At 41.9% G+C, this 233,984-nt stretch overlaps 2 protein-coding genes across 8 annotated transcripts; both read left to right on the plus strand.

The window, feature by feature from the left end:
- The first annotated feature begins 17,461 nt into the window (after positions 1-17,461).
- On the plus strand, positions 17,462-19,617 carry LOC148010789 (high mobility group B protein 3-like). Of its 2 annotated transcripts, none has more exons than XM_087672052.1 (8): positions 17,462-17,619; positions 18,049-18,106; positions 18,251-18,382; positions 18,466-18,523; positions 18,629-18,673; positions 18,755-18,835; positions 18,932-19,015; positions 19,148-19,617. In XM_087672052.1, the coding sequence occupies exons 2-8, from the start codon at positions 18,069-18,071 to the stop codon at positions 19,163-19,165; spliced, it is 456 nt and encodes a 151-aa protein (XP_087528178.1). In that variant the 5' UTR covers positions 17,462-17,619; positions 18,049-18,068; the 3' UTR covers positions 19,166-19,617. The 2 variants fall into 2 exon arrangements, with proteins under 2 accessions (XP_087528178.1, XP_087528176.1); XM_087672050.1 differs by having other exon boundaries at positions 17,464-17,619; positions 18,065-18,106.
- Positions 19,618-90,676: 71,059 nt separating this feature from the next.
- LOC148010790 (leucine aminopeptidase 1-like) lies at positions 90,677-189,343 on the plus strand. 6 transcript variants are annotated; one of them, XR_015689582.1, is made up of 15 exons: positions 90,677-90,908; positions 92,158-92,322; positions 98,294-98,367; positions 98,449-98,560; positions 98,637-98,765; positions 98,875-99,025; positions 124,237-124,322; positions 124,446-124,569; positions 134,589-134,731; positions 144,287-144,382; positions 144,474-144,551; positions 188,019-188,079; positions 188,249-188,308; positions 188,427-188,520; positions 188,627-188,763. XR_015689582.1 is itself a non-coding variant. In XM_087672148.1 (15 exons), the coding sequence occupies exons 1-15, from the start codon at positions 90,831-90,833 to the stop codon at positions 188,753-188,755; spliced, it is 1,614 nt and encodes a 537-aa protein (XP_087528274.1). In that variant the 5' UTR covers positions 90,679-90,830; the 3' UTR covers positions 188,756-189,341. The 6 variants fall into 6 exon arrangements, 5 of the variants coding, with proteins under 5 accessions (XP_087528273.1, XP_087528276.1, XP_087528272.1 ...); XM_087672148.1 differs by having other exon boundaries at positions 90,679-90,908; positions 188,249-188,342; positions 188,627-189,341; XM_087672147.1 differs by having other exon boundaries at positions 124,255-124,322; positions 188,249-188,342; positions 188,427-189,343.
- Positions 189,344-233,984: the final 44,641 nt, after the last annotated feature.

Consider the following 233,984-nt stretch of genomic DNA (forward strand, 5'->3'; position numbering starts at 1 on the left):
TTGGTAGTTAGGAATAACAAGGAGAGATCAAGGTGGAGCTTAGAAAAATGGAGTGATTTTTGGATATATTTGAAGGCCTTTGCATCTCTTGAAGTTTCATCTCTACTCAGTTTCACATCCAAGATGAGTCTACCATATTTCAGAGTCAACTATAAAATACTTGCAACATGTGAGTGGTCATTATAAAATCTTAGCACCATATTCAAGAGAGGATTGGTCATAGTAGAGGATGCCCAATTCTAAATGAAACTTGAATATATAAAATGCATAGAGACCTCTCATATGTGCATATTATTGAGACCTACTTTCTATCTTCTCACTTGCTTCAGCGTAGCTTGAGATTGTGTGACGGACTCAAGCAATATCAACTATCTATCATTATTTTATTTTCCATCCTTTCTTATTATCCAAATAGTGAGAAGGTGAGAGCACAAGAGTGAGGAATTGAATGGGCAAGAGTGAGGAACTAGTTGGAAGAAGCTCCATCCTCTTCTTCTTTTTCTCTATTTTCTTCTTGGCAATAGACAAATCAATGGAGTGGTGGATTGATAGAAGCCACACTTAGATCGTGTAGCATATTGGAAAATGGAACAACATATTAACTTACAATGAATGTAGAAGCTACATCCATTCTTGAATCATTTATGGAGTGTTCGTCTTTTTGAGACCCATTGTTGAGATTTTTATTAAGCCTCACATTTTGGTTTGATTTTTGGGACACACATGCAATCCTCTCTTGAGCAAAGAATGTGCTAGTTTAGGAGGGTATGTTGAATAAAAATTAATAGATCACTTAGATATTTCTTCTCAAAAAGTTTAAAAAACCCCAAAAAATTCAACATTCAATCTTGTGTGTGCATATATTTTGCATTCTAATTTAGTTGGTAGTATCTTACATAAGGTAGAGTATGTTTCACTGTTTATCTACTTGAGAGCTTTGGGAAGACGTGTAATAAAGTTTCAAGAATGGATCAGGTGATTTGAGTTCTCTTTGGTGGATTCTAAGTCAACCATGATATTTGTTAGATAAGGTGATTGTGAGTTCTCTTTGTAAGAGTTTTGTTAGACTCTAAGGTAACCACAATTAATGCAAAGAGTGATTGCGTAAGTGCTAAAGCACCTAAATATGTGAGTGCTTGAGTGCACGACTTTATGACCAGTTGATCACAACTGCAAGTGGCCACAACTACATGAATCCTTGCTTAACCACAACTAGAAAATTCTTGCATCTTCATTTGGCCATAAATTTTGCATCCAAACTCAATATAGGTCTTTCTTGTATGTAAAATTATTAAAACAATGTCAATCAGCAAGATAATGCAAATGAAATTGTACAGTTCCTTCACTATTAAAAGATTTTTTCACGATGCAAGCCACAATTATGAGGCTACTATCTATGCTTGATTGTGCTTGATATTCCCCATGATTGCCACACTCAAGGTGATCATAACTAATCCTCTCTTTATTATAAGTGCAACCCTAAAGGTGACCATGACTACCTCACTCAAGATGACCACGACTACATGTTGATAGAGTGTTGGGGGTGGGGGTGGGGGTGGGGGTGGGGGTGGGGGTGGGGGTGGAGGGAGAGAGGAGGTTTGAATCAAAGAATTCCACAACCATGAAATCGAGGAAGAGAAGCAAAGAGTCGAGTCTAACATGCATGAGCAATCTATTTCCTCCCCATGTCTCTACGGCACAAATATTATCATCATCAACTATCATCTCTTCTCTCGACCTCATCCATTTCCACAACCATCTTAAAGCCATACCCAATCAAATTAAAGAAAGAGGGATGCATCATCTATTGCCACCAAAAACAAACACAACTAAAAGATAAAACCCTAAAGGTTGATTTTTGTCCTAGTAGATAATGCTAAAGATTGTAAGAGGGTCTCTAATGGGCATAATTGATGATAAGCTAGCCTCACCATGACTAATTTTTTTTATCATAACCATGATTGCCACTAGCATGACTACTAGGACCTTGTAGCTTCATCTTGTAGTAACTTTCACATCCAAACTCCAAATAGGGTCATTCTTGTACATAAATTATTAAAATGATGCAAATAGGCCTATCTTTGTGGATAGAATTATAAAATTCCTTCATTATTGAAAGTTTTTATGACTATCAAGTACCATGATCAATGTTAGGGACCATCAAACTACCTATGTATAGTGTTGACCAAACTAGTTGTAGGAGTAGACAGCAAGGAAAGGGCGGTCTTCAAAATAAACCTTAAACATTCTAAAAACTAGTTAAAGGGTAGAAACCAACTCAATAGTGGTTTTCAAAACAAACCTTAACATTGCAAAAACATACAAGTCTCTTAAGGTGCAAGTTCCTCAAAGCACATCAAATCTAACTAGTGAGAAGAGCTGTTTATCAACCAATGGGGCCCAAAAACATATAAATAAGGAATCCACCATGTATGGGATGGATATAGAAGGGATATCCAAGCATAAATTTGATAATTGTCCATGGTGGCTAGACATGTCAAAGCCCAATGTTCTGCCTAGCGAGAGAGAAATTTGATGAGTTCAAAAGGCTTGGGGATGGTGCTCGTTTGTAGACACAATGTGAGAATTTCATGGCCTTTGAGCTTTGCCTTTATGACTTTGTTATGCGTGTCCTTGAAAACATGTCTCCTTGTTTTTCCTTCTAGGTGATCCCAAGAGGGGTGAAAGGAAAAGAGAAGTTATCATCACAAGGGTAACAAAAAAAGAGCGGTAGCAACTCACACATTTAAATTGTTTTTTGGTTGGACAATATTGGCCTCATTTTAAGTTTTTTGTTTTTTATTATGGTATTCTCAACCAGGGTGTTGATGACTTTGTTGATGATGAGCTCTCAACAAATTTTCCCTCACACGAGTCTTACCAAAGGTTTACTTCATGCAGTCTCTTAAAATTGGTCTATTGTATAGCTCTTTGTTTCATTTGGTCAGTCTTCTATCTTTTTGCTTTTGTAGGGCACCAATTTGTGCATCCTTATACGTCTCGCCAAGTGCCCCCATCATACTCTCCTCCACTTGTAGGTCACGATTGTGATCCATCACTCTACTCCTACAAGGTTGGTGATTATATTGCCATGGGAAAGGAGTTTGGTTCTTTAATAAGAAATGAGGACTTTGGAAAGATTCATTCCTTCTTTTTGGGCATAGAAAGTTGGGGGTGGAGTATAGGAAGAGGAGTAGTGTCGTGGCTTGGGCCACTGACTTCATCCTCATAGATTTTCCTATTGATGCTTCATTTGGTAGAGATGGTATCCCATCCTAGCACAAAGTGATTGAGGATCACATTCGCCATGGGCTCAGGGTTGCTTTGGTGTGCTTGGTCGGGTCGTTTGTTTTGTGTGTCTCTTGTGAGTTTTTGTGTGGGTTGGAGTGCTCGCCCCAAATTTTTTGCGTAAACTTTTTTGGATGCATTATGTCCCCCTGACTAGCATTGGAGATGGGTTGTGGTAGAGCCCCATTGATGTGAGCGTGCATGGCTTTTGGGCCCCTGTGCCACTCATTTGATAGTGATCCTAATGTCATTGATTGCATTGTGTGGCCTCTAGTGGGGAGACCTCTTTCAACTCCTATGGGTAGCAACAAGGATGATAGTATGGAGAGTGACTAGTAGGATGAGTCCTATGGGTGCCCCTTTGATTAGTATGGCTCACTCTTTAGGATGCCCAAGATGCTCAGCAATATTTGATGGTTTATGCTAGTCATGCAATGCACATGATAGTTATTTAATGTATGAATTACTTTTTTTTCTTGCATTGCATGGATATGTTTTTGAATGGAAGTGCATCATTTCATCTATAGATTTGTTTTTAAATATGGCTTATTGCTAGGACACTTTGCAAAAATCTGTATAGTGAATTGCATTGCTATGTTGCAGAGACAATTGCGACCATGATGAGCATGGATGTGCCTTATGGCATAGTCCACCCAAGGTTTAGAGGCAATGCCAAATGTATATAGATGACAAGAGTAAGGAGGGTTCCTCTCATTAGTATGATACTAAAGGAGGGTGTCGTGTATCAAGTTCGATTGCAAAACAATGCTAATATGTGACAATCTTTGCAAATAAATAATGTATATTAATTGTACCTTATCATTGTCTAATGTATGTTGTCATGTGTCCCTATCTTTGTCTTTATTGGGATAGAAGCTTAGGATGTTTATCTAAGTCTATCTAAGTCTATGTTCCTTGGTTTCTACCTTTGCTCAATCACATCATGCCTAGTTTAAAGTTAAACTCACCACCTAGCCTAGCCAAGAGAGAGAAACTCTACTCCAGTAATCGTTGGGGGAAAAAGCTGCCACAAGAAATAGGAAATCCACACCACAATTGAAGAAACAAGCTCTCTTCTACTGACAGCCAAAGAAATTGTCTAAGTCTACTAGAAAACCCACCATAAAATATCAATAACTTAAGAATGGAATCATAAAAAGTAGTATATTTCATGGGTTTTTACGTATGTGCTCAAAGAAGAGGGATATTGTCAAGGTAACTATCCAATATGGACTCCCAAGCACTCACCCTCAACATTAAACCTTCATATGTTAAGAAACAACACAAGTGGTCAACAAAATGTGTAGCAAAATTTACGAAGCCTAAGTTCTTGACCAATAGCCTCAATCCCTATGACTTTTGTGAGTATATTGACCAAATAGCCAAAATAGGCCCTAGCTAACTTTGAGATGCAACAAAAGCACCCCTACTGTGCTACTAAATCCACAAACAGAATTGACAAATCTATCTCCAAAATAGTTGGCACTAGCTTTATGACCTATACTCCAATGGAAGTCACAAGAATGTTAAGTCAATGGAAGGGGAAACAACCTACCAATGCAAAAGCAAAAGCTACAAAGCCCCCAAACCCAAGGCCATGAAAAGTTAGTGCAACAAAACCATGTTCACTAATCTGCTTGAAGCCTAACACTACATGCCAGTAAATCTACCAAATGGCAATGACCTTGGTTGCATAAACCAATCTTCCAACCATTAACTACTTTGCCTAGTTAGATAGCACATTTGAAATGCTTACGAGAGCTCATAAGATGATTGAGTTGGGAATTGTAGAAGAGCAAATGCTTGAATTTGTCTCCCACTTGCAAATCACATGCAAAAAAACCATACACATGTATATATCTAAACAAAATTCTTCTCCATTACACACACCTCAAGAGCCACAAAACTCCTACTTCCAAGTTGGGAAGTTGTGCACTTATGTTCCTAGGGGATTAGATTGGGAATAAACTAGAATGTAGATGGAATAATTTAGAACTAGCAATTCTTGTGTATGCTACTTGTCATTGTTAGTCTAGAAAAACGCCATCAAATTAGGAATGTCTTAACTTTGGATTGTTTTTTCTTGTGCAAAAGATAGCCAAGCACCATCTCAAGGACTCAAAGTCGTCAAGGAAACCATAAATTAGGACAATATCATATTCACCTTTGAGCAACAATAATAGTTCAATCTCCAATCAGAGCTATGGAATATCGGAGTTGCAACTACAAGGAGAATGGAGATTGCACAGAGGGAGGGAGGGAGGGAGGGAGGGAGGGTTTGTGGTGCCTCTAATAGCTCTTGTGAGTAGCACATTGTCTTATCACACACCAAGAATAAAGAGTGAGTGTGTACATATATAGTCGTGTGATTAGAAGTTGCAAGTTCAAAGTACAGAAACTTACACATTTCATTTTAACATGTTCATATATTTGTACAAAAAAACTTCATTGCCTCTTTCTTAAAAGGAGATGCGTGCTTTTCTCATCTACTTACACCCTCCCTTTTCCTAAAAATTTGTCATGCTTCCTAGCTTGTAAGGGAGGTTAGTGGTGAGGTTCTGATTTCCCATGGCCCAAGAGTGCTTATTAGACAATCAATGAGAAATAAAGAAAAAGAGATTCCATTTGCTAGTTTTACAATGAGTTTCCCTTTTTTCTCATGCCTTTTTGCACATTTACAGGAAATAAATAAATAAGTGGCTCCACAATCAATTAGAATTTGGAAAGAAATACATTGATGTTCACCTAGAATTTGGATGATAGAAAACTATCACCCAATGCCGTCATTGTTAATGGATGGATGAATAGTCTCTCTTTCGACCTCTTCTTTAAGAGATGAATCGAGTTCATCGCCTGCAATAGCACAAACATGGGCTCCAGCTCCTCGTTGTGCTCCTTGCCCTACTCCCTGTTATACTTTGTAATGGAAAAGGAGATGTATGGAGCCCGATATCCAATGAGAATATACATGAGAGTTACACGCATGCGCGCACATGCACGCACACACACAATGATCCATGTTGCTTGGCCTTATGCCCACATGAGCAATATAGGTGAGGACATATGTTAGGAAATATCATGTCCCCATGCAATTAGCAATATGGAGTTCATCCTCACTAAGTATTCAATCAAAAGTGGAGTAAAATGTGGTTCTCTAACGGTTGAGATTCCATGTAACACTTGGAATATACCTATTGCACACTGTTATCTAACCTCATGGGAGGATTTGTGTTTGGGGTAAAGACACCTATGCTTAGCCGCCCATGAATTAGTTACACTCATAGTACTCGTACACCTGTACACTACAGGTGGCAAGCACCCATCACTATCATTTCATTCTTCATTCTTTCAGTGACATTGAATAAAGAGGAGGCCAGTCACACATTGTGACTATTGGAGTTCCCACATTGTGTGTCTCTCTCTCTCTCTTGCACTTTCTCCTTCCACCATAGCTCTTGCTTCTGCTCTGTGATTCCACTTCAGGGCTCACTCCCTTCAATTGATATCAGAACCATTGCACCGACATTGAGGAGCCCAACCCAACATTGCTTCAACTTGTGGAGAAAAGCTTCGGTTCATAGTTTTAAGAAGGCAACCATGGCTCGACTTGGAGAGGTATGATTTAGTGCTCTTCTTCTTCTTGATGATAGAAGACTTGTTGAGGCTTGCTCCAAGCCTTCCCCTAACCCCAGTAATCATTTCCTTGGGCTCCATTGTGGGCAATAGTAGTAGCTACAATAAGAAGGGCTACATGCAAGTGTTTGCACCTATTATTCATGCCCCTCTTCCTACCTCATCTGACCTCTACTCCTTGGCCAACCCCTAGGCATTCACCCTTTGACACCTTGGCATGGAGTTGAATTTTAGCCTTCCTATTTCAATTCTTGACTATGTATTCACAGTGGTCTACTATACACTACCTGTGGACAGCAAGTATTGAGCTTATCTCTATCTATTTGATGCTCCTGAGGCTTGACATGGATGCCCATATATTAGCTTGATACTTGGGATAACTCTTGGGCTTCTATTGAGTACTCTTTTGCTCAATTTTACAGAGGTTTTTTACTGCTATAATAAGTAGGGTTTGATGCTATTTTGTTAGAGACACTTTATGCCTATTGCTTGTTGATGCCTCCCGAGCATTTTGGATGCTACATTGGGGTATACCATTGAACTTATGTGCTTGGTTATGCTTTCGGATCGCATTTCATACTAATATGTGTGCAAACATGCCTACTGAGGGGTACAATTGCAGGATGTAGAGGGTACAGTCTTGACTGAAGAGATTAACAAATAGGGTGTCGATGCTTCCCATACCTCTCATGCTTTGACAGTTATAGGCAATAATGGTAGAAGCAGTAATGTCTGCCATGGGAGAGACTCTCAACAATCTCTCAGTCACATGGACAGTCTTATAGTAAGTCCCTTGGCCATCAGTCCTCGTTGACTTGTCATTACTGTGGGAAAGCAAGATGACGTATTCAGTTACAATGCCATAAAATGTGCAAAGAGATAAGCACAATAAAAAGGGCAAGGATAAAGTACATGATAAAAATGGTAATCGCATCATTATCCCCAGCAAGTCAGGCATTTAAGATTAAAGAGATTAATGTTGTGCATTCTAATTCTAATTACAATATCATACTTGCATCTTCTCCTTTTGATACTTGATGGTAGCTAACTGATGCTTTGTTAGGGTATACTCAATGTTGGCTAATAGATTCAAGTGCTACCTTTCATGTGACCTCTCACAGAGACTGATTTTACTTCTATCGCAGTATGACTGGATCTGTCCATTTGCTAGCATTGGAGATAGTTGGAATTGGTGATGTCCAATTGCAGTTTGGTTGGCTCTGGCAGCATGTTTATTGTTCATGATGTACGTCATGTACCGACTCTCATGAAGAGCCTTATCTTTGCTGGCACTTTGGATGATGCAAGTTATGTAATTTCTTTTGGTGATTCCTCATGGAAGATTACATGTGGAAATCATTGCACGTGATGTTAAGTCCAATATTCTCTACCCCTTGCTTGTATCTGGGTCAGTTGACCATATTTTGATAGTGGATGTAGTTTCACATGTATCTCTATGGAATCATCGCCTTGGGCACGTGTCCTTGAAAGGAATGAAAATGCTTACCCATTCACAATATCTTCCGTTCCTTGATTATAAATGTTTTGAGTCTTGTGATTATTATTTATATGGCAGGTAGACACACAATAAACATAAAAAGTTTGGTATGATATGCATGGGTGAGCCTTTGGCTCTTGTTCATTAGAATGTATGTGGTCCCATGTCTTGCAAGTCATTAGGTGGTGTGAAGTATTTTGTTATCTTCATTGATGACTATATGCATAAGGTCTGGCAATATCTTATAAAGCAAAAATCGAATGTCTTGGCTACATTTCAATGTTGGCTTGCTTTGATTCAGAACCAGTCTAGGTATAGGCTGAAATGCCTAAGGTTAGATAATGGGAGTATGTCTCTTAAGCCTTTGAGCCGTTTTGTGATGAGAGGGGTATTAAGTGTCAATTGATCGCCCCATACACCCCCCCCCCAAAAAATGGTATGATTGAGCGTATGAATAGGACAATTCAGGAGTGAGTCTACAATATGCTTAGCCACGTAGGCTTACCACAACATTTTTGGGCTGAGGTAGTTACTACTACAATACACTTGATAAATTGGTCCCCATGCACTGCTCTTAGCTATCAAGTTGCAGAGGAGGTATGGTTTGGAAAAACCCCCTCACATGCTCATTTGTGCATCTTTGGTTATGAGGCTTTCTGCCATATTTCCAAGGACAAGCAGAATAAGTTGGATCCTAAGTTTAGGAGATTCATCTTTCTTAGTTATGGGGATGTAGATGAGATAGGCTATCACCTATGGGATCTGTAGGCTCAAAAGGTTATCCGCAGCCATGATGTTGTTTTCCATGAGGAGAAAATGCATAAGCAACTTGAACATGTCATTGAGATATGCATGTAATATTTCAGGAGGAGCCTCCTGCTACTATATAGCTAGCTAGACAGCTTGCACCAGTGTGGCCGATATGCTCTAGTGGCCCAGGTCCCTAATGCCTTGAGATTCTTCAATTTGTCCTAATGTTGTGTTGCTTGCTGACTTTGTCTTGATGCCATGCCAATGTTGACATGCACTGGTCATCACATCACACTCCAGCCTATTTGGTGGACAACCATACACTTGGGATAAGTCACATTAAAATATTTCTTTTTTGCTCAACCTTTAATCATAGAGGTTTAATTAATTCTTAAAGAGGGCAATTCATATGCAAATTGGAGCATTTAGTTTCTATTAAAATTTTTAACCAAAATTTAGGGGTTTTTAATAGTGATCTAAAATTCTTAAAATTTTCATTGATAAAATTTGGGGCTTTTCAAATTTGAGCTTGCTTTCATAAATTATCATCACCTCAATTAAATTTCCTACCCACCCCACCTAGTTCTTCCCCTAGCACAAAATTTGCCTTTCCTCTGCATACTCCACTAGTGACATCTCACATCATATTGGGGGGTTTCTTCAAACTTAGGCATAGCCTTTAGGACCTTTTCCTTTCTAAGCGGTGCAAATGCACCAATGCTAGAGACTTGATCTTTGTCTTGCATACTTTTGGGCTTTACGTTGGAACATCCTCTCAAGCTTTCCCTATGTGGATCAGTTTGTTGATACCATAGTTCACCCAAATGGCTTTACCTACTAGACTGATTGGTTATGTTTTCGTGCCTCAACTTCAGTAGCCCAATTGGCAACCATGGGCAGCAACAAGTCCAAGCATGAATCAATGGCCTCCACCATTGGACCCGCTTTATGGCCAAAAGGGTACTCTTGGAACTAAGGTTATCCCTCCATTTTTGAGATTGGTGAGCCTTCTCATAGTTAGGATGAGCCTCTCTTGAGCTCTCGCATTATCCATGCAGCCAATTCCCTCGCAAGACCCCCCCACACTGGCCAAACTCACCCACTCTCCTTAGGAGTCCCAATGGGCATTATCTAGCTTAGGCCCATGCTCGATAGTATGGTATTAATGGCCAGCATGGAAACAATGGGTAGTATGGGTTCAATGCACAACATGGCATGTATGGACATCATGGTAGAATAAGTTTAACACGAGTGGCTTTACAAGGCTAGGCATGTGAACACCAATGGACTAAAAGTATTTTTATATTTGCCAATTAGTGGCACCAAGTAACTCTCCAAATCGATCACTTTGCATACCATGTTATAGCAAATCTATAATGATGTGAGACTACTTATGTTAAGTTATTTGAATGTGCCTAACTATTCATGCTCTAAGATTCTTCAACTCAAATCTAAAATAACTACGAACTTGTATTGAATGGTTAACTCCATTATAGAGGGATAGGTATTAAGCAAAATTACAATCATAGAACTTTCTAACCCATCCTAATAATAAAATCTCACTTTTAAAGTTAATCTAAATGATTGGGCCCTTGCAACACACCTTGAGGATACAAATTGCTTTACAATTCTTGATTGACATTTAAAAGGGTTAACTTGCCCTTATATAAAAAGATGAATTATTCTCTACTTGCAAAAAACTAATGACATGATATAAAGTGATACTTTAGTAAAGAAAAAGAACTCAATTGACAATATCAAGTAAACAATTATGTAAACTTGTCAGCTTTAAAAATGAGCTGTGTGGAATGCACACAAACATTCATAAAATCCAAGAACTATAATTCATTTGTGTATGTAACACACCATATATATATTGCTCTTATGCCCATCTAAGAAAAATGATAATTGTCAACAAAGCTTTATAAAAGAAATCCACACATATATGCACTACATATTGTTAAGAGAATATCCATTTGAATAGTAAACAATAAATAGACTAATGGTACTCCATAAGTACACTGACTAAACGAGTGTGCATAATACTCCTACACATAAATGCCACAATTAGTTAGCATGGATATCATAGAATCACGTAGAAATTGGAATCCTCCATATAAATGATAAGCAATGTAGTCTCTTGGAAAAGACAAGCATCCCCATCAACTTTCCACTCAAGGGCATGGGGAAGAAACATGCTCCTTCCATGCCCACTAGGAATTAAACTCTTGTATGGAGTGTTTATAGATTGAGTGAGAAAGATATAGAATCTATAACATGTAGAAAAATGTAGCTTTGCTTAAACAATTAAAAAGAGAGTGTAGAGAGAGAGAGAGAGAGAGAGAGAGAGAGAGAGAGAGAGAGAGAGAGAGAGAGAGAGAGAGAGAGGGGGGGGGGGGAGGGAGGGAGGGAGGGAGGGAGGGAGGGAGGGAGGGGGAGGGGGAGGGGGAGGGGGAGGGGGAGGGGGAGGGGGAGGGGGAGGGAGGGAGAGAGGTTCCAAAAATTTCCAATACCATAGGTAGACAGAACACTTAGATACATGTAGGTTTTGAGTGTTTTTATTAATTTGGGGAAGTTCTCATTATATTAAGACTTTATTTGAACTTTTCAAACTGGGTGCACATCCCAGTTTTGGGATAATTGTGTTATGACACATGTGTACTCATAGCACATTGAACTCCTATTTTTTGACTTTAAAGTTTGAGTCCAAAGCTTTAAACTTTGATTTCAAAGCTTAAGTTTATTTTTGATTTGTTAAACAAATTAGAGTGTCTTCATATGGCATTATAAACCGAACTTTGCATTGACCTTTCGTATTATAAAGTCATAAGTTATAAGGATCAAGAAGCTTTATGAAGTTTGGAAGGTTTTCCAACCACGTGTTAGTATTAAGACAAATAATTATTGGCCTATTGTTGCTAGATGTTCCCATCCCTATTAAGGTTATAAGAACTAATTGGCCATTGTAGAAGTACAACTTATATGCCTATTGAGATTCATGGGTTTTCTACAACCCTATGCATGGAGCATGGTGTTCATTATGTTATCTAAGCTTTTTTGTGAAATGTGCAAGGTGTAGGCTTGCAATCTAGGCAAACTCGCAAATTGTGTAATGCACAATCAGTAAGAATGGTTGATAACACTAGCTAGGTTGGCATATCATGAACTTCTTATGGGGCTAGCAAATGTAAAACTTCGTGAATCAATTGCAAGTCCATCAACAACAAGTCTCTTCATTTGTAAGTAAATAAACTTGAGTGCCTATAAATAAGAGCAACTTACTTTCAATTAAATAGCTTTTAATCAAGTTCCTTATGTATTTAAATCATGCTCTATTTTAGAAGTATTATGCAAAGCTAAACAAGGCAATATAATTACAAGGGCATCCCAAGAGTAAGCGTGACCTTAAATATACTCGTGCTTTAATTATCATATTGGCAAGAAAGAAGAAGAGTTCAATAATGAAGAGTAATATGAATATGAAGAACAATAATTATGTGCACCAATCATCTCTTAAAAATAAGCTTTCACATTGGTAAAAGTTGGCAAAAAATGAAGAAGAGGAAAATAAAAAGAGAAAAGAAGAGGAAGATGACCAATAAAAAGAGGAAAGAAAGGAAAAGGAAGGGATGAAATATTTGTTCTGTTCATGGGAAATAGATTGTATATAATGTGGACCCCTTGAGAACAAACACTATGGCCTTGCCTATGGGTCGGCCAAAACTAAACACCAAGTTAATAAGTTTGAATAAATTATTTAGTGAGAGGCAGAGATACACCATCATATTTTGATGTACATGTATTGTACTATGTGCATTGTTGATCTTCTTGATGGGATGCCTATTGTACTTAGCTTTAAGAAAACATAAACTAACTTTCCACAAGTACTTAAAGTTATATGGCACCATCATGCTATTGTAGACAAAAAATAAATTTAAAAAAATTGAAGCATAACCTTGCAATTGATAAGTGTAGACCTTCTCTTTTGAACAAATGCAAATAAGATGATCCTCGACCAAACAACTAGACCTAAGTAAATTGTTTCTTAATAAGGAAATACAAGTGCTAGATTTGAGTAGAACTACAAAGTATGCGACTTGCTTAAGCATTTAGAGAGTATCAATTTTTGATCAATTCTCATGACTACATAAAAACTTTTTTTTTTTGGGACAACTTGTGAACTCTTACCATCTGAACTTGGAAGTTGAATAAGTGTTAAAAGCATGATACCAGTTACTTGGTATTTGTTACAAATATATTCCAAACCCACGAGTTATACTAGTTAAATTTTAGATGTTGCTTTTGTTGTTAACAACCCGATGACCTTCTAAATAAAATGTATTCGAAAATGCTAATAAGAAGAGGCATATATAATTGGTTAGGTTTTGTAAATTCTAGACATGGCAATGCAGGCACATGTGAACATGTTTAATTATCAGTTTAGTCAATCATCAAAGTGCATAAGAGTGGCATTGTGCCACTTGGACATGAACTTGCCTCATTTGAATGCATGCATAACTCATAATGGTCATAGTGTTCAGAATTTTTGTATTGAACAAATAGGTAACTAGCTAGATGAATCACACATTAACTATCAAAGAATAGATAAGTAGAACCTAATGGCAAAGTAGGCTCAACTAGATTCCCATCAAACACAACTCTTTGATGTATGTGTATGGGTATTAGGAAGGATGTGCTATCCTTGAGTGCAGATCAACAATAAAAAAATGAAGACTTCTTGCTGTGGATAATCGGCTATTTATGGACCATATATTCAAGTTTAGATACCCTTCTTAAGGGTCTCATTGATACTTATTGCGTTATTTTTTTGGACTCAATTGTGCATTTCTAAGTCTATATTATCTTGTTTGTATAAGAACAATCTCTTAGCTTGATGTGCTTGGAATACTTTGGCTTTGTGCTAACACATAACATACATAGACTTGAGTATTAGTATATAGATAATTGAAAACTCGTGAGCTCATAGCAACACATAATACTTTGTTTTTGATTTTGTCATTGTGACAATGGCCATGGTTAATAAGGCGGCTAGGTGTGTTGATAACCCCATGTAACTTTGCTAATTACCACCTTTTCTTATATAGTCTTCTTTAACAAAGGAAAAAGAAATGGAAAAGATGCATGCAACATCCAATGAAAGTCCTGCTTTGAGTGAGTGAGTGAGTTGTTGCTCTCATCCCAATAGGCATGAACAAGAACATTGTTTCTATAGAAGTTGTATTTAGAGTATACCACATGCATGCTTGACCTTATCTTTTAGAGAAGTCCCTAAGTCCATTTGGTTGTACATAGCCTATCTTGATTACACAAGTGATTTCATGCCTTCAAAATTAAATAGATGGACTATTGCTTACTCCACTAAGTGATTTAAAACTCCAATGTTGAAAATTTACGGTCCACCCACTATCAAATGCTTGGGCTAAATAACAAAACCATATTCTCATCCAACCAAAATAATCATGAATTTGAACAACAAAACTCATTTAGATAACATGTGATGGATGCAATTAACAGTTTTACTAGTTGTTATTCAATGAGCTACTAGTTCATGGAGTGCCCAAACTTGAGAACTCCTCAAAGTAACACGTAGACTTTGGCTTTTAACCTTCTAAAACACAACTATGATGAGTAGGTGGCCTAATTTGGTACATATACCTTTCTAAAGATCATTCTAATGCTTTTAAATTAATAACTTACATTGAATTAACCTTACATATCAAGGATCATGAGGCAACATCATTTTCGCTAATTATTGTTTAAGTTGCTAACTAATCATTATCATCATTGCTAAACCTATCATTATCACCACACTCCATGATTCATTTGTGTAATGATAGTAACTCTCTTGTATAGGCTCTTTAATGCGTGTTTAGTCACTCATGTGCTTTGCATAAATTAGAGCATGCACCTTCTATATACTTATGGAAAACAAGTGAAATTGAACCTTATTAACAAACATTTAAATCATGTCTCATTTAGACACTTTGCTCAACTATGGTAGGGTGCTTATATATGTATTTGTATCAATATGTAACCCAACAAATTGACATGCACTTGTGAACCATGGATATAATGGGCAACAAATTATATTTAACAAAAGTTTGCACATCTCATCCATTGCCTTAGATGCACACAAGGTGGTGAACTCCAAAGTGAATGGTTTCACACCAAGAGATGAGGATGATTCTCACTAAGAGTAGCAATTGTTAATCTTTTGAATCACTAGTTCGAGGCCCTTTGGATGTAAATGCTACATCAATAAAGTTGGATTTCCTCCTCATTTCAATGGCTTGGTTCACCTAGTTAATTTTTTTTTTGCTAAAATACCAAAGGTACATTTTGGAAGCTTTGGAAAATGCATTTAATGGGGATAAACACCCATGTGTGAATTCATTGTGACATGATAATCCATCAATGTAAACTTGCTTGGAGCAACACATGTTTATTACTGTTACTAGAGAGGAGGTATGAATCCATACATTGCTATATGGGCATTGCTAATCACAATCCATGCACACGAGATAGCTACCATGCTATAACCAAAGACCTTTTAATGCTCACCTTGGAAGATGCATTCTTTGGACACATGGAGACTATTTCAGCAGTGTTATACCTTCTACATATAAGATGTTTGTACATCTTGATAGCAAGTTTACATTGATAGATCGCATAATGAATCCATCAATGTAAACTTGCTTGGAGCAACATGTGTTTATTTTTGTTATCAGATAGGAGGTATGAATCCATACATTGCTATATGGGCATTGCTAATCACAATCCATGCACGTGAGATAGCTACCATGCCACAACCAGAGACCTTTTAATGCTCACCTTAGAAGATGCATTCTTTGGACACATGGAGACTATTTCAACTATGTTATACCTTCTACATATAGGATGTTCATACATCTTGATAGCCTATGAATTGGATGTACCTCCACTTATCTCTAAATACATGCATGTTCCAAGGCTCACCAGATTTATTTTTCTTTGTTATTTAGTATCGGTAATAGAAAACTTAGGGGGGCTTTGTGTAATAAGATTTATTTTCCAAGGCTCACTAGATTTATTTTTATTTGTTATTTGGTATTAGTAATAGAAAAATTTAGAGGGGCTTTGTGTAATAAGATTGAAATTGCATCAAACTTTAGCACAATGTTCAGTTGGTCATTCTCATGCATACAATGATATTGGATGTTAAAGATAAAAGATAAATACATGTAACCTTGAAAAGGATTATTGTTCACTGTGATAGATTGTAGGAAGTTAACACATCAAACAATTGCCAAAAGTTTTCTAACATTTGGTAATTTGCAAAAGCTCCAAAACACACAAAACAAGTCCTACCATTTTGGATATGATCTCATTTTGGCCCATAAATGCCTCTCGTGCATTTCAAAAGGGCTTATGTGAAGGTGCTCTTACTTTCACCTCACTAGATTCTTATAGAATCTTGCCATGATTCCTTAAGAGACTCTCAAGCACCTTGCACACCAAGTTACCATCCTCCCAAAAAGGCGATTAGAGTAAGTACCTTTTTCATGTAGCAACCCAACTCCTGTTCTACTACCCCCTCCCCTATAACCATGGGGAAATTTTGTGTGTATGGTGAAGGTGAACATGGACTCTACCAACCATAACACATGTTGCTGCCTCAATCGGCAAATTGTCATCACAGGATTTCAAAAGCATATACATGTTACTAGAAACTAGCGACATTTAACTGTTATTGCTTATCAACATGTGCACCCAAAAGAGATTGGTTAACTAAAAGTGAGTTATCGAAGTTAAACTTTTTAGGCAAACATGGTACCTTGTGCTTATTCAATGATAAGATAAACCCTCAGAGTTAGGCCGAGTTGGATCGCAAGAAAGGCCTATTTTAGCAATGCAAAGTGAACCTTCAAAAGGCACAAATGCACACGAAACTCTACGCTAATGAGAAAAGTGGTTAGGGAACCATCTTGACCCACCTATCATACTAGTAAAGAATAAAAAAAGAATGAAATTCTCTATAGGCATATCATGTACACGGCATATGACATCAACAGGACCTTGATATCTCTCTCTCTCTCGTAATCTACCACCTTCCCAAAAGGAGGGAGTTTTCCCAAGGCCTCTTGGAAATTTGAAATTCAAATTTCCAAAGGGGCAAAAATGATTTAGGCGCACGGGCGTGACCGGGAGCAGCCGGTGAGCCGGTGGCCAGTCATAGTCACCGGGGTGCCAAGGCTGGAGTCTTTGCGTGGGAGCATCCGGTAAACCCAAACCCAAAAAGGAACCCCTTTTTTGGGCCTCTCTTTCTTCTTCTTCGTCTTCTTCTTTCGTTCATTCTGTCTTCTTCTTCTGCCTCGCCTTCGACGTCGCGTTCCTCGCACGTGCATTACTTCGATCGATCCATCGCGGAACGCTCGCAGCTCTGCGTTCAGGTACTGTCTTCTGTTCTATTCTCTGCTCGTTTTAGGGATTTTCCATCAAAATTCATGATTCCGAGCTTTAAACTGTAGCAAGCATGGTCCTCTTTGGCCTTCTATGTCACGTATTGTGTTCCGCTCTCTTCTCTGCTTGTTTTAGGGTTTTCTCGCGAAATTTTTACGATATTGAGCCTTGAGCTGTATTACGCGTGGCCTTCTTTAGTCTTTTATGGTACTCTATTAGTATGCATGCCTCGATTCCTCACTTTTCCAGTCCATCTTTGTCCTTGTTGCTTCCTGTCGAGTGTCCTCGTAGTGAGTACTGTTCTGCTTGAGCTAGTTTCAATAATTTTCGACGGAATATCATTTGTCAAGTACATGCATTACAGGGACAGCATATAATCTTTTCAGCTGTTTGTACGTATGTTTGATTTTACTGTAAAGTTTGTGTTTTCTACAGAGTTATGAAGGACGTGAAAGCTAAGATCAAGGACGATATCAAGTAAGTTTTTTGTGTCTTTGTTGATTCTAGGTGTCTGACCATTTTTTGTTGTCCCATCTTTCCACTTAAACGACTTTTTTTTTGGATGAGGGGGAGGAGGGAGTTCCGTGTGACCATTTTGACCTCTGTTATCGATCTATGCAGGGAGGCAAAGAAAAGACAGCAACTTAATGTGAAGGAGCAAAATGCAAAGAAAAGACAAGCTCGCAAGGACCGCAAGGCCAAGAAAGATCCAAACAAACCTAAGAGGGCACCGACTGCCTTCTTTATTTTTCTGTAAGTAAAGTTATCCAGAGTCAGTGCATTTCTGAAAAGAAATCATAGCTTCTGATCTGTAAATGGCTTTCACGGTGATACAGTGAGGAGTTTAGAGAAGACTATAAGAAAGAGCATCCTGATGTCAAGGGTGTGACTGCGGTAAGTCCTGATGCTTCAGAAGTGAGTCAGCAGTCACGTCAATATTGTAGAACATGTTGTTCGTGCGTGTACCGGTGTTGCAAATGATGATGCCTTTTGCTGCAGGTTGGAAAAGCTTGTGGTGACAGGTGGAAAGGAATGTCTGAACAGGTAGCTTCTTGTGATCCTGTTTACCTTGTTGAAGCTCTAGATTTTTCTTCAAGGTCATCATTGATAGAGTTGTTTCTATAGGACAAAGCACCCTATGTTGCCAAAGCTGCTCAGAAGAGAGCTGAGTATGAGAAGGCACTTGCCTCTTACAACAGGAAGCTGGTAATGCTCACAGAACTATACAAGTCCTTGCTGAATGTGAATGTTATGGCTGTGCTGTGATTTTCAATATATATTAAGTTGGCTGTGTATATGTAGAGTTCTGGTGCTAGTGCTCAAGATGAGGCTGATGGATCAGAGCGATCCAAATCTGAAATCAATGATGATGATGAAGATGAGGAGGTAAGTGGTAGTGAAATCCTGGTTTTGTACTTGTCCTGTTGTAATATCTTTGAGGTCATGAATATACCCAAGTATGTGAGTGATCTGGCTTCCTGTTGTTTTTGACTTTGCTTTTGTGTGTGTATATTGCAGGATGAAGAGGATGACTAAATGAAACTCAATAAGCCTTTTTGCTTCACACAGCTCCTAAAGGGAGCTGCAGTCACAAGTATCAAATCGAATGTGGAAGCTTTTACCATGGTTGGCTCTCTCAGGTGCTCTTTTTTTTGTGCAAGTGCATTATAGCATGATGAGTGCCTATCAAACCTGGACCAGCTCAGCCTCTGTATAAAAGGTGATGTCTGGCAATTCTCAAGGTTCTTGATAGTTGTTCCAAGCCCAACTTTGTATGCAGAAGTAGTCTTTTATGGTTATTGTATTGCTGCCATTATGGCCGTTGAATGCTTGGAACTCTCAAGAGCCCTTGTTATTAATGTTACTTGGGCTTTCCCCATTAAGAGCCCATAATATCTTCCAAAAGCTAACAATTATCTAGTTCTACTTATTATTGCTTAATTTAAAGAAAACTAGGAATACCATTGCACTAGTTTTTTTTTGTTGAATCTTATTCTTTTGTGCTTCCTCTTTTTTGCCAGTGAAGTGCAAATCTGGTTATGGTTGATGGGTGCCTATAAGCATCTTGTGGTACTGCTGCATTCCCAAAGATTTAAATGGAAGTATGCATGACATCTGTAGAAAATAAGTCTCAAGTTTCTGACTGTCCTTATGTAAACTTGGTTTATTTTTGTAGGAATTAAGTCTTGTTTTTGACTGTCCTTCGAGAAACTTGGTTTATGCTTGGGCTACTAGATTTTGTTTTTTCCATCCTTGCACTGGTTCTGCCAAAGATACTGCATCAGATCCTTTAGCAATTCAAGTCGAAAAGACCAATGCTAGAGAAGACTTCTGAGATATAGTGAATGCTAGTCCATATGTTCATTTTCCATAGTGCTTCATGAGCTCTTTCTATGCTAAAGACCTGTGGTTGGTTGCTCCTTTCAATTATCTATCATTCTCTTGGTGACTTAAAGAGAGCCATTCTCTTGGCCTCCTGAACAGTCTTGTGCTATGTTAAACAATTGAATTTACTGGTCTTTAGAAGTGGGGTGTTCTAGATCTAGTAAAGTGAATTCACATCGTTTAGAACTCAAGGAAACCTGTGTTCTCACTTTTGGACTTCATTATTGGAATCTCAAGCAATTTTATTGCACTGTATGCAAGTAAAACATGTGGATCTAGTTATTTTTGAGCATAGTTTTAACAACAAAAAAGAATAGAGAAAATGATATATATGTACTGTTATCTGTCATTTAGTAGGGTATACTTGTTTAAATTGTGCTGTACATGTAGCAGAATGCCTTCAATAAAATTGCCTGAAATGGGCTGTAATGCACCATTTTAAGATTGGTGGCGGGCTGAACATATTGCATATGATAGCATGTTATAACATGGTTAAAGTCTTGACTTTAAGCTCGATCCATAGTGGACAGCTATTTTATTTGTGGGTGTCGTGCTCTGAGCTCTGCTTAAATTGCGTGTGAGAAGTTCTTTAATGGTTGACGTTCTTTAATGGTTGGGTGGTCTCATTTTGACCTTTGCCTAGCTTTCTCAATTGAAAGCTTAAGGTATAGCCTACCCACTAATGGTTGGTCTCATTCTGGTATTTGATTGCTTTTTGATTGTAGTTTTTCTTTGATGAGTAGAAAACAAAGCTTTAGCATTGATGTTAGGGCTATACATCTTGAGTTGTGACAAAGAGGCCTTAACATGACAGTGATCATCGTTACTTCTCAAAATTAGAGCCTTCACTGCAATCTTCATAGCCAATTGATTTTTGAAGTTATACTCCAATGGTCAATAGCCCTAAGTTAGCTAATGGCTTTTAGAGACTCTTGTCTTAGATGCCCAACATTCCCAATGGTTAGGGAGAACATTTTGAAGGTCGGTCTCTTTGGAATCACTTTTCAACATTCCATATTGGCTCAAAAAGTATGCCGTCCCAAAAGACACGGATCACTAATTCTTCTCTTTTTTGTTAAGGAGATAAAAGAAGTTTCTTAGATAAAAATTTCAAGCAAGAAACTTAATGGTTGTGATCCTCCACAAGACAATGGAAGTTTGGGTATGGGATTTGATTACAAGAAACTTAATGGTTGCGGTCCTCCACAAGACAATGGAAGTTTGGGTATCAGATTTATTTCCAAACCCCTTTTTGATCTATTCTAGTTTTCAAATTTGATGGGGGTAAAACCTTTTCCAAGCCATCCAATTATTAAGGATTTTATTTGTTCCACCTATCATATCCTTTTACACGTGACCAAGTCATAGATCTGTTTTGTTGTTTTTGATCATCTAGTTTGATTAGCATCTACAATAGAAAGGGTGGTTAGCCAATTATCTGTTTTCAATTGTAGAACCCTAATTGTCCTATCATTCTCTTTATCATTCAGCTGGAATACTCTTAATTTCCTTATTGGTGCAAAAGGAAGTCGTTAAGGGGTCAGATACATACCTCTACGCTTTTAACATGTTTAAAGATGAAGATCCAGATTATGCTTGAGTTGCAATGTTGATGTAGCATAGATTGTGGTAGCCATTGAGATATTTTTCATAAATATTAGCTTGTTGACGAATGACAATGACAAATTACACCATTTCTTTATCTTTGCTCTTGACTTACCACAAAACCATTGAAATATTTGCTTCACAATGATAAGCCACCCCTTAGGCAATTGAGATATGTAGAAATCTTGTGTTTAATCTTTTTGAAGCAATAATAAGTCAACCCAATGGTTAAGCTCTCTGAAGCTTTGGGACACCATGTTGATCTTGGGTTTATGATGAGGTTGACAACAAGTTTAATGTACATCTGACGTAAAGTGTCATCAACTTGGTATTAAAGAGTTGTCATCAACGAGGAATCTGAAAGTAAGACTATGGTCATTCGGGAGAGACACCTTTAGTAACATTGTTCTATTTTTCCTTAAAACTCTTTGTAAGAGGATCAATTATAAGGAGAAAAGTGGCAAGACAAGGAGATATCTTTCGAGGCAACCTTGCCTAATGGAGCTTCTAAGCTCAAAGGGAAGAGAGCCTACCATTAATGCTCATTGTAGCCTTGCTATTTGTGAAGCAAAAATCTTCACAAACACGTCTAAAAACCCAAAGTTTTTAAAGTAGCCAAAATGAATGGCCAACTTTCATAAGTCTTATCATCCATATTGATAAGGACAGGACGTACCAGAGAACTCAGAGCTAAATTGACAGACTTGACAAGATTAGGAATGGCATCTTGCATCTTCCTATTTTGAATAATTCCATACTTGATGATACTTGCTGATGATGAACTACCTTGGGTGGCAAATAGAGACTTCACCCTAAACTCCCAAGAGCTTAGCTAATATCTTGTTGAGCGGCATCCTTAGATGCTTCCAGTGGTTTGCCTCTTCCTCTTAGCACTCTAGGGAATCAAGTTGATTAGACCCCTATTGAACTCCCTCAAATGGTTTAGCATATTGACCAGGTCAGGAGCATAAATATATCCCAAATCTTATAGAGAACACTTTGATTGGCGGCCCATTTAGACGAGAGAACTGATTCAATAGTGGATTTGCATTGTATCACCAAAAAAACCATGCGGCTTGTCCTGTTGTATCAACCTCTTCAAGCTTCGTATCCACAATTGTTGCCAAATGCTTCTTAAACACTAGTAGGATATCGCAATCGTCTTTCCATGCTGCTCCACCATCATCTACAACAGAGATGATGGCCAATCTTTCATGCTGCATCTTCAAGAGAACCAAGGAAGAAAAAAGATAGTCCATCCTCAAGGAGGTTTCAATTTGCCTTCAACTATTTTAGAAACTTTAGCAAGCAAATTTTCTCCATCTTGCAAGAAATTTTAACTTCTTCCAACAAACGATGGAGAGAAAGATTAACATGATTATCCCTAACAACAGAAAGCAATTGGTCTCTCTATGCTTGATGCTACTTTCAAGATGGTTCCGCGTCATATTAGCTTGAACTCAACCATGCCTCTTAGACTCGGCTGCATTTGACTCAATGCACACCGACCAGCTATAGTCGAGGAGTTGCTTAACATCATCAAGAAAAGAACTAGAAAAACAGAAAGGCAATGGGTCATCCATGGCTTGAGAAACATGACAACTTACACGGTAAACAGTATATACGTGTGATCTGAGGAAGTAATTAATGCAACCCATAGACGTGCACCTCCCAATAATCCACCATGCATCATGATTCCCATACATCGTGTCAAGATGAGCTACTTGCCAAGTACTCCCAACATGCCTCTTGTGCTAGTGAAAAGGAATCAAATCCATCACTTCTTACAAGCATCAATCTCAATGAACATGCGCATACAAATTTCTGCCAAGCATTATACATTTCCTTGGAAAAGTATAGACTCGAAGCCATGAGATCTATCCCCTTTAAGTCATATTCCAATCTCCCACTAGTAGGATTAGACTGTTCAAGCTTATCCTTGAGATCGCTTCATAGCTTGGATCTTGAGGCTGAAACCGTCGGTGCATCGGTGCATACACAAAGCCTACGAGGATTTTCTCCCCACTAAACTTGTTATGCATAACAATGCGTAAGCCATCTAGCCAAGGAGGATGAGAGTGTTGGTCGCAAAGAATGCAGACCCTCATCTCAACCTTGAGGGATACCAACACCAGTTGTAACAATGAGTCCGGTCAAGCCACAGTTCCAAACAGGGCATTCGTGGTTCAACACTCCTTCAAGGGAGAAGGATGAACACCAGGGTAACAGATAGACCAGATGACCCCGAAAGCCAACAAAAGACCCAGAATCCAAATCCAATCGCACTCCAATGTGGAGCCCAGGAGAACCCAATAACATCTTCTGCCTATAAACCTATGCTAAACCGCATCCATGCAGACACGTGCGTCCACTGTGGAGTAGGCAAACGATCATGATGTGGGTAGGAGGGCGAAGAGGATGAATTATCAAAGAACCAGTGCATATGGGGGAGGCAACAAAGCTCGCGCAAGAGAATCAGGGCTGAGAGAGCGATTCAACGAGGCACGCACGAATTGCAGCCAGTATTAAGTAACAAAGGCCGTCCAATCTTCAAAGCACCAGTTGCGTTCTCGCGCCCTCGAGTTGAGGAGAGAAATGCAGAGTTTTTCTCACTTCATGGGGCGGGCGACCTCCAACTAGTGATTTTTTATTTGATGCTGCCTCTCTTCTTTGTCAATTAATCACCCACCTAGACCATAACGAGTGCTCGTCGATTGCATGTCTGATGAGTCTATACAGCTTCCTGTCTTCAGGCAATTGAAGTGGGCACACGTAGAAGGGTTTTAAGGACGATTGGGAAATGCTCATGCAAATGGTCTTCTCCCTTAACTATCTTGCTATTTGACTCTATACACTCGATTGTTCTCGGAGTTATTTGGCAATTTCATGCGCAACAGCTTGTCATATCTTTATGGAGATATTTTTTTCCCCAAAAAATCATCATTAGTTGTTATGGATCTTGACAAGTGGAGAAATAGTGGCGATAGTCGCTAACTAGACATGCGGGATTCTATGTGACCCGGAACACCTTCTCTACATAGATTCTAGGAGAGGTGCTTCTAGACTATAAGGGAACTTGTTCCACATTTTGTAGTATATTTAAGATGCCTACATTGGGAGGAAGGGTTTTCATAATGTCGAAGGAGTGTGCTCCTTTAAGAACATACAATTTGTTGCTCCCTCATGCATTTTGATTGCATTTCTCTATTGAGTCTGTATAGCTTTGTCTTGATGCAATTGCAATGTGCACATGCAATAGGGACTTGAGATAAGGAAATGACAAGATGGGTAACCTATTATAAAATGAGTGAGTAAATTGGAGGGGGAAAGTTGTAGGAAGTCAAATGTATAATTTGGGCTTTTCAAGTGGCATTGATGTTAGAGAATTTTAAGAGAACGAAGTGCATTTTTGGAAACCTAAGGGAAAAAGTTAGTAATTGGACCTCAATGGCTTGGGTGTTGCATGTCAAATTGCTACAATGTTGTTTCATTTGCCTAGTAGGTTGGAACACATGCTTTGGGATTCTTAGATGGGAAAATGCTTTTGGGTGAAGTAAAGCAAGGACATGTATTTAGCTCCTATCTCAATCAAATTTGTGAAGAAGTAAAGGAATTCAGGAGGGCTTCAACCCATAAGTTTACATTAAGAAAGTGATGCCTTGAGAGTAAAATTGCTACACGTCTTAGATGTAGGAAGTATCTTGCTAGTGGATTTATTGGACTATAAGAACATGCAAGTTTGCAAGCCTTGGGGGCTTATGAGTGTGGATCTAATGATGTCTCAAGTGTTGAAGAAAATTCAGAAGTAAGGTAGATTCTTAATCCTCATTGACTTGTGGGAGAGGACTTTTGAGTAATATAAAATAAGGTAAAATTTTGAAGGAGCTATAAGTTGGAAAAAATATATTTTGAACTTGGGCTTTTGATCCACTACTTGCCATAACCTTAGGGAGAAAAGAAATGTACTTAGGGAAACTTGGAGTAGGCAAGGTGTGCCAAGGGATAAAATCAAATGAAGGTGTTCACACATTTTACAAAGATAGCTATATATGCAAACTGCCCAAAGGCTTCAAATTATGTTGGGAGGTTGTAACTAGCAAATATGTTAACTTCTTAGTTGTTGACAATGTACATGGAACTTTCTCTATGCACCTTTTAAATTAGTGGGGGATTGTGAAGCAATGCTTGAATACTAAGATGATTAGGACAACGAAGAGAAATTGGAAACTATAGGTGGAAAAGATGCGTAACTTTATGGGGATTGAACACTGTAGAGGAGCAATGGTAGATATCTTAAAAAAGAATTGGTCCTTAGGGTTGTTGCTCAAAAATATGGTGGTGTAGAAAATCATCATTGGTGCAATTATCATAGGAGAAAGGCTTTCACAAATGGAAGATATCCTTGTGGTAGGAAGGAGTCTAAAGCATTTTTTGGAATGGATACATAACAAAAATGTCTAGTAGGAAATGCTCTTCCAACATGGTATACAAAGAGATGTCTATGAGAGAATGGAATTTTGCATCTTTGGTAGATTGAGGATGTGGGATAAATGTAGAGAGCTTGGATCCAAGTTATAAGAGTTATCACTCTCCAAGCAATATGGGAAGCTAGGATCAAGCTAGTTTTTGAGAAGGTCAAGTTAGAAGTCATGTGGGAGGTAATATATATATCGAGATAGAAGTCAACCAGGAAGTAGTATGTAAGGCAAAACAATACTACGTCATAACTCATATGTTAGGGAAGTTTGAAAAAAGGATTTTGCAATGGTAATGAGTATATATATGTCAAAACTTGGCAAGAAGTATTGGGAAGCAATGAAAGGAAACTTGAGGTATTTGAGTGGTATAAGGAATATGTGCATATGCTTCGGGAGTAGTAGTGGTGTACTTGGGCACACAAATGCAGACTATGCAAGGATTGTTGACAATAGAAAGTTAACCATTGAAATGTATTTACCTTGTATAGTGGTGTAATCTCATGGACGTCTCATTTGCAAAAATGTGTGGCATTATCTACCATTGAGGTAGAGTATATAGTAGACACAAAGGCATGCAAAGAGGGTATATGGCTTACTCGTCTACTGGGAGATTTGGGCCTTGGAGATGAAATGCCATTGTTGCACAATGATAGCCATAATGCCATTATGTTGGCAAAGAATCATGTATTTTATGCCAAGGCCAAGCACATAGAAGTGAAGTATCACTTCATTCGTCAAGTGCTTGAGGACAAGCACATTGGGCTTCTCAAAGTTCATATTGATGATAACCTCATAGACTTTCTCATTAATAGTCTTCCCTTTGAAAAGTTTGCTCATTGTAGAGAGTTGATGAACGTTGGGTAAGGGTATCTCACATGTATTTACCCCACATGTTCTTTTATTCTTTTGTCTCCCTTAAAGGCACATTTGCCTTTAAGTGGGAGGTTGTTGGGGTAAAGGTTGATGTGGTTGGCCACCCATCTTATTAACGCTAACTATATATACACACACATTTATTATTCTTTGAGTGATATGGCAATAAGGTGCTACTCACAAGAGAGCTATTGAGACAAAGAAAGAAGCATGTGTGTGTGTGTGTGTGTGTGTGTCTCTCTCTCTCTCTCTCTCTCTCTCTCTCTCTCTCTCTCTCTCTCTCTCTCTCTCTCTCTCTCTCTCTCTCTCTCTCTCTCCCATCTTTGTGCATTCTCCATGTTGCATACAACTTCATCACCATTTTATCATGCCATGCATTATATGGGGTGATAGATTGCAATGCCTTGGTGGGACATATGTAGCCAAAAACTATGTGACAAAACTTGATCTTTAATCATGCATCATGCTATCTCCATGAGAGACTTGCTCTTTCTCTTAGCTATATTATTTTGTCGTGGTGTATATGATATCTTATAATTGGTGTTTTATCCCACATTTAGCCAAATATGCATAGCAATCTTTAGATTTATACCTTCCCCCTAAACAAACTACTCGAAGTCATTAAAAACACATTGGACCTAGCTTTTAAAGCATATACCCATGTATGCATGGAGTAATCAATGAAAGTTACAAAGTACATGTAGTTACTAAAAGATGATATTTGCATTGGACCAGAAACATCATTGTATATAAGTTGCAATTTGTAAATAACTCTTGTTGAACCATTTTTTGGAAAGGAAGCATGCTATATCTGCAACCCTCACAAACATGTTTTATAGATGTTTCGTGAAGATACCATATCAAATTTCTATAAGTGCAACAAATTGGCAACATTTAGAAGATTAAAATGCATATACTAAAGTTTTGCATCTAAAATGGTTTGCAAATCTACAACTACACATGCTTTGTCTTCCACACATTTACCATAATTATTGACCTTACATAATCCATAACATAGTGAACCAAATGTAATAATTGCATTGCTACATAAGAAATCATGAATTTTACATTTATTATCAATAAACTTGATAATCAAGCCAATCTTGGCAAGTGTGAAAATCGAAAGTAAATTCTTCGTGGTCTCTACCATAAACAAAGCACCTATATGTGTGAAAGTACTACCATTAACAATAGTCGATATAATTTACCAAATCTTTTAATAGGATAAGAGGAGTTATTGGCACATGTGACAGTATTGCCCTTAGGGGACAACTAAAGAAAAGTGAACTAATTGTGTTGAGAGGTAATATGCTTAGTGGCACCATTATCAATGTATTGCACAATGTAATCCACAATAGACATGCATAAATTATTTAAATAAGGGTCATAATTACATTACACAGTAAATCTCCACTTTATATCTTGCACAACACTTGCATATTCTAATTTAGAAGGAGAAGTATATGTAAATAGCTATACTAGCCTCTTTTGCAACTACCATATAAGCCTATTGTGAATGGATGGTTTCATCCAACTTGTCAATAGCTAACATATGAAATACATCATTATTGCTAGCCATGGCCATTGAGTGCACTTGATGCATAAGTTGCCTATATATAGCAAGATATGCACAAGACTATTCTTTGTAGAACAACACAAAGTAGATTGTAAAGGCTCTTGTATAGAAAAGTGAGCATTGCCAAAAATTCTACATAAAAGGATGAAATAGCATGCATAGTATTGGCAATAGTGCAAATAAAGGGGAAAAAAAAGCTTGAATTAAAAATTTGTCCACCTATGAACAATCATAAAATCTCATCCCAATAAGAGAAAATCAAGCAAAGGGTTTTGACGATTTTGCCCAAGAGGTCGAAGTGTGCTATGATACCAAATGTTGGATATATATACAATACAAGGGGAAAGAAACATCGAGAGGGAAAAAAGTGTCAACGGTCCTAAGTATAACACTAGTACTTAGTTAGAAAACTATTGCCATTTGTGGTTTTGGGATCTCTCGAAGGATAGAAAAAATTGTTATTGGTGAGAATCATTGATATTTCCCAATATATTCGAGGATGTTTGTTTGCTATCGATTATAATTCACTTCTCCTTAGAATAGTTATCCATCCTCTATGAGGGGCAATAGATGACACATGTATGAATAGATATATGTTGCCAATTACCTTGCTATTCACATGTTTCATGCTTTGGTACTAGGGTGTTGAATGTGTTAAGAGGGAGGAGGGGTGGTGCAAGTGACTCGGGGAGAAAGATTTAACCATAGGCGAGTCAAAACTTCCTAGGTATGTCATGCTCTTGATGTGCCTTGAATGTGTATGCGAGGAGTAGGAAAAAGGAGCTAAGAGGTTACAAATGTACCTAGCAAATTGAGTGTTCTAGGCATTTTTAATCTATGGATACTTATAAGTATTTTTGGGTGGTGCTATACAATTTGACATACATAAGGCTTTTAGCCTTCACATATAAGGATTGAAATACAAAGGCTAATTGGAAACAATAGACTAAGCTCCCTTAGATTGGTTGTATGCACATAAGTGTGTACAAAATAAGTTGAGGGCCAAGATAATTAAAACACAATGCCTCAACATTGATGAGGTTGGTGTCGAAGAATTATTGGGCTCCATGTGGGTGTCTTAATAAGTAACTTGTGTTATTGTTGAAGTAGTTTCTAGCTCTTCTTGTGAAAGTTTCTTGTACGTGAGGTATAAGTCAAGGTTGGTTGCTTTAAAGGATAGGGTATGATAAGTGGATTCTCTTGAGTTTGTTCTTGAGATGTTGAGAAAGAAGAGTGAAACTTGCCCCTCCTGAGCTTGTTTATGCATTAGTTATCAAGTTTTCCTCCTCTTTGTCAATCTTCGCTTCATGTTTAGGTTTTTGCAACTTTCATCCTATTCTCAATCTAGAATTATTGGTAAAATTGTAAGGGCAATATGTAATTGGTTAAGGGAGATGAAGTGTTGGTGTAATTCCTCTTTGTGGTTCCTATTGTATGTGATAATTTTTTTTGGTAATTATTTATGTACAATAAAGAATAATTTTTCATTTATACACAAAATACATGAATTAAGAAAGAAGCCAAAGGTAGAAAATTGGATTTTATTGAAGAGAAGCATAATGTCTAGTCATAGGCTTGAATAACTAGGTAAGTAATATGCATACGACATTTGACACCATGTGGCTTGTGGCTAACCTACTAGCCACATGCATCTCTTCCTTAGTCAAAACTTTGTCTAGTAGAGGATGGTTCTCTACATTTCTTGATAGCTCATAATTTTGTATAGCAGGCATCAATCTAAGGGAAGTGGGAACTATATATATTGGATCGTAATTAAATATCTTTATGGCCCTTTCTTGTTTAGCTAATCATGAGTTAAAATCCTTTCCACTAAAGTGCAGCTCTAAGATCATACCATGTTTCTAAGAACAAGGACGTGGCATTTTGCACCTTTCAATCTAAGTCCTAGATCTCTTCCTCATTGATCAAATTGAAGCTAGTTCTAGAATGAGGTCAAAATCATGGAAACTTTAGTGGCATCTTATGGTAGGGTGTCTTTAAATCCATCATATTCTTCATTGATGGTTGGAGATATGCTCGTATCTCTCACAATTATTGGGCATAATCTTGATTGCATTAACATTGTCTTCATCTAGGGGACCAACATCTAATAGAGCACATTGTTGTGCTAGCAATTCACACAAGCTATCTAGGGGTTATAAGCATTCGATTATGTCGAGACCGATTCATTTGACGTTGCCTCTACTAGTTCAAGCACATATCTCATTTTATAACTTGGTTTCAAACTAGTAGGAGGCTGAGGTTTTGACTAACTTGATGAATTTTTTAATTAGGTACCTCAGTGGATCCACTTGTTCTTGGTTGAGATTCGTCCACCATCTTTTATTCCATGGCTTCTTTTTTCATCAGAGGGTTAGTAGTAGGGGCGAGGAAGGCTATTTTTTTGGTTCCACAATTTACAAGAAGTATTTGGGACTTGTTTCTTCTTTGTGGAAGGTTTTGTGGTGGCATGTGGTTGTTGCTATTCTATGTTAACCTTCTTAGCTTTCTTCCTTTCCAATGTGTGTCTAGTGACAACAAAGGGGTGTTGTTGTTATGAATCATGAATTAATGAGCTCTTTTGTCGTAAACAAACCCAAATCTCTCATTCTTCATCTTGTAAAACTTGGTAGTTGTCTTCTTGGTTGGATCTATAGCTAGTTGTCGAGGTTTAGATGAAGGCTTTGATTCAAAGTTGGTATCCTTGGTAGTTTGCACTCGAGATCCTATAGGAGGTTGTTGGTCTAGCTTGAGTCATTAATGTAGGGTAGTGACATGTTGGCCTAACTTTAGTGAGAGCAAAGTAGTGTGAGCATATGATTCTCGTGATAGTATCCTTGAGCTTGTAGTAAAGCTTTTGACACCCATCTTGGTACTCCATCTCCAATAGTTCTTGCCCATTCTTGTTTTTTTTTTCCTTTGTTTTTGTCTTCTTGAATTGAAGGGCCTTCAAGGGGGTTGATATTTTGATTTGATTGGCCTCCATCCTTTCACACTTTTCTATGTATTCTTGCTAATAAGGATAATAAATTGCCTGGCATGATTTAGGCCCTTCTCTTGGTTGCTCTTTAGGTGCATCACCAACTATTGTTGTACCCTGCTAGATGATGTTGGCTACTATCGTTAGGCTTCTTGGTTTGGTTGGTTTCCTTTACTCAAGCATGTTATTATTCATGCACTAGATAGTGTTGAGTGCACTCTTATTGCAACATGGTCCATATTGTAGCTCACTTGATGGTTTTCCAAGCAACACTTCTTTCCCAACATCCTCGTGGTTAGGCACTACACAGAAAAAGATAACATAAAGACTCTCAAATTCCACAATCACTATGATCTTGCAATTTCCCAACAATGAATAAGGCTTACCCCATACGGGTCAATATGGCATTAGTTGGCACAAGCTTGAGTTGCCCAATATGATGACTGCAAGTTCTCAAAAATAAGTAAGGTTCACCCCCATACAAATTGATATTGGCATTGGTTGGCACAAGCTTAGATTTCCCAATTTAGGGCCCATACTTCATAGGCAAGCATGTCCTTGTTTGGTCCATTGATGAGAATGCCTAATATTGTTTTCTTCTTTGAAAATTAACCAACATTTGAGGTAAGCACATAGTATTGTAGGTGCATCCTCGAGGTCAAGTTCTGTCAGCTAAACAACTCTAACATTGATTCCTTGAATATATTTGTAATTTGGAGGGGTGCATCCCCACATTCCCTCTTACATTCTAGACTTGAGACTCCTATGATACCTATGCTAAGAATTTTTCTCAACCTATTGTTGGCCAACGTAATCTTGTCTTCCTTTATGAATGGTAAATCTAAAGTGGCCAAGTTCAACATTCAATCCTTTTCATCCTCTCGATCAAAGATGTACTTTTTCAAGTAGCAAGATTTAGGTTGCTCATATTCTGGTTCTCAAAGAATCTTTGATATGGCATTTAGGTCAACAAGAGAGGTCTTCCAAGTTTCCATTTCTATGTGTATGGCCTCCATCTTGTTGTTGAAAAAGATTGAAAAATCTCCAAGCAATCATCTTATGCATCCATGGTCTTCTGAGCCAAAGGGAGCTGGCAATCAATGCCTTTCATGATGATAACAAAAGTGATTGAAACCTTATCCTAGTAATCTTGACTAGCCAATCCTTTAAAGCTCCTAGGGGTTAAACATATACATTGTTGCCTATAGTTAGATTGAAATGTGCAATCTCTATTGGCAAATTCCCCTACACCTCAATTACTATGGGATTTAGCAATAGTAACACTCACTTTGATCTCAATGATTTCTCTTCATGCGGTGTTAGTTATGTTGAATATTGGGTGTGGCTAGGTGCTACATTTGGCTTTAGGATGCTAGGTTGATAGGCTTTTTCTTGCTCCTTTGCAAGCTTTGAAAATTTTCTAGGAAAATTGTTTTGCTTAAATCAACAATCCTAGCCAAATGGTAACACTAGTGGAGGCCATGTTTATTGTCATGATTGGATCTACATAAATGTAGTTGTTCACTTTGGCTCTTTATAGTTTGTAACCCTTTCCTTAAGATGACATATGTTTGATTATCTCTTTTTCAATGACCTACGCTAGAATCAAGTCTCCCAAAGGTGTTGTGACCCACTTGGGTAAATTGTTAAGCACTTGGGGAATAAATCCACTTTATGGTCTTCAACCTCTTTTTGGACATCCTTTGGGTAGTCTTTCACTTTCTCAATCACCTTAGTTATTCCTTGGGGTTGATACTCACCTACCTTTTCATTAACAAGTTTGTTGGTTTTTAGGGGTTATTATTTGTACCTTTGCTTTTTTGATTGCTCTTCTTAAGGAAAAGTGGTTAAGATTTCACTTTTGAGGTTCACTTTTGATTGCTCTTCTTAAGGAAAAGTGGTTAAGATTTCACTTTTGAGGTTCACTTTGACTGATCTCTTTTTAGTCTTCCTTCTAGAATTTATCTTTTCTATATGGGATTCATCCATTGTAGATGGTCATGAAGGTAATCCTTGCTTTCTTTCTTTAAGCTCCTGTCATGACACCAATTGGGACTGAAAGAGGAGCTTCATAATATAGTACTCAAATTTGAATATACTAAAGGGATAAAATGTATGATTATGATTCCTTCCACTTACAACAATTTGTGAAAAGATGAGTAATGCCACATTCAAGGCATGCCCACTTTGCCTTGTTGTATTTTTTTGAGTCTTGCTTTTAGGGAAATTTCATTGCCAAGCGTTCTAGCTTTTCATAGTGCCCACATGTTATTGATTCTCTTTATTGTTTTGTATTTTGTAGACCTCTTCCCAAGACCATTGGTCAATAGTCCATAAAGACCATGTTTCCCTCATGATCATGAGTGTCATATATTTCATGCTCCAGTGGTTCTTTAACATAGTTTGTGGTACGGTACTAGTTAGATGGGTTGTGATTGGGATTGGATATTCTAGGATCTAGATGGGCTAATAATAGTTCTAAGAGCAATAGATCTAGGTTTTAGAGGGGTTTCTCTCCAATAGGAAATTTCTCTATTATCTTGGTAAGGCTTATTGGGGGTATCAAAGGCTTCTTGGTGCATGAAAGATGGCTATGACCAATACCATTTGCAATTGCAACTACTTCTAAGTTAGGTTGAGTACATTCCAATGGCAAGTGATTGCCACCACAATGGACATAGTGGACATTAGTTTTGTAAGGTCTAGGCCTTTAGTTGTTGTTGATTCTTGTAAGTTTCTATCTTAGTCTTTTCACCTCTTGTAAGAGGTCAACTTTCTCCTTACCTATCTCACTTTGCACCTACTCATGGTGTTTGGACTCATCTTTGCCTCTATCTTTTAGTAGGTCATGTAACCAAATGGCATCCTCATGAATGATATATGATAGATTTTTGTGTGTTATAGATGGATGGAAGAGACTTTGACTTGGCAAGCTCTAACCATCATTTTGTGTTACCATTGCAATGCAACACCTTGAATGTCAGCCAATTTGTACTTTGACATGGCAAACTCTACCCATGGCTTCATGTCACAATTGTAATGGTTTAAGCCCTTTGAGACTAAGCACCAATGCTTGGCCTTAATGCCACAGTTTGAAAGATTGAGGCCAAACATTGGTGCTTAGTCTCAAAGGGCTTAGTCAAGCCAAGTACTAACACTCGGTAGTTGAAATCATGTGTTGAAATGATGGCCATCCAAGTGAGTACAAAAATTCATGAAGAGCTTGGTAGGTTTGGGAGGAAGGAGACACCTTGCTATCATTCATATGACATGATGAGTTGGACTCCGAGCATGAAATAGATCGAGTCATATTTAGGCTGTCATGGAATGCAAGACTGCAGTGCTTGGAAGTGCTTTGGTGGACATGTATATCTTGAGTGCAATGGTTTCTTTGGCTTGGATTTGGCTTGAAGTGTAGACACTTGGTAGTTGAAAGCATGTATTGAAATGGCAGCCCTCAAAATGGACACAAAATTCATGAAGAGCTTGCCAAGTTTGGTAGGAGGAGACACCTCGTTATCATTTACACGGCTTGATAAGTTGGACTCTGAGCATGAAATAGATTGAGTCAAATTTAATCCTTCAAGGCCAAGTGTTAGCACTCGGCCTTACTGTCATGGAATGTAAGATAATGTTGTGTTGGGCAGTGCTTTGGTGGACATGTATGCCTTAAGTGCAATGGTTTCTTTGACTTGGATTTGGATGGCCCTAGTTGGCACTTGGAAATTGAAAGCATGTGTTGAAATGGCAGCCATCAAATGGACACAAATATTCATGAAGACCTTGGAAAGTTTGGGAGGAGGAGACACGTTACTATCATTCACATGGCCCGATGAGTTGGACTCTAAGCATGAAATAGATTGAATCAAATTCAGTCCTTGAAGGCCAAGCATCGACACTTGGCCTTACTGTCATGGAATGCAAGATGAATGATGTGTTGGGAAACGCTATAGTGGACATGCATATCTTGAGTGAAGTGGTTTCTTTGGCTTGGATTTGGCTAGTCCAAGCCAAGTGCCAGCACTTGGCAGTCAAAAGCATGTGTTGAAATGGTAGCCATCACCTCGCTACACAACCCAATGATTTGGACTCTAAGCATGAAATAGATAGAGTGAGATTCAATCCTTCAAGGCCAAGTGCCGACACTTGGCGTTACTATCATGGAATGCAAGATGAATGTTGTGCTAGGCAGTGCTTTGGTGGACATGTATGCCTTGAGTGCAATGGTTTCTTTGGCTTGGATACTATTGGCATAATTGGGTGCTATTGGCATAATTGCAAGTGCTTGCTTACCTATGGATAGGAACTATTGATATGATGCATGATGAATGTTGGTTGTGGTCTTCATGCAACAACTTATTGATGATTATTTTCATACAGGCATATTTCAATGGCCCCTAAGTGGTGAAAGAGGCGGGTGAGGAAACAATTGCAATTGGAGGCAATTACAATAAGTGTTTGGTCAAAAGGAGGAACAATATGAAAGTTTCCATTGATTGATTTGGCAATTTATTGTAGCTAGGAGTTCACGTTTAGAAGAAAATTGCATCCAACCCTATGTCCCCTCATGATGACGATTTCATCAATATCCAGGTTAAAGCCTAATAAATTCACCACTTACATGGGTGGGATACATGTTGGGATTTTATTTTAACTTCCTTTTTTGGATTGAAGGTTTCAAGTAGGGTACAACATGATATTTCTAATTGTAATGTGTGACAAGCTCACCACGCTCCAATGAAGCAACCCAGGAGAGACAAATGGGGAGTAAACTGACATGGTTGAGATCATGAAAGGTGGTGATGTGCTATCCGAGTGTAGGATTCTGGATGTTTCAAAATGTCCACCCATCCCCTTGTGCTGTATGTTTCCATGGAAATGATATGTCTCTTTTGAAGATAGCACTAGAGTGAGAGATATACTATCCTGAGAAGGGCACTTTCATTGTGTTGATTGTCTTGTCGATTGGTCAAGAGAAGCTAGTGATAGATGATATTCTTTTAGGGGATGCACGTCGGGAAGATGTGGAAAGGGAGTTTGATCATGAGTTGAGCAAGAAAAGAAATATTGCCTTTCTTTCAAACAGAATGTTTTTTGTCCAGGAAGGGAACCACCCATGGTAGCTTGGATGGAGCTGATCTCATCAAAGTTTCAAGACTAGAGGTCGTGGCACTTGAGTGTTGTTAGCATTGTGATTGATCCTACTAGACTCAGCGAGGTTGCCTTGCTAACTGGCCTTTTGCACATGAACAAGTAAGTCTTAACATATTTACACCTATAGTTTGATTAAGGGATTCATTTGGCATCTCTAATCTTTTTGCATTGAAGCTTGAATGAGCATGCATTGATAGTCACAAATCTCAAGGGTTGGTCAATGGCACCAATGTATGTGATTGTGACATCAAAATGTATGTGCAAGAGCAACCATCACAAGTTGCTAGGACCTCGGAGGCTAAGAAGAAGCTCGAATCAAAAGTCACACCATCATGGTATCCATTGGCTCGAGAGAACATGGCATGCATATAGTGTATTATGTATTCCACCCACCAAACCCTCAAGCATTGGTGCTTGGGGGAAATTCTTTAGCCTTGCTAGGATCAATGGGAGCCTTCTCTATGTCACATAAGTGATACCTTCCCATTGTTTTGAATTTCATTGTGTTGATCATTCAAAGAAGCCACTTGACATATCCACCAAACCCCTAAGAAAATCCAAAGCATTCAAATCATTCTTCAAGTACTTGGGGTCACCAAGTGACAGTGCTTAAGGGTTTCACAACATTCAAACTTTGCATTCCCTAGCACTTGATGTATTGATGTATCCAAGGAATGCTTGAGGTTGTCACATAAATTATATCTTCATGGATTTGGCATATGTGGAAGAATAAATGTGCATGATTGGCCCATTCATGCTTGGTTTTGAGCATCGCTTGTAATCCCCTAGGGTGGTTGGGTAGGCTTAGGAGTTTTGGGATTTCCTATAAAATTCTAGATTACTGTGGCTCCAATAAGTGTCAAATGAATGTGTTTCTCCATGTAGATGATATTGCATTATTTGAAGGGACAACCTAACAAAATCTTCTACTCTGAAATTTTCCTATTTGAAAGAATGTAGAAGATAGTGGGGATGCTTTTTGTTTTGACCATCCACATGAGTTTGCACTTTCCTAACAAGGAGTAGGATTTTCCATTATACAGCTGAAGAACTCAAATCCTTTTTCTATAAGAGCAATGGCTTTGAATTCCTTGGTGGAAGCTAGCATAATAGGCTGACCCTAAGGTAGTTAATGAGAGCATCAACTTTGAGTTTGTTGGTGGTAGCTAGCTTGACTATATGGTAGGTAGAAGGGATAATTGGATGCTCATTTATGTCAAGATTGCTATTAGCCACTACCCTAACCTTGTAGTTCTGTGGTTGCAATAGATGCAAGTGATTTTGGTGTAATGTCCCAATCTTCCTGTTTCATGTCCGCGGGCTTTGCCCCTTGTGTTTTGATCGGCTTTGCTTGCTTCTTTTGCAACATGATATTGTAGCACTGCTTTTGCCAAACTGCAAAGTTATGTGCTCCTTCAAGCTTCTTTATGTGCATTAGATTACTGCTATCATTGCTGCCAGCCATGATTCTCAGCCCAAATGTGACAAAAAAACATGAAATGCAGGCCCAAAACTGTCACCCAAGTCAGCAAGGTACAAACAAGTACCAAGTAGTAGTAAAGAACCACTTAGAAGCACAGATTTCAGATCTGTAATTAAATTTTCAGAAGCACCAAACCATGTGCTACAGCATTTCACAACTGATTACAGCTGTTCCAAGGGCATATGCATCACATTACATAAGAAATCCCAAATTTGTGCACAAGACTTAGTTTGGGAGACAGGTCGAACTCTAAGCAAGCTGAGAGTGTTGTCCTGCACTTGAGGACCCAAACTGTGAATTAGTTCTGTGTAGGTATTATGTGAGTGCCATTCGTGTGCATACTTAGATATTACGTAGTTAGAAGACTGGGCGGCGTGGGGCCGTGTGGAGCAGAATTGTGGTAATGGGGAGATGAAGTACACCTTTGACTTCTATTGGAGGCGTCGTTAGGGGTGTGCCATTGTCGTCGAAGCTTGCTTTCTTTTAAAAAAAAATAAAAATATAAAAGGGTGGGTACATGGAGGCAGCAGTACAAGGGATAACAGGAGTTCTACTCCTCATCATCCGAATGGTGGGAAAGGGTGGGCGGAGGGTGGGGGGCCTTGTTAAGGAATTTTCGGCTTAGCAAGTAGCCCTTAGTGTGGAGGCGGGTTTTGAGGGTGGTGGTGGAGAGAAAGGGGTGGTTGCACTGTGTGAATTTGCTATCATTCATGCCTTCCAGCAGTGCACCACAGAAGGATGGCAAAAGAGCAGCAAGCATCATGAGACGGGTCATGGTGGTGCTGTCTATGGCATTGGGGTCAAAATAGAGGGGTGGAAGGTGGCGCTCTTGGGGTGCAGGTACCTGGTGTACTAGGATTCTAATTAACCTAAGGTAGTTACAGGTGGTGATGAATGCTGGGCACTAGTATGCATAAATTTGAGATCAAGAACTAGCATTATGTCATCAATGCCATCTTATAGGCTATTTTATATGCCATACTGTAGCCACAAGCTTATTATCTTAGTCTACTCATAATTCAAACACCATCTTTATAAATATGCTAATCAAAATCTTATTTGTTGACTCTACTTGGCCATTTTCTTATGGATAATAACAAGTAAATTTCTTGTGATGAAAATGAAGTTGGAGAGAAAGTGTTCTACAACTTCTTTCATTAAATGGGTTCCTTGGTCATTAACAATTTCAATGGGACACTTGAACCTTGATATAACTTACTCCCATAGGAAGTTGGCATTGTTTTTGTGTGTAACTTTATCCTCAATTTATTTCATCATATAGTCTATTTGCAATCATGATATGTTTGTTGAGATGGCAAGCTCAACACGTGCGGACATTGATGATGGACCGCCTGGCTAGATGGGTCCGCATGTCTACACTTAGCACATTGGTGGTCATTATGATACTCACATCGCCATTGACTTACCACTTATTATATTTAGTTTGTTACACCTACCTACAGTTGGCAAAGACATAGCGCCAATCGATTAGTGTAATATTTGCGCAACAAAATATTAACGACCCTAGACACCGCACATCCCGTGCAAGAGCAATTTCGAGTGATCTCCTACAACAAAAAGCTTTGGGCTTAGTGCTCCCTCCGCGTGCATCAACAAACACTAGCCCCTCGTCATGTATAAGAAACCGTGGCTAAAAATCGTAGCCCACGTGGGAACACCCCTTCAAGGGGGAAAAGGGATAATGGATAATTTTTGCAAATTTTTTTATGTGACACTCCCTCCCCTTCAGTTGTTGCACGGTGGGGAGAGGGAGTATGGTGGAACTTCAGTGGGGGAGGAGCATGGGGAGGGGGAAGCATGCAATTGCCACTTGTGTGGATGCCCCCCCCCCCCCCCCCGCCAAAGCTTGGGAGGGGCCATGAGGGAGTTGCCCGTCGTCGTGAAGCTGCTGCCCGCCGCTGAGAGTTGCCGCCGTCGCCGCAGGCTGCCGCCGCCTCGGCCCTCATCATCATCATCATCCATCCACATCATTTCCCTGTTCCCTAGAAGCTTGGAAGCTTCTATTAAGGCTTCCTTAGGCCTTGTTCACCCCATGTCCTCAGTTTTTCAAAACCATGACTGCAAGGCCCCATTTCTTGTGCGGAGGAGGAGAATCTTGGGCAAAGTGACTTCAAAACGCATAAGAAAGCCAAGGGGAAGTTCGCTGAGTCAAAAGGTACTGCATCAATGGCTCCTAAACAAAAGGCGAGAGGAGCACACGTGGGAGCTTCCACCCCAAGTACGCGAGTGGACAACGCCCCGATTCTTAATGCCTAGGTTTCGATAATATTCCCGCATGAAAGGATGCATTAAGCATGTTTTTAGTTTGCGTAGGAAAATTTAAATGCATTGGGAAATTTATATACTCATTCGATCTACGAAATTTAGTTGCATATCAAGCATTTGCAATTGCTTGCATTTTCGTGGTTAGGGGTAGTTGAAATTTTGAACGTATGGTGCATAAGTAAAAAGATGGAATTGTGCAAAGGCATCTTTGTTGCATCGCGCAAAGAATAGGGCATAAACACATAATGCACTTACGTAGTAATTTCCTAGTTGTGACTCGTGTATAAAATAATCACAGACACCCATCAAATGATGTCCGAGTAGTTGCAATTCATGGAAAGGATTTATGAACTATGCAAATTGCATGCGATGATAGTTACATTCTAGGTTGGGTTAAATGATAAAGGATGGATTAAATCAATGAAGGACTCATGGCATTCCCTCATGCATGGGGTTCTTTTATCAAAGTTTGAATTTAGGAAAGGATGCATCTTCATATTAAAGCTTGAATTCGATGCATAAAACGTAGGGTTTTAAAGAATAAGCTATGAATGTCAATCAATATCGCATAGGGCAAGGGAAAGAAATATCACTATAAGTTGCATAAAAGCAGAAGGTCTATGGTTTGAAATTGCATACTCGCTTGGAATGATACATCTCTTACATCTTGCGGTTATTTACATCTTTTAGGGAAAGTATTTGCATCTCTCAGGAAAAGATCACCTCTTGTCGTAAGACAATTAGATCAATTAGGTAACTCGCTTGTAATTGTGTAACTCACATGGGATTCATAAAGGCGTAAATAATTCGTGTACAACGAACACCTCAATGTGCTAGATAGGGTTAAGCTATGTTAATATTCTGCCTAGTATCGCACTTAGGATGCCAACCTAATATTTCCGATCTCAAAGGTCCTATCGACATTCACGGATTGTTAGGGTTATCTAAATGCCCATGCAAGAATGATCTAGGGTTCTCACCCTAAGGATCAATTGACCAAATACTAGAATTTTGTATGAATCTAGGAACCCTAGGGCCAAAACGTTCATTGGCCTAGTAGGGTTAGGGTTTGGAATGGGTCAAGAGGACTCCCAAGCCCTTATCTTGATCAAAGGTATTCTTGACCAAGGAATTCCGTGTGATGAGAAAAATAATCCCATAAGTTAGGTGCCGACACCTATCTCGTGCAACAAGCTGCAACATCGTATGGTCTTGTGTCTAAGTAGTATTGCCACTCCTTAGACCAAGTTTGGTGAGTTCTAAGTACAAGCCTAATTCTTCTAGAGGATGAGTAGTCATCCTGCTACATCTCTCTTCCTTGGACTTATCTGCCAAGCTAGGGCAGTTACAAATTTGCCAAGAAAGCAGTTGACCAACCAAGTTAGGGCGATGAGGTTGCCCAGGATTTGTTAACCTTAATATAAGGAAACCTAAGGTATTGACAATTTGGGTCAACATGGTATAAACCCTAACCCAAGGAAAGAAGGGTAATCAAGCAACTTAGCTTACAAAACCCTTGGGATCTTGCCAAGTGGCGATTGATCCAGGATTGAATGCTGGAAGCATTCAGGGAGAAGGAATCCACCTTAGCAGTTGGCCGTACAAACGACCACTGAAATGTTCTTGATTGTACACTTAGGTGCACTGTTTGTACTTCTTTGTTCAAAGAACTAATTCAGGATAAACATCTAATACTTCAGGTTAAAATCCTAGAGGGAGAGGCAGTATCACTTACCTTCGATTGTCTGCCTGACCCTATCCAAGGGAGTTGTTAGCCTCGTTGGGTACATAGACTGAACCTGCCGCGAGAGGTCTAAGAGTTTTGAAATGCCCAAACACTTCACTTTTCTTTTTCATAAAATACACCCAAATTTTTCTGCTATAGTCATTAATAAAAGTGACAAAGTAATGACAGCCTCCAATAGATGTAGCTTTAGTAGTCCGCACATCAGAGTGGATTAATTCCAATGGCTTCTTACTCTCTTGAACATGTCTAGGAAATGGTTTCCTTGCCTGTTTTCCAAATTGACAGGCTTCACATACCTTATGCATTTCTGCAATCTTAAATTTAAGCAATCTTGCAATAATATTTTGGGCCTGTATTGATTTAAGTCGTTGTACATTAACATGACCAATGCGTTTATGCGAGATATCAATATCTGCAACTACACCGATCCCATGTGCAAACATTGCTGCACTCAATTCAGGCATGTCTGCATCCAACGTAAACATTCTGCCCTTCTTATTTCCTTTTGCTATCAAGTGATTTTTATTTTTCATATCCTCAACAAAGCATCCATGAGGATTAGCTCTGACCTGCAAGCCCTGCAAGCCCTGCTCAACCATTTGACCAACAGAAACCAGGTTCTTGGTGAAATTTGGGACATGAAATACATCCGACAGGTATTTCTTTTTCCCATCCTGCATAGACAAAGAAAATTTTCCAATCTGCACAATAGGATGTGCAGTATCATCACCAGTCTCCACAAATCCTGGTTTTTCCATTTTCCTTGCATCCTGCATTCATTCTGCATGTCCTGTCATGTGGTTTGATGCACCTGAGTCAACATACCACACTTCGTTGCTTTCTTTTGCACTTGTCACAGAATTGTTCATGTGCTGCACCATGAACAAATGCTCATTTCTGTCATCACCCTGTCTACTAGAAGATGCATAATTCCCTTGTTGCAATTTTCCATTCATGATGTCATTCTGCTTTTTATAGTAGTCTTTAGCAATATGACCCAATCTACCACAGTAGTAGCATTCAACATTGTTGTTTGCATTTTGGCCTCTTTGCCATCCACCACGACCTCTTTGGCTCTCCCTGCCTCTAGAGTTACCACGTCCTCCTCCATAGGACTGGTTTTCTTGAGTTTGCTGTATATTCTGATTTCTACCATGGTCTCCAGATCGGCCTCCTCTACCTCTGCCTCTACCTCTTCTAACATTTGAGTAGAAGACAGCTTCTTTTGAAGTTCCTCCTGAAGAAGATGCACCACCATTTCTCTGCTCCTCAGAAATTAGAAGAGCAATCAACTCCTCAAAATCAGAAAATCTTTCACAGACGGAAATGGATGTTCGGAACTGTGCATAATCCTTTCCTAGACCATTCAAGGTCACAGAAACTAAATCATCATCTTCCACTGGCGACCCAATGGAAGCAAGTGCATCTGCAATCTTCTTCACCTTCATGTGGTAGTCATTGATGCTCATACTTTCTCTTTGCACATTGTGCAACTCTTGCTTGAGCTGCATTTTCCTGGCTTGCGTATTTGTGCTATACATTTTTGACAAAGTATCCCATGCCTCCTTTGGCGTACTTGCATCCTGAATATGCACAATCATAGAGTCTGAAATACTGATAGACAGCCAACACATAACTTTTCTGGCTCTCTCATGCCATCCTTTAAATGCCTGTATTTGCTGTTATTTGGGAATATCAGGAAGAACTAGTTTTTCTTCATTTCCTGCAACGAATTCTCAATATCCTTTTCCCATAAGGAAATTCGTCATTCTAAACTTCCATGCTTGGAAGTTGTTCTTGTCAAGCTTTTCAGTGACAATCTGTGAAAGAGAATCAGACGCCATTACAGAACACTACAAAAAATTCTGTCACTGCAAAAAACACAGCTTCAGTCTCACAAGGGCAAATCTGCACAACTGACGAAAGTGGTATTTAACCACACAGTCACTTCCTAGTGACGATTTTGCATCAACAGGCAACAAGGATGATTCTGTAACTCCCAATGTCTCTGCGCACAGGCATACAATGCAATTTCTACGGTAACTTTTCACAGACCTATAGAACAGGGTCGCACAACAAAAAATAGGGCCTTTTCCTGAGTGCATGCGGAAAACTTCCGCCTCCAAAACGGGCCCCGAAATGGTCTCGAATCAAAAAAACAGGGCAACTGAGGGCTAAAGCCCCTTTCCCACAGCATATACTGCCCTCTTGCTACACCGCGAATGGCGTCTCAATCTGAGACAATGCACTCTTGCACTTTTCGGCTGTGCTACCTGCAGAGACTTGCTTCCAAACTCAAAAAATGAAAGCAACACTGGTCCTCTTACTAGAACACCGCGAACTTGGTTTGCTTTCTTGAGCTCCTTACCACGAACCAGGCTCTGATACCATGTCAAGATTGTGGGAGAGAAGGAAAGAGTCTCACTTGTAGCTTTCTCACTTGCACAATGGGGGAATACACACAGGTGGAGGCTGAAAACAATTTTTCTCTTCTTAGTTGTGTAAGCCAAAAAGAACTCTAGTACAGAGAAATAGAAGAACCCCATATATGGGTCTCAAACCAAACTCAACTAACTAAGGTGGCATACTAACTGAGCCATGAACTAGAGTAAATAAGGATAGCTGTCATCTAGCTATTATTCATGGGCAGTGTGCCAACCGCATCTGCAGCTAGCAAGTTGGTGACATAAATACATAACAATCACCTTGGCATATCACGAGTGGAGCTCGATATCTCAACAGTTTGAGGTGTTTCAAAGCATTTGGGATGGATTGCATGTATTTGAGAAGCTCATATTGATTTTTTGGTTGAGTTATGATGTTATTTTAGGTTCTGTGGTATGTCTATTTGGTTCTTATAGGCTTGTTTTGCCTTTGTTTTGCTATGTTTTATTTCTATTTGAGATATTGAGATTATGCATTGTTAAGTTTGTGTGTGGTTTAGTATGTTTTGAAGGATTTTTGATGGATTGGATTGTTTTTGTTTGAGTTATATAATTTGTATGCTTTTTATTGACCTTTTGGATGAGCTTCTGTATGCCTTCTATAAGCCTTTATATGCTTCTATAAGTGTTTTGACATATGAATATTTATCTTGGGGATGGTTTTCAATCTTGGAAAGGGATGAATACAAGCTCAAAAATAGCTAGCTTGAGGGAAGAAATAGCTATTCAAGACTTGAAGTAAAGACTGAACTAATAGTGATAATAGTGATATCTGAAAGGTCGTTGTAGTGTCTCTAGTGCTTTGAATCAAGCATACCTCTTGAGGGGTATATTTACAAACAAGAAGTTATCTTTAAATGAAAAACATTGTATCTATGAGAGATGGTGAGAGATTGAAGAAAGAAAACTTGTAGTGTTTTCCCTATTTCTTTAGCATGCTTTAGAGAGGTCCAAGCTTTGGTGCGTAGCCAAGAAAAAATGCCATCAATAAGCACCTACAAGAGGCTAAAAATGAAGAAAATGGCATTGTTAAAGAGGAAAAGAAGCTTAAAAGATTGTAAAATTCCAAGTACTACAAAAGAATTGGTAGAATTCATAGGCAAAGCCAATTTCTTCAAGAGATTCATTCCCCAATGGTGAGAGCATAATGCTACCTTGATGCGAGCCTTGTGTGATAGACTATTCCTCATATCTATAGGAGCAATAGAGACATGCATTTTTGTATCAGTATATTTGGAAGAAAAGTGAAGAAGCAAAAACAAAGAGAATGAACATCAATGGAAGATTCAACTTTCATTGAGGAGTTTCCAAATATTATTAAGTGGGAGATTGTGAGAGAAGAAGCTCTACAAATCGTGGTCAGTGTGGAGATTCACAAGAATAAGAAGAAAACGTGATAAGACTTATTCATGGACACACAACAATAAGATACGTGGGACACTTGGTGCACTAACAACTTTTTATTTGTCCAATTGGCAACCCATTGGAAGCTAGCAGACAAAGTATTATTCACAACTTATGTCATTGAGACCCTCTAAAGTTGGTACTGCCAAAATGATGGCACTATGGCAATTCTCAAAAGAATGAACTTTGATACCTTTAGAATAGAATATATTCCTCTCTATAGAGTTTAGAGATTGTGAAAAAAAGGAAGTAGAAGAAATATTAGCAAGATAGTACTTTAGAGACTAAAGCCATTCTATTTTCCCTCTATGAAGTACTAACAAACTAGATGGAGCCAACTCCTTGATGAATGACGACGTGATAAAGAGGTAGGCATAAGAATGAATTCAAAGGTACATGAGAAGAGAGAAGGTAAAAATCAAAGCTGAGAATGAGCTAGCAGTACAAGCGTCCTTTGACACCCTTGTGACACTCTTCACAGAAGTCCCAATAGTGAATCAAGGTCCTCTTTCCAACCATTCCATCCTAGAAAAGTGATGACAGGCTAGCGAATGTAGTTCCATTTTGCCAATTTTTAAGGGAAACTACAATGAAAACCCTAATCTTCATGTAGCCAATTTCATGGTAGCCTATGTGGCTAACAATGCCAGAATCCCACAGCATTGGTTGGTGTTGGGAGCTCATGCTCGACCGCCAAGACCCACGGACCACTTATTGTTCAAGTGTTTCAAGCTGAGCACTAATGGCTACCTCTCACATAGCCGACTCACTATCCCTCTCTATGAGTGTAGTGTGCTTACCTCAATGCCAAATTGAGTACCCTCCTCCTTCAAGCACACTGGTAGCTCCACGATTTGTGATGTGAGCTCAAGCAACCTCAAGCCTCCACCTTCAAGCTCCATCCTCCATAGTCACGTAGTACAAGACAAGAGAAGAGAAGAGAAAAGAAGAGAAGAAGGGAGAATATGATGAAGAGCTTCTTCTCCTTAATTCCTCACCCTCACACACACACTCCCTCACACTCTTACACTCCCTCTCTCAAGCACACACAAGCAAGCAAGAAGGAGAGAAGACGATGAGTCCACTTTGCCACACACCAAAGAATGAGCTCCTCATTCCCTTTTCCACTTTATATACAAAACCCTTATCCCTTTTGGGCGGTCATCCCCTCTTTTACATGGTCGACCATGGCTTGGGCCCTTTTTCTATTGTCTTCCTATCTTCCTAGCTTCCTTTCTACCACCCATCTATCCTTACAATTTACACAGGAGGAAGCCTGGTACTCTTTTACAAGGATTTTGGTTGCGTCTTTACATTCAAAGGTGAGCCTTCTCTTTTTTAGAACTTTTTGGGCTCCAATGGCTACACCTTGGACTTCTTGTGGCCATGCATGCACTTTTGGGCTCTTCCAGGTTTGATTTCCTTCTAGGCTGCCTCTTTCAGCTTCTCGACTTGCACTTTTCTTTTTGTTATTTCCACTTTTTCCTGTACTGAGGGTAACATTATCCCCCTCCTAGCCGAGTGATAGTCCCGTGGCACTGGTGGGTAGTAGCTAGAATGTGGGGTGGATATAGCCAAATGGCTTTTTGGGTTTGTATAAAAGCCTTTGCTGAGGATGGATTTTCCCTTGGGAATTAAAGATGGTGCCGGGGCGGGGGTCCGTTCGTGACACAGATGATGGATGGATCCGTCCTTTGAAATTGAAGATGGTGTTGGACTGACCCCTCTTGGAGAATGGCGAATGAACGAATCTACCCTTAAAATTGAAGATGGTGTTGGACGGATCCCTTTTCGTTTCTTCTGAGGTCGATACGACACAATCTTAACCTGCAAGACAAGGTTGTGCACTTCCTTAGGGAAATCTTGTGGTGTTGTCCCACACTTGAGGACCGAGTTCATGCATCGTTGTACATGCGATGTGTAGCTTAGGGATTTGGGTCTGGAACTCCTATCCTTGAGGTGCCATAAGCGTGAAGTGGGGGATGGGACTAGGTAAAAAATCCTAGGTATAGTGATTGTGGCACTCGAATGATTTTAGGGACTCGATCTCTTCCATTTCTTTCTTTTTCTTTTCCTTTTTGATAGGTAAACACAATCATCATCATCATAGATACAAGGGTGCTCTTAGGCTATACCCCAATCCTCTTTTTGATGATGCCTTATGGGGTGGCCTAAGGGATTTTCTTAAAAAGGCACAGCTTTGCATGTAGCTCTTGAGACTAGCCCTGATATGTAGAGGTGTGGTTGACAAAAAGGGGCATCCACACCTCGTAAACCGGTTATCGTTCATATCTTCGAGTATCTTCATACAAAATGAGGGTAACAACATAGCCCTCATTATTAGCCTGACAATTATCTATTCCTAGATTGAGATAAAAAAGAGTGGAGGGAGGTGGGCCTCCTCAGTGACGGCTGGCTTTTACTTTAGTAGAAACCTAATGGTCCTAAGATAATTACAAGTTGTGATGAAAGTGGGGTCTGGACAAGATGAGAAATCCTTGAGGAAGCACCTGATTGAAGGACAGATGTCTCCTGCCTTGAAGATTATGCACTCCTCGGGATTCTCTGCATTGGCATTGTAGATCTTGGGAAAGTCATACCTACCATGCTCCTCCCTATTGAAATCCACTCCATGCATGCAAGATTAGGGCATGTAGATAGGATCGTTCCTTTCTTTAGGGAGTGTGTCGCAGAATGCCATCCATGCATCAAGGTTTGTATCCTAGATCCTTCTCCACCACTTGGGCTATGCTTCATAGCCTTGGACCGTCTTGGGAATCTGGTACACCTTGTCCTGCCAGTAGTCTAGGACTGCTCGCCTCCATTGAGAGATAGCTATGCTCCGCTCTGTGACCCATCAATTTGCCAAGTTATTGGCCATTTGAATTATATTATCCACTATTGCTACTGGTAGGTCTCGATCCAAGGCCCATGGGTAGAGGAATGATAGCTCGAAGGTTCGGGTTTGGAGTTCTCCTTGCTCCCAAATACTCAGTTCCTAGGGCCAATTGTTGGGATAGCAATCCTCATGTTGTGGCACAGGCTCTCCAAGGAAGCTGTTGGAGTTGCGTTCTAGCTCTCTCCTGTGCTTGCTCCATCAATTCCCACCTTCTTCTCTTAGCTGCAATGATGCGCTCTGGTACTTGGCTACCTTTTGGATCTTCTTGAGGTACATCTGGCAATGGTGGACTAAGCTCTCGAGCGTGTTGCTCTTCTCCTAGCTCCTACTCGATGTCCGGTCCTTTCTCTGGCAGTTGCTCTTGTGGGGTTGGAGCTGGGGGTGGATGCGGCTGCTCTTGCTCTTCAAAACCTGGCTCCTTCAGCTCATCGGTGGAGAGGTTGACTTTCCTCAAATATTGGCATTGTTCTTTTCTTGTTATGCTAGTGCCAGTTGGGAGAGTACGCTCTTGCAAGATGTACTTCAGGGCTCTCATGGTCATTTCTAACTTCCTTCTTGTCCTCTCCACAAAATCCTCACTGTCCACTTGTGTCACATGGAGCATTGTGCTTAAGAAGGCTTGTCATTGCACCTCTGAACTTGCTTCTGTGGCTTTGGTTATACTAGCCTCTGCCAACACCCCCTCACATTCTACTATGGCCAAGCACTCAACAAGTTCTCGCACCCGTTTGAAGTTGTTCTCTTTCCATTGTTTGGCTCTCTCTTCTCCACCTCCTATTCTAGGTTCTGTAGATCCTCCTGTAGCCCTTGGGTTGCTTCTTTGATGGCTTCTTCTTTCTCTTTCTCCAAGCATTTGATTTCCCTTTCCAATCTCTCATGTTCCTCCAACTCTAGGGTAGTCCTCTTCTTCAAGTCTTCTATTTCTTTTTGATATCTTTGTCCCCTTTCTTCTCTTGCTACCTCTAGCCCCTTCGTAGCCTCCAGGATGTTTTTCATATATCCTTACATCTCTTCATACAACTTTTCTACTCCTCATTAAGTTGTTGCATGCTCACAAGATTCTGTTTCTCCTCAACCAACCTTGCTTCCTACTTTCCTTCTTCTCGTTCCTTAACTTTGAGCTACTCTTTTAACTCTCAGATTTCTTATTGATGCTTTGTTGCCTAGCGGGTTGCTTCTAATCTGAGTGTTGCTTGTTAAGGCTTCTCTTTCAATCTCCAGCTCAGTTGTTGCTGCTACTCTCTTCTCTTCCTTGGCCTTTTCTAGCTACGCTAGAAGCTCTTTGACATACTTGTCATAGGTTGTGGCCGTGGGTGTCGTGGGGGATGCTATAGTCATGGAGGCCTCTAGCTTTTACCTCTTGGGATCTTGCCTCGACTCGTCGTTGGGGCTGAGGTCGATCTTTTAGCTCCTGTAGTGGGGACCCCTGCTCCCAAATCTAGAGCTATCTCCTGCATCTTCATTACCAAAAAACTACATCATGGACATTAACTCGCTAGTGTCCATGGCAGCTATAGTGTCTTGGGCAATCGAGGTTGTCATGGCATGGGACGTGAAAATTGATGGGAGAGGGTGCATTGGGGCCTTGCCCTTGCCTAATACTATCGGGACTACTTCAACCTCTAAGTCCCTGGTGCTGCTGCTTGGCTCTCCTTCCCTTCGGGGGCTCATGGTGGCTAACTCTTCTATACCCAAAGTCTCCTCCACCGACCTGTGCATGGCCTCGGCTATGTCTTCATCTTCCTTTCTCCTCAACTCTTCTGCCTCTTCCTCTGCTTTTCTTTTTCTCTCTTCTTTGGCCCTCTTGGACTCTCTTTGGGCCCTCTTCAGCTTGGCTCATTCCTCCTTTGTTATTCTTTCTTTCATTTCCTTTTGTGGCTTCGATGGGATTCTCTTCTTTGGTGCCTTGGCCTCTCTTTGGACAGCAGACTATGTCTCTTGCTCTTCCCTATCACTTATAGTCCTCTCACTGGACTACTCTTGCTCAAGGTGCGACAATCAATAAAGGGTCTCCTCTACTTCTTCTTCACCTCCTTTTGCATCCTTTAGGGCCTCTTGGATGATGGTCATCAGTACTCCACCGAACCTAATGGTGGAGGCCTTGGTTTCTTTTAGGCCTCCTAGGTTTCGAGGGAAGGTTTCTAGCCTTGCCCTTGCAACAAGGTCTTGGGGACCCATTGCGGCTTGGACCAATCATCGAGGCATGGCCTATAGTTTCTTTTGGGCCTCCTAGGTTTTGAGGGAAGGTTCCTAGCCTTGTGAGTTTGTGGTTGGGTGCTCCTAGGTGGCAGTCTTGGATGTTTCGATGCCCATTTTTGTTGGTATTCAAGGGTTTTAGCTTTGTGATTGGCCTTTTGGTGGTGCTAAGGTTTGGCGGGGTGTGACAAATCATGACCCCCCTTCTGAGGCTTGATGGTGGGTTTCTCTATTGGTGGCTTTGCAGAGCGTGTTGGAGTCGTGTGGCCCTTGCTGAAGGTTGTGACAATTCGTACATTGCTGATGGCCAAGTGAATGTGCTATGGCTGGTAGTCAATATTTATATAGGTCTACTTCTTAAAGGTTCATCTAAACAGTGATTTCGTGCCTGCATCTTTGGTGTTTGGCAACACATAAAAGACCATGGGCAAGCCCTCAGACTCGATAGAGACTGCAACTTTTCATTTTCCCACAAGTGCATATACGTAGCCACCAAATGGGCTAAGTTTGGCATTAGTTAAAGTTAGCGCCCTCATCGATCAATGCATCAATGGCATGTGTTTGCTGGGTTGTAATGGTCATGCGCAGATAAGCCGCCAGAGCTATGGCTTCCTCATCCTCATCTTCAACCTCTATAATAATGGCTACTCGTACATTGATAGGGGCTTCTAGCATCGGGGGTTCATGAAGTGGATGTGTGAGGGCTTAGTACTTGATGCGGCTGTGATTAAAGAAGCATATGCCCTCACCTTCCAAGGTTTCAAGTTCTACATTACCGATCTGACTTATGTTGTAAACTCGAAAAGGTCCTACTCCCCTTAACTTCATTTTTTGCCAATGTCCCTTGATCGAGTAAAATTGCACTGCTTGACGTGCTTGTCAAACTGGCTCTTACGTAGTGCCCTTTTGCAAATCAGCGCATGGGTGGCTAGGAGTCAAGTTTTCGGCAAGCGTTCTAGCCCAGCTAGACATTTCGTCCATGCTTCCTTCCCCTCCCATTTCTCTTGAATGGCGATTCTTAAGCTAGGTATAAAGAACTCTACAAGTAGAATTACCTTGGTTCCATAGGTCAACCTAAAGGGGGTTTGTCCCACAGTCGTTTTATAAACTACCCGATAGGCCCATAAGCTTGCCATTAGCTTGTTATCCCAATCACTACCCGAAGTAGAGACTATCTTGGTCAGGACATTTACCAAAATCTTATTTGTTGATTTTGCTTGGTCGTTTGCCTGAGGGTAGTATGGTGAGGATTTTCAATGGATGATCAAGAAGGTGGATAGGAGATGAGCAACCACCTCGTTGATGAAGTACATGCCTTGATCATTCACTAACAAGTTCGATGGGGCAACCAAATCGAGAGATTACCTACGTCCATAAAAACTTAGTAAGTGTGTCTTTTTTTCAGGTGGCTCGAGCTTCCACCCACTTTGTGAGATAATCGGTGACAACGATGATGTATTTGGCTTGTGAATATTGAGCTGCGAGACTGATAGGCCCAATGAAGTCAATCCCCCATTCTCGAATGGTTGTTGTACTATAATAGGGCTTAGATCCATTTTATCCTTGCAAAATGGCACCTTGGTCCGTTGGCACTTGCAGTGTTTCATGAATCGTGCCGCATCTCGAAAAAGCATGGGCCACCATAGTTGAGACTATAGCACCTTGCGAGCTATCATATCTCCATTGAAGTATCCTCCTGCAATTCCATTGTGCACCTCAACTAGTACGTTGTGCATTTCGTGTTCACACACGCACCTCCACAGCAACCCATCTTGCCCTAGTCTATAGAGTTGACTTGCTATTAACTAGTATGGTTGGATTTTGAGAATGAGTTGCCTCATTTGGACCTTTTCTATGGGTCGGTTAGGTAGTCCATGCTTAAGCACTTGGACTATGTTTTCTACCCAGTATGGTGTCAAGTCGGCTCTAAACATATCTCTTTCACTAGATAGGGCAAATAGATGTGTGTCTAGCAGTTTGTCTCCAATGCCCTGTCCAATGGCTTCTCCCATGAGAATGCAGAACATATGATCAGCCATATAGTGTTGTTTTCCCTTGTGCACGACAACGGAGAAGTCAAATTTGAGAAGCAAAAGTAACCATCGCACTATGCGTCCTATAGCACAAGGTTTGTTTACTTACAATAAGGCTCGATGATCAACAAAGAAAATAAATGGCATAGCCAGAAGATAATGCCAAAATTTCTTTATAGCAAACACCATGGTTAACCCCTCTCATTCGGTTGTGGAGTAGTTCATTTCTATATCCATGAATTGTCTGCTGGCAAAGCTCACCAAATAGTCTAGATTGTGGTCACTAGGCTAGAACAACATAGCTCCCACTGTGAATTTTGAAGCGTCAACATAAACATAAAAGATTATGTTCCAGTTAGGGGCTCTTAAGATTTGTGTGGTGGTTAGAGCCTTCTTCAATTCCTCGTATGCGTGCTGGGATTCCTCGGTCCACTCAAATATTATTAGTAGCTTGTACAGGGATCTAGCAATCAATGCATAATTTAGCACAAACCGTCGATAATACCCCATATGGGCAAGGAAGAATTGAACTCCCCTATAATCAGTTGTTGGGGGTGGAAGATTCACAATAACCCTGACTTTTGAGAAGTCAGTGACAATGCTATTCTTGGACACCATGTGCCCTAGGATGCATTTGTGCTTCGCCCAGAGTTGGCACTTTAAGGGGTTTAACAAGAGAGGATATAGTTTGCATCGTTCAAAGACTGCTTGGAGTTTATCTAAGTGTTCCTTCTAGTTGGAGTGAATATATAAGTCATCAATGAAGACCTGTAACTCTTTCCTAAGCATGTCCTTGATTATTGTGCACATGAGTCTTTGAAAAGTAGCAGGTTCGTTAATCAACCCAAAAGGCATGACTATGTAGGCGAAGACACCCCACTCAGTGGCGAAGGCGGTCTTGTGCCTATTGTCAAGGTGCACTTGCACCTGATTGTATCATAAGAATCTGTCTAGAAAACTATAGGCTTCCTTGCCCACTACTCTCTCGAGCATGTGTTCGATATATGGCAATGGATAATTGTTTCTCTTAGTAGCAGCATTCACGTTCTTGTAGTTGACACGCACTCTAATCTTTCCATTCTTCTTCAATACGATCACTATGGATGAGACCTAGTCTGTATGCTCAATCTCGTAAATGAATCCTCCCCTTAGTAGCTTGTCAATTTCTTCCTTGGCAGGGTGAGCATGCTTGGGGTTCATGGGGTACGATCATTGCTTGTTGACCGGCGTTGCATTGGGGATCATGGGTTACGGTCTCTCCTTGATGGGAATTGCATCAGGGATCATGGGGATATTATGAGTTATGACACTCGAATCTATCCCTTTCAATTCATCGAGGGACCAAGCAAAGATGTCCATGTACTCTCATAAGAGATTCATGAGACTTGCTTCCTCTTCCTCGGTCAAGTCATCTGTAATAAAGATAGGTCAAGGTGTCTCCCCTTCCTTAGCTAGATTAACCTCCTTGACTTTGGCTGGTCCTTTTATTGGTTCATTTGCGTGCCCTTGTTGTTTGGCTCCTAGCAAGATCACTACCCTATCACCTTTCTTAAACTTAGTAAATTACTTTGGCAAGTCTTGTAGTTTCCTTTGCTCTTTAGCTTGCATATCCCTAGGTTGTTTATGATGTTCTTCCTTTAACCTTTATTGCCTTAGGTGGACTGGCAAGTCCCCTTGGTGCATCTGGCCTTAGGTGGTTGTGTCACCTCAGGATCACTATCTGAACTTACCTCCAAACTCTCCGTCTTCGCTAGAAGTGGGAGTCTCACCTGGGTGGTCATAGCTCTCGGAGGTGACTCCGTCATAAGCACTGGCTTACATTTTTTCCGCCTTTGCCCTGCGTCTTTTCCACTTTCTTTCGCTCTCTTCGTGTTGGGGTTAACATTACCCCCCTCCTAGACGAGTGCCAGTCCCATGGCACTCACTAGTGTAGGGAGCAAGTGGTAGTATGCACTGAAGACTTCGGGGTGACAGGGGCTTGGGGCCTGCACTGGTGACCGGTTTCGTGGGGGTTGGTTGGGGATGCTGCGTAGGACGATTTTTTCGGCTTGTCGGATGCTGGGTGGGCAATTAGCATTGGATGTTGATGAAGAACGAATGCCACTTGTGCTGTGGTCGTCAACACCTGCAATTGAAAACCTGTCAGGTGGTCTCTCCCTAGGGGGTGGGCCTCACGCTCTTCTAACCATTTAGCCTTGAGCCGGGCCCCCATGGCGATGACATCCTCCACCAACTGAATGGGCAACACCCTATTCAAGGCGGTGGGAAACTCGAAGCGTAGGTCGAATGTCTCGGCTATACTCCTGCTGCTCCCAGATAATCATTTCAACGCGGTACTCAGCGGGGGAGTCTTGGGTGCGTAGCGGGAAAGGGGCAGGCTGTTTCGGGGCAGGTTGTTTCGGGGCAGGTCTGGCCTTCAGTTTTCTTCTTGCCTTCTCCACCATTTCCTTCCTTCGGGTGGTGTGGGCCGCTCTTCGTTCGACAGATGCATCATGGGGTGGCACTTCGGTTTGTTGGGGTTGAGGGGGTGGCGGGACATATTCCTCTCCTTGAGGCCCTAGGTCAAGCTTTGGCTCACCCCCTTCCGCTTGCTCCTCCTCCTGTGTTTTCTCCTCAGTGAACCCAAGGTCATCCATCTCCTGTATTGTCAGTCCTACTTGTGCCATATATTTTTCTTTGTTCCTCTAGGATCTGCGGAGGGCCTCCTAGCTGCAGTGGTACATGCAGGCCTGTCGTGAGGGCCCTGCGCGCAATGGTTAGCTTTCTCTGCAATACCTGATCATTGGCCTCATCTGTTTCTGAGTGGGTGGTGTGGAGCAGCGTGTTGATAAAAGTGCGCTGCTGAGCTATCATAGCAAGCTGGGCTGCCTCTGCCTGGTTTTCAGCCATCACTCTGTCTCCCTCAGCCTTGGCTAGCCGGCGTGCTAAGTCCCGCACTCTCTGCTCATTATGATTTGACCATTCCTTTGCCCGCCTCTCCATGTCTTCCAGGCTTTCCCCCTGTTGGAGGGTCATCGTCATAAATTTTTGTTGCTGGGCTTTGAGCTCATGGCACAAGCGGGACTGCTCTCGATGCTCCTCTGCGATCTGCTCGTTGAGTTGGTCCCGCGTCGCCTGCAACCTGCGCACCTGTTCTGCCCTTAACTGATCCAGCTCTGCAACCTCTTGTCTAATTTTCTCAAGCTGATTCTGCACCTCCAAGTTGGTTGCAGATAACTGGTCATTCCTGCGCTGAAGGTGGGCATTTGTCTCCCTCTCCCTGGTGAGACGCTCCATTAGGATTTTCCTTCGTCCCTCCTAGGTAGCGTCGCGCTCCTTCAGGGCTTTCAGCTCCTCCGCCTCCTTGGCGCTGGCCTCCTCCCTAAGCACATCGATTTCCTTTTGATATTCTATTATTTTCCTCACTCTGTCCAGTTGGAGGGCAGCTTGTGATTCGCGCTCCGCTGCCAGCTCCTCCACCGCCACCCTCCTTTCTTGCCTGGCCGTTTGCAACTACGCGAGCAGCTCCTTTACATAGTCATCATAGTGGCCTGTTCGAGGTGGGGAGTGGGGCATGATCGTAGTGGTGGCAATCTCCTCCACTTTTTTTCTTTTCTCTTCTGGCCCTGGCTCCAGCTCGGCCGTCTCTGCCCTTTTGGCACCTGAGACTGGGGTGGCCCTGGCTGCTTCCCTTGCCAACTCTCTTTCCACCAAGAATTCCAGCCAGGTGACCACATTGCTTTCATCGATCTTTGGGGTGTGCATCAGGGCGGCTGTGGTAGGGGGTGTCACCTTGAGGGGAGTGGCTTGCATGGGTGGTACAAGGAGAGGGGAGATGGGTCTGACTGGGTCTTTTCCTTTCCCTTCTGTAGGAGGCAGCGGCACAGGTTTCGGCGTACCAGTGCTGGGGCCGGGTGCTTCAAGTTGGTATGGTCTGCCCGCTCCTTCCATGTCTTTCCTCTGCTGTTCCTCGATGGAGTGACGCGTCGCCAACTCCAATTCTTCTTCTTCCCTCCTCCTCAACTCTCCCTCAGCCCTCTTTCTTCTTTCCTCCTTTTCTCCTACCGACTCTCTTCAAGCCCATTCGAGCTCCTCCTCTTTTCTCCTTCACTCCTCCTCTCTCTTTCTGTGCAGGGCTTTGGTCCGTTGCTCTGCTTTCCTTTCTGGTGCAGCCTGGCGTTCTCCCTCCTCGTCGGTGTCCGTTTCTGTTTCATCCGACTGTTCCTCCGCCTGGGGCTGGGACTGCGACGGCGATTCGCCACCTTTTCCGCCATCTCCCTGTTTGTCCTCCCCCGCACGTCCCTGCCCTATTGCCTCGTGGATGATCGCAGTGAGGGGACCTCCAAAACCTACGGTGGAGGCCTTGGAGGATGAGGCCTTGCGGGTTGATCAAGGTGGGGGGATTCTCCTGCTACGGCCCTTCCTCCTTGCCAGGGCCTTTGCTGAGGCCTCAATCGTCCTTCTCACGAACCCATTGAGGTTCACCTCATCCAGTGCCTGAGCCGCGATGCTTTCGAGTAAAGGCACATTGATCGTGGACATGATGCTATTGTATCGTTGACTCGAAAATAGGGTATGCATCATTTTTGCCTACAGTTGAATCTCTGGATCAGGGATGTCTGCCAAGTTGACTCCGTCGTTGGTGTGGACTTTCACTTTGTCCATTCCCAACATGGTGTAGACGTCCCTTTTCAGTTTCTTCTCCACCTTGTTCGGAAGCCCCAGTGCTCTTTCTATTAGTTCAGGGGTCAGTTCAACCTGCACCTATCTGGTGGCTTCCGTGTCCCGCACTGTGACGGTGCCCCTGTTTTTGTTGAAGGTGCGTAGGAACTCGGCGCACAGGGCATAGTTTATCCTCTGGCCCACTGCTTCCAGATACCGTTGTAAGTGGCATTGCTCCATGATCCGTCGTACCGCTGGTTCCTCAATAACCACGTCTTCCAAGTTGAATATGTGGCGGAACTTCAACTGATTGAATGCTCTGGTTTCCACGGTGAGGCCATACCGCACCTGTTCTTCCTCCGAGAAAGAGAGTTTGCCAGCTTTGTCTTGACCTGCCATGGTCGCCACCTATACATTCAGTCAGTTCACTTTTTAGTATTTTTGGTAACCAATTCGTAGGACGACCATAGCACATTTTATCATTTATAACTATGATTTTTTCCTTTCAAACTTCTATCACCTACTTCTGTATGGCATTTTAATTTGGAGCCTTTTCATGCTTGGTTCACTTTTTAGTTTTAACTTTCATGCTTGGTTTGCTTTTTAGTTTTAACTTCGTTTACTGCCCCATCCCCCTTGTGGAAAGGAAAAATCCGTCCCAGGATTGGAGGGTGTGGGTCCAAGGCGTTCATGTTGTTTTGTGGAGGAGCCAATCGTAGAAGTTGGGGTTATATTCGAGGTATGCAGAGTAGTCCAGGTCACAGGGTTGGATGCCTACGTGGGTGATGTATGTGAGGACATCGGTGAGGAAATCACCGGAGTTGACCCGACTTGCGAAGTGGAGCTCTTCTTCTGTTAGGATGCGATCGAGATAGGGGTGCCCTAAGATATGATCGTCCATGGTTCGACCTCGAAGAGTGGTTAACACTCGATACGAGGTGGGCGCGACGTATGTGGGATCATACTCGGCTGTCTTAATGGCTCGGCGTTGTTCGGCGTTGGTGATTATGCGGCATCCCTCCACTACCCATTTTAATCGAAGAGTGTACCACTGCTTCAAGAAGGGAGATTCGGTGTCCGCCAGGTGGGACAACCTTGTTGTTTCTTGGCTAGTGAGGCCGGATGTCGTGCGCGGGTCAAATGATGGGATGAGGCGTTGCTTAATGGCTTGCTCTTTGGAGACCTCGCGAGCGAGTAGCTCAGCGGCAGAGCGTGAAGCTTGTGCGAAGGCGAATTCAAAAGTCTCGCAAGAGCAAGGCATAGTGCACACATCCGTTGCAAGGGGTTCCGCTAACAATCCCAAGTCTAGGTGGTCATAGCTGAGGGCCAGTGCAACAAAGGTGGCATCGAGCTGTTTAATGCAGTCCACAATGTCATCCCCTGTGTCCTCGGCGAGGTCCGTAGCCAGCGTTAGGAATGACTTCCGTTCATAGGAAGGCTTAAGGCCGGCGGGTGGTTGAGGTTTGCTGGAGCTGGAGGTTTTGTCAGTACAGAGCTGCAGCTGGGGGCCTGTTTGAGTTAGCAACCCGGGCGTTGGTCGGATGGATGGGTTGGATTTGAGCTTAGGGGCTATGTGAGTGCGGTCGGCAGGGTTGCTGAGTTGCGGGCCGGGTTGGTTGGGTGATGCCTCCGGTGGTGGTGGCCGGTGCTTGGGTCGTTGGGCGTGTGTGACGCCCATGGGTTGACTCGCAAAGGAGTCAGATGACTGGGGTGGACTCTGCGATTCGTGGTCTTGAGGCGTCAAAGGACAAGACCTTGCGATTGACATAGAAGCAGGGCCCGTGTCAGTTGGGATTTTGGGGATCCACAGCGAGGCATTCCCCTCATAGTAGCCTTGTGCACGCAGTAGGATTTTAGGGACCCATATTTGTTTAACCACATGGTGCTTGTGATGATGGCGTTTTGGTCTTCTAGGTTTAGGTTTGTAGGTGTTCCGCGGACCCGCGCGTCTAGTTCTAGGCTGATCTCGAGGCTTCTTCGGCACCCATTGCAAGCGAGTCTATTGGGGTTTTGCCTTAGGATTGGCGGGTCCCGGTGCATGGCGATCTGGGTGTAGTAAATATGCACGGCCCTTCTCCTTAGTCCTAGGTGCGGCTATTTCTATCGGTGGCCTGTTGAGCGGTGCTGGGGTTACGAGGCGCTGGCTGAAAGTCGTGACAATAGCCACCTTTCCGATTGTTAGGTGGATGCGTTGTGACTCATAATCAACATTGCAACGGGTCTGCTTTTTAAAAGTTCGCCCGAGCAATGACTCTGTGCCTGCATCCCTGGCATCGGGGAGGACATAGAACAGCATGGGGATAGTTTCAGTCTCGATAGAAACGGCAACTCTGCATGTGCCGAGGATCGGGTAGGATTGGGCCCCATATGGATTCAATCTGGCTGTTGTGGGATGAAGCATTGGTGCGCCAAGTTGGGTCAAATGCTCATGTGTCAAAATGTTAAAATCCGCCCCTTCGTCAATCAGGGCATTGAAGGAGCACGTTTGCTTGGCCGTGACCGTGATGCGGAGGTAGGCAGGTTCTACAGGCTCCTCCTCATTCTCGCCGATTTCCGTAAGTGTGGCTACTCGTATTTTAACGGGTGTTTCCACCATTGGTTGTTCATGCAGTGGGTGAGTGGGCGGATAGTACTTTTTGATTCGACTGCCTTTAAAGAAGCCCATTCCCTCACCATCCAGTGTTTCCAGCTCGACATTACCAGTTCAGCTGATTGTGTGGACCTTAAAGGGTCTGAGACCTCTGAATTTCATCTTCTGTTTGTGTCCTTTAACTGAGTAGAGGAGCACTAGGTCTCCCGGCTCAAACTCTCGTTGCTTGACGTGTTTGTCAAACCAGCTTTTGCGTCTAGCTTTCTCACAGATAAGGGCATGGGTGGCTAGGAGACGCACCTCTGATAGGCGTTCTAACTCGACCAAGCGTTGTGTCCATGCCTTCCTCCCCTCCCATCGTTCTTGGAGTGCTATCCGCAGGCTAGGGACGAAGAATTCTAATGGAAGAATAGCTTCAGTCCCATAGGTTAGCCTAAAAGGCGTTTGTCCGACGGCCGTCTTATAAGCTGTTCGATAGGCCCACAGGGCTGCCATCAACTTGTTATCCCAGTCACTTCGTGAGGCTGAGACTACTTTGGTTAGGATAGTGATGAGAATTTTGTTGGTTGACTCAGCCTGGCCATTAGCCTGAGGGTAGTATGGTGAGGATTTGCAATGGATGATGAGGAAGGTGGATAGGAGATGGGCTATCACTTCGTTGATGAAGTGCGTTCCCTGGTCGCTAACCAATTCGATGGGGCAACCAAAACGCGAGATTACTTCCTCCCATAAAAACTTGGCAGTTGTCCTAGCGTCATTTTTCCGTGTGGCCCTCGCCTCCGCCCATTTGGTGAGGTAGTCCGTGGCCACCACGATGTATCTAGCCTGTGAATATTGTGCCGCGGGGCTAATGGGTCCTATGAAGTCAATTCCCCATTTTTCGAAAGGTTGGCGAGCGATGACCGGGGTTAACTCCATCTAATCTTTACGGACCGGGACCCTTGCCCGTTGGCACTTGTCGCAATGTTTGACAAATTGTGAGGCATCGCGGAAGAGTGTGGGCCACCATAGCTGGGACTGCAACACCTTTCGTGATGTAGTATCCCCGCTAAAGTGTCCTCCTGCAATACCGTTGTGCGCCTCTGAGAGCACATCGTGCATGTCATGCTCACATACGCATCTACGTAGCAGACCGTCTTGCCCGGGCCTATAGAGTTGGCCTGCAATTAACTGATAGGGCTGGATCTTTAGGATTAATCGCCTAAGCCGTGCCCGTTCTATTGGTCGTTTGGGCAGCCCATGCTCGAGCACTTGGACTATGTCGTCTGCCCAGTATGGTGTCAGGTCGGCCCTAAATAGGTCTTTTTCGCTAGATATGCAGAATAAGTGGCTGTCTGGTAACTCGTCCACAATGCCTTGTCCAGCAGCTTCTCTTGTGGGTACTCAGGACAGATGGTCAGCCATGTAGTGTTGTTTTCCCTTCCGTACTACCACCGAGAAGTCGAATTCCAGGAGTAGGAGAAGCCATCAGGCTATACGTCCTGTAGCGCAAGGTTTGTTGACTAGATAGAGCAGGGCTTGATGGTCTACAAAGAAGGTGAAGGGGGTGGCTAGTAGGTAATGCCGGAACTTCTTCACGGCGAATACCATGGCTAATCCCTCCCTTTCCGTTGTCGAATAATTCATCTCTATTTCAGTGAGCTGCCTGCTCGCAAAACTCACTAGGTAATCTAAGTTATGCTCACCAGGTTGGCACAACACTGCCCCCACGGCGAACTTAGAGGCATCGATGTGTACGTGAAACGTGATAGTCCAATCTGGGGGTATAGGATAGGTGCCGTTGTTAGGGATTTTTTCAGTTCGTCGTAGGCTCGTTGGCAGGCTTCTGTCCACTCGAAGGCAATTAGCAACTTGTACAATGGCCTAGTGATCAGCGCTTAGTTTAGTACAAACCGCCGGTAGTATCCTGTGTGACCTAAGAAGCATTGAACTCCCCTGTAATTACTTGGGGGTGGGAGGTCCACGATAACCTTGACCTTTGAGAAGTCCGTGGCAATGCCGTTCTTGGACACCACGTGTCCCAAGATGCATCCGTGCTTTACCCAAAACTGACATTTCAGGGGGTTGAGGAAGAGACGGTATAAACGACACCGTTCAAAGACTGCGCGGAGTTTTTTGAGATGTTGGTTCCAGGCCGAATGGATGCACAGGTCATCGACGAAGACCTCTAACTCCTTGCGAAGCATGTCCTTGAATATGGTGCACATGAGGCGTTGAAAGGTGGCGGGGGCATTGGTTAGCCCGAATGGTATGACTACATAGGCAAAGACACCCCACTTAGTGGCGAAGGCTGTCTTGTGCCTATCCGCAGGGTGCACTTGCACCTGATTGTATCCCGAGAAGCCATCCAGGAAACTGTAGGCTTCCTTACCTGCCACCCTCTCAAGCATGTGCTCGGTGTACGGTAAGGGGTAGTTTTCTCTCTTTGTCGCGGCGTTTACTTTCTTGTAATTGACGCACACTCGAATCTTGCCGTTTTTCTTCATCACAATGACTATGGGTGACACCCAGTCCGTGTGCTCAATTTCGTAAATGAATCCGGCTTGTATCAACTTGTCAATTTCCTCCTTGACAGCATGGGCGTGCTTTGGATTCATGGGGTATGGTCGCTGCTTGACCGGCGTGGCATCCGTTGACATGGGTATGTTGTGAGTCACAACACTCGGATCTACCCCTCGTAGCTCATCTAAAGACCAAGCAAACACATCCCGGTACTTCCGCAAAAGAGTGATAAGGCTGGATTCTTCCTCCGTGGTCAAGTCCTCGGCAATGAACACTGGTCGGGGTGTTTCCCGTTCCAGGGCTAGGTTTACCTCCTTGACCTTGGCTGGCCCTTTGATGGGTTCGGAGGTTTACCCTTGGCACTTGGCACTTAGCAGAACCACCACCCTGTCCCCTCTTTTGAATTTCGAAAAGCGCTTAGGGAGGTCTTGTGGCTTCCTTTGTTCCTCTGATCGCGCATCGTTGGGACGCTCTACTTCATTCTGCCGTAACCGTCGGTGCCTCAGGTGGATGGGTAACTCTCCCCTGGTGCGTCTGGTCATGGGTGGCCTAGGGATTTCTGGGTCATCCTCTGAAGTAACTTCAGATTCAGAGTCGAATTCCCCATTTTCACTAGAGGAGGTGGTCTCCCCTGGCGGCCGCAGTTCGGATGGCGACTCGATTTTAAGTATTGTTGCTGTTTTTGGTTGGGTCAGGCCGGCTTGCTTAAAATCCACAGCTCCCATCTGTTCCAACCAAGCACGGTCGCATTTCGCACACATGACTCCTCGGTCCATTCTAAGGGCCGGCCTCGGCTGCGGTTTTGCATCTGCTCGGATTTGCTCAATCTCTCGCCCTTCGGTGTCATATTCTTCGGTGTCCATCTCACCCTCACTTCCTTCATCGAAGGGTTGGCAATCTTCGTATTCGTCGTCGGAATCTGCCTCACTAGACTGCTCATCGTCCCCCAAGGCCTGCTCTGCCTCATTTTGTTGGTCGGGGACCAATGCCCAGTTGTATCTGAGATTTAGTTCGTGCACTCTGGTCCACTTCCATTTGGGTTCTTCCAAGAGGTCTTGGAGTGGCTTGAGATTGGCGGCTGCGTTGCGTGCCAGTCAGTCCGTTAGGTGCCCCAGTATTCCATGGAGTCCTCTCCTGTTGGTTGGCACTTGGGAGGTGACAGGCTTAGGCCCGTCATGGAGGCTTGCTGCCATCATGTAGACAGGTGTAGGTTGTGTTTCTCTTGGCTTGCCAACTGTTTTGACAGCCTGCTCGTACTCCTCATGATCTGAGAACGGCAGATCAAGTGTAGCGAGAACGTGCATCCAATCCCGCTCGTCCTCTGGGCAAGGGATATACTTCGTTAAGGACCCATAGGGTTCCTTGTTCTGGGTGGTTCCTTTGAGTAGAGTAGAGATGGCATCCAGGTTGACTGGTGAGGTCTTCCAAGTGTCCATCTCTATTCTCACAGCGTTAGTTCGGTTGCCCAGGAAGATCAGGCTATTACCCCAGTCTTCGATAACTCTAGCATTGCGCATCCAGGGTCGACCTAATAAGATATCATAGTCCACTCCCTTCATGACGATGAAGTCGACAGAGAACTGGACTCCTGCAATCTTCACTGGCCAATTCTTCAAGACCCCGAATGGTCTCACTCGCATGCCATTTGCTAGCATGACGTTAAACCGAGCAGCTTCGACAGGCGGGTTTTTCCACTTCTGTAGCACTGCGTGGTTAAGCACACTGACCCCAGCTCCTGTGTCTACAATCCCCTTTCTCGTTGCATCCCCTAGGGCTAGGACTGGCAAGACTGCGTGCATTTCTGAGCCCTCCGAGAAGGCGTTGATGTGCACGGATTTAGGGTCTGAGTGTAGCGTCAAACTTGGTAAGTGCATTTCCGCATCCTAGTGTTGAGCATTTGCCGGAGCTTGCTCGTGTGGTCTCTCGACCCAATTTTTGAGGTCCTGCCATAGGGTAGAGTGCTGCCTGAGCAGCTCTCCCAGTCCAACCGTTACAGGGGTGGTTACTAGTGTGGTTAGGAGATTGCTAAACCCTCGTCCTTCCCTTTGTTCAGACTGTCCGGGCCAATGGCCACGACTGTCCTGTGGGTTTGTTACGTCTAGGCTTGGCCTTGACGGCACTGCTTGTGGAGTAGCAGCCTCGGCAGACTTAGGTTGGTGTAGCGATAGCGGCGCACTCATGCTGGAGAGATCCTCAATCTCATCCTCCGTGATGGGTTCGACATCCTTGAGGTGCTGTTGAGCCTCCCTCACCCATTCCTTCACCTTTTCTATGGCTTCCAATTGCCGCCTGGGGTGTGGGTATTCCCCTACCTTAGCGCTTTCTTGTTGGGCAGTTCTAGGGGCTGAAGTCTCTACCTCTACATCCGAGACTTTCTTTCCGTGGGGTAAGGTCGTAATGCTGTCGGTTTTTAGTGCCACCTTAGCCTCTGATCTCTTCTTTTTCCGCCTACAGCTTTTCTTTCCTACTGAGGTCGCGTCGAGATTGCTAGGTACTGGCAGAGAGACGCCGGCCTGCTTCGTTTGTGCTCGGGTCATCACTCGTAGGGGGATAGGTGTGGCCTCCCCATCGGGGTTTTCAACACCAAACAGTCCTAGCGGGACAGACGGCAAATTAGCTGAACCAGAAGGCGGCTTCCGTTTTGGGTAGTCTATGAAAAGATGAGTGATTCCGCACTATGCACACCTTTGGTCAGCTTTATCCCTACTTTGCTGCTCTCTTTCTTGGCAGCGTGATGAGACGTGACCGGGATGTCCACACGTCCAACAAGTGACCGGATCCTGTGGCTGCCCTCCCAGGCCTCTACCCCATCCTCGTCCTAATGCCATCACCGGCACTGGTCGGTAATCCATGAGGATTGCATTGCCCTCGTCGTCATGCGAGACGTAAGGGTATATGTAGGTTTCTTCGTCGCTGGGCTCCTCTACGTAGTGCACGGGAGCATCACTCGGTGGGTGGGTCACATAGGGACCAGGCGGTCTAGGAATACCGGTAGGATTTATGTCCAGCCTGGGGACCGCTGGCTTCGTGTTGTTAGGTGCTGGTAGGGCAAGCGGGGCTCCCCTTCCGTAGAATGGCTGTGGCCTGTTAGCTGGGTAGAGCTGGCCATAGGGCTGCGTGTATGGTAGTCTTCATGGTAGTCTATAGTGTGCGGCATCATGGCCGAACCTTCCACAGTTAGCGCAGGGTCTTGACCTAGGGTCTTGACATTCTGCTGGCAGGTGGTTTCCTCCACAGTACACGCACTGGACGTGCGGACGCGTAGGTCACCTTAACATGTCTTGTATTTTGGCCAGTTCTGTCTTGGCTTGGCCTTCTTGACCTCGGCCAAGCCATGGTCCGTCTCGGCGGCCTTCCCCTTATCGTGGGACAATGCGTTGGATCGCTCGCTAGAGGTTGGCGTTCGTTCTAAACTCCGTGGGTTGATTTCTTCTGGGTTCGAGCTCCTGGAGCTCCGCTCTTTCAACTGGTCATCGACCCTAATGGCTTCCTCAAAAACCCTAGCCACTACGTCCCGTTGCAAGCTCGAGTTGCCTGCTAGTGCTTTGTACAATTCTTCATCCCGAATCCCGCTGATGAATACGGTTGACACTGCCCTGTCAGTCGGTCTTTCGCCCAAGGGGATTCTCTTAAGGAGGCTTCTCACGTGGGTCAGATAGTCGCGGATGCCCTCCCTCTCCTTCTGCTTGACATTCATCAGGCGCACTACCAAGTTGTCAAAGTATCCGGGTTCGGCAAACCTCTTGACAAAAAGGTCCTTGAGGTTATTGAAGTTGGCCCATTCTATAGCATCTAGGCTCGTATACCACGTCCTACCCTTATCGCTTAAGCATAGTCCGAATGCTTGCGAACGTTGGGCCTGGTCGTTGAGGCCATTGGCTTCGCAGACCTGCTCAAACTACTCAACAAAGCTATACGGGTCGTCCGGTGGCTGGTACTTGTCGAGTTGCTTAGCGACGATAGGTATTTTGGCTTGGCTCTTTGAACCCTGGGTTGCCTCTAGTCCTGCAAGTAGCGAGGTTACTAGTGCAGCGGCATTTTGTTCCACCGCGGTGTTATCGAGCAGCCGTTTCATGAGGAGCTCGCCCAGCGTCAGGTCTTCCTCGAGTGCTCTTTCCTGGTCTGTTCGGTTTCAGCCAGCCAAGTTCAACACTCGCTGCACCTCATGCAGCTCCATGCTTTGCCTTAGGCTCCTGGCTTGTTGGTCCCTATTATATTCTGCTATGCCCTGCAATGCCTTGCGGGCTAGCCTCCTCTCCTCCTCTACGTCCGCAATGATTGCCTCTGTCGTCCTGCCACGGTGTTCGTACCTGGCATGTGCATTGTAATTGCTCACCATTTGCTGTACGGCTTCCGAAAATGCGCTAATATCTAGCTCCCCTGCAAGCCGATGATATGAGCCTCCCTCTGTCATGGTGGAATTCTTGCGCCTGGTTGTAAGTCAGATCCTTGTCGTTGTCGCTCCTTGCTTGATCCTACCTTGCGCTCTGTGCGTTTGCTTACCCTTGGGTTTTCTCCTAGTGGTGGGTTTTTTGGCAATTTATCTGAGTGAGTTCTTTTTAATTTTTGAATGCAGTGCTCAACTTAGGGTCACTCGTGAGTGTGTTGATCCTCGTGCACTCGTGCTCAATCAGGCTTTCGACTTTCCTAAGTGTTCTTCAAGTGCGGAAATTCAATCAGAGTGCTGTGAGTGATTCCCCGGCGTCTTACTCACTCTTGCTCGTTTTGAGCCTGACAGGCTTTGCTACTCTAGTCCTGGTCGCCCTACGGGTCCCAAGGTCCTACACTGCTTCCTGTTGCTCACGTGGGGGTGGGACGCTGGGGGAGTGCCCCAGTGTGTCCCTGGATGGGTCAGGTTTTGTTTTGGTTTGACTCTGGGAATCGGACGTCCGATTACCAGTGGTCCGATTTGCCAGTGGTCCGATTGTGGGGATCGGACCAGGTATGTTAGGGCGAAGTGGGGGTCTTAAGGTCCGCGTGTCCGATTCTCAAGAATCGGACGGGCGAGTGTGCGAGGAATCGGTCCGATTCTAGGCAGTCCGATTCTAGGCGGTCTGATTCTAGGCGGTCCGATCGGACCGGTTGATCCGATTCTTACTGGTCCGATTATGGATGGGTCCGATTCTAGGAATCAAACTGGACATGGTCCGACTGGTGACGTGTATTACTTCGTCCAATCGGACCGGGTGGGTCCGAGTCAGAGCGTCCGAGTGGTCTGAGTGGTTGAGTTGGACAAGTTGGTCCGAGTGTCACGTGGCATGTTCGATTGAACCAGTTGGTCCGAGCCTAGTGATTGGACGGGTCATTCCGATCGGACGGTTGTCCGAGTGTCCGATTCTGGGAATCGGACACTGGCTCGGACGTCCGATTCCGCCGGTCCAATGAGTTACGCACACCGAGTTGCTCGATTTTCACTAGGTGTATTATCCTATTGGTCGTGCGATTACCCCGCGACAGAGCTGAAGTGGGGCGGATGAGATCGGTTACCTGAAGTCGCCGAATGCGATGTCCTCCTAGCTCCGGTCGATCGGACGGCTGCCCAGCTCGCTTACTCTCTCACTCTCTATCTCTCTCGCTCTCCGTTGGTTGGAAATGGGGTCCTCTTGCCCTCCCAGAGTTTATGCCTTGCTAGTTCTGCCCTACACACTACAGGTTCCTTCCCTGGCGTTTCCTATGCCGTTACCTTGCATCTACTCCATTTTTTCCCTTTGTTTCCTGTGGTTTTCCCCCTATTTCACAGCAGCAGCCCTCTGCCTTTTCTTGTGTGATTTCCTACTGCTAATCTATCCTAAACACATCCTGAATCGAAAGAAAAATACTAAACTAATTTCTCCATGTTTCTCCATGTTTTCCAGTCATTAATAACCAGCTTGTTCCAAAACACTTACCTGTTCTGAAGATAAAAAACACCCGACTTCCTACCTATCTCGAGCTCCGTTTCAGGGTGAATGCCCTACTTCGATGCTCGATATGGGGCACGCGAGTGCTCGAGCTTGAATCCGTTGGTCCCGGCAACGGAACCAAAATGTGGGAGCTTTCGCTCGACTGCCAAGACCCACGGACTGCTTATTGTTTCAAGCGTTCCAAGCGAGCTCTCATGGCTATCTCTCACCTAGCCGACGCGCCGTCGATCCTACAAATGCAGTGAACTTACCTTGATGCTTGATCGAGTACCCTCCTCTCTCTCACACTCCAGTAGCTCCACGATTCTTGATGCTAGCTCAAGCATCCTCAAGCCTCCTCCATCTCCAAGCTCCATCCTCCATAGCCGCGCGCGCAAGAGAAGAGAAGAGAAGAGAAGAGGAGAAGGGGAGAGGAGATGGTGGAGAGCTTCACCCTCTTGATTCCTCACTCTCTCACACACTCACTCCCTCACACTCTCACACTCCCTCTCTCAAGAGCATACACAAGCAAGAAGGAGAGAAGAAGAGAGGAAGAAGAAGACTAGTTTTGCCACACCAAAGAATGAGCTCTTCATTCACTTTTCAACTTTATATACAAAACCCTACTTCCCTTTTGGGCGGTCATCCCCTTTTTCCCTTTTTTACATGGCCGGTCATAGCCCAGGCCCTATTTTCCATTGTCCTTTTATCTTCCTTGTTTCCTTTTCACTACCCTTCTATATTTACAAATCGCACGAGTGAGAGCCCGGGACTCTTTTACAAGATTTTAGGGTGCGCTTTTTATGCGCCTTTCCCTTTTCGTGGTTGCCTTGGCCTTTAACGGTTGTCCTTGTGCTTTTGGCATTTTCTCCTTTTTTTCCTTCCGTCGGGTTACCTTTTTTCCGCCTTTGCCCTGCGTCTTTTCCACTTTCTTTCGCTCTCTTCGTGTTGGGGTTAACAGATGTCAAGAGGTTGTAGCTTCCCAAGCATCTTGACATGTTCTGAGTTAATGCGTTGGCAAGACAAACATTCCATTATATATTTGAGCATGTCTCCCTTCAGCCTTCCCCAATGGTAGCTCTTTCTGACCGTGTTGAGGGTCTTGACATATCCAGGATGGCCTGAAAAGGGGGATTCATGAGCTTCCCAAAGAATTCTCTATTTGAGTTTCTTGCTTGAGGGTATGCATAATCTTCTCCTAAAATAAACAAGTCCCTCATTGACGGAGAATTCTTGATACTTGACCTTAAGTCTAGGGTTTTGGTCATTTTCCAAAATTTCCTTTATCATCTCTAGATATTCTGGTTCATGGCTAGCTTCTTCCTTAGCTAGTTTAAGGATAGGGTTGCTAGGCATTGACACCATAGTTGCCAATGATTCTGCCATTGAAGGTTCCTCCATGATAAGAGAGTTAAGGAATGCCTTGCGACTTAGGGTGTCAGCGACAATATTCTCTTTGCTACAGGTCAATACCTGATCTCAAAATAATACTCCTGCAGAACTTCTATCCATCGATGTTGCCTCATGTTGAGGTCGGGATCCATTTAAGGCTCTTATGGTTTGTGACCAAAGAGAACTTGTTACTAAGCAAGTAATGTCGCCAAAGTTTAAGAGCATGAATAACTGCTAGCAGTTGCAAGTCTTGGGTGGCATAATTCCTTTCATGGGTTTTTATCTTCCTTGAGGAATAGGCTATAGGATGACCTTCTTGCATTAGTACATAGCCTAGTGCAAGAGAGCTAGCATTCGTGACAACTTCAAATTCCTTGCTAAGGTCAAGCAGCTTCAAAATTGGTGCCATCACCAAGCTATGCTTGAGTTGATCAAAACTTGATTGTTTCGTGGGCATCCACACTATGGCAACTTTCCTTTTTAGCAAATTTGTGAGGAGTGCTATTATAAGATCCAAGATACATGCTCGACTTTCTTATATACTTAAAATATATATAGTGAATATTATGCTGGCCCAGAGAGAGAAAATATAAGAGAAAAGAAAGATGTAGAGAGAGAGAGAGAGATAGAGAAATTGACAACACACTAGGGACTGGAAGATGGGCCAGTCCCCCCCCCTTGTGGAGTTATATTATTGACAAGGAGCAAGATCCTCCGTTACACATAAATCAGTTCTTACTTGTAGATCTTGGAACCAAGATCACGGTTCCTTGCACAATACACAACCGGCTAACACTTGCATAACTTGGAAGTTGGCACCTTTTGATCATTCTTGAGTCTCCTTCTCTCCTACACAATATGTGTAGGGCTCTCTTCTTGGCGCTTGATTTCAGCAGAGCTTCAACAACACTTGCACCTTCTCTTCTCCTCTTGGATGCATGCAAAGTGATGCTTCCTTCACCTCCCTCATACCCAAGGAGAGCCTTCTCTTCTATAGGATTTCAAGAGCTTCTTTTCTTGGAGAGAGACTTGAGTTAATCTTCATGCAAGATGTGGTTGTTCAAGGACCTACTCTGCAGCACTAATTTTGAGATATCTCTTTGTGCGTTGTTCGGATGAAAAAACGTCTAACACGAAAGTTGTAGATCTCGTTGTTTCAAACAACCCCACATGGCCTGTTTTTAGAGATTATTTTTCTATCACGAGATATTTTAAAAATGGATTTTTCATGTCTAAAAAGAAAAAAAATAGCTTTTTAAATTGTACTCTTAACTTGTGGTCCATGCAACCACCTTGAGTCATAGATAAGGAGAGTTCATTAGATTTTCTTGGGCCTCAACCTTAAGATTGGATTCCACATAAAAGCTTGTGTCATTTTAGACCTTAGAAATAGAAAATCACTTCTCTCCTCACTTCTAGAGGATCATGTCTCTTATCTTCCTTAGTAAGAGAATTACCTCTCTCGTCTTTCTTAATGAAAGAAAATACCTTAAACCTTGACTTGTAAGGGAGAGGATGGCCCCAAATGAATACAATGCTCATTACACACACAAGTAAACGTTCCCAGGTGTCCCCGGATGCACACATAAATACATATACACAATGCTAATGCACTTCCTCTTCTTAGAACTCAATCCATCTTCATTTATGTGTAACTCATTGGTTCTTATGTACACTCTTACACTTGGCAGACACTTCTTTACCCTTTCATAACTTGTACTGCATGTACACTAGATATCCCCGTTATAGTGCTATGATCACCCCATTAAGTGATGCACTAGGAATACTGGTCTCTAAATGGTCTCATGGCCATGCTAGATCATCATCAACACTTAAAGAAAAGTGAGTCATTAATTTATTGGCATAAATTTATTAAATAGAGAATGCCTAATAAGCAATCAATTTAGTGACATCCCTCTGGCTTCTAAACAGTTGACCTCAACTGTAGAGGGGATACATAGTCCTTAAGAAAGTCTGAAAAATCTTGTAGTTCTCTCTCAGTCATAAACTGAGTATCCAATGGGGGATAATTCTTAAACTTAACTAGATACTTTCGTAATACCTTACATGACCTTAGAGAATTGTCCTAATGGTGTAAAATTATTTTAGGCACAATGAACTCTTCTTTTTCTTCTATGTTAGGTAAATCTTCCTTGATTGGTTCCATTGGAGGTTCTCCAATATAGGGACATAGCTAACTTATATGGAAAGCATTATGAATGTTCCAATGACTTGGTGGATCCAAACACACTTGATATCTAACTTACGACGATGCTTATCAGCTTCGCATTTTTGCTTCTCTTGTGTTCTTTGGATAGCAGCTTTTACTTGAGTGAAAGTTGTATCAATGTCTCTAACAAACTCATCTACTACTGCAAAGATCTTATCCTTCGTAAGAAGGATGGGTGGTAAATGAGGCTTACCATAGATTATCTCAAAGGGTGCCTTACTAGTACTAGAGTGTACCGTGTTATTGTATGCAAACTCTACTAAAGGCAAATACTTTTCCCATTCTCTTTGATTATCAAAGACAAAAAGAATAGTAGAATTAGCACTTTCACTCTGCCCATCTGTTTAAGGATAATAAGAGGATGAAAACTTTAACTGAGTCCCGAGGTTCTCGAATAGAGCTTGCCAAAAGAGGTTGGTCATGCGGGGAACTCAATCTCTTATAATGGACTTAGGCATGCCATGATGCTTGGAGCTAGGCACATCTTGTATATGTACATATTGTATAGTCATATGTAAGTGAAGATAACAAAGAACAAGGATACCATTCATTTTGTACCCACATAACTCTCGTGTTTTTCTCTTTCTCTCAACCCTCTTAAGCTTGTGCTTGGAGCAAACAGTGCAAGGAGCGAAGCTTTTTTGTGAAGGTTGAGGATTTGACCTTCTTCTTTGACATTGATACTTGCTGCTTGTATCTTGCAGAGCTACTATTCTCATCATCGAGATCTAGATCTAAGTCAAGCAAGTGCTTGAGCCATTGAGGCTCTATTTGAGAGAACAATATCCCATTTCGGCAATGATTTGGGCATTCATTAGTGGCTAGGATTGAAGTAAAACAACTTAGCTTTGGATGCTCAGAAAGAGATCTTAGTACATGGTTTTGATGCATGCAAGCATAAGGCCTACTTAAGCAAGAGGCAACTTGGTCTTGGAAGTTGGGGAGCTGCTTATTGTAAGTAGAGGGTTTAAGTAAGGGGCTAAAATTAAGGCATCAAGCAAAAATTTTAAGGAAGGACCTTTATTGCAAGTAGAGGGCTTAAGCAAGGGGCTTTGTAGCAAGTAGAGGGTTCAAGTAAGGGGCTTTGTCACAAGTAAATATTCAAGCAAGGGGCCTAAGTTGGGGCCTTAAGAAGAGGGTTTAAGTAAGGAGCTTTATTACAAATAGAGGGTTTAAGAAAAGGGCTTAAGTTGGGGCCTTAAGTAGAGGGTTTTAAGCAAGGGGCTTAAGTTGGGGCCTTAAGTAGAGGGTTTAAGTAAGGGGCCTTAAGTAGAGGCTTTGCTTATGATTATAAAAAATACAAAAGAGTAGAATTTGATTTTTTTGAGATTTGTGGCTAGATCCATGAAGAAGCATTTGGACTCCAAGTCACCTGCTTTTTGATGTAGATATGAAGCAAATGAATCAATTTTGAGCAATAAAAAATGATGTCTTGTGGGCTACCCCTACTTCAAGAAGTAGTATCCTTCTCTTCTAAACCCTTTTGTAAGATTTGAACTTTAACAAGTTGCTACTTGTTCACACTTGATTCTCTTAGCTTCAAATTGCATAAATTTTTTTGGTGGATTTTTTACCTTGAAGGATTTTCCATATTGTTTATGCTCATTTTGTAGAGGTTATGTGGGTTAAGACCAATTCATTAAGGTAATTAATCTCCTATGGTTATTCTATGCTCAAAAAATAGCTGAAATACTAAGAAAAGATTGTGAAAAATTTATATCCTTTTGGAGTGCTAGAATATCATTTTTGCATAAGTTTTATGATGGTTTGATATTTGGATAGCCATTACTTGGCTTTATAGGGCACTTCATTAGTAGTACATTGGTTTAATTTGAGCTTATAGTTGTGTATATCTTACTATTTTTGGTATGCAAACATACTCTTGTCATTATGACTTCTTCATCAAGTTCAAAGAATGCATTATTCGATATTGACAAGCTTAATGGAAGAACCTTTTTTGTGAGCAAATATACAATGTATTGGTCCAAAAAAAGTAGGTGAAGGTGATCAAATGTGATTGGATTAAGCTTGATGACATGGATATAAATATATAGAAGGAATTGGATGAGGTGGCATGATGCACTTTTAAACTCTGTGTGCTTTAATTTAAAAGGCACAGTAAGTGCATATGGTGTATGGAAATAGCTTGGTGTGACTTGTATTTAAAAAAAAGTGTAGCCTCATAGGTTTATTGGCTTAAAAACTCATTGATCTCTATCTGGAGGAGAAGGCTTTGATGTCTAATCACCTCAATTGAGTTCAATGCTATTTTTAGTCAATTGACATCTCAAAATATGGTTTTTCATGATTTAGTGAAGGCCATGTTGTTCTTAGTCGCCTTATTTGATTGTTGGGATACTTTCAAGATTGCCATTAGTAACTTCACATTAGCAAGTGACCTCATGAGTGCTAATCCTAAAAGTAGTTTGCTCATCAAGGAGGTAAATAGAAAGAACATTGCAAGGCCAAAGAGTCTAGTGTAGTTATGGTAAGAGAAAGATCAAATGCTAGGGGGAACTCTTATGTGAGATGCAAGTCACATTGCAAAAATCATGTAGAATAATTCTTTTATAAAAAGAAGGGATACACAAAAAAGAGTGGAAGAACAAGCAAAGGGGAAAAAGGAAAAATGAGGATGATGGCAAGAAGAAAAAGAAAAGCAGGGCCAAGATGGAGAAGATAAATGCATATAGTAGTAATGATAGTGATGTTTTGCATGTATCCTCATTGGGTAATGTATTGTTGGTTGCCATGGATAATGGCATGTTTTAGGACTAGCTTCTTTATTCTTGAACATAATTTAATGTTAGCCAACATAGGGAGCATTTTTGCATTTATAATATTGGAAAAAGAGGATGCATTCAACATGGAAATAACTATGCATGCAACATTGTTGGAATTGCCGAAATACACTTGTCACTATCAACTGGTTCTTCTTTTGTCTTGCAAAATATAGCATGTTCTAGACTTTACAAAAAATTGATCAATACAAGATCGATTAACGATTGTGGCTATAGAGTGATCTTTGGTGATCATGTGTGAAAGATTTGCAAGGCATCTCTTGTTATGTCCAAAGGGCCAAAATATAGTATTTTGTATCATTTGCATGTTTTTGGTGTTAAAAACTATGTTGTAGCTATCATTGAACAACCATCTACTACCTTATGACATGACTATTTTGTGTATATATTAGTTTTTAGAATGAAAGATTTATACCATGTTAACTATCTTCATTGTCTAAATTTTTCTAATCTTGGTTTTGTGAGCATTGTCTCTTTGGAAAGCAAACGAAAATGTCATATAGGAGAGTTAGTGGGAGTAAAAGATCCAAATGTCTTGATTTAATTCAGAGTGATTTGTGTGGACAAATATCCATAGTTTCTATCGCATAGAGCATCACATTTTGTCACTTCAATAGACAATGATAAGATTTGGGCTTATCTTCTTTGCAAGAAGAGTGACACATTGGATACATTTCAAAAGTTCTTAGAATTTATAGAGAATCAATCAGGCAATAAGCTTAATTGCTTAAGGATTGATAATGATGAAGGGTAGCTCATATAACCTTCCAAAATTTTGTGTGAGCCATGGTATAAAGAGAGTTAATAGCTCTGGAGAATCCTACTTAAGATGGTGTAGTTGAGAAGATGAATAGGACCATTCACAAAAGGGTTCATATTGTACCCTCTAATGTTATTCTCACTAATTGATTTTGGGCAAAAGATGTAAAGATAGCAATGCATTTGATTAAGAGGTCTCCTAGCAAACCATTGGATGGAAAGATACTAGAGGAGTTATGGTCTAGCAAGAGACCTAGTTATGATTACTTATACATATTTGGTTGTGAGGAATTTATGGATATACCTAGGGATAAGTGAAGTAAGCTTGATGCTAAGTCTAAGAAATATATATTTATTGTCTATAGAGAGTCAATTGAAATGGGCTATCAATTATGGAATCTCGAATATAGGAGGGTAGTACATAGCCATGATGTCATCTTTAATGAGGATAAGATATATACATAGCCTATTAAAAAAATTGAGATTCAAAGTGGTAGTTCAAGATAGCATGCACACGAATAGATTGCATGACTTGTTCTACATGATGTAGGGCTTGGACAACCTTCTAATTCTGAGGTAGGAATGCCATACAATGGTGAACAATCTTATGTCTTACAAGATAGACACATGGGGCAACTAGAGGCTTCTATTGAGCCAATTTTATGCAAGTCTATGAGGGTTTCTAGACCACCAAATATAATCACTCCTTCTCTAGACTATGTCATGGTCATGCATTGTGGTGAGCCTTCTTGTTATGCAGATGCTATGACTAGGGATGATAGGCATAGGGTTATGCAATCAAAGACATTGATTCTTTGGAAAAAAATCTTACTTGAGAGCTAGTTTCTTTGCCTAAGTGTCACAGATTATGCAAGCTCAATGTTGGACTTGATGGAATACTTATTGTTTCAAGTGTTTCTCTTGTTTTGGAAATGACGGTCTCTCACATAAGTGTCATATCTCTTCTGCTCATCACTGATCTATCAATTCTTCTCTTAAACCCCATGAAAGCAAGATAAACAAATCAACAATGATCTAGCAGGCTTCTCATCCTACCTTGTCCTCAATGCCACGAAGCAAAAGCTCAAAAGTGGCTCCACAATCTGTATGATAGTTGTCAATCCACTTCAGTACTCCACAGCTCTTAATCCGATCTCTAAGTACTCGATCCATAGGAGGAAACGTGATGAGGTAGAGAAGCAAGCCAACCTCTCCTCCAATCTACCTCCCATCTAGGAAGAAGGGAAAGAAGAGAAGAACGTGAAGTAAGAGAAGCTTTACTTACTAAGTCCCTCACTTTAATATGCTCACTCTCCCTCACTCTTACGCTGAAGCACAAGTAGATGGAGTAGAAGCAAGAAGCAAAAGAGAGCTCTCAAGATTGCACCCCCAAGAATGAGCTTATCCATTCACTTTTTGGCTTTTATACACAAGGTTTTGAGTTTGGGCTTTCACTTAAGTTGGGTGTCCATTCCTCCTTTTTTGTTCTTGGCCAGTCTTTCCACTAAATGCATACATATTTAGATTATACTGACTACTTTGAAAGAAAAGGGAAGCTAGTGCCTGTGCTCTTGCAAGATACACATCCTTTTTTTGATATAATATATTACAATTTGCATGGGTGATGTGCTTGGCTCTCAAAATAATATTACAAATAATTGCATTGCCACAATATTAACTAGAAAATATTGCACGCATAGGGCCAAAATAATTAAGTAATAAAACATTCTAAAATGTTTTGTGAGACTAGGGATTGCCATTGGAGCTCGAGGTGGATGTTGGAGTTGCTTTGGATGTTGGATGTCAAGCAAGAAGCGGTGATTAGGATTACATGTGGCTCTTGAGTCAGGATCTTATGTTCATGGACTAATTGGATTTAAATGGAGTGGATGTCATGGGTCATTGGGTAAGATGTTAGCCCTGGATAGAAGTTTCAAGCCACCAAATTCACTGACATCTACAAGGGAAAGTCTCTCATGTTGTCTCCCTAAGGGAGTGTTTTTTTCTTTTTGAGAAAGGCTTGAAATTTCAAAGATGCCACAAGGGTGTACCCAAGGTTTAAAATCATGCACCCATATACACGCCCACACACTCATACCACTTGAGCTACAACCCTGCTATTGGCAATGCTAATTTATTTTGCATGCACATGATATATTGATGGATTAGCAGATGGGTTGAACTCCAAGTAAGCCTAAAGTGTTGTCCCATGTTTGAGGACCCATATGTGTATAGATGATGGTGCAATCATTATGTAAGTGCACTATAGTAATAGGTGATTCTTGATTAACTTATTGGTTATTATGCTTCATGTATTATTGTCATGGCGATGAGAGATTCGAGAAAGTACAAAAGAATTGTATGAGTGACTCAGAGAGATAGGCACCGTAGACAAGCCATAGGTGTGTCCTACCCTTAACGTGTCGCAAGTTAATATGGGGGGATTGGATGCAAGACTAGGGGATTATGAATGGAGCAAGTTGATTGAGGCCATTAAGCATTCCTAACTTGAGGATCCTTAGCTTTTTCTTTACTTCTTTTATTTCCTTGATATAGAGTGCAGTACAAAGCATAAGGTTACATGTGTTATATTTGTGAACAACACACTATACAAAGCCAGAGGGCACATATTCAAGTAGAGATATAAAATGTAAGTGTCAAAAGAGGAAACTATGTGTGAAATATAGTGCATGTGTGCAAAAGGGTGCAAGCTAGCAATAAGAGCAAGGGTTAGCTAGTGGTTGGTGGGTGAGTTATGGTTGGGTTGGATATATTGGCTCTCTAATAATTAGACACCCTGATTGATAGCTTAGTTAGTGATGGCGAAATCCATGAGTTTCCATGAAATCCCCCTCCAAAAAGAAAGCTACTTAAGGAGGCATGCTTTCACCAATCCTTGAACTAGTTAAGAGTGCTAGATAAATTTACCAAGGCATAAATGGCTTACCAACATGTAGACTTATAGTTGTAGATGCATAAGAGAGATACTTATATGCATAAAAGTTTAAAGAGAATATTATGCTTCAAAAATACACATTCAACGAGTCTTTTGGATGGGAGATTTATTGTTCTAAAAAGCATTAAACATAAATGAAGCATACCAAGTGCAACATGTTTAACATGAAAAATTTGAGGAAGAATTAGACATCCATGGATATTCTTCTTCTTTTAAGTGAACAAGTGGATAACTGTTTTTGCACTGTGTTAGCAATCTATAGCTAACTTGCATACCACCTACATCCCTTTTTAATTCCTAAGTTTGTAGTAATCAAAGAGAATCATATTTATTTTGTGGAAACTTCTAAACTAGTAAACTAAGATTATTAGTTTTAGAAATATGCTTCTTGAGTAATATGAGCCCTACAAATTCAAATAAATAAAACAATATTCCTATAGTTTGATACGATTGAAGTTAATCATTTTTTAAAGTCACTTCCTACATTGTACAAAGCCTTTGTTCTTATACTAGGGTAAAGGGGCTAATAGATTGTCATCTAGTAGTCTCCCCTAATATCTTTTTTCTTCAAGTAAGTTATTAAAAAATATCTAATAGTTGAAGTATATACATCATATGTTACTCAAATTAGAAAATTTGGGGCACTTTGATATTTTTTAAAAGTAGACTTCATTATAAATGAAGGGTTCACAAAAGAATGATAATGAGGGGCCCCTAGAGTGACACTCAAGGGTGCATTGGTTTAAGGTTTTACAAATTCAAAATATAAACAATATTACATAATTCAATTGTTTGGCTCATATAAAGTGTGTTTAATACACGACAATTTACATTATATCTTCAAATGGCTAAAATAGATGCATGTTCTATATAAAAGTATCACTCAATTCGAGTGGGGTGCATTTTGTTTTTTGGGGGCATCAATTCACTGGCTCGTCTAGCCTACATCCTTCAAGCATTTTACATGGGAATTGATAGTTTCACATTTTGAAACCTTTGGACTAATGTATTAGTATATCTTGGTTCACTTTATAGATGGTCTTTTATGAAAAAGAATATTTTCAATAAATTGAAAATTATTTTCAAGAACATTGATATGTGCTTTCAAAACCTACTTATCCAACTTGGATTATTAGTGAGTAAAATCCAACGCCTTTACTTGATATACCAGTTTTGACTGGTTGTTATATTACTTGTTACTTCAATATAACTCCACATTACAAAAAGAAAAATCCATGGAATATGACAATTGTAAACCTTAACAATGTGAACCAAGTGATGAGAACTATAGAAAATTCATGGAAGATGGAACCATCTACTAACAATAGCATGTTTTAAATTGTTATCCATTGGCAGAAGTGATGAAATTTGGACAAGGGGATTTATATCACATTTCTAAGCAAAAGTTGCTCATCATTGACATTACAAGGGTCTCTAATAAGGCCCTTAATAAAGTTGAATTAATGCCATGAAAATTTGATAAGAGTTTTGAGTTTCAACTAAAAGTTAAGCTTAGCTCCACACCATTGAATGGATATTTTTAGTTTAATGTCCATGATCGGATAGAGGTCAAAAGTTAAAATAGTTTGTCAACTTCTAATGATGTAGGACAAGGGATTGTCAAACATGTTGTATGATTATGAAACATGATTTTTTTGCTTTTGTTTGCATGATGAAATTTGATAGCGAAATAAACAATTGTCATAGTTGTTGTTGGTACCCACTTTTACAAGTTGTTTTAAAAAAGATAAAGTATTTACAACATTTCAACATGCATCATGGCCATAGCCAAAGCACTTTGTCAAGTTGTCCAACAAGTAAAGGTGCAATGTGTTGTATAGTAGGATAAATAGTACAATAGATGCCAAATTTAGTGGTCCTTGTTCTCATTATGATTGTTGAATAAGCAAATATTTTATTTAGCCTTTAGTTTAGAGAAATCAACTTAAATAGATATTGTATAAACAAAGCCTTATAAGCAAATTAGTATCAACCTAAACATCATGACATATGTAGAGAACAAAAGATCTTATGTAGAAGGAGGAAGAACTATTAAATACGGCAAACTTCTCACAAAAAGAAGGCAAGATAGTCAATGCTATAATGGCCCCCAAATCTAATTTTTTATATACAGCTTGCACTTTTGTTTCCTTGGACAAGTACCCTTTCTTTTCATAAGATGCTCTTGTTGCTCATACCTCAACTTCACTCGACTCTAGCTTATTATTACCTTGTTTTGTCTTCCTTCATGAGCTAGCAATATGTACCTACAAGACACTTTATCATGCAAATTATTTTATCTACACTGTACTCGTTGAGTACTAAATAGATTGGCAAAAAGGTAATGTTACATCAAATTGGGTCATAATCAATGTAAAAATTAGGGGTAAATTTTAGTCTAATGGCTATCTTTTAGGGTCTTTTGTGTGTCAGGGCTAATTTTTTGAGCTTAAAAAGTCAATAAATATCCCATATATCCCTAAAATTGGAGATTTTGACTAGAAATTTGCCCCAAAATACTCAAAAATACAGGTTTTAAGCAACATTTTCCCTATTTTCTAAACTCTTGGTCTCTCATTAAAAAAGGTCCACCTACCTATATTGACACTCAATAAATCATGGAATTCCCTTAATTTACACCCAGTCATAATCATGCCTTACTTTGAGAACTTAGCTTGATAGGGTCCTAAGATCTACAGATCAAAAAATTGTGCACATGATTATAGACCACTATGAAGGGTGAGCAATAAGGAATATGAATACTCTATTGTAATATACTTTTTTCTAGTCTATTTCTAAGAGACGAGTTTGCTTACAGTCCTTTAAAAAAATGGAAGGTAAAGGTGGTGGCCACATTTGGATTGGTTGATGATTGCATCTCTTTGATCGTCTGATTGTGAGGAGGCAATTATTTGAAAGAAAAGAAAAATTATGTATTATTCAAGTCCATGACAACTAAATTTCCAATTAAGGGGGTGCACATTTAATTGTTATTTTCTTTTAAGAGGAGAGCATGACAAAGGTAAAAAGCACTTAGCCTTGATATCGACTAAGTAGGATCAAAGTGAGCAAGTGTCTACAGGAGGAGTTTGCTAGAGGGATATGACCTTAAATGCTTCTGATTTGAGCATGTTAAAGGTGTGATAACCTCACATGTGTTAAATTACATGGTGCAATTAACAAGATATGATCAAAAAATAGAGAATACATAACAAATTAGAGAACAATTGAGAGTTTTTTATTTTCAAGAAAAGTAATATACATGTGGCTTTATCCACACATGAGCTTCATGATGAAGCTTACATGGCAATGTAGATAGATTCTAGGTGGAGAGCTTAAAGCTTGTTGGATGAACTAGGACTAGGAAATTGATGATTCTAGAAGGGTCTCCTTTTTATAGCCTTCTGAAGGTGCTAGGTTGGCATGACCTACATACCATACTATTAACCTTCTCTAGTTAGCCATGGATTATATTCCTTTACTGCTGGGTCAAGGGTATGGACCTGCAACCTCTAGCCAATGGGTGCCTCTATGGCCCTTGGGAACCCAAAGTAAAGGATCCTTAATAACTTCTATACCCCATAACTCAATGTAATGCACCTCAAGTTGCTACCACCTTAACTAGTTCATATAACCTATAGGCTAAGCATGCATAGGTCACCTTTTTTACCATCTAATCTCATAGACCTCATTTGATATAGAAGTCAAGATCTTGCCAATGTCTAGGATCGCACATGAATTCTCCTTATAATGGGAGCCTTATACTTTGAGCACCATGGAATTGCTAATGGTAGCTTATGAGGGTGGGGCATTGAGCATATCTAACAAGATGGTACACGATTGTGCTTTTTTGGGGAATGTTCTCAAAGGAATGATGGCCCTAGATACCTCTCATTTGATGCAAATAGTTGATAGTAATATATATCCTTTTCAAGCATGAGATTCATTATGTGTATGTGGGTGACTTTGTTGTATACACATTGGCCAACAATCTTAGCATCTACATGTGTCTTAGGATTCTTACCAATACCCTTATATCTAGAGTGCCCACAGAGTATCCTTGGTCTATTGATTTGATTTGTGGCTAATTGATTTCTATTTAGTTGTACTTTTAGTGTGGTTGAAACTCACGCTAACATTTGTTATTTGACACATTGGAATGATGCATAGTACAAGTTGTTGGCAAACTATATCGAGCTAGTGTGAGCGCTTAGATGGTTTCTTATCATGGATTATCATTATTGAGGTATTTATCATGGATCGATATTGTAATTTTTGCAAGTTTTATGATTTTTCTTCATTAATTTTTTATCATGATGCATTCACTCATTGTATATGCCTAGTTACATATTGGGTACCAACTTATTTGCTTTATGAGCTTTGTGATTTTAGGAAAACATTAGCTAATTTATTAGATTAAGAAACTTTTGCCTATTCTTTGTGGGATTGACAAAAAATAGCATGTATTAACTACCTTAGGGAATTAAAGTTATTCAATCACTAAAACATGCATTGGAAAGAGCCCACTCAATGCATAGGGGAGTCTTGTGTAGTACTCTTACTTTTGGTCTTTGTAAGTGTACTTTATGTGTTAGAGAGAGAGAGAGAGAGAGAGAGAGAGAGAGAGAGAGAGAGAGAGAGAGAGAGAGAGAGAGAGAGAGCAAATGGATGTAGCTGAGTTGGTTAAGTTGAATAGGGTGGTGACCATAAGGTCTTCGATTTAACTTCTACATCCCACACGGTCATTTAGTATAGGTGCTACAAAAAGGAGAATTGAACCCATGTGAGTGGGTTAATAAAAACAAGTGGCTTACCACTAGGGTAGCCACTTGATTGATTGATTGATTGATTGAGAGAGAGAGAGAGAGAGAGAGAGAGAGAGAGAGAGAGAGAGAGAGAGAGAGAGAGAGAGAGAGAGAGAGAGAGAGAGAGAGAGAGAGAGAGAGAGAGAGAGAGAGAGAGAGAGAGAGAGAGAGAGAGAGAGAGAGATTCAATCTTTTGGCATAGCTACACATGCATGACATATTTGATCTATGCATCACTATGGCTATCTCAAAATGATCATGAAGTGTTTGTAAACATATAGTAATAAGTTTTTAAACCTTTTTTCTAGTTAGCAATACCATATATAATAATTGAAATCATTAAAGATGGAACTTTCCATGTGAGGTTCCTATGGGCTAGGAGGGATTCAAACCCCTAGCATCATGATTTGTGGCCACATGCTCTCATCAATTGAGTTGTAGGCCATGTCTACACTAGTTCCCCCATTCCAGGAAACCTCTTATTTTAGAAAATCAGGTGCATATCAATTGATAGCTTGTCTCTTAGCAAGCAATTAAGACAATAGGAGAATTACTTCAAGCTTAGAAAGAGAGTTATAGATTAAGGTGATAGACAATTAAGTCCATGATGCAAGATGGGAATGAATTGAAATACATATCAACCAGGATCATTTTAAACAAATCTTAGAAAAGCTTGCTCTTAAGCCCAAGTTGCAACTATTTCAATAGTTATATAATATAGAGGCTATGAATTTGTGCTCATGGTTATGTCCATGTGACTATGGAAAACATGCATTTATGCGATGAGTTAAATTTGTTAAATAAGAAGCTAAGTTGGAAACTCTTGGCTTGTAGCAAGGTGAAAAGAGCTCGACAATGAGACTATGAAGCTTCAATATGTTGCTCATGTGTGGTATTAGTTATAAATAATTTAACATGAAAGAAAAGGGTCCATATAATTTAATTTTTCATTATAACCAAATAATTCAACTCAAAGGATTAAGGATTAGTGATTTGGTGTATTGTATTTCAAAATTGAATATATCATTAAATCTAATTGTTGTTGCACCAAGAGATGTGTACACAATCGTAAGCAACAAAGGGCACACTCAAAACACATGAAGTTATAACAACGTGATAACTTTCTATTTTCTCTTAGAAGTATAGATGATAATGTACGATGATGTCTAACCTAGAAGCCAAACCACACGAAGCCATAGCAAAGTGATAACTTTTTATTTCCGTAAGGCTGTAAATATTTACTAATACATCTCAAGAAGTTTCACATTTTAAACTTTTGTATTTGAACTTATGCATTTCCAACCATTGAACATAGGATTTAGACTCAAACAAAAGGTGTATCTAGGTGAACTAGCCAAATACCATTTGATAGGCCATCAATTGGATCCTTAAATAAGAAAAGAGGGAATAGGGAGAACCATTTCACTTTCATGTTAGAGGATTTTTATGACATTGAAGTGTTACAATATGGTTCTAGGAGTTATTTGAGGACCCAACATCATCAAGTTGGGGTTGTAGATGCTTCTCTATCTAGATTGTAAGTGTTTCTAACCTTTCAACAACTTTTAATGTTATAGAAGTTTAAATTTTCAAAGTTTCCAACTTTTTTCCAAAGAGTAAAAATTTTATGTTCTTATGCTTAGTACTTTCACAATCATCTAAATTTTAACAATTATTATGTCTCTTTGCACTAAGGTGTCATGTAGGTTGCCACAACAATAATATTTGTTTACCAATAACTAAGTTATTGCATCTAAACTCCTCATAACTAAGAGGATATTGTGGCATACCATGGAAACAAGTTCGTTTCATAGCACCATTGGAGAGTGCTACATCAACAATGATTGCCGATATAGTTGTTCGAAGAGAAACATGTTGAACTTGGCATCATCTATTTTTCAAAACCTTTTGGATGTCATATATATTGATGCAAGATGTAATCATGGCGGACCAAGACGATGCCCTATATCATCTATTGATTACATGAGAGCATTTTCTTTATCAAATTTTCTTAATGGATTATTTGAGTATGTTAACTTGTGAGCATGTTAATGCAAGATACAAGCATGTTGTACCATCACTCACTATTCAAGTAGGAAGGACAACATTAGGGTGGATTTGAATATTTTCATTCAATAATATGGTGAAAAGTGTAGGACTTATATGGAGTGTTCATGTCATACAATAATATAGTTATGAGTATTACACAAAAGTAGATGTTATTGACTACAAAATCCATATTCTTAATAATACAAATATATAAATGCAACGTAGACTAATTTTATATAACATCACCCACATTTTGAAAAAGTTGGAGAATGTGCCAACAAGTGCAACATTGTTCACATAAAAAAGGTTGAAGATATGGCTCACAAAAGTATCCTAGATCCAATCTCTACAATAAAAAAGAGGAGTACTTTTAGCCAAAAATGAAGAAATCATGTTTTCAAGTGGTAAACCTTGAGGAATTTCTTGAGGGTGTATAGAAGAGTATTTGTCATCATGAATGGTTAGAGGGATGGTCTCACTCGACTAGAGAGAGTCAATCACAAGATAACTAGTCATCTCACATATTAGGACTTCAATGGTCGAAGGGTTGTTGTTGTGCGGGCATGATGCCATTTGTCCTCCACTTTATTATCTATATTTGGAGAATGTTTCACATGCACTTCAGGTTGGCACCTCATCTCCATGGGAGGAAGGTTGTAGGTTGACATGGGAGTCCTCATCATATCCATCCCTTGGCACCTTTGCATATTGACTTTATGAAATTATTGTATGGCAATTCTCTAGCCCCACCTTCTATTCATATCTAGGCTCGAGCTCTCATGGATGCACATATGTCCCAAAGGGTGAGGCCCATGCTAACATTAAGGGCCCTACACTTATGGCTAGCCCAATTGTGAGTCCATGCTTTCTTGGTCATAACTCCAATAGTAGAGTCCTACACATGCTACCCATTGAAAGTTTCTATAGGCCACACCTACTGAGTCTACTCATGCTAGCCCCTCTCTTAGTCTACATAGGTTCCATGTTACTCATCCCCTTACTGCTTATTTCTAATTTTCTAGATGATTCCAAGGGCAAAATAATCATGACCAATGAGAAAAAGAGAATTTGTTATCATAGTTTCATGACTTGGTGGGCTATGTATTAACAAGTGTATTAGGAACACTTGGTCAGTGGAGGTGAAAATTAAAACAAAATAATATTTGGAAATATTATATTATTTGGACTTTGTGTGAGAAGCACCCAAAGCCTTAATGAGGTGTATACTAATTTGGAGGATTTTATCAAATAAAGGATTATGACTCACTTGTCATGTTTTCACTCACAAGCATGGGATGCATGTAGGGTCAAGATAGTCAGGCCATTGCTATTAACCAAGGATGAGTGGAGGTAGCTGAAGAGGGAGATGTAGAAGTCTCCAAATAATTGGAAGCAACAAAAGGAGACGACATGAGCATGAGTAGTGGAAGGATTAACACCCTACTTGGGGAGTGGAGGATGGGGGTCCTTTGAGGTTGAATTCATAAGTAAAATTTTTGAAAAATATAGAGAGTTGTTCTTTGATTGATTACTATGCTTCACAACTAAGTACAAATTTATTTTTCATTATTTAACTTTAGGAACCATACCTTGGCAAGGACCCACCTTATTTGGAGAGGAAGTATGAGGAGAAACATGGGTTGGACACTCTCATTGAAAGCTTGTGTTCACATGGGGGTGAGACACATACAATATCATATAATTTGAATGATTTATGTGATTTATGATAATTTTGTAGCTAGTTGTTATGATATCACTTGCTTGGTATGTTTATTTGGGTACAAGATGGATCTAAGGATCCATTTTATGTAGATGGGATTTAAGATTAGATATACATGGTGGCTTCCTATTTTAGACTTAATATTTAGATTAGGGTTGTTTAGATAGGGTTGATTACTTTCTTTGTTAGCTTTGTTTTATATTTTCTTGCCTACTGCATTATTGTTACATTCACATCAATAATTTAATTATATATATTTTTGAAGTAAAAAATATAAGTAATATATATATATATATATATATATATTACTTTAGTATATATTTTGATCTCATTTATTTTAATCTCCACTTTATTTTTTAATTAATTGGTCTTTTGTGGTTTGTATTTTAATGCTTAAAGTCACATTCATATAAGATGGGTGGCAATAGGGACTTGCAAGGGGGTCCTTACAGACTTTTGCACTTTTTTTTCCATAGAAACATTCAAAATTACCAATAAATATATCAAAACAGACATTGCAATTTTACTTGTTTATACATCACTATGTCTATCGTTGTACGCATTGCTTATAGTAATACATATAACAACACTTATAGTAGCAATTGTATTGACACTCATTCTCGTAGAAAGGCTTAACAAATCTAGATCGTAGCTATATATATTATTCTCATGAAAATCATTGATATCTCCTCCATGTGTAGATGTGAAACCTATATTTTGGATAGTACTAAGCCCAAGACAAAACCCAAATACTTCAAAATAGTACCTAGTTTAATAATATTAAAACCATAATCATGGGATTTTGGGGGAGAAATCCAAACCAAGACAAATTAATTATATTACTTGCTTGCTTGCTACTATTGATTGGCTTCTTGGTGAACTTTAATATTAAATCTTTGCATAACTCTTTTGTCTTTGCTTTTGATCCTAAGGTCTCATTTAGCTCATCATAATCAAAATTCAACTATGAAACATGCACTTTTCAATTATCTAAAAAACCAAACAAGAGCCAAGTTATCAAGGTAACATTATTGTGCCATGTGATATAGAGTGGTAAAAAACATTCCAATGTAAGAAGACACATAAGGGCCAAGCCATAAAGGGTGGCAATGGGGTAACATGATGTAAAGCTTTATAGACCATTGAGCTCTACTAGAAAGTCTTACCTTTGAGGTTCTTCCAAACACCTTTGAAACTAAAAAACAAGAAGTCTAATATAGGACAACAATGTTGTAGCTCTCGATGTTTAGAGTCTAGCTTTGAGGATCAATATAAGTAAGCACCACTCAATATGATCACCCATGATAGAGTTTTCTTCCCTTTCATGCATTACAGAATTTAGTAGATGCCAGAGTATATAAAATCTATGAAACTTGCTTTGAAGAGTTTTCTAGAGTTTAAGCTCACTAAACTTAGTTTATTTAACATATGTAGCCCTTTAATGTGTTACATGGGCTTATGATTGAAAGCTTAGAATAACCACTCAAGATGATTACTCATGATAGAGGTTTTCTTCCACTTCATTGTCTTAGTGAATGTGACAAATTTTTTATATGGATTGAAAGTATTTAGATGCCAAAAGTTTGTATTAATATTAATTAACTGCAATCACATCTTGAGGACCAATTTAGTTTAACAAGTTCAAAAGACTAGCTAGATCCTCATCCCCAAATTTTCTTGTTGAGACACATACTCCAAAACCATACTTTTGAAGCCACTCTACTCCAGTTTATTCCCTTAGTTGATCCCTAAAATAAAATCGCATTCATGGATGCCCAAATTTCTTTGAGGGTCACCACTCTAATAGTGTGAAAGACGAACAATCATTTCCTTAAGTGGCCCACACTTGCAAAAAATGCAAGGTTGCATATCATCACCATGTTCAATACCAAACCTGATATGCAACATGAATTCTCTCCAAGCTTGGGCCACCCATCTCAAAACAAAAGTCTCATTGTTTCCTCAACCCCACATGAACATTCTCTATGTCTCTCTCACTAAGATTACTTCTTGTTAGAATAGCACCCATGATAACCCTCAACTTTGTGCAAATAAAGGCACCAAAATGTGCTCAACATGGGAACATCTTTTGTGAAATAGCATTTGGCTTTTGTAACTCTTGGCAAAATTTCAATTATGAAGCAATGTAAAATGTGTAGTCCAAAAGGCTCACATTCAAAAATGTTGGAGGAAAAAGAAAGGTCTAACATCTTTGTCTCATTCTCAAAATAAAGGGTCTTTAGACCTTAGCCAAGATGTATGCAAATTCAATTTTTATAATATCAAGAAAGGAAAAGGAGAAGGCTTGTTGGGTGATTTGAGGAGGTGGGAGGTAGAGGTGGTTACAACCTCTTTCTTTCTTTATCTTCTCATCTCAAGCTTCATTTCCCTCTCTCTCCCATTTTGACACAACTCTCATCTTTCTTGTTCTTGTTTCTTTCTCTCCTGTGCTTCATTGCCTAATCTAATGGAGAGTGAGGAAGAGGAAGAGAGTGAGGATGGAAGCATTGTTCAATTTCTCGAGTGCCTTCCTTTTGTGTATTTTTGGAGCAATGGTTTCTTGGTGAAGAAGAAGGTTTCTTACAAGTTTTTGTGGCCAGCAAATGTATTTGTAGCCTCTCCTTAGCTGGTTCGTGGTTTGATTTGTGCGGTGGTAGGGTGTTGTTCAACCCATACAAACACCTAATGGGTGATTCAATGCCCAAAGGTTTTTCAATATCCTGATTATTGCAATCTAGACCTTGAGCAAGTCTTTAACGTGCACATAATCCCATGTTAGCCTAGACACCCTTGTCAATCCCGGGCTGGCTGCACCTTGATCTCCCATAATGACCTCTCGATTTAAAGTATTCAAAAGTTGAGCTTGTAAGAATATTTTCCAAAGTTTGAGCTTGCCTTTTAACATCTAATTGATTAAATAATATATGGAAGCGGCAGCAGTCTTTCACGTTTCAATTGTCGTATGGGGGTAGGACATATTGAAAAACTATAGTTTGAGGCAACGAATTTTGGGAATCTTGAGGTGCACGGCGATGTACTACTAGAGAGTGCAAGTGTGGGGTCCACAGCAGAGGAGAAGACTATCGTCATCGACAATTTATTTTCTTTTTTCAATTAATGATCACAAGTCAACACTTGCGGACACCATGCCTGGTTTAAATTCAGCTAAATGTCTTGCAGTCCACCACCTCCTGTGTAGAAACGCCTCCTCTCCTCCCTCTCTTCTCCTTCCTTCTCCCTTGCCCCTCTTTTATCTACGCGATCGTAGAGCTTCTTAAACCTGACAAACGAGCGCAAACGCACTCCCGCGTGCACAGGCATTCCCACAGATATGGCGGCTTTGTCCCGGCAGTACTCTGACGTCGCTACACTCGGCCTTACCAAGCACACACCGCCCGATGTTGCAAACGTAATGCTCTCGCTCTTATCATTTCTTCTTTGTTGCTTGCATTCACCTAGGTTTTTTGAGTTTAGCAGGCCTTCTTCCTTACGCACCGACAATCTCTTACATATCTTACTTCAATTTGATGAAATCTTGAATCAACTTCCAATCCAAAACATGGTTGTCTGCATTGGCTCGTTAGCTTTTCTATACTTTTTTTCTTTTATGCTGGTGTTCCTTCCAATCTCCATCCTCTGTCATCGTTTATCCTTGCTTGCGGAAATGCATTCCATTATCAGGGAAAATTCTTTGCGAAGTCATGTCGCTTATACCATAAATTTTGTTTCAGGAGAGAAATCATTTAGGTTCTTGTCGAGTTCAGAAGCTTTTGATTATGTAATGCAGGGATTCTGAGGTAGTCTTTCGCAAGCCTTAAATGGTCCACAGATAGATTCAGAAATATTCACCAGACAATCTTTCTTGGTTCAACACTGGGCTCTAGACAACCATTGCTAAAGGCGTATTGAACAAGGAGTTTAAGAAGTTGCACATTAGGTAGTCTGATCTGCACGTTGTAGGCTTTAAGCTAAGGTGATGCAATTGTGACCACCCGCTGTAATTTGAAACTGCAGAAAGCTACAATGACCAATAGGTCAAAAATGTGGCTCTTGGTTAAACACTGACCTCTAATCAAATTATTGCTACAAGCGCATTCCTCTAAAGAATTATTTCTAGAGAATTATTGCTAAAGGCATATCGAACAAGGAGTGTAAGAAGTTGCACAGGAGACAGTCTGATGTACTTTGTAGGCTATAAGTTAAGGTGATGCCACGTGACCACCTGAAATGCTTTGAAATTGCGGAAATCTATAATGACCTACTTAGCTGGAATATCCGGCTGTGCATGATGTCAAAGCATTGATCAGTTCCAATTAGTCATTCAGTGCAAAAGTTCTTCCTCCTTTGTTCTACCAAAGAAAAGCATTGTATCTTTTATTTTTATTTGGTCCACGCATTCTCACTTTAAGCTTTCTGCTTGGTCTAACAAAGAACAATTATATATTTATATAAGATGTCTAACCATTATGATTCTATCACGTTAGCTATCATGATTCTGCCACGTTTCTTCATATGTTATATAAACGTGATTCAATAGCTATGTGTGTGAACTTTTGGTGTCTTGTCTGGAATGTAATGGATAAAATTAGCTGTGCAAGTCTTGTAACGGCTTTCATGATGGCCAAGAAATGTGATGTATGATTTGATTTTTCTTGTAGATGGACATCAAGGTTCAAGAGTGTCCTATTACTGATTGGGAGGGGGACCTCTTGGTGATTGGTGTTTTTGAGGACAGCGTATTACACGATATTCATGATGGCAATCTGCACAACATACATTTATCGGATCTGAATCTGAAATTGGATGGAGTTTTGATTGAGCTGGTATGCATGCTGCAGCTAGATATGCTATTTGGCTGTTTAATTTGTTCTGTAACCTGCTTTTCTTCATACACATAGCACACTGTCAATTCTGTAATATTTGAATACCACATATTTAATATGCTGCAGCTAGATATGCTATTTGGCTGTTCAATTTGTTGTGTAACCTGCTTTTCTTCATACACATAACACCTAGTAAAACGAGGTTGACATTCATTTTTGGTTGCACTATGCTAGAAAGAGGTGTATAAATTAGTGTCTACACAAAATAGGTCCTTTTTCCAGTGGATGGGTTCTTCATTGAGATAAGACACAAACACCAAAATGCCAAGTAGGGGGGTCACTCCCCTCCAAATAGTAGCTGAGAGAGAGGCAAGAGCCATGCTGGCATTAGTCCTATGAGGATAGGTTGCAAGCTGTCTGAACAGCAGAGTCACACTACGATTAGTTTGTGTGGGCAAGAGCTCAGACTTACACACAATGTGAACAGAGGTGTCCAATGAGTAATGCAGCCAACAAGAGACCTTGAGATTTGAGCCTCAGATTTAACCTTTATGACATCACCAAAAGGTGATAATGTTTTGAGCTTTTATGCTAATCATTTCATCATTGTATAAATGTCTATGCTTGTTGAGGCCCTTTATGGGACCTTATAAAGCAAGTGTCTTATGATACAGTAAATTTCTGGAAGAATCTATTGTATGGTTGGTCCTATCCTGGTTCTTTAATGTGTCTAGCAACCACTGTTGGTTTGTTGTTGAGTAAAGGAAGTACAGTAGATATTTTCATTTTTGTAAAAGCATCACTACTGTAATTGTGTAGTTGTCTCTACTAAAGTTGCTAAAAGAAAATATTCTTTTGTCTTCATTAATGTATTTGATTAATATGACAAGCCATTTATACTAACTTACAATTCTAGGACAAAGAAAGTTTTTGAAAATGTTTTGGCTCTTGCTTATTACTCTTAGATCTGTTGATGGGATTTTGCTAAACCACATCAAATGGTTACAATTTGGTTAACCTCTAAATTCTGCTTCAAATTCTAGCACAAAGGAACCTATTGTAAATGCATTGGCTCTTTGTTGGTCAATGTCCAATCCATTAGTATATCTAGTTGGGCATTTTGCCAAACCATAGAAAATCGTTGCAACTGGCTGTATATGAGTTATTATGCATGTCCAAATGCCATATTCTTGTAGATTGAGGAAATTTTTTATTTGAAGTGAGATCACAGTATGAAAATGCTTGTTCCTGTTTTAGTAAGCAAGATATTTTGAGGATTTTTGAGTGTGAAAGTAGGACCAAATAGAAATTGTAGCTTACATTTAATGTGAGTCTTTGGTCTCACTCACACTTCTGTTAAAACTTTGAGTAGTGTTAATTTTTTACGATCTAACAATATAGATAGGTCCCTAGATAATCTTGTTCAGTCTACATGCAATGATCACTCATATTCTTCTCAATTGCTTAGCTATGGTGACATTCCTTTCTGCTTTAGAAGACTTCTTGTTCCAACAACTAGGTTCTCTAGGTTTTATGTGGGAGATTGGGGTAGTAGTTTGGTTGGATAACTTGTAGGTAACCACTCTCTTGAACACTGCCCCAGTGCATGAGCACCCTTCTCGACTTGAACTTTTGTTAGGCTGTTGGTGCGGACGCCTTTGGTATCCTTGTTTTGGTATTAAAGGTGGTGGCTTCAAGTGATCAAGGGGTGGAGTGTTGGACGATGAGAGGGTTCTCAATAGGAACCTAGTTGAAAATTTACACTGGAGCAGTGCCTGGCCAGTTCCTCTAGACATAGGAGATTCACGTTATGACAACTCTAGCTCTCCTTGAGGACAATAATATGGAGTATCTACAAGGATGGAGGGATATGGCTTATCTTTATCTAAATATGGAGTATCTACTAGGATGGAGGGATATTGTTTGTCTTTACTTAAATATGGGTATTAGTAGGAGAGTTTTTGTTTTTTCAAAAAAATAATTCTATTATTAACTCATGCTAATGAGAAATCAATGTGGATTCTCAAGGGAATATCCATATGATGAATAAAGAGCTCAATATCCTAGGTTGAGGCCTCCACAATGGCCCTAAGTGAATCCATTTTTGAGGAGTATTCATGTGTTGGAAATGAATGAAACAAAGTCCAGGTGGGGAATGCCTCCAGTCTCTTTTGTGTGCTCTCTAAATCACTATGGTGCTTGTGCTATCTACCTAGAGGATATGAATAATCTGCATCTAAACCTATGAAAGGGTCTTTAGGCTCTTTGGCCACTCAAGATGTAGGGATATCTATCCTTTGGTTATGGTGCATTGTCCCTCGTTCCATGGTCCACCCCAACAATTTGTTGCAAAAGACAACCATTTGAGGGCCTCAACAGGCAGGGGATAGCAGGGAGTCACCTTCCAAGGGCAAGCTACAACATTGCTAATCAGGTGATAGCATTTTGGAGGTACTTGGCAGTAGGTGACTGCATTAAATGTAGGAGGCTGGAGCAGGCAACAAGCAGAATTTAGGGTTTTCTCATGAAGAAAATCAGATTTCTCTCTCATCTTGACTTTCTCTCACCTTCTCCAACCCATTCTTAGGAGATCTGAGCTTTTAAATTTGTGTAATTGTCGCATAATTCAAATGCTAGCCCATTCATTGTAATTTGGGGTAGCATTGGCCAATTGGTGGTTCCACTTGTGTAAGTCCTGGGTGAAAAATCAAGGGGCAATAGGCCCGAATTGATTGCTGATTGTTGCTACAACAAAGAGGCTTTTGGAATAGCAAAGGAGATTTTAAATCTCAGTGTATACTCATTCCATTAGCAATCAATCTAGCCGATTGTTGTAGTTAAGTGCTTAATGAGGGAATTACCACCCTTTCCAAGAAGAAAGTCTGGTTTAATGATTCTGAAAATTAATTAAATGGCTGGATAATGCTGAAAAACGAGTTTTGGAAGGCTGCCACTTCGCAAAAATGCCCATGAAAACCGAGAAAACGTTTTTGGGGGCAGGGTCTAAACCATTCAGTTAGTTTATAGTGTGTGAGAGAGAGAGAGAGAGAGAGAGAGAGAGAGAGAGAGAGAGAGAGAGAGAGAGAGCTATTAGTCCATTTTCTAACCAAAGAACAAGATTTACTGTAGAAGACAGCCATTTGGGGGCCATAATTGGTAGGGGGCAGCAGGGAGTCACCTTCCAGGGGTTGGCAAGAGCATTGCTGATTAGGTGACAGCATTTTGGAGGTGCTTGCAATAGGTGACTGCATTAAATGCAAGCTAGAGCAGGCAACAGACAGAATTTAGGGTTTTCTTGTGAAGAAAATCAGATTTCTCTCTCATGTTGGTTTTTCTCACCTTCTTCAACCCATTCTCAAGAGATCTTAGTATGTCTCAACCAAATTTGGTGGATAGTAGAGAGATCTCTACTGTAAACCCTAAATTTACACAAAATTTAGGGTTTGACAACCACCTCAGGACCTATGCCGATTGGTGAAGGCATTGTGCACTGAATTCAGCACCTGAAATTTGTGTGATTTTCGGGGAATTCAGATACCAGTCCATTCATTGTAATTTGGGACATCATTTGGCTAGTTGGTGGTTCCATTTGTGCAAGTCGTGGTGAAAAAGGAAAGGGCAGTTGGCCCAAATTGATTGCCGATTGTTGCTATAGCAAATAGGCTTTTTGGAATAGTAAAGGAGATTGTGAATCTCATCTTGTACTCATTCCATTAGCAATCAAGTTAAAGAAATGCCAAAAGGGGGTGCTAGTTTTGGGGCCAACAGGGTATCCAATGCCCAATATTATTAAGGTAATTTTGTACCTTTCAAGTTATATTTATTTGCTGATTGCCGTAATTTAGTGCTTCATCATGGAATTACCACCCTTTTCAAAGAAGGAAGGCTGGTTGCATGGTGTCTATTTGTGGTGTTGGCACCTTGCCTTTGCCAAACTGTCCATCTTTGAGCTTTGTTTTGGATGTCCTGCATATTTTGGACTTGGGATTCCATCTCCACTCAGTTCATGGCCTTACATTCAGTGTTGAAGATTCTTCTTCAAGAGCCATTTTTCCAATTGGTTGGTAGGAGAGGGGGCTATACAAGCTTCATTCCCCTTCAATGGTGAAGGGCCCTCCAAGGCAGATTACTATAGCTGGACCCAATTCCAATTGTGCACCACATATCCCACAAGTTCTACCCTATCCCCTGCTATCTTCTTTGGTGGCTCCCTCACATCCCTCATCCCTTTCAAAGGGGGATGATATTAGTGATGCAACTATGGATTGCTTGGCCCTTTGTATTTCAGAGGGGGATTCCAAGGATCATGAGGAGCTTGTTTAGGGATTGCACTCTCCTACAAGCCTTTTCTTTATGTGGCAGCCTCTTTCCTTTGCCATCGAGCCACCATTCCCTGCCGCTTGCATACCATGGCCCTTATCCCTTGTGTTCTTCTTTGGCAGGTTATGGCACCTTGGATAGCTCCTCACTATCATCTCTTAGTTGGGTCATAGGCTTGGCTCACCCATTTTTGACTAAAGTTTTTGGAGCGATCCATTCAAAGTCTCTCCACTTCCATTTGCCTATGGTGGCCTCCCATTGGATTAGGCTCTCATCTGAGAGGGGGTCTTACCCCTTGGTTGGCACTCTTCAACAACAGACTTCATCAGTTGTGGCACTCTTCTTGCCACCCTCGGATTCCATCTCCTTTGGCTTTCCGCTACATCCAAGATCTAAGAGGGTGTGTTAGCTTAGAGCTGCTTGTTGGTGCTGACTGCTGCAGCCTTTTGTCATTCAATCTTCACTCAGTTTTTAACTTCTTCTTTCTGCATTTCTTTTAGTCTTCTCTATTTCACTCTAGGTTCACTTTCCTTTCCAGTGTGCACTCTCACAAATTCTAAATTGTTGTTCTGGTAGATCTGGCCCACCTTCCAAACATCAGTCCTTCATATGTTTGAATCTATCCTTGATATGCTCGAGTACTGATCATAGGTGCCGGGGTAGGTGGAACTGTGCTTTGTCTTTGTTATAACCGATATGTGGGTCCATCATAACCTATGACAACTCTTTAGCCACCAGTCTAATGCACTATCCTATCTATGTTCTTTACATTTCAAAGAAAAACAATTTGAATTAACTGGATAAATATAGCAATTATAGCATAAGGGTACAGTGGGTTCTTTTTATCGAGTTTTGACAAAAAGGCACAGAACTGATGAGAAGTGCATGTAGGATTCTTTGCCGAATGGAGCCAAGCCTTGGTAATATCCAGCCTTTGGTAGGGAGGTAGTCAATTCAATGCTTAACCATTCCATGAGGCTGAGGGTTTTTTATCATTAAGGTCATTCTTGCTGTGTGGCTGGAGTGGAGACAGGTTTGGAGGCCTCTGCAGTCCATTCAAAGGTTTTGGATATTATTGGCAGTCTCATGGAGATACATATCTAGAAGGCCTGATGTCAGCTGACTTTCAGCCAATATCATACCTCTATGTTACCACCCCAGCCAAGCTTTGGAGTTCCATTATTTATCTTCTTAGAGGACAATAAGATCAGTTGCAAGGTGATTGGTGTCGTTGGGAGGAGCTCATGCATCTCTTTCTTTGCATGTGGGGGGTGATTTTGTGAGGATTTAGCCTTCAATTCACTTTGTGAGATGACACCTGCCATGGGATTTGTACTGCTCCACCTTGACTTCTACTCCTGTTCCCCCTAGGGCTGTCTTGGGAAGCCTGATATTGACTTGACGTAGCTCCAAGTCTATTGTTAACAACCCCCCCTTGTTGTTGAGTTTCATCTTCAAAGTTCAATTTCTGAGATTTCTTTGAAGGGTACAAGGCATTCCTGATAATTTAGCTGTGTTGGTATGTATGCCTTGAGTGCAATTTTGGTTTTTGTCTTGTAGATATGAACTTATTGGTTTGGTTGTGGTGGACATGCTTTACTTTGATGGTCAATATGGTGCAGTACTGAAATGTGTTTACAAAATGAAACAGTTGTATGAAGATGACTTCAAAGGTTTGCTTGGTCAAGTATCAACCATGCGTATCTCTCATGGTGATGTGAAGAGGTAAGGTTCTTAAAATTGACCATTCATTTTGCAGGTTCCTTAGTATTGAATTTGATAGTAATGAACCATGTTTTTCTTTAGGATTGCATTGGTGGGACTTGGCAGATCCTATGCTGTACTTGATGCAGTCTATGCATCAGATTCATGGCGAGTCTTAGGGTTGACAGCTGCACGCTTAGCAAAACAATCAAAGGTTATAAAACCTTGATATTTCAGCGAACCTTTACAAACTTCTAACATGATAAGCCTTTAATAGCATTCCCTTTCAGTTATGCAGTTTGGGGGTTGCAATGGTTGATACTGATCTGATGACTGAAGAGTCTAAAATAGCAGCTGTTGAGGCAATAGCATCTGGAGCAATATTAGGAACATATGAGGACACTCGCTTCAAGTCTGAGGTCAGCTTTTGTTCTTCAACAACTGGTAAAACTTCTTCATTGAGTAGCCATTTACAGATAAATTACTGATTTCAGACCCTCTTACCTCGGATGTTTGTTGATTTGGTAGGCAAGGCCATCAAAATTGGAAACTGTTGCAATCATGTCTCTTGGGACAGGAAGTGATCGGGACGAGGCCTTGAGAAGGGCTGTTTGTACTACTGGAGGGGTGATAATAGCAAAGCAGCTAGTTGCAGCTCCAGCCAATGTCTTGACACCAGGTTAAATCCTTTGGTAATTAGGAAAGTTATTCTCTCATAGGTTTACCGCAACCACTACAAGCAATAGATTTTCTCTCAAGCATGTAGTGGTTTAAGGATATATAAAGAGGAGAGTCAGTTTTTTTAATATTGTCTGGTTGACTTGTCTTATTTGTGGCAACAGCTTATACAAAAAAAATGCATGCGGGTGCTTTTAGATAGATCCATCTTTAGCAGTGTACGAGAAAGAGAAGTTTTTCTTTTATGTAGTGCCATGATAGTCGATGATGCATGCCAACCCATACCTAGCAGAAGCAGTCCCATAAGCCAAATAACTGTGGTCATCCAATACAACTTGTGTGGTAGGAATACCTTTTTTGCATTGAAATTCACTCTCCTAGCCTCTTGCAGGCTAGCAGTTTGACAAAATCTGTTCTCCAACAAATACTTTCTAGGCACAAGGTATTTACCTGCTGTGTTTGTTGAGAGTCCATTTGATGTGCATGAATGTTTGGCCAATTGGAAACTAGCTTTTAGATATAAGAACAACTCGGTATTTTATCCCACAAAGTGGCTGAAAACGGCTTCCCAATCAGTGATTGTCCAATGACCAAAGGCACTTGATAACATCATGCTAATAAGGCCTCTCCCAAGCTTCAATACTAATGGGACATGGATTGTTCTTTTAATTTTTCAAGAACTTCATTGCACTCTATGGTTTCTCACCTCCCACTTAGGTGCTCCTCATGCCCTCCCCCTTTATTTGGCCAGCAAGGTACGCATTTTACTCCTATGCAAACTGCAAGCTCAAACCTCATGAGAAGGTTTGTGAACTTACCAAATCTATGCTCCTGCCATTGTAGTCAAGATGATGAGTGGGCTTGGTGGTTTGTGATCCAAGCATGGCCTTTGATCTCCACTCGAACGATCATTGCTTCTCCCTTTCCTTAGCAAGAAAGTTTTGCTCTTTGGTGGTTGCAAGCTCTCTGATCTCCAAGATCTCCATGAGCAAGGCGAAAAGATAGATGAGAGGATGAAGAGGTTACATACTCACTAGAAGCTCTGTAACAACTTGATTCGTGGTGGCATTGAGATGTACAATGTCATCCGTAAGTGTTGGGACAATGTCAACCTTGGTGTTGACCAAAATTGATATCTTGTAATCTGGTCATTGCCTCCCCCACCTCTTTGAAAATATTATCGGTATTCCACAAGGTTGCCATCATTCCCGATTCTTTTTGATCTAGGTTTTCCTTGGTTGAAGAGCCTATGGAGTGTGGAGATATGCTAGGGTTTCCACTAAGAAAACACAGAATATACTAACATGGCTAAAACACAATAATTTAGAAAAAATCACAAAAAGCACAAAATTGCAAAAAATGCAAAAATATGGGAGAGTGGAATTTGATAAAACTCAAAGAATGCTAAATGCAAACAAGTGAATGTACACGATGCTCAAGGGCAGAGCAATCCAATAGCTGATGACTCTTGTGGGAGTGGGCTAAGGGAGATGTGTTTTGTCCACCAAAGACGGATTTGGAGTATAGTAGCCACCGGTCAGAGCAGAGATATGCTAGGGTTTTCACTAAGAAAACATAGAAGGTACAAACATGACTAAACCACAATAACTTAGAAAAAATCACAAGGCAAAAATAGGGGGGAGTGGAATCTAATGAAACTAAAAGAATGCTGAATGTAAATGAGTGAATCTACAAATACTCAAGGGCAGACCAGTCCAAAAGGCAAACTGATGACTCTTGTGGGAGTGGACTGAGGGAGATGTTGATGTGTTTCATCCACCAGAGACGGATTTGGATTACAATAACCATGAGTCATAGTAGGGATTGATGAAGAAATGTGCTGAAAACACAAAAATGACCTGGTGTAGATGAAAATACAGATTTGCTGGAAAAGTGAAAATGTAGCAACTAACAGCTAGAGTAATGATGTGGCAGTTGGGGTGACCTCATTAGTAGTCAACAAAAGCAGACCAGCAGTTGAGCGAAGTTGAGAAGTGGCTAGAAGCTGTAAGCACAACCTAGTTTGATTATATCAACCGGTTGCACAAGTGACCAGCATGCTGGGTGGCTCTAGGATGAAGCAAATGCAATAGTAGAGGGAGGACCCTCAAGGGCTAGTGACTATAGGTTGGCCTGCTCTAGACAGAAAACACAGTGGTCTAAAGGATGTCAGTGGCAGCTGGTGTATTGAATAGGTGCTGAAGCAGTCATAGAGGCTTTTGGAGATGATGGTGAAGGATGGCAAAAGGGATTTGGGACGTGCAAAGTGGCTGAATAGATCCCTATTTATAGACACATGAGCCAACCAATTGTCTAGGGTGGTGCCTAAGATGTCTCAGATGGTGCTCAGACACTTTGGGTGCATAAAATGTGGGCGCCCATACACTTTAGCTACTTATGATATTTGAGTTTAGCGGATGTTTAATGAGCTGAAAAAAGGGGGTTAAAGTTAATTAACTCTTTGTTGCTTGATATGGAGGTCCCCTTTTAGGTTGATGTTGACACTCCAGGAGTTCCTCACAAGGCCTTGAAGTGGGGTGGGTTTTAAACCTTCAATGGTAAAGTTTGTTCTTACAATGCAAGTCCTTTTTTAATGATTTTTCTATCTTGGCTTGAACTACTCTAAGATCAATCACAATGGCTTACAATGATGGCTACATCAACTCTAGTTTAGTTCTTCAAATTGCTTTGCTTGTCTTCCTACCATGGTACCATGGTGTTCTAGTTTTTGTCTTCAATCCTTGGTTTTCTTGGTGTCAATGTACTATGTAGTTTGTTGTAATGTCACAATGATCATTTTATTGTGATATCTGTAAAGAAATGCTCTACCTCAAAAAAGAAAAAACAATCATATAACAAACATAGATTGATAAAGAACATAGTTAGGGTTATGGAAACATAGGGACAAAAAGATCAAGTGGTACCACAGTTTGCCTTTATGGCTTTACCTAGTGAACCTACTAGTCACTTTATTGTCCCCCAACCGACATTTGGATAGGGCTTATGTTCTCCAATATCTCCACCTCCATTGGAACCATATGGAAACATTCATGTTCCACTGTCTCCACCATCGGGACCACATGGACACTTACACCCTATTTTTGCCTACCCAGCACGTCTTCCTTTTTATCCCCCTCCCTTCTACCCTTATTCTTCTTACACTTCTTATCCAACACCTTATGGTTCATCTTCCTTATTAGGTAAGCATACTTTTTTTGACAAGACTAGTTTCAATGGGTCTAATTACACTACTTGGTCAAATCTAATGAGGCATGTACTTGATTCAGACCTTGTGTAGTGGTTGGAACCCCAACCTGATCCCGCACTTGTTCCATATGAGGTTGTTTGTTTATGGAAGGCTAAGAATGCCTCCGCTACAGTCAAGTATTGGCGGCTTCTCGCTAAGTTCTCTACCATGGGGGACTCCTAAGTCCTCTAATGACCAAGTCACAGTGTTTCTAAATAAGTTGCCGGGCAAATACTTCAATTTTTCATAGCATGTGATCTCACAACCTACCATGCCTACCTTTTATGAATGTGAATGTCAGCTATTGCATTATGCTTGATTGCTCAATCAGTTTCATAGTCCATCTTTCAAGGGGCTCGTCGCTAGCACTTCTTAGAAGGGGTAGCAACAAGGGAAGGGAAAGCAAAACTAAAACCAAAATTTAAATCAAAATCAAAATTAAAACAAAAATTAAGCTAGTGAGTCATAAGGAACCTTCGAGTCTTCCCTCAAACCTAGGTGGAAAAATTTGTTAGCTTGCATATTTTAGGGTTATTAGTTTGCCATCTCTTGGTTGTGAACTCTTGTTAGAGTCTAACAGAGACATGGGAGCTCTGGCATTTTAGTGTGTATTTCTTCTGTTTTTGACACTTTTTTCTATGTTTGTCATGCCTGCCTCTACATTGCCCAAGATTCCATGTCATCATTTTTCTTTTTTTTCGGCGTAGTAGAATTGCATTTGTTGCAGTCCTAGGCTATTTTTCAGCAGGGATCAGATTTAAAGGCCATTTTGGCAGGTTGGACAGATTTACAGGCCATTTTCAGTAGGTTGGAAAGATTTGGAGACATTTAGCTATTTATAGCTGACCCTTCTCACTTGGCAAACACATCTTCTGTAGGTTGCTTCTCTTAACTTCGGCATTCTTCTTTATCTCCGGTACTGCTACTGCCATCATCATTCTCAGCCTAATTTGGTGCCCTTATTGGTGCCTCGGGCTCTGTGCTAGGAACTGATTGGTCAACAACGTTGTATTCAGCATTCATCTTCAGTTAGTGCAAATTTCTTTCTTCTTCTTCCAATTGTCTCTTGTGTCTTTTCTCTCTATGTTCATGTCCTTCTTCTATTGCACACTCTCACATGTCACCATTGTCAAAAGAGAGAATTGAGAGGTGATCAACATCAAGGAGACTTCCTAGACTGGTCACACAACCCTACCAACCCTTGTGGTGTGCTGAAACGCATCCATTAGGAGCCAAGCGACAACTCAAAGCTTGTGCTTTGGTGAAAACACAGCCTTTCTAGTTGCGTCTTAATTGTCACCATCAGCATTTTGGTGCATAGGTTGTATTTTTGGTGTAGGTGACAACTTTTCTCTTTCCAGTGGCTCATCTACATTGTTCTTCTCGTGAACTTGCAGTTGATTTCACCGTTCAAGGGGCGGTCTACATCAAACGTAGGTATTTTGGGTCTTTTGTAGGTTATTGAAGATGTCTTATCACCAATTTGCTGGCTTTGATGATTCAAAAGGTGATGTCTCTCATCATTCCTTTGACAAGCGGAGAGATTATTGCGCTAGTTCTTGCAAAGATTGAGAAAAACGGAGGTTACTAAGTCCATTTGTACAGCAGCCTTCTCCTTCTCCCTCCCTCCATGTTTCACGCTAGACCCATACCCATGGCCTTAAGATGCCTCCTATGGTACCCTTTGTGCAAGTGCTCGTACTTCCTTCTTTGCCCAAGGAGGACCGCTTGGATGGTTCCAACTATTCACTGTGGTCATGTAAGGTGGAGTGTATTCTTGACACCTTCGACCTTTGGGAATTTGTTTCTCATTCCGTTCCCCGTCCTGTGGATGATCCTGTTGTGGGATCAACAATGGATGTGTTGCCTTATGGGATTGGCTCAACTCTTGAGCTAGATTGTCTCTTTTTATGAGCTTACAAGATTTTGTCCTAGTGCATGTCACAGATTTAGGACTACTGTGGAGGTTTGGAAGAAGCTAGCATCTCCCTACCATTAGAAGATGTTTGCTCACCGCATATTCCTTGAGAAGAAGCTTTGGATGCTCAAAGTCAATGATTCTCCTTCCATAAAGGACCACATCAAAAAATTGGAGGATATGAGAGATGAGCTTGTATCTCTTGGATGGGCTATATCTTCTGAGGACATGGCCATGATTTATTGACTTAGCTGCCATCTCCAAAGTTTGATGTATTCTACACCAGTCTTCTCACTTTGAGGACGTGAGATATACTTCTTTGGGAGAACCTTGCTCTGCTAGGTCTTGGAGCATGACGAGTGGCCCAGAGATATAGGCACCGGTGGATCTAGCTCTAGGAAGGATTTTATAGTAGGTTCGGGGGGGGGGGAGAAGGGGAAGCCCTAGGCTAAGAAATAAGAGGATGACAAGGACGATTCCAAGGATTCCAAGAAGAAGCCCAAGTGCCCCCATTGTGGCAAGGGCACGGAGAAGTGTTGGCAGAAGTAACCCCATTTAAAGTCAAAGGATTCGAAGGCCACACTTGCTACCACAGAGTCTGTCTTCATACACTTGTTCGAGATGAAGGATACAACACTTCTTCTTCTGGGGAGAAGCCTTGGCTCGTAGATTGTGGAGTCTCTTCCCACATGACTTACCACCAAGATTGGCTTTAGGACATGAGATCCAAGGGGGTTTTCCATCACCATTAAAGACAAATCCTCTATACCCGTGCAGGTACCTGAGTCATCATGGAAGGCCACACCTGCTACCACAGAGTCTGTCTTCATACACTTGTTCGAGATGAAGGATACAACACTTCTTCTTCTGGGGAGAAGCCTTGGCTCGTAGATTGTGGAGTCTCTTCCCACATGACTTACCACCAAGATTGGCTTTAGGACATCAGATCCAGGGGGGGTTTCCATCACCATTAAAGACAAATCCTCTATACCCGTGTAGGTACACGAGTCATCTTCACCTAGGATGCAGTCATAGTGGAGGATGCATCTATAAGTGCTGCTCTTTGGACAGGTACATAGAAGGGTGGACTTTACACACTCATAGCCCGTATTGCACACTTTTTACATGAGCTTGGATTGCTTTGGCATACTCATTATGGGATTTTAAACCTTGATGCTACTCAATGGGCTTCTTGGAAGAGATGGTTGAGGGACTTCTAGATTTTCCTCCTGTTCACACTCTTTGCCCTAGTTGCTTGAGGGGCAAGCAACATAGGCAATGTGATACATAGGTTGCTAATCGAAGGGCTTCGACATCACTTGAGTTGTCCACACTGACCTCATGTTGATTGTTGATGACTTTAGTCGTTATGTGTGGCCGTGTTGCTTGGAGTACAAGAGGGAGGCGTACTCCTATAGGGGTGGTTGACATGATAGTACATGTAAGAGGTGTAGGGGGTTCCTTAGAGTAGTATGCTTGCTTTACAATCAATGCATATGCCTCCCGATTCCTTGACGTTGCTCGTTTATGCAAAGAGGACTAGGAAAGAAGGTCTAGCAAAGAGAGGAGAGAAGTCTTGGAGGAAAGAGAGTATGGAGGGAAGAGAGACAATGCTACAGAGAAGTTAGATAGAGAAATCCGGATGCAAGAAGTTTGAAGATAGAGACATTTGGGAATGTGAGATGGAGAAAGGATTGAAGCTCAGTTGAGAGTGCAGTAGACAGTGTGGAGAGTGAAGCATGACACCCAATAATAGATTGAAAGAGTATAATGTGAAAGTACAAAGTACAACCCTTAAACCTTAGGGTTGTAGGGGGTGTTCACACCCGAACACGATAAGTGTCCGTAAGTGTGTGACATTAGCACATATGAAAGAAGACTAAGTCTGGGGGAAAAAACCTCTTGTATTGAGAGTAAAAAGTGTCCCAGCGTCCTACTGTTCATCGACATTCCTATGTGATAGGCATGAGTGAAAACCCAACAAACCCCCCTGGAGTGAAGAGTGATAAAAAGTACAAGGATCATTTGCCACCAAAGAAGATCAAATTTAAAGCATTGTGAAGTGCTTCAAATTTGTCACGAGGAAGAGCTTTGGTGAAGATGTTTGCCACATTACTGGTGGTAGGACAATAGACAAGGCTGATATTACTTGCATGTAGCCTCTCTTTGACAAAGTGATAATGTATCTCAATGTGTTTAGCAGATACATCCAGATTAGCTAGCAAGTGTCTAATCCATACGCATTCAACTGTGGTAGTGAAAGCTGCCTTGTATTCAGCTTCACATGACAATGTGGCAACAATGGATTGTTTCTTGCTAAGCTAAGATATATAAGATGAGCCAAGAAAGAAACAATTGCCACTAGTGGAGTGACGTGAATCATAATCACTAGCCCAATCAGAATCACTGTAAGCATGTAATTGCAGTGGTCTCCCTTGGTATAAAGCAATCCAAGAGATCTAGTATCCTGCAAGTATAAAAGACACGCTTAACAGCTTGCCAATGTGACATGCATGACTAATGCATATATCTGCTTAGGGCTGAAACTGAAAACTATATGTCCGGCCTAGTGTTGTATAGGTAAATAAGACATCCAACTGCTAGAGCATATGTGTATATATCAAACAAATCACTGTCATCATGTAATGACAGCTTTAGTCTTGGTTCCATTGGTGCACAAACTGGCTTTCAATCCTGTAAGCCAAACTTCTCAAGAAGTTTACCAATGTATCTTGACTGTGATAAACCAATACCTCTAGCATCATGTATGAACTGAATGCCCAAGTAATAATGCAAAGACCTCAAGTCTAACATTTCAAAAGTTTGTTGCAAATTTTGTTTGAATGCTGAAATCTGATTAGCATGTGTCCCTGTAAGCAAAAGATCATCAACATATAGACAAATGATTAGCATGGATCCCTCCTCTTTACATATGTAAAGAGTAGACTCAGATGAGTTGTTTATAAACCCTTGGTTGAACAAAAAGGTATCTATCTTTGCGTACCAAGCTCTAGGAGGTTGTTTCAAACCATATAAAGCCTTTTTCAGCTTGCAAACCAAGTGTTCGGATCCCTGAACTGCAAAACCAATGGGCTGCTGTACATATACTTCCTCATGAAGTTCCCCATATAAAAATGCGGTTTTAATATCTAACCGATGCACAGTCCATCCATAATGGGCAGCCAAAGCAACCATAGACCTAATGGTCGTCATTCAGGAGGTAGGAGCAAATGTCTCCTCATAGTCAATGCCTTTCTTCTGTGCATAGCCTTTAGCTACAAGCCTTGCCTTATATTTGTCAATGGATCCATCTGCAATCCGTTTCAGCTTGTAGACCCATTTTGTTCCAATGGCTTTTTTCCCAAAGGGGAAAGATACTAAATCCCATGTTTGATTCTTAATGATAGAATCCAATTCAGCTTGCATTGCTGCCATCCAATTCACATTTTGTTGTGCATCCTCAAAACATTCAGGCTCCTCACCATCAATTGTGCTTGCTGCCATAACACACTCCATGGTATGTGCAATATCATGCGTACGAGCTTGCTTTCTAGTACAACCAGCCATGGGTGTATCCAGAAGACTATATTTCATAGTCTGTAAATACCATCTAGGCATTTGTCTTTCCTTGTGACTGTGCATAAGCTCTTGTTGAATTTCAGTTTCAGCACTTTGTTGAATATTTAGATTAGCCAATGGTTGATTTTCTGCATTTTCCAATGGAGCAGCTGGCTGAATATTGAGTTCACTTGCTGAAACTCTAGCTGAATCACCAAATGAAATGGGCAGCACCCCTTTAAATACATCATGGGCAGCTTGATATGTGTCTAAAATAGCAAGGGATAATTCTGATTTTTCATCAAAGAGTACATCCCTGCTGACAAACACCTTTTTAGAGACTAGATCATAGAGTCTGTAGCCTTTGCTCTCACTACTATATCCCACAAAAATGCATTTGACAGCCTTGTTATCCAACTTTTTTCTGAGTACCTGGGGAATGTGTACATATGCAAGACACCCAAAGGTACAAAAGTGTCCAATAGAAGGTTTCCGGCTGTTCCAAGCCTCAAAAGGTGTAATTTTCTCTAAGGCTTTGGTGGGGTATTTGTTCAAAACATGGCAAGCACACATTACGGCTTCCATCCAAAAACTGTGTGGCAAACACTTTGCTTTCAGTATACATCTGGCCATCTCCATGAGTGACCGATTCTTCCTCTTTGTAACCCCATTCTGTTGTGGAGTATAAGCAGTAGTGAACTGATGAACAATGCCCTTTTGCTTCAAACAAGAATTCAGCATAGAGGACATATATCCCCCCCCGGTCAGAACGAAGAGTCTTTATTTTATAGCCAGATCGGTTTTCAACAAGTGCAATAAAAGCCAAGAATGCATCATACACTTCTGACTTTTTTACCAAAGAATAGAGCTAGTAGAATCGAGTAAAGTCATCAATAAAAGTCACAAAATAGTAACATCCTCCCAATGACTTTGTTTGCATAGGTCCACATACATCTGAATGCACTAATTGTAACTTGGCTGTGGCTCTAAAAGCAGCATCACGGAGAAATGAAAACCGATGCATTTTTCCCAAAACACATCCTTCGCATAAGTGCTCACGAGGTCTCTCCAGAAGAGGTAATCCATCTAGCATTTGTGTACGCTGTAAGAGCATCAAACTACCAAAGTTCACATGCCCCATCCAAGCATGCCATAACTCTGCCTATATCATAGTAGGAGTAAGAGTGGATGCCAAGTACGTTGACTGATAAACTAAAAGAGCATCCAACTCATATAATCCATGACATAAAGTGCCAGTCAAGACCAAAGTCATGTGTTCCTTGTCTCTCACCATGCATCTGTCATTATCAAAGGTGACCTGTAATCCACAATGTACCAAAGAAGAAATAGAGAGCAAATTCTTATTTATACATGGCACAAACAAAGCATCCTGTAGGTGGAGAATAGAGCCATCAATGGCTGTGAGCACAATCTCCCCAATACCTCTAACATGGTATGATGCATTGTTGGCACACTGTACAGACTTGCCAACTAGAGTTGTATCAACTGAAGCAAATAAATCTCTGGGAGATGCGATGTGCCTAGAAGCACCATTGCCAAAAAACCAAGTGCTTGCATCCTCAGTAGAGCTAAATGCTCGATCAACCCAAGAAGAGTTATAACTACATGTATAAAAGAAATAGTCCCTGTCCGCAACAAAGGACACTGACTCAGTAGCAGTGGAAGGAGCATCAGAAACAAACATTCCTGACTCCTTTTTCTTCTCCTTGGCAATGCGCTTTCTACACTCAGTGATGTAGTGACCTGGCTTCTTGCAATAATGGCATTTTTCCTTTTTGGCTTGCACGTCTCCTTGTTTTAAATTTCCCTGTGAGAAGTGCATGAAGTCCCAGAGCTTTGCGGAGCATTCTTTACTTGGCTGTTTTTGCCCTTCTGTCCAGCCATGAAAGCCTGCGATCCTCATGGTGAGGTTTAGGGCCGTGTTAAAAACCAAGTACGAAGGAGGTAATGAGTTCAATGTATTAGATATCAGCTATGCATCTAAATAGTACTCATCGACATTCATAAGCTACTCACGCAAGTCGTGAATTTTATTCAAGTGATCTTGCATAGAATCACCCTTATCCATCTTCAATGTCTCAAGCTCTTTCTTTAAGAAAGAGATGCGAGTCTCATTTTTACCAGCAAACATCTGCTCCTTAGCCAAGCTTCTCGTGAAGAAGCTGCCAAACGAATGTGGGGGATGATGGACCGTTGAACTGCCAATGCAATCAGCGACAAAGCCTGTGCATCCCGTGTATCCCATGCTTTTTGAGCTAAGGTGCCCGTTATCCACGTCCTCCTAGAGGAGGAGTAGCAGGAGCCACAACTCCGGGTCTAACTTCTTTACCACTGACATAGTCCCAAAGATTTTTCGCAACAAGTACATTCTTCATCATGAAGGACCAAAGCGAGTAATTATTACCATCCAATCTGTCCTCTTTGGATACATAGGTAAATACATCTCCTCCTTGATTTGCCATGATAATCAATACCAAAAGAAGGCAAAAGAGCAATGTCCAAATTGGAATAAGCTGGAAATCTCCAAAATTTCCAGAAATTACAGTAAATAGCGTGCTGTAATTAGTACACTGAGGTACACTTTGTTAAAACTGTCTGTTATGCACGCAGTCCAAGGTGCATTCGATGTTCAGCAACATTGTATAAGCAAAAACCCCAAAATTTCTTGCCCCAAAATTGTCCAAACCAGTCTATCTCTGACTGAGACTGCAGTACATATGCCAGTGTTTTCCCAAAATACAAAAGCCAAAAATTTTGATAAATTTGCATCAACCGTGTCCCACACATGTACTCAGAATTCTGTGCCTGCCTGGGCAGAAGCCTTGTTTCCAGAAGTGAATCTGGAATTAAAAAGTAAATTAAAAAAAAAAACTCTGAAATCAGTCGACCAAGTACAGGTGCAGATGGCACTCCAGACTGGCATGGCACAGGGTGTGGCAGGCTCCCTTGTTGACTGCCAGTGCTTCCAGGTAAGCTGGCGAGTGTTGGCTCAGGCACAGGCGGCAGAGTCCAGACTGGCGGGTGGCTTAGGGGCTGGCACAGGTGCAGGTGACAGGTTAGAAGGGTGGCGGGTGGCGGGTGGCGTGGCAGAGACCTAGTGGGAGGGCATAGACTGGCAGGAGCAGCACAGAAGGCGGGCGCTGGTCACAGGCAGCGGGCGTGACCAGAGGCGGCGTGGCCCAGGTTGCTGGTTAGGGGCATCACAGCAAGACTCGTCAGAGGTTGCAGGCATGTGTGTCAGAGGCGGGTGTGGCTGGATGGCAGTGCTGCCAGGCGAGCTAGCGTCAGGGGGCTGAGTTGACAGGTGTAATGTTGGATTGAAGATAGTCGGGCACTGCTGACGAGCTGTTGCAGAGGGCACTGGCAGTCTTCCAGTGAGACGCTGCTGGTGAGGCAGAGCTGTATTGAGCCGCGACTCCTAGAGGCTGAGCAAAGTTGAACTGAGCAGAACCTCAGCTCTGATACCAAATGTGAGATGGAGAAGGTCAGCTGAGAGTGCAGTAGACAGCGTGAAGAGTAAAGCACGACACCCAATGCAATAGACCGAAAGAGTAATCTGAAAGTACAAAGTACAAGCCTTAAACCTTGGGGTTGTAGGGGGCGTTCGCCCATAAGTGTGTGACATAAGAACATACGAAAGAAGACAATAAGTCTGGGGGAAAAAACCTCTTGTAATGAGATTTAAAAGTGCCCCAGTGTCCTACTAATCACCGACAATCCTCTGTGAGCGTAGGTGTGAGTGAAAACCCAATAGGGAAGGGGTGAAGTATGAAGGTAGAGAAGTACGGGGATAGAGAAGTCTAGGGAAGAGGAGAAGTTTGGAGATAGAAACAAAGAAATTTGGAAATGAGGAGAAGTAGAGAAGTTTAGAGATAGAGACAATGAAGTTTGGGGAAGAGAAGTCTGGAGGTAGAGACCGAGAATTCTAGGGAAGAGGAGAAGTCTTGAGGCGAAGACAAAATCTGGGGAAGAGAGAAGTAGAGAAGTCTAGTGACAGAGATAGAGAAGTTTGGGAAAGAGGAGAAGTCTGAAGGCAGAGATTGAGAAGTCTAGGGTAGAGGAGAAGTCTGGAGGCGAAGATAGAGCAGTTTGGGGAGGAGAGAAGTTTGGAGATAGGGCTAGATACAGGAAGTCTAGAGGAAGGAGGGAGAAGTGAAGTGGGGGGTGAGGGGAGAGTGAAGAGAAGTCTATAGAAGATAGTGATGCCTGATTGGTGAGAAACAAAAGTACACGTATTTGCAAGAGCACACTTCTATTAGCATAAAATGATTGCTTGATACACTGGTCGCGCAACCTTTTCTCTCTTTTTAGCTGGATATAGAGGAGGGAAAAAGATCTTCATACAATATCAATATCTAGAGATGAAGTGGTGGAGGATGTTTTCTCTAGACTATTGCCAAAAAAACCATTGGGTTGTCGGGTCCAGTGTGCCTTTGGAAGTCTCTAGACAAGAAGTCTTGAGGAAAAAATCTGTGGTGGGGCAATTCTTGAAGCAGGTCTAGGATTGGCAGTCCACAAAGGTCCAAGAAGTCTCTAGAGAAAGTCTAGTTTGGAGAAAAGTCGAACTCTCTCTAGAGAAAAAAACATAAGTCACTCAAGTACAAGAGTAAAAGTGACCTAGTAAACTATCTTGCATATGATAAAAGATTGTTTGTATGCCATATACAAACCGAGTACAACTTAAATACTTTTTGCTATATACAAGTGTAAAATACAACTCAAAGTGTGTGTGTGTGTTTTTTTCCTTGCACAAAAGAGCTCAAGTATGGTGTTCTCTATATCAATATCTAGAGATAGAGTGGTGGAGTATGTTTTCTCTAGACTATCGCCAAAAAATCTTTGGATCGGGAGCTTGCAATTGGGTCAAGTGTGACTTTGGAAGTCTCTAGACAAAAAGTTTGGAGGAAAAAATCTCTAGGGGGGTGGTTCTTGAGGCAAGTCCAGGACTGGTCGGCAAAGGTTGTCAAAGTCTCCAAAGAAAGTCTAGTTTGGCGAAAAGTAAAAAACTCTCTCTAGAGAAAAAACATATGTCACTCAAGTACAGGAGTAAATGTAGCCTACTAAAATATCTTGTACATGATAAAAGATTGTTCCTGTATCATATACAAAGTGAGTACAATTGAAAAGCTTATTGCTATATACAAGTGTCAAATACAACTCAAAGCTTTTTTTTTTTGCATAAAAGAGATCAAGTGCGGTGTTCCCATGTGGTGTACAACTCCCACTTTTGTGAGTGGAAGGTGTTTGTAGAGATGCAAACCTCTTTCAAAGTTTGTGGTGTACGAGCAGACCATGGCAACGAGTTTTGTTCTAACCTATTTTCTTAGTTTGCAAGGATTATGATATTTAGGTATACTCCCATCCTACTAAAATTTATTTGGGAAGAAGCCTTCGGTCTTCCACTTTTGCATTTTTGGGTGCGAGGTATATGTCCATGTGGACAAGAAGAAAAGCGGGAGCAAACTCAACTCCAAGTCGAAGAAGATTATATCTGTGGGTTACAACATGACCACAAAGGGCTATCAGCTCTATGACCCAAAGACTCGAAAGATTGAGGTAAGTAGAGATGTAATATTCAATGAGGCTACGGCCTTTGAAGATTCAGTTGATGGTTCTTCTGATACCGGTGGTTCTTTGTAATCATCCATTGATCCCCTGCCACCATTAGCTTCTCTCCTTCCTTTCAAGTTACCCCCTAGCACAACTTCTTCGTCTATGACTCCTCCCCCTCCTTTCTCTTCTTCCTCACCTTCTCCCTTCCACCCTTGAGGGCTTCTTCATCTACTATCTTGTTATCGAGTGTTTTTATCCCTTCCCCATCTCCTTAGGTTTCCTCTGGGGGGGAGATTTGAGTCGCCAGAGGGGAGCCTTCTTCATCAAACAAGGAGGATTCACCTTCCCTTAGTGAGGAGAAATCATCTTATGTTATCAAAGATGGATTTCTTTTGATGGAGAATAAGCTATGTGTTATTGAAGATTTTAGGCCTAAAGTAATGGAAGAATGTCATGTGGCTCCTTACATGACTCATTGTGTATTTTGGCTATAACCAAGGGACTTGAAATTTATTTCTTTTGGCGAAGTCTTCGACGAGACATTGAATAATTTGTCAAAGGATGTCTTATGTGCCAAAAGAATAAGTTTGATCATACTAAAAGCTTGCAGGGCCTTTGAAACCATTACCAATTCTGAGCCAATCTCGAGAAAGCATTGCTATGGATTTTATTTTTGGCTTGTTAAAATCATTAAATAACAATGATAACATATCGACTATTATTGAGGCAGGTTTAGCAAATCGGCTCATTTCATTCCAATCAAGAAGACTATCAAGTCTCAAGATATGGCTAGAATATTTATTCAACAAATCTTTATGTATTATGGGTTAACACAATCCATCGTGAGTGATAGAGATCCACGAACCACTAGTCTCTTTTAGTGAGCTCTTTTTGAAAATTTAGATACAAAGCAATTTTTCTTATTCTTATCATCTTCAAATAGATGGTCAAAGTGAGATAGCCAATCTCACAATATTGAATATGTTGAAGTGCTATTGTCACTATGAAGCCAACCAACAATGGAAAAAGTATATATCTTTGGTAGAGTATGCCTATAATAATAACACAACGTATACTTCTATAGGCAAAGCACCATTTGAGGTCATATATGAAAAACCACTCTTACTACCTATTCTCAAAACAAAGGCGGAAATATTTCATGCTGATGAGTTTGTGCGTGATATGGATACAACTTTTGCCTAAGTTAGATGAGCTATCCAAATATCTCAAGAAAAACAAAAGAAAGCAGATAAGGATTGAAGTCACTTGATTTTACAAGAAGGAGATTGGGTGTGATTGAAATTTGACAAAGCTCATCTATGAAGCTCTAACAAGCCTTCATTCCAAGTCACAAAACTTGCAACAAGATATTATGAGCCATTTCAAGTCATTGAAAAGATTAGTGATGTTTGTTATAGATTACTACTTCAAAAGCATTGGAGAATTCACAATGCTTTTCATATTTTAAAGCCTTATGAAGGGCTTTCACTATTTGAACTTGTATAGAGGATTCACTAGAATTAGATGAATAGGAGAAGATACTAGAAGTAGATGAATAAGAGGAGATACTTCAACCGAAGCAAATAGTCGTTCAAATGATTAGGAAACGAGAAATAAACATTTCTAGAAATTTCCTTTTGAAATCTAAAAATTACTCTCATTTCGATTCTAAAAGGACTCTAGAAGAGTATAATAAAGATTATCTAGAAATACTTGAGGATCAGAAATATTTCAAGCAACATATTGAGAACAAGATGGATTTCAAGAGGGAGGGAAGTAACCAACCTTTTGTATATGGTTCAGACACTTGATACATGTGGTTTGTTTTAATAAATTCCTACAAAGGGTGAGGGGTTGGTTCCCCTCTCAATGTGGTATCACCTCTCTTTTTTTCCATGAAGATACTTGAATTTAGTAGTAAATTTTTACATCAGACCATTAGGTCAGCAAAAAACTAATGAAAGTCTACCAAGCAAAAAAACGCAGGTGAGCCTAGGATAAAGAAGCGAGTACGTATGGGACACACCTATTGACTTTGGGAAGTGCACATAGACGAGCCATCTTTAATGGTTTGCCATAATGGCTAGGATCTGACAATTTGACATGTTGGAATCACAAAGGAGGGGGAAGTACTGTAGACTACTTGACAGGCTCACCAACATTGATACGAGATATCCAAAAATGTAAGATATCTAAGAGACTAATTGGTATAGTAGCAGATTATACTATTTTGACATTCATGCTCTCTTGTGTACATATGAAACATGAAATACCATGCCTCTCTAAACATCCCAAATACTACTTTACAGAAGATACCTCACACATCTACAGTGCTTCTCTGTGGACCAGTTTACATACATTGGACTTGAGTAGATCGTTGGAAGAATGTAAAAGGGATTTAGCAGAGGCCATACATGGATCAACCATGTATGCATTCCCACACACCTTGCCCTAATGTAGACCCACACGATCTACTACTCCCCAAAATAGTTGGTATGATGATGAGTGTAGAGTCACTCGAGCTTGCTTACAGAGAGAAGTGGAGCTAGACACTTACACACATCGCCAAGCAAAGGCATTCTTCAAACGCCTTTACGCCTTGTGCGGAAGAAGAAACGAGACTACTTAGCAAAAGTAGAAGCAGAGATATATCAGCTATTTTTGGGGCGGGATAGTAAGAGCGCATGGAAGATGTTTCATGAAAGATAGCCCCCCATACAAATTACATCACCAGATGCTTGGCTTGACTATGGGAGATAGCTGTATGACCTGCCACGACAGCCACCTATGCAGCCCCCACCAGCTTGTAGACCAACACAGTGGTCTTTCTTCACATGGAAAATGGTTAGGGATGCAATTTATAGATTACAAAATGGGAGGGCACAGGATGAGGATGGACTAGTAGCAAAATATTTCTCATATGCTTGTGACATATTAGCACCCATATTAGCACATATGTTCAATAGAGCAGTATGTGAAGGTTTTCCTATGAGTTAGTTAGATAACACTATCATTCCGCTATTTAAAAGTGGTGATCCCCTGATTCCTAGCAACTATAGGACTATCATGATCGGTCATACTTTGGCCAAGATATATGGATCTATATTGGAGCATGAACTCAATGAGTGGGCTGAAATGCAAGGCAAGAGAGCGCAAAGACAGGAAGGTTTCAGACGAGGATATACCATGCTGGACCATATTCTCACACTTAGAGCCATTATCGAGGAGGGTCAAGCCTGAGACGAGGATCTATTGTTGCTTTGTAGACTTTCTCAAAGCTTTTGATACAGTGCCTCGTACACGCATCATGCAGAGATTGCAGGACATTGGAGTACCAAAGGGTATACGATGGGGTGTCTATGCATTATATGAGGCAATGACAGGTCATGTACGGGCACTTGGGGTGCTATCAGAGAGGATACCATAGGAGTGAAACAAGGATGTCCACTTTCACCCACATTGTTTGGTCCATACATAGATGAAGTGTCTGATTATATAGACCGAGGAGGAGAAGTTGGAGCCAGCCTGGCAGGGGTGCTGATATCGATATTACTGTATGCAGATGATATTGTTCTCATTTCAGATTCAGTGGAGGGATTGCAGTGCCAACTAGATGCCTTACACATATTTTGTAGAGATAAAGACCTCATAGTGAACCTTGGGAAGACCAAAACCATCGTTTTCAATACTTCAGTAGCATGGGTAACTAGATCTATGTACCAATTCACATTTGGGGGAGACATACTGGAGCATGTGAGGGAATATGTCTATTTGGGAGTCACCTTTTCGGGCCCATATTTTTCGTTGAGAGGGACATTAGAGGCACGTCTAGCACGTGGATATGCAGCACTACGGGCACTCGAGAGTCAATGTGCTTACATATAGTTCCAGGAGCCCCGCACCAAAGTCTGGTTGTTTGACACCCTAGTCACACCTACATTACTATATGTAGTAGAGGTATGGGGTTGCAGCTTGTACCACATGCGTCTTAGCCCACTCACTGATCAGGTTGGAGTAGAGAGGGATTATTATGATGGTTGGGATAGCACGGAAAGGCCATTGATCATGATGATAGCAGGCATGATTAGGAGTAAGCCCTCCACCCCACATCTTATTGTCAAAGCAGAGCTAGGGGCAACGCCTATAGTTACGGAGGGACTCTTCAGGGCAGTGACCTTTTGGCACAGACTATGGGAACTTCCACGCCATAGATACTCTAGATTGGCACTAACCTCATCTAGACAACTAGCAGGAGGAGGTGAGAAGAACTGTTGGTTTTCACAGATGGCTATTTGGATGAGCCTACATAGTTTGGATATTGACCGTTTTCCACCTTTGGATTATAGCCTTGACTGCCCTACACTTCCTCTCAGCCGATCAGAGTTGAACCAGGTGATTAGAGCTAATATCTTGAGGATTGAAACAACAAGGACATGGATCCATCCACCACTCCCTCTAGGATTGAGGATGTTGAGCTAAAATATGCATTACTTGTTGATTAGCCTCTTAAACAGCCCGAAACACACTAAAAATGATCTTTTAGAGTGAAACCCTAAAACGGGGAGCGGTTCGAGAGAGTTCAGTGGAAACCCTAAAACGGGGAGCGGTTCAAGAGAGTTTAGTGAAAACCCTAATTGTTGGGCGCCCTTCCACATCTATAAATAGACAGGTGCCCCCATTCAGTCATCATCCTTGTTTGTAGGTTACACCAGCCCACACACCCTCTGTTGCTGTTAGCGGCCAGTTTCTAGCCTGCAGCCCGCCTCCATCTGCTATCCAGCCATCATCGATTGCAGCCACATTATCTTAAGCCTATCCATTGCTGTAGGTGATAGCTCTCAGTTGCTGGCGACTGCTCCACACTGTCCCAGACTGCTGTTCAGCCTACTGTCCATCATCGCCAGGGTAAGCCAGCCTGTGTTTTCAGCATTGCAAGTCTTGACACTCTCAGACACTATTTCAGCCTGCTGTTTACAGCAGATTGTGCATAGTTTCCAACCTCCGATCAGTGGTACACTACTACATTTACGAGTTTCCAGCCTCCAGACTGCTGCGTTTTGGTGACCAGCCTGCTGCCATTCACTATTCAGTACTCCTACACTCCGACTGGTGGTCACAGACTTGGGATCCGTCTTCGGTGGACGTCACACTCCGACATTGCTTTGCCCTTGAGCACACTGTACACTCTTACATTCATTTACAGCATTCATTCACTTCAGAGTTGTGTTCTCTCTCTCCCTTCTTCTGTTTGTGCTTGAGTTTTGAGTTTTGCATTTAGGGTTTGAGTTTTGCCCTCTGTGTCTGTGTCTGTCTCTTTGTGTTTCTGTCGTGGTCGTACATTCTGTGTGTCCTCAATGCAAACCCTAGCAGTTTCCTTCACATGGTATCAGAGCCGGTGCTCTTGTAAAGAGTATCCTGCAGATATTGTGGAGAGCTAGTCTTTGTGTGAGGCACACAATATGACTCGTAACTGAATCACAATGTCCCAGACACCTTATTCTCCAGTTCCTATGATGTCTTATTAGGCTTCTCCATCATTGGAGGCCTTGAGACGGCATTATGGACTCGGTGAGGAGGACAATACTCCACCTTTACCAGATTTCACTAACATGACAGAGGACTTTGAGGAGTACTATAGCAACAAGTATGGTGATGTTTACACCCCCTCCTACCAGTTTTGCTACCACATCCGGACTGGTTGGTGAGGCTGGCCACCTCTCTGATCATGGAGGACATACGGCATTCGAAACGTCTGGTGATCCATCTTCATCATCTTAGCTAGGTCCAATGTCAGATTTGTACAATTCTTTTGTGTTGCATGAATCAAAATCCTCGCCTGTTTCTTCTTTTGAGGTACAAGATATGGATGGCTTTGCGTATGTGAACTTCAATAGAGGGGGCTTATGAAGCAGACGAAATTCAAGTACATCTACAGCTTCTGTTTAATTTGAGCATATCACACATATTTCTCATTTCCCTCCCATCCCACCCTCTTCTATATCACACCTCTCATCATCTTTCCAAAACCTTGGATTACACTCCACATCTGCATCACACACCCTAGGGGTTGGATCTTCCATCTTTGCTCCTAGCACTTTTTCCTTCTCCACCCCATTCTCTATCTCTTTCCACCATGGTACTTCGTTAGGGGGGCCACCCTTTAACAAAGTGCCTCTCACCTTTTAGCACATGAATACACCCATAACTCCTGGGACGACTGTGATGGGCATCCCCCTCACTATCCCCAGCTTCACATCTCCCATGACCACTCATACGCAGGGGTTTCCATCCTCAGCTTATGGTGCGTCTTCACACTCTCCTTGGGTTACACCTACGTAGGGATTCCCATCTTCTACTCACCGTGTTCCCGTCCCACCTCCTTGGGTTCCTCATGTGGCTACCATGCCCATGCCTAGTTAATCCATCCCTACCTATGGATCCACCTTGCACACTACATGCATGCCTGGTGGGCACTCTGGGGCCCATTCCCAAGTGTACTCCACTCTCCCATCCTACCCACACTACACCTTTTCACACTATCCATCTCCGAGCACTACCACTCCTGTTGCAATGGCTAAGAATGCCTTCACGGATAAGATATGTTTTAACGGGTCAAATTTCACCACTTGGTCTAATTTCATGCAATAAGTGCTTGAGTCTCAGGGTCTTTGGGACCTCGTCATTGGTCTAGAGTCTATGCCGGACCCTCGACTAGCTTACCCTGATTACATCCGTCAATGGAGAGCCCGCAATGCCATAGTCAATGTTGAGCTGATGCAAGGATTGCTTCCTGAGTTTCACTCTTAGTTGCAGCACTTCCCGCTCGCGTCAGAGCGTTGGAGTCACCTTCTTGACTGCTATGTGGCTCGTGATTGTACTCGGCACATCAATCTCGACTTTGGGCTTCGAGAGTTCTCTATTAAGGAAGGGGATGATCTGAAAGTCAAGCTGGTTGAATATAGGCGGTTACTTGCCAAGTTTGCCACTACTGGCTCTTTAAAGTCAGATGACGATTAGGTTACATTCTTCTTGAATAAGTTTCCTGACAAGTACTTCAATTTCATTCAACACATCATCTCCCAACCTAGATTGCCAATCTTCTACGAGTTTTGAGTGCCAGTTTTTGCGTTACGTGAGGCTATATGATCAAGACAACACAAAATCCTCATCACAGCCTTATTCAGAGCAGAGGGGGTTGGTTGCCTCTTCTTTCGGAGGAACAACCACTAGTGGCAAGAACTCGCTAGATACAAAGGCAAGCCAATCAAAGGGTGACTCCTCTTTCTCAGATGGAACCAAATAATCTAGATCTATTTGGCAGCAACTCCATAAGAAAAACCGGTTTTGCACACATTGCTAGAGGGCAGGCCATGTGGACGAGGAGTGTCGCTCCAAGGCCCAAGGTCTTTCACCTAAAAAGCCTCAGCAGACCGCTGCGACTGCACAGTCCAGTGGGGCTATGCCCTCTGCTCTTGCTTCATCTGCTCCTTTAGCACCCATTGTTGTTGCTGTTGGACATGTGGCTCGAGTATATCCTCAGTGGCCCATCTCTTTCACTACCCCTGAGGGATTGGTTGATTGGTCTGCAGGTTTCGATTCCGTTGCACTCCATGCATGCATCTCAACTTTCTCTCCACCTCGTCAAGGCATTCCCTTGGCAGAGCCTTGCTACCGGACATACGCGATGGTAGCCACCTTCTTCGACTCGCATGTCTCTAGGTCATTTCGGATACCCTAGGTCAGTCTAGTATTCATTTTTCGCATTCTTAGAGTCGGGCCCATAGGATTCATTATCCTTAGTTTTTCCATTTTTTGTCTTCCGCTGCATTTACTCACACACATACACATTCATTGCATTTATTTTGAGTTAGATTTTCTTTCTTTTCTGTTTTGCTTTGGAGCATCTCACCACTAACCTCTGTGTTTGCAGATTCTCATATCTTTTGCAGGGTTTTGTCTTTCAGTGTAGGACTAACTTGTAGATTGCTTTGGTCCTCATTGGGCTAGAGACGTGGGGATACGCACCGTTTCTTTCATGGTTTCATCATCCTAGGAGTGCTTGCTCTTCTTCCAGCATGGCGGTTTCCCCTTCCAAGGCAGATCGCGCGGTATCTCTCTCAATGCTATCATGGCGTTGACTTCTACCTTACTCTTCTAGAGGGATGCTTCATCCACTTCATCTTCTTTCATTACTTATGGTTCTCGGCACCATATGAAGACTGACATCAGGCTCCTTTTTCTTCTTTGGCATCTACATCCAGGTTGAGAGGGAATTCCTACCCTTCTTGGTATTCTACAGGCTTTAGCACTTTGTCTTCGACATTGGCTTCTTTCCCCTGTTGTACCTTACCCTTTGCATTGCATGATTACATCATCCTTATACTAGGGCGCTTGGGCAAGTGAACAATTTTCCCATGAGGGACAATGTCCAAATGGCACTTGCTGCATGAGCATTCTTTAGCATGTAGCATACTTTGCATCTCATTGTGCAGAGCACCACTTGCGCGGATCCTAAATTGTTTCCATCGGCCGGTGTTGTCACCATACCACCGTCCTTCTTCATCACATGGATACCTCATCACCTATTTTTCCTCGTCATTGACACCGTGAGTGGATGGGTTAGCTTGTACTGTTTTGTGATGTGTTGGATGTATCCTCCCTACTCCCATCTTTTGGGTCACTTTTACTCAATCGACCGCATCCCATGAAATTTACTTCACTTATTCAAAAAATAATAATTTTTCATGTAGTTCCATCCGCCTATGTAGGGCTTGGTAGGCCACTGGGCAGCCGACGTGCATTCTTTGTCCGATGCCTTGTCCGCTCTGGGGCGACTACTTGGATTCCCTTGGTAAGATAACCATCACCTCTGTAGTCTTGGTAGGCCATTGGGCTGCTGACGTGCACTCTTTGTTTGATGCCTTGGTTGCTTTGGGGTGGGACGCCTTGGGGTACATAAACATCACAATGGTTGGCCTAACCTTTTAGCTCAATTTTAGGCTTGAGAGGGGGTGTTGAGATAAAATATGCATTACTTGCTGATTAGCCTCTTAAACAGCTCCAAAACACACTAAACACACTAAAAATGCTCTTTTAGAGTAAAACCCTAAAACGGGGAGCGATTCGAGATAGTTCAGTGGAAATCCTAAAACGAGGAGTGGTTCGAGAGAGTTTAGTGGAAACCCTAATTTTTGGGGCACCCTTCCATATCTATAAATAGACAGGCTGCCCCCATTCAGCCATCATCCTTGTTTGCAGGTTACACCAGCCCACACGCCCTCTGTTGTTGTTGGTGCCCAGTTTCGAGTCTACAGCCCGCCTCCATCTGCTGTCCAGCCATCATCGACTGCAGCCACATTATCTTCAGCCTGCCCATTGCTGTAGGTGACAGCTCTTAGTTGCTAGTGACTGCTCCAGACTGTCCTTGACTGCTGTTCAGCCTGCTATCCATCATCTCTAGGGTCAGCCAGCTTGCGTTTTCAGCATTGTAGGTCTTGACACTCTCAGACACTGTTTCAGCCTGCTATTTACAGTAGATTGTACACAGTTTCCAGCCTCCAATCGGTGGTGCACTGCTGTGTTTACCAGTTTCTAGCCTCCAAACTGCTGCGTTTTGGTGACCAGCTTGCTGCCATTCACTATTCAGCACTTCTACACTCCAACTGGTGGTCACAGACATGGGATCTGTCTTCGGTGGACGTCACACTCCGACATTGCTCTGCCCTTGAGTACACTGTACGCTCTTACGTTCATTTACAACATTCATTCACTTCAGAGTTGTGTTCTCTCTCTCCCTTCTTCTGTTTATGTTTTAGTTTTGAGTTTTGCATTTAGGGTTTGAGTTTTTCCCTCTGTGTCTGTGTCTGTCTCTTTGTGTTTCTGTCGTGGTCATACACTCTGTGTGTCCTCAGTGCAAACCCTAGCAGTTTCCTTCATAGAGGATGGAGTTCTACAGGAGTCATTTCTCTTGTCTCTTTGATGATGGTTTCACTATTCGGCCAGCATATATGGACACCCATCTCTCCCATAGCATATGGGTCGCTATCGGATAGATTCACACCCCCTCGCATAGGCTTTAGATGGAGACAGACAGATGGACAAATACCCTAGCAGAGAATATGATTTGCCAGCTTTGTGGTCCAAAGCCTGAGACGGAAGAGCACTACATATGCAGATGCACAATATACTATGAACTGCCTCTTTCGTGATGGATTTGGACCCCTTCGTTGTGTCATGGAGTTGCTTTTATCTCAATGTATGTACAGTTCTTTCTTAGGCCCAATTTTATACTAAAGCACTATGCCTTTGTTCACTTACTTAGATAATTGCTATTTAAAAAATGTTCAAGTTTGAAAACAGTCTGAATGGCAGCATCTTACATAGGGGATATATTCAATTGCCTCAATTGCACAAAGTGGTTCTATAGCTCTAGTTTTGATCACTAGATCCTTAGAGTTAATATGTATGTGTTTGAACATGGTGCCACAATGAAGCTTCCATTGAGAAATTTTAATGTGGGTCAATGAAGTTGATGTAAACATCAGCCTCACTTGTTTATGCTCATTTATATTTTTTCTTTATTACAAATGTTTTTTTCCAAAAGGGAAAATCTTTATTTAACCATTTTACATATAGACTTATGCTCAAATGGTTTAGGAAAAAGGCAGACTTTATAATAATCTTATCACTTGTTCTTCCACTTTTTGTGGACGTATGTTATATCACTATAGTTTGATCTCAAGTCTTCACTCTATTATGTCGTGCATGATTAAAATCATATGTTTTTAAAAAGTTTGTATCAACTGTATTATCAACTGTATTTGTACACATCTGTAAAAGTGACAGATGCTTTAGCTGAAATTTTAATGTTGTAAAAGTTAACATTTTACACATTGCTGATATCATGATGAATTAGGTGCTCTTGCTGATGCAGCTCTCAGCATTGCAATGGCTCATAGTGATGTGCTATCAACAACCATTTTTGAAAGAGATGACTGTGAGGTATAATAAATTTTTAAAAAAACTCTTATTATGGAACGGCATATTTCAAAGGAGTCTGGTTCAAGCATGGATGTGGATCAAATGAACTTGATTTTGTTCAAGTGCATTGTTCCGTTTTGTTAGGCTCTGCGAATGGGTGCATTTTTGGCTGTTGCAAATGCTTCTGAGATGCCTGCAAAATTAATACACATGAAGTACACACCACCGGATGGGGTGGTTTACAAACGAGTGGCCATTGTTGGAAAAGGTACATATACATATGACCTTTATTGTCAAGTATTCCATTACTCAACTAGTTAGCATACTCTTGTTAGGAATTTATCTTGCCATGCTGCAGAGATTTATTAAACCACTTGTGACTATCATTTCTCTTGTTAGGAATTTATATTGCCATGATGCAGAGATTTATTAAACCACTTGTGATTACCATTTATTTTGTATGCCCTAATTATTATTTTGTCAAGTCTTCCACCACTCATCTAGTCACTGTGAGTTGAGTTTTGAAAATTTCTGTAATAAACAAATGATGATACAACAGGAACCCTTAACCTCTGTGTCTATTGGACTGGGGCTGAGTCACGAAGTCTGGTGTCGATGGAGTGACTTGAGATAACTCTGTGGTCCTCACTGATCAGGTGGCAGCACCTATGAAGGAATCTACACTGTGGAGTGACAAAAACATAGTCCTCCAGATGGGGGGATGTTGAATGACAATAGATAAAGGTGGACAATAGTAAAGGGAGAAAAACAGAGTCCTTTATAGCTGCAGGTGATGATGACGATGATCTTTAGGGGCGGCAGCAACAAAAATAATATTATTCAGCAATGAAAAGACCTATAGCAACACATATGGAAATTCTTGTTAATGCTAGTAAGAATGAGCTGGCTGCACTAACTCTCTAAGAGGAGGATCTAGCCACTCCTCTGGGATCGCTACATCTATCTCCCTCCTAGTGTCTAACCCTCTTACTAACAAATTGTAGCATACTGTAAAACCTCCCAATTTGCTACCGTGTAGACATCCTTCCAAACCCTGACAAAGCGAGCAGGGCTAGCCAACCCACAGGATATGAGAGTGCTCTCCTAGCTGGAACTTTTCACGATCTTTGATCTATGGGTTCTAGATGACCAGATATTGATCAATCTCCTCTTGGCATGCTAGGGGTCATTGCTCTAGGGCCATACTCAAACTTTGCTAGACCCACAACAAGATGTGAAGGATGATCTGGGTAGCGTGGTTTGTGCTTGAGGTGAAGATGTAACTCAAGGATGGTCTCCACTCACTACCTATCCAAGGCTCACACTTTGAAAGCCCTTCTAGAGGAGGAATTTCCATGTCTATCCACTTGGGTTGAGCCCTCGAACCATTAGCCTGCCTAGCAGGGCCTAACTTTGAAACTTTGGATTAATGATTCCCAAGCCCCCCTTGAGGTGGTGGGCTGATGATGGTCTCCTAAGCCACCTTGGCATGGGAAATCTTCGACCCATCTTACTTGGCCCCAAGGAAATTCCACACCAGGCTATGTGGCTGAACCACACATGGTGAAGAGAAGCACCAATAGAAAGCAATGTATCAAGCTATTGCCAAAAGAAACCATTTGACCACCAAGGCCCTACCTACCAAGGAGAGGTGGAAGTCCCACTTGGAAATCGAGGCACTGACAATCTAAACCCCCATCTGAAACCTAGGCGGATGCCCTCCTTTGTACTAGAATCTAGGTCTTTAAGAAATCATATAACTTTTGCCAATTGATTTTTACACGTATTGCTAAACAAAACACCTCTGGTGCCAACCTTACTCTCTCGACCATCACCTTGTCATCTTGTCATATCATTGACATATTCCAAATCCAAGAGCTCTCTCTCAACCATCATTACTAGCCTAAGGCTGTACAAACCACTCACTCTCGAGTGTAGGAAATAGGACATCATCTTTGCAAAGAGTAAGAAGAGGTAGGGGCCTACTGCCCCCCTATGCTCACCTTGTTGGTAGCCAACTTGTACAGTGCAAACATCCCCATAATCCACTAATGAGGGAGGCCTAGCTGTGCCATGGTCCACTCCAAGAAGTCCCAATTGACCTTGTCATAGGCCTTCTCAAAGTTTAGAAGGAGCAATGCCACCCATGAACCATTGTGCTAAGCCCACTCTGTGCCCTTGAAGAAATTGAATACATTGTTTAGGATTCTCCTATCTTGGAGGAAATATGTTTGTGTGTCATGAATAATGGCTAGGAGAATGGGTCGGAGTCGGCTACCGAACATCTTGGCTAGCACCTTATAGGCAACTGACAAAGAGGTGATCAACCACCATTGGGACAGCTCTAGGCAGGGTCTCCCCCTTTGGAGAGGAGACTAAGTAAGCTTGTTGAAATATTATCTGGCATCCATTTGGAATTGAAGATCTTTTGAAATGCTCAAAGCAAGGGATCCTTCACCTCCTCATTGTAGGCTCTGGACAGCCCGTTCTCTCCAAGACATTTTTGCCCATCTTGTGTGACTGGAATGCCTAGAAGAGCTCTTCATCACATTGAATGGGGAAAGGAGGGAGCATCCCATTCAGGCAGTCATGAGGGAGGGGATGTAGTTCTACACTTGTTGCCTACACTTAAGTACTTGAGGAGATACCAGCTCCAATTGAAAAAGTTGTCTATAGAAGTTGGTGGCTAGTCCTATCACCTCTTCGGGACATGATGATAAATCTCCCATACTAGTTGCAAAGGCTGTGAATTTGGTCCCTCAAAGTGCAAGGTTGGTGCACTTGCAAGAACTCTCTATAGATAGTGTCCCCTTTCAACAATCAAAAGGCGGCTGAGATGCGAAAAGAGAACTCTATCCTCCTACCCTCTAGGCTCACAATAGTCGTTTATGTCTACAGCTCCAAGGTGTGGAGGGCAAGATCATAAAGAGGATCTTGCAATAGCCTTTGTATGGCTACTAGGTTCCACCAAAGGGTGTCCTCCTCTCAACGCTATTGTCAAACATGAAGGGCTACCTCTTGACAAATCTTGCTCAACTCTCCAAGGGCCATCACTACCTCCTCTACAATCCCTCCATCCTGAGGCCATTCTCTAGACCATATGCTACAACCTTGGATATCTAGAGACCATATGTTACTACCTTTGACATCTAGATGGGTGCTAGTATCATTGGTCACAATGTTTATGAAGTAACTTCATACAAAGGCATTAAGTTTACTTCAAGGCTAGGGAAACCAAGTTCTATTCATAGGACTCAAGACCCTATTGTATCCATTATCGTGTGATCACCACTCTTAGATTCTTGGCACGTTGACACATTCGTACACCAAGATGGTGTGGGGTGGCGGTATGGGACACCAACCCTTGGGGTGTGGTTGTGACCGAGAGTGCTGCTAGATCCCAAGCTTGAGGGTGATCCCATTTGACTCTATGGCTAGGAGGTGAGTTTGATGTCCAGCCCCTTGTATTCGTGGATATGGCTTGTGTTGTGTCTCATATGTAGGTTGGGTCCTAGCAAAATGTATCACCATAGTTGTATAATCTATCTCCTTATCACCATAGCTGTACAATCTATCTCCTTACCTTCTCGTGTTCATAGGTGGAGTCAGGATACAAAAGGAGTAGGAATTGAGGGTTCAAGCTAGGGCATCTAGTGTGGGGAGAACTAGAGCATGATTTTAAAGGGTGGTCCCTACTAGTTGACCTACCTACCCTCCTCAAGTGCAATCTTACTCCTTGACATAGCATTTGTCCATAGCATTTGTCCAACCACTCTAGAAGAATAGCTTCTAGTTGCTTGTAACCCTTGGGAGAAGTCCAGAGAGACATCATTACATCTGCGGTCTCTCTAGGTATCTATTGGGGCTTAAAGGCCACATGTGCCTAGCTGCCTATATTTACTTGTATATTATACCCGCACACTTATACATTGCAGGTGGTGGGTGCCCATCATTGTCACTTTATTCTTTTAATGGCAATAGAATAAGAAGGTAGGTCACACATTGTGATTCTTAGAGTTCCCACAAATCAATCTCTCTTTTTTTGCTTGAACCTCCATAGCTCTTGCTCCTTCTTGCCTCCGCTCCACCTTTCAATTGATATCAAAGCAGGCATTCGAGGAGCTTTGTCACTTGCTTCAGCCCGGGATAAAGAGCTTCACTTCAAGCTTTCATGGTTGCCCACCCTTTATCCATCCGAGGTACACATTGAGTCTCAGCTTGCTCCAGGGATTTCAAGACTTGTTTGAGGGCTTCAAAGAGATCCATTGAGCATTGCTTGATGGTTTTCGAGCTAAGAAGTATCATTAAAGGGCAAAGGAGCAGTCATTGCATTTTGCACCGATTTTTTTAGCCCTTGTCCCTGTTTCTGTTGCTTCTACTTCAGCCTTTGCTTGCTCCTGGCACTTGGCACACTACTTGGCATTCATCCGGTATTGCTTGGCTTGCCCCTTGAGCACTCTTTGAAGAATTCTTAATCAATAATACACTCACAATTTGGTATAGACCTGTTATATACACTGTGGAGAGCAAACAATGAGTCCCATAATGCTTATGTAATGCTTCAGGGATGCTATTTTGATGCCCGGATGTTATGGGGATGCTCTGCGATGCTATTTGGATTGGATAGAGCACATTTAGCTTAGTTTTAGAAGGTTTTATTGTTGTAGTAACAGTTTGGATAGCAAGCTTACAATAGTGAAGCTTTATGCTTTGGGTGCCTACAAGTGCTTCAGGTATTTTACATGCTTATATGGATGCTTGGCATTAATATATGTGTCCATATATTCTAATGATGCACTTTAAGCTTTGCACTTGAGCTCTGTTGGATGTATTTGGGCTTTAGACATTTTCTTCAATGATCCTTCACTTGCGGGTTGAAGACATATTGGATGTATTATTGTATATACTCCCTAATGTAGGTATTATGTATCTTGGTTGCCTAGATGCTATGAGCATTATGTATTGAGATTTGCTTGGCTCTTGGACATCCCAGATTCACTTTCAGTGGGAGATACTTGGACTTTCTTTGTATAGCTTGGTTCTTTAGAGACAACGGGAGTCTCTTGCCTATGTACGTGATTAGTTGATCCATGCATACACTATTCTTGCAAACATTGACTCTTGTAGGCCAATTTGCGTTTAAGAATTTGGATACCTTGTACCTATCATTGTTAGTGGTGGATGCTTGACATGCATTGGTTGTAAGCATCTATGCATTTGACACTGCGCATGCTTTGACAATTCTTGATACATGGTGGCCACACTACTAATTGCATTCTATACATCCCAAATTTCTACCCGAATATTCCTAGCAACGAGAGCTTACTCTGTTGGTCATTTTCCTAGTGATGTATGGTCATTTATTACAGTTTTATGGACAGCAATGCTGAATACTCTTTACGAGCAGTTTCTTTGAGCGTACACGCCTTGTTTGAGTACTCTGTTGCATATTATTTGTGGACAGATAAACTCTCTTTGTTTCCCACCTCTTGACCACCCTTTTGGCTAAGTTTTGGGGCTGTTTTACTGTAATTACAGCAGCCCATACTCTTGTATTTTGTAGTGATTTGCAGACATAATGGAAGGTACTTCCAATGTATCAGTCGATAGTGCTATTGAACATTGAAAAGCTGGATGGAAACAACTTTCAATATTGAAAGACACAAATGTGGTACGTATTGATGCGGAAAAAGTAGATCAGGCCATTGAAAGCTAGGGGCATAAAACCAAAAAATTGGGATAGAGATGAGTGGGATGAATTGGATGAATTATGCAAGTCTGTGATCATACTCTCTTTTTCTAAGCAGATGTATTTCAATGTTAGCTCTACTACTAATAATACATATGATTTATGGAAGAAGATATGTGATCTTTATGACAAGCAAAGTCTTGCATCTCCGCTGTATTGGTTGAAGAAGCTTGTGGACCTTTGTATGAAGGAGGTCATCCCGATGTCTACTCATTTGAATGAGGAAGAATATTGATGCAGCCCGTACTTCATATGTACTTAAAGGCAGAAATGGTAATAATAACCATGGTAGAGATTCACAACCCAAGAGAAAAAAGTCTCAATCTCATGGGCAATCCCGTAGTAAGTCCTATACAGTTGTAAGTCCTCTTTGAAATGTCATTATTGTGGACAGCAGGGTCACATTAAGATGCAATGCCATAAAATGCACATTGATAGGTGTAATGAGAAAGGCAAGGGGAAAATAGAGGAAAATGCAAAGTCCACTGAGATTGTACCCAAGGCCAGTGTGAAGATAGAGAAGATAAATGCTTTGAAGTACAGTTTTGATGACTACATTCTTTCTGCTTTATCACTTGATGTTACTCAGTTGACTGATGCTCCGTTTGCTTACTCTCAAATTGGCTTCTTGGTTTGGGAGCTTCATTCCATGTTACTTCACATCGCTATTGGTTTCATAGCAATTGGCTTGTTACGGGTTCTATTCAATGGGTTCTATTCAATTGGGAGATGAAACTGCATTGGATATCATTGGCATAGGTGATAATAGACTGTAGTTTGATATTACTGCTTCTTTTGTGCTTCATGATGTACGTCATGTCCCGACTTTGACCAAAAGTCTTATTTCAATTGGACAATTGGATGATAATAGATACCATGTATCTTTTGGTGATTCTTTATGGAAGGTTATCCGTGGCAGTCTTATTTTTTCTAGAGTTGCCAAGGTTGACAGCCTCTATTCTTCGCTTGTTTTTGGGTCTATTGACTATATTTTGGTTGTGACTGATCTTTCACATGTATCTTTATAGTATGGTCACCTTGGACACACGTCTTTGAAAGGAATGAAAGTATTGACACATTTGCAATATCTCCCTTGGATTATTCTTGTTTTGATTTATGTAATCATTGTTTGTATTGTTGGTATACTTGTAAGTTGCATAAGAAGTTTGGTTTTGTGTGTGTGGGTGAGCCCTTGGCTCTTGTGCATTCAGATGTTTGTGGCCTCATACCCTATCAGTTCTTGGGTGGCACCACGAAGTATTCTACTATATTCATAGATGATTATTTGCATAAGGTTTGGGCCTATTCTATTAAGTAGAAATCGGATGTTTTGCCTACGTTTCAATGCTATCTCACCATGGTTGATTAGTTTGGGTATAGGCTAAAATACCTACGGTTTGACAATGGGGGTGAATATATCTCTCAGGCTTTTGAGCAACTATGTGATGATAGGAGTATTAAGCATCCTCGATTGCCCTATACACCCTACCCCAGAATGGTATTGTAGAGCATATGAATAGGACTATTCACAGGAAAGAGTCCATAATATGCTTAGTGAGGCAGGTTGACCATAGCACTTTTGGGATGAGGTAGTTACTACAACAGTGTATCTTGTTAATAGATTTCTATGCACTGCTCTTGGTAGTAGAGTTGCATAGGAGGTATCGTTTGGTAAAGCTCCCTCATATACACACTTGTCAGTCTTTGAATGTAAGGCTTTTTGCTATATTCCCAAAGACAAGTGCAATAAGTTGGGGGACTAAAGTTTGTTAAATGCATCTTCCTTAGATACGGGGATGCAAGTGAAAAGGGCTATCGTCTTTGGGATTTGCAAGCTCGAAAAATTAACCGTAGCCATGAGGTTATTTTCCAAGAGGAAAATATGTATATGAGACCAAAGCAGGTGATTGAGGTATAGAGGGTGATCTTTTAGGAGGAGCCTCCTGCCACAATACAGCTAGCCCCAGTGAGATAGCCTGTTATAGTTGTTGATGATGTAGTGGCCGAGGTTTTGCCTGTTGTGCAGGATCATGGTGTTGAGTAAAGAGGATAGGTTGTACAAGCCCCAAGCTAGTTTTGGGACGCTCCGCTAGAGCTTCACATCCTCTTGATTGCTATGAGCCTCTATGGATTATATCATGGTGGCAGACTCTGCTCAGCCACTTACCTATGAGGAGGCTATGTAGAGAAGTGATTATCATTTTAGGAGAGAGCTATGCAGTCTGAGTTTGATTCATTGCAGAAGAACCATACATGAAACTTAGTCTCCTTGTATGATGAAAAGCGTGCATTGCCATCAATTGGTTGCTAAGGGTTTTAAGTAAGAAAAGGGAGATAATTTTGATGAGATTTTCTCTCTTGTAGGCAAGATGGCTACCCTACGCTCGGTCTTGGCCTTGGTTGCTTAGTTGGATTTGGATCTTTATTAAATGGATATTAAGACGGCCTTTTTACATGGGGACCTGCATGAGGACATTTATATACAATAGCTTAAGGGCTTTGTGGACAAAGGCAATGAATGCCTAGTGTATAAATTGAAGAAAAGTTTTTATGAGATTAAGTAGACACCTAGGGAATGGTATTATAAGTTTGATGCTTTCATGCATTCACAAGGATATTCATGCAATGATATGGATTTGTGTATATACATAAAGAAGGTCCATAATGATAGCCTTATTATTTTGGTGTTTTATGTTGATGATATGCGTATTGTTGGAAGTATTGATGTTGAGCTGGATGCTTTAAAGACTCAATTCAAGAAGAGCTTTGAGATAAAAGACATGGGATAGACCTTACACCTACTTGGTATATGCATTACACACAATTGCTCTAAGGAACTTCTTTACTTGTCTTAGGAGTATATTCACAGAGTACTTAAGCGCTTCCATATGTAGGATGGTAAGCCTATTGGTTTTTCTTTATCTTCTCATGTGAAAGTTAGTCAGGCAAAGTGTCCCTTGTCAGATGATGAAAGCCAAGATGGCCAAGGTTCCATATACATCCACAATGGGCAATTCAATGTATGCCATGATAGTCACTTGATTTAACATAGCATTTGCAGTAGGAGTTGTGGTACATTATATGGCTACAACTCAGCAAAAAACATTGGGACATTGTAAAGGGTATTATGAGATACCTTAAATGCAATGCAAATATGTGGATTTGCTATAGTAGCTAGGATACAGAAGTCATGGTTTACACTGACTCAGATAATACAGGACATATAGATAGTAGGAAGTCCACCTATGGGTATGTTTTCACCTTTGTTGAAGGTACTATTTTTTTGATATCCAAGGTGGAGAAATGCATGGCCTTGTCTACTATTGAGACTAGTACATTGCAGCCACTAAGGATTGCAAGAAGGCCCTATGGTTAGGCCATTTGGTTATTGTTCTTGGTATGACTATGTTTCCTACACTACATTCAGATTCGATGAGCGCCATTCAATTGGTACATAATCCGGTCTTCCATGCGAAGATAAAGCACATTGAGGTGCGCTATCACTTCATCAAAGAGGTGGTAGAGAAGAAGTCCATTGAGCTTATTAAGAGTCCTATGGATAAAATCCTATAGATCTACTCCCTAAAAGTCTCCCAGTGGAATGTTATGCCTTCCTTAGGAAGATGACGGTCGAACATAGAATGAGATGATGTTTTTCCTCACCCTATTGTACTCTATGTACATGTTGTACTTTTCTTTTTTTCTTTTGCTCCTCACTTAGACAAATTCACCTTTGAGTGGGAGGTTGTTGGGGATTAAAGGGTGTCTGTGCCTAGCCGCTTACATTTACTTGTATATTGTATTCGCATACCTGTACACTATAGGTGGTAGGCATCTTTCACTATCACTTTATTCTTTATTGTTTTGGTGGCAATAGAATAAGGGAAGGCAAGTCACACATTGTGATTGTTAGAGTTTCCACACACTAATCTCTCTCTACTTACTTCAATCTCCATAGCTCTTGTTTGCTTTTTACTTCCGCTCGTGCTTTCACTTCCACTCCACCTTGGGTTCCTACTACAAAGATAAAAGCCTCCTAGACTCATTTGCCATGCCCTAGAAGTAGCCTTGTGGTCAAGTATTGCATGGTACCTTAGCAGTCCAATTTATCAAAGAATAGTTGTAAGTTGGCACACCTATATATACCATTCTCTGCAAAGAGTTAGACATAACTTTGAAGGACTTGTTTCATGTAATCTTCAATACTACAACATCACTTTTTAGTGTTTCAAGAATATTTTAGTAGCACTTGTTATACTTAATATATATCTTGCCAAGAGGAAAATTCTAACATGTTATACTTTCTAGCATTAATGATCAAGTGGTTTTTAGAACTATATCCCTTCTTTTCATAGTACTAACCAAGCAGGATCTTTCTTATAAAGAAGGTTTACTTCTTTTTTTCTGTATTAGTAATTCATTATCACATCCTCAAAATTGTCTGCCTACAGTGATAGCTGTTCTCCCTTTAAACTAATCTTGATACAAATTCCTTCTATCAGAATTCTAACCTGGATCTTTTTCTCCTGGGAATCCAGGCATTTGTTTTGAATCTGGTGGATATAATATCAAATCTGGCACTGGCTCAGAATTAGAACTTATGAAATATGACATGGGTGGTAGTGGGGCTGCTTTGGGTGCTGCATCTGCAATTGGTGCTTTAAAGCCAACGGGAGTTGAGGTAAGAAGCTTTGTGTTCATAATAAATATCTACATTTTGTGATAAAAAAGGGTTTGGGTCAAGGTGTTGGGCATAGAAGAAAATTTCCCATAAAATGGCAGTCATATATGTGTCAGTTTTTCTATTTATAGACAGGTTAACATAAAAACCGCTGGAGTCATCTTCAGATTCATAAACACGGGTTTGGATCACATAAAGCAAGCAATGCCAAACCTGGTTTTGTGATTTCTTCAGAAAGTTTCACCCAGAAAATGCTCTCAAGAACATTATTTCGAAGAGAGAAATTACAGGAAGCCCATGCCTATTGTCCACCTAGCAAGGACAGCATAGCTGATTTGTAGCAAACGTTTTAACAAGACCAAAAGACAATCGGCGTATATATTTTCTGACTCGGACAGGTGTGTGGTTAAACCATGCTGGGATTCCTCAATATTGTCTGAGTGAATGAGGTTTCCGGATATTGCTGGTGGCTGCTGTAGTCCACTGCTTTCCTGCTCCCTCTGAATGTGCACCTGCCCGCTGCTCCCCTTTCTTATACCTCCCATCTCTTTCCCCACATTGCCTGCTCCCACTTTCTCTTTTTCTCCCTTGTTCCTTATTGCTTCTTACCATTACACCAACACTTATGTTTGATGCTCAAGAGGAGAGGTGCCAATTACTGCTGTGAGGTAATGTCAATTGCCACAAGGCATCCTAGATATCTCACTGTGATCCCACGGTGATCCCCATGAAATTCTCATGCGGTCGCCACTCCAGCTGTCTAATGTTGCATACCCAAAATCCATAGGACTTAAGCCAATTAATTAGGGCACCTACTGCTCTCCAAAATATCTCCATGGCTGTTACAAAGGCCCTAAAATTATTATTATCCCTGTCTAGATAGACTGCTCTGTCATCAGCAAACTCCACATCGAGAAGCTCCTCAAACTCAAGGATGGGTAACTTGATGCCGCTGTTGAGCTAAAAATTCATTACATATTGACTAGCTCTTTAAAACAGCCTTCTCAAATCCCTCCCATCCCACCGTCTTCTAATCCACACCTTGATTTATTCTCTTCTTCATTCCAAAACTCTGGATTACACTCCACTTCCGCATCCAGCATACTACGAGTTGGATCCTCCAGCTCTGTTCCTAGCACTTTCTCTTTCTCCACACCATATTCTAGTTACCCTTACTTCACTACATCTTTGCCCCATGGTACATCATTAGGGGCAATGCTACCCTTTAGCACTATGCCTTTCACATACCCACAAATTAGCACTTCTTTTCACCCCAAGATGGCTGTGATGGGCATCCTCCTCACTATGCTTGATTACTCACCTCCCCACTTAATGACCTTCTAGACACAAGGATTCCCATCCTTTGCTTATGATTTGTCGTCACACACTCCATGGACCACTCCTACACAAGGGGTTTACATCTTTTTCTCCACGTGTCCATATCTCTCCTCTATGGGCTACTCATGTGGTTATCGTGCCTATGCCTTGTCAGTCCATGCCCACATTTGGATCCATTGTGCACACTTCCCGTATGCATGATGGGCTCTCTAGGATTAATTCCCACATTCTTTACTCCCCCACCCTACCCATCCTACAACATTAGCACTCCTATTGGTACAGCCAAGAATGCCTTTACAAATAAGACTTGTTTTAATAGGTCGCACTTGGTGGAACTTCATGCAAGAAGTGCTTAAACCTCAGGGATTTTGGGACCTTGTTGTTGGTCTAGAGCCTATGTTGGACCCTCTATTAGCTCACCCTGAGCACATCTGTCAATGGAGAGTCCGTAATGCCATAGTCAATGATGAGTTAATGTTGGGGTTACTTCCTAAGTTCCATTCTCAGTTACAACATTTTCCCCTCACATCTGAGCAATGATGTCATCTTATTGACCACTATGCGGTGTGAGATAGCACTCGGCATATTAATCTCACCTTTGAGCTTCGGGAGTTGTTCATTAAGGAGATGATTTGAAAGTCAAGTTGGTCGAATATCAACGATTATACTTGCTAAGTTCACCACTACTTCCATTTCATTTGTCACATTATCTCGTTGCCTCGATTGTTGACCTTCTATGAGTTTGAATGCCAATTCTTGCATTATGCAAGGCTGCATGATCAATTTCACAAAAAGTTCTCCATATACTCTTATTCAGAGAGGAGTCTTGTTGCTTCTTGTTCATAGGGGAAAACCGGCAGTAGCAAGAACTCACAAGATACAAAGGCAAGCCAAAACAAGGGTGACACCCCTTTCTTCAATAGAACTAAACAATCAAAACCCATGTGGCAAAACAACTCCCTAAGAAGAATAGGTTTTGCACACACTACAAGAGATCGAGCCATGTGGATGAGGAGTGTTGTACCAAGGCCTAGGGTCTTTCTCCTGAGAAACCCTAGCAGACCGCTACGACTACCTCCATTCCTACTGGACAGTCGAGTGGGGCTATGCCTTACGTTACTCCCCCATTTGCTCCATGTACCCTAGTGGATACTACTGGACATGTTGGATAATTTTAGTAGCCTATATCTTTCAGTACCCCTAAAGAATTAGCTAATTGGTATGCTAGCTGCCCACCCATTGCACTCTTTGCATCCATTCCTAGGTCATTCTCTACACCTCCATCTAGGACCACTTCATCCTGTGAGGCGTTTCATTGGCAACACCCTGTTGATGGACGTACGCGACGGTGGCCCCATCTTAGTTTTTTTCCTTGCTTTAGTCTTCATTAGATTCACTCACATATATACCCTCATTGCATTGTTCTTTTCGTTAGCTTTGATTTCTTACTTTTGTTTTGCTTTGGAGCATCTCTTTATTGATCTCAGTTTTGCAGATTCTGATCTCACTTGTAGGGTTTTACATTTCAGTGTAGGGCTAACATGCAAATTTGCATTGTTCGTTGAACCACATTGAACTTTTTTGTTTTTTGTTTTTTTTTTTGTGGAAAGTTAATTTTAGAGGTAGTGGTTGATTAAGTAACAGTGACCTAGAATACGGGAATAGGGATGGTACACCCAACACATCACAAAACAGTACAAGCTTATCCAACCACTCGAAGATGTTGATGACAAGGAAATGAAGTATCATGTGAAGAAGGATGGTGGTGTAGTCTGTCAGTGGAAACAGCTTGGGATTTGTGGAGGGGTACTTTGCACAATGGGATGCATAATATGCGACATGCTGAAGAATACTCATACAGCAAATGCCACTTGGACAGTGTGCCTCATGGGAAAATTGTTTACTTGCCCAAGTGTTCTAGTACAAAGACGATGAAATCATGCAATGCATAGGGGAAGATACAACAGAGAGGGAAGGGCGATGTTGAAGACAAGTGCCGAAACCTGTAGAATACCAAGAAGGATAGGAATCCCCTCTCAACCTGGATGTTGATGTTAAAGAAGGAAGAGGAGCCTGAAGATGTCGATCTTCATATGGTGTCAAGAACCATGTGGATGAAGAGGATGAAGCATCCCTACTGGAAGAGCAAGAATAGAAGTCACCGCCATGAGAGCATCAAGAGAGACGCTTCACGATTCGCCACGCAAGGGAAAGCCTCTATGCTCGTAGAAGAGCAAAACTCCAAGTAGATGGAACCATGAAAGGAATTGCGCGCATCTCCTGTCTCCAACTTAGAAAGTACTAGTGCGAGCTTGTATGTTAGCTCTACACTGAAATACATAACCCTAGAAAAGATATCAAAATCTGCAAGCACAAAGGTGAGTAGTGAGATACTTCAAAAAATAAAAATAAAAATAAAGGAAAGCAAAGCTAAGTTCAATGCAATGAGTATGTAAGTATGCAGCAAAAGTCTTAAAAAAGCGAAAGGCTAAGTGTGTGGCTACCATTGCATATGGCAAGGTGGGGAAGGGGTCCTAGAAGGTGCAGTGAATGCCTTAGGAATGGATGCGTAAAGTGTGTTAGGTGAGCCACTAGCAGACCAATCAGCCAATCCTTCAAGAGTAGTGGTGAAGGAGATAGATTGCTGAGATGGTCTGTGTGCCACATATCCAATAGCTATTGGGACGAGGCAGTCACAGTAGTCTACTGTGGTTTTCTAGGAAGAAGATCCTGGGCCTTGGTACGACACTCCTTGCCCATATGGCCCGACCTCTAGCAATGTGTGCAAAACCTATTTTTTAAAGGAATTTGCTACCAAAGGGATCGTGTTTCTTTGGTTCCATTGAAGGAAGTAGTGTCACCCTTTTTTTGGCTTGCATTTGCATCTTGCAAGTTCTTGCCATGGTGGTTTTTCCTCTTGGAAACCCTTGCCCCTTTGAATAGATGTCTATGGAGGACTTCTTATGGACTTGATGCAGCCTTGCATAACACAAGAATTAGCACTCAAAATCGTAGAAGGTTAGCAATCTAGGTTGTGAGATAATGTGTTGGATAAAATGGAAGTATTTGTCAGGCAACTTGTCCAAGAAGAATGTGACATGATTGTCACCACATGTAGCAAACTTAGCTAGTAAATGCTGATATTCAGATAACTTGACTTTCAGGATCATTCCCTTGATGGAAAACTCTTGAAGCTCAAAATCGAGATTGATACATCGAGTGCGATCTCAAGCCACTAGTGGTAAATGAGATGACTCCAATGCTCAAATGTGAGGGAAAAATGTTGTAACTGAGAGTGGAATTCAGAAAACAACCCCTGCATCAACTCAAGATTGGCTGTGGCATTGTGGGTTCTCCATTGACATATGTGATTAGGGTGAGCTAATTGGGGGTCCCCGGTACCAGTGACAAGGTCCCAAAGTCCTTGAGATTCAAGCACTCATGAAGTTTGACCAATCGGTGAAATTTAACCTCTTAAAACGAGTCTTATCCATAAAGGCATTCTTGGCTGTGGCAACAAGAGTGGTAGTGCTAGGAGATGGAGGTGTGTAATGGGGGTAGGGCGAATAGGGGGGATAGGGTGGGGGAATGCAGTACACTTGGGAAGGAATCCTAGAGTACCCACTATGCATATGAGAAGTGTGCACAGTGGAGCCAAATGTGGACAGGGGAGGAGTGGGTATGGGTGGACACTTCGGAAGGAATCCCAGAGTGCCCACCATGGATATGATAAGTGTGCACAACGGAGTCAAATGTGGGCATGGGCGGACTGGGTGTGGCCATGGTAATTGGTCGAGGAGCCCATGGTGGAGGGATAGTGACACAGAGAGCAAAGGATGGAAATCCTTGCGTAGAAGTGACCCAAGGGATGTGTGACGACATCCATAAGCAGAGCATGAATAGCCTTGCGTCTGAAAGGTCTTGTAGGGGATTTGTGAGTGTTTCGGAGTAGTGAGGGGGATGCCCATCACAACCATCCCAGAGTGGAGGATGTGGTAAAGTGGGGATATATGGAAGATATAGTGTTAAAGGGTGGCATTCTTCCTAACGATGCACCAAGAGGTGGAGTTATTGGAGGGTAGGTAGATGGTGGGATGGAGAACGAGAAAGTGTTAGAAGTGGAGATGGAAGATCCACCAGAGAAACAGAAGAGAGTTTTGACTCATATGACTCAAAAGGATCTAGTTGAAACACAAGGCCTAGCCGTGATGAAGGAGATGGATCCCCAAATGCGTCAAATGTTGTGGCCCCTCCAAGATTAGGGAGATCGGCAGTCTCACCAATCGGTCCAAACAAAATAGTAGCACTCATTGAAGCGTAAACCGAACTGTATGTGATGCATAAGTACTCAAACTCTTCATTCGTAAGATGACCAAAATGAAAAGAAGAAGATGTAAAGGTGAAGGTATGCCTGCGTCCTCCTTGAGATCATAATGCCTTCTCAGAGCCTCCAAAGATGGAGAAGCGTGATAGGGCATCTTAGGGTTCTTCGAAGAAGGTGTTTGAGACATTATGAGTTAAAATCGAGTCGTGTGTGAGTGTTGCACAAAGATAGCCTCCACAATCACCATAGGATAGTCTTTAGAAGAGCGCCAGATCTGATACCATGTGAAGATATGTTAGGGTTTGCACTGAGGAAACACAACATATACCAAGACTAAAACACAAAGATTCAAACAGAGACAAGAAAACTCAAACCCTAAATGCAAAATGCAAAAACTCAAAACTCAAACATAGAGACAAACATAGAGAAAAGAAACTCTGAAGTGAATGAATGCTGTAAATGAATGTAAGAGTGTATAGAATGCCCAAGAGCAGAGCAATGAAGTGTCAGAGAGTGACGTCCACGGGAGATGGATCTCAAGTGCAATAACCACTAATCAGAGATGAGAAAGTGTTGAATAATGAAGGGTAGCAAGCTGGTCACCAAAACACAGCAATCAGAGGCTGAAATTTGGTAAACGCATCATTGTATCACCAGAGGAAGGCTGAAAACTAATCATCCAACACAGAAAATTGTCAGGTGATAACATGAGAGGTGTTTGCTGATGTACACCGCTTGCTAGACAGCAAAAATGCAAGCACTATAGCAATCGCCCGGTGGGAGGGATGGCAACAGTCTATCACTTGGCACCAGATGTTGAAAACGTAGGCTGTTCAGGTGCTATGATGACACAGCAGATGGAGACCTCCAAACAGCAAGGAGATGGCTGAAAACAGGTCGCCTAGGGTTGGATAGTGATAGACTGAGTTGGTGATGGTTGGACAGCAGATGGTAGGTGGCTGATGGCTGAAACTTACACGATAGAGTGAGAAACCTGCACCCAAGGATCAAGCTGAATGGTGGGCAGCTTGTCTATTTATAGATGTTGAAGGGTGACCCGAAAAATTAGGGTTTTGGGGGACCATTGAAACTCTCTCAAATTGTGCACTAAATTTGTGTTTTTCATTAATTAAACGTTTTTGGGGCTGTTTAAAAATGCTAATCAGCTGTAAAGCATGTTTTAGCTCAAGATCTAAATCTCAAGGAGGGTCCTTTGGGTGTTTGTAAGGGCAAATGGGACACTCATTGGATTGTTGGTTATATATGCCCCTAATGGCAAGTAGGAGAGAGGACAATTTTGGAACCCCATCAATCCAATCTCTACCTCGTATTGATGATTGAGAGTAGGGGGGGATTTTCATACGGTAGAGAGTTTGGAGGATAGAAGGGGCAGATGCATCGATAGGAATGCAGGCTGCTTGCAAGATTTTTTTCTTCTGAATCAAAGGACAAAACCCATGGTTCATGGCAAAGTTTGGTATATTACTTGGTTCAGTTCAATTTTCTAGAAACGACAAGGCGATTGGAACCAAGGTCTTCTCTGGGATAGACAAACTTTATGTAGATGGCTGGGCCTATGACAAAGGGGGCTTAGTTGCCATTGTTCTAGGGACCACTTTGTCAAGCCACACAGGTGCAGTTGGTTCTTATGGAGGGAATCAAGGGAATTGTTACATGTGTTGAGTTTTTATCCACCTACTATGATGAGGTTTTGAGGGAGGATATTACTAGGATTTGAGGGATCCTAGTGGGGGCAAGGCCCTTCTCAGCTAGTATGATAGCTAAGGACTTGGGTTGGGAGCCTAGAGGAGATTGGCTCTTTTTTCAAGGAAGCAAGCTAGGAGTAGGAGAGAGGGCCACTTGAAGAGGGAGAGAGAAGGGGGGAGGGGCTCTGCTAGAGCTTCATTGGCAGCACTTCTAGAGAGGACATAGGCAGGGAACATGGTCAATAAACCTTAACTGATGGGTGTGGAGGGTGCTCCTCCACCATCGCATTTGCAAAGGTCCTGTCCCAATAAATGACATGCTCAAAAGATCTGCTAATCTGGGCTACATGGGGCAAAAAGTTTTCATCTAGGCCAAGAAATGAATTGCGATAGCTGTACCATCCCCAAGCATTGAGTAATCCTTGCCCTCAATCCATCCGTAAAAGAAGGCCACTCCAGTCTAAACATTGAGCGAGCTAGTGGCAAGCACCATTGCAGACTGCTCTGAATTGTAAAACACCCCTTCGATAGCAGGGTTACTTTCCATAATTGTTGCAGAGGTGCCTATGAAAGATGCATGTATTATGTATCTCAATCTGTGGATCAGTGGTTCGTCCACATGCCATAAACGATGTCTCCAAGGCCACCAGTCTATTTCTAATGTAAGATGAAGATGGACCGGCTACTATCTCCCAAACCAGGCTTCTCCTTCTTGTTGGTGTGTGGGTTCTTGTTTTGTTGAATTGTCTGAGGTTTTCTGGTTGCATGTTGTTGCATGTGGGGAGGGAGAATCAAGGAGGAGAGTGCAGACACTGCCCAAAAGAGCATTGGCAAAGCAGGGGGAATGGATTCCTTGGCAGGTGGGCAGGTTGGGCAGGCAGGCGGGAGTAGCAAGGAATGGGCAGTGAGGGCTAGCTGGTGGGAGGAGCAGGCTGGTGGGGGACCGAGGAAGGGGCGTAACAACTGAGGGGTGAGAGGAGGGGCAGGTGAGAGCTGGAGGGGGAGGAGCTAGAAGAGAAGGCACATGGTGTTAGCAGGGCTGACAGGGGTAACTGCAGGGTGTTGGGGGGGGACTGGAGGAGCAGGCGGACAATGGTGGCAGGGAAGTCATGGTGGCAGCAGCCTAGCAATACTAGCCTGGTAGTCACCAGCAGCAACTGGATTGTCCTCACAATGGTATACCTTGAACTTCACAAGGCAGTTTTTGGATTCCCATGCCTACCAAAAGAAAATCAGTGATCGCATTCTTGTCAGACTTGGTTCACATTGGAGGACGATTGATTTGGACCCTCTCACCAGGATATACTCCAGAAACACTAGAGCTACCTTTTGTTGACCTTTTGAACCTTCTAGAGAGAGATGAATAGGTCCGATTTCGCAGGAAAGGTATTGAGGAAAAGGATTTGATCCAAGATGCATCCTTTACTCAACATAGCCATGAAAACCAAAAGATATTTTGAAAATGGTGGGATGAAAACATATATGTATAAAAAAGGTAGTTATTCCACAGAAGGCCCCATAAGGCAAAAGATACATATTTCGGTTGGATATAAGAACAAGGATGGGGGACTAAATCAGCTGAATGCAATAAATGGAAAGCTACTCAAAATTGAGGAAACCAAAAATAGGAACAAGGATGCGGAAACAAATCAGCTGAATGAAACACATGCAAAGCTACCTCAAAATTGAAGAAACCAAAAAGGTTATAAAGGTGGGAAGGCAATCGATGCAGAAAGAAGTCATATCACCTTGGATTTGAAAAAATAACATTGAAATGGAAGGTTTTAAGTGTTGATGTATGCATAGTTGATGTATTGCCATCTATCCGATGACAATGGATCTCTTGTATTTTAGTGTACTGTTTTTGTAGTATGCTGCTGAGTCTTAATCACTGTGTTGAGTGTTTACATTCAGTAGGCAATAGCAGATTATGCTTATTCATTTGCAGGAGGACCAGCCATGCACATGACTTTATAGATAATGTATATGCCAATGGTTTGATATGAAACAAGAAAGTAGCAGGGAACAACGAAAATGTCTAATTCAAGAAGACAGATTAATCAATGATGCACTTCGATTTAACCCAATATATGCTGTGCAGAATTCTCCAGACTAGGCTTGTTGAAAAATAAAGTTGGAAATGCGACTTCCAGTTCCTTAACATCTATTGGAAATTGGTTTGAACAGGTGCATTTCATCTCTGCAGTTTGTGAGAATATGATCAGTGGAAAAAGCATGCATCCAGGAGATATTGTGACTGCTGCAAATGGGAAGACAATAGAGGTTTACACATATTTGTATGCCTTCGAATTATGTCTTGTTTTTTAAATTTGAGCATCATGCAATTTAATTGACACATATATTGGTACTGTAGGTGGCTAACACAGATGCAGAGGGTAGACTTCCATTGGCAGATTCACTTGTCTATGCATGTGGACTTCATGTTGATGCGGTATACAGCTATAATTTCTCTTCTATAAATTATTTGGTTGCTAGACTTGTCATCTTAAATGTTTCATTCTCTACTTCAGCTTTCCAAATTTCTTTGCCTTTGACAAATGTTTCTTTAAAATAGAAATTCTATTTGTCACATGAAGTCCATCCCAACACAAACCAACCCCCCCCCCTGATGAAGAGTATGTATATTAGTCAAAAGAAAAGTACAAAAGTCAGGGCAAGGTCATTGAAGAGACTGCCCACCGAAGCATCTCTGGTCAAAATATCAGCATGCTGAATAAGATCAAGCTGCCACTAAGGAAGTCTCTGAAGCTTCACAGAATGACACTGGATGCCCGAGGCAGCATTGAAAATAGGACGCATTGCAAGTGATCCTAAATGCCAACGATCCGAGAATCTGAAAAAGTGAAACAGGATCTTCAAATGAGGTTGCATCAAACCATGATATTTAGCCAGGCCAAAGACCCAATCATGTTGGGTATTTCACTCACGCCTCACTTACGCCTACGCTCACATAGGAGTGTCGGTGATCAATAGGACACTGGGGCACTTTTTACTCTCGGTAGGAGAGGTTTTTTCCCCAGACTTATGGTATTATTTCGTATGTGCTTATGACACACACTTACGGGCACTTACCGTGTTCAGGTGTGAACACCCCCTTACAACCCTAAGGTTTAAGGGTTGTACCTTGTACTTTCAGTTTTACACTCTTTCAGTCTATTGCATTGGGTGTCGTGCTTCACTCTCTACTGTCTACTGTTTTTCTGTGCTGAGCTTCGATCCTGTCCTCTCTCACATTTGGTATCAGAGCAGTGGCTCTACTCTGCTCAGCTTGACACACCAGTCTGCTGTACGGACCACTATGGCCACGTCCTGACAACATAGCCCGTCAGTCTCACAGCACCTTGCTTGCCAGCTCGCTAGCGCTGCCCCCCTCAATAGCTCGACCTGCTTCTTCCCACGTCAAACAGTCACCAGCCTGCCTGGGCCCTCGCCTGCTACACAGTCTCTGTCCAATCTTCAGATGCCCTGTCAGCTCTACTGCACGCCCCACACATCAGTCACGTTGCATGTGCCAGAGAACGGCGCCTGCCTGCAGTCGCTAAGCCCATCTGTAGCAGCGCCTGTACCAGCCGATTCCTGCCTGAGGCCTCTTGCTTGCCCATCGATTGCGCCCCTGTGCTGTCCGTCACCTGCTCTGCCCCTGCCCTGCGACGTCTGTCGCTTCGCCCGCCAGCTCGCCTGCGACGTTCCACCCGACAGTTCTCCTGTCCACAGCTGGTCCACCTGCCGCCAGTCAACTTGTCGAACACCTGCCTGACGGCTCTGCGTCAGTAAATCGTAAATTTTTTGGTATTTTTTAAAATTTTTAATTTCCTGCAATTTCTTGAAGTAGAGGTTCCCATACCATAGACGCAAAATTTAGGAAACGTGTCTAGGACACATTGAATGCAATTTTTGGACACATTCATCAAAATTTTTTGAGGCTTTTATGTTTTCTAGGAACATTGGTATACACACTACAGTTACAATCACTAACAGACTATTTTGACAAACCCAAGGCAAGAAATTTTGGGGATTTTGCTGGTATAGTGTTGCTGAACACTGATTGCTTGCAGAAAGTTATTTCCTGCAATTTCTGGAAATTTTTAGATTTCTAGTGTAGTCTTGCTTCAACATTGCTTTTTTGCATCTTTATTTGGTAATTGAAAATCATGGCAAATCAAGGAGGACATGTTTTCACCTATGTATTCAAAGAGGACAGATTGGATGGAAATAACTATTCACTTTGGTCCTTCATGATGAATAATGCACTTGTGGCCAAAAATCTTTGGGATTATGTTAGTGGAGAAGAAGCTCGACGTGGAGTTGTGTCTCCAGTTACTCCTCCTCCAGGAGGACGTGTACCACGGGCACCTCAACTTGCTCCACTTCAGCAGCTTCCCCAAAGAACAACAGCTCAAAAAGCATGGGATACACGGGATGCACAGGCTTTGCCGCTGATTGCATTGGCAGTTCAACGGTCAATCATCCCCCACATTCGTTCAACAGCTTCTTCACGAGAAGCTTGGCTAACTTTGGAGCAGATGTTTGTAGGCAAGAATGAGACTTCCATTTCTTTCTTAAAGAAAGAGCTAGAGACATTGAAAATGGATGAAGGTGATTCTATTTAGGATCACTTGAACAAAATTCAGGACTTACGAGAGCAACTCATGAATGTTGATTAATACTATTCGGATGTACAGATGATATCTACCACTTTGAACTCATTACCTCTTTCGTACTTGGCTTTTCATACGGCCTTTAACCTCACCATGAGGATTGCTGGGCAGCCAATCACTTTTCTTCAGTTAGTCAGTTTGCTTCTAGAGGAGAAGCAAATACGGAGGAATAGTGGTGTGGATGCTATAGCCTCTGAGCAAGCTTTTATGGCTAGACAGAAGGGCAAAGGCAGGCAAGTGAAGAATGCTCCGCAGAGTTCTGGGACTTCTGGCACATCACAGGCAAACAAAAAACAAGGGGGCACGCAAGACAAAAAGGGAAAATGCCATTATTGTAAGAAGCCAGGCCACTACATTATTGAGTCCAGAAAGCGCATTGTCAAAGAGAAGAAAAAGGAGTCAGGAATGTCTGTTTCTGATGCTCCTTCCACTGCTACTGAGTCCGCGTCCTTTGTTGCAGACAGAGACTATTGTTTTTATACGTGCAGGGACTATTGTCAAAGAGAAGAAAAAGGAGTCAGGAATGTCTGTTTCTGATACTCCTTCCACTGCTACTGAGTCCGCGTCCTTTGTGTGCAGACAGGGACTATTGTTTCTAATGCTCCTTCCACTGCTACTGAGTCCACGTCCTTTGTTGTAGACAGGGACTATTGTTTTTACACATGCAGTTATGACACCTCTTGGGCAGATCGAGCATTCAGCTCTACTGAGGATGCAGACACTTGGTTTTTTGACAGTGGTGCTTCTAGGCATATCACATCTCGCAGAGATTTATTTGCATCTGTTCATGCAGCTCCAGTTGGCAAGTCTGTATAGTGTGCTAACAATGCATCATACCCTGTTAGAGGTATTGGGGAGATTGTGCTCACAGCCATTGATGGCTCTATTCTTTGCCTACAGGATGCTTTATTTGTGCCAGGCATAAAGAAAAATTTGCTCTCTATCTCTTCTTTGGCACGTTGTGGATTGCAGGTCACATTTGATGATGACAGATGCATGGTGAGAGACAAAGAACACATGACTTTGGTCTTGACAGGCACTTTATGTCATGGGTTATATGAGTTGGATGCTCTTTCAGTTGATCAGTCAACGTATTTGACATCCACTCTTACTCCTGCTATGATATAGGTAAAGTTATGGCATGCTAGGATGGGGCATGTCAAGGCATCGCTTTTCGTTTCCCCGTGATGTTGCTTTTAGAGTAAGAGCCAGGTTGCAGTTAGTGCATTCAGATGTATGTGGGCCTATGCAGACAAAGTCATTGGGAGAATGTTACTATTTTGTGACTTTTATTGACGACTTTACTCGATTTGACTGGGTCTACTCTTTGTTCAAAAAGTCAAAAGTGTATGATGCATTCTTGGCTTTTATTGCACTTGTTGAAAACCAGTCTGGTTGTAAAATTAAGACTTTCCATTCGGACCGAGGAGGGGAACACATGTCCTCTATGTTGAATTCCTTTTTGAAGCAGAAGGGCATTGTCCATTAGTACACTACTGCTTATACTCCATAGCAGAATGGGGTTGCAGAAAGAAAGAATCAGTCACTCATGGAGATGGCCAGATGTATGCTAAAGGCAAAGAGCGTGCCTCACAGTTTTTGGATGGAAGCAGTCATGTGTGCTTGCCATGTTTTGAACAGATGCCCCACCAAAGCATTGAAGAAAATTACACCTTTTGAGGCTTGGAACAACCGGAAACCTTCTGTTGGACACTTTCGTACCTTTGGGTGCCTTGCATATGCACATATTCCAAAGGTACTCAGGAGAAAGTTGGATAACAAGGCTGTTAAATGCATTTTTATGGGATATAGCTGTGAGAGTAAAGGCTACAGACTCTATGATCGTGTTTCTAAAAAGGTGTTTGTCAGTAGGGATGTACTATTTGATGAAAAATCAGAATTGTCCCTAACTGGTTTAGACACATATCAGGCTGCCCGTGATGTATTTGAAGGGCTGTTGCCCATTACATTTGGTGATTCAGTTGGAGTTTCACCAAGTGAACTCAATGTTCAGCTAGCTGCTTCTTTGGAAAATGCAGAAAATCAGCCATTGGCTGATCTGAATATTCAGCAAAGTGCTAAAACCGAAATTCAGCAAGAGCTTATGCAGAGTCAGGGGGAAAGACAAATGCCTAGATGGTATTTACAAACTATGAAAGATAGTCATCTGGATGCACCCATGGCTAGTCGTACTAGAAGGCAAGCTTGTATGCATGATACTGCACATACCATGGAGTTCGTTATGGCAGCAAGCACCCTTGATGATGAGGAGCCTGAATGTTTTGAGGATGCACAACAGAGTATGCATTGGATGGCAGCAATGAAAGCTGAATTAGATTCTATCACTAAGAATCAAACATGGGATTTGGTGTCTTTGCCATTTGGGAAGAAAGTCATTGGAACAAAATGGGTCTACTAGCTGAAACGGAATGCAGATGGATCCATTGACAAATACAAGGCAAGGCTTGTAGCTAAAGGCTATGCACAGAAAAAAGGCATTGACTATGAGGAGACATTTGCTCCTACCTCCTGCATGACGATCATCAGGTCTATGGTTGCTGCTCATTATGGATGGACTGTGCATTAGTTGGATATTAAAATTGCATTTTTACATGGGGAACTTCATGAGGAAGTATATGTACAACAGCCCATTGGTTTTGCAATTGAGGGCTTGGAACACTTGGTCTGCAAGCTGAAAAAAGCTTTGTATGGTTTGAAATAAGCTCGTAGAGCTTGGTATGCAAAGACAGATGCTTTCTTGCTTAGCCAAGGGTTCATAAACAGCTCATCTGAGTCTACCCTTTACGTATGTAAAGAGGGGGGATCCATGCTGATCATTTGTCTTTATGTTGATGATCTCTTGCTTAGAGGGACACATGCTAATCAGATTTCAGCATTTAAACAAAATTTGCAGCAAACTTTTAACATGTCAGACTTGGGGCTTTGCATTATTACTTGGGCATTTAGTTCATACATGATGCTAGAGGTATTGGGTTATCACAGTCAAGATATATTGCTAAACTTCTTGAGAAGTTTGGCTTACAGGATTGCAAGCCGGTTTGTACACCAATGGAACCCGGACTTAAACTGTCATTACATGATGATAGTGATTTGTTTGATATACACACATATGCTCCAACAGTTGGATGTCTTATTTACTTATGCAACACTAGGCCAGACATACAGTTTGCAGTTTCAGTGCCTTGAGCAGATATATGCATCAGCCACGCATGTCACATTGGCAACCTGTTAAGCGTGTCTTCCGTTACTTGCAAGGTACTAGATCTCTTGGATTGCTTTATGCCAAGGGGGGACCACTGCAGTTACATGCTTACAGTGATTCTGATTGGGCTAGTGATTATGATTCACGTCACTCCACTAGTGGCAATTGTTTCTTTCTTGGCTCGTCTTGCATATCTTGGCTTAGTAAGAAACAGTCCACTATTGCCACATCGTCATGTGAAGCTGAATACAAGGCAGCTTTCACTACCATAGTTGAATGTGTATGGATTAGACGCTTGCTTGCTGATCTGGATGTATCTGTTACGGAGCCTACTACTTTGTTCACTGATAGTCAGACTGCCATTGCAGTGGCACGGAACCCAGTGTTTCATGCACGCACGAAACACATTGAGATACATTATCACTTTGTCAGAGAGAGGCTATATGCAAGTGATATCAACCTTGTCTATTGTCCTACCACCAGTAATGTGGCAGACATCTTCACCAAAGCTCTTCCTCGTGAAAAATTTGAAGCATTTCGCAATGCTTTAAATTTGATATCCTTTGGTGGCGGATGATCCTTGTGCTCTTGATCACTCTTCACTCCAGGGGGGGTTTGTTGGGTATTTCACTCATGCCTCACTTACGCCTACGCTCACATAGGAGTGCGGTGTTCAATAGGACACCGGGGCACTTTTTACTCTCGGTAGGAGAGGTTTTTTCCCCTAGACTTATGGTATTATTTCATATGTGCTTATGACACACTTACAGGCACTTACCATGTTCGGGTGTGAACACCCCCCTTACAACCCTAAGGTTTGAGGGTTGTACCTTGTACTTTCAGTTTTACACACTTTCAGTCTATTGCATTGGGTGTCTGCTTCACACTCTACTGTCTATTATTTTTTTGTGTTGAGTTCAATCTTGTCCTCTCTCACAAATCAAAAGGATGTGCCCTAGTCCCATCGTAATGTCAATCTTCTGAGCAAAAGAAACATGAGATGAATCTGTGATAGAAAGACTCAACTGTAGTGGTATAGAAGAAACAATTCCAATTGGAGGTACCCCTACGATGAAGAGTTGATGCAAGGGGAAGACCACCCCTGAGCATTCTCCAAATCAATAGCTCACATTTGAATGGCATCTTATGAATCCATCCCTCCATCACTATCAATTTCCACCAAGCTTTAGGTTTGTGCAATCCCCAAAGTGCATTGGCTTTGGTGGTCAACCATGAGCGATCTCTGATCGTGAGATGGTAAATGTGATTAACCGAAGATGACTCAAGAGTCAAACACCTTGCAAGGTCGTAAGCTTGCTAGGGACAATTAGAATTTGGGACAAAAAAGGGTTGCTAGTCACACAAAAGTCTAGACCCCTTGTCCCAAAGGTCATGGTAGCGAGGAGGGACCTAAAAGACCCATCTAACGGTGCAAAAAGATATCACTGTGCCTCGAGGCAAGAGAGTGGCATCAGCCATCAAGACCAATCCAAGGCGAGCCATGCGGTTAAACCTAGGTCTCTCCTCTGATTTTTTCTCCCAAGAAAGTAGAGGAGATACCACTAGAATTTCCATTTGCAATGAATTGGCAACCACCATCGGATGCCATTGGACCTTGCAAAGCACCATCTTCCATGAGTACACCAAATGGTTGAGAAGAATTGAAGCAAATGTAGAGAAGTGAACCTCAACATTAAGTACATGCCACCACGAACCTTGAATCTTCGTATTACCATGCCAAAGGCCTTGATCCTCCAGAAAAAAATGGGTAATAACAATCCAAGGTTGTTGGCCAACACACATTGCCTGAAGAAGGAACCAACTAAGGGCTGCCATATGGGTCTCAACATCCAAAACAACCCCACCTCCCATGGATTCCAAAATGCAAACATGACTCCAAGATATCCAAGATATACTATCAAGCATAGAATCTTTCTTCCACAACATGGAATGGAAGTGCCGGGTGAGATCCTTCAAGGCAACAATAGTCCAAGGGAGCAATGGCAAAACTAAGCAAGCATGGGGAGCATAATGGTCTATGCCAGGCACATGAAATGGCCAAGCTTGAGATTTCCAATAAACAAACTTGACTTCCAATCTTTGTAATATCCATCTCAGCAAGAGTCTTGGTTGCACATCAACACCGTCAATGCCACGTTGTTGAACAACCATACCGTGCCACCTCAGATCTAGCAAATTCGAGGTAATACAAGCAATAATAGAGGATTTGGCAGCATTAATACGGAGACACAATGCATGTCCAAACAATTTCCAAATATCTAAAGTTTTGCGAAGATTAGAAGCATCTACTTTCAAAGCCATTAACATATCATCAACTAGTGCCTAATGTTAGGTTTGACTCACACCTACGCTCACAGAGGAGTGTCAGTGATCCTTGGTAGGACACTAGGGCACTTTTTACTCTCCTTATGAGAGGTTTTTTTCCCTAGATTTATTTCCTTTTATTTTATGTGCCTATCCTACATAGTTTTGGCACTTACCGTGTTTTACATCTTTTCGGTGTGAACATAGTCTAGCAACCCTATACTTTGTACTTGCATCACACACTCTTCAAATCATTGCATTGGGTGTCATGCTATGACACTCACACACTCTCTTCACTGCCAATTGTACTCTCAGCTGAGCTTCGATCTCTGTTCATTCTCTCACCTCTCACATTTGGTATCAAAGCAGTGCTCTGCTTAGCTCAGATCGTGGCCACCGCTAGCTGAGGTGCCACCTCTTAGCTGTCCTCAGCTCGAAGCCCTAGCTTCTCAGCATTTAGCTCTAGCTCGTCGGCCAGCTCATCGCCAATCTCCCTTGCCTTGCTAGCCAACACCACCACCGCCGCCTTGCTTGGCATTGTTTACTTGTGAGTTGCCTTAGCGCCTGCCCTCTATTCTGTCCATGCGTTGCCTCCAGTAGCGCTCGCTAAGCAGTTTGCCAGACATGTGCCAATGCGCTTGGCCCTGTTTGCCTCCAGCATCCTTGTCTGCGTCGCCCTCTGCACGATCAACTCCCCAACGCCGTCCTATTCTAGAGGTGCCGCCAGTGCTACAGGCACCCTCCAGCTCTGCACTCCATGTCCCTATCCTAGGCGCCACTTATACTGAATGCCACCAATGCCCACCACCTCAGCCCAGGCTCACCATGTTAACCCTAGTGCAAGGCAAAGAAAAAGAAGGCACGATAAAATATAAGAAAAATCTAAAAATGTGAACACAATGGAAGAAATGGTGAAGAAGTGTAAGGACAACCCCCGGAAGTCTAAGACAAGTACAAAAGGCGGAAAGCGTATGTTGAAATACGAGACGCCCCTGAAATTTTTGTAAAAGAGCGCCAGGCTCCCTCCTATGCAAATTGTAAAATCTAGATGGGGGTAGGTGAAGGGATAGGGTGGAATAGAAGGAAATGGGAAAAGAGGACCTTGGCAAGATGCCCGATCATGTAAAAAGGAGATGGATACCCAAAAGTTTTAGGGCTTGTATATAAACCCAAAAAGTGAAGGAGAAGCTCATTCTTTGGTGTGTGGCTAAACTGGTCTCTTCTTCTCCTTTTGTCTTCTCTTCTTCTTGCTTGCTTGTGCTTGTGCTTTAGAGAGGGAGTGTGAGAGGGTGAGGGACCGTGGTGGAGAAGCTCTCCATCTTGTCCTCTCGTCTCACGCATGCGGCTATGGAGCATGGAGCAAGGTGGAGGTTTAAAGATGCTTGAGCTTGCATCTTGAATCATGGAGCTATCGGGGGGCTTGAGGGAGGAAGCTACTCCATCGAGCATCAAGGTAAGCTCACTACACTCGTAGGATCAAACGCGCATCGGCTAGGTGAGAGAGAGCCATTTGTGCTCGCTTGAAACGCTTGAACAATAAGCAGTTCGTAGGTCTTGGTGGTTGAGCGCGAGCTCGCCCCTACATTTTGGTTCTGTTTTGCCGGGACAACAGATTCAAGCTTGAGCACTTCCGTGCTTCAAATCAAGCATCGAAGTAGGGTTCATTCCTGGTGCTCTTTGTAGGTAGGAGATTTGTGAGTCTAATCTTCAAAGCAAGTAAATATTTTGTGTTTTAAACGATTTGGGAAGTAGGAGGCATCATTTCAATACTTTGGTTGCGATTTTTGTTACATTTAGAGTAGCCTAGGATTTGAAAATCAAAGCATACCGTTGGAGGGTTGTTGCCTGTAAACAGGCCCAAAACAAGGGCAAAAAGTAGGCAAAAAAGGGGCAAAAATCCACCGGAAAAGCAAGAGCAAGCATAGGGCAACCCTCGGATGTTGGCCCAAGGGTATAAGACCCAAGGAAGAGGGAAGAAAGGCTCATTTTTAGTACAACAGTGAGAGAGAGAGAGAGAGAGAGCCAGGTTTTGTGACAGGGCACCGCAGGAATCGACTCCTTGCTCCTCGCGTACGGGCGCTTCCATCATTCCAAGTGAGCTAGACTTGACCCCTGGCTGTTGTTTAATGTTCCTGTGAAGTTTGACAACAGGTGTTTGCCACCTTGGATCGAATCGGGCAAATTTGTGCCTTGTTGGTAAACTTGTCATGCAGAATCGGCCCATCGGATTCCCAAAATGGGACAATTGGCCCGGCCGATTGCCTTGACGGCAAATTGGCCGGGCCAATTGTCCCATTTTGAGAATCGGATGGGCTGATTTTCTCGTCTAATTTTTGAATCCAATTTTTGGTCCTTTGAATCGGATGCAAAAATCGAATGAGAAAATCAGACCATCTGATTGGCGAAATTGACCCACCAAAAGTCTATCGTCAGCCCAAGAGAATTGACCCGTCCGATCTAACCGGTCCAATTACCAACCACAATCGGGCCCAGAATCGGATAAATCCAAAATCGGTCGAAGCTAATAATCGGCCCTCATCTGATTCTGATAATTGGACAATTGAGAATCGACCGAGGCTGTATTTTTTAAAAAAAACACACAACTGACTAACCTTGCCAATCAACGCATAGACTGTAGCCCAATCGAGTAGGATGATGCAGCAAAAATCCTAGCAAACCCAAGAGTGGCCAGTAATCGTGCTTAGAGCCAAACTAGGTTAGGACGAAGAGAGTGAAGTGAACGCGATAACTGTTTCTGATATGAACACTTGAAGCACACTAAAGAAAGCTAAAAGCCTGATTTCGCACGGTGCACAGAAAAGACACTAACACACGCAATTAGTGAATATAAGTTGAGGATTGGTTGCAATAAAAAGGAACGCACTCAGAGTTAATAACAGTAGGAGATTACCCTAAATATAGAACAGAACCTCGGACCATGAGACCACCAAGAAGGGTAAGAAGCGAGCGCCATTTGAACCGCAACTGTCCCCGACCTACTCAACCTCAGAGGTGGCCTAGCGGACCAAGAAACCGTCAGCATGGCAAGAACATGCACGATTTTCAGAAACGATGAGCTAGACGTGAGGGACTTTCCGATCGAGATCCAACAAATGATAGGGCAATATGACCTGCAAGCAAAGGTAGACCATTAAGGTAGGCCAGCCCAGGAGATCATAGCCGACCTTGAGGAAGAGAGAAAGCTAGTATGACAGGTGCTGCAGCGCATGGCAGCATACAATCAAGAGCAACGAGACATGGAGATACAAGAGGTCCATCGAATACTAGCTCTAGCCAATAGGAACCGAGCAAAACCAAATGCAGAGAGGGAGAGAGCGCTAGAAGTAGTGACTCCTAGACAACACCGCTGCAAAGCAGAGTGGAGCAGCTTTGGCAACTGCATTGCTAGCAAGATTAGGAATCAACCAAGGCTCCAAGAGCCAGTCGAAAATCCCTGCAGTCGTCGCGAAGTAGCTAGATAAGTATCAACCTAGTGACGACCCGTATAGCTTCGTAGAGCAGTTCGAGCAAGTCTGCAAGGCAAATGGCCTCACTGACCTCGCTCAACGCGCCCAAGCTTTTGGCTTATGCCTAGGCAATAAGGGCAGAACATGGTATACTAGCTTAGATGCGGCGGATAGGACCAACTTCAACGACCTCAAGAGTCTCTTCATCAAGAGATTCGACTACGTTACTCACTTGAGGAGTCTCTTTAAGAGAATCCCTACCCATGAGCAACCAACGGAGAAAGCTGTATCCACAGTGTTTATCAATGGAATCCATAGCGAAGAGCTCTACAAGGCCTTAGTAGGCAACTCAAGTTTGCAGAGAGATACACTGGCCAAAGTCTTTGAAGAAGCTATACGACTGGATTACCTGTTGGACATGCAAACACCCAGGCCACATCTCTTCGTACTGCCTCGAGAGGGAGCCAGCTAAATGAGAGAAGGCAGACCTTAGGTGCGCGGAGTGTGGAATCACTCACTTGTTCATAGATTTCCCTAAGCGGAAACCAACCACTGGCTTAACAATCATACCATCAGTATCGTTAGGGCTGTTTGGAGTCGAAAGGCTTGATGGGGAGGCTACGCCCATCCCATTGCATGTGATGACCCGAGCACAAACAAAAGAGGCCGGCATATCATTGCCAAGACCCAATAACTTAGACGTCGCCTCAATAGGGAAAAAGAGTCGTAGGCGAAAAAGAAAGAAGACTGAAGCAAAAGTCATACTCAAGACGGAGAGTGCTACAACGTTGCCCGAGGGCAAGAAAGTTACGAATGCAAAAGTGGAGACATCCACTCCAAAGACACACAAAAGGGGAGCGCACGAGTCGGCGAATATCCTAACCCAAGGCATCAACTCGAGGCAATAGACAAGGTCAAGGAGTAGGTAAGAGAAGCCCAACAACACCTAAAAAATGCTGAGCCTGTCTTGGAGGATGATCTAAATGACCTCTCTAGTGCAAGCACACCAGTTTCACCAACGCACCTGGGGACAAGAAACGATACTGCACCTCAAGCAGCTCCTCTTAGGCAAAGCATGAGAACAACAAGGCAGCAATCTGGTTAAGGCCATTGGCCAGGGAATGCAAAGTTAGGAGAGGCAAGCGGCTAGCAACCTTCTTACGACACTAGTTAACACCCATGTAACTCTAAGCTTAGGAAGCTTTCTTCGGCAAAATGTAACACTATGGAAAGAACTAAAGCAGTGGGTAGAAGGACCTATAGAGTCAGGAGCAGTCGACTTGCATGACAATGACGCAGTCACGCAGATACCTAGTCGAACACTGCACTCAGTGCCCAAATCCTTACACGTTAACGCTTTCTGGGAAGGCACAAAAGATGCATGCTATGTTACCAGTCTTTGCATTGAGAGATGCCACGAGAAAGGGGATTGTAAACACAAGGGCAAGCGTAAGTGTGCTTAGCCATGCAGTGCTTCAGGCCTGGGGTAACCTGCCTATCGAGAATGCTAGGTTCAACGTCACAGTGGCCAACAAAATGAGGGTGAAATCATTCGAAGTATTGAAGAATTGGCCATTGAAGATTGCAGGAGTGCAATTTCAAGTAGACTTCATTGTCATGAAATGTGTGGACCACGATATCCTACTAGGCCGACCTTGGATGAGGAATGCACGAGTTATAGAAGACTGGGATAATGGTCTAATCTTCTTAGGCAATTGAACGGAAGCCGTGAGGGTGGAGATGAACACTTGGAAGACTACACCAGTTGACTTACAAGCCATCTCTACTCTACTGAAAGGTGATACTCCAGTTAGGGAACCGTACGGGCCACTAACAAAGTACATCCCATGTCCGGAGGATGAGCGAGATTGGATGCACGTGCTTGCCACTATCGATCTGCCATTCTCAGATAATGAGAAATACAAGCGTGCTGCCAAGAAAAGAAGTGAGCCCAAAAATGAGTCCTCAGTACCCTTACGCATGATTTCAGGCAAGCTAGATGGCAATCCAGCCGCTAATTTGAAACCTCTTAGAGATCTCTTGGACAAACCAGAGTGGAAGTGGACCAAAGTGAACGACCTAAACTTAATGTACAATTGGGCTTTAATGACCGATGGAAATGAGGATCTAGATCTAGGAGACGATGAGCAGTCGGACTAGGGAGGTTCAAACGACGAATATGAGAATTGCCAGTCCTTCAACGACGACAAAAGCGGAGAGGACATTGATACGATTGAGTATGACACTGATGGACGAGTAATAGAGCAGATACGAGCAGACTCCAAGCCACGGGAAGGGAAGGCCCTTGGAATTGAAGGGGGAATTATGAGAACGGAATGTGATCGTACTTGGTTGGAGCACTTAGAAGCAATCGATTATGAGAAAGCTGGCCTCACTCAACCCACTGCCGCATTACTACTTTGAGCAGAGACAACATCTGAATTAAGACCACCTAGAGAGACTCTCTCTTCTAGCGAAGATGGAGAGTTAGAGTCAGAATCAAAGATAAGCTTTGATAGCGACCTCGAAGTACCCCGACCCCCTGCAACCAAACACACCAAGGGAGATTTGCCAGTCCACCTAAGGCGCAGGTAGTTAAAGGAGGAAGCAGACCCAGGAGTTAGAAGCTAAAGAGCAGAAGAAACCGCAAGACCTACCAAAGAGATTTATGAAATTCAAGAATGGCGATAGAGTAGTGATCTTGCTAGGAGCCAAACGACAAGGGCAAGCCAGTTGAGCCAATAGAAGGACTAGCCAGAGTCAAGGAGGTTGATCTAGCCAAGGAAGGGGAGACACCCCGACATGTCTTTATAGCCGATGACTTGATCAAGGAGGAAGAAGCGAGTCTCATTGCTCTCTTAAGAGAGTTCATAGACATATTCGCTTGGTCCCTCGATGAGCTAAAAGAGATAGATCCGAGTGTAGTGACTCGTAACATCCGTATGACGCCAGATGCAACGCTAGTCAAACAGAGACCATACCCTATGAATCCCAAACACGCACATACTGTGAAGGGGGAAAAAGACAAGCTAATGTAGGTTGGGTTCGTCTATGAAATTGAGCACACGAAATGGGTTTCACCCATTGTCATCGTTATGAAAAAGAGAGTGTGTGTCAATTATAAAAAGGTTAATGATGCCACGAAGAGAGACAATTATCCACTACAGTACATAGAGCACATACTAGAACGAGTGGCGGATAAAGAAGCCTATAGTTTTTTGGATGGCTTCTCGGGATACAACCAGGTGTAAGTGCATTCTGACGATAGGCATAAGACTGCATTTGCTTTTGAGTGGGGTGTCTTTGCCTATGTAGTCATGCCCTTCGGGTTGACTAATGCACCAGCCACATTTCAATGGCTCATATGTGCCATTCTCAAGGACATGCTTAGGCATGAGCTAGAAGTATTCATAGATGATCTTTGTGTCCATTCCAACCGGCAGGAACACCGAGATAAGCTCCGCATTGTCTTTGAACGATGCCGATTATATTCTCTCTTTGAACCCCCTTAAGTGCCAGTTTTGGGTAAAGTATGGCTACATTCTAGGGCATGTGGTGTCGAAGAACGACATTGCCACGAACTTCTCGAAAGTCAGGGTAATTGTTGACCTTCCACCGCCAATTGACTATAGAGAAGTTCAGTGCTTTTTAGGCCATACAGGATACTACTGGCGGTTTGCGCTAAACTATATATCGATTGTTGGACCTCTTTACAAACTACTTATAGTATTTGAGTGGACCAAAGAATGCTAGTGCGCATACGAGGAGTTGAAAAAGGATCTAACAATAGCATCTATCTTAAGAGTCCCAAACTGGACCATAACCTTCCATGTGCATATTGATGCTTCGAAGTTTGCCGAGGGGGTGGTGTTATGCCAGCTTGGTGAACATAACTTAGATTATCTTGTGAGCTTTGCTAGCAGACAACTCACGGATACAGAGATCAACTACTCCACCACGGAAAGGGAAGGACCAGTTATGGTATTTGCTGTGAAGAAATTCCGACATTATCTCTTGGCCACGCGCTTCACTTTCTTTGTGGATCATCAAGCATTGCTCTATCTAGTGAATAAACCATGCACTACAAGACGCATTGCTCAATGGTTGCTTGTGCTTCTTGAATTTGACTTCTCAGTGGTGGTACAGAAAGGGAAACAACACTGCATGGCTAATCACATGTCCGACATACCCACTAGAGAAACTGCTGGACAAGGTATCATGGATGACTTACCGGATGCACACCTCTTTGACTTGTCTAGCGAGAGAGAATTATTTAGAGCCGATTTAACGCCATACTAGGCAGACGACATAGTCTAAGTGCTGGAGCATGGACTACCTAAGAGACCCATTGAGAAGGCTTGACTTAGGCATCTCATCCTCAAGATACAATCATATCAACTCATAGCTGGTCAACTCTTTAGGCTAGGACAAGACGGCTTGTTGCGTAGATGTGTGCGCAAGCATGAGATACACGATGTGCTCATAGAGGCGCAAGACGGAATTATGGGAGGACATTTCAACGGAGACACGACAGCCCACAAGGTGCTGCAGTCTCAACTGTGGTGGCCCATCCTTTTTTGTGATGCAGCAAGATTCGTGAAGCATTGTGATGAGTGCAATGGACCAAGGTACCTATTCGGAAGGACAAAATGGAGCTGACCCCTATTATTGCGAGACAACCATTCGAAAAATGGGGAATAGACTTCATTGGGCCCATTAGTCCAGCAGCACAATACTCACAATACAAGTATATCATAGTTGCCATAGATTACCTTACGAAGTGGGCCAAAGCTCGAGCTACTAGAAAGAACGACGCTAGAACCACGGCCAAGTTTCCTTGGGAACAAGTGATCTCACGATTTAGCTGTCCCATCGAGCTAGTTAGTGACCAAGGCATGCACTTCATCAACGAAGTGATTGCCCATCTCCTGTCCACCTTCCTGATCATACATAGAAATTCCTCACCCTACTATCCTCAGGCAAACAGTCAAGCAAAATCCACAAATAAAGGTTGTCTCTGCCTCGCCGCATAGCGACTGGGACAACAAATTGATGGCAGCACTATGGACCTATCATACAACCTATAAAACGGCTATGGGACAGACTTCTTTCCGACTGACCTACGGTACAGAAGCTATTCTACCAACAGAATTCTTCATTCCTAGTCTAAGAGTAGCCATCCAGGACAGATGGGAAGGAAGGGAAGCATGGACAGATCGTCTAGTTGAGTTGGAGCGCTTATCCGAGACTCGACTTTTGGCAATATATGCATTGATTTGCAAGAAGGCATGAAGGAAAAGTTAGTTTTACAAGCATGTCAAACAGCAGGACTTTGATTAAGGCGACCTTGTATTGCTGTATTCGGTAAAGGGACATAAGCAAAAGATGAAGTTTAGAGGCTTAGGACCTTTTAGAGTCTGTGCCATCAATCGAAGAGGTAATGTGGAATTGGAAACCCTAGACGGCGAGGGCATAGGTTCTTTCAACGGTAGTCGCATCAAGAGGTACTATCCTCCAACTCATCCACTCCACGAACCCCCGATGCTGGAACCCCCTGTCAATGTCAAAGTTGCCGCCCTCACAGAGATAGAAGATGAGGATGAAGAAGCTATGGCACCTGCCTACTTGCATATGACGGTCACTGCTCAAAACACGACCTCGTTTGACGCATTGCTAGACAAAGGAGTTGACTGCAACATTCTAACCCACGATCATTGGACCCAAATCGGCCAACCGCAGCTACAATCCACAAACGCAAATCTCAATCCTTTTGGGAGTCAATCACATGGACTTTTGGAAAAGTGCAACGTCACAGTCTCTATCGAGTCTGAGAGCATACCCATAATCTTTTATGTGTTGCCGAATGCAAAAGATGTGGGTAAGGAATCGCTATTGGGGCGCATGTTTAAAAAACAAACCCATTGTCATGTTGATTACGAGTCGCAGTGCATCCACCTTGCCATTGGCAACGTACGCGTAGTGATGACTTTCAGCAAGGGTAGCGCGGCTCTATCAAAGACCGCAAAGCCACCGATAGAAAGAAAGAAAGTTATATTAACGTCTACAAAACGCCAAGTTGGCCTATGAGAGGAGAACGTTATATACAAAATGTCTCGGAAACTTTCCAGGTCCCAATAAAGCTACCATCTAATGCTATGATAAACTAATTAAGTAGGTACAAAATGGTATATAGGCTGGGTACAATTCATATGTATTCCAAGTATGGTGTGGAATTGCTCATGGAGCTTGGTCATCCTAAAATGTCCCGCATGGGTCTATCTAACATCGAGAGGCTGAATCGGTGGGGAAGGGCCCTCCGGTGGCGGTGTAGTATCTCTTGTATCCTTGACATGTGCCTCCTGCGAGGGTGGGGGCTGATTGGGCATGGGCACCGGGCTTTGCTTCTTGCTGTGGCTATGGCGAGGGTGGTCCTCCATGGCCGAGAGGTCAGTGGGGCTTGTGTGGGCTCAGGGGTGGGGATGGTAGTTGGCTCTCGGTAGAATTCTGTGAGTAGGTGTTGGGCAGCTCCCTATCTTTGCTCAGAGGTCCGGAGGAGGTGGTCTCTATGTTCCTGTATTTCCAACAGGAACAGCCCAAGGCATCTCTGGTCCTTGAAATCCATCACTTTGGAGAGTGCCCCGAATCCTTCTCTGAATAGGTAGTGGAAGTGTCCTCGGATCTCGTAGTACACTCGGCACTTGCATATATAGTGTTCTGTCTCCGGCTCGAGCTGGCAAACTTGGTAGATCCAATCTCCTAGGGGGAGGGGGTGGGCCCCATATCTACCTGCTTCGAACCGTAGCTAGTATAAAGGTGTACGGATCTGTCCGATGGCGCTTCTGACTCCATGGGACAAGTGTGTGTCCATGTAGCTTGGGGGGGTAATGAAGTTGTTCAGAGATATGTACAGGAAGTGCTCCCGGTAGAAAGCCTTCGTTGTTCCTAGGTCTCTATAGGAGTCACCCATGTCTTGACCGTGTGTAGCTGAATGATGTCCATTTTGATGATACGGTTCACCTCCTCCTGGCTGAGCTCTAGGTGGGGGCAATCTAGGCTGTATTGCAGTGGGGGGAGGTGGTCGAGTGTAGGCCATGTGGCCATAGCCAGGTCTCTATTTGGGCATACCAGCATGCAGTGTCCCCTTGCAGTGCTAGCTGTTTGAACGACTCTAGCGCCGGGGTACCGATGCCGGGGCAACTTCCATAGTTGATGCAAGAAGGCCACTGTTTGGAAGAGGGCCTCAGCTACGATGGGTGGTGCCCCCATCTCTGCTTTGATGATCTCGTGTGGCACAAAGAGCTTGCTCCAGATCATCCGTGAGATCATAAGTACCAAGGGTCTCTCCATCTGCTCCCATCTCTCATAGGTGGCCTCCTCATGAGGCAGTGGCTGGTCCTGTGTGGCCCTCCTCGTGTGGTAGAGACTGGATCCCCGTATGGGAGCCCTGTACAAGAGTGCTGGTGTGACTAGAGTGTCAAATAGGTGGAGCTTTGTATAGGGCTCATGGAATTGTATGCAAGCGCATTGGTTCTCCATGGATCCGAGGGCTGCATAGCCTCGTGTCAATCTATCTTTTGTTGCCTTTCTCAAAGTGAATCTCAGTCTTGAAAATGTAATCCGTAGATAGACATATCTTTGGACCACTTTCATGGTTTCCCCACCGTATGTGAAGGGGGGTACTGACGGTCAAATCCATTGGGTTGAAATGTCGAACACCATGACCTTGGTCTTCCCGAGGTTCACGGCGAGGTCTTTATTGTGGTGGAAGGCCTGTAGTGCCTCCAATTGGCGTTGTAGCCCTTCGGGTGTGCTGGAGATGAGAACTATGTCGTCCACATATTGTAAGATGGATATTAGTATCCCTCCTAGGCTAGATCCCTCCCCTCCCAATCTATCCATGTACTCTGATATGTCATAAATGTAGATACCAAATAAAGTAGGTGAGAGTGGACATCCCTGTTTAACTCCAATGGTGCTGGTTATCTCCTTTGGCAGCCCCCCTAGTGTTCGGACTCGGCCCGTGACCGATTCGTATAGTGCCAGTATCCCCCAACGCATTTCGGGTGGGACCTTCAGTTCTTGTAGTCTCTGCATGAGCCTGGCTCGTGGTATCGTGTCGAAGGCCTTGCCGAAGTCCACAAAGCAATAGTATACCCGCCTCCCGTGTGCCTTGCCCTCCTCCATAATGGTTCTAAGTTTGAGGATATGGTCAAGAGTGGAGTACCCCCTCCTGAACCCTGCTTGTCCAGTCGCTCGATGCCGGTGTTGCTCCACCCACTTGCTCAGCTCATGGTCCAGGATGGATCTATAGAGCTCGGCTAGTACATGGCCAACCACGATTGTTCGGTAGTTCGTGGGGGCCATGGGATCTCCAGCCTTCAGGATAGGTATTATGGTGTTGGCCGACCAGCTGGCAGGGAATCCCTCACATAAGGCGTTGTTGAACATGTGGGCTAGAAGGGGTGCAAGTATGTCCTGGGCATGGGTCAGGTGCTCTGCTACAAAGCCTCCATGGTCTTGGGCTCGGGCATTTTGTAGTCTGTCAATGGCGTCTCGAACCCGCTCCGTGCTAAAGAATGTAGATGACTCGGGTTTGCTCCCTGGTGGTCGGGGCAGCAGGGGCTGCTCAGGTATTTGGTACAGTGAGGTCGCATATGCATACCATGTGTCTGGGGAGGTAATGGGTGTTTGAGCACAAGGCTCCTGGAACGCCTTCCATGTCTCCTTGCTGTCCTATCCCAAGAATAGCTGGTAGAATTTGCATTCCACTTTGGATAGTAGGCCCATTTCTTCTACGAGGCGACAAAAGATTAGGCGTGCTTGTTTGTGCATGTGTACTCCCCGTGCTTCATCCTATTGAAGATGGAGCCTGGTTTCCCTACATTGCGTCGTACCAACTATTCTGTGGGACATTCTTGTCCGGAGGGGAGGGACGGGGGGATGTGTGGGGGAAGTATTTGGCTGCCGAGGTGTGGAGTGTTCCCGCCAGTTGTGCTGTGATCTCCAAGGGTGAGTAGGGGTTCATTTCCTGCAGGCTCCAATAGAGGTGGTCGGAATAAGCGCTCACAGTTAACTTGGTGAAGTGGTACCTGGGGAATCTTGGGAGGCTACTTGCTGGGGCGGTTGGGTCATATCTACAGGCGATGTCAAACTGCAGGTAGGCATGTTCAGCGGCCACTACAAGCGGGCGGGGTGATATTCTGAAGGACTGGATGTCAGGGATAAGTGATAGGGACCCGAGTATGTAATCCATTGTGCTTGCTCCCAGCTTCTGTGTAGGTGCTCCTAGTGCCCCTCATTTGTTGCAATTAGCCACATGCTTATATGGAAAGCATGGGAGGAGGGCATTCGATCCTGGCCATTTGTCCACCAGCCCATTGAGGATGACTAATCCGTGCGCGCCCCCTAGTGCTAGTAGGTGGTCGCCATCCTCGATGCATTTAGGTGTATCTTGTGATGTACGGTTGAGCCCTATCTCCTCCGGTGCTACCTCTTTGTATATGTGGTCTTCGCTCTCAAAGAAGGGAGTCTGTCTCTGTGCTATGCAGGCATTGAAGTCTCCAGTCAACATGACATCCCCCAAGTTGGAGTAGTGCATGATGTCCTCGTACAATGGTAGGTATGGTGACTCCCCCTTCTGTGGCGCGTATGGGGAGTGTGCTGGAGGGAAGTAGCACACCGCCATGTAGATGTCTCAAGGGCGATCTGTGTGTATCCGGATCCATATGAACCGGGCCTCCTCATCTTTCCGCATGACTTGCACCATGGGTTGTAACTCCTCCCTGTACAGCACTGCGACTCCTCTGGACCCTTGGGTCCCTCCTTTTGTTCGGGCTCTGGGGTGGCATGCCGTCTCCCATCTGTATCCCCTCACTTCAGGTAGGTGTGTGCCTGGGCTCTAGTGGGTTTCTACGTATAGGATGATATCCTTATCGATGAAGGTCTCTTGGAATAGTCATGTGTCTGTCTTCATAGCTCCGTTGTAGTTCCATACTGCAAACCTCAGGCGGGTCTCACAGGCCGCGCCCCATCATTGGCGTTTATATGTGATGATGACACAGTCATCTCGGTATATTGCCCATTTCCCTGCTTTGTGTGCTTCCAGGATTTGTGGCATGCATTCCTTACAGTGTGACAACTGTGCGAGTGTGAGGTTATCCTCCAGATAGACCTTTTCCCCTTTTAGCACTGTCCTTTAGAGAGGAAGACTCGTCAGGATTCCAAGTTGGTGAATTTGAGGATGAGAGGTTGGCTTTTGGTGAGGTCTTTCCCTACGCGCCATGTGTTGTCCTCTATTGTGGGGTCCTCAACTCCCAGCTTTTCACATATCTTCTTGGTGTTTGCCAAGGGGTTGTCCCCCTCCGTCCATCCTACCACCCGAATGTGGAGCGCTCTAAGTTTTCTCCTTTTCTCCTCCTCCAATGCTGCATTTGCAAATTCCTCCTTTGTTGATGCCTTCTTCGCTACTTCAATCCACTTCGAGTTCTCGGCCACCTTGGCTCGTGCTTGTTCCACTATGTTTGCCAATGTGTTGAGCTCCTTTGTCATGTGTGTCCTTAGCTCATAGATCTCGGTTTGCACCTTTGTAGGCGTTGTTTCGGTAATTTCCCCTTCCTCCTTGAGGAGTCAAGTTGGTTTCTATAGTCATCAAGCTTGTGCCTCAGCTCTTCAATCACCCTATTTCTCTCTTGGAGGGACGTTTCAATGTCCACCTTCCGAGAGGTGAAGTGTGTTGTGATCTCTGTGTAGATTTCGTTCTTCCATTCTTGCACTTTTGAGCTTATTTCCTCCTTGATTTGGTGTGCGGTTTCCGCACACATTGCGGCCATGATTTCCTTGATGTTGCCAATGTCCTGGTCGTGCATCTTGCATATGTCTCAAAGGGCCTCCATGCTTTTCCTTGTGTGGTAGTCTGTCACCTTGTCAATGCTGCTCCAAATGGTCAAGTATTTTTCATTTTTCTCCCCTCTTGTGCAGTTGCTTCGTGACAATGATGCTTTGCTTGAGCCCATCCTATGAGTCCGCTCATCTTGCCTAGCGGGTTTGGGAAGTGGGGGGCGGGAGGGGGGACGCCTAGGCGGTGGCGAGGGCTTGGGAAGTGGGGGGCTGAGGGACACCCACAACTAAGTTTGAAAGAGGGGGTGGCGACTTGTCACAGCCCGCCGAGTCTCAACGCCAATGCACCACCGCGAGTAGAACACCAAGACCCATGAACCCAAGTTCAAATGGGTCCCTAAACATCAAAGACCACCACCTCGAAGTACTCAAACACGACATCACAATGCTAGAAACCCGTACTCAATACATAGGAGGCAGAGAACACATTATGGCCGAAAAAGAATGATTAAACCGAGATGGATTCCTAAGATCCTATTGTAGGTGCAAGGTTATTATGAGGGCAATATCTGGATATGGGTACCTAAAGTGAAGACTGCCAATGGCACCCTTCAACCGCAACCCTCAAGCTTGACCACGAACGATAAATCTGGAACCAAAATCACCAATAGCTCAAGATGCTAAGCCCATCCAACACAAGACCACTTAAGTCTGTAGAGTATCGCCCAAAACCACAACATGCCGTCCCTAAACTGCCTCAACCTAGCACTACTAATGTTCCCAAGCCCTCTCAAATGCCTGACAATAGAGACTCAACATCACAGACTACCTCTAACATCCAAGAGGCAAAACCGCACCTGCAAGACCCCTGAACATCGCAAACACCAGCTGGGGACCTGTCTAGCCCGGTCAAACCCCAACCACCCGCTAGGCTTAATCCCCTTGTATGAGCACCAATCAATCCTTACTTTGGCCTCCGATTTGGCTGAGAATACGGGGGATAACTTAGTCACTTGCATTCGCCACTTAGATGCCACCTTCATGACCCTTGTTAAAAGCTATCACCAGCTAGACTTAGGTCTCTTAGATGAACCTATGGCCATGGAAATGCGCACATTCCCTTTCTTTTGGGAAGAATCGGAATTTGTATTCGCTAAGGCCCCACAAGCAACGGAAGAGTTAATTGCCACCGAGATATCCATAGAATAAGCTCGCAAACAATGCCTTATCACCTCATACAACAAAAGCGTAGTCTCAGCCACAACTCACTAAATGGAAGAGTTGCAGCACCTCGCTAAAAGTGACTCCATCTTCTTAAGCAAATGGTACGCTCTTCACCTTCAATGGGAATAGAGAGGCTGCCAAATCATGACTCACGCTAAGCAGCGACGTGCAATAAAAACCTCGGAGTATGGCCCAACTTACGTAGCTCCAACCTCATATAGGGTGTTGACCATCATCCACAATCGACCCCTACAAGAACACATCATGACTCATCCTTATTTAGACCGCATTCTCTCTAAGGAGAAGTTACACATTGCTAGCAGAATCAACTCTAGTGACTTCCTCACAGAAGCTCTAACCTACATCACTTAAGTAGGCATCCGTCCTTTCGACATGGACCGTTATGCTATCCTGGAGTACAATCCAAACTTCTATGCGTGGCTCATGCAAAAATAATGCCTCACCCACTGAATGCCCTTAACCCTTCATTCTCCAATCCTAGGAAGGATTTTTGTCAAATTCGGAGAGGAGGGGGCAAGAAGAGGAAAAGAGTCAAGGTGAGAAAAAATCAAACCAAAATAAAAAAACCAAACTCAAACCAAACAAATAGAATAAGTGTAGAAAATAAAAAGAAAACAACAAAACATAAAGTGGAAGGAAGGGCGAAATGATGGTATACTTACGCTTCCTTGGAATGCATGAATGACATAAAAGGAAAATCTTTGTCAATATTAAAGAAGCTTGTCATTCTTGCCATTTTTGCCATGCAAGAATTGAGAATGGCAGCACTCACGGACAAGGGACACCTCTTTCACCGACAATGAGCGCCATAGATACGGCATCAACTTCAAGACCTGCAGCTACAATCAACTCAAGTTTCGAAGTGTCACTAATGTGGAAGAGTTGGTGGCCAGGGAACTAGCAACAAAGCAGGTTGTGGATCAATGCAACCTGGCCAGATATGTAGAGAAGTTCAAGTAGGAGATGGACTACCAAAAGTGTTCCGATTTCCTGAGGACTTATGATGCCAATAGGGGTGTTGGAAGAGTGAAGATAAGACAAGGAGGAGAGATTAAGGAGATGGAAGTGAGACTCAATCCGGACCGAATTGAATGATCCTTAGGGTTGGTCCACAAGCCTGAAAGAAGGCCTAAAAGAGATGTGTACTCCATGCTGCAGATAGATAAGGACAAAGTACGCACCAATGACGTCATCAACTTGGAAGATGTGCCAGATAGGGAGATAAAAACACAGGGCAAGCTAGCACGTACCCTCTTCTGTAGCTTGCGATACAACAGGATAATGCATAGAATCACTGTCCCCATGTTGAAAAGTGTGGCAGCTAGGGCCCTGGATGAAGTGAACTTGAACTCGTATGTACGAAAGACAATCTAGGCCTCAGCTAAGGCACTATTAGCAAGGCAGGCAGGAGGAGAATCCCCGGCATCAACCATAGAAAAGGAAGGCAAAAGCCCTGCATCGAAGGCCTCATTCGTCGGCTTTGGGAGGATACTCACGGCTTTGATTAAAGATGCCATTGGAGAGGTGGAAGAACCTGAGCACACGGGGGAGACACCGGATAGGTCACCCTCTCAAGAGCAAGATGTACCACCAAGCCCTAGAAGCCCGCTGCAGTCTCCAAAGATGAGAAGAGAACGAGAACTAGAAAAAGAGAGGATGGGGAAGGAGAGGGCTGAAAGATGCACCAAGAGAAGGCAAGAGAGGCCAAGAATGCCGTCAAGTGAAAGAATTGAAACCAATAGTGAGGAAGAACAGACCCGATCAACCCAAAGGAAGCCCCAAAGACCAAGGAAAGAGACTCTCCAAAAGCAGCAAAGGGAAACTAAAGAGAGAATGACAAAGAAAGAGAAGGAAGAGCTACTAAAAGCGCAAAGAGAGTCCAAGAAAGCCAAAGAAGAGAGAAGAAACAAAGAGAAGGCTGAACTATAGAGAATAGCAAAAGAATAAAAAAGGGTAGAGGAGGAAAGGAGAAGGAAGGCAGAAGAAGAAGACGAAGAGTTGAGGACGAAGGAAGAAGAGGACTTGGTACAAGCTGTGCACATGTCCATTGAGTAGCAATGCAGACATGAGGAATTTGCAGCAATGAGCCCACCAAGGCAAGATAGGGTAGGGACCAGTGGTCAAGTGCTAGAAGACTTGCCTCCACTTGTTCTAGAAGGAAAATGCAAGGCTGCACTCCACCCGATCCCACCCACCATATTGCCAGTCACCCCAACAATTGCGGCAACACAAGGCACCCCAACCGCAGTTGATGCCAGCAACCTCATGGTATGGGTGCAGTTCTTAGTAGACAAAGCACATACCCCAACACCCAACTCTAGTATAGGGACCCCAATGATAGGAATAAAAAGGCCAGCAGCTACGGATGCCAAATCCCAATAGGGGCCCAAGCAACAAAGAGTCAAGGCTACTACCACTGCAAGGCCGCAGCCCACTGATCATGATGAGCATGTCAATGAGATTTATGCTCAATTGGAAAGAGCAAAGGAGGAGAAGAAAGCCGCATGGCAAAGCTAGAAGTTGAAAGAGAAATATCGGTTGCTTTCCAACTAAAAAAGACACGCCAAGTGGCCATACAACAAAAAGAAATCAAGGAGCTAAAAGTAGAGCTCAAAGCCAAGGAAGATAAGGAGGAATACTGGCGAGAAAGACTAGAAAAAGAGAACTAGGAGCTAGTAGGAATGCAAAGGGAGTACAACCTCCTGGTCCTATAGCAAGCAGAGCTTGAAACGTGGATGAGAAGGCTCCAGAAGGACATCGAAGAGCTTATCGTACTAGATGCAGAGAGAGCACAAGAGAAAGAATAACAAAAGAGATTGGAAAGAGAGATTGAGTGCCTAACAAAGGAGAAAGAAAAAATGGCATAGAAATGGAAAGGGCATGAGTCGATGATAGTGATCCTATCACAAAGGCAAAGTCAAGGCTTGGAAGAAATGAAAAAGAAGGCAAAGGAATGGGAGGGCAAGAGTGAGAAGAAAGTGAAAGACTTGGCGAGCCGTTTGGCCCTTGCAGAAGGAAGCAGAATACTGGTAGAAAGCAGGGCGGATGCTGCTCAGGCAAGTTTGGAGGCCTAGCAATGTGCCTTCCTCAACACAATCTTAGACATCACACTCTCTAAAGAGGAAGTGGTAGTTGATACGCTCAAAAGAAAGTTGGAAATAGCTCGCAAGGTGATAAGGCAAGGGTTGTGCTCCTAAGTCCAGGCAACAAGAGTTAGTCTGACTTGGTAAGACCAACGAGAAAATCTGCTGAGAGCGGGCTTGACGATGCAGGAAGTGAATGCATTAGGACTCCAAGAGAAACAATTACAGGAAGCAGAAGCAAAATCAAGCCATGATGGGACACAACGAGATGAGGAGTTGGTCCCACCACCTCTCTCGCCACAACTAGAACCCCCTCAAGAACAAGATACCACAGTAGAAAGGAAAGCCGAGGCTAAAAAGAAAAGAGCTAGAATGCTTGAATAGACACACAAAAGAGTAAAAGCGTAACCGCTTGCAGTCCCAGAGCCTCCTATCCCGCCGAAGAAAGACTGCTTACCCATGAATTGGAACACGGAGCTATCACTGTGGGAGTAGTGGAAAAACCACCGCCAACCCCGGATTTCAGTTTTCGATACCTAGTGGCCCTAAGCGGAGTGCTATCAACCGAAGTGGTAAAGGAAGCGATCGCCATGAAAAGAAGGCTTGGTGACTGATGGCTCACTGAAAGAGAGAAGAATCCAACCGCATGGGGGACAGAATCTCCTGACTATTGGGAATTAAGGTTGAGGAGGTAACTCACACAGTGAAAGGCTATGAATCGCAACCTAAATGGAGAAGAAGAGTCTGGAATGGTAATGTAGATGCTCGGATGTCGTTTTGTGGCTCCCTGCCCTTCGTGCGAAATGATCCGACCTACCTATCGTATCCTAGAAGGATAGGAGTAGATTTTGATCCTGACATCCATGGCCGATATGAATTCCCTAAGATCTATAACGTCAATGCCACAAAGCTTGAGGAAGCACTCACTTTCTTAGAAAAAGATTTAGGGGACTCCATGGCCCACTTCTTAGGTGAATTCTCTTCCTACATAGACCCCGCCTTTGTAACAACATGTAACTATATTAGATTACTTAGGACACTCCTCAAGCAACACCCTGCACGTGCAGAATATCATCTTTCGTCGCTTTTGTTATATATTAATGCGGGAATAGATAATTGTGCCATGACTTGGCTGATGCTGTGTGCTGCTCTACTCCCGTCATTTTGCATGGCTCTCCTTGAGGACATGAACGATAGCCGTTTCACCAGCTATAGCCATCCTTTTTTATCCACCACTCCTCTCCATGCTAGGATAATCCAAAAAGGGTATATACTAAGTAGGACCTTCCTAAGTAAATCATTGAAGCCCCCTACCTCCCCATCTCACAAGTCACGTCCACAACACCTCCCCCTATACAAACTGGGTCCTTAAGTGTGGGACAACGCCTTGATTTACGACCCAACTCCCAACTCCACATCACGAGCACACGAACATAGCACAGTGAGGTAGGCAGACCCCTAGGAAAGTGCACGATCTTTCCTTTTTCAGGTACAATGAAGGCAATGAATCCCCAACTTCGGAGGCCCATCATAACTGGTTTGCAAGCTGTCAGCTAAAAAATGCCAAGGTTTCTACAGATCGATGGGGCAAGGTCAAGGCCCTCAATTCGAGTGTAGTCAGAGAGAATATTAATAGAGATTCGACCGAGCCCATGATGACAAGCCCTTTCTTCTTAAAGTAGAGCAGCAACAATAAAATTTCCTTAAGTTGGTCAAGCTTCTTGTCTCCTCTTAGAGGAAGAGCAGACAAGAAAGAACAGTGGTGTGGATGTTGTAGCCTTTGAGCAAGCTTTTATGGCAAGGCAGAAGGGCAAGGGCAGCCAAGCTAAAAATGCTCCTCAAAGCTCTGGGACATCAAGTGCTTCACAGAGTAGCAAGAAAGAAGGGGCACACAATCCAAGAAGAGTAACTGCCACTATTGCAAGAAGCTAGAATACTACATCACAGAATGTGGAAAGTGTATAGCCAAGGAGAAGGGGTTAGGATGTCTGTTTATAATGCACCTTCCCTTGCTACTAAGTCCATGTCCTTTGTTGCAAACCGGGACTGTTGTTTTTACACATATAGTTATGACTCTTCTTGGGCTAATAGACCATTTAGCTCTACGGAGAATGCAAGCACATGGTTTTTTGACAATGGTGCTTCTAGGTATATCACATCCCACAAGGATTTGTTTTCTTCCGTTATTGCAGCCCTTGTTGGCAAGTTTGTACAGTGTGCCAACAATGCATCATATCTTGTTAAAGGCATTGGGAAGATTATGTTGACAGTTGATGGCTCTATTCTCCATTTGTACGATGCCTTATTTGTGCCAGGCAAGCACAAAGAAGAACTCATTATCTATTTCTTCTTTGGCAAGGTGTGGTTTTTAAGTTATCTTTGATGGTGGCAAATGTATGGTCAGAGATAAGGAACATATGACTTTGGTTTTGACCAGCACTTAATGTCATGGGTTATATGAGTTGGATGCTTATTCAGTTGATTAGTCGGTCTATCTGGCATCTACTCTCACTCCTACTATGTCATAGGCAAAGTTATGGCATGCTCACACGGGGCATGTAAACTATGGTAGCTTGATGCTTATGCAGCGTACATAGATGCTTGATGGTTTACCTCTCTTGGAGAAACCTCCTGAGCATATATGCGAAGGATGTATTTTGGGGAAAATACATCATTTTTTGTTTCCCCGTGTTGTTGCCTTTAAAACAAGTTACAGATTGTGCACTCAAATGTATGTAGCCCTATGCAGACAAAGTCATTGGGTGGCTATTACTATTTTGTCACTTTTATTGATGACTTTACTCGTTTTTGCTGTGTCTACTCTTTGGTGAAAAACGGGAAGGAACACGGAGTGAACTCGGCAAACATGGAGAAGAGAAGAGAAGAGAGAAGAAACTCTGATGAATGGAATGATGAAGATCTGAATCATGGAGTGAATGTGATACAAGGGAACAAGAGTGCCGTAGCACAAGATGATGAAGACAACCACGAACCATGAACCGCAATGTCGTCCTGAAGGGGTGGGAGGGTAGTGGAGAGGCTGGAGAGAAGAGGTGACGGATTGAATGAATCAGCCGTGAGGAATGAATGAGAGAGTGGCCTATAAATAGGCACAGTCAGTCTAGAATGGTACCCCTTTTTGGGGCTGCAAACCCTAAATGCAAAACGCAGAAACGCAAAAACGCAAACTACGGGTGAAGGGTGAAGGGTTAAGGGTGAAAGGTTTCTCAACACCCCTTCTCAGGCCCAAAAAGGGGAACAAGAGAAGAGTGAGGTGGAGATGCAATGCTACATGTTGAAGAATGCTCATACAGCAGGTGCCACTTGGACGGTGTCCCTCGTGGGAAAATTGTTCACTTGCCCAAGCGCCCTAGTACAAAGATGATGAAAACATGCAATGCATAGGAGAAATGTCCGACTTTGTGTGGTGCCGAGAACCCGTACTCGATCTCCGGAGATGGCTCCATGCTAACCAAGTGACCAAGGCAAGAAGAGAAGAGGAGGAAGAAGATGTAGAGGATCCCTAAGATTCAAGATTTCCATCGGAAAGGGAACCTATAGTAAAGACTAGTAGATAAAGTGAACTGGAGAACCTGAAACACAACCTTGGGAGAGAAGCCACTAGCTGCGTGCATCCATGTGGGAAGGAATATGAAGGCCTCGTCACCAAGTCGCAGTTGAACCTTCGAGATCCCGATCTAGGTGGTACCTAAAGATCTTGGATATCAATAGAAGAGATGACTAGTTGAAGACAACCATCCTAAGAAAGTAAAGGATGGGTGAAGAACTTCATGTGGAGTAGGTTTCCCCTCTGAGGTGGGAGGTGGGAGGTGGAGGAGCCCCTGCTGAAGTCGAAGAAGTAGATGCCTCCTCTAAGAGCAAAGAAATAACATCCCCCTCTGAATCCCCCTCTAAAGTAGATAGGGAATCCAAAAGCTCATGGATCATGGACTCCAAAATGTCTGATGACGAAGAAAGTGCCGCCAGTCGTGCCGAAGAAGGTATCTGGGGTGCTGAAGAGCTCTCAGAGGTAGCCTCTCGAACCTTAGTAGTCGAGGGTGGGGAAGGGTGGGGTTCAGAATGAGCAAGAGGTGGGCAACATTCGTTGTCTCTTAGTGGACCAGACTGAGTAGCCGAAGAAGAGGAAGGAGTTGAGCAGCCACTGTCTCTCGAAGGAGCAAACTGATGAGGAGACGGTATCAAACAATCACTGTCTCTCGATGGAGCGGATTGCAAATCCGTAGGTCGTGGAAGCCACTATACCTAAAAATAAGTGGGAGAAGACTGTCATTGGCATTGCGACGATCTCCAGGAGGTCGTAGCATCAATTGATCCTCCATGTGCTCGAAAGGACTTAGTACGCATCGGATGCATCTTATTGCCTTGAGCATAGTACTCTGATAGCCGATACAGAACGATCTTTGTGGCCCAGAAAGGAGAGGTGGCACAAGGAGTGCCTGGTGGAAGATGCATATACTCCGGGGGGGTGGGGAGCAAAGGTCGAAGTCGGCAAGCATTGGGAGGTGTGTTCAATGATGCCACAGTAGAAGCACCCAGTAGTCTTGACATCTGTTGGTAAAGAAGCCATGGATACCAGTGTGCCTTGTTGAAGAAGGAAGAGGTCAGTCACCATGAACCACAAACTGCAATGTCCGCCTCAAGGGGTGTGAGGGCAGTGTGAAGCACGAACCGCAATGTCCGCCTCAAGGGGTGGGAGGGTAGTGGAATGGCTAAAAGTGAGCTGCCAATGGGAGGAGGATGCGACCAACAGTAAGAGGTTGCAACCAGTAGAAAAACGTAGGTGAGGAGAGAGAAAGACTAAAAACGCAAGCAGGATAGTCTGTAGGAGAGAGAAAGACTAAAACGCAAGCAGGACAGCCTGCAATAGAGAGAAAGACTAAAAACGTAAGCAATAAGAGAGAAAAAGACTAAAAACGCACGCAGGACAGCGTGCTGGAGAGAGAAAGACTAAAAACGCAAGCAGCAGGACCATGATGACGTGGTAGGCTATACGGCAGCAGGTCTGCACAGGAACAGCAGTCGCTTAGCTGGAATCAGCTCCAAACTGCGTGAAGAGGGCTGAAAATCAGGCTTCAACTGATGGAGACAGCAATGGACAGCTTCAGCTGAGATGTCCTCCGTGAACGGGGTGTAGGCAGCAAGCTGAAACACCTCAAATCTGCAAAAACGAGATTTTGATGCAATGGAAGAAGAAGAGAAGTGGATGCCAAATCCACCACCGGTCTTTGCCTTCACTGGAGTGGAGGATCTTCGCTGCTAGGTGAGCAGATCCAGCTCTAATACCATGTCAAAAGATGATGTACCAGCGAGATAGTAGGGTTTGCAGGGAGGAACACGGAGTGAACTCGGCAAACATGGAGAAGAGAAGAGAAGAGAGAAGAAACTCTGATGAATGGAATGATGAAGATCTGAATCATGGAGTGAATGTGATACAAGGGAACAAGGGTGCCGTAGCACAAGGAAGATGATGAAGACAGCCACGAACCACGAACTACGAACCGCAATGTCTTCCTGAAGGGGTGCGAGGGTAGTAGAGAGGCTGGAGAGAAGAGGTGACGGACTGTATGAATTAGCCGTGAGGAATGAATGAGAGAGTGGCTTATAAATAGGCACAGTTAGTCTAGGATGTCACCCCTTTTTGGGGCTGCAAACCCTAAACGCAAAATGCAAAAACACAAAAACGCAAACTGCGGGTGAAGGGTTTCTCAAAAGGTAGGTGTTTATAAATATGATTTTTCAACACCTTCACAAATATCTTATACATCGTGCCCATCAAGAAAATCGGTCTCCAATGCATAAGTTTCAAGGGGGAGAGAACTTTAAGAATCAACTTAATCACCCATTCTTTCCAAGGCATGTTGTCAAAAACCCAAACTTGTTGACACATGACCACCAATGGTTTTGCCAAAAGAGATGCATAGGTTGCAAAGAATTCATTGGTAATACCATCCCAATCGCCAAGGCTTTTATCATTAAGAAAATGCAACAAAACTTGCATAACTTCACCCTCATAGATATCAGCTTCCAAGTTGTCTTGCATATCCTAGGGAACTTAATCTCTGACCAAGGTACAAAAGACTGCACAGGCATGAGAGATTGGGGGTCCTTGACCATATGACCATCTGCATTTTGCAATCTCACCATAATCTCCTGCGTAGGGGATACATACAAAGCTCAAAAAAATTTATGGGTCTGACAAGAATTGTCCCAAAGACCCTCGATTATGTCCCAAAGCTTAGCTTGTTGATAAGACCGTAGCTGAAAACATTGAATAAGTTCAGCCAGCTTTGCTGATAATGAGACCAGAAAAACATCATGCAAAGAATCCAGCAAGAGTAGATAAATCAAGGCCAAGATGTCCTATGCAACATGCAAATACTACCTAGCAAGCAAAACATGGTAAATCCCATATTGCCTTGACACCATCTACACATTAAGAAGCAGCCTTTCAAATGAAGCCAAGCCTTCTAGTGGAAAATCGCAGAGAAACCTTTCAAGCAGTTGGCTCATATATCCCTTGAAGATAGAATTACTTCAAAAAGAAGAGTTAAATCACAAGGGCAGCCTACCCGAGAGACCCATGAAAGCAACCGCTATCTAATCATATCAAGCTGGAGAGAAAAATGATTTGATTAGACATATTTCTATGATACTTGCATTTCCAAAATGTCTAGTAAAAAGGGATCCTCATGCATAACATAGTTATGGTCCAATCGAGACCGCATGGCCAAGTATTGAGTTAAGTAAAATGTAAACCCCGAAGCTAAGGGAGAATGCCAAGATCAAAGATCTTGTTCGAGAACCTCCATCACAAAAGCATTCCAAGCCTTGCTTTCTAAGGTGTCCATCAGAGAGTGCTCCAAAGTAGACCAGGAAGAGTGAACACACATTAAAATCACATGACTTCAAAAAGAAGAGTTAAATCACAAGGGCAGCCTACCCAAGAGACCCATGAAAGCAACCGAGATCTAAACATATCAAGCTGGAGAGAAAAATGATTTCATAAGACATATTGCTGCGATACTTGCATTTCCAAAATTTCTGGTAAAAGGGGATCCTCATGCATAATATAGTTATGGTCCAATTGAGACCACATGGCCAAGTATTAAGCTAAGTAAAATGTAAACCCCGAAGCTGAGGGAGAAAGCCAAGATCAAAGATCTTGTTTGAGAACCTCCATCACAAAAGCATTCCAAACCCTGCTTTCCAAGTTGTCCATGAGAGAGTGCTCAAAAGTAGACTGGGAAGAGTCAACACACACATTAAAATCACCCATAAGAAAATGTGGTGTACCCAAAGACAAAGAACCATGAAGGCGGTTCCACAAGGCCTAATGATGTAATGAGTTTTTAGGTGTATAAAGGCCAACCAGCCATAAAACCTATCCTTCAAAAACAATTTCAACCACTAGGAGGTGTCCTTGAACATCATTCTCAATAAGCACGCGTGGAATTTCACATGTGCCACCATAAGGATACTTGAATACTGCATTGCCTTGCTACCAGCATAAAAAAGACAGTAACCATGACAATCCAAAATACGGCCAGCATCATCGGGACATTTGTGCTCAATAGCACACAACACATTCCAATTGTTCCAATGCAAAATATGCCACATGTCATGCTACTTACTACAAGCACAAATCCTACAAACATTCCAAGTGGCAATCGACTTACCTGAAACCACAAAAGTTAGGGATGAGGCTGCTCATGCCTCGCTTGAACTTTCTTTGCCAATGCCTCAAAAATCCCATCATCTAGGAAATCCACCAAAACTGCAAAAGCATTCTACCCCAAATGAGCAAATGTCGAAGAGCAAGGGCTAATTCCATTCATTGGGCCCAAACGAGGGTATCTACGATCTCATGGGATGATCGCCTTGCCTTCACAATCAAATCAAGCCGTGTTGATGGGTCCCTGGGACAATGTTGAGAATGCTTAACATGTGTTTGCAACTATGTGGACTACTTTGAATTAGAAGGGTCCATGACACTCACACATGGCTCATCTGAAGATTTATCCTTTCTACGTACGTATGTATGGAAGGAATCCTAGGCACCAAAGATGATGGACCCACAGGCTGCTGAGTTTCAACCTTCTTGCCCTTTCTATGATGGACATCCACTCAACCAGAATCATCAAGATCTGAAGATAGCACAGGGCACTTATCTTGGACCAAATCTTTTTGCAAAAACTGTTCCCCGAACATTGGTGCATCAACATTGTATCAATGTCCATATTATGAGAATCAGGAGTATCTTTTTTTTTCTCCTGACACTCTACCATGAAGTGACCAAGCTTGCCACAAGAGAAGCAGTGAGACCAACAAAGGTACCCCATTTAAGTCTGAACCAGAGTGGGTGCATACCATTTCAATTAAGATGCAACCGATTGGGCTGTTCTTGTGGTATCCCACAACATGCACAATTGATTCCTGTTGCCTGCCCACATACTTGGATCCACCAAAACAGTACCAATGGCTAACATTGCATCCCTTAGCAAAGGCCAATGAACCATAGGACATCTTTTCACCCCAACCCATATTGGACATTCTTGTTTAAGCAAGCATTGGAAATCAGCCATGGGTCTCCATGGCACCACATGAACCAACTATCTATCACAGAAGAGGGACAACCTACCCAAATGGTCATCTTGATTGGTGATTGATGTAAGGATCACCCCATAGAATCCCCTGGGACCCACAAAATTCTCTTCAACACAATCAGACCTTAGAATGGAAGTTAACCACCGACAGATCCAAGGTATCACTAGGATCTTGCCCATTAAGAAAAGGATGACCCCACACTCATAAAAAGAAGAGAAGGAGCAAAGCACATTCTGCGACATGAGCATCCACAATGTCTACTTCATCACAATTTGGAAGATTGCTATTATGTGTTGAGCATATTCACCTAGTAAAGAGTTACCTAATTCTAGCAAATGTTCCCAATCCAAGTCTGGGGAATCATCAGAGTGGTTAGCAACTTGTGCATATGAGCACAGGAAAAACTCCGAAGAGATAAGAGGCAATCATCATGGAGGCATCCAAATCATGTTTGCTGCATTTCATAGAAAGCTGTGTATTAGCATGGAGCCATGTCCTTAGCCATTTCCTTAGTACATGGGACCATCTCATCATTCTGAATCCGGCCCCAAGGCTTCAACCACCTAATCTATGAAAGCTGTATTGAGCTCAGACATCGTGACAAAAGGGTGGGCTGCAGGTATGTCTTCAATGTTGCTGCCCTCTGCCCCTTAATGATTCTACCCTAGAATGTGCTTGTTGCAAAAAACGTAACCCTAAAAACTTCGACAGTAAAAAGCAGGCTATCCTATAGACTGGGCCTGTTGCCTTGTGTCTATGACAGATTTCTCTGCATTCAGTTCCAGATTTTGCAGGGCCTGCAGCCCCGCCTGCTCTTGGTAAACCAGGGTCTGCTAGCAGTCTGTACCTGTGACTGTCCAGTTTTGGCAACTTGTATGCAGAGCTCCGCCCACCCACAGCCTGCATGAAATGTACCTACCTGCAATAACATGTAATCTCTATTTTTTTTTAAAAGGAATAAGTGTATATTAATGTTGGAATATTTACATCCAGCCTTCAGGCCAACCAAACAGAAAGGATACAAGTCTCACATTTTTACATCAGACCATCAGGTTAGCAATACAACTAAAAGTCTACCACAACTCAAACACAGAAATGTCACTCAGAAAGAACAGCTGGAGTGGAGTGAACAATATTCAGCCAGGGAGCAACAATGTCAAGAAGAATCAGATCAGCTGAGACCATAGAGGAGATCTGCCATAACAGTAAACCACGAATACGGGCCACATGACCATGGATACCCGATATCGAATCAAAAATGAAGGCATTCCGAGTGCACAAAATATGCCACAGGGCTGTCCATCTAAGGAAGTGGAAAAGGCAAGAGTAATCTGAGTGCAAAGACGCCGAGGAATAATCCACGAACGAACTGATATCCGGTGCTGAGTTGTCACACACCACACACAGGAAACAAAAAAAAAGACCAGCTAGCATGATCAAATGTCTTTTCAATATCAAGCTGAAGCATAACCACCTGCTAAGCTAAAGCTTTAGCATAGTCAATCCCCAGTTTAACATTAAAAATTTTGTACATTATATTCTGGCCCTTGATGAAACCGTATTGGCGTGGATGGATCAATTGCGGAAATACTTTCTGCAACCTGTTAGCGATGATTTTAGAAAAGATTTTATATAAAGAACCCATTAAATGGGTCTCCATTGTTTCAAGGAGGATGGAGAGGGAACCTTGGGCAATAACCAAATGATAGCAATCTTCTAGTCTTAAGGCATCTCACCAAAATTCCACACTTGCTAACACAGACGAGACAATGGATCCTTGCTCCACATGGGCCAAAAACAATTCATTAGAAAGCCTATCCCAACCAAGGCTTTTCCTTCGAGGCAAATTAGACAACACCTCTTCCACTTCCTCCTCCGAAATATCGGCCTCCATCAAATCAACCCATTCTAGCTTAACCTAATTACCAACCAGATTGCAAATATATCTGCGAGCAGAAAGAACCGCATCTGAAAGAGTCTCCTGTCGGCCCAACAGTGATTTATAAAAGTCAACACACATCTAAATAATGGAAGCAAGTTCAATCATCATAACACCTTGCTCATCCATCAAACGCACAATATTTTCACGAGCATATTTCTGATGCAAGCGAGCAAAGAATTCATGGGATTGACAGTTATTGTCGCGTAAAGATTCCGCTCTGGCCAGTAATTTGTATTTAGCATATTCCTCTTTCTGTAAAGGTTAAACTCTGCCTTTCAACCATTCGATGCATGTGAGCAAGTCATCATTGGAGTCCCCCAATTGGCATAGAGACAACGAGTGGGTCAACAATGCTTGCGCATCCCGCAATTCAGCGCATAAAGAGAAAGCATGCTGAATACCATACTATCAGGATAACAATTAAGCATTATCCCTAAATACAGCACATGCTTGCATCCCTTACAGCTGCCAAAGCATCCCAAGCCTGTCGTTCAAGACCATTCATGACCGAGTGCTATGAAGTCACCTGATCCATAGATACACATGCATTGAAGTCACCCATAACAAAGCCTGGACAAGCCATGGCCAAGTAGTGCAAATCATCCCAGAGTTGATGACGTTCTCGAGCAGTAGAAGGAGCATACACCCCCACCAGCCACAAAACCTCTCCCTCATATAGGATTTCCAGAATCATAAATCTACCGCGATGGTCCTGAGAAACCAAAGATGGTTGCAATGATGATTTGACGGCCAACATAACTCCAGATTTATGTGGAACACGTCCACTAAAAAAGACTCAATAATCCTTGTATACATAGGTAGATCTTGCCAAAGCATGTTGTTTATGCTCCACAACACAATAAACGTCCCAATTACTAGTTAACACAACTTTCCACATCCGATTCTGCACATGTACTCTGTGTGTGTGTGTGTGTGTGTGTGTGTGTGTGTGTGTGCCGGGCCTCTGCGCGCAGCAAGGGCAAGATTGCAACTACACAAGCAGACCAGCGTTTCAATTCCAGAACTACAGTTGCACGAACAGACAAGCAAGCTAGCGCATAAGTTCCTCAAGTTGGTAATTGCTCTCTCTTTTTTTTTTCTGTGATGAGTAATTTTACATTGATTGCAAAAAAAAGTACATGAAGATTACAAAGTGCAAGTTGGCTGTAGGTCATCATGTATAAACCAAATACAATGGATTTTGTGAGTACAACAAGATGAGAGTTCAAAAGGCACCTCGGGACTAGACATACACAAAGGATCAAGAGTTTTGGTGGGATTTAGCCGCATGGGCCTAGGCCTCAGCTGCCAATGTCTCTAGTATACCATCATCAAAGAAGTCCCTCAGCACCGCAAAGGGATTGAGTCGCTGATGTTTAGCGTGTGAGGAAGAAGACACATTGACTGGGTGGGAGGAAGAACTTGGGTACTCACAATCCCATGGAATGATGACTCTACCAGCAACATTAAAAGCCAACTAAGGTGGAGGGTTGCATGTGCACAGTGATGATCAGGATGATTCTTGATGTGGCTGTTGCTCTTTTGGGGCTGGTGGTTCCTTGATAACAGTAGGGACTCATGTGGTAGGTGCATCCAAGGATATTTCTCTCTGACAGGAATAAGTGTGGAGGGTTTCCTGCAAAGAAGAAGGTGCAATAGGTGTTGGCAGGACAAAATTCTCCTTTTCCTTTCTTTTGTTGCGTCGAGCTTCCATCCCTTTCCCTTTGCAACATATGTCATGACATACAATATGCAATATCTCAAGTGAGTAGGTTTATGCACAACCCACAAATAGTGCATTGGCAAGCTATCAAGCAGATCTTTAAATATTTGCAAGGTACTCAATCGCATGCCATTTATTTCCCAAGGAGGAGATTTGGACTTAGAGGCTTACAATGATTCAGATTGGGTTAGTGATTCAAACCGTAGGTAGTCTACTAGTGGACACTGTTTCTTTCTGGGCCACTCATGCATTCTGTGGCTACGTAAGAAACAACCTACAATGGCTACCTTGTCTTGTGAGGCTGAGTATGGGGTAGCCTTCACAACAACAATGGAATGTGTATGGCTGCGTAGATTGTTGGCTGATCTACAAATTTCATTAGTGGGAAAGAGATGCTATGCAAGAGAGATCAGTTTGATGTATGTTCCTACACAGGGAAATGTTGCCGACATTTTCACCAAAGCACTACCTCATGAGAAGTTTGAGGCTTTTGGGAAGTCCTTGAGCTTATCAACCTTTGGTGATTGGCCTTACTATACTTCCATCATATTGGCACTACAAGGAGATATTAGAATTTGCCAATTCTATGGGCAATGCCCAATGTTTTAGTTATCTAGTTTGCAGTGTGAACACAACTAAGTTGATAAGTTGTGATACCACATTTAGAATTAGTTCTAGAGTTAGCTAGCTAACTTCAATTGAGTTAGGGGTTTGGTCTACCTTAGACCTAAGGTTGTACGTTCATTCATTGACTTTCGGTTTAGCAAGTACACTAGATAATTTTCAGCTCACACCATCTACTATAATGTCTACTCTCACTCTCTTATTTCTCTCTTCTCCATAGCTGGTGCATTTCCAACACTGCTGCTGGCCCCGAAAAGGCCACAGCCCCTAATAAGGCTACCACTCCTAATTAGACTCATGCTCCGAAGAATCTCAAGGCCCCATCCTCTCTGAAAAAGTAAGTCTGTGTCCCAAAGTTCCAACATTGAAGCAAGATGGAATCTCCAACCATCAAAGAAACATCTTGCTGTTGCAGGTAGTGCCATGACTGCTATTGCACATACCCTCTTTGATGCAGCACCGACACCACGCAAGCCGCATACAAGCATACTCTCTTTGACGCAGTGCTGACACCACGTGAGCCACATACAAGCATACTCGGTATCTCCAAAGTCTATTTTACAAGCTTCATAGTAATCAGGTGAATCTCTATCCATGTGTGCAATCTGTTGACTCCTAGTGCTGCCCTCGCCACACTGCCCTTCCTAATTTTTTAAGATACAATCAAGTCCCTCAACCAAACTTCACTAGACACTCTCAAGATTAAGGATTTCTTTGTGAACATTCTCACTCAGTTTGTCCAAGTCGGAAGGGCTCATACAAGGCTACAATTATCATAGCAAGGCAGTTGCTGATGAGTCCATTCAGCAAATCTTGATCTTCTCATTGTATTGGTATATCTTAATGATGTTGTAGTTTATCAGATATGCTTAAACTCAGCAGTGTCCCATATGCTGTTATGGATGCATATACAAGTAGTGGGTAAATTTGATGGCAATAAAAGCAGCTAAGTTTCTCAAGGCATTGCTATGGGCGATGCATTCTCAATTGAGTAAAGGCCAAGACCCACACCAAACCCCTTTTCGGAGATGGATTTAGGTCCCAAAAAACACCAAGCTCTAGTTTCTACAGCTCACTAGCCATTCCTCGAGTAAGCCACCACATCAAGATAGCAACCTAATGCAAGGCCCAACCTTGAGATGTATTCCATGCCTTGATGTCATGTGCATGAGTGGACTTAGCCAACCCACTTTGCACCATCCAATTCAGCATGATGTTAGCCATTTCAGTGATGCTGTGTCATTTCATCCCCTATGATGTAAAGGCCTTCCCCCATATGAGGTGTTGGAAATGTTGTGCTGTTCCTAAACCATTTGGAGTCCATTCTCAGAAAAGTAAAAAGGATGTCTATCCTTTTCCCCTAAAGGGGGGAGGTGTGACGTGTATGGCATTCTTGGTGCAGACCCTTACGTAACTACTTGCTATTAGTTTTGAGTAGAGCTTCCCACTCCCAAGGTGGGACAGGCTCAGTTCGGTTTCATTCTCTCTTTCTCCACTCTTAACACATCACAATAGAATCCTTTTTCTTGGAAAAGGAAAAAGAGTTGGACACTTGCATGGAACTTTTAGATAGGATTATTCTCCATAGGAAACATTCTTTCTCTCATTTTAACATCTTGTTGAAGGTTGCTGATGGCAAACCAATATTTGCATATACTAGCAACCTCTGAAGAAAATGAGCATACCATCCTTCCATACAACAAAAGGTTTTCTTGCTGGGGGCTCAAAGAACACTTCAACAACATGAAGTGGCATACCAGGTGGAGAAAAGTGCACCACCCAATGAGCTCTAGGCAAAGGTTGTAGGACGTCATAGCAAATAATAGGTTGTGAGAGGACCCAAGCTTGATGGTGGTACAGCAGGATAGATCATGGAGACTTTGGGCTTCAGAGAGAGAAATCTGCTTAACTATAGGAGAGATTTTGTGTAGAGTAGATAGCAATGTCACTATCCCTCATTTTCTTTTTTGTTTTAGAAGCAGAGATTATGACCTGAAAGTGACATTCTTTATGTATCCCATATATATGTTTTAAGATTCTTCCGATTGCTCTCTAGATTGACTGTTACATGGAGGCTTAAAAGACAACATTCAGGACTGTTGCTTGGCTGTAGATTTGGCAGAGCTTTTAGGATGATTTTCTCAACTCTGAGGCAACTGTTCAGCTTAAAGCCTACATTGTGATGGGACTTTCATTCCCACATGGGACTTTTCACAAGGAGAGTGGTTACGAATGATGGCAAGGAAAGATTATTTGCAACAGGAACAAATTACTAAAAAATAAATATTCATAAGGATTAGCTGTCTCCCAGGCTGGCCACTCTAAAGGGAGGATATTTTAAGTAGAGAGTTTTTTTAAAAACTAGTCTGGTGATCTGTAAAAGCGAATCATACATGAGATCTCTACATGGGAGGTGCCTACAAAGGCCATGTGTGTCTGAGGACATGAATGAATGGTGTCTATCCTGACCTGATTGTGTATGACTCTTATCTGCTAGCCTGAGATGCTGGTCCTCTGTCTATAGCCTAGGTTGCTACTCACCAAGTCGCAATCATCTCCTTGAAAGCCATGAAAGACCACTCTGAGAGCTCTTCTCCAAACTGTCCTAGCTTTGGGTCAGTCCCTTACACAGTTGCCTGAGTTGCTCCACATATTGAGCAGAAGTGCTTTGCCATGACCAAGCCAAGTGCCTATTAGACTCTTAAACATATCAACCAAACTCATCTTCATGAGCATAACAAAGAAGGTTGGGTCATCTCACCTGTACCAATATCGTGAAGCTGCTTTGGTGGCATGTTAGGAAACATTGACATTTCCAAGCCTGCAATTCTGAGTTGCGATTCTAGCCTATAGATTCGGTCTCCTCTAATGTGCCAACAAACTCCCTCCTTCCTATGCACAACTACCTAGATCTAGTTCACTGTACCATTTTCAATCACAACGATCCTCTGGCAGTGCAGTCTACGTACTTTCTCAAATCATCCTCCTCCTTCATGAGTCTGCCATCCTCTTCAATACAGGAAAAGAGAATGACCCCTAAATTCTAATTGACAATCATTCTCAAGATGGAGACTAAAGGGACTTGGAGGAGGTCAGATGATGATGCAATCTGTTTTTTGATGGGTTCCTGAAAAGTCAAGGGTAAACTTCAACACTTCACAAACTTGTATAGGTTTCTTTCCAAACAGGATATTTTTTTACTAGTGGTAGCCACAAGCAGATAGGGATCCTCCTCCTTTGGAAGCAGAGATGATGGCAGATTCACCACAGAGGATGCAGATTTTCCAGAACACCAAGTTGCGCTCATCAGAGGATCAGGATTATTAGTACATTATGATAGGTAGTGCATTAATCCAGATCCAACTCTGTGTCCTTAGCAGGGTTGGATGCATTGGCTTATCAAAGGAGACAATTGATTGAGATCCAACGGAGCGTGTGTTGAGAGATCCTTCCAGGATGAGGATCCAAAGGTGTATTTTCTTTAAAATCTCTTGTGAAGTTTTGACTACTGTGCTACAGCCTCAGCTAAAAGAAGCAGCACTTTTAGGATGACTCTTGACAAGGAATGGTTCTTGACGGCACTTTGCTTGATAAGGACTGTCAGTTTTACTTAAGGTACCTCTTTTGAAGGTGTAGTTGCTAAACAATGACCTTTCCTTCCACTAAAGTGGCTTATGGCTAAGCAAGATCCTCCCTTAACCTTCCACACTAACCCCCAGCCATGCAAGCAGCAGCAGATCCATCTCCTCATCCCCTTCTTGAACACCTCCCACCCCTCCAAAAAGCCACCCAAAAAAAAGCCCACCCCTGCCCTACCATCACCAAGGCATTGCTATCTTTGGATGCATTTTTTGTTAAAGCAAGTTATTCATGGACACTTGTGCTTGTTTGTTTTAAAACCATCCTCATCAAAAGGTCCAACCTTGAGAAATCTGTGTCCATCTTTACAGGGGGGTTTTCCTGTTGCCTTTTTTGAAAATTGCAATCAACTATAGGAACGTGTCAATAATATGAATTTGTAATGAGCTTAAAAGATGATTTTAGGATACAGGATAAAGCAGCAAAGTTAACAATTCTATGATTTTCACTTGTTGTGCCTCAGTTATTTCAGGAGTTTGAACTGCTTTTTATTGGTGTTATGAAATAGATCCTGGACGTAGCCACTTTGACTGGAGCTTGTGTTGTGGCTCTTGGGTATGATGTGGGAGGTATGTTAATGTTTCTTACCCCTTACTGCCCTCTTCACAACCGCGCCCCCCCCCACAAAAAGAAAAAAAACAAAAAGAACCCCTGCAGGTCCCCCACATGTTCGATGAAAGTGTTCTGTGAGTTAAATGCCCTTTGCCCCTCTGACAGCAGTTAGCTGCATGGCTACAGGCTTCTTCACCACCAGTGAAAGTATGGCAGAACAACTTTCAGCTGCAGCTAGGATAGCTGGTGAGAAAATATGGAGGCTTCCACTCGTGGAAAGGTTGACTAAAATCCACTTATGCCTCTCCATACAATGTAGGAAACTTTTTAAGATTTTTGAGGTTTTCATCTTGTCACATGCTAGGTATAGAGAATCTCTGAGCAGCTCAATTGCGGATATAAGAAATTCTGGTGGCCACGATGGAAGCAGCATTAAGGCTGCTCTGTTCTTGAAAGAGGTGATCAGCTTACAGTTCAGGGTCTACATTTTTCTTTGGTTGGGTGGGATCTTGTATCCACAGGGAAGGACAATCTCATTTGGCTGTTCCCCTTTCATAAATGCAGTTTGTAACCGTTGGCATGGAGTGGGCTCATTTAGACATCTCTGGACCAGTTTGGAATCGGAAATCTGGCACAGCTTCTGGTTATCCTGTCAGAACTCTGGTCAATTGGATAAAGGGAATGTCACAATGAGGAAAATCAAACACTACATACGGTCATGATCCAATGTGTTGCCAAGGTGGAACCAGTGTATTCTCTCACATTGAATGAATCAGAAGACACTAGTTCTTAGGGATCAGCATCAAGCAGAAATGTCTAATAAGCATTATCTGCTGGATGGGCCAAAGGACGCCTGTTGCAGAATTGAGGAATAAACCAGAAAAATGAAAGTCACCAGTGAAATTTGATTTTACTTGCCCATGCTCACGTGGACTTTACACATTGACAAGCCCTTGGTTGATACAAACGGGCAGTCCAGTTGTGAACATGGTTCATGCTTGTAATATTTTCAATTGAGTACTAGTCTATTCTTTGGATGAGAAACAGGACATGTAGTCTCACCTGAAGTACTCCAAATATTCAGGCTTGTATATTTCTGTTGTGAAAATATGTGTCTTGGTTCATCCACTCAAACTATTGTCCTGGGTCGACCATATTTGTAGTCAGATTATGAAGGTCCAGAGCACTATCTCCATGCTTGGAAAGAAACATGAACTTATGCAGTCCTACCTAAAGCAAAGGATAAAGGGAATAAGTCATGGTGACCTCACTTATAGCTATTAGCATGGGGTTAGAAGTCTGACAATCTGACCTAATATGTTTTAAAATTGATTTTAGTTAAGAAGTTCTTGTCTCAAAATTCCTCATCTAGTATCACTAAAAGACAAAGAGAGAATGAACTCAATGATCTCATTGTCCCGATGGCCAAAGGCTCCCCTTGGAAGACGCACCCAGAGCAGGCATGCAATGCCCACGCCCAGCCGGCTGAGTGTGACAACGAAGCCCTCACCAAAATGAAGGCCCCACATACTCCAGCATGAAAGGGAGTATGAATTGCGGCTCCACAAAGGATGAAGTGGCCAGCATCAACAAAGCACCATCAAGGGCTGCCATGAACAACCAGCACCACAGAACTGACACCTGTGACCAACCATACAAGGAAGACTTCCATCCACATGGGGTATTGTTAATGTCATCAATTGAGGCTAGCTTTTAGTTTTCCCTGCTTAGTGTCTTCCTTAAATGCAATGAGTGTTGTGGGTGTACCCAACTTCTATCTACATCCTCACTCCAAGGTCCCATAATCTCAAGGAAAGGTAAGTTGTAATAAAATGCCACAGTTCTAGAATATGAGAGTTTTACTGTGTCTACTTATGGTATTCAAGTTTGAAGTCCTTGAAGCCGTTGAAAGTGCATGCAATAAGTTACTTGATCGAACATGTGGTCAAGGAACTGCATCATTGATCTCCCAATACCTAGTTCTTGCCCATCTCTTGCTCCCTGGACCCCATCCCCTACCCTAGTATTCCCACATTCGACATCTAGTAAAAGATCCGTCTAAATTCTGATGGAAAGGACATGGCCAGACTCCCAAGCTGCCCACTGAACATGTTTGTGCTCTCCAGGCTGCAAGCATTCCAGATGACTGGCTGTCCCAATCTCCTCCAGCACCTTACACAAGTGCCTTCAAACACAAGGGCCTCTAGCCCACCGAGGTATATTTGACAAACATGAAGCCTTCTTGAAGGAGAAGCTTCCAAGTCTGCCCATTGATGTCAGACCTGAGACCACCAACTTGCCTAACAGGGCTCAACTCTGTTATTCGAGGTTGATGATTCTGAAGCCACCACTGCTGATAGTCTGCCATGCCAATTTAGCCTGAGAGTCCCTGTATCCATCTGATCTGGACCATAGAAGTGTTGTAACTGAGATGCACATGCAGACAAGAAGCTGTATATCGGACACCCCTAACAAAGATTCGGTTGATGACCAGGGCTCTAGAGAACGATGGGCCATGCTTCAATACATCATCTTCAGCCCAATAGAGTCAACCATAGATTCAAACTGCTGGGTGGTGATGATGTCAAGCCCCTCTGGGAGCCTGAGATAGCTGACTGTCTACTCTCCAGGACATTGCATCCACAATGATCAGAAAGAGATATGGAGCCAATTCCAAACAACCATCTCTCCTACAGAAGGCTAGCTCTCTCCAAGCATAGTTGTTCTCCATGGCAAAACGTAGGGCCTACCAAGCCTCCTGCTGTTCAGGATTCCAATGCAGGAACCCCCACCTTCTAGTCTGGCCAATAGAGGTTTGGGGGGATCAGCCGAGCAAGTGGCTCCCATTACTCTTTGTCGATGGCTTAGAAAGCCATGGCAAAGATGGTTAGCAGTAGACTCTGCCCCCCTACTCAGACTATAGACATCATCCATGATGCTCAGACAGGCTTTGTTTAAAATCGGAGCATCTTGAACATGTTGTCACCTTTGGTCCAGCACAGGCAAGGGATAGCAGTCCTTGACTTGGCCTTCAAGAAGCTATGACAAGGTCGATTTGGACCCTTTGGAGGGTAGGATGGCCTGCCTAGGCTTTTGGATCAGCAGTGTCATGGCCCTTTAAATGACAGCCACCAGAAATAGGGCGATCTGCCGAGTCACAAGATTGGTTACACAGGGATGCCCCTCATCCCAGAGCGCCTAGAAGGATTTTGTTGGTTGCAACTTACTGGTTTAGAGGGCAACATGCAGAATCCTGGAGGGGGTATGCAGTAAGGAAGCGGGAGGAGGGGCTGGTTGGGTTGCGCAATGACAATAATTCTCTAGATTCTCGATATGCTGACCCATCAATGTGGCCTCAGCAATGTCCAGGGTACCAATGCGAAGGAAACTTGGCTGCAATGGCCGTTTGGCTGCCTCGGACCAGAGTTTTCCAATATGTGTGCTTAAAGGATAGCCCCATCGACGCAACTACGTGCCGCTAGGAGGGGAACGGCTGCTATCAATGAAAGGAAGCCACGATAGGAGCAACCGAGGAGATGAGAAGGTGGAGGGGAGGTGGTGGGGGGAGGATAATGTGCCACTAGAGCGCCGCACCAACCTAAGGGCGATGGAATTGGAGGAGGTAGAGATGTGAGGCTGCCAACACCTGCAGGTGCAGTTCCAAACGTCGCCTGAACAGCATGCAACTAGGCACCATGGCAAGGAAAACCACTGGGATGTCATAATGGAGAGCATTAGGAAGGTGGTACCCCTTGAATGGAGAAATGACACAATGACAGATCACACATGGATAGGGCTCTTTACTAGAGGAGAGATTTTTTTTGCAGTAGCAGCCACCAGTGGAGAGAGTGTGTTTACTTTCTAGAGATGGATGGCAAACTTAGGCGAGAGGATCTAGATCAGTCAAAGTTCACAAGATGCTCTCAACAAAGGATTAGAGTTGTGGCTCATTGTGATAGGACTTGGTACTTAGACCCAGACCCTCAAACTTGTATGGAAGATGGATGGAGACATTGGGCATATAGGAGGAGGACACTACAAAGGCTTCAATGGGATCGTGGGGAGTGGGTATAGAGAGATCCATTTGTAGAGACACCTCAAGATGTCCCCTTCTTTGGCTATACCACTAGGTTGGGGAGGAGAATACAATTGAGTAGGACTAGAGTGGTGCCAACTACAACTAAGTACTAGACTATCCAGGGGTATATCATAGCCTTTCTTGGTAGACTTCTAGAGGAGATTGGAGGACAGCTTTAGACCAAGAAAGATTTCAATCTTTCTTTGGTCATTAGCACACAAGAGTTTAGCAATTGGTACATGGCTTGGCTATGGTAGAGACCCTATTCTTTGCACTAGACATAGGGAGCATGAGGAGACTCAGAGGCATTGCTTACAGGATTCCCCATGTGCTCTGTAGGTCTAGAGGAGAGCCCTCAAGATGGTCTTTCATGGCACTACAAATTTTAAGATTGCTACGTGGGGAACAGTTGCATGGGTCACTGACAGAGACCCAGCTTGTGGGTATGAGGATGTACAGGGGTGTCAGACTTATCTCATCTCACGACAGCTTGTGAACACGACTTTCATGCAGATTTCTCACAAATAGTATGGACTTGGGGACATTGTCACAGATGGAAACTCATAGTTAGCATTATTTTTTGGTACATATGGACAGCTAGATGTAGGCAGGCTATTGATTTTTTGGACATATCTGCTGCAAAGACTCTCTCCAAGATCTGGACAATGACTGTGCATACTCTTCATGGGAGATGGGAGAGAATATAGGGCAGCTCGAAGACTATGAGGAACAGAAGAGATGCTTTTCTCAGGACTTGACATTCTAGCACCTTTTTCCTCTTCCAAACCCACATACTTTGGCATTATAGATCTCCCAACTAGCTATTCACTCAAGCTTTGTAATAGACTTCCCCTTGTTATATAACTCTTGATATGGAAGTCCCTTACAGGGCTACTTTATACTGGTTTTTTAGCCTTGGGACACTTTGTTCTGACTCCTAAGGTGTGTTAATAGAATTTTAACTTTTCTCTAGAACAAAAAAAAGGTTTTGGTATTGCACCTGCCACTAGCCACTCTTGCCTCCATGAGCTACTGCAAGGGCAAAAACATCAGTATGATAGCCACTTTAATGACGTGGCCGTTAACTCATAGCTTTAACTGGGGTCTCCCCGATCACCACAGGGAGATCTCGCATTAAGAAGTCAACTCGATTAAACCCCGATAGTGTCACATTAGCATGCAAGCAGTTTGGCCAAAAAGCAGTGGATCACAAGATGCAAGGCATGAATCCAAGGCAATGAGCAGCGGCAAACATTGGCAGTGATCAGCGAGGCACGAATTGCAGGAGCAGCAGATGCGCGAATCACAAGAGCAAATGCATCAGCATGTGATGGACATTAAAAGGAAGCACACACCATTGAGCTCCACCCCGATCCATGTATCGAATTGTGTCGTAGCTTCTACATCGAATTGTTGCTGCCGACTATTTGCATATCCACATCAACCTGTCTCTGCACGGTACCCTTCTCGCTGTTGCAGAATTTTGTACTTTGCTTTTTCTGTTCTTCTCATAATCAATCGGTGAAAAATCAGTAGCTTGAGTCCATAACTTGTTGTAGGGGCTTTAGTCCTTGCCCTCGGTCGGTTATTGATAGTTCATTACATTCTGTCTCTTATGCTTCCATGCTCAAATCGATGGTCTTGCCCAAGTCGATCCTCTCCATGGCCAGAGGAGTCCATGCCTCAATTGCCCGTAATGACCTTCATGCATGCCGATAGTGCTTGCTACTCATCGTTCTTATCAAATTAATAGTTTTTGGCTTTTTTTTATGCTAAAGATAATTTCTATTAATATAGAATAACAGAGAGACTTCAGTTACAAAAGCCCTGTTAGTTCAGCCATTTGGTGAACCTAGACAAGTCCTCTCTCTCGATTTTTCCTAGTAGGAAGGAGATAACTAAAAACCACCAAACTTTTGATGCTATCATTGGCCACTAATAGTAACAATGGTCCCCACAACTATAGCTTTGTTCCTAGTATCCCAAATTGCCTTAAGGTAATGATCCTAATCAGGTTTAGCATGACCCTCCCTTCTTGATCCAGCTTATTGCTTTCCCCAAAGATACATGCTTGCAGCTCAGCACCCGGCTCCAGGACATCTCTGATGTGTGGGAGTTCCTTGTTCCAGATTTGCTGTGCCTTACAGCCATTCCAGAATAGGTGTAGCATGTCTTCCTCCCCTCCATACATGCATGTACCATCCCCAAAACCTCTTTGGTGCATTTTTCTCACGGTGATCATGGCACCCATTATGATCCTCCATCCAAAAATTGTGTCTTGAAGTGGGATTCTAAGTCCCCAAAGGTTCTTCATGATTGTCTCAAAATCTGCTAGAGTCCATCCTGACTTTCCAGATCCTGCATACCCTCTCCACTTTGTTGGTCCTACGGCTCAAAAGGCTTTTCAAGTACTTCGTGTTGAGAGCATCTTGTACTGGCTTCTCCTTAATCTTCAGTGCCGGGTACTTTCTACCAATGTCTATCAATCTAGGCATGCCCTGTTGAGTAATTCTTCTTGCCACCACTTCCCATGTGAGCCTTGTGTTTTTTGATAGGTTCCATGTCATTGCCCCTTCTTTACCACTGACAACCCTGCCGTCCCCCTCGATCCAGTGCTTAGCTTTGCTCAACCCCTTTCCTGTCAGAGCCCTTGCATGCCATCCCACTTCTAGAGCAAGAGGCAGTTTGCACTCCCAGGCCCAGAATATGTTTGCCTCCTTATTGAGCTCTCGTCTTTCGAGGTCTGGATTTCCCTTCATCAAAATTCTGTTCCAACTGACTATTATGTCAGCTATTATCCCTTTGGCTTTGGCCACTAGTACTGCATGTGAAGTTATTATGTCTGTACCATCAATATTTCATCGTCTGTGTAAGTATGTATTCTCCTGTTCAAGAATAGCTGGTCGAATTTCCGCCCAAGGTGTCTCTTGTTCCCAGCATTTCCTCAAGAGTTTTCCCCTTAGTGCATCTCTTTCAGACTCAAGCCAAGGCAATGCCAGACCCCCATCTTCCATACTTCCTTTCATTGAGTCTATGCCAATTGGCACCATGTACCAACTTTTGCCTTGTTTACTCCATAAGAATTTTGCCACCATGGAATCCCATACTTTGCACTTGGTTCTGGTCAATTGTAGGACTGGAAGGTAAAATCTCATCGTGGGGAGGATGAAGAGCTTGAGAATTTTCACTTATGTTCCTGGAGTAGGATCATGTCTGGCTGGGTGGCGTTGATCCATTGCCATAGAAGGCTACGTTTGACATCACCTCCTATTCCCTTAACGTTTAATGAGAGCAAAGATATATTCTTATGCTTCTGCATTTTGTGTCCCGAGAGTTTCCATTGCCCTCAAAACCTCTATCATTCCATCCCAGCTCTGCATCCTCTTTTGAACTCGAGTTTGCACCTTCTCCTCCCCATTTTCCCACACTAGTTTGTGCCTCGAACCATCCCAAGCCCTAGGCTTTGGAGAAATTCACTCCCTTGGCTATGAACGTGAGGTGGAACTTAGCGTTGATGCTTGGGTATGTTGGTGATGGACAGCAGCAACTCAACTTCAAAGTGAGTGTGCACGATAGTAGAGAGTCTGTGTGTGTGGTCACTACACTACACTTGATTGATTGAAAAGTAAGGTACCAAGTACAAAGTACAACCCTTAAGACTCTAGGGTTATGTAAGTGACTTAAAGTGCGTTCACACACAGATGTGTATAATATGTGGTAAGTGACCAAAATGTGTAATATAAATACACAGATAAAGAGTAATGTGATTGGGAAAAAAAACCTCTCTTACAGAGAGTAAAAGTGTCCCAGTGTCCTACATACGGATCATTAACACTCCTGTGTGAGTGTGAAACATGAGTAAAATCCAATCCAACAAACCCCCCTGGGGTGATAAATGATCAACATACAAGGATCATCCACCAAAGAAGATCAAATTTAAAGCATTGTGAAATGCTTCAAATTTATCATAAGGAGGAGCTTTGGTGAAGATGTCTGCCACATTGTTGTTTGTAGGACAGTAGACAAGGTTGATATCCCTTGCATATAGCCTCTCTCTAACAAAGTGATAATTTATCTCAATGTGTTTCATGTGTGCATGAAACATTGGGTTCTATGCCACTATAATGGCATTCTAACTGTCAATAAACAAAGGAGTAGGCTCTATGACAAATACATCTGTGAGATGAAAGGATCGAGGTGCAGCTGAGATTCAGTAGACAGTGTGAGAGTGAGAGACAGAGTTGAAGCACGACACCCAAGAGAGTAGACTGAAAGAGTGTAACCTGAAAGTACAAAGTACAACCCTTAAACCTTAGGGTTGTAAGGGGTGTTCACACCCGACACACACTAAGTGCCCATAAGTGTGTAACATAACCACATAATCACATGCGACAATAAGACTATAAGTCTGGGGGAAAAAACCTCTCCTACCGAGAGTAAAAAGTGCCCCAGTGTCCTACTGATCACCGACACTCCCATATGAGCGTAGGCGTAAGTGAGGCGTGAGTCAAATACCCAACAAACCCCCCTGGAGTGAAGAGTGATCAAGAGTACAAGGATCATCCGCCACCAAAGGATATCAAATTTAAAGCATCGCGAAATGCTTCAAATTTGTCACGAGGAAGAGCTTTGGTGAAGATGTCTACCACATTACTAGTAGTAGGACAATAGACAAGGCTGATATCACCTGCATGTAGCCTCTCTCTGATAAAGTGATAATGGATCTCAATGTGTTTCGTACGAGCATGAAACATTGGGTTCTGTGCCACTGCAATGGCACTCTGACTGTCAGTGAACAACGGAGTAGACTCCGTAACAGATACATCCAAATCAGCTAGCAAGCGTCTAAGCCATACGCATTCAACTATGGTAGTGAAAGCTGCCTTGTATTCAGCTTCACATGACAATGTGGCAACAGTGGATTGTTTCTTGCTAAGCCAAGAAATGCAAGAAGAGCCAAGAAAGAAACAATTGCCACTAGTGGAGTGACGTGTATCATAATCACCAGCCCAATCAGAATCACTGTAAGCATGGAACTGCAATGGTCCCCCCTTGGCATAAAGCAACCCAAGAGATGGAGTACCCTGCAAGTAGCGAAAAACACGCTTGACAGCTTGCCAATGTGACATACGTGGCTGATGCATATACCTGCTCAAAGCTGAAACTGCAAACTGTATGTCCGGCCTAGTGTTGCATAGATAGATGAGACATCCAACTGCAGGAGCATATGTATGTATAAACAAATCACTGTCATCATGTAATGACAGTTTCAGTCCAGGTTCCATGGGAGTACAAACTGGCTTGCAATCCTGTAAGCCAAACTTCTTAAGAAGCTGCCCAATATACCTTGACTGTGATAGCCCAATACCTCGAGCATTATGTATGAACTGGATGCCCAAGTAGTAATGCAAAACTCCCAAGTCAGACATGTCAAAAGTTTGCTGCAAATTTTGTTTGAATGCTGAAATCTTATCAGCATGTGTTCCAGTGAGCAAAAGGTCATCAACACAAAGACATATAATCAGCATAGATCCCCCTTTTTTACATACGTAAAGGGTAGACTCAGATGAGCTGTTTAGAAACCCCTGACCAAGCAAGAAAGCATCTATTTTTGCATACCAAGCTCTAGGAGCTTGTTTCAAACCATATAGTGCCTTTTTGAGCTTGTATACCAGATGTTCTGAGCCTTCAACTGCAAAACCAATGGGCTGCTGTACATAAACTTCCTCCTGAAGTTCCCCATGTAAAAATGCAGTCTTGATATCAGATGGTCGTCATACGGGAAGTAGGAGCAAATGTCTCCTCATAATCAATGCCCTTTTTATGTGCATAGCCTTTAGCTACAAGCCGTGCCTTGTATTTATCAATGGATCCTTCTGCTTTCCTTTTCAGTTTGTAGACCCATTTCGTTCCAATGGCTTTCTTCCCAAATGGCATGGACACCAAATCCCAAGTTTGATTCTTAGTAATAGAATCTAATTCAGCTTGCATAGCTGCCATCCAATGCACACTGTGTTGTGCATCCTCATAACATTCAGGCTCTTCATTATCAAGGGTACTTGCTGCCATAATAAACTCCATGGTATGTGCTGAATCATGCAAACGAGTTTGCCTTCTAGTACGACCAGCCATGGGTGCATCCAAAGGACTATCTTGCATAGTCTGCAAATACCATCTAGGTAGCTGTCTAGCATCCTGACTGTGTGCAAGCTCTTGCTGAATTTCAGTTTCAGCATGATGCTGAATATTCCGATCAGCCAATGGCTGAATTTCTGCACTTTCCATAGGAGAAGCTGGCTGAACATTAGGTTCATTTTCTGAAGCTCCAGCTGAATCACCAAAAGTAATGGGCAGCAGCCCTTCAAAAACATCACGGGCAGCCTGATGTGTCCAAACCAGCCAAGGATAATTCTGATTTTTCATCAAAAACAACATCCCTACTGACAAAAACCTTCTTTGTAACGGGATCATAGAGTCTGTAGCCTTTGCTCTCATTGCTATATCCCATAAAAATGCACTTAACAGCCTTGTTGTCCAGCTTTTTTCTAAGTACCTGTGGAATATGGACATAGGCAAGACACCCAAAGGTACGAAAGTGACCAACAGAAGGTTTACGGCTGTTCCAAGCCTCAAAAGGTGTGATGGTCTTCAAGGCTTTGGTAGGGCATCTGTTCAAAATTTGGCAAGCACACATGATTGCTTCCATCCGAAAACTATGAGGCAAGCTTTTTGCCTTTAGCATACATCTGGCCATCTCCATGAGTGACCGATTCTTCCTCTCTGCTACCCCATTCTGCTGTGGAGCATAGGCTGTAGTATACTGATGGACTATGCCCTTCTGCTGCAAAAAGGAATTCAGCATAGAGGACATATATTCCCCCCTTGGTCCGAACGGAGAGTCTTAATCTTGCATCCAGATTGATTTTCAACAAGTGCACTGAAAGCCAAAAATGCATCATACACTTCTGACTTCTTTTTCAAACAGTAGACCCAATAAAAACGTGTAAAGTCATCAATGAATGTCACAAAATAATAACAACCGCCCAATGACATGGTCTGCATAGGCCCACAAACATCTGAATGCACCAAGTGCAATCTGGTTGTTGCTCTGAAAGCAACATCACGAGGAAATGAGAAACGATGCATTTTCCCCAAAATGCATCCCTCGCATAAGTGCTTAGGAGGTCTCTCCAAGAGAAGTAAGCCATCCAGCATCTGAGTACGCTGCAAAAGCATCAAGCTGCCAAAGTTTACATGCCCCAAACGAGCATGCCATAACTCCGCCTGTATCATAGCAGGAGTAAGAGTGGATATCAAGTATGCCGACTGATCTACGGAAAGAGCATCCAACTCATATAAACCATGACACAAAGATCCTGTCAAGACCAAAGTCATGCGTTCTTTATCTCTAACCATGCAACGGTCATCATCAAATGTGACCTGCAAACCACAACGTGCCAAAGAAGAAATAGAAAGCAAATTCTTTTTGATTCCAGGCACAAACAAAGCATCCTGCAGGCGGAGAATAGAGCCATCAATGGCTGTGAGCTGAATCTCCCCAATACCACGAACAGGATATGATGCATTATTGGCACATTGTACCGATTTCCCAACGGGAGGTGCACTAACTGAAGCAAACAAATCTCTGCGAGATGTAATATGTCTAGAAGCACCACTGTCAAAGAACCAAGTGCCAGCATCCTCTGTAGAGCTAAGTGCTCTATCGGTCCAAGAGATGCCATAACTGCAAGTGTAAAAACAATAGTCCTTGTCCACAACAAAGGACGCGGACTCACTAGCAGTGGAAGGAGTAGTAGAAACAGACATTCCTGACTCCTTCTTCTCTTTGGCAATGCGCTTTCTGCACTCAGTGATATAGTGGCCGGGCTTCTTACAATAGTGACATTTGCCTTTTTTAGCTTGCGTTCCCCCTTGTGTTTGATTCTGCAATGTGCCAGAAGTGCTAGAACTCTGTGGAGCATTTTTCACCTTGCTGTTTTTGCCTTTCTGTCTTGCCACAAAAGCCTGCTCAGAGGCTATAGTATCCACACCACTATTTTTCTGTGTTTGCTCCTCTAGAAGCAAACTAACCAGCTGAATAAAAGTGAGTGGGTGCTCAGCAATCCTCATGGTGAGGTTCAATGCAGTATGAAAAGACAAGTACGAAGGAGGTAAGGAATTCAAGGTGGTGGATATCAACTGTGCATCCGAAAAATACTCATCTACATTCATGAACTGCTCCCTCAAGTCCTGAATCTTGTTTAAGTGATCCTGCATAGAATCACCCTCATGCATCTTCAAAGTTTCCAACTCTTTCTTCAAGAAAGAGATTCTAGTCTCATTCTTTCGTGCAAACATATGCTCCAAAGTCAACCATGCATCTCGTGAAAAAGATGCCGAACGAATGTGAGGGATGATGGACCGTTGAACTGCGAGAGCAATCAGCGACAAGGCTTGTGCATCACGTGTATCCCAAGATTTTTGAGCTGTAGTTCTTGGAGGAAGTGGCTGAGGTGGAGCGGGCTGAGGTCCCCGTTGTCCACGTGCGCCATGGGAAGGAGGAGTAACGGGAGCTACAACTCCCGGTCGAGTTTCCTCTCCACTGACATAATCCCATAAATTCTTGGCCACTAATACATTCTTCATCATGAATGACCAAAGTGAGTAGTTGTTTCCGTCCAATCTGTCTTCCTTGGATACATACGTAAAGACATCACCTCCCTGATTTGCCATGATGACAAATTTCCAAAGACAAAATGAGCAATGTCAAAGCAGTATGGACTGGAAATCTGCAAATTTCCAAAAATTGCAGCAAACACGCTTCTGCAATTAATGTGCAAGGGCGTACTCTGTCAAAAAACTGTCTTTTAATGCACGCTTCCCAAGATGCAAACAGTGCTCAGCAACACTGTTATATCAAAATCCCCAAATTTTTTACCAAATTTTTTGTCAAAACAGTCTTTTTGTGACTGTACTAGCAGTTCATATGGAACTGTGCTCAAAATATACAAAAGCCCCAAAATTTCTGATGATCCAGTCCAGAAATTTGCATCAAATTTATCCCACACCTGTGCTGTGCCTGCCGCATATGAACCTCCTCTTCCAGAGCTTTGTTCTGGGCTAAAATTCAAAATTTTTGTTTAAAATGTACCTAACGTGGAGCAGGCTGACGTGCTGGTCAGACGGCGTACGCGGACTGCTGGTCGCTGGTCAGACGCAGGTGACAGTGCTGACGGTAGCAGGCAGGCGGCGCAGGAAACGGGGCCCTGGTGTTTGACGAGCGAACGGCGCCTGGGCTGACGTAGACTGTGCTGACGAACAGCGCGCTGGCAGACGTCTGCGCCTGCAGCTGACGTGACGCCTGGCGGGTGGAGCTGCGCTGGCGGGTGGCGCTGACCTGGCGGGTGGAGCTGACCTGGCGGGTGAAGCTACGCTGGCTCACTGACAGGCGCAGGGATAGGTTGCGTGCCACAGGCAGGCAGCCACAGACAGGCTGCACTTGGATACCACAGGCAGTGCTGGGGACTGGAGCTGGGCGCTGCAGACTGCAGACAGGTGGTGAGCTCAGAGCTGAGCCCTCATACCAAATGTGAGATGAAAGGATCGAGGTGCAGCTGAGATTCAGTAGATAGTGTGAGAGTGAGAGACAGAGTTGAAGCACGACACCCAAGAGAGTAGACTGAAAGAGTGTAACCTGAAAGTACAAAGTACAACCCTTAAACCTTAGGGTTGTAGGGGGTGTTCACACCCGACACACACTAAGTGTCCATAAGTATGTAACATAAGCACATAATCACATGCAACAATAAGACTAGAAGTCTGGGGGAAAAAACCTCTCCTACCGAGAGTAAAAAGTGCCCCAGTGTCCTACTGATCACCGATACTCCCATATGAGCGTAGGCGTAAGTGAGGCGTGAGTCAAATACCCAACAACATCAAGATCAAGCAACAAACATCTCAACCATACACATTCAACTGTAGTAGTAAAAGCTGTCTTGTATTCAGCTTCACAAGATGATGTAGCAACAATGGATTGTTTCTTGCTTCCCAGTGTCCTACATACAGATCACTAACACTCCTGTGTGAGTGTGAAACATGAGTAAAATCCAATCCAACAAACCCCCCTGGGGTGATAAATGATCAACATACAAGGATCATCCACCAAAGAAGTTCAAATTAAAAGCATTGTGAAATGCTTCAAATTTATCATAAGGAGGAGCTTTGATGAAGATGTCTGCCACATTGTTGTTTATAGGACAGTAGACAAGGTTGATATCCCTTGCATATAGCCTCTCTCTAACAAAGTGATAATTTATCTCAATGTGTTTCATGTGTGCATGAAACACTGGGTTCTATGTCACTATAATGGCATTCTAACTGTCAATAAACAAAGAAGTAGGCTCTATGACAAATACATCAAGATCAAGCAACAAACATCTCAACCATACACATTCAACTGTAGTAGTGAAAGCTGTCTTGTATTCAGCTTCACAAGATGATGTGGCAACAATGGATTGTTTCTTGTTAAGCCAAGAAACGCAAAAAGAACCAAGAAAGCATAGTTGTCAGGTATGAAAGATACGATACAGTACGGTATGATAAAATACGGTACTAAATGCATAGTTGTCAGGTACGAAAAGTACGATACGGTACAATACGATAAAATATGGTACTAAATGGTACCTCAAGATTTTATAAGTTACAATACGATATTAGTACAAAAAAAAAATTTAACTTCATTTTTTTTAAACTATAAATAATAGAACACATGTTTAAAGTGAAACTAGCAGTGCCATTACAAAATATGTTGAATACATGAGGTAAAAAGCCCTCGCAATCACATGCAAGCAGCAAACATCCGGGCAATGGTACAGTGTACTGGATACATCATACAATCATCAATGAGTGAAACTGGATACAATCATCAGTGATAGTACTAAGTAGATATAAAAAGGTAAGACTCGAGAGAGCTAAGGCCTAGAGGCTAGGATGACTCATGAGGCATCACTATCATCGACATCATCATCTGAGTGCTCATCAAGAGAGTTTGAAGATGACTCCTCATCATGATGAGGCACTCTCATACTCATCCTCACTGATAAGGTTACCATCATCATCAAATGATAGCTCCCTAGGCAATGACGGTCTAATTGTAGGGAAGGGGGGAATGTCATCATCAGGGACTAGAGATAGCTACTAGAGCCCCACCTCATATATGTCTGCAAACCACTTGAACCGCCCCTCGTCGATCTCGGAGAGCGCCGAATGACCATACCCTTGCTGGCAACTCGAACTCCTCGCCCACGAGCACGCTGACTAGGAGTGCCACGGGTGTCTACTGCTATAAGCTGTCTATAGAGCTCTGCAAAGATCTACTCCTCATCGACCTCCTGATGTACACTCGCAAGAGTGTCGCCCGTTAACTTGAATGTATCAATATTCACCCACACAATGCACATAAGATAATCGATTATAAATACTAAATTGTTGAGTATAATACTATAAAGTAACAAGTTGAAACCAACTCATCTATGGGGACCACACGAGTCAAATATGCAAGCTGATCTGACTAGAGCTCTCTATCATCCATGATCACCAGCGACTTGTAGGCCGGATGCACCAATGCTGCAAAACCATGGATGGGCCTATGCATCCATGCCCATCTCCTCTCTGCTATCTCTATGATGTATGCACGCTGAGAATCTGTGATTATTGTGCAAGCCGGTACCTCCACCAATGCCGCTCTGAAGAAGTGAACGAGAAGGCCCATGGTGGAACCCTCGCAATCAGTCATGCACAACACCCTATAAAAGGGAGTCACGGCAATCACAATGGCATGGACTTTTTGTCAAAACTGCTCATCAAGGCACAACTGCTGCATGGCTTTCGCCTCCTCTATCTCATGCTCATCCCACTCATTCTATAGAGTGGACACCACTATTTGGCGTAGGGCGGACCGCACCTCATAAAGCCGCTCCAACAATAACCACATATAAGCAAACCAAGTTGAAGAAGGCTTCTTCAACTCAAGTTTGCTATGCTTGCCATACATCGCAAGCACCTTCACCTTCATCGTGAAGAAGGTGACAACAGATGTAGCCTTGTGTACCACCCTCTTCACCCATTTTAGCTTCCCGATGTCCTCCATGAGCAAGTCCAAACAATGACTTGCACATGGAGTCCACACGATCGAAGGAAACTCGGTCTCAAGCAAACGGCCCATGCGCCGACAATTGGATGCATTGTCGGTCACAACTTGCACCACATTCAACAGGCCCACCTACAAGCACATCATACATGGCACAAATTATAAAAGCTTCGAGGAGAGATGAATCATGAATCATGACTTGAAAATTCTAATTATGATTCATGAATAATGAAAGCAACTTTAAAAAGACAATGTGTACCTCAATGATAGCTTGCCGAATGTGGCGGTTTCTACCCCTCTTGCCAATGTCTATGGCCCGCAAAAAATATGTGCCAAGTGGACATGAAACGAGTATGTTGATGATACCCTGTTTTTTATGGTCACTCCATCCATCGGTGATGACTAGGAGCTTGAGAGAGAGAGGATTGCCTCTCTGGTACTGCATGAGCCTCCAATCTTTGCCTTTTGCCAATGCCGGAGCTCAAGAGAGAGAAAGAGGGAGCTTGGAGGGGATGGGAGCTTGATGCAGCCTTGGAGTCTTGGAGACAAGAGGGAGGGCTGAGGAGAGACTTGCAAGAGTGTGTGTGTGTCGCAAATGATTAATCGTGCCTAGTTTGCGCCTTTTTCCCCAGCCCGTTTCACCCGGAAACTCTCTGGATAGCTCGCCTTGTCCCGTAGGATACGTGGCCAAAACACGTCTAAAATCTCATACGAAACAATACAGATACGTACCGTACGATTCGTATGGTACGAACCTGTCCGTTCAACGTACAAGTGCAACCCTGACTAAATGGTACCTTAAGATTTTATAAGGTACGGTACGATATTAGTACAAAAAATAATAACTTGATTATTTTGAATTAAAGATAATAGAATAGATATTTCAAGTCTAAATAGCAATGCTATTAGAGTATATACGATGAGTACTTGAGGGTAACATGCCAAAACCTAATGTTGCATGCATAACATGCGCTACTGCTACCTACAACTTAAAACTACATGGATAGAAGTGGATATAACATACATACATGATCATACAAATAAGAAAAGTGTGGGCTTGAGAGAGAGAAGGTTGAGAGAAATTGTTTAAATCTCAAATAATCTAAATAAGGAGCATTTAGCTAGTCCCAAATTACAGTTTGAATGGAAAAGATGCATCCATTAAGTCGGTACCTTATGGTACTAATAGGTAAGGTGTGGTACCTAAAGTATGGTATAGTATGAAACCTTTTATACGTGGTACTAGTGCAACTATGCAAGAAAGAAACAATTTCCACTTGTAGTGTGATGAGAATCAAAATCTCTAGCCCAATCGGAATCACTGTAAGCACGTAACTACAACGACAACGATCCTCCCCCCCCCCCCCTCCCCCTGGCATAAAGCAATCCAAGAGTCCTAGTGCCCTGTAAGTAACGAAAAACACACTTCACAACTTGCCAATGTGTTTGACATATGTGGGTTGTGCATATATTTGCTCAAGGTTGAAACTGCAAAGTGAATATCTGACCTTGTGTTGAATAAATAAAATAAAGCATCCAACTGCTAGAGCATATGTATGAATGTCAAACCTATCATCATCGTGCAAAGATAGCTTAAGTCCAGTCTCCATTGGTATAGTTACTAGCTTGCAATCTTGAAAACCAAATCTCTCAAGGAGTTTACCAATATATTTGGACTATGACAATCCAATGGCTCCAATATCACGAATAAACCAAATACCCAAATAGTAATGCAGAGGCCCCAAATTTGACTTATTAAAAGTTTGCCATAAAAAAAATTTCAATATTGAAATTTAACCAACATGCGGCCCTATGAGCAGAAGATCATCCACATAAAGACAAATAACCAACAAGGATCCCCTCTCTTTGCATACATAAAAAATAGACTCTGATGGGCTGTTAATGAATCCTTGGTTGAGTAGGACAGCATTAATTTTGGTATACCAAGCTCGTGGAGCTTGTTTCAAACCATACAAAGCTTTTTTCAACTTGCATACCAAGTGTTCGGTTCCAAAACCCGTGGGCTATTAAACATATACTTCTTTCTAAAGCTCCCCATGTAAAAATGTAGTTTTAATGTCAAGTCGATACACAATCCAACCATAATGGGCAATCAATGCAACCATACACTTGATAGTGGTCATATGGGATGTAGGAGCAAATGTCTCCTCATAATCAATGCTTTTCTTTTACACATAGCCTTTTGCCACAAGCTTGGCCTTGTACTCATCAATGGATCCATCCACTTTTCGTTTCAACTTATAGACCCATTTAGTGCCAATGGCTTTCTTTCCAAGGGGCAATGTAGCTAAATCCCATGTTTGATTCTTCGTGATAGAATCATATTCAACTTGCATTGTTGCCATCCAATGCATACTCTTGTGCATTCTCAAAAGAATCAGGCTCATCATCATCAAGTGTGTTTGTTGCCATAACAAACTCCATAGTATTAGCATAATCATATAGATGTGTTTATCTTCGAGTACATCCATCAAAAGGAGCATCCAAATGACTATCTTGTAGAGTCTGCAAGTACCATCTAGATATATCTCTACCCTCCTGATTATGTACATCCTCTTAAGGAACCTCATGTTCAACATCTTGCTAAATATTCAGATCAACCATAGGCTGAATTTCTACATTATTTAATGAAATAGCTGACTGAACATTCTGTTCATTTAATGAAGCTCCAGCTGTGCCATCAAAAGAAATAGGTAGCAGCCCTTCAAATACATTTGTTGTAGCCTGGTATGTGTCATAACCAACTAGACATAATTCTACTTTTTCATAAAAAATCACATCTCTACTATGACAAAAACTTTCTTGAAAACAGGATCGTACAATCTATACCCTTTGCTTTCACTACTATAGCCCACAAATATGCACTACTTTTTTCTCAATACTTTGGAAATATAAGCATATGCAAGATAGCCAAAGTATGAAAGTGATCAACTAAAGGTTTACGGCTATTCCGCCTCAAAAGGTGTTATATTTTTCAATGTCTTAGTAGGGCACCTATTCAAAACATGACAAGAACACATAACTACTTCCATCCAAAATCCATGTGTCTATTTTTTAGCTTTCAAGATACATATGGTTATCTCCATGAGTGACTGATTTTTCCTTTCTGCAACCCCATTCTTTTGCGGAGTATATGTAGTAGTATATTAATGTGCAATGTCTTTTTACTTTAAAATTTTATTTAACAATGAAGACATATATTTTTCCCCTCGGTCCAAACAAGGAGTCTTAATCTGACAGTCAGATTGATTTTCCAGAAGTGTAGTAAAAGTCAAAAATATATCATACCAACCAATGAATAAACCCAACAAAAACGTGTAAAGTTATCAATGAAGGTGACGAAGCAATAACATCCACCCAATGACTTTGTCTACCTGGGTCCGCATACGTTTAAATGCACAATCTGCAACAATACATCCACCTCACTATTATTCCTTGTTTGCTATTCTTGCAGCAATAAGCTAATCAATTGAAGAAAAGTAAGTGGTTGCATGGAAACTTACATCGTAAGATTCAATGCTGTATGAAAGGCCAAATAAGAAGATGGCAAAGAGTTCAAAGTCGTAGAAATCATACGAGCATCAAAATAATACTCATCTACATTCATCAACTGCTCACGCAAGTATTGAATTTTATTAAGATGATCTTGGATAGCATCACCTTCTTCCATCTTCACATTTTCAAGCTCCTTCCAAAAAGAAATGCGAGTATCATTTTTTCCAGCAAACATATGCTTAAGTGCAAGCCATGCTTCTCGTGAAGCAGCAACTAAACGAAAACGCGGATATGCAGATATGTAGATTGTTTGCATCTCCACATTGCCTTGGGTCTGTGTGCTGTTTTTCTTATCTTGTTGCTTCCCTTTCTATATTTGTACCGCTTGCCACCCATCCTCTTACTCCTGAGCATCTTCTCTCTTCTTGAGACACCTATGGTGCTCCTAGGCCTTCTCTCCTTGGCCACCACCACACAGGATCTGCTGTCTCTGGCCTTCCCTTCCTGCGGGACTTGCTCCCTCTTTGCCATTGGGCACTCTTTCTGGTAGTGGCCCCATTCTCACATCCATAGCATGTCCCCCACATATTTGCCCCATATTAGCCACTGTCTGAGTGAGCCAATTGTCGGGATGTCTAGCTCGAGACGATCAGGTCTAGGCATCATGGTGTCCCACGAAACACAAACTCTATTTTTGAAACGGCTGGCAAGCGGAGGCCCTTAGCGATCTTTGGGAGTGAGCTCCATAGGTGCACAGGTAGGTTTGGCCACCGGCTGCCACTACATGATGTGAACAATGTCAAGGCCCCTCGACTTTAAGCAGAGCTCTCGACTTTAAGCAGAGAATATTTTCACTTACCTTTTGCGCATCTTCCTGCTGAGTCCCTCCCCCATGCACGTGCGGAGACTCTCCGCCAATAAGTCAGAGATGACCTGTGGCTTTGACTTATATCTGAAGCTTGTAGTCCGTGACTACGGAGGGCTCCTGGCTCTCTGTGGTGCATCACCACCACCCTTCTTCTTGCTCGTCGTGCCCACGCTTCCTCTTCAGCAATCATTTGATCTCACATTCCACACTACTCTCTCGTTCGCCTATGCTCTCCGACATCTCCACGTCCTACGTCTCTACCAGGTCGCCAAACTCCATGCATCATGCATGGTGCATGCATGGGACGGATCCACGTGTCGGTGGCGATTTCCATGGCAAGGATATTAAATTGTTTAGGATTCTCTATTCTCTATTCAAAAACAATGAGCACGCGTACTTGCATCAAAGAATGATAGATTTTCTCTCTCTCTCTCTCTCCTTATTACAAAAAAACTATCATAGTTTTCTTCTAATAACATAGTTGTGAAAGTTCATCATCTTGTACTACTTTGTGACGATATCGAATTGTGATGTTCATAATTTTGTGTACTTACAAGGTGTCTTTTTGGTATTATACTACTTCTAGGAAAATATTGAATTGTAATGTTCATATTACGTACCAAAAACACCTATCGTTTTCTTTGATTATTCTAGTTTGTAATGTTATCCATGGTTGTGTGCATTTACTAAATAATAGTGATATTTCCAAGTGTCATTTGTGCAAGAACATGTATAATTTCAAGTGTCTTGCTAGAATTGATATTACTAGTGTTCCACAACCTGCATTGCTGGGTCCGAAAGGAGGTGAGTGGTAGTGCAATGTGCACGCATGGTGGCTGTGTTGTTGTCACCCTTGGTCACCAAAGCATAGTTCTGTTAATCATGGAGTCTAACATGCAATGACAACAGCTTATATTTTGCACACGCTCTTGTGCAAATGGCTAACATGCAAAGCCACAAAAGTCTTTTTCTTGCATTCCCATGCAAAAAATATAAAGTCGCAAGGCTCAAATACCCAAGAAAGAAAAAACAAACTTTATGTCATCAAGAATTGTCTATCAATTTCCACTCAAAAGAAAAAATTGTCAAAACATCCTTTTCTTTTTTGACTTCTTTAAAAGCAGAATGCATGTGGCCTCAATGACATGCTTCACGGACCTAGACATAGCCCTTAAAATGGGCGATATTCTCATTGATTCCACTACAAGTTTTGATTTTTTGCAAAAAGTTCACAATAAGGTTGTTGGTTTGAAAGATAGGTACGAACAATTTCAAAAACACACAATTCACATCCAAACAACAATGCAAAAGAACACAAAACATACTTGGATGTGGGAAATTAGCTTGAAAATTGTGTTTCACCCATATTTAGTTGGTGCAGTACAACTACGCAACAAAGATCATGGCATGCCCATGGCTTCTAATGAGAAAAGCTTCACTTTATATGTGAATGCAACATAGTAAGGACACTAAGTGGAGGAGGAACAAAGAAACATGTAACATAGCCATGATGTCTAACTTCAATAAATAACCCTTTATAAGCCATGAGGAAAGGTAAGGATTCGAATTGCTCAATGACTCGTGCAAGGGATCGACAAATCTTAGGCTTTGGAGCAATTGAGTGGAATTTCGCTTACAAGGCCAATTGAATCTTAGAAGCATGATAATATCCATAAGCAGGAGTTGCCATCTATCAAACATGTCACAATCAAAGGATCAAATGTTACAATGAAAAAAATAGCACACAAACCTCACTTAAACACAATCAACCATGGTAACAAACTCTAACAAAGTTGATAGAACTCACCAGCAAGAACATGTTGCAACAAAACAATCACTATAACATTTTTTGCAACACCTCTTTATATACTTGGAATGGTGATCCTCAAAATGAACACCCTTGCATCAATATTATTCCCTGTGATTATCTCACCCTCTATAATTTTATTATTGAATGCCTTGCATAAAAGTCTTGTGCAATTACGCAATCCTTTACATGATCCCTTGCATATAAGTCTTGTACCATTACATGATCCTTTACATGATCCCTTGATTATAAGGCTTGTACCATTGCGCAGTTCAAGTACTTTATACTATAAAGGAATGAATTCTCGTCACCCTCAGCAATATTGTCTATACTAAAGTATTGCCTCACATTTCTAAGCATCATGTCCAAAGCTTTTTCATTGAGCACACCCACTTCACTATTTCGAGGAGCAAGAATTTCTCTCACACCAAAAAACCTTGAAAAGTCATGCACAAAAGACACATCACCATATATAGATACAATGAGGTCATGAATGGTCTTGTCTTGCAAAATTATTTCAAGCGGGAGCATCACCTTGTCAATGTTAGCATCCAACATTGCACCATTTCCAATAGCTTGTATCCACCTCACAAAGTTGGCCTCCATGGCCCCTAATCCAACTTATGTGACTCATATTTTGTGTCAATCTCAAAACTAAGATATTGTCCTACAATTTTGAGAAGCACAAAGTTTGCATTCATAATGTATCCACGTGCAGCCTTTTAACACCACATGCAATATTTGTCGAGAGTCATCGCTAAAGAGGACAACTTTTCTCCCAAATTTCTTATACAAACACATAGCATCCCTTTGTGTCCTATCCAACACCTCTAAAGCAAAATGGTGCAACATGGGAGCCTCATCCCATAAAATACATCTCAACAATACTGCAAGATCCCTTTGCACTCAAATATTTTGAGTCGATCATAAGTCTAGTTGCAACAAAATTTTAAACTTTGAGTGGGTTGTTAGTCCATTAGGAAGAAGTGTGGCAATAGCAAATGATGTAGTAGCTAGTGCAACTCATCCTTGACCCCAAAATTTTGCAAGCAAACATTTATAAAGAATTGTCTTAGCAGACCCCTTGGGGCCATCTAAGAAATGAACTTTCCCTATACTTGCATCCATGGCTTTCATAATTGTCAAAAATGCAATTTTTGGCCCCATCATTAAGCATAGTCTCCATAGCTTCAACAAATCTTGCCTCCTCACAAACAACCATCATATATGAACTCATCCTCCGTCAACTAATTTCTACACATTTGCAAGGGATCAAGGCATACCTTCATAATCTTCCAAATTGCACCCATGTTGCCACAATAGACCTTGCACATGTGAACTCTTCATTTTAACCTTGTATTTGCAACCATTCATTGTACTCATGAGTTGATGACAACCTTCGCAAAATGTCTTCAATAAATGCTACCTTAAATGTCTCCCACGATTCTCCTAGGAAATGAGAATTACAAAAAACCAAGATAATAGCAAAGAGATTCCATTGTTGCACCCTTGTCTATATTTGATTGGCCTCCTACAAGCATTGGAGCCACTCATTGTCACTCTTGAGCATACCCTTGATGGAATCCATCATACACAAGTTCTCAAAGGAAGTACTCCCTCTACAAACCGTAAGAAGCAATCACAAATAAAACCTCTCGCCACTATTCGGAGGCACAAAGTACATGCAAGCACATGTATTACCCTTTTTCCCTCACAGTTCACTTGGTTGCAAACAAACCGCTCGCTCAAAGTTGTCTTCCTAACATTGTCATTCGCTACAATATCACGAATATTGTCAGCATCAGAGAAGACTATATTTTTATCCCCAAACAAGGAGATTCGCAACTGATGGATATCTAACTTCTCATTATGCAAACGATATTTATAAAATTTTCAACATGCCTTCGATGCGGAAACATAGCAAGCATCAAAGTATTGACTAGACTTGATCATGTCCCTTGTAGATATATTTATAAAGATATTTGATCTCAACAATGGTTGAGAAAATCTCAACATTTATATGAGCATTGTATCATTTACTCAAGGATTGTAAGGCATGACCCAACGATTATCAATATAGTTTCCCTTGACAAATGCTTTATTACCATCATCATGCTTTCTATAAATGAGATATCTTGCATGGTCCACACTAGTCATGGGCACAAATAGAGCGCAGTGGCCTTTGTGCATGCATGAACTCATTCAATTGAATTCTTGACAAGGACAATGGAAATTACACTTAACAACTATATCATGCGAATCAGGGAACTTCTCCTTGTCAAAAAGCTCCACACAGACCAACCTGTCATAATGATCAATATTGCATGGTTTAAAAGGCTCATCAAGTATTAGTAATCTATGAGAATGTGGCAAACCCCTCTTGGAACTCAATCACACTAGCATATCTAGCAACATGCCCAAAAAGCTCCCTCTTCAACAACAATTATATCATATCATTATGCTTTTCATGAAATGCTCACACATTGAAGTTAGGGCAATCGTGTGCCATTTGACCAAGCAGCAAGGCCTCTTGATTTTTTGGCTAGCTGGGATTGCACATAAAAGTGATAAATAGATCATGCTTTCCTTTGGTGTGCACCATACCCATGGCATCATGATACAATTGGTGCATATGTCTCAGCCTACCAATGAAGGATGATGGCCAAATGATACTCTTCCCTATACTGGCTCCAATCAAAGGACCTTGGACAAGATCTGTTGTTGTAACATGTCAGCCAAGCCTCGATACATTTTCAACCTCAATGTTTGTTGATTGCGTCGATACCAAGCAAGCCTACACTTGCACAATACCAGGCAACAATGAATTTTTGAAATAAGTGGCCTCCTTTTTAAAAACATGCATTGGTATCAATGTAGACTTGATATGATAAGCATAAAATTGTAGCTAGGTCACACAATTCTTATTGGAGAATTGGTGTAGGCCCACCCGATTTGAAACATCACTATAAGGGACTCGCACATGCCATCCATCCTCCCCACTACTGGGGAAAAGCACATATAACATGGGCATGTAAGATCTATGCAAATTCAACATTTTCACACATTGCCTCTAGATGTATACACATGTGTGTCATGATGGTCAAGCTTGTCCTCATCACCACCACTACTAGGTATAATTGTTGCTACAATCTCACTCCCCATAGGAACAAAGTATTATCAAGAGGTAGAGCAGCTTTCTGGTATTGACATTCGCAAATCAATTATGGGCTCAATTTGCAAATAAGTGCACACAGAACAAAAAGCATGTGCATAAACATTACATGCATGAATCATAGATTGGAGTAGTTCTAGTAGAAATGGCATAATTCTCAGCATAACTTCCAATTTGTTCCTCAATTTGTGCTCAATATCATATACATATAGCTGAGCAAACTTAGGTCTATGTTGTTGTGCTACATTAGGCAACAATGGACCTATGCAATGGTACATAGAGCCACATGCTTAAAATGTATATCTATTACCACAATTTGACAAAACCTCATCTATTTAAGCCCCCATTGACACAAATGAAAGAGTGCTCTGTATGCCCCTATGTTGGATTTAAACTCTCTACTATCACAATGGGATTCACCTAACAAGTATTGCAAAAGTTGTGGTGGTTCTTAGGTGGCAATGACACTTTTCCATCTCTATAATAATGCTTCCCAACAATGTGTCTATCTTTGATCTCAACATCCCATACCATAGCTCCACGATGAAAGCACATATTTGTAAGACTGCGTATCGAATGTATTTTAGGATCCTCAAAGAGCAATATGGTCATCATTGGATGATAGCCACATATAGGCAACTCATGCAAGATAGAGTAATAAACCCCTCTATCCGCACAAAATTCAAGAACATGCAATTGAATGTGCATCGCTGAACACATGTATACTTCATCACTCACATTTTGAGAGAGAACATTATCCCTATGATGAAGATCATGGGGCCCTATCTCATGTGCATGCATTCCTTCAACATGTAGAAGCAAATCATTTTGCACATGGCCATATGTGAAATTCATATTCATTGGGATACTGGTGTCATGGAATGTAGCATGCACATTCATAGAACTTTCTTGCAAAGGGTGTGCAATGGCTACATCTATTGGCACATTGGGGAGTCCATAATTTCGGCCACATGCAATCCTACTATGCATATTAACACATTGCAAATGTGATGGACCCACAACATATGGCATGAGTCCTGACCTTAGCCATATATCTACATCTTTGTCATGTTGACTTGAGAAGGTTTCTACACACACACAATCCATGATCTCTAGTGAATGCATGGACCAAAGGCAACATGGATCAAGGTATCAACCCTACAACAATCAAAACACAACAAATCAACCACCACAACGAATGATTGGGTACCCAACACATTCTCACAAATTATTTTACATGTGTGGATATAAAGATTAATAAAATAATGTATACGGAAAAGAGGCCTAAAGAAGTAAATGAAATAAAAATATAACTAGTGTGTAACAACTAAAGAGCATTCAAACATAAGAGTTGTTAAAGAACCTGAGAACAATGAATTCGAAATAGAAATTTCATTTGAAACAAAATGTGTGTAAAGAAAGAAGCATGCATTCCTAACCAACATGATTACACAACCTTCGATTCATCTAAGTGTACATGCCATTCAATCTACCCAATGTGATTGTCAAGGAACCTATTTCTCTCTCAATGGCATACAATTGCTTCCCTAATTCAATTGCTCACAATAATCCCTAATACAATCAACATCATCACATTCGATGGTCTCTCCTAGCCTAACACTTAAGGTATCATATACATAGCATGCATCTTCCTTCTTGTCATAATCACTACATCAAAAAAATGTATTTCTAAGTCCTCCACATCCTTGCTCAATGTTTTAATGAACCGCTCCATACTTCTACCAAGAGTAGCAATATGCCATCAAAGTATAATAAAGTCTTAGCAAACAATTTTACAAATTTTATATGCAATATGTTTTCAAAATATATATATATATATAAGAAAAAATATAACAATGTTTAAAAATATAGCATAATACAAAAATAATAAAAGCATTAAAAATTATCAACTTAGAGAGAGAGAATAGACAATTAAATGTCAAAAAAATGCTACGAGAGAGAGATGAACAAAAAACCCATGAATTCCATCACAAATAGGAATGAGATATCTAGTAACAAATGTGTTATCTTACAACACTCAAACATGGCATTAGTGTTATCTAAGGCATTCAATCATCCCCCAACCACAATCAAAGATGTAACCTCCTCACACATGGAAGGCACATCACTCTTAAGCTATGAGAAAGGAAAAGGACAACCTACACTGCAAATAATTGGTCCTCACTCATGGTCCTTCCTCCAAAGAGATTTCCACATATCATCAAAAACCATTTGTGTGAAGCCACATCTCCTTCACTATTGTTGTCAAAGACCCTATGGGTTGTTACACTTCAAATGACAATATATCACGTGAAACCTCTACATCCCAATAAAGGTTCTTATCCTTCATACTGAAAGCACCCAAAACTATTTTTTTGGTAATATATCACGTGAAACCTCTACATCCCAACAAAGGTTCTTATCCTTCATACTGAAAGCATCTAAAACTATTTTTTGGTAATGTGTGAAATTTGTCAAGATAATTTGGATTGGCAAGATGTTGTGTCGTGCCTGCATATCAAGCTCAAAATTCCGGACTTTGACTTAGCTCAAGCAATGGTGAGCTCTTCGTAGAAAGTAGTTATTGCATTTGAGTGGCACCCTAGGGAGTCTAGAAGTGGTGATTCTTCTCAAGCTCGTAGCATTTTGGCTATCTCCTTATGATTTTTTATCCTAAAATCACTCCTATTCACAGACGCCTAAGGCTCTCAAGAATGATTCACAACAAAGATATGGATACACGGAGCAACATTTGGGACCCTGTCACTTGTCAATGGATGCAACCTGCTTAGATCATGGAGAAATGACTCCCAAGTAGTCGAAATGGTGTGTTGAAGTTTTGGAACAGTTGAAAAAGAAATGGCCAACCTCTATGGCCATGAGCAAGGATAGTATTCTGAAAGATTTGAGGAGCCCAAATGGAAAATCACTCATGCTTTGTAGGTCCCTTGCTATTGTCATGAATGTCAAGGAGAAGTGGAGAAAAGAATTTCCCATGATTTGTACTAAAACTTGGAGGAAGCATTTCAGGTTCATCTGGAGGGCTACCCCTTCCTTAAAACTCAATGTGCTTAGATGGAGGATCCTAGTGCGCAAATCGGATGTTGTACGCTCGCGTAGTGAATGCTGGAAGGTCTTTTAGAACAATAGAACTCTACTTTTTGCACAAAATACAAGGTGAAAAGCATGAACGACATGAACAAGAGACCAATTGGGTGCAATCTCCCCCCATGCCTTGTGTGAGCGCTCCACAAAGCATGTATTTTATATATTAATCATCTTCAAGCTCAAATAATAGCCCAAATTACAAAATAGCAAGCTTTTAGCTTTTGAGTTTGCTTTAGCACAAAATAGAAATAAAGCTAATGGGCGGTGCCCAAAGAGTCTGGCATGCCCAATATAATGTCCAAGTATAAATAACATAATCGTGCGTCCATGCGCATACAAAATAATAATAAATATACAACGCCTCAATAAATAGGCGTGACAAAATATAGGCGCCATGCCTAAGGTATGTGCCCATCAAAATATAAATGATAAATCGAATACTCGCTATCCTCCAATGCTTTCCTCTGCCACTGCTACTATCTCTACACATCAACTGAAGAATTCACAATCGTTAGTAACATAATACAATTAAACTGACAAAAGTGAATACCTAGCAATCTTCAGCTACATAAATAAATCAACTGGTTAGAAATCAATCCTAACCTTAATTTATTACGAGTGCGCACTCTAAACTCATAAACGTTTATTAATTTAATATGCATTTTACGGAATCACCCGCTATGGAATCACCCATGTACACACTAAATTAATGAAACGCCCGAAAAGGATAGGCGTCCCCATCAACTTCTCACACAAAGAATCCACTTTGTGTATGAGCCCCGGTCATCAAAGTTTACGGAATCCACCGTAAAACCTCACCGAATAAACCGTGGCACGGAATCCACCGTGAAATATGCCTCCTAGCATCATACCCCCGAGGTGGGATAGCAATTGACCTTAATTGCTATTAGCTCAATGTGGAGCTAACAGAGTGGGGAAAGCATTTAAGTCTCTAGCGTGCATCCATTGGGCTTCTTCTACAGGATGGTTCTTAAATTTAACTAGATATCTAGAATATCTTCGGCCAGTTCTAGTGGTCATAAAATTAGTATCTATGATAGCTTCAGGTTCAAGTATTTCAGTCTCTTCCTCTAACAAAGGTGGGTTTTCATAAACAGGGTGTACAGGTAATTGGCCTCTAAAGGGTCTTAATAAACTAATGTGGAATGTGTTGTGAATTTTCCAGTGAGGTGGTAATTCTAACTTGAATGCATTGTCATTAATTTTATGAATGATCCTAAATGGTCCATAGAATCTAGGTGTTAATTTCACAACTGGATGTCTATCTACACTTTGTAGTCTACGTTTTTCTATTCTCAACCAAACATAGTCATCAACTTTGAAATTCATTGCTTGTCTTTTCTTATTGGCTTGTTTGGTATATGATTGCTGGGCTTTGGCAATCATGTGTTTAACCTCATCAAAAATAGTATTATGCATACTAGTAATATCATCAGCACTCTGAATTCTATTTGACAAAGATGCAACAGGTGTAGATAATCTATAACCATAAATCACTTCAAACGGTGCTTTCTTTGTAGATGTGTGTGGTGTATTGTTATATGCAAACTGCAATAAATGCAAATGTGTGTCCCATGTCTGTGGTTTAGAAATAGTATAAGCACGTAAAAGATCTAGTATAGTACTATTAGTAGCTTCTGTTTGTCCATTAGTTTCAGGATGAAATGCAGATGAGAAATCAATTTTTGTGCCTAGGTTAGCAAACAGAGTAATCCAAAAGTTGTTACAAAATCTAGAATCGCGATCAGAAATAATAACTTTTGGTAATCCATGGTTAGTGAAAACAGTTTTCAAAAACAATTGTGCTGCCTGTGATGCTATTAAAGTTTTCTCACATGGAATGAAATATGCTTGTTTACTAAACCTGTCTACTACTGTCCAAATCATATCATGGTTAGATTTAGTATTAGGTAAACCAGTAATAAAATCCATAAAAAAAATTTCCCATGGTCTTGACGGAATAGATAAAGGCATAAGTAATCCATACTGTTTACCATGATGTCTCTTAACTCTTTGACAAATCAAACATTCAGAAACAAAGTTAGATACATCAGTGTCCATATGCGGCCAATAAAAATCTTCAGTTAGTGTACGTAAAGTAGATATGATACCTCTATGACCTTGATATGGAGGACAATGAATTTCATTCAAAACAAAAGATCTGAATGGAACTGTAACACATAATCTCTTTTCATAAAACATAAATCCATCATTATAAGATAGTGAATCAATAGGAATCAAGTTATTTTGAACTAATATATTCCAATCAGCATGAAAAGTAATATCCTGATGATAAGTATCTTTCATAGCAATCAAAGAATCAAATGATATAATAGAAATATTATGAATGGCAGGTCTTCTACTTAATGCATCAGCCACTACATTTTCTTTACCGGGTTGATATTGAATGATAGGATGAAAACTTTGAATAAAGGATGCCCATTTGATATGTCGGTCAGATATTTGGGATTGGCTAAGTAAATGTCTAATACTTTGCTGATTGATCTTTATCATAAATTCTGAACCCATTAAGTAGTGTTTCCACTGTCTTAAGTCTTGTACGACAGCTAATAATTTTTTGTCATATGTGGAATATTTCAGTTCAGAGGGTTTCAGCTTACAACTAGAATAGGCTATAGGATGATTGTCCTGGATAAGTACGGCTCCTATTCCTGATCCACTAGCATCAGTCACTACTAAAAAGAAAGGTCTATTAAAATCAGGCAACTGTAGTACAGGAGCATGGGTTAATGCATGTTTCAATAAGTCAAAGGATTTCTGTTGATTATCGGACCATGATAGACAATACCTTTCTTCAGAAGTTTTGTTAATGGTAAAGCAAGTAATGAAAATTTACGCATAAACTTCCTATAGAAACTAGCAAGACCTAGGAATGATCGTAACTCATACACATTTTTAGGTACAGGCTAATTCAATATTGCATCTATTTTCTTAGGGTCAACTTTAATTCCATCAGATGATACAATATGACCTAAATACTCAATTTCTGTTTTAAAGAATTCACTCTTTTCCGGATTTACATACAACTGATTATCTTTTAATAACTGGAAAACCAATGACAAATGCTCATAATGTTCTTTCTCATTTTGACTAAACACCAAAATATCATCAAAGAAGACAATTACACAATACTGATATTTTAAAAATATACGGTTCATCATTCTACTAAATGTAGCAGGTGCATTAGTCAATCCGAAAGGCATCACTAAAAATTCATAATGATCAAACTGTGTCCTAAATGCAGTCTTGAATATGTCTGACTTATCTAGTCTCACCTAATGATAACCAGATTTAAGGTCTATTTTACTAAATATAGCAGATCCTTGCAGTTTATCCATAAGGTCATCGACTCTAGGAATTGGATACCTATTCTTTACAGTGATCTTATTTAAAGTTCGATAGTCAATGCACATACGATAGGTATTATTCTTTTTCTTGACTAACAGAACAGGTGCACCAAATGGAGAACTACTAGGTCTAATCAATCCTCTATTTAGTAATTCCTCAACTTGACTTTGAATTTCTTTTTGCTCTTTCTGGTTATGCCTATATGGTGCTTTACAAGAAGGTTGTGTGCCAGGAATCAAATCTATTTTATGGTCTTCTGGATGTGAAGGAGGTAAACCAGGTGGTAGATCTTCGACAAAACAGTCTTTAAAATGTGCAAGAAATTCTTTATGCCTAGGGTGCATATGATTTTCTTTAATTTGCAGTTCATTCACCCAAATGAGATAAGATTTACTACTTTTGCGTAATGCACGTTTAGCTTGAGTATGCGAAAGCAGTGGAAAAGCATTAGATGCATGCATACCATATAATGTAATATGTTTCCTTGAAATTTAATATTTACTGAATGTGTGGAATAATCTATATCAGGGTTATGCTGATGACGCCAAGGCATACCTAAAATAATATCACTAGATTGTAATGGGACAGCTAGAAAATTTCTTCTTTCAGTGTATTGACCAATTTGAATTTCTAAGTCATGCACTTCCTGTGTACCATTGTACCTAGTACCTAAGAATGCTGCTTTAATGCGATAATGCGTAGGTACAGTCTGTAATTTCAATTCTTTTACTAGCTTTGCGAAAATAAAATCATAAGTACTACCATCATCATGCAAAATAATATTTTCCTTTCCATGTACTAAACATTTCATAGTCAATAAAGAATGTGGAGTTGGCATACCTGGTAAAGTATTCGAAGGAGTAGTAGTGTCGTCCTCATCTTCCGTGAAATCAGGCATTTCTTCATGTTCGTCTTCTTCCATTGCTCCAAGGTAGTTGATATGGACAGGTGGCTTCTTCGAATGGCAATTTGCTGCTAGATGTCCAGGATGGTGGCATTTATAACATACTATAGGCTTGGCTTTGGTTACATTGTTGGCAATGACAGGAAGTCTAGGGACATTAGGATTTGGCTGTGGAATAGGCTTAGGGTTTTGATTGGTATTGGATGGTAAAGAAGGTGATTTTGCCCAATTCTTACGGAAAGATGATGAAGGAAAACGACCTTGATTAAATCTTCTAAAATTTGAGTTGAATTGCTTAGATCCATAATTACCATTGGCTTGGAATTGTTGTGGACGTCTGTCTCTACCTCGCAGCTTGTCTTCAGTGTCGTGAGCTAATGAAATTGCGTCTTCAAGAGTTGTAGGCTTGAACATATTAACTTCAGTGTAGTAATGCCCAAGGAGTCCAGACATATACTTGCGCTTGTGTGTCACTTTAGGTACGTCTTGAAGCATGCGTAACTGGAGTAGTGCATTTCAAAAACGCTCGGTGTACTGAGGAATAGGCTCACGATCTCATTGCTGAAGAAGGTCCCATTGCTTTATGGCTTTTTCATGGAATTGTGGAGGAAGGAAATTCTGCATAAACTTCTTCTTGAAATTCTCCCAGGTAGCGGGACAATCTATACTCTTGCATACCATAGTCCACCAAAGAGATGCTCTATCCATTAAATGATTAGTGACGCACTTGATTTTATCTTTTTCTGCATAGGTTTCCTCATGAAAATAGTCATCAAACTGACTAATGAATGCAAGAACAGTTTTTCCCTCTCGAGTGCCATTAAAAGTACGAAATTTGAAATTTCTTTTACTTATCTTTGATTCCTTGCGGATGGATTGAGCTTCGAGAGTCGCGTCGATGGTACGTCAAATAAGATCTTCAGATTGAGGTTCCTCTTTGTCGGTAGTCGATCTTTATAAATTAGCCAATTGAACTTGCAATGCTTGCCTAGCTCGTCGTTCTTCATCCAACTGCATCATAATTAAGTCCAGCTTTTGCTCCATCGTAGGTTCAGGTAGGTCGCCTTCAACCATTAAATAATCCATATGTGGTTCCATCATTCTGCAAAACTCAAAAGACCTCTCACTCTCAAAATCAAGTTAGTGGGATGAGCGTAGCTCAAGGTCGGGAATACAAGGCTTATTTTTTTTTTTTTGGGTGTGGCTTCACAATATTCGTCTTTGACTATTGCGGGATTTGTAATTTTTGAAAAATCTACGTTTTAATCTTCTACGTGTGCTGAAAATGCTTCAGCAAACCTGTGTATGCGTAGAGTACCTTCCAATGAACAACTTTGCAGTTCGGAGTTTCTGTGCGGGAACAGCCCTTCTATGAGTTTTGAACAGAAGTCAGTTTTGACTTCAGATGACTTGTCTGACTTGCAGAGTTGCAGACTTATGTGACTTGCAGAGTTTGAAGACTTGCAAAACTTAGTTGCTTTATGTAACTTGCAGAACTTCGACTTAAAATACTTACAGAACTTGAACTTTGCAGACTTGCTGAGTTGTAAGGCTTAACTGACTTGGAGCTTAAGTGATTAAGCTTATGAGCTTAATGACAAAAAATGTCAAATCGTGGGGGGGCCATTTTTTCCAGCCCGGCGAAATTTTTGGGCCTCCTCTGATACCTTGCGATGCAATTTTGAAGCTTTAAGCTTCTCTTAAGCTTTCTAAGCTTTACTACTAAGCTTAATAATAATAAAAGCTTTTAAGCTTTTAGGCTATGGAGTCTTATCTCTGTGTATGAAGACGACTTGATGTAGGAGATATCCACGTGGTCCTCCGCCTCTGCAAGCTGGTTCTTCGCAGTCTGATGATGGAGATAGAGGTTCTTGATTGCCACGAATCCAACCGTATCGACCGTTCGCGAACGAGATTGACCGTAGAGCTCGATCGTTCCAGGAGCTCCGCCTTTGCACAAGATGGGTAGCGATTGGAAGCTCTTGATCTCAGCTTCGCTCTGATACCACTGGTGCACAGATCGGATGTTGTACGCTCGTGTAGTGAATACCGGAAGGTCCCCAAGAACAATAGAACTCTACTTTTTGCACAAAATACAAGGTGAAAAGCATGAACGACATGAACAAGAGACCAATTGGGTGCAATCTCCCCCCATGCCTTGTGTGAGCGCTCCACAAAGCATGTATTTTATGTATTAATCATCTTCAAGCTCAAATAATAGCCCAAATTACAAAATAGCAAGCTTTTAGCTTTTGAGTTTGCTTTAGCACAAAATAGAAATAAAGCTAATAGGCGGTGCCCAAAGAGTCTGGCATGCCCAATACAATGTCCAAGTATAAATAACATAATCGTGCGCCCATGCGCATACAAAATAATAATAAATATCCAACGCCTCAATAAATAGGTGTGACAAAATATAGGTGCCATACCTAAGGTATGCGCCCATCAAAATATAAATGATAAATCGAATACTCGCTATCCTCCAATGCTTTCCTCCGCCACTGCTACTATCTCTACACATCAACTGAAGAATTCACAATCGTTAGTAAAATAATACAATTAAACTGACAAAAGTGAATGCCTAGCAATCTTCAGCTACATAAATAAATCAACTGGTTAGAAATCAATCCTAACCTTAATTTATTACGAGTGCGCACTCTAAACTCATAAACGTTTATTAATTTAATATGCATTTTGCAGAATCACCCACTATGGAATCACCCATGTACACACTAAATTAATGAAACGCCCGAAAAGGATAGGCGTCCCCATCAACTTCTCACACAAAGAATCCACTTTGTGTATGAGCCCCGGTCATCAAAGTTTACGGAATCCACCGTAAAACCTCACGAAATCCACCGTGAAATATGCCTCCTGGCATCAGATCCTCTTGAAAAAGTTGCCTCTTTGTGGAACTTGGTTAGAAGAATGGATATGTCCCCACTTTTCCCATTTTGTGGAAGGGCCTACGAAGTTGAGAAACACCTTTCCTAGGATTGTATTCACATTGCCCCACTTTGGAAGTATATAGGAAGATGGTTAAAGCCGACTAATTTGCAAGATAACTTCAACTTGACCATTGCTCTCTTTGTTGATAAGGCGAAACTAGATGACTCTACTCGGCAATTGATCTATGTAAACTTGGTGTCATCCTGAAGTTTATTTGGCTCAAGAGAAACTCTGCTATCTTTAGAGCTGGTAACAAAGATAGGCAAGACTGTTGTATTAGACAACTAAAGTGGAAAATCACTTCCGTGCTTGAGCCTCTGATTGTGAAGAATTGGATCTTTAAGCTTTTTCGTAGAAACTTTGAAGCCATAGCATAAGCCACACTACATTTGTAGGATGAAAGTATCCACTTGCTTTCAAATGGCTTTCACTTCTTGGATGCACCAAAGACTCCCCTTGCAAATTTATTACCCAATGGCTTCGTAGAATAGTAGTGTGGCTCTCTGCTATGTTTGTCAATGCCACTAAGTGGTTGTATGATACACACATCATGGTATCTCTATGCATTGGCTCTACATAAACAACATCCAACCACATGCTTACTACATGGGGAGTCCATGCCATATCTATTGGTACCACAACGTGGTGCAGGAGGAGCTTATTGGTGCCATTTCTATGCAAACAGCATGCCACATTGTGGGCCTATCATTTGCCATCTCTTTGCATGGCACAGTGTATGGCAACCGGCGTCACCTCTTTGCACCATTTTTGTGTGTGGATTTTTGTGAGCATGTATGTGTGTGGATCTTTGTCTCTATGATGCATAGCATGGTGTCATTGATGGCTATTATGGCATATCTATGATGTGTATGCATGGCTAATGTGGATGTCTCTGCAACATGAATACATCTCTCTGCAATGTAAATGCATCTGTGGGTCTCTATATAGTGCTAGAGAGGGTCCTTAACACACACACACACACACACACACACACACACACACAGAGTCAACCAAAAAAAAGAGAGAGGCAGCGTGTTTACCATTGCAAGCTAAAACTTTTATGGCCTTTGCCAATCCTTTGTCGTGTTGCTTTTCAATCTCATCCTTTGCATATTGAAACAAAACATGTCATGATTTATTGGTCCCCATATTCAGGCTAAAGATTACTCAACACTCTTAAAATACTTTATAGATTAAAATAATTGGAATTTCAAAGTTGGATATTTTATATAAACGCAGCCTTTTTTTGGATGTAAAATGTTCCTAGTCCCCTTTTTTAGATAGAGGACTACTCAACACTCTTCAAACACTCGCTAAATTGAAATATTGGAAGTTTAAAGGTGGATATTTCATTTAAATGCAGCCTTAATGTATAACATCTTTTCTATCTACTTCTTTTTTAAATATTTCAAGTTGAAATGTGGTTTGCTAGGAGGGTGCCATGTAGGCTTGGGAAGAATGTCATGCTTTGATGATGCACCTTTGATACAGTCTTGTTAAAAGATAGAAAATATCTTGAAGTTATAGCATATATTATAGGCAATTTCATCATGAATCCTTAGAATATGATGGTTTGTTGAGTTTGTGGACTATAATGTGTATGTAAAATTATGGTTTGGTTTGTTGAGCTTGCAAAGTCTAATTTGTATGGCATTTGGTTAAACAAAGCGATTGCAACCCTTGTTCAATTGGACAATTATTTTATTCTATACAAGATGTGAACCATGCATACATTTGGTACATCAACTAATGAAATTAAATTTAAACATAATATCTAACGATGATGTAGACATTAGAGATATCCAATGTACCAATTGAACCAAATTTATGTGTTTAGATATTACTAGCATTCCTTGCGTTCAAAGCACAAGCTGCTACAAGACACCAGTGCAATTGCTTCTTTTTACCCCAAGCATGTGTGTGCATGCATGCATGCATTCTCTCTCTCTCTCTCTCTCTCTCTCTCTCTCTCTCTCTCTCTCTCTCTCTCTCTCTCTCTCTCTCTCTCTCTCTCTCTCTCTCTCTCTCTCTCTCTCTCTTTTCAAGGAAAAATTTTGCCAAACCACCACGTTGGCTTTCTAAGAACTTCATTGGTGCCATATCTTTATAATTGCTTGATTTTCGAAAAAACTTCTCTCTTAGGAATTGCTTTGGGTGTAGCTCTTGAATATCTTCAAAATGCATGGAGGGAAATCCTCATATGCACCATTATCAAAGGCTTCCAAGAGGTGGAATGAACTTGTTTTTCCTAGTTACTTAAGTATGATCATCTAGGTCAATCATGAGTATATTAAAGCATGAAAACTAATGTTAGATATGGCAATAGATTAATATTAATGGTTTTGAATAATAATTTGATTAGAATCAATTAAAATAACCCATAAAATTCATTATTAAATATTTAAAACTTTGAATTTAAATTTCACAATTAAAAAGTTTGAGGCATTAGACATTGAATAATAAGAATTAATTCAACTTAAGGAACAAATATATTGGAGAATAAGAACTTAAGTAACTTAATGAATTAAAACATTGATTAAGAAGTACTTACGAAAGGTAAGATGCCAAGTTTTTGTAGTATTTGTAATAATGAAATTTTTTATACATCATTGTCTAACGAAGATCACTATATTCATGGAGCTAAAGTACATGAGCATATTGTCTGATATGATGGACAAATCTCTCGTTGCCTAGATGTTTGTAAGGTTCATCCCTATTCATAGATAAGCCACAAGTTCTATCTAGTTGCTTCATAAAAATTTGCTCATTGCTAGTTTTATATAGTAAGCCTAGTGATAGAAGCCTATGTATAATATCAACAATAGAGTAATTTTCTTGTGTACCATTGAAAGGTGGGGGATTGTCCATTTTCCTAATCACATCCATTAATGAAAGTTCTTCACTCTTATTTTGTGAGCATCTATGTGTCCTTTCACTTTTCACTAGCATGCACACCATAAAGAACTAAAATATAGACCCAACATTTATTTTTTTAAAAATAAAAAATACATCTATTCATTAAAATAAAAATTAATACTCAACTATTGACTATTTAATTTCATGTGATAATCACACTTTAACAAAATTTCAACGGTTAGATTTATTATCTTAAGCAAATTGTTTGTCAACTTGCAAGGATAATCATTTATGATCAATATATGTGTATATCCACATCATTGATGATATATAATAATTATCAAATCCTAAGAGATTTCTAGCTTAAGCATGCTAGTGTATGACATGAGCATATTAGACCATGGCCGCTAGGACATGACGACATTGGTGTGGGACATAGACATTCTATACACTAACTATTGTGACAAGCATGTTGTGTTCACATGGGCATGCTATCCCATGCTTACACCAATTCAATGCTAATTGTCAGTTTAAAGATAAATTTTGACTTTAGTTTAAATATGGTTTAGGATGCAAGCAAAGTGCACCAACGTTTTCTACCTTAGCGTACACCTTTTTTCCAATCCTAAACACAATGATGCATGAGACATGTAAATTGGCATCAAGGTGTTGCTATCATAATGCATATTCATTCCTAATCCTAAACCCCTAGGTGTAGGATGCATGCATACTAGGACCAAGGTATTACTAATATCTAATGTATTTTCATCCTTATCTAATGTATGTTTGCTCCTAACCCTAAACATATTAGTATATGATGCATGTAAACTAACACCAAGATGTTACTAACACCTAACATTCCTAGTATTCTTTTAAGGCATTTTTATTTTTTTAAAATATATCTTTTATCATTTTTTAAAAACCCAGTTGTAGATAGATGTTTTGATACTACTATAGGCTTTGAAGCCGGGAAAGATGTATTACAATAGTATAGTTCTTTCTTGTACAAATCAATTCTTAACTATGAGCTACATCTTAAATAGAGAGGGTATATCTTTCATATGAAAGATTAGTGATTAGACAATAATTAATGTATTTTACAAATGATATGGATATCTTTGAAACATATATCTAAAAATAATATGTGTGTATAAATGCAACCTCTCTCTCTCTCTCTCTCTCTCTCTCTCTCTCTCTCTCTCTCTCTCTCTCTCTCTCTCTCTCTCTCTCTCTCTCTCTCTCTCTCTCTCTCTCTCTCTCTCTCTCTCTCTCTCTCTCTCTCTCTCTCTCTCTCTCTCTCTCTCTCTCTCTCTCTCTCAAATTAATGTCTACAAATATGAAGTTTAACCCTTATGGTGGCATGCTATAAGCCTTCCTCAGAAAATGCAAATAATGGTGAGTATAGAGGTTGAAAGTATCCATGTACTTGTTTATGTTCTACCAAATAGAGAGGATTTCATGAAAAATATCTTTTTGGGCCAACCCTTCAAGTATTAAGTGAAGTACAATGTTGACTATGTCGACAATTACAAACAATTGAGTTTTTTAAGAGCCCAAGTCATATTTTCTTTTACTACAAGGGACCTTACATTATGGGAAAAGAAAAAGACACCATCCAACCCACTACTAACAAATTTGAAGAGCATCATGACAAGATTTCCTTAAGAAACTCCCTAAGGCACAAGAAAGAAAACAACTAGCAAGTACATCCCAACAAACTTGTAAACTAAAAGTCTACCAAGAACAAGTGGCTCTTTAAGAGTAATGTGATAGTGGTAGCTAAGAATAATACCCAACCTTCTAGGGCCATGAACTACAAGTGTAAAACAAAAATTAGAAACCAAAACAAATGATGGCATTCATTGCCTTAATGGGTGCCTAAGCTCTACTTAGGGCGTAATAATACTACCAAGGAAATTATAGATTGTAGTTTCCTAAGCTCATCTAAGGATACAAAGGAAGTCGTAGATTGTGGCTTACCAAACTCATCCAACATCCACGGCTTACTAAACCACATGCATCAAAGACCAACTGTGATAATAAGAGGCAACCTTAGAAACTAACAATAAGGCCAACAAAATAACAACCGGTTGTATATTTGACAAGGATTCATCCCAAGTGCTTGCAATTATTTAAAATGTAAGGACACATCAACTAGGAATCTAGGCTAGCAATAGCCCACATCTACTCCTACTAGAAATGTGAAACCAAAACCCATTGAATTTTCCAATTCTACTACCTTGGATCCACAATAGTAGAAGTAGGACTTACTTGATAAATCCTACATATGTGCATCATGTCAGAGAAGAGCTTGATAAGAATTAAAGGCTAGATTCATCTATGAAGTCAAGCCTTTGGAATAGGTATCATGCATCCTCATTGTTCTAAAAAAACTTACAAAATTTGAGTATCTATAAACTACAAAATTGTAAACATAGCAACAAAGAGAGACCACTATTTGTTTCCCTACACCAAATATATTATCAGAATTGTGTAGTCATGAAATCTTATAGCTTCTTGGATGTTTTCTTAGGATACAACTAAGTGCAAGTGCACCTAGATGATAACCACATGATAAGCTTCACTACTGAATGGGGGTGTTTGCATACATATACTACCTTTTGTATTGACCAATGCCTAGTAACCTTCTAGCATTTAAAGTGTATCATCTTCAAGGACATGCCAAGGAAATGGCTCAAAGTGTTTGTTGATGACCTTTCTATCAATTCTACTTGGAAAGAGCACTTATAGGATTTATGATTAGTCCTTTAAAATGTGTCACAAGTACCAACCTCCTCCCATGTGTTGCACAAGTAGCAGCTAATGCATGTATGTATTTTTGATATTGGTAGATGTTACCCTGTGGTACCTAGGCAATACACTTCCAAGTTCAAATTGCAAGAAAATATTTGAATTGATGCATATGATGACCTCTTTTATATTGATTTAAAAGGCCATATGTATAATTTATGCCCCATCTTTGCTTGGCTCTTCCTTACTAACCTACAAAAGATGATGGTGTCAAGGTGCACCCACTTGTTTGAACCAGAGAGAGCATTAAGTTACACCCTACTCAAACTAGTTCATAATCATTAAACCTATCATACAATTAATAACTTTGCATCATGAGTCCATTGTAAGAAAATATTATCATGTCAATGCAAAAAACCTTGCTACAAAGCTTAGATCTAGTTTCACTATGCCTTACTTGCTTACAAATTCTAGGTATGGAGATTACAAGCACCTCATTACCCCTTTCAAGGAGTCCCACCCCTCCAATGGTGACTTGAAGCTTTTTAATTAGTACATATCTACAGGTTGTTTGCATATTGAGAATGCATTTGAAATGCTCAATAACTTCTTGTGAATTTTTCATAATTTTCTTGTGGAGATGGCACATAATTATTTTTGAGAGAATGACTTTGATATCCACCTTAATAATATTGATGCTTCTTGGAATGCTACAAGATTCGAATGTGTCCAAGGTCAAGTCTTGCATTGAGAAATATTTTAACAATGGAGACCATGTGTTAATCTTTGATGATACACATTTTTTTTGTTGGTTTTGATTTGTACTTTATTTGGTGTATGAATTGATGTATGGGTCTCCTTCATTTCATCATGAAGAGACACATTTGACGATTGGGAGTCAAGCTAATATATTTGTGATAGTTGGTGGTCATCATTGGCTTGTCACACTTGTAGCATTGTAGTTGAGAATGGAGAGAAAGCATGCATGCAAAAAAGGAAGTTGTTCCTATCCATTCTATAAATCACATGATTAATTGTTGTACTAGTTTCTCAAAAAAGTTGTAGAAATGCTAAACCATATTTATCTATGTTTGAACCCTATTTAATACCTAGATCCTTGGACTATTACATATTTAGAGACACTAATAACTTCTACTACTAGTAGTAGTACATTTCTACATGCACAATGTCCCATTTCTACTAATTCTTAATGGTAAAGTCCATAGAATTCTAAGGATATTTACTTACATGCAAAAAATGATAGAAATATAAAATCTCTATGAAACAATATAGTATATAATTTGGTTCCATTGGTATATTCAATGTGTCGAATGTCTACATCATGGTTAGTTATTTCTACATGCCTCAAGTCCCATTTCTAAAATGAGAGAGTTGTAGAATGAAAAAGCAAGGATTGCAAAGACTTTAGCAATTAATGACTAATATCCAACATGAAAGTGGCAAAGAATAATTAATAACAAGGGGAATATAAAAGTTTAGAATAACAAAAAGGATTGAATAGTAAGAGAAATAGAAAAGTTGTAGAGACTCTAAACCATATTTGTCTATGCATGAAACTCTATCTAACACTTACTTTCTCAAACAAGTACATTTTTAGAGATATTAGTAACACCTACTACTAATAGTATAAGTAGAATCTCTATGAAACAACATAATATCTAAACACATCTGTACTATATTATTTTGGCTGTAGGTTCAAACTTCCAAAAGCCTCCCAGACCTACAATACATACTGAACCTATTTGAAATTTGAAAAATCCTCTCATCTCATGTCTCTCTCTCTCTCAATGTAAGCCCATGGGCTAGCATTTGAAAAATCCACTCAGATCTCGCAAACTCTCTCTCGTAGAACATGCCCTCACTCACTCACTCACTCACTCACACTCACGCGTGTGCGCGCGCGTGCACACACTCATACACACATTTGAAAAATACTCTCAACTCTCACATTCTCTCTCTCTCTCTCTCTCTCTCTCTCTCTCTCTCTCTCTCTCCTCTCTATGTAAGCCCATGGGCTAGCATTTTAAAAATCCACTCAGATCTCACAAACTCTCTCTTGTAGAACATGCCCTCACACACACACACACACAGTGTGTGTGTGTGTGTGTGTGTGTGTGTGTGTGTGTGTGTGTGTGTGTGTGTGTGTGTGTGTGTGTGACAAAGCATGTCAATGGCCAAAGGGGAGAATGCAAGTGGTGGCATGCATGGACAACAACTAGTGATGGCAGTACATGACAAGCACAAATAGGGTGAAGTGGATGGTGATAGATGTAGGTGGCCAGACAGAGAGAGGAGGAGGAAGAACAACAGAGAGAGAGAGAGAGAGAGAGAGAGAGAGAGAGAGAGAGAGAGAGAGAGAGAGAGAGAGAGAGAGAGAGAGAGAGAGAGAGAGAGAGAGAGAGAGAGAGAGAGAGAGAGAGAGAGAGAGAGAGAGAGGGAGGGAGGGGATATATGGATAAGAGAGGGAGAGCAAAGAAGAAGAAAGAAAAAAAAAGGAGAGGGGGGAGAAAGGGGAGAAAGGGAGAGAGAGTTTTCAATGAAAGAGAGGGGGAAGAAAAAAGGAGAGAGGAAAATTAGAGAGAGGGGGGAGCAACGGAAAGAGGAGAAAGAGTTGAGAGAGAGAGGAGAGAGAGAGAGAGAGAGAGAGAGAGAGAGAGAGAGAGAGAGAGAGAGAGAGAGAGAGAGAGTGTGTGTGTGTGTGTGTGTGTGTGTGTGTGTGTGTGAAGGGAGAGATATGAGAGAAAAAAATAGAGAAAAAAGGTTGAAATTTTAAATAGAAAGAGAGGAAGAGAGAGAGAGAGAGAGGAAAAGAGTAAGAGAAATAGATGAAACAATAGAGAGAGAGGGCAGAGAGAGAGAGAGAGAGAGGGAGGGAGGGAGGGAGACAGAGGGGGAGGGAGAGAGGAACGCATAAAAATAGAGCAAAGAAATTTTAGAGAGAAACAAAAGATAGAAGAAATAAAATTTAGAGAGAGAAAACTAGATAGAGAGGGAAAACCAGGAGGGCAGAGAGAAACACACTGAAAGGTACACACACACATACATATAGGAGATAAGAAAAGAGAGAGAAATGGGAGAGCGAGAGACAGAAAGAGAGAGATGAGAGAGATGAGAGAGAAAAATAAAGAGAGAAGAAAAATCTACAAATTTAAAGAGAGGGAGAGAAACATGAGAGAAGAGAAGAGAGAGTTGTAGGTTTGAACTTCCACAAGCCTCCCAAACCTACAATCCATGTCAAACCTATTTGAAATTTTACAAATCCTCACCTCTCTCTCTCTCTCTCTCTCTCTCTCTCTCTCTCTCTCTCTCTCTCTCTCTCTCTCTCTCTCTCTCTCTCTCTCTCTCTCTCTCTCTCTCTCTCTATGTAGGCCGAGGTACTAGCATATGGATAATTCTCTTAGCTCTCACTCACTCATTGACACACACACACACACACACTCTCTCTCTCTCTCTCTCTCTCTCTCTCTCTCTCTCTCTCTCTCTCTCTCTCTCTCTCTCTCTCTCTCTCTCTCTTTGTCTCTCTCCAAAAATGTAAAAATCAACACCTAATAGCAAGGCAAGAAGGCTAGAGCAATGTGCATTGGGCATGGCAAGCAATACACTAACAAATGCCTCAATAGAATGAGTGGCAAACGGCGCACTAAAAGGGCAAGGAGAATAAAGAGAATCAATGTGTGACAATGGACTCTAAGGGCAATTCAAATGTGAGATGGTGAGTAGAAGGGTGGCCAGAGGACCAGTATCAGATCTGAAGCGAGATGGTGGGAAAACATGCACACACACACACACACACACACACATCTCAAGTAAGGTCTAAAGTATGAGGCTTGGAGTGAAACTATGGGAGAACATCTCTTTCTCTCTCTCTCTCTCTCTCTCTCTCTCTCTCTCTCTCTCTCTCTCTCTCTCTCTCTCTCTCTCTCTCTCTCTCTCTCTCTCTCTCTCTCTCAAGCAAGGTGTCGAGTATGAGGTCTAGAGTGAGATTGTGGGGGAACATCTCTCTCTCTCTCCTTAAGTGTAATCCTAGGGTTGGCAACAACAAATGAGGGAAGGAGAATCTCTCTCTCTCTCTCTCTCTCTCTCTCTCTCTCTCTCTCTCTCTCCCCCCCTAAAAATGCAAAAGCTAGCACTTGATAGCAATCAAGAGAGCTAGAGCAACATGCACTGGGCATGGCAAGGCATGGCAAGAAATACACCAGCTAGTGCCTCAATAGAGCGAGTGGCAAGTGGTTTGGCGGAAGGTTGAGGAGAACAAAGAGGAGCTGTGTGTGACAATGGACTCCAAGGGTAGTTAGAATGTGAGATGCCAAGTAGAAGGGTGGCTAGAGGAGCAGTATGAGATCTAGAGCAAGAT

This window comes from Lygodium microphyllum, chromosome 29 (assembly GCF_053477565.2).
Source record: "Lygodium microphyllum isolate KBCC chromosome 29, Lygodium_microphyllum_v1.1.10, whole genome shotgun sequence".
Classification (NCBI taxonomy): domain Eukaryota; kingdom Viridiplantae; phylum Streptophyta; class Polypodiopsida; order Schizaeales; family Lygodiaceae; genus Lygodium; species Lygodium microphyllum.

What these genes read in the sequence shown, in the direction of transcription:
- LOC148010790 (XM_087672146.1), top strand. Translation starts at nt 90,831, where the DNA reads ATGGCGGCTTTGTCCCGGCAGTACTCTGACGTCGCTACACTCGGCCTT. An exon ending in TCTCATGGTGATGTGAAGAG is followed by an intron (nt 98,368 to 98,448) that starts GTAAGGTTCTTA and finishes GTTTTTCTTTAG; the next exon opens with GATTGCATTGGTGGGACTTG. An exon ending in GCTTAGCAAAACAATCAAAG is followed by an intron (nt 98,561 to 98,636) that starts GTTATAAAACCT and finishes ATTCCCTTTCAG; the next exon opens with TTATGCAGTTTGGGGGTTGC.
- LOC148010789 (XM_087672052.1), top strand. Translation starts at nt 18,069, where the DNA reads ATGAAGGACGTGAAAGCTAAGATCAAGGACGATATCAA. An exon ending in AAGATCAAGGACGATATCAA is followed by an intron (nt 18,107 to 18,250) that starts GTAAGTTTTTTG and finishes CGATCTATGCAG; the next exon opens with GGAGGCAAAGAAAAGACAGC. An exon ending in GGAAAGGAATGTCTGAACAG is followed by an intron (nt 18,674 to 18,754) that starts GTAGCTTCTTGT and finishes TTGTTTCTATAG; the next exon opens with GACAAAGCACCCTATGTTGC.